This window comes from Lacerta agilis, chromosome 16, assembly GCF_009819535.1.
Source record: "Lacerta agilis isolate rLacAgi1 chromosome 16, rLacAgi1.pri, whole genome shotgun sequence".
Lineage (NCBI taxonomy): Eukaryota > Metazoa > Chordata > Lepidosauria > Squamata > Lacertidae > Lacerta > Lacerta agilis.
Genome location: NC_046327.1, coordinates 16,727,113 through 16,998,729, shown reverse-complemented (window position 1 = coordinate 16,998,729; position 271,617 = coordinate 16,727,113). Strand labels below are relative to the sequence as shown.

Sequence of the window (271,617 nt, the reverse complement as noted above, 5' to 3'; positions counted from 1 at the left end):
CTAGTCGGAATCCTGAACAGAACCCTCCACGCCACAACATTTTGCTTCAGGATCCCACTTACACTAGTCTAAAGTGTATCATTTTAATAAAAATTTAAAATTCCAAGATGCTGTTGTTCATCCCATTAGCTTTGCATTCATGAGCTGGAGAATAGCAGCAGGTGGAACAGAAACGCATAGAAGACTGTGTGCAGATTCTTCTGATCTTGCATAGCTCAGTCAGTAGAGCAGTGTTTTTCAACCACTGTTCCGCGGCACACTAGTGTGCCGCGAGATGTTGCCTGGTGTTCCGTGGGAAAAATTGAAAAAATTCGAAAGATTTTTTTTTTTTTAATGTCAAATTTCCACGGCGAGCGGGTTCCGTCGGGGCGCCATTTAGCCTCTCTGGGGCATCGCCCTCCTCCGGCCAGCAGCGCGTCCGTCCGTCCAGAGGGCCGAATGGCTTCTCTCTGCCTCACCGGCCAGCGCGCCCGCCCGCCGGGAGACTCTTTCTTCTTCACCCCCCTCCCCGCTTCGGGCTGCGCAGGGACACAGTGTGCAAAGACACACAAAAGGGAGGAGGGGGCTGCAGCTGCGGCCAGGGTCCGGCAGGACAGGCGAGGGGGAGGAGGCGGGGGCGCGAGGGGCTCCCTGGCCCTACTTTCGGTGCCTCTTCATTGGCCTTTGGCTGGACCCGGGCGGCGGGAGGAGCCAGCCCTCCGTCCCCTCTCCCGCGCAAGCACCTGAGGTCAGCCTCGCCAAGCGCCCGCCTGAGAGGAGGAGGAGGAGGAGGGGGCGCGGGGGGAGGAGGCTGCCGGCGGGTTCTCCCGGTGGATCCCCTCGCTGCCTCTACACCGGCGCGGCTGTGGGGAGGACGGGGGCCCGGTGGGAACAGGCAGCGCTCCTTGATGCGCGCCCTCCTGAACGGGCTTCTCGCCCCGAGGATTCTGTGCAGCGCTGCCCGGCCCGACAGGGCTGCATAGAAGAGCTTCCAGCGCCAGGAGCAGCTGCGCGGAGGGGCTTCCCGCCAGCCATGGCGAAGCGCCTCGCAGCCCGTGCAATAAGGGAACAAGATCCCCCAAGAGCCAGCGGCCTGTTGCAACCTGAGCGCAGGGAGAAGGCCTGTCTCTCCCAGGGCTACGGACCCCCCGGCCCCCAACATCTCGCTCGCTGCGCTGCTCCTGCCCGAAGTAGACCGTCAAATGCGGGGGGGGGGGTTGCTGAGGGACCCCAAGGAGAGCTTCGTGGGGGCTGCCGGGGTCCCAGAGTAGAAGAAAGGCGGCAGATAAAGGGCAAAACATGCCCCTCCAAGCACTATTAACCCGTTGTTGCCTTCCCATTTGTCGTCTATTAAAATGATGGCTTGGGGCAGGGCAATATGTATTTGAAGAGCCTGCCAAACTCAGCTTTCTTTTCTACTTATCTATTTATGGCTGTCCTCCTAGCTCTGATTTTGGTGAATTGCTGCTATAACTGGAGACCTTGTTGAAGCTATGCAAGGTATGACACGCAGCACTTAGGGCTGATAAAGATCTCTCAGCATCAGTGCTGTCTGTGGCCAGCATAAAACTCATTGGCATTCTTTCGTAGCAAATATTCGACTCTTTCATTTCCTCTTGTTTAATTCCATAAGAAAACTGGGCTGCTGGATCAGACCAAAGGTCTGCCCCCCTCCTGCATCCTGTTCTCACAGTAGCCCAATGGAAATAAGCTTGAAAGCAGGGCATGTGCTCCCAACATGCTGCCTCCTATGTGAGGTAGATTTGTGTTTATTTGATTCCTATTCAAGAGAATTACTTTATATATAGTCAATATAGGCACAGAGTTAAATTTTTTAACATTTTCTAATGGTGGTGTGCCTCGTGATTTTTTCCATGAAACAAGTGTGCCTTTGCCCCAAAAAGGTTGAAAAACACTGCAGTAGAGCATGAGACTCTTAATCCCAGGGTTGTGGGTTCAAGCCCCACATTAGGTGAAAGATTCCTACATTGCAGGGGTTTGGACTCCTGGCCCCTTTCAACTCTACAATTCTATATGATCTTTGTGTAGAACAGGGGTAGCCAATGTGATGCTCTCCATATGATAGTGGACTACAATTTACATCAACACTGACAACTGGTTAAAAATGGAAAAGTTGGGGAAGGGGTCCAGTATGTCTTTGAGAGAGTTAGGTCACCGGTTACTGCAAGCCACACTGATTTTTTTTTAAATAATAATAATAATAATAATCAATTACTTCCCCCCTGCTTCTTTGTTAATTCCAAAAACACCTGTGAGAATCTACAGAAAGCATTTCATTATTCTTTTCCCCACAGTGTGAACACTTGTCATCTTGCCCAGAAACGTCCCGAGATAAACTTAGCACTTGAAGAAACATAAATGGAACAGTTGAGGAGCGACTCCCTCTCATTCAGGCCAGCCACAAATTTAGGCTTCAATCCTGTGTGCAGTTGCGCTATTTAAATCCCATCGAAGTCTGTGTACAAAATTGCAACCTCAGGATTTCAGTTTCAGAGTGGGAAGCCTGTGAATATTAACTGCTCTTTCTCTGGACTGTTACTGTTCTGTGTTATGGTTTGCTTTCCTGTTACCATGGAGGTTGTTAAGAGCAGCGACACTCCAGGTCCACAAGTAGATCCAAGGCCGGATTTCCTCTGAATTCTCTGAATTTCAAGGCATTCTTACTGTTGCCATGTTGGCATCACGGTTAGCTGCAGCTTATCCCCTCTCCATCTAGGTGATTTCTGCACCAATTAATGTATTAAAAATGTCTCCTATGTGGTGTCCAGAAAACAGAAGCAACAATAAGCAACTTGAGAAAATATTACAAAAAGACAATTACATATAAAAATGCCACATTAATACGAAGCAGCAGCATACAGTCAGCAGGTGGGCAGCAGTTAAAACTGTCGACTTTCTTGTGCCTACCAGATCTGGATCCTTGGCTATCGTGTTCCTGGAATTAAACGCTCACGGTAGGTGAAATAGCAAATGTAGATTGAAACAGAGGCAACAGCAGGTGGGCCCGAGAGCAGGGGAACAGAATAGGGTTATCACTGCCAAACATTTATCTCAGTCCCTTCACTAAAGTCAGACTGTGCCAGCGTTTCAGAATTTGCAGTGCTTTCCTGTGGCCACCTGGGCACGATTTGTGCCATCGAGTGAATGGCTGGTGGGTGGCATATTGGATTTAACCAGGTGCTGTTCACAATCTTCCAACCCTCTCTTCATTGACCCAAGGACTAGAAACTTGCTAAACACAATGAATTCTATATCCTGCACTCAGTACAAATTTGTGCACAAGCACCCCATGGTCACTATATTGTAGATCAAGGTGGTCAGACCACACCTGGAATACTGTGTCCAGTTCTGGGTGCCACAATTCAAGAAGGATGGTGACAAGCTGGAATGTGTGCAGAGGAGGGCAAATAAAATGATCAAGGGTCTGGAAACTAAGCCTTATTAAGAACAATTGAGGGAGCTGGGTATGTTTAGCCTGGAAAAGAGGAGACTGAGAGGAGATAGGATAGCCATCTTCAAATATCTCAAGGGCTGTTGTAGTGGACTAGAGAAACTGTATATGAAATCCTTGGTTCTGAGTCATGGTGCATGTTGGGAGAATGGTCAACCTGTAGCAGTCTGGGAATGTATAGAGGCCCTCTTTAAGTGGAATGTTGCTATGTGAGCTTAATTGCCTCTGGCTAAGTATGGGAGGGAGGTTACCTGATTTATATGCTAATGTGAGATATGGTTTAGCTGTGTGTTGAAAGTCAGAAGGCTATCTTACCCTAGTTTGCTGATAGACCCCAAATGTGTCAGAATGAATGTGGGAAATAAAAGGGAGTTTTCTTCTGCAATTTGCTTTGAAGTGTAATCAACTGGCAGCTGCCCTGTTCTTTGACAACGGGAAGATGAATGGTTATCACCTTGCCATTGGTCAATCCACAATTAGACCTTTGATTTGATTGGCTCATTTACGGAACTCCACGTAGGTATTTGGGGATAAGTATCCAAAGTTTGTTATGGGACCCAGGTGGCACTGTGGGTTAAACCACAGAGACTAGGGCTGGCTGATCAGAAGGTCAGCGGTTCAAATCCCTGCCACAGGGTGATCTCCCGTTGCTCGGTCCCAGCTCCTGCCCACCTAGCAGTTCGAAAGCACGTCAAAGTGCAAGTAGATAAATAGGGACCACTCCAGCGGGAAGGTAAACGGCGTTTCCGTGCGCTGCTCTGGTTCACAGAAGTGGCTTTGTCATGCTGGCCACATGACCCGGAAGCTGTCTGCAGACAAATGCCGGCTCCCTCGGCCTATAGAGCAAGATGAGCACCGCAACCCCAGAGTCGGACACGACTGGACCTGATGGTCAGGGGTCCCTTCACCTTTATCCAAAGTTTGTAATGTTAATTTGCTTTTAGCCAAAGCTTTGAAGCCATTGTCCGGGATATGTCTGTTAGCCATGGACTCTCCTCAATCCTTGCCTTAGGGAGAGGGATTGGACTGTTACTTTATTTCCTAAGTTTTGTTATGTGAGTATAAGAAGTCAGTTAGTCATACTATACAATGTTTTTGTTTTATTGCTTGTAACCCTTTCTTGAGAACTGTGTAACTGTTAACTAGTTATTGTTCTTTCTTTTAATAAACTTTTGAAAGGGCACTTTTTGTCTGTGTTTTGTGGTTCCGACTGCAAAGCTAATACCAGTGCCTACCTGTTCGACCCTACCTGTGTGATTCTTTTCTGGACCTGTAGCCTGGTAACGGCAGGGGGTTCTCCCTTTTTACCCCTGACCCAGGGCTAGTGGTGGGACTAAAAAGGGTGGTGGCAGCTTTACTGGTCTTTTGATTCTTTTGGCGTATAATCCCTGACCCCCTTGCGGGGTGATTGAACCCCTTACCCCCCCCTCCTACAGCTGTCACATGGAAGATGGAGCAAGCTTGTTTTCTCCTGCTCTGGAGGGTAGGACTCGATCCAATGGCTTCAAGTTACAAGAAAAGAGCTTTCAATTAAACATCAGGAAGAAGTTTCTGGCAGAAAGAGCTGTTTAACAGTGGAACGGTCTCCCTCAGGATATGGTGGATTTTCCTTCATTGGAAGATTTTAAGCTGAGGTTGGGTGGCTTTCTGTCATGGATGCTTCAGCTGAGATTCCTGCATTGCATTGGACTAGATGACCCTCGGGGTACCCTCTCTCTCTCTCTGAATCTGTGACTTTCCAGATGTTTCTGGGCTGCAACTCCCATGATCCCACAACATGGGTCACGTGGCTAGGGCTGATGTGGGCTGGAGTTGAACAACATCTTGGGGGAGCAGCAGGTTTGCCCTCCTGGCTGTAAATCCTAAACAGCCCTCATATGACAGTAAGCATGAGGCAAGAGCAATTTCGAAAACCCTTTACCTAAATTGAGCACACTACAGCTTCACATGCATTTTTATCAACTGCTGCAGTCACCAGATTTTCGTTTACTTCCCTTTATGAATGCACACACTTCCTTTGTTCCACAGTAATGTCTTTAAAATGGTGCAAAAACATAATTACTAGAAGTGAAAGTGGGATGGGTATGCAAATATCACAAACAGAAATGCTTTCAAACTTGCTGCTGACTTCTAGGGTGAGAATGTTTTTCTTCACGTCAATGCTTTTATTGCAAACCATTGCCCTTTTAAGAAGATGTGGAAGTCCGATCTTTTATAGGCAAGAAGTGCACTGGAAAATGTAGCTCTTCACTGTGTTTCTGTTTTATTTTTCCCTGATACTGACTTCATCCACTTATGCACTGCAGTCCTCTCATTCTAACACACAGGCTATTGTGTACAACAAAGAGAGAAGCAGTTCATAGAAAACGGGACTTCAATCTCTTTTTGCTCCTCTCAGGAAAAAAAAAGAGGACTAGGTAGAAGTGACTAGGGCCACTTGCAAGGCACAGTTCTGCATAGAAATCACATGCAAACAAGTTAATTGTCCTGAACTGGCTCCAGCTCCTAGAGATGAGGTCTGAACAGCAATATATTTCTTGCCATGAAACCATTGTTTGAAACATGAGCTGGACTTTTTGTAACTACAAATGGAGCGGGGTGAACTTTTGGCATTTAACATATAGAATGTGCATCAACACATTCACTTCTTAGGCATAATACATAGTTATAACAAACTAGTAAAAATGCATGGATTCTTGAAGATGTAATGCATCACACACCTGTTGGATCCTGTCTGTGGCTCCTAGGAGGGTACCTCCTAAGTTCAGCACTGTATTTATTTACAGGAGTGAGTAGCAACCAATTCACGTATACAGGAAGTGGTGAAGGAATGCACAGGAATCGGAGCTGAGCCTGTATCTTGTCCCTCCTGACTCCAGGCCTCAGAAGTGTATCTCAACATCCAGGCAGGTTCATGTGGGACAGCTAGCTTCCCCAAACCAGAGGCCTCCAGATGTTTTGGACTACAACTCTGATAATCCCTGAGCATTGGCTATGCTAGCTGGGACAGATGGGAATTGTAGCTCAAGCGTTAGAGGGCACAACAAACCTGGTGGAGGAAGAGTTTGGATTTGATATCCCGCTTTATCACTACCCGAAGGAGTCTCAAAGCGGCTCACATTCTCCTTTCCCTTCCTCCCCCACAACAAACACTCTGTGAGGTGAGTGGGGCTGAGAGACTTCATAGAAGTGTGACTTGCCCAAGGTCACCCAGCAGCTGCATGTGGAGGAGCGGAGACGCGAACCCGGTTCCCCAGATTACGAGTCTACCACTCTTAACCACTACACCACACTGGCTGCCAGGATGGGAAAAGTTGAGGAGCAGAAGGCAATCCTCAAAATATGCTGCCTAGGGCTCTGGAGGTTAGAAAGATCCTGTCTAATTATGCCTGGGGGAGAAAGTGTTTTATTGATTGCGAGATAATTGGCAACGTATGTTCTTCTTGATCTTATCTTCCTTGTGATGGTTTTATGCTGGTTTTACACTTGTCTCTGTGCTGGTACAGTTTTGTGTGTTGATTATTCCCCACCACCACCACCAAAAAAAGGAGTGCCATTGAACATGTGATCCCTGCCCCCTCCATCTACCTAAAGTAACAGAGTCCAGGAAAAGCTTGATCACTTGTTTCACCCAACTGTATAAAGAGGCTCTTCAAACATCTTGGTGACCCATGTTATGCATTTGCCTTCAGCTCTCTGAATTCACAGCTGGGACCTAGTTGATGCTGCAGATTTTTTCCTTAGATGCACGACCAGAACCATCCACAATGACCAAGCCTATCACAGCCACAACATTTTGGCTTACCCCGAATGAGTTCCGACCCATAAGACCTCAGAGGTCTCTGTCCACATCTCAGCTCTTTTGGCATGCAGAACTCAGATGTCAAAGGCAGGATTCCCCCCCCCCTTCCTTGATTACTTAAACCCTCCCCGCTCTGCTTAAGGCTCCCTTAGGGAGAAATATAACCAACCCACTGGAACATACTACAGACCTGAAACAGCTCTTACAATGTTCATTAGTTCAAGTGCCTATAAATCCTTTCCTGTCTCCTACGAGCTGACTCTATATGCCTCATTACTGGATGGAGGTACTGGGACTGCCTGCCAGAAACCAACAGCTAATTAGAAGAAGGATGCAAAAAAATTATTTGCGCATTAAAGGCACTACTTTTAGCTTTGGCAGTTCTGCCTTGTTCATTCAGGGCAACCTTCAATGTGTGCATTTCGAAGTCATTACTTCATCCTGCCCCACCTTGCTTTGACTACAAAAGCCACTCTTTCTGGTGCATTTCCACCCCACCCCACCCCTTTGCCTTAGAGATTCACTTCATTTTCTGTGCAAAACGAACATACCCTCCAACATTTCTCTGATGAAAATAGGAACGTCCCATTCCATAATGGTAATTTTACAATTTATACCCCACACATCTTCTTGGGTTGTCCCAGCACTCTGGGCAGCTTCCAACATATACAGGTGAAACTCGAAAAATTAGAGTATCGTGGAAAGGTTTCTTTCTTTCAGTAATTCAACTTAAAAGGTGAAACTAATATATGAGATAGACTAATGACATGCAAAGCGAGATATGTCAAGCCTTTATTTGTAATAATTGTGATGATTATGGCTTACAGCTGATGAGAACCCCAAATTAACAATTTCAGCTTTCGGGTTTTCATCAGCTGTACGCCATAATCATCACAATTATAACAAGCAAAGGCTTGACATATCTCGCTTTGCATGTCATGAGTCTATCTCATATATTAAACTAACTCCAGTAGCTAATGAAAACAATTGCTTACATAAATGGACTTTTCCACGATATTCTAATTTTTCAAGTTTCACCTGTATAGAAACATAATAAAACATTAAACATTTTTTTAAAAAACAAAACAAAACTTCCCTATACAGGATTGCCTTCAGACAGATCAGAGACTAGATAACTCAATACCCTCCAACATTTCTCCAATGAAAATAGGGACATCCTAAGGAAAAGAGGGGCATTCTAGGATAAAAAAAAAAGGATGGCTTCTCTAAATCAGGGACGTCCCTGGAAAATAGGGACATCTGGAGGGTCTCAACTAAGCAATACTCTTATTTCACCACTTAAAAAAAAAACCATGCACAATACAGTCAAAACTGCCAGTTGTGCAAAAGTTGTCCTCATCTAAAAACACACACACATGAAAAGGTGCATGATGTGGTCATGTAGACGAAAACTCAAGAGATTCTCCTGGTGCCTTGGACTATACCAGGAGACAACGCAACCATATCTTCTCCCACCTCTCCTTCTTGCTGTATGTGGCATACCTGGAGTCCTGCTTCCTGCAGCAGGTGAGGGCAGGGAGAGATGAAAGGACCAAGGAGAAAAACTCAGCAGCAGAATTAAAAGTCTAAGAGGAATTTTTTTTTCCAAAGTTGTGATTTGGCAAGTCTAGGTGGTGTTTGTGAGATCCCACAAGTAGTAACATAGACATCACAAATAGTACCCCCAGAACAACAATGCGAGGTAGGTTAGAGGCTCACTGCAGCATCCCACTGTGTGTATTGCTTGGACCATGTCAGGGAACCTGAAAAGGAGAAGGAAGTATCTGTGTAGGAATGGGTTTAGCGCAGCAGGGATGAGGAACCTGTGGCTCTGCAGATGTTGCCAGGCTTCAGCCAGCACAGCCAATTGTTCAGGGGCAATGGGAGTTGTAGTCCAACAACATCTGGAAGGCCACATTATTGGCCTAGGACTTGCTTTAGAAGCTGGCAGCCTATAATAATATTATATTATTTATAATAATAGATAAAAATAAACTTAGGGACAATTTCAAATCATATGCAGCTAAGATCTTAAAGGGCAGATCTACACTACAAATTGGGTCGGTTTTAGATGTGCAATATTAACAGGCAATTTCATTTTATTAAGTATGTGTTCAACAACTCATTTTACTTATGTTTTTGTTAACTTGCTTTTAGAGTTCTATATTCTACATAAACTGCTTAGGGGTTATGGGTGATTAAGCAGAATTTAAATCCTGCTAAGGAATTAAAAGGAGGGGAAACGGCAGTGGCATTTCCAAATGACCCTGATAAACCACAGCAGTGTAGATTTAGGATACACTTCAAAATGAATTGTGTGGATGAGATCAACCACGTTTTGAAACACTGTGTACCACACAGGTATGGTCATCTTAGAGCTTGGATGTCTATAGTTTCCTTCCTGAGGGTATACCTCATGGCAAATATGGGTTTGATGCTGTGTAATGTGTAAAATGTGGGACATGGGTGGCACTGTGGTCTAAACCAGAGCCTAGGGGTTGCCGATCAGAAGGTTGGTGGTTCGAATCCCCACAATGGGGTGAGCGCCCATTGCTCAGTCCTTGCTCCTGCCAACCTAGCAGTTCGAAAGCACGTCAAAGTGCAAGTAGATAAATAGGTACCGCTCTGGCAGGAAGGTAAACGGCGTTTCCGTGTGCTGCTCTGGTTCGCCAGAAGCGGCTTAGTCATGCTGGCCACATGACCCAGAAGCTGTACGCCGGCTCCCTCGGCCAGTAAAGCGAGATGAGCGCCGCAACCCCAGAGTTGTCCGTGACTGGACCTAACGGTCAGGGGTCCCTAATGTGTAAAATGTGTCAGGAATTTTTTAATATTTGCAGTGGCTTTCCATCTTCAAGTTATATTTTTCATCTCTACACCATCACAGGACTTCTGTTCCTTTTTTGCGGAGCGGAGTGTGTCTCCCCTGCAACATGTACCATTTAAAGCAGTGTTTTTCAACCACTGTTCCGTGGCACACTAGTGTGCCGCGAGATGTTGCCTGGTGTGCCGTGGGAAAAATTGAAAAATTCAAGAGAATTACTTTATATATAGTTAATATAGGCACAGAGTTAATTTTTTTAACATTTTCTAATGGTGGTGTGCCTCGTGATTTTTTTCATGAAACAAGTGTGCCTTTGCCCAAAAAAGGTTGAAAAACACTGATTTAAAGGGGGGTGGGGAGCATTGGACTAAGGCACAAAATATTTTTTAAAAGATAATTCTAGGGATGAATCTGGGAAGTTTCTCTGTGTTGCAAGATTTTATCAGTCGCTACCATAAACAAGGGAGGGGGGAAAGTAGCAAAAGAAAGAAAGAGATAAAACTTCTGGACCAGTGCACACAATGAAGCTACAATTTCCTGTAAAAGGAATCGGCTTGTTGCTAGCTGCAGGCACCACTCACACCCTGAAGATTTGACCGATAGTAACCTTAAGCACACAAAGAAATAGACTCAGCAAGAATTGAAAACATGCTATTTTGCTGCCAACATTCAGCAAGATCAAGGAAGGAGGCTCTATGCAAAATATAACCTTTTCGGAGAATGGAGCAGGGGGAAATGGGATTTGAACCAAAGAGAATAAACATATAGAAACATTTTGTGTGTGTGTGTGTGCATGCGCACCCCCCAAATTATTCATTTTATCCCAACTGCTACATACTGATGTGTGGAATTATCCTTTCAGTTTTGTTTTGTTTTGTTTTTAAAAAATGCTTTTGAATTTGTTATCTCCATTTGTTTTCCTTTAACAGGGACGCAACTTTGTTACAAGGCAAAAACCGAAGCATGGTGTGGATTAGGGGAGAGTTCTTTTTTCGTTATCGCAGATGTTACTGAAGTTCAGTTTCAGAACTGTGAGTCTGTATCGGATTCAGAAATAGAATCACAGAATTGCAGAGTTGGAAGGGACCACGAGGGCCACCAGATCCAAACCCTTTGCAATCCAGGAATATTTTGCCCAACGTGGGGCTTGAACCCATGGCCTTGAGATTAGGAGTCTCTTGCTCATAACTGCAGCTTTAAACATACTTAAGTTAGGGAATAAGATGGAAACTTGTGCACACCCACAGAACAGAGCAGGGCTTACTTCTGAGTAGAAATTTATAGATTTCACTGTAAATAAAAATATTTAGGAACACAGGAAACTGCCTTATACAGAGTTAGACCATTGGCCCATCTAGCTCACTAATGTCTACTCCAGGGGTCAGCAAACTTTTTCAGCAGGGGGCCGGTCCACTGTCCCTCAGACCTTGACGGGGGCTGGACTATATTTTGAAAAAAATAATAATGAACGAATTCCTATGCCCCACAAATAACTCAGAGATGCATTTTAAGTAAAAGGACACATTCTACTCATGTAAAAACATGCTGATTGCCAGACAATTCGCAGGCCGGATTGAGAAGGTGATTGGGCCGGATCTGGCCCCCGGGCCTTAGTTTGGGGACCCCTGGTCTACACTGACTCTCCAAGATTTCAGGCAGGGGACATTCCCATCCCTTACCAGGATTTGAACGCAGGCCCTTCAGCATACAATGCAGTCTCTGACCAGCCTCACAGTCGCTTAGCTTAACTAGGGGATCTGCAGCCCACAAGCAGGGAACCTTTGGTCTCCAGAAGTTGCTGAACTACAACTCCCACCAGTCCCAGCAAGCACATCCAATGGCTAGGGATGATGGGAGTTGTAGTTTGGCAACTTCTGGAGGGCCAAAGGTTCTCTAACCCTGCCGTATCCACTCCCCTGGGGAGCCCAATGTGGCGGTTCGCTCAACCTGCACAGGTCCCCCAGACGTTTAACGGTCCGTTGATACCTGCACTCACCACTTTATTAATTAACCGCTGCCACCAACCAGTCTGTCTGGTATTTACTTCACTCAGTTCAGTCAAGGAGAATATTGGAACAAAACTGTTTTATTTGAAGTTTAGTACATAAGCATGTGGTTTCTGAATAAACAGTACTTTCTTGGTTGTGTTCTTGTTAACAACAGTGCCCAACTATTTCTCCCACCCCTGTTCCGACTCCTTCCCTTGCCACCCTTCTTCCCACCGCTCAATATCCACAACAAGCCCCAAAAGACTCAAGACTAAAGAACCAAAGAACCCCCTTCCTTCCCCGGGAGGGGTTTATATAGCCCACATAACTCCGCCCCCTAAAGGTTCTTACTGGTTATTCCTTTTAACTCCTTCCATGCCATTCCTAAGTATGGGTGATCGCCACACCCAAGACCTCTGCCCACTGAGCAAAGCACCCTACCCCTGAGTTGCAAATTAAATGTGAATCAGGGATGTGTCTGGCCCCCATACTGATGGCAGCAAAGCAATTTCAGATGCCTTCTCTAAATCAAGTAAGTAAATAAAAATACTTAAGTAAAAGTCAGAAACGGTAGATTTTGACAAGATTTTTCTGGCCACTTGGGGTCCAAAGGAAATAATTCAAAACAACTGCTGTGGAGACAGTTCCATTCCCAGTCTGCCAGACAGAGGATGAGGACATCCGCCTCTTAACATAAATCCTGGCTAGGCCCATGTTCCTTCCAACCTTTTAATACACATATCATAAGAACTGCAGAGCTGGGCAGGATCCCAGGGGTCATCTAGTCCAACCCCCTGCAACACCAAGTTTCTTTTGCTCAGCGTGGGGGCTCGAACCCACCACCCTGGGATTAACAGGCTAATTCTATCCCCGACTGAGCCATCCTCGTCTGCTCATAGATACAGGTGAAACTCGAAAAATTAGAATATCGTGGAAAGGTTCATTTCTTTCAGTAATTCAACTTAAAAGGAGAAACTAATATATGAGATAGACTCACGACATGCAAAGCGAGATATGTCAAGCCTTTATTTGTTATATTTGTGATGATTATGGCGTACAGCTGATGAGAACCCCAAATTAACAATCTCAACTTTGGGGTTTTCATCAGCTGTACGCCATAATCATCACAATTATAACAAGCAAAGGCTTGACATATCTCGCTTTGCATGTCATGAGTCTATCTCGTATATTAAACTCCAGTAGCTAATAAAAACAATTGCTTACATAAATTTTTCGAGTTTCACCTGTATACCATCTTTATAGATCTGGAATTCAAACCACCGCTGCTGCTGTTATGTTTTGGACCTGTTCTTCTGTTCCTCTGCAATTTCACTATGTTTGCATTTCTGTTTCCCATTGCAGAAGGGAGGAGACCCGGGCGACTGAGCCTCCATCCCCATTTCCCAGCAAAGCGCCCCCTCCTTCTCCTCCTCTTCCAGCTCCCCCAGTGGCGCTGAGCGCCGAGAAGCGGCTTCTGCAGAGCACAGGACGTGCCGGCCCTCGTGGCGCGCGCGCCGCCCGCCCTCGCTCCCTGGCGCCGCGCGCATGCTCAGTGCGGCCGCCGGAGCTTGAACTCCAGTTACCCCTGCGCCGAGGCGAGCCGAGGGAGGCAGAAGTAGGTGAAAGGCAACCCGGTGTCATTGCTCCGCATGGCAGCCGCGGCATTTTACGCATGCGCCCTTCGCGGCGTGCCCGGGCGCGCACTCCCCTCCCCAGCAAAACGACCCTTTCCTTTCCTGAGGGTTCCCGTGCTCAGGCTCAGGGAGTTGATGACGAGTCCTCGCTCTGCTATGGAGTTGCGAGGAATCCAAGGCCGTTGCGCTGATTTATTGCTGCTTGGTTTTAAGATTGCGCCCCCCCCCCGCTCATCTCTTATTTGCAGGCAGGCAGGTTCCCCAGCGTGAAGCTGCCTTTCCGCAACTGATTTCCCCCCACCCCACCCCCACCCCCTCGGCTTTACTGGCAGAAATAATCCGAATACAGGCTATGGTGCAGGCGAAATGCATAACAGATGCAAATTTAACTCATCGGAATAAGAACAGGTTTAGCGTAACGAATGGGAATATTTCACTCGGCTGTTGTTCAGTCGTGTCCGACTCCCGCAGTTTGGCCAAACTCATGCTAGTCGCTACTCGCTTCGAGAACACTGTCCAACCATCTCATCCTTTGTCGTCCCCTTCTCCTTGTGCCCTCCATCTTTCCCAACATCAGGGTCTTCTCTTCTCACGAGGGGGCCACTCGGCTAACCTGAGTTAAAAAGCAGACTCCCCTGCTGGCTTTTGCTCCGCCCCTTGCGATTCCCAAAGTCAGTTCCCTCTTGGGTCCCTTTTATAGTAATGTTATTTCACTGGTGTTACAAGAATTATAAGGTCTCAGTTATAGAGTAAAGGTTCACAAATGCACAAGGTAAATGCACAAGCACCAGTATATAAAGCACATGTCTGAAATAGTGCAGGAAAGCAATCCTGAAGTCATCTTCTTGACTCTTAATAACCCCAACTGTTTCCTCTGCCTCACTTTCGCTGGATCCTGCCTCCATCCAATCGTGGACTTGGGGGACTCAGAGAGTCCCTTGGGGAGTTGGGCAACAAAAGCAAGCCCCATTTTTTCCTACAATTGTTTACATATATGGAACATTTATGCAGCAAGCATGCACACAGAGACAACACTACTGTACATGTAGTTTAAAGCAGCATTGGTAAAAACTGGAGCCATGGAGCTTCCCAGTGTTTTTTTATGCTTCCAGATGACCTATTTGTTTAGGCTTCATCCTGGTTTGCTTGTGTAATAGTAGGGAGGTTTGGGCATCAATCCTATCCAGTACGAATAGCCCTGGGGAACCCAGCCCAGTCCTTTCTGCTGCCACTACCCACTAATGTGTCACATAGGGCCAGGGGTGTGTTACATGGGTGGCCTCCTCAGGAGTAAGGGAACAGACTGTTCCATTCCAAGTCTCCAGCATGGTAGCTTCAGCCCACTTCCCCTCAGCTCTGCCAACGCTTTTAATAACCAGTAGCATAGACTTGGGCTCCATGATCATTGCAGATGGTGACAGCAGTCACGAAATTAGAAGACGCCTGCTTCGTGGGAGAAAAGCAATGACAAACCTAGACAGCATCTTAAAAAGCAGAGACATCACCTTGCCGACAAAGGTCTGTATAGTTGAAGCTATGGTTTCCCAAGTAGTAATGTATGGAAGTGAGAGCTGGACCATAAAGAAGGCTGGTCGCCGAAGAATTGATGCTTTTGAATTATGGTGCTGGAGGAGACTCTTGAGAGTCCCATGGACTGCAAGATCAAACCTATCCATTCTAAAGGAAATCAGCCCTGAGTGCTCACTGGAAGGACAGATCCTGAAGCTGAGGCTCCAGTACTTTGGCCACCTCATGAGAAGAGAAGACTCCCTAGAAAAGACCCTGATGTTGGGAAAGATGGAGGGCACAAGGAGAAGGGGACGACAGAGGACGAGATGGTTGGACAGTGTTCTCGAAGCTACTAACATGAGTCTGACCAAACTGCGGGAGGCAGTGGAAGACAGGAGTGCCTGGGGTGTTCTGGTCCATGGGGTCACAAAGAGTCGGACACGACTAAATGACTAAACAACAAGCATAGACTCGGCAGCCTACGGGTGCAATCAGAAATGGGCGGGGTATAAATAATATATTATTATTATATTATTATTAGTTTTCCTGATTACAGTGGTACCTTGGTTCTCAAACTTAATCTGTTCCAGAAGTCCGTTCCAAAACCAAAGCGTTCCAAAACCAAGGCGCGCTTTCCCATAAAAAGTAATGCAAAATGGATTAATCCGTTCCAGACTTTTAAAAACAACACTTACTTCCGGGTTTGCGGTGTTCGGGTTCCAAGTTGTTTGAGTACCAAGGCGTTTGAGAACCAAGGTACCACTGTATAGTGTTAGCGCTTCTGCTCTGTTTTCTAGTGTTCCTTTCACATGTTGTTTTCTAGGACTGTGGTTTTGACCAATACGCCAACTTGTGTTGCACTAATTTTCATTCACACCAGTGGGTGTGTTGTGACACTGCAACGAATGTCGTTGGACGACGCCACTCTTCCCCCCACCCCTCCTGCACATGTGTGCTTCTATTCCCCCATGATTCAAAATGGCAGGAAGGAACTTTATGCTGAAATGAAACCCCACATTTCATCACTTTACTCCTGCAATTTTCTGGGTTAATAGGGTTGAATTAAAAATGAACCTAATAGTTTCAAAATAAGGACGCGGGTGGCGCTGTGGTCTAAGCCACAGAGCCTAGTACAGGAGTAGGCAACCTAAGGCCCGTGGGCCGGATGCGGCCCAATCGCCTTCTCAGTCCGGCCTGTGGACGGTCCAGGAATCAGCGTGTTTTTACATGAGTAGAATGTGTCCTTTTTATTTAAAATGCATTTCTGGGTTATTTCTGGGGCTTGCCTGGTGTTTTTACATGAGTAGTATATGTGCTTTTCTTTAAAATGCATCTCTGGGTTATTTGTTGGGCATAGGAATTTGTTCATCCCCCCCCCCCAAAAAAATAGTCCGGCCCACCACATGGTCTGAAGGACAGTGGACCGACCCACAGCTGGAAAAGGTTGCTGACCCCTGGCCTAGGGCTTGCTGAACAGAAGGTTGGCGGTTTGAATCCCTGCGACGGGGTGAGCTCCCCTTGCTCGGTCCCAGCTCCTGCCCACCTAGCAGTTCGAAAGCACGTCAAAGTGCAAGTAGATAAATAGGTACCGCTCTGGCGGGAAGGTAAATGGCGTTTCTGTGGGCTGCTCTGGTTCACCAGAAGCGGCTTAGTCATGCTGGCCACATGACCCAGAAGCTGTACGCCGGCTCCCTCGGCTAGTAAAGCGAGATGAGCGCTGCAACCCCAGAGTCATTCGCGACTGGACCTAACGGTCAGGGGTCCCTTTACCTTTTAATAATTTCAAAATGGGCACTAATATTCCCAAGAGCACAACAATCGCCTGACACACGTACACACACAAAATCATACAATTATGATGTTAGATTGGCACCATTCCTACTGTCTTTGCTCACGTGTCTTTAAAAGCAGACCGGCACAGAAAAAAATCAAGCAGGTAAAGCTTTTCCTGGAATTATGACAAGTCATGGAAAGATTCCAAAGGCACAATCAGGGAACAATGTATTTAACAGGTCATTTCTATAAAGTACCGGTACCACTTTAAAGTCATTAAAGATATAACTGTCAATGAGTTCATTTCTTTCTCAGATGACCCCTTCAAGGAGAGATGGGTAGAGGGGTCAAGGGTCCATGAAGTCATTTGTAATATCTTGGATAATTCAGACTTTAATAAAATGCATAAAGATCCTTTTATGTTAATACTTGGAAGGGAGAAAATTGTGTTCATATAATGACCGGGCAGTTCTTCATGAAATGGGAGATAATAGGCCCAAGTTTTGTCTGTGGGGTAGATAGCAGGGTGTGTGTGTGTGTATGTGTATGTGTGTGTGTATGATTTTAACTGGGAAACAGGAGGAGAGGAGTGTTATATCCATTTCCCTCTTCACTCCTCCCTCCTTGATGTTAGAAATAAATTGGCAGTGCAAGCCTACATGACTCTACCCAGAAGTAAGCCTCACAGAGCTCACTGCTGCTGTGTTTAGGATTGTAGTTTTAAAGAGACAGAGTTTCATTCACAATCAAGGGTGGCCCAGGGGAGCTCTTGAATAAGCAATGGCTGCTGGTTCTTCGCTTTCAAACTGTGCCTTATCCCCAGTGCCGGATTTACATATAAGCTCAGGGCCCCACTCTCTTGGGGTCCCCAAAAAAATTTAAAGGGAAAAAACAACCTGGATGTACACTTCCAAAATATACGATATTAATATAAAAAGGTAAAGGGATCCCTGACCATCAGGTCCAGTCGTGTCCGACTCTGGGGTTGCGGTGCTCATCTCGCTCTATAGGCCGAGGGAGCCGGCATTTGTCTGCAGACAGTTTCCAGGTCATGTGGCCAGCATGACAAAGCCGCTTCTGGCGAACCAGGGCAGCACACGGAAACGCCATTTACCTTCCCGCTGGAGCGGTCCCTATTTATCTACTTGCACTTTGACGTGCTTTCGAACTGCTAGGTGGGCAGGAGCTGGGACTGAGCAACAGGAGCTCACCCCGTGGCAGGGATTCGAACCGCCGACCTTCTGATCAGCAAGCCCTAGCCTCTGTGGTTTAACCCAGTGTTTTTCAACCTTTTTTGGGCAAGGGCACACTTGTTTTATGAAAAAAATCACGAGGCACACCACCATTAGAAAATGTTAAAAAAATTAACTCTGTGCCTATATTGACTATATATAAAGTAATTCTCTTGAATAGGAATCAAATAAACACAATTTTTCCCACGGCACACCAGGCAACATCTCACGGCACACTAGTGTGCCTCGGAACAGTTGTTGAAAAACACTGGTTTAACCCACAGCGTCACCTGGGTCCCTTAAGATATTGATATACTTCTTCTTAATTGTATTTCTGTTCAACAATTACTTTGATAAAATACATATTTTGTTATGTGCAAATGGCTTTAGATACCTATTAGGTCCTTAAATTACCATATAGCATGTATTCAACACAAAATAACAGCGACAATTTGTTGTTGACAAAGGACAGCTGGACATATAAAGGGCCCTATTACCTTCAGTAGCTTAGCTTAGGGCCTCGGCAAACCTAAATCTGGCCCTCCTTGATCAGAGGACGCAATTAGTCAAAGTATGCCATGATAATTGCATCTTAGCCATTGTGGAATTCCACAAAGTAGATAGCACCTCGCCCACTAGATACTAAATGTGGGAGGGCATTAGCTGGGGTTGTCTATTCCCAAGAGGCTACCTATTCATTATAATTTGCTTCAGAGGTTTTGATTTCGGATTTCTCACCAGTTCTGAGAGTTTGACAGGTAGTATCAAATGTTTGAACTCTCCTCCTGTACCTTGTTGCTAGGAGCAGGTAAAAGCAATTTGATTTCAGAGGGCATTTGGGGCTCTCTGAACTGCTGTTTTGAGGCGCATTTTTTTTTCTATTGCAGGTCCATACTTGTTATTATTCTATTGCTGCTTCTGTTTCATTAAAGCAGCAGCAGCAACAACAACAATGTGTTTAATATTATAATCATTATTTGGTTGTGAGCTGTTTTGTCATCAGATGGGCAGGGAGTGGTGTAACTTTTTAAAGAAATCAACACCCACACCCTTTTCTTTAAATTGGCTTGAAAATGCAGGGTACGTAAGGATCTCAGAATACAAGCAAGTTCTTCTTACTTCTATTTGCTTACAAAGTTCCTTTAGCATTCTTACATTGTTTTCCTTTAATCTTTTCCTCAGTTGTTTACAATTTTAGGCGCAATAGGATTTGGAGAGGGGGAAGTTTAAGTAAAGGCTGAATTTGGCTTATTTTTGCTTAATAGCATCTGGCCCCAATAAGGCAAAAATTAGTCATGAGTAACTTTTATTAATTAACTTATATGCAGAATTCATCGTGCGAAAGGCTGGACTAGATGAATCCCAAGCCGGAATTAAGATTGCCAGAAGAATTATCAACAACCTCAGATATACTGATGACACAACTTTGATGGCAGAAAGTGAGGAGGAATTAAAGAACCTTTTAATGAGGGTGAAAGAGGAGAGCGCAAAATATGGTCTGAAGCTCAACATCAAAAAAAGAAATGGAGGCAGTGAGAGATTTTACTTTCTTGGGCTCCATGATCACTGCAGATGGTGACAGCAGTCACGAAATTAAAAGACGCCTGCTTCTTGGGAGGAAAGCAATGACAAACCTAGACAGCATCTTAAAAAGCAGAGACATCACCTTGCCGACAAAGGTCTGTATAGTTGAAGCTATGGTTTCCCAAGTAGTAATGTATGGAAGTGAGAGCTGGACCATAAAGAAGACTGATCGCCGAAGAATTGATGCTTTTGAATTATGGTGCTGGAGTAGACTCTTGAGAGTCCCATGGACTGCAAAAAGATCAAACTTATCCATCCTTAAAGAAATCAGCCCTGAATGATCACTGGAAGGACAGATCCTGAAGCTGAGGCTCCAGTACTTTGGCCACCTCATGAGAAGAGAAGACTCCTTGTAAAAGACCCTGATGTTGGGAAAGATGGAGGGCAGAAGGAGAAGGGGACGACAGAGGATGAGATGGTTGGACAGTGTTCTCGAAGCGACTGGCATGAGTTTGGCCAAACTGCGGGAGGCAGTGGAGGATAGGGGTGCCTGGCGTGCTCTGGTCCATGGGGTCACGAAGAGTCGGACACAACTGAACGACTGAACAACAACAACTTTTATTAAGAGCAGTATCACTTAAGTTAGTCAGAACTAGAGTTGCTGACTTTTGAACATAAAAAGTGCTGGTTCAGACAAAAAGCTCATCGAGTCCAGCACCCTCTTTCTCAGACTGGCCAACTGGATGCTTAAGGGGGACACCAAAAGTGGGACCTGCTGACAATTGCCTGTTCCTCAGCTGCTGGTATTCAGATGCATGCTGCTGGAGGTAGGATCTGTACACGGAGGAGGATGCCTTATGAAGGCCTTATCCACAAATCTTTCTCTCCACTTCTCTGGGTCAGCTTCCTTGGCCTCAGCAGAACAAGCTTGTTCTCTGAGAGCCAGGAGCTGCTTGCATCAAATGCACACCCGCAACTTTGTTCCAGTTGGCAGATAGTCTTGAACACTCTGCAGAATGCACTGGGATACCTCCTCCCCAACTCCACACATTCCTCCGGCCTATCTCCATAACTTTTCTTTTTTTATTGGGTTCGTTTGCTTGGAAAGACTCATTTTACAGTAGCTGAATAATCGGAAATCCCAACAAATAACAAACTCAGAGGTTTTATGCAAAGCCAGTTGCTGATAAAATCTGAAGCGTGGTGGGTAGGCTAGGACTGAGCACGCTTTGGGAAGAACTGGCAAATCACAGAACACAAGGGTTCGTGAAAAGCTTCCTTACCTCTATTCACCTCTGTGTTGTATTGATTTTGCACATACATTGAGAAAGTATAGTGTGGCATAATCGTGATGCTGAGTCTTTTAATACCTTCTCTGCTGCTGCTATTTTGATTACATAAGCCAGGCATGTCCAACAGGTAGATCGTGATCTATCAGTAGATCACTGGACGTCTGTGGTAGATCACCAGTAGATCAGTGGCTCCCCCCAAAGAAGCTAAAAAACTTTGGCTCCTCTAAAAAATATCTCAATGTCTTTGCCCTGCACCCCTAAAATGACCTGAACCACCAAAAACAGGGCTTTCCTCCCTAAAAAAAGCTCAACGTCGCTTTCCTCTTCCCTAAAGAAGCTCAACAACTTTTACGTGAACCCCCCAAAACAGGGCTTTCCTTCCTAAAAAAAAGCTCAACAACTTTGACCTGAACCGGGTAGATCACTGCCAGTTTTTTAACTCTGTGAGTAGATCACAGTCTCTTGGAAGTTGGCCACCCCTGACATAAGCTATGGCATTTGAAAAATTGGATTGGAATTAGAATATAGGATGAAGAGGAGCATCCATATAATTGTAGTTACAGGTAGGTAGCCGTGTTGGTCTGCCATAGTCAAAACAAAATAAAAAATAAAAAAATTTCCTTCCAGTAGTACGGTACCTTAGAGACCAACTAAGTTTGTTCTTGGTATGAGCTTTCGTGTGCATGCACACTTCTTCAGATACACTGAAACAGAAGTCACCAGACCCTTATATATAGTGAGATAGCTTTGTCCTGTATAATGAGATAAGAATCCAATGTCTTTGTTCAGACCAGGTCTCTCCATGGTTTTGTTTGGCAAAGACATTGGATTATACATGACAAAGCTATCTTTAGCCATCTCACCCCTTGCTTTTTCCAGTAAGACCAATTGCAGCCGTTAACGGTCATCAACAGGTTTTCCACACCTATCAGCCAATCACCCATTCCCACCACCCTTCTGAGTAATACCCCTCCCCACTCTCTCACTATATATAAAGGTCTGGTGACTTCCGTTTCAGTGTATCTGAAGAAGTGTGCATGCACACAAAAGCTCATACCACGTATAATTCTAAACTGCATTGTGGTTTTTCTTATAACCAGGTGGCATATAAATTTTATGAAATAAAACAATATATGCCAGGAGCACGAGTTTTTACTGCACTTCTAAGGAAAACCCTGCCGTGTGTGTGTGTGTGTGTGTGTTATTTTGCTAATCTCCATTTTCACTTTCCCCTAAAGCACTCCTAACCTTATCACATTCTCGCCAGACAACAGCAAACTACACTTTGATAAACAAAATCAACTTTGCAGCTGTAACAAGGAACACCAATTCTAGGAGCAAGACAGCTGTGAACATCTAACTGGCCATACAATTTCTGGAAACAAATAAATGTTTACCCAATATATGTCATATGCAGCACTAATCCCCTCTGAAAGCTGTGCTGGGGAGGACATAGGTTCAAATTCTCGCTTTGTCTAGCGCTTCTATCAAATCTTAGCAACCTTCACTCTTAGTTCCTGAGCTGAACCTGAATGGTGAACAGAACCACACTCAACTTTAGATCTTTAGTACTGCCATGAGTTCTGTAGTGAATATTCACTCTTTCTGTAAGATTGCTGAGGCTAAGAAACAATGCGCTACAGGGGTGCCACCCTAAATAAAATTCCTATGGCAGGAGACATGGGCAGCAGCAGGAATTTTATGTAGGCGGGATGGGAGGCATAATAAAACACTGAAAGGAGGTGAGGGCCTAATTTCTTGCAGAAAGATGAATAGTGCCTGTATGTTTCATCTCGTATCTTGGGTTAACTGCTAGAAACGGGGCAGGATTCAATTAACCTTCAGAACATGTTTAGGGGCTTCATGGTGGGAAGAGAAGGGGAAACTGTTAGCCCCAGATTTAAAGAAGCCGTCCCGGTTTATGATTTGATCTCGGAATGTCCTGCTTTTCCTTTTGTTGTTGTTGTTTAGTCGTTTAGTCGTGTCTGACTCTTCGTGACCCCATGGACCAGAGCACGCCAGGCACGCCTATCTTTAACTGCCTCCCGCAGTTTGGCCAAACTCATGCCAGTCGCTTCGAGAACACTGTCCAACCATCTCGTCCTCTGTCGTCGCCTTCTCCTTGTGCCATCCATCTTTCCCAACATCAGGGTCTTTTCCAGGGAGTCTTCTCCTCTCATGAGGTGGCCAAAGTATTGGAGCCTCAGCTTCAGGATCTGTCCTTCTAGTGAGCACTCAGGGCTGATTTCTTTAAGAATGGATAGGTTTTATCTTCTTGCAGTCCATGGGACTCTCTCTCAAGAGTCTCCTCCAGCACCATAATTCAAAAGCATCAATTCTTCAGTGATCAGCCTTCTTTATGGTCCAGCTCTCACTTCCATCAGAGAAATGTTGGAGGATATGGAGTTATGCGACCCCCAAGCCAAGGAGATAATTAACTATACAACCTTTGGAAGAGATCTGAAGGCAGCCCTGTATAGGGAAGTGTTTAATGTTTTGTTATGTTTTTATATATGTTGGAAGATGCCCAGAGTGGCTGGGGCAACCCAGTCAGATGGGCAGGGGTATAAATAAAAAAAAAAATTATTATTATGGAATAGGATGTCCCTATTTTCATCAGAGAAAAGTTGGAGGGTATGTGTACACACACACACACACACACACACACACACACTCCCCCCATCTTAAATGTAGCAATAATTCACTGTATGACTCACCTCCATCTTATGAGTGTCTGTCTGTCGCATAGACACACAAGCACAGACAGATTCAGAATGGGGACGCGGAGAATTGCAACATAATGTGGTGACTCACGTTGTGAGCGCTTGCAAATGTTGCATGACATGGAAGTAGGAAAGAAGAACCACCACCACCGCGGAATATCCTTAGCATACAGTTTTCTCCAGCTTCCTATCTATTTTCTGTTGCTAACCTCCCATTATATGCCAACAATCAGCATTGTAACAGATCCAGCAAGGTTTGGGAATTGGATAGGTGGGCCATAATATTTATTTAGTAGGGTGTTTTTCTACCACACCCTGCCTCCCACCCACCCAGAGCACAGGACTTCTTCATATCGTAAATCGTTAACGTGCCCATCTAAAACAAGCCATGTAAATAAACGAAACAAACCATGAAACCCATTACATTACACTAAAAATGCAGTAGAGCAGCAGCAATCCGTACCTCGAGGGAGGGAGGGAAGGAAGGGGACTGCACCCCCAAAGTAAAATAAATTGGGTTTTGAGGCAGGTCTGGAAAATGGTAAAACTGGCCCTTCCAGTCATGACTGGTGAACCATGGTGATCGGAGGCACACATCCAAAAAAGCATGCAAAGGGGGGAAAAAACTAGGCAAACCAAGACGATGTCACAAGCCTTGTTTTTCTCCAGGCACTCACCTTTGGCGTCCTAAGCAAATCAACCTACCGTGATAGGACCAGGAGGTTCTAATCCAGTCCCTGCGCATGAATTTTGTCAGTCAGTAGCTCTGATGAGCAATCCACATAGCCCTTGTGGATGTGGCGACTGTTCCATCACTGCACCGGTTGGCTCCTTGCCGGTCATGAACTGCCCACAGACAACCATCACCCCAGCCAGGATTGTGCTCCTTTTTCTTCTTTTTCCATGCTACTGCTTCTCTATTGTTTTAACGATGAGGTGCAGCGTGGCGTGAAAGTCACATGACGTACGTTAAAGATGTTAAGCCAGAGACATTCCTATTCGGGTGAAATACCGAAGAAAGTACTGTCCGTATTTTTTCGGGTCTAACACGCCCCCGTGTATAAGATGCTGACTATTTTTGGGTACTCCAAATTAGGAAAATGGGGGGAGATGGCCCAAAGTTGTTGAGGTTTCTTTTTTGGGGGGGATTGCCCAGAATTGTTGAGTTGCTTGCATCGCAGAAACCAACAAGCATCTGTCCGCTCGCCATCAGCAGCCGGCAATCGCACACCCAATTGCCGCAGCGCAGCCAAACCACAGCAGCCCTTGCCGCCGCAGCAACCAATCACCCACCCAATTACAGTAAAAAACAACAACAACACCTCGTCTTATACACGGGAAAATACGGTACTTGGTCTCCTCCTATATGCAACAGCAGTGGCCGGAATTATTTATGCTCAAAGGTGGAAGGACAAAAATAGTCCTACGAAAGAAGAATGGCAGAGCAAGTTAGTAGAATATGCGGAATTAGCAATGTTGACTGTAAAGAGAAGGAATCGGGATGAGACTGATATAAGGGAGGATTAGGAATACTTTGGTGAATAGTTAAAGAAATGTAATAAGCAGATAAATTTCCAAGTAGGGCGACAAATATGAGCAGCCATTAAAAACTAGAAGGGGGTGGTAACTAAGGAGACGCAGCTCAACAAGAACCCATGGAGGGATGTGTGGGGAAGTAACTGAGAGCCAGTGTGGTGTAGTGGTTAAGAGCGGTGGACTCGTAATCTGGGGAACCGGGTTCGCGTCTCCGCTCCTCCACATGCAGCTGCTGGGTGACCTTGGGCTAGTCACACTTCTCTGAAGTCTCCCAGCCCCACTCACCTCACAGAGTGTTTGTTGTGGGGGAGGAAGGGAAAGGAGAATGTTAGCCGCTTTGAGACTCCTTCGGGTAGTGAAAAGCGGGATATCAAATCCAAACTCCTCCTCCTCTTCTTCTTCTTCTTCTTCTTCTTCTTCTTCTTCTTCTTCTTCTTCTTCAAAGCATATATGATAACTGAATAATGGATGTATAAAATTATGGAAAACATATACCGTACTTTTCCGTGTATAACACACCCCCATGTAAAACATGTCCCCCTATTTTGGGGAACTCAAAATTAAGAAAATGGGAGGGGGGGAGATTCCCCAAAGTTGTTGAGCTTTTTTGGGGGGAAGATTTCTCACAGTTGTTGAGCGCTTTTGGGGGGCAGAATTGTTGAGCTTCTTTTTGGGGGGAAATGCCAAAAATGCTCACCTGCCAGACCGACAATGCCCCTTGCGCACGTCGCCAAAGAAACCTATCCTCTGTCCCGTTGCCAAAACAAGCAGCAAATCGGCCGCCCGATTGCCGCAGCGACAGCCAATCAACAACAGCCCTTGCAGCAGCCGCCAGTAACAATCTCCAACTCACAGCAGCAACCAATCCCACGGCCCCACAATGCACTACCCCTGTATAAGACGGCCCCTAATTTTGAACATGATTTTGTAATAAAAATAAATAGTCGTATGCACGGAAAAGTACAGTAAATAAATATATATTTTAAAAGTCACATAGCATATGTGCAACAAGTCCTCTACAAAGCCATGTCAGTTTTCCCAGATGCGAATAGGAATGAACTTGGAGGAAAGTACAAGTATGATGCATGTATCACATGGTTTGGTTCTCAAAGGAAGTAGCTTCATCAGACTCTTGGTGTCTACTTCTCTGGAATTTCCAAGAAAATAAGGTTGCAGAAAATGAAATCTGCAGTCTGAAATCTTTGCATCATGTGCACGAGACCTAAAGCATCCATGGTAAATTTGGCTAGTCAACTTAAGCAGAACCGGCCCCTACTATTGGGCAGACTGAGGCAACTGATTTTTGATGTCATGAAAGGGCAGTAAGTCGCTAGTTTTTAAATTTATTATCGCTGTAATTTTTGCCCCCGGTTGGTGGGGAGGCGGGAGGGATGTTTGTGATATGATAGCAGGGAGTGCTATTCGGAAATGCCATTTATCTTCCCGCTGGAGCGGTACCAATTTATCTACTTGCACTTTGCCGTGCTTTTGAACTGCTAGGTGGGCAGGAGCTGGGACCGAGCAATGGGAGCTCACCCCGTCGCAGGGATTCAAACCGCCGACCTTCTGATCAGCAAGCCCTAGGCTCTGTGGTTTAACCCACAGCGCCACCCGCGTCCCATATACAGTGGTACCCCTGGTTAAGAACTTACCGGTAATGCATTCTGGAGGTCCGTTCGTAACCTGAAACTGTTCTTAACCTGAGGTACCACTTTAGCTAATGGGGCCTCCCGCTGCCGCTGCGCCACCGCCACGCGATTTCTGTTCTCATCCTGAAGCAAAGTTCTTAATCCGAGGTACTATTTCTGGGTTAGAGGAGTCTGCAACCTGAAGCGTCCGTAACCTGAAGCGTCTGTAATCCGAGGTACCACTGTATATCTGTGCACGACGAACTTCAGGAGCCTGAGGAAACAGACATACTTGCCTTGCTTGGGCCACACTATTGTGTTGTGTTCAGGTGAGAAGAAAACAGAAGTTAAAAAAAAAAAGGTAAAGGACCCCTGGACGGTTACATCCAGTCAAAGGCGACTATGGGGTTGCGGCGCTCATCTTGCTTTCAGGCTGAGGGAGCCAGCGTTTGTCTGCAGACAGCTTTCTGGGTCATGTGGCCAGCATGACTAAACCGCTTCTGGCACAATGGGACACCGTGACAGAATCCAGAGCGCATGGAAATGCCATTCACCTTCCTGCCGCAGCGGTACCTATTTATCTACTTGCACTGGCGTGCTTTTGAACTGCTAGGTTGGCAGGAGCTGGGACAGAGCAACGGGAGCTCACTCAGTGGTTTAGACCATAGCGCCACTCTATGAAAAGTTGCGAGAAGCGCGGCGGTCTGCCCAATCCTCAAATGCATTCATGAGTGGCACTGAATTCCCATCAAATGCCTGTATAGGAAAAGCCCCCTAATGCCAGTTGTTTGGAAAAGCACGTTAGCTAGATCACCCACTAACTATTTTTTCTTGAGCTTTCCAAGTCTACGCAAACATTTGGCTCTTGTAGATACCAGAATATTAGCTACCAATCTACATGCTAATTAACTCGAACAGGCAGGATCGTTTCACATTTGCCATGCAGCTGAGACTATGATAATAACAATGTAGAACAAGGTAGGCACATAGTAATTGTCCACACCTGAGTGCACTGTGTGGTTGCAGCTATCTGCATTCCCATTTAATTTGTGTAGTTCGCCTGACATCACCCTCAACAGTGATCTCAATGCTTCCCCCCCCCCCCCCGTAAATTCGGGTTTACCTGACACAGGGATAATCCAGTAAGTGGAAGGAAATCAAGTTCTAAAGCGCTGATCTCCCAGGGTCACAGGTGTTGTTTTGGTACTTTGGAATGGGTAGATCAATTGTCACTTTCTGTTCTTTCACTTTCCTTGGTCGCCGCTTCCTCACTGCTTTCGTTTCTTTTCTGGCTGCGCCCATAATTATTTCTGGTGCACTCACAAATAGAGAACCCCCCCCCAACCCCACCCATCTTGATCCTTCAGATTTGCACAAAACCAGAAAACTGCACAAGCGAACCACATTTTTTTTTAAAAAAAATTCCACACCAGAAATATTAGGCAGCAATCTGAAAACTCTGGGCTGAAAATGCAATGCTTTAGTATACAGTATTTTATTGGTATGTTAAGAACGGCAAACATAATGAAAAGAAGGGACACAAAATGTAAGGTACAGCACAGTTCCAAAGGAATAATAAGGTATTGACTCAAAGAGGGATTCCCTTTATAAATATATGTAAAAGATGTCCCCCCCCCATTTGTAAATTTCTTCGTTATTGAAAATAAAAGTTATGTGAAGCCTTAGATCATGGGTCAGCAAACCTTTTCAGCAGGAGGCCAGTCCACTGTCCCTCAGACCTTGTGGGGGGCCAGACTATATTTTTTTGGGGGGGTGAACGAATTCCTATGCCCCACAAATAACCCAGAGGTGCATTTTAAGTAAAAGCACACGTTCTACTCATGTAAATATGCGCTGATTCCCGGACCGTCTGCGGGCCGGATTGAGAAGGCAAATGGGCCGGATCCGGCCCCTGGGCCTTAGTTTGCCTACCCACGTCTTAGATGAACCAGGCATTTGCATATACTGGTGAGACTGAGCAACTTTGAGCCTCAATGTTCATATAAGAAATCACAGAATCACAGAATTGTAGAGTTGGAAGAGCCCACGAGGGTCATCAAGTCCAACACCCTGCAGTACATGCTTTATGGGCAGAACCATCATTTGCTCTCTGCCCTTTAGATACCTTCAGCTTTCCAAGGAGGGCAATTTGCCAAACCCTAGATACCAGCAATCCAAATCAGGGCCGGATTTAGGTTTGATGAGGCCCTAAGCTACTGAAGGTAATGGGGGCCTTTATATGTCCAGCATTCCTTTGTCAACAACAAATTGTCGCTGTTTTTTGTGTGTTGAATATATGCTATATGGTAATTTATGGACCTAATAGGTATCTAAAGCCATTTGCACATAACAAAATATGTATTTTATCAAAGTAATTGTTGAACTGAAATACAATTAAGAAGAAGTATATTAATAGTGAAATACGATTTAAGAAGAAGTATATTTTTGGGGGCCGGGGTCAAGAGAGTGGAGCCCTAAGCTATAGCTTGTTTAGCTTATACGTAAATCCGGCACTGATCCAAATTATGGACACTGAAGGTCTTGGCAATGGAGCCCCAGGCTGCTATTAAGAGAGGAGAAGTAAGTTAATTATATCAACTTCCAGACAACTGTCCGGATTTTGCCACCACTTAAATTTCTCCCCCATCTGCTGCCTGAGGTGGCAGCTTTGCTCTACCTCACGAGTGGGGCAGACTGTGGAGCAGGCTGCCTTTCTGCTGTGGAACGCCTCTCTCAGGTCATTAAATATAATTAGTTTTTATTATGTTAGTCAGTTTTTGTGGAGCCTTTCCCTTTATGTAGGTCACAGTCTAATTACTTAGTGTTGAAATTGTTCAGGGTTATGAGAAGTCATTCACCTTATACACTGAATGAGACAATGCGGGAGGAGGAGGAGGAGGAGGAGGAGGAGGAGGAAGAGAATAATGAAGGAATGTATTTTTGGCCTCTGGGGCTCATGTGATTTTGACTAGCAGCGAAAAATTTGCTGTGCCTAAGGGTTTGCCTATCTTTCATCTTCATGTGTTCAAGAGATCAGCATTAAACAGCTCCAACTCTGATAACTGGATAGCCAAAGTGGTTTAGCACAAACAAAGGGCACCTTCCCCCTTTGACTTATGATGACATCATCAATAAAAGCTGGAATCATTAAATATTTGCAGGAAGGAAACAGGAAGGTAACATGTCAGGGAGAGAACTCAAGTGATGCAAATGCTTGGATCTAGTGCCGTCCCGATACATTCTGCTGTCTGAGGCAGAGGAGCAAATAGCTCTGGTTCGCCAGAAGCGGCTTTGTCATGCTGGCCACATGACCCGGAAGCTGTACACCGGCTCCCTCAGCCAGTAACGCAAGATGAGCTCCACAACCCCAGAGTCGGACACGACTGGACCTAATGGTCAGGGGTCCCTTTACCTTTACCACTGTATATATTATCTCATACACCAGCTCTGTTCAGAACTCCTGTGCAGAGCATTTCCACTAAAAATAACATAAGTTGGGTTGAACGACTTGAAGAACAACTGTAGCTGCGGCAAGACGGTGGCAATGAAGAGAATAATCCAGATGAACGATGTTAAGAGTGAGGGGTTTCCTTCACCACATCTTCCTCTCTGCTACATGCACATCTCTCTGTGTGTGCATTTGTGCAAGAGGTCGTGTGCAAACCATTCACAGTGTGTGTGTTTTATAGATGGATAGCTAGCTATTGATTTTTGTGCAAAACTGCTGTGTAAAATGTCTGTATTTAAAAATAAATATTGGTCCCTCCGGATATAAACAGGAATTGGTTGCCTCACCAAGATTAACTTCTCCTGCCCTTAAACCTACGAAAAGAAGCCCCCTTTCCCTCACTCTGTGAACTTTTCAAAATATGGGTGATTTCTTTTTAAAAAGAGGGACGGGGAGTCCCCAGAAAGAAGATGAGAAAGACCACAAAACAGCACTTGGTCCTTGGTGTACCCAGAAAGTGAAACTGTCTGAGAACTGGGGAAACATAGTTTTGGAGCTCTACTGCTGTTGTAAAGGGAGAAGAGCTGGCAGCTGAAGCAAATCCAACTTAAAGGGGAAAAGTTCAAAGAGAATTGTTTTCCAGAAAATGTTGGGTAATAGGGAAAGGACAGCAGCTGGAAATTTATGGGGGGTGGGTAGGGGGAAAGGTCAGCAAAATGAAGGGCAATAAAAGAGGATTGCTGATTGCGTGTCGAGGTCCCCAAACTACCCCTCAAGTAAAACACACTTCACACCAGATATAAGTTTAAGGTTTTTGGCATTAATTTGGCCACAACTTTATTGAATACAAAATAAGTGAGTGGTTGCTTAGGCATTGGTTAAGACTATCTGTCCCACTGGGGACAGAACTGACATCCACCCGCCTGTGGAGTCAGTATAGGGGAAAACACTTTGGGGAGAGAATGTGCACCCGTTCTCCCCAAATGCTCCCAGGGGCTCTTGCGTGGGCCCTGTCCCCCGACCGGGGGAAACGGACAAGCATGGTGAGCCCCTGGATTCCTTTAACGGAATTCCCCGCGCAGCAGCAGCTTTGAAGGGGCAACCACAGCCAACCTGCCCCTTCGCAGCATAGGAGGGGCAACCACAGCCAACTCTGCCCCTCCTAAACCAATTTATAACCAATGCCTAACCGCCAACCTTACAAGTTGTGACTAATTGCTACGCAGTAGGCGAAAACCAAATGGCACCAGCCAATCAGCCAAGTGGAAAAAATTCCTACCAGGCCCCTGCTACAACGCAGACGACCCCATGACAGGCATAGCAAGGTCAATGCAGAGGCCTAATAACAGGGCAGGAGGGCGGGCGATCCGATGCACGAAGCCAGGAGGGCTCCGACGCTGAGTGCGGGGTCATTTATAGGCTCTGGACTGTCCATCAACAAGTTGCAACATAGGAATCTCCCCAACGACAGCCAGAGCCCAATCACAGTAGTGGCCATCCATACAAACCCGCCCAGCAGCAGAGGGGTGACTTGCTAGCCCCCACCGCAACACGTGCTCTCCATGAAGGAGAACACGCTTTGCGGGAATGAAAGTGGGATGCAGTCCCTGCAAGCTGACCTCTCGGACCCTGCTGGCCGGGCAAATGGAGGAAAGCTCCGAGAACTGCATTGCTTTATTATGCTGAAGGCAGAATGCTCACTGCATTTCACCAGTTTTGCACATTTACTAACTCTGCGAACAAATCTATAGCATGGTTAAATATACCCTGATGATCTAAAGAGAATAACAGAATATTCCACCCCATCTCAGAAGCTCTCTAATTACCAGTGGCAGATTCAGAACTTCACAGAATTATTCTGACATCATGAGGGACTTGAGAGCCAAAATAGGTGGATCTGCAGCTAAAGGAGGCACCATATTTTATGTTTCAAGCGACTTTGTTCCAAACAGAGGGAGTCAAATCAAAAGCTAAACCAAGGCCTCTCTCCACCCTGCTTCCAAACAAAGCTTAGGTTTAGAGCACAACATGAGCTGTTTTTCAGGGGGTGGTTACTGAGCTAATCTTAGCACCCCGGTTATAATCACTCTTCAGCATTGAAACTTCCAAGTTTTCACAGAAACCTCAGTAACCACAACCGTCACACACATATACCTGGGATTAAGAGTCACAAGGCTTCCAGATCAAAGGGCATCCCTTCCCGTTATGCTTGAGCCTTGGAAATTTTTCAAAATGAGTTACTGTGTTTATTGTTTGACTTTATATTGTGCCATTAGTGTCCCATAAGCAAAAAGCCCAAAAGGTTAGTTCCCTGCCCTAAGAGATTTAACATATAAGATTCTGATATTTTGTGCATAGTGGGAGAGAAAGAACAGAAGAAGGGGAAGGTGGAAAAACACCAGAGAGGAGACGAGGCAAAGAAGCAAAGCAACAACGATGGAAGGAGTAAAGTGAGGAAGGTTATGGAAGATTCACATTGCCTGAGAAAACTGTTGTAACGTGGGGATCGTGATTCAGCAAGTGATTTCAGCTCTGACATAGCAGGCAGGAGACAGCTTCTTCAGGTAACACTTTTATTCAGACAAACAAGACTGGGGAACTGAGGGGAGGGAGATACATTTATAGGGACAGTAGAGGATACATTTTGGAGGGAACAATCTCAAGCAATCACAAAGCTGCCTTTTGGTGGGAACCAATAAGACTGAGGATCCAAATGCAGCAACTTAAATGAACCAATAGTAGCTGTTCCTTCTGGAACAGGAAGGCAGTTACTTTTCCCTAATGTGAATACCTTTTACAGGTGGGTAGCCGTGTTGGTCTGCCATAGTCAAAACAAAATCGAAAATTCTTTCTAGTAGCACCTTAGAGACCAACTGAGTTTGTTCCTGGTATGAGCTTTCGTGTGCATGCACACTTCTTCAGATACACTGAAACAGAAGTCACCAGATCCTTAAATATAGTGGGGGAGTGGGGAGGGGTATTACTCAGAAGGGTGGTGGGAATGGGTGATAGGCTGATAAGTGTGGAAAACCTGTTGACGACTCTAAACGGCTGCAATTAGTCTTGCAGGGAAAGGCAAGGGGTGAGATGGCTAAAGATGGCTATGTTATGTATAATGAGATAAGAATCCAATGTCTTTGTTCAAACCAGGTTTCTCCATGGTTTTAAGTTTGGTGATTAGTTGCAATTCAGCCACTTCTCTTTCCAGTCTATTTCTGAAATTTCTTTGTATTAAGACAGCTACTTTGAGATCTTTTATAGAATGTCCTGGGAGATTGAAGTGTTCTCCTACTGGTTTCTCTGTCTTGTGATTCCTGATATCAGATTTATGTCCATTTATCCTTTGGCGTAGGGTTTGGCCTGTTTGTCCAATATAGAGAGCTGAAGGGCACTGTTGGCATTTGATTGCATACACAATGTTGGAAGATGAGCAATTAAATAGTCCTGAGATGGTGTGTTTGATGTTGTTGGGACCAGTAATGGTGTTATCCGGGTTTATGTGGCAGCAAAGTTGGCATCTGGGTTTATTGCAGGCTCTGGTACCAGTGTCCATGTTGAGTCCTGTTTTTGTATTATTGTGGGTGAGGAGCTGTTTGAGATTGGGTGGCTGTTTGTATGCGATGAAGGGTCTTCCTCCCAGAGCTTGAGAAAGAGAATTGTCATTGTCTAGGAGAGGTTGTAGATCTCTGATGATGCGTTGTACTGTTTTAACTTGGGAGCTGTATGTGATGACTAGTGGTGTTCTGTTATTTTCTTTTTTGGGTCTGTCTTGCAGCAAGTTCTCTCTGGGTATCAGTCTGGCTCTGTCGATCTGTTGTTTAACTTCATCAGGTGGATATTTTAGTTCTAAAAAGGTTTGCTGTAGATCTCTTAGGTGAGAGTCTCTGTCTGTAGAGTTGGAACAGATGCGGCTGTAACGTAGGGCCTGGCTATATACAATGGATTGTTTGGTATGTTTGGGATGGTAGCTAGAAGCATGTAGATATGTTTGTCGGTCAGTTGGTTTACGGTATAAGGTGGTGTCTATGTGTCCATCCTGTATTTTTATAGTAGTGTCCAAAAAGTGTATTTCTTGCATAGATTGGTTCATAGTTAGGTTGATGGTGGGGTGAAAGTCATTGAATGTCTTGTGGAAGGTGTCCAGGGTCTGTTGACCATGTGTCCAGATAATAAAAATATCATCAATGTAACGCAGGTACAAGAGAGGTTTGAGTGGGTAGGAGTTTAGGAAACGTTGTTCTAAATCTGCCATGAAGATGTTGGCATACTGTGGGGCCATGCGGGTGCCCATTGCTGTGCCGTTGATCTGAAGGAACAGGTCCTCACCAAATTTGAAGTTGTTGTGGGTAAGGACAAAATGACAGAGTTTCGTAGCAAAGTCTGCTGTGGTTTTATCTGAAATGGTGTTCCTTATAGCTTGTAAACCATCGTTGTGTGGGATGTTGGTATACAGAGATTCCACATCCATAGTGACTAGAATAGTATTGTTAGGAAGGTTATTCAAAGATTGTATTTTTCTCAGAAAATCTGTGGTGTCACGTACGTAGCTGGGAGCACTGATGGCATATGGTTTCAGAACAGAGTCCATATAACCGGAAACCCCCACTGTAATGGTGCCAATACCTGAGATGATGGGGCGTCCTGGATTTCCTGGTTTGTGTATTTTGGGTAGAAGATAGAAAGTTCCTGGTCGAGGTTCTGCTGGTGTGTTCATGAGGATCTGTTCTTGGATGTGTGGGGGTAGCTCCTTAACAATCTTGTTCAGTTCTTTTTTGTATTCTTCCGTGGGGTCTGAGTCCAATTTTATGTAAAAGGTGGTATTGGAAAGTTGTCTGTGAGCCTCCTGGATGTAATCAGTTTTGTTCATGATGACGACAGCTCCACCCTTGTCCGCCTCTTTAATTATAATGTCTGGGTTGTTCCTGAGATTATCTATGGCTCTCCTTTCAGCATGGTTTAGATTTTGTTGTAAGCGATGGTGTTTTCCTCACCCACAATAATACAAAAACAGGACTCAACATGGACACTGGTACCAGAGCCTGCAATAAACCCAGATGCCAACTTTGCTGCCACATAAACCCGGATAACACCATTACTGGTCCCAACAACATCAAACACACCATCTCAGGACTATTTAATTGCTCATCTTCCAACATTGTGTATGCAATCAAATGCCAACAGTGCCCTTCAGCTCTCTATATTGGACAAACAGGCCAAACCCTACGCCAAAGGATAAATGGACATAAATCTGATATCAGGAATCACAAGACAGAGAAACCAGTAGGAGAACACTTCAATCTCCCAGGACATTCTATAAAAGATCTCAAAGTAGCTGTCTTAATACAAAGAAATTTCAGAAATAGACTGGAAAGAGAAGTGGCTGAATTGCAACTAATCACCAAACTTAAAACCATGGAGAAACCTGGTTTGAACAAAGACATTGGATTCTTATCTCATTATACATAACATAGCCATCTTTAGCCATCTCACCCCTTGCCTTTCCCTGCAAGACTAATTGCAGCCGTTTAGAGTCGTCAACAGGTTTTCCACACTTATCAGCCTATCACCCATTCCCACCACCCTTCTGAGTAATACCCCTCCCCACTCCCCCACTATATTTAAGGATCTGGTGACTTCTGTTTCAGTGTATCTGAAGAAGTGTGCATGCACACGAAAGCTCATACCAGGAACAAACTCAGTTGGTCTCTAAGGTGCTACTAGAAAGAATTTTCGATTTTGTTTTGTGAATACCTTTGTCTAAGGTAAAGGACCCCATGGCGGTTAAGTCCAGTCAAAGGCAACTGTGGGGTTGTGACGCTCATCTCACTTTCAGGCCGAGGGTGCCGGCGTTTGTCCATAGATAGCTTTCCAGTGCTGGAGGAGACTCTTGAGAGTCCCATGGACTGCAAGAAGATCAAACCTATCCATTCTCAAGGAAATCGGCCCTGAGTGCTCACTAGAAGGACAGATCCTGAAGTTGAGGCTCCAGTACTTTGGCCACCTCATGAGAAGAGAAGACTCCCTGGAAAAGACCCTGATGTTGGGAAAGATGGAGGGCACAAGGAGAAGGGGACGACAGAGGATGAGATGGTTGGACAGTGTTCTCGAAGCTACTAACATGAGTTTGGCCAAACTGCGAGAGGCAGTGAAGGATAGGCGTGCCTGGCGTGCTCTGGTCCATGGGGTCACGAAGAGTCGGACACGACTGAACGACTGAACAACAACAACAAAATGTGAATACAGACAATAATAATACAGAGTCAATACACAACAAAAACGGGGAGATGAAGGGGCTGTTGCCATCACAGGCATTGTGCGTAAATGGCATGGCCTAAGGGTGCCGAGTTTCAGACTCGAGACCATGTATCTGTCTTTTACTTCCCTGAAGCTACAGGAGGCAAAGCAACCACAACCTTTGTCTAAGGTAAACGTAAAGGACCCCATGGCAGTTAAGTCCAGTCAAAGGCGACTATGGGGTTGTGACGCTCATCTCGCTTTCAGGCCGAGGGTGCCGGCGTTTGTCCATAGACAGCTTTCCAGGTCATGGGGCCAGCATGACTAAACCACTTCTGGTGCAACGGAACACCGTAATGGAAACCAGAGCGTACGCCAATGCAGTTTGCCTTTCTGGCGCAGCGGTACCTATTTATCTACTTGCACTGGCTTGCCTTCGAACTGCTAGGTTGGCAGGAGCTGGGACAGAGCAACGGGAGCTCACTCTGTCACGGGAGTTCAAACCTCTGACCTTCTGATTGGCAAGCCCAAGAGGCTCAGTGGTTCCTTGTCTATGAGCCTGTTCGAGACACTCGCTCTCCTATTCTGCCTGCAGCATAATACTTCTAGTTATGAAGGGAGCCATCCTGAAAACAGGGAAGCATTGCAAACCTTCATATTGTTGCACGGCACCCCACTCTCCAAGTGCTGTGAGATTTCAGTGGCTCCAGGTGCTTACCTGAAACTTGCTTTTATAGTTGTTGGAAGTCGCCCAGAGTGGCTCGGGCAACCCAGTCAGATGGGTTGGCTCTGATTTTTAACAAGTTGAGGGATAGTTTCCACCCATTTGTTATCTCCCACAGAGCCCCTTCCTTTGTTCTCCTTACACCTCACCAAGAGGCTAGCCTGGCTATTCCAGGAATTAGAAGACTCGATTAGATTTTAACACTTGCCGGATGCAGGAATCAGAGGGCAAACATCTTTAGACTCAACCTGCCCCAGACTCATAATCCTTTGAATGTCAACAGCTTGTAAAATGCCCAAACTTCCTACTCCTCTCAGTGTTGAAGGAAGCTGCTCAGGCGCCTGAGGCAGTGCACCCAGGGGCTGTGCAAGCTGCCCATAGGGGCGGTACACACCGCGGGGCCTCTGGAGTCTGCCTGCCTTCTCCCACTCAGCTGTCCTACAGCTGGGGGGGAGGTAGTGGGTGGACCGTTTGGGCAGCATGGAGCCTGCGTGCACCCAAGCCACTGCGCCTCTCCCAGGAGAGACGCGTGGCACGGGTGTGCTGTAGGCCCCGTGGTGAGGGCTGCATGGCATTTTGTCACCCCTCTCAGTGGTGACACCTGGGGCGTACCACCCCCACCCCCACGCTTCCTCTGCCCCTGACTTCTCTCCCTCTTTTGGAGTGGTTAGCTTGGTGGAGTATACCATATCATGACCTGGAAATGTCATAGTCTCTTTAGGCTTCTTGCAAGGTTCTGAGTCCATTCCAGAAATAGCGTGCAAGGAAATATGCAGGGCAATAGGGAGAGCCAGTGTGGTGTAGTGGTTAAGAGCGGTAGACTCGTAATCTGGGGAACCGGGTTCGCGTCTCCGCTCCTCCACATGCAGCTGCTGGGTGACCTTGGGCTAGTCACACTTCTCTGAAGTCTCTCAGCCCCACTCACCTCACAGAGTGTTTGTTGTGGGGGAGGAAGGGAAAGGAGAATGTTAGCTGCTTTGAGACTCCTTCGGGTAGTGAAAAGCAGGATATCAAATCCAAACTCTTCTTCTTCTTCTTCTTCTTCTTCTTCTTCTTCTTCTTCTTCTTCTTCTTCTTCTTCTTCTTCTTCTTCACCCCAGGTCATGCGGGATGAGATGTCCTCTCTGCACGGTCTTTTTAGATGCATTAGAGTGCCAATTCCAAATCCTTGGAAATCAACAGAAAATAGGCGCCTCCTGTGGCCTTTCAGAGTGTTGAATGAAGAGGATGGAGGACAGGAAACACAAGGCAAAATAACTCAGCCAGCCTGTTTCCTGTCCGTAAGAATTCTCAGGGGAAAGTGAGTGCTTTTGTTCTGCCAAACCCATGCCACTTGCTGTTCATTCGCAGCAACCAAAAACCCTCCCCCACCCACCTCGAAATAAAAAATCCTTCAAGCATAAACCTCCCCCCCCCCCCGTGATCAGGGCAGGGGGCACTGCAGCTCTCTGGATATCATTGGACTCCAACTCCTACCAGCCCCAACCAGGGATGTGCAGTCTCACACACCCTCCAACATTTCTCCGATGAAAATAGGGATGCCCTATTCAATTAAAATATTAATAGTATTATTAATAACCCATCCATCTGACTGGGTTGCCCCAGTCACTCTGGGAAGCTGCCAACATATATAAAAACATAATAAAACATTAAATATTAGAATATTAGAAAACTTCCCTATACAGTGCAAGGTCTTCAGATGTCTTCTTCTTCTTTTTTTAATTAAAGATTTTCTTGGTTTACAAAAGTGTGTGCAATGTCTCTTATATTTTTCAATGTAACATTTTTACAGATCAATTTTGGTTGTTGAGATTCAGATGTCTTCTAAAGGTTGTATAGTTACTTATCTCCTTGGCTCAGGGGTTGCATAACTCCATACCCTCCAACATTTCTCTGATGAAAATAGGGACGTCCAAAGAAAAAGTGGGATATTCCGGGATCAAATCAGAAACTGGGACGGCTTCTCTAAATCAGAGATGTCCCTGGAAAATAGGGACACTGGGAGTTACTGGTCCCATTGTGACTGACTAGAGGGTCACAAGTTTCCCATCCCTGCCTTCAATGCATCCCTCTAATTGGTCTTATTACCTAGAATCCTAGAACTGTAGAGCTGGAAGGGACCCCAGGGGTCATTTAGTCTTTACCCCCTGCAATGCAGGAATCTCAACTAAATCATCCGTAACTGATGGCCATCAAAGCCCTCAAACTTACCGTAATACCCCAAATAGAATTGTGTAATTAATAGAATCACAGAACCATTGTTTGTTTTGTTTCTCACTGCCTCTCTCGTCTTGTGCCTTTAACGGAAATCTAATAACCCAGAATTTAAATGAATAAGCAGGCCTGTCAGGTATACGGGGGGGAGGGGGACGGGACGGGACGCAACAACGTTCTCTTGTGCCTCTGATAAACAGAAGTCAGCAAATGGTTCTTTTTATAGCATGGATATAAACATTATCACTTTATGGCAGACAAAACGCACAGTCAATTAGAAAGTTGGCCACCTCACCCATTATCTAGAAAGGCTGTCACCCACCTTGAACCATTGCCAAAAATTCATCTTTGATGCAAATGCCACTGCCACCTGGAGGTCAGACTGAGAAATGCAGAAGCAAGGCTTTCTCTCAAACGATGAATTTTTTTTCTTCAGAGAAGCTATTTCTTTTTTAATTTGTGTTTATCTGACGAGTTTTTTTTTTTAAGGAAATATTTTGTCAACAATAGAGCCATCTGTCTCGATAGTCCCGCTGATACTTACTGCCCCCTCCTCCATGCCGCATTTCAAAATTGCGTTTCATGTTTGCTGTTTTTGAACTACACCTTAATGGTTTATGATGCTTACTTGTTTGGGATCAGCTTCTATGCCATTCTGAGGTTTTGTTTTTATTCTAAGCCGCCTTGAGGGGCTGACCTCAGCGCAAAGCTGGAGGCAAACATTTAAGACCGACAAAGCAAACAAGCGAGCAAAATCTCATCAATCCTCATTCGTATGTAGCCTCTTCCGCTTTAGTTTGCTGTGGTTTGGACAGAAACGTCCATGGAGTTTTGCGGAATACAAGAGGGTCGGTCGTTGCCTGAAAAAGCTTACAATCCAAAATTTGACACAGGAGGAATAATAGAGGAGGGGGCAGGAAGTAGCAGCAGGACTATGCAAGGAAGAAAAGTTTGTCTTTTCCCACCACATGCTATTTCTTTGGTTTTGTTACAGGCCCAGTGGACATGGGAACTAGAGGAACATTAAAGGTAAAGTTACAGGTAGGTGGCCGTGTTGGTCTGCCGTAGTCAAAACAAAATAATAATAATAATAATAATAATAATAATAATAATAAATTCCTTCCAGTAGCACCTTAGAGACCAACAAAGTTTGTTATTGGTATGAGCTTTCGTGTGCATGCACACTTCTTCAGATATCTGAACTAACAAACTTAGTTGGTCTCTAAGGTGCTACTAGAAGGAATTTTATTATTTTTCATTTTGTTTCGATTAAAGGTAAAGGTAAAGGACCCCTGGACGGTTAAGTCCAGTCAAAGGCAACTCTGGGGTTGCGGCACTCATCTCACTTTCAGGCCGAGGGAGCCAGCGTTTGTCCACAGACAGCTTTCTGGGTCATGTGGCCAGCATGACTAAACCGCTTCTGGCGCAACAGGACACCGTGACGGAAACCAGAGTGCACAGAAACGCCGTTTACCTTCCCACAGTACCTATTTATCTACTTGCACTGGCATGCTTTCGAACTAGCGCTGTGGTCTAAACCACCAAACCTCTTGGACTTGCCGCTCAGAAAGTTGGCGGTTCGAATCCGCGAGATGGTGTGAGCTCCTGTTGCTCTGCCCCAGCTCCTGCCAACCTACGTAGGGGAACGTGGCAAGGGCTTGACAGAAAAGGTGGGTTTTGCATGCCCTCCAACATTCCTCAGATGAAAATAGGGGCATTTCTCACTAGGGTGAAAGGGGATGCATAAAATCTAGAGCAGTGGTAGGGAACTGTTTACTTTGGCCTCAACTGCTGCTAATGCTGGCCCTGCCTGGGGCTTGTTCCAGGCATGCTGACTGTGGCATGTGGCCCCCAACCAATTGTCTCCAAGGGAATGCGGCCCTTGACAGAAAAAGTAGGTCCTCTACTCCTAATCTAGGGAAGTAAGTGTGGGAAGAAGGTAAGTGTGGAGAGAAACGCCATTTCAGATTCTGCAAGGTCAAAAAGCCTGCATCCATATACTTTCAGGGTTAAAATGCAAAAGAAAAAAGAAAAGAAAAAGGTGGATTTGTTTCCTTTTTTATATTGCACAATTATAAAAACCACTGTTACTGACTCTGGACAAGAACTCATCCCTTTCCCACCCACCTGCAAATGCACAGTGATTTGTGATTGTAGAGGCCCATGTAACTAGGTACTTAACAAACACAGGGTATGGGGCCAAGGAGACTGTGAGAAATAGAGATGCTCCTGGGTGATAATCTCTCTCGGCCTGAATATGCACAGATTCACCCTCCCGAAATGGGTGTCTACAGGCAAGGACAGGTTAACACTGCAGTCCAGTGCATACCTCCCCAAAGGAATAAGCCTCGCTGAATGCAGTGCCACCTGGTTGTGAGCAAACATGCACAGGGTCACTGCATCAGAGTGCAATGATCCTCGGGTTATTTCAGACGAGCGTAACAGCACCGGTTGCCTCTCCAGGGGTCACACACTCTGAGGCGGCTCCACGAGACTGCAAAGAAAACCAAGGGGAAACGAGGAACTTTTGGAGTTTTCATAATATCTTTAAGAGTCAAGCCACTTTCCAGATCAAAATTTGAAGTTTAACCCGAAACAAGGTGAGCCGTGAGTTCTACTGTATGAAGGATAGGCCTCTGTATGAAGGACTGTCGGGTCCAAGCCTCATTTACAGATAAACAGCTCAGGACCGCACTACCTCAAGGACCCGCCTCTCTCCATTTGAACCAACTCAGACCCTGGCATCATCTTCTGAGGCCCTTCTTCGTGTGCCTCCTCCACGAGAGGTCCAGAGGGTGAAAATAAGAACAGGCCTTCTCCGCAGTGGCTCGTTTGTGGAATGCTCTCCCCAGAGAGGCTCACCTGTTGCCTTCATTATACATCTTTGGGTGCCTCTTCAACCAGGCCTTTGACTGATTAATATTCCACGACCTTTTAAATGTGTTGGTTCCTTTGTTTTAGCTATTTATTTTGCGCTTTGATTCTGTGTTTTGTGGGAATATGCTTTTCAGGTGTGCTTGCACCTGTGTTTATTTGTGTTTGATTGTGTTTGATTTTACTATATCCTTCCACCTGGAAGGAAAAGTGATAGCAGGATCCGGCAGGCTATTTGCCGCTGGGATCCTTCTGCAGAGTTTGTTGGCTCCAAACTTTTGAACTTGGTAATGGTCAGTTAATCTGCTTCCCGCCCAAATTAGGGCAGCAACAGTGTTGTGATTGGTTTGTGTATCGATTATGACGTTGGTTGTTCACTCAATAAAAGCTGCCGCTCCCTGTTTGTGGTGTGGAGAACGCGCAGAAAAGCCCAGAGAGAACGTTGCGTGACAAGCCTAGGCAAAGTGAAAGCAAAACCATCCATCCACGCAGGGCAGCTAAAGCCGTTACCCTCCAGACTGCAGTCTTCGTAGTTTTATTTCCATTTTGCTTTTAAAACCTTTTATTTGGCCGTTCAGTTTTTGGCCACCTTTAACTTTATTTTCCTCTTCGGAGTTTCTTGGACCAGACAGACGCTTGCAACCATCTTCAACGAGGCAACCTTCATCGAACTCACAGAACTCAAAACCTTCAGATTGCAGCCAGCGGTTCTTCTTTATTCACGGCACGGTGTGAGCAGGCTCCGGAATTACCGGCCGTCCCGTCCGCAGGCTGCCTTCCCTTGCAACTGGCATCCCGTGTGAGGTCAATCTCGTCCTGCACACGGGAGGCGCCAGCAAAAGAATCCCCACAACTGGTGCTCCGGTGGGAGGCTACACACGTGAGGCGCTGGTTATTCCTACAGTGTTTTTATCTTGTGAACTGCCATGAGATCTTCAGAGGAAGGGTGGTACATGAATTTAATAATAATGCAAGTTTGCATTCACATTTGCCCGTTCAAGCAGCGGCAGCAGTTTATTCCAGTGGTATTGTTCCTCCTGCCTGTTTAGGTTGGCACAAGCGCGTTCTGAGATTAAGATCCACAGGCTGAAAAAAAGAAGCCCTCCAGGCTTAGGTCGAGGTTGGCTCCATTCACAAAAATGTCCTCCAAGAAAGGTGGAGGCACAAACAAACCCACACAGCAGGATTTTAATTAGGATCTTGGCAGCGTCGCACCAGGAAGCCTAGTGGATGATGGAGAATAGAGGAAGCCTGTGTGATGCAGAAGAGCTGGCTTGCCTGTGGCAACCATTCACTTAATACAGGGGTAGGCAACCTAAGGCCCGTGGCAGTGGGCCAGATGCGGCCCAATTGCCTTCCAAATCCAGCCCGCGGACGGTTTGGGAATCAGCATGTTTTTACAGGAGTAGAATGTGTCCTTTTATTTAAAATGCATCTCTGGGTTATTTGTGGGGCATAGGAATTTGTCCCCCCCCCAAAAAAAAATATAGTCCGGCCCCCTGCAAGGTCTGAGGGACAGTGGACTGGCCCCCTGCTGAAAAAGTTTGCTGACCCCTGCACCAGATGGTGCTGAACTACATTTCCCATCAGCCCCAGCAACAATGGCTGGTGGCAATTGTAGTTCATTGGGGGGGGGGGGTTCTAAGGTTCCCCACTGGTTTTATGCTGTTTTGGGTTTGTTTTAATCCCCATTGACTGCTTTAACGCTGCTCAGTAGTACTGTGGTGTTTGAAAATTCTTGTTTTTGTTGTTTTTGTTGTAATTTTATGTATTGTCTTTCTATGGCTTTCGTTAAGCTACCCTGGGACCCCGTTGGATAGCAGGGCGATGTGGGAACGATTCATTTTTCCTCACCTGTGCTCTACAACAAAAGCTTTTCGGGTATAAAACTGAAGTGTGTCTTACATTTTAATTCAGATTTTAAAACAAATGGCGCCTCTGTCTCACTTGTTGCCAGAAGTGTCTGGGAAACTGTGGGAATAGAACAGCGTGTCATTTCCCTCTAAGCTCCACTAGAGGTCGCACAACATACAATCGGTGTGAACAAGACACAACAGAGAAAAAGGGACCAACACGTCGGCTACCTACCTGTAAGAGAAAAAGAGAGTTTCGTTTTGTTACAGGGTTACAGCCCAGGACAGAAAGCGAGAGCCCCCTTATTTCCTTATTAATTCCATAAAACTGTGCAAAAGCATGACATTCATAGCCGTCAACTTCCCCCCCTTTTAAGGGAAATTCCCTTATTTCGAATAGGATTCCTCGCAAGTAAAGGGAAAAGCACAGAAATTTCTGTCCGATGATCCATAAGGAATTCTATGATTCTATAGGTATGATCTGGTCGGGATTCCTGCGTCACAGGGGGTTGGACTAGATGATTATCCCTGGGGGATCCCTCCCAGCTCTACAATTCTACAATTCAAAATTAGTTTAGGTCACGTGGAAGAAAGTGCCATTGAATGGGACTTTTTTTTTTTTGCTGAGTAGATAGTGACTGAAGCAAAGAATCCAAACTAAAGGTGGTATTCAACTGAGTTTTTGCTCAGACTTAACTGTCCAGGGGTCCTTTAACTTTTACCTTGCTCAGAGTGGACCCTTTGAAATTAATGAACTCTGCATAAAGCTTAGTCAAATACCACCCAATATTTCAGTTACAGGTAGGTAGTTGTGTTGGTCTGCCATAGCCAAAACAAAATAAAAAATAAAAAAAATTCTTTCCAGTAGCACCTTAGAGACCAACTAAGTTTGTTCTTGGTATGAGCTTTCATGTGCATGCACACTTCTTCAGATACACACTTCTTCAGATACCACCCAGAGTCCGTCTATTTCTGCTCCACCTGAGATTTAAGTTAAATTGCTTTGTCATTGTTTGCATATTTACAGGTTCATCGTCTTAGCCAAGTGAACCAACAAACAAATTAAATTAAATTAAATTTTCTTCCACTTGTAAGCAGCAGCCCAAACCATTTGTCACTGCACTTTTATACAAACTCACTCGCCTAGGATTGTGTTGCAGGAGAATCAATCAGTTGGATCTAGGGGTTCAGGAAGCTTGATGAAATTCCTGCAGTTACTGGATCCAGGAACTCCTTACAATATTATAAACAAAGGGGCTGCCACTTGCCTTTTTACAATCTCCGTAACCCCCCCCCCCCTTTTTTCCCTTCTTGCTGGCAACAACCGAGCAGCTCCAAACCAAATAGATGCTAGACAGCTGGACCAACAGGTTGTGTGTGCTCTCTGCACAGAGCTGCATTGCCTCCGCACCATGACTCCCTGACTGAAGGTGGTAATTAGACACTAAAATTATCAGAATTGCTCCACCATTCAGCAAGGCGTTACCAGACGAGGTAGTGTGTCTGTACACACACATATGCGACCCTGTACCGTACACGTTTGTTTATTAAACTAATAATTTGAGGATCTTTACTGGAAATCATTGCACAGCGCAGACATTCTAATGGATGCAATTACCTTAGGAAACAGCAGTATTATCTCTCCCACTTTGGGGAGAATCCAGCAGTGAACAATAAATGCCAATGTTATTTTTGGTTTGCATGGGGGAATTAGCGAAAACCACCACGCCATTTGTTTCGATTAGAGTGTTTATTTGCACAATGTAGATGAGAGTAAAAATGGCCTTTGCAGCTTGAAGGGCCAGTGCAGAAACATAATTGAATAAAAGGGATAGTTGTTACAAATTACGTGCCCCCACATTGCCTGGACCACGCACATAAGCAGTTCCCGATAGTAATATGTGAATATAGGCATTTATGGAATTCTTTGGTGGACGTTTAAACAAAGCAGAAATGAAAGGAGACTAGGATCACCCAGCAAGTGGGAAAGTTCACATGCAAAATTGTCGAGTGTGGGTCTTGAAAGAGCAAACTCTCCAACCTTCCTCAGTGTAGTGTCGTCATTAACTGGAGGCAAGAATCAGGTACAACATCTCTTTATTTCAGGAACAGGGAAGAACTGGGGGGAATGGAGAAAACAGGGGTTTATATATTAACAGGCCTCTAGTAGGGAGAAGATACATTTTGGCGGGAACCAATGGCATGTCTTCCCTCCAGAGGAAACCAATCCAGCAGAGGATCCAAATCCTGCTCCCTGAATCAGCAAATGATTGCTGTTCCCGCTGTAACTTGTACATTCAAATAAGGTCTGTAATACACACAATACACTATATTAAACATCTTGACTGTGTTATTGCTTAATACACAACACTCAGATTACTCACTACCCCCCCAGTTGATCCTCCTTGACACCCCCCCTCCATTTTTTGTTGTCTCCCCACAGAGAATTTCCTATCAGAAAAAGAGCCAGTGCCATCTCTGCCACCACCACAACTCCACCGACGGGAAAACCCCTTATTCCCCATTTTATTTTATTCTTTGGTAGATTTACAAAAAGAAAAACACACACCAAGAAATGAATTTTAGAAAGGGGCAAGATTAGACACAGACGTACAAAACATTTCTTTTTTTTTTAAAAAAAAGCAAGATTTCTTGTGCTCTGCTCCCCCTTTCTTCCCACCCCCCCTATTTGGGGGGACTCAATTTTAAGAAAATAAGGGGAGATGGCCCAAAGTTGTTGAGCCTCTACCCCCACGCAGCTACAGGCAGGAAACACTCCCTATATCGTTTCCTGCGCGCAGCAGCATCAGGGGAAGTTGCGCACCCACCAGCTGGTGCCCCCAGATCGCTCCCCGCCCACTGCCACATCGGAGGAAGCCGTGCTCCCACCAACCGGCAGACGGGCATGCGTGCCGCTTCTCCCCCACACCATGCCACTATCCGTGTATTGGACGACCCCCGTTTTTGAGTCAAAAACCTCGTCCGATACACACAAAAATATGGTAGTTTATTCAATAATCACAGCAAGAGACAAAGGAATGTGGTCTCTCTCTAGAAATGGCATTGCTCCAAGTAAAGCTCCCCCCCCTTTCGTCTCCCATATTCTATGTCACTCCTGTTGTGTATTGATTCAATGATTTTTATATCTGTATTACTACTATCTGTATTCACATTAGGGTAAAGTAACTACCTTTCTGTTCCAGAAGGAACAGCTACTACTGGTTCATTTAAGCTGCTGTATTTGGATCCTCAGTCTTATTGGTTCCCACCAAAAGGCAGCTTTGTGATTGCTTGAGATTGTTCCCTCAAAAACGTATCCTTTCTAGCCAGTCTTCTCTCCCTATAAATGTAGCTTCCCTCTCCTCAGTCTCCAGTCTTGTTTGCCTGAATAAAGAGTGTTATATGAAAAGCTGTCTCCCGCCTGCTATGTCAGAAAGCTGAAATCACTTACTGAAATAATTAACCCCACACTACAAGAACTCCAGCGTCAGCTAATCTGAGCTTTCTGCCTATGAGCTCTCTGTTCTGCTACCTGCAATGCCCTCCTGGTCCTGGGAGAGGGGTGGGGGTGGGGGTGTCAGGAATTCTTTCCAAGGACACGGAGCCTGTCAGCTGTCTCTCCACTGGTGCTTCTTCTTCCTGCTGTTCCTCTCCCAATATTTCCCAGCTTCTGCCCTCTGCAGCCTCTGAAGTATGCCCTTCTGCAAACCACTGTTCTGAATCTATGCTATCCTCCTGTTCTCGGGAAGGTTCATGAGAAGGGGGAAGCGGTCCCCACCATTCCTCCTCATTCCAGCCCCTGACACCCAAAGGGTGGCTTATCAGTGAGAGCTGCCATAAATTTGCAAGGTGAACCTGTTAATGTCTGGGATGGGCATAGGTGACATTAAATAACAAAGGACACATGTCATAAGGCAGCTGTCACGAGTCACAGCCGTTCAGTTTCTCAGTTGTGAACCAACATGGATCATGTTTTAAGACATCACCTCTGCAGGAACTGGGCGTAGCTTTTGGAAACAACTGTAGAATAGGTTTGTTGGAGGGAAAGCACTACTCGCAAGCAAGGGGTTTTCTGCTCTGGAGATGGCAATGGTTTGGGTGATGGCTTAAACATGCATATAGTGTTGTGATTCATATATGGATTGAGTTCCAGGTCACTGCTGAGAAATCGCTATATAGTCATTTTGAGGAAGATATTTGGCAGGAACTACTGCGGCTTTCCCTAAGTTTAGCTTATACCTGGCTTCAGCACCCTCTGATTACACGTGCTATCCCTGTGCTTCCTCTTCAGAGCGATACTCAAATGAAATCCATGGAACATGTGCAGAGTTCTAGCTGAACGAATCCTCTCTATCAAGTAAAAGTAGGCAAAGTTTAATTTTGCCTCGGTGGAATCTTGCAACATCAAGGAGCGACTAGTTCTTTCCTTATTCTGTAACCAAGTCTTTTCTCCCACTGCTGCTTTTCAAAAGCAAAACTACAGTCCAGTTTTCCGCATCATGGCGCAGTTCAATAGCCTCTCACGGCATCTGTTTCTTTACACTGATAAACATCTACTGGATGTTTGAACGCTGGAATTAATTCCATTTACTTTTCATCTGCTGCTAATTCAAACGCTTTGTTGCAAGAGTCACATTCATTTGGCTCACTTTTCACTAACTGTCTCCTCTGGTCTGTCTTAGTGTCAGTCTTTATCTCCTGAAAAGCAGGGGGGCAGGAAAGAGAGGAGGGATTGAGGAGAAGTAGCCTCTATCAGGACCAAACGTATTTTGGAGCTGACCTCCATATATAGTGGTACCTCGTGTTAAGAACTTAATTCGTTCTGGAGGTCCGTTCTTAACCTGAAACTGTTCTTAACCTGAGGTACCACTTTAGCTGATGGGACCTCCTGCTGCCGCGCGATTTCTGTTCTCATCCTGAAGCAAAGTTATTAACCTGAGGTACTAATTCTGTGTTAGCGGAGTCTATACCCTGAAGCATCTGTAACCCGAGGTTGTTGTTGTTGTTCAGTCATTCAGTCGTGTCCGACTCTTCGTGACCCCCTGGACCAGAGCACGCCAGGCACGCCTATCCTTCACTGCCTCTCGCAGTTTGGCCAAACTCATGAACTGTATATTTTTGATCCTATAGGAGTTCTGAGAAGTTGAAACCATTCCTAAGTCGAGCAAGAGATCATTGGCCCTATTTGAAAAAGTCAGAGGAAAAGGAAACAAGGGCTGGATCTAGGCACATTTTTTTTTTTAAAAAAAAAAACCATTTCAGGAAAACGTGTTGTACATAATGGGAAATCACATTGCCGAAAGACTCTGCAGCTCCATCTGGTGTCACAGTGCTATAACGCATTTAAAACGTGTGTTTTCCTAACGTAGCCAAGTCCAAGGAATCTCAAAGCTGCACATATTTGCAGGAAGAGTGAGGCAGCTGCCTCAGGGGCGGGAGCTAAGCAGCGGGGATCAAAACTGAGATATTAGACTGCAGAGTGTTGTGTGCCAGACAGCCTGCTGCATACCCCTGCCCTTGTTGTCCTCAGGCCACAGAAGATGCTGCTGCTACAACCCTCCAAGTGTCCCGATTTTCCAAGGACACTCCTGGAATTATGAAAGCCACCCCAGCTTCTGAATTGATAATAATTTTATATTGCAGAGTATACTAGTTTTTTAAAAGGGTCTCTCAGCAGTTTTATAGCTACTCTGAGAGTTGCCAGCTGACCACGGCGGCGGAGGGGATTGCTCTGCTTCTCTGCTCTTAGTAGCTGATTGATTTTCACAACGAAAAGTTAAGTATTACACCAGTTAATGTTTGCAGATCACACACCACAGCTAAAGGTACAGCTACAGAGGCCAGTTAAAATGCTGGCAACCTTACTTTCACCTCAATCTTTTTTTCTTTTTCTTTTTTAAAGAACAGCATCTGAAGCTTAGAGGCAGCAGTACTTTAAAAAATATGGCTGAGGAGGAATGGAAGTTACTGCACTCATATAAATTGTTGTTGTCAGTGGGTAATGATCCTGAAAAGACTCGTTCACAATGACAACGTGAGTACACATTTGTTACGTGATCCTCTCGGAGAGGAAATTTGGAACCGAAATTTTAACAGGCAAAGCATTTCCTAGCCTGTTGATTAAGTGGTGGTTAACATTTCGCTTGCTAAAACTCCGGTGTGTCAGGCTGCTGTCATTGGCACAGAAGCAGGGCGAGTTTTTTAAAAAGTGGCAACCCTCCTTTGCATGACAAGCAGTTGTGAACGAGTATGAAATCCATGCTGGTTTTAGGTGCTTAAATATTGACATCAAGGCAACGACAACAGTAAAATTAAAAACGGTGGTAGGTAGCTGAAATACTAAATATGAATTTCTGACATACCATAAATGCAGGTGCGAGATGATCCAGGCAAGCCCGCCTAATGGAATTTTCAGCGTATCCGTTAAAATTTATGAGGGCCTTAAATAAGAGACTTTCAATAAGTGTTGTGAAGGCAAAAAGGAGGTTATAAATACTGCAGCTGCAGCCTGCTAGTGATTTACGGCAGAGCAGCGCTACATTTGCCAGAACAATTTGGTGCCGGCTGAGACCTCCTTCACCAAGCCGGATTTCTGTCAGCCCCCACAGTCACGAGAATCAAGGTGCAGGGCACGTCCTCATGTAAAAAGCGTTATAACCTGGAGGAGCTGCTGTCGGCATGCCGCCATCTTGCAGCCGAAAGGCTCCCATGCAACTGAGCAGAGCAGAAGACGGCAGCTGATGGACTAAGCCACTGTCGCTCAAGGGGCTGTCCTGATCCACCACAGGACCAAAGGAGGGCTTGGGAGAGTGGTTTGATGCAGGGGTACCAAAGAAGGATGCCCAAAATGGCAGGCGGATCAGGTCCAGTGGTTCATTAGAAGAACTTACAAAAGCCTGAAAGGGCTCGCTGCCTTGACTCAGGGCAAACACCGAAACAGAAAGCATTTGTCGTGACTGTCCACACTAGGACTACAATTCTATTACTTATACAACCCCTCCCTCCGCAAAACCCCCCAGCATATGTAAGTTTGGCCAAAACCTCCCACCTAGGCCAATGAAGACATAGATGGCAGACATTCAAGTCTTATGGATATCTCTTTGCCCAATAGCCAAGCGTTCCATGACATCAAAGCAAGCCAGTTACAGGTGGGTAGCCGTGTTGGTCTGCCATAGTCAAAACAAAATAGAAAATTCTTTCCAGTAGTACCTTAGAGACCAACTGAGTTTGTTCTTGGTATGAGCTTTCGTGTGCATGCACACTTTTTCAGATACACTGAAACAGAAGTCACCAGATCCTTAAATATAGTGAGGGAGTGGGGAGGGGTATTACTCAGAAGGGTGGTGGCCAAACCCTACGCCAAAGGATAAAAGGACATAAATCTGATATCAGGAATCACAAGACAGAGAAACCAGTAGGAGAACACTTCAATCTCCCAGGACATTCTATAAAAGATCTCAAAGTAGCTGTCTTAATACAAAGAAATTTCAGAAATAGACTGGAAAGAGAAGTGGCTGAATTGCAACTAATCACCAAACTTAAAACCATGGAGAAACCTGGTCTGAACAAAGACATTGGATTCTTATCTCATTATACATAACAAAGCTATCTTTAGCCATCTCACCCCTTGCCTTTCCCTGCAAGACTAATTGCAGCCGTTAATCGTCAACAGGTTTTCCACACCTATTAGCTGATCACCCATTCCCACCACCCTTCTGAGTAATACAGAGTGGGAGACAGAGTGGGAGAGGGCAGCAATGGAACAAGTGAGGATGAGACACAGTATGGCTTTCAGACCAGAGTCTCTATTTCCTCTCATTCTGCAAGACGACGTCAACATGATAGATGCTTTCTTGCTAGCTTCTCTTCGCCATTGATCTCTGCCTGGATGGCTCAGATTCTCGACAGCTCAATTCCCAGGAGTTTGCTTTGTGAGCCTGTGGTTAAGCGTAAGAGGCCATTCCTCCCAAGCTGTAAGGAAACAGGACTTTATTTGCCCGGTCACACAGTCACACCTGTTCAGTGTCAATGTTAGAAATGTGGCAGACCTAAAGGAAGGAGAAATTAACACCAGTCAGGCTTGCAGAGGAAAAAATACCCTGGCCCTTAGGGGTGGCGATGTTCTGGGGCTCTAGGCCCCCTTCCCCAGAGTTTGCAGACCGTCATTTCCTTTTAGGGTTGCCATCTTTTAATAAAAAATAAAAAATGAGGCCCTGCTTCTCATGTGACTTTGTCAGTTGCCCAGCACACAAAAATCCAGCAAGTGAAAAGTGCTCCCCCCCCCCGAGATCCTAGATTACAGCAGCTGCCTTCTCTTTTGCAATAAATACCCTTTAACAGTTCAGAGCAGAAATGACAGTTCTCAGTTCTTATCAGATGCCCACAACCATGATGATGATTAGAAGGTCCCAGGGCGGGTTACAGAAATATTAAAAAAACAACAGCAGCAGCCAGGGGCGGAGGGCGTGTGTCAAACCCGGGGCGCCAAACCCAAAAGCACCGCCCCGGGGGCGGGGGCGTGTGTCATGACGCACTAGCGCTACGGAAGGAAAGCAGCCGCTTGTTTGCTGGCGGCTGGTTCCCCCCCCTTTTAAAAGGGCTTTTTTCAGCGCTGGGCTCAAAAAGCCCTTTAAAAGGGGGGGGAACCAGCCGCTCTGCCGACGGCTGCTTCCCCCCCCCCCCACCGAAAAAAGCCCTTTAAAAAAAGGGTGGCGAGGAAAGCAGCCGCCGGCAGAGTGAGCAAGCGGCTGCTTTCCTTCCCCCCTCCTTTTTTAAAGGGCTTTTTCGGCGCAGAGGCAAGGGGTGGGCCAGCAAGTGTCACCCTCCCGGGTGGTACCCGGGGCAGGCCGCCCCCCCCCCGCCCCGCCCCTGGCAGCAGCAGCAGCATTAAAAGCAGCTTAAAAGAATCACGGGACTCAGCTACATTAGTAAGAAGAAAAAAAGGAGGCGGGGAGCATTTTAAATGTGTTATAACACTGAGACACCAGATGGCGCTGCAGAGCTCTGTCTTTCGGCAACGTGATTTCCCATTATGATGTTGTTTACAATGTGTTTTACTGAAACATTTTTTTTGGATGCGTCTAGATCTAGCCACAGACACAACTAGAGTAATGGTGTGTTTAGATCAGGGGTGGGGAATCTGTGGCCTTTTAGTGATGTTGAATTTCATTTTCTGTCTCCTGCAGATGGCATGGACAATGGGCAAGGATGGTGGTGTGGGAGTAATTGACTTTTCATGGAAAGAAAATATAGAAAACTGAGACATCAGGACCCAGGGAAGTCCTACAAGGCATTATTTTCTGCAGCAGCACATTTTGGCTACAAATCCCACTCATGCTCACCTAGGATTTAGTCCCACTGAGCTCAGCGTGGCCTGATTCTGAGTAGACGTGTACAGGCTTGCAGCAGGGGATTTCCCCCGCACAATATCTCTCTGTGGTGTGGATGTTGTATCTGTTGAATGTCAGGCTGTCACTAGTTAAAAGGTATAGGAAGCCTGCTGAAAAAGGCATGGCAATTATTGTAAGCACACTGTATTGCATGGGGGGGAAAGGGGGGGATTTTTAAAGTACGCAAATAAAATTGACTAGACAATTATTCAGATTAACTTGAAGCACCCTAATTCAAATTAGCACTTACTCAGACAATTATGCTTGAGCTTTATAGCTTTGTAATTAATGCATTTAGGTGAGCCAACTTTTCACTGTGCTTTTAATGGTTTAAAATTAAGGTGCAGATTTTCCTGGCATGGAAACCTACCTCACAGGGTTGTTGTGGGGGTTCAGCGAGGGGGAGAACCCTTGAGCTTTCCTCACAGGCAAGTTTCTCCAAATCCTCAATCATTGTGTGTTAAATATAGTACTGTATATTCTGGCGTATAAGACTACTTTTTAATCCAGGAAAATCTTCTCAAAAGTCGGGGGTCGTCTTATACGCTGGGTGGAGAATCTGCGGTCGAGTATATCTCAAACTCTATATTTTAACTGGAAAAGTTGGGGATCGTCTTATATGCCCAGTCGTCTTATACGCCAGAAAATACGGTAATGTAATTCACTGAAATTGCAAGTGCTTGTATGCATTACCATGTGTTTAAATTTGATTGGTTGGTAACTGAATTCTAGAGACTTCTCTAGTAGTTCTCATGTGATTTGGCTAATGTTGGTCACATGGGAGGCATCTAGTGAAGGAGAGACTCCCTTTTATGTGAAGCAAGCTGACTGTGTTTTGGAATCCACTGTGAACACTGCTAAGTTGAATAGAGTGTTGGAGTGCTTCTTCTGTGCTTGAAATTGAGCAAAGTTGCAGGAGAAGGTGAAAGTGGAAATCTCTCCTAGGAGCTGCAAGGCATGGCCTAACTGAAATACAGAAGGCTGAGTGCTGAGCTCTGGAAAGAGAGCAAAAGGCAGTTGTTTGGAAGTTAGAATAAGGGACTCTAAGCCCATGCTTATAGTCGACAGCTCCCTTCTACCTCTCCTGTAATTTCAGAACTGATTTATGCCTGAGTGTACACACTCGAGGTGAGAATGCCCTGTTTGCTTTTAAAATATATAGGAGAACATTCAAACAAATCATACAACACCCAAACCCTCAGTAGAAAAATATATATAGCAGGGAGCAGCTTACCCTAGGTTGGATCTTTTCTGCTTCCTATGCTAATTTAATGCTTCCACCGAAGGCCTTTTGTTTGCTTTTTAATGGGGTGGCTATTTTTATTTTTAAAGGGGGGGGACACCTGCATCCATCCATCCTACCACCTCTGTCACTTTGTTCTGATGCAGTCATAGGCAAACTCAGCCCTCCAGATGTTTTGGGACTACAACTCCCATCATCCCTAGCTAACAGGACCAGTGGTCAGGGATGATGGGAGTTGTAGTCCCAAAACACCTGGAGGGCCGAGTTTGCCTATGCCTGTTCCGATGCATCTGCAGATCCGGCCTCAAGAGTTCAGGATCACCGCCTTTCCTCCTGGCTCCTAAGCCTTCCCTAACATCCCTGCACCCAGAATGACACAGCTGAAAAATTCCCCAGGAGCACACACTTCCTTGCCAGAAAAAGCACCCACTTCCCTGTTTGTATGCTTGATTGGCAAGCTATTAAAAGCACAGAATCAGGACACCTACAGTAAGTGCTGTTTCCCACTCAGCCTCAAAAGGCGCAGGGGCCTTGTCCTTCGTTGCACCTGCCACCCTCTTTCACTAGAGCGACTGCAAATGATGATCAATCCGTCAATCTAGTCCACCTGGTCTCAAGCAATTTGATGGATTATGATGGTTTTGCTGCTTATTGGTGATATGTATTTGCTGCTGCAGCTTTTGGAATGTACTGTTCCTTTAAAATAAAATAACATTAATAAATAATAATAATAATAATATGCTTTATGCTCTTAAAGTTGCTTCAAGACTACTAATGTGCCAAGCAATTGATACATCATCATCATCATCATCATCACCATCATCACTTCTTTAAAGGCTACAGTCCTGTGCAAATGTATTAGGTAGTATAGTTGGTCTCTGGTATATACTAAAGTTTTGGAGTCTTACAGGGGAAGACAAGTTGTGATGATCATAACAATTCTTAGAAACCAAATTATGTCCACAGGTTGGAGCTGGTGTTGAAGTCTCCTTTTCTCCAAACAAATCTGATCTGGGGTCATTTCTAAAATGTCATTGTGCCAAAGGGTCGGGATCTTGGCACTGCTAAGAAGCGAAAAAGGAACATTTCCAAAAGAATATATTTGTACCTATTTAACTACTGGCTTTTATTAACATGCACGCCAGTTATGTGCTCCTGAGATTCCATCTACAAGAACAATTACAATCAAATGCCTCCATATTGTCCATTTGGTCCCGGAAAATAGCTCAGCCAACCCAATTATATGGCTTTCCCACAGATTTGTTTTCCACAGTCTTAAAATGTCAGATGCTAAACTGGATTTTTAACAAACAAACAAACAGGTTGAAGGATATTTTTGTGCAGCGTGATTTATCTTCAGTGGCCAATATTAAATCGGAACCCATGATTCAATTTCATCAGAGTCTGAAAAACAATTTACTGGTAGCTGGTTTGTCCATGGCTCTGCCGAATCAGAACAGTGGGCAGTCTAAGCCAGAATCCTGCTCTCATGGTGGCCAACCAGATGCTCATGGGAAGTATACTGAGTGCAGCCATTGTGATTAGCAGCCTTCTCCTCCATGAATTGGTCTAATGCTCTCTCTCTCTCCCCCCCTTTTTATTAAATTTTCTGTTTTACATTTTAGAATATTCATTCAAGCAACCTTAAAATATCAATGACTCCCCTTCCTTTCTTTCCATGGTTTATTTTGCATAACATAAATCCCTGCATATTTTATATAAACTAAACCATTCACTATTCCTTTATTACATCCATCAAAACTTATTTACTTTTGCTTTGAGAAGGACATTTGGAAGTTTGTTTGTTTTTGCAAAAAATAAGAAGAAAACAAAAGAGGAAAAGAATTACCTTTTGGGCTCTTGCAATGGAGACTAACCTTTGGGTTTTTGTTTTGGAGAGGGCTGGTGTGGGTTAATAAGGACATGTTTATATTATTTCTCTTGTATACTTGGCTTAGACTTATGGATCTGGATGTTAATGTAATGAGAAGATGTTAAGAAGAAATAGCTAATATTTCGAGACCGGGGGGAGGGAAGGGTGAGAAAAATGAAGAATTAAACGGTTAAAATTAGAATAAAAAGTGCAAATTTGATTCGGGCTAAAGAAAGTTTCAGAATGACGTAGGAGCCGAGGTTTGAGTTTTAAAAGTCAAGGAGTCTAGAGTGATTATAAGAATATATGTAATAAGATAAGGAGAAAATATAATGAAAGTGGGTAAAAATAGATTTGATCTTGATTGGAAAACTGTCAAAAAGGATATACAGTGAAATCAACGGGGGGGGGGGTCTGAGGAAGTCAACATACAATGAAATAGAGGAAAGGAATAATGACTGGCCTATAGGAGGGCCAGACCAAAGCAATGATTATTTGTTTGTTTAAGGGGTTAAATTTGAAATGTTTAATATTTGCTCCTGTGAGAGAGGGGTTGCGAAGATTGCTTCTCTCAGTGGGGGGGGGGGGGAGGATGAAAAATTTAACCAATTATGTAATGTGCTTATTTGTTAAAAATCAATAAATTTTTGATTAAAAAAAACCAAAACTTATTTACTTTGTTGAATTTATCTTAATTCTGCCCACGTTTTCAAATATACACAATTTTCCTCCAAATATTCAATAAACATTTCCCAATCTTCTCTAAACGTATGTTCTTCTTGTTCTCTTATTCTATATGTTAGGTCCGCAAGCTGCGCGTATTCCATCAGTTTAAGTTGCCATTCTTCTTTAGTTGGGACTTCTCTCGTTTTCCATTTTGGGGCCAACGAAACACGGGCTGCAGTGTGGTCTAATGCTCTTTTAAGCCATCAAAGTTGGTGGCCATCGCTGCCTCTTGTGGCAGCATATTCTTCCATATTTAACTATGCATTGTGTGAAGAAGTGCATTCTTTTCTTTCTGTCCTGAATCTTCCAACATTCAGCTCCATTGGATACTTCACCAATTTTAGTGTCATGAGAGGTGGAGGAAAACTGCTCTCTATCCGCTTTCTCCATGCCATGCATAAATTTGCAAACCTCGAGTCTATCATGTTGCCTCTTAACTTGCCTTTTTTCTAAACTAACAGGAGAGGTAAGAAGGGGGCTGGTTTTGTGATGGGCCCCCTTGCCGACTCTGTTTTTAAAGCTTGGGGGGGCATGATTTGCCCAAGAGGGGGAGGAATTGGGGGAACAGGGCTTGTGAATGCCATTAAGGTCCCCCTCAATAATTATAAGCATGGTTTTGGTTCCTGAGTTGCTGATCCAAAAGCCATACCCAATATCAATAGGTTGACGACTTAAGAGAGTGCCAAAAAGAAGAAGAAGAGTAGAGCCACTTCAACAGAAAACAGGATATAAAATTCAGTAAGATTTGCATATTCTAATTTATGTCTAGAGTGGCAGGTGTAAGAAATAATTGCTGTGATCTAAAAAGAAACGCGATTGGAGGAGATCCTGGGGTGCTGTGTGCCTTGTTCTGTCTGCTGTTCAGGTGCTCACTATTAATGGAGCAATCTCTAGGGCTGCTTGCTTTCACTTCTTGGGATTCTTTATCCTTGAACTGGACTTGAATCAGCCAACCCTTCAAATAAAGGATGGCTTCAAATACTGAAGACATCAGGCAGAGGACTGCCCTCTACAAGGCAGGACACATGGCTGCCATACCCTCCAACATTTCTCTGATTAAAATAGGGACATCCTATTTCATAATTGGCCACCTCATGAGAAGAGAAGACTCCCTGGAAAAGACCCTGATGTTGGGAAAGATGGGAGGGCACAAGCAGAAGGCGACGACAGAGGATGAGATGGTTGGACAGTGTTCTCGAAGCGACTGGCATGAGTTTGGCCAAACTGCGGGAGGCAGTGAAGGATAGGGGTGCCTGGCGTGCTCTGGTCCATGGGGTCACGAAGAGCCGGACACGACTGAACAACAACAAATTTCATAATAATAATAACAATAATTTTATTATTTATACTCCTCTCATCTGGCTCAGTTACCCCAGCCACACTAGGTGGCTTCCTATATACAGTGCTACCTTGGTTTCCGAATGTCTCGAAAGTCTAAAGTTTCAGTTTTCGAACGCCGAAAACCCGGAAGTAACTGCTTCAGTTTTCAAACGCTTTTCAGAACTCGAACGTGCCACGCAGCTTCCATATTGAGTTTTTCCATAAATAAATGCTTCCAGAAGTAAATGCTTCAGTTTTCGAACGTTTCGGAAGTCAAATGGGCTTCCGGAACGAATTACGCTCGAAAACCGAGGTACCACTGTATATAAAAACATAATAAAACATTAAACGTTAAAAAAACAACACTTCCCTATACAGTACAAGGCTGCCTTCAGATGTCTTCTAAAGATTGTATAGTTACTTATCTCTTGGCTTGGGGGGGGGAGGGTCACATAACTCCATACCCTCCAACATTTCTCCGATGAAAAAGGGACGTCCTAAAGAAAAGCGGGACATACCAGGATCAAATCAGAAACCAGGATGGCTTTTGTAAATCCGGGACTGCCCCTGGAAAATAGGGACACCTGAAGGGTCTGGGCTACTCTCCCAATTGGTGACTAAAAGGTTACCTTGGACCTCTCCTCTCCCTTACCAGGTTTACAGCTCCTTTCTTCATGTATTATGCAGGCTCTTTGCTGCTAAATATTAAATCTCTCTTTTAAAACCACAGCACACCCTCATCTCATTGGGCTTCGCTGCTCTGCAATCAGGGGGGACTGTTTTCTACTCCAGCAAAGCAAATGTTGACTGTCTCAGTTGCCTGTGCGACTGAAGGGGGCTGGAGGGGGGGTGCGGAATATGCAGAGGCACCCAAAGCGACAATAAAGTCAAACGTGGGCTGTGATGTTGTCACATTTAGATATTTGCTCCATTTTTCCTCTTTTGAATCCTCATAGAGAACTCTGACTCATGAATCTTAAGCAGGACGCTGGACGTGCCTCGCATTATTTTCGCTCGCCTCTGGACTCGCGAATCCATTCAAGTCGGAGAAAATAAATATTGTGATACTTGGCAGCAGATCTCCTTGCGGCTTTGATGCCCTTTGAAATCTTCTAACTTTCATACCAGAAAGAACAATGGCTTGCGCTGCGAAGGCTGCAGAAACATCAGCTCTGGTGCATGCAAGGCCTATCAGTCCATGTTTCGGTGGAGACAGGGGGAGGAAAACAACAACAACATTGATTATATCTTCAAAGGATGAGGCTTCATGTTTTTGTCAGTAAAGATTCATCTCTGGAAAGCGGACTTTCAAAATGGGTCAGCCCCTTTCCTTGCTCAGAACTTCTGACATCATAATAAACGTTGCCAGCTGTTCCAAAAGGTCCATATTGTTGTGCCCTTTAACAAATATTGGCAGATTATAATGTCTGCATCCATGCTGTGAAAAGTTTCAGCTTCTGGTTTTTGAACACCAGGCTGCTTTCAAAGGTGTAGGAACAGACTAGGTCATCATTTCAGACCAGCTGGCATTGCTAGTAGTCATTGCTCTGGAGTTTATTGAGACCAAGCACTTAAAAAAAAGAGCAGAATAACTTTTAATGAAAGAGATCAAGAAGGTCAATCACTGTAGTTGGTTTAGTTACAGGTGGGTAGCCGTGTTGGTCTGCCATAGTCGAAACAAAATAGAAAATTCTTTCCAGTAGCACCTTAGGGACCAACTGAGTTTGTTCTTGGTATGAGCTTTCGTGTGCATGCACACGAAAGCTCATACCAAGAACAAACTCAGTTGGTCTCTAAGGTGCTACTGGAAAGAATTTTCTATTTTGTAGTTGGTTTAGTTTTTGACTAGGATTCCTCTTGCAGCAGCAGCCAACTCATCCCCTTGCTTGAGGCTCCTGTGCTTTTCAATAGCTACGAAGCTCTGCCACATTATCCTTGCAATTTGGTCATCCTGTACTCTGCGTCAAGTCTTGGGAAAGCAGTGGAACGATAATGAACTTCAAGTGCTTTTTTCCAAGACTACTGTCTGAAGAACAGAATGGCCCCAGGCATGCGAAAGGCAGCAGTTCCTGCTTTAAAATTAGCATGCACTGCCTCCCCAAAACCTAAATCAATGCCCCCCCCCCGCCATTCTACTTGAAACAGAAGTATCTGATCACCATGATGGATATTTCGATATATAAATATACAGCTGGCCGGTGCTGTATCAACCCAGGTGTTGGTTTCCCCACCTCTACGCTTAACGATTTCCCACATATTCATAAATGGCCTAATGCGGTGTAGTGGTTAAGAGCGGTAGACTCGTAATCTGGTGAACCGGGTTCGCGTCCCCGCTCCTCCACATGCAGCTGCTGGGTGACCTTGGGCTAGTCACACTTCTTTGAAAGTCTCTCAGCCCCACTCACCTCACAGAGTGCTTGTTGTGGGGGAGGAAGGGAAAGGAGATTGTTAGCTGCTTTGAGACTCCTTCGGGTAGTGATAAAGCAGGATATCAAATCCAAACTCCTCCTCCTCTTCTTCCACTCCTGCTTTGCTATCTCCTCCTTGGTTTCCTCCACAGCTACCTACAGCACCTAGAGGGGAAATGCCTGGATTTGGATAGAGTTATCAAAGCTGCAGTCTAGAGCAGCAGAAGAGTTCTAGCTGAAGGCATTATTGGCTGAGTTTTGATCTGAGCTGTGTCTAATTATCCTTTCTTTTTGGGAGAACAGCTGCTATGTTGTGTACGTATATGGCTACTTTTTCCCCCTTTTCCTTTTTTTTATATGAGACAAAAGTGCCTGGAGCCAAAAGTTGGCACACTTTTTAATACACATGCTGCCGATGAAGGGGGAGGAATAATATTAAGTAGTGAGAGAGTTCACTGAAAGCACAATTATTCTTTCTTTTTACAAACCACAGAAAAAAAAGTTTCAAAGGCCTGTGGCACGCTGCATCCCTGCCCCCCAGTTGTGCACTCAAGATGTGCTTATTGTAGCCTGTGTTCTTTAAAATACCATATAGGTACACTCAGGGTCACAGCCACAGCATACCGTATTTTTCCATGTATAACACGTCCCTGTGTATAAGACGACTCCTATTTTTTGGGAGGAAATGGGGGGGGGGAGATTGCCCAGAGTTGTTGAGCTTTTTCGCTTTTTCGGGAGGGGGGGATTGCCGACAATCGCTCACCCCGCCTGACCCCCCCCTGCCAATCGCACGCATTGACAAAGCCACTCTGCCCGCTCACCGCCAGCAGCTGCCAATCGCCCGCCCAATTGCCGCAGCGGCAGCCAATCGACAGCAGACCTTGCCGCAGGCACCAATCACCAACCCAAACGCTGCTGACAATCTCCTGCTCACGGCAGCCACCAATCGCCCGTCCGACCTCTATCCGTTTATAAGATGACCAACAATTTTTAGCATTTTTTAATAATTTAAAAAAACCTTGTCTTATACACGGAAAAATACGGTACATTTAAAGGACATGGTCCCCCTCCCCCCCCCAAGAATCCTGGGAAGCTTAGCTCACCCCTCACAGAGCTTCAGTTTTCAGCAGCCATAGCAAACTACAGTGTCTACGGTTCTTTGAGGGAGGCCATGTGTTTTGAATGCACAGTGTAGATGTGATCTGTGGTAAAGTGGATGTTTCGCAAGCAAAAAGCCTGAAGTTCAGTTCCTTGTATCTCATGATGGGGCGAGGGGATCCTGTCTGGAATACTGGAGAGCTACTTGAAGTCAGTGTAGATAATAGTGAGCCAGGTGGATGCCTGTTCTCAGATTTATTGATTGCTTTAATTTATTTCTCACATTCATATCCCACCTTTCCCGCAAGGAGCTCACGGTGGTATGCATAATTCTCCTCCTCCCCATTTTATCCTCTGCTTCAGGTTATCCTGACAACGAGTAGTGACTGGTCCCAGAGCTTCATGGCTGTGTGGATGATTTGAATCCTAGTCTCTTAGGTTGGAGTCTCCTGGACTCCATCAGCCCCAGCTAAAATGACCAATGGTAAGGAGATTAGGACTTGGAGCCCAACAACATCTAGATCAGGGTTTCCCAAACTTGGATCTCCAGCTGTTTTTGGACTACAATTCCTATCATTCCTTACCACTGGTCCTGCTAGCCAAGGATGATGGGAGTTGTAGTCCAAAAACCACTGGAGACCCAAGTTTGGGAAACCCCAATCTAGAGGGTTGGCGCCTCCCCTGCTTATATATTAAAGTACATTCCAACCCAACAAAACTTAACGGTTTCTACAACTCTCTTTCTCGCACACCCTTTCTGCATCTCTCCATGACATCTGGGCTGTGCCCTGTTATAATCTTTTTGAGCCACCGGCCCATTTGATATCGATGCACTAGATATCACTGCACACACACAAAAACCCCCAAAAATTCCTTATTTATGTTTAAATGGTCTCCTACGTCAACTCAGCTCCGCAGACCATCAATCCAAAGAAGCTCTTAACCGAATGAAAGGAAAGGCTTCATGCTCCCAGCCACTCTCCGCTTGGAATTCTGCCAAAGGCATGATTGCAGAAACAAATCATTTTAACCTCAGCATTTTTTTGTTTCGAGAAAGATCTCCAAGTGGCACAATAGTCTCCGTCTCCCTATAACAGCAGGCACAGCTGTGGCCTCTCCACCTTAGCGCTTGTTCCCCCATGGGAGTCTTCAAAATGCGCACAAGACAATACAAATACATTCACAGCACCGGTGTGGGAGCCAAAAGAGAGGCAGGCATAAATTTCCATTGGCTGCAGATGATGTCCTTTTCATCTAGTGCTCAGCTAGGATGACTTCACTGGCACTTTAATAAATTGTCAAGACCAGGGGCCTAAGGAGCAAGTGAGATAATCTTCCAGGAACCAGAGCCTCCTGCGTGGGCAATGGTTCTTCAGTGCCCCCTTTCAACTGGAAGTGACAAGCACATAACCTCTTGTTTTTTACACACACATATTTCTCTCTCTCTACTATCTGGGGGTGGAGGCTATGTACACATTAGTGACTTGAAACACAGTGAGGTCATTCCACCACTACCACCTGCTACTACATTTCAACTCGCATTAGTACTTTGCTGTACACAGCAGAGAGAGGACAAGGATGTCGTCACCCACCCCACTTGATTTGCTGTCCCCACCCCACCCACAAGACCTTCAGCTCCAGTTCTCATCTGGGCACCCAGTAGAGCATGAGACTCTTAAATCTCAGAGTCGTGGGTTGGAGCCCCACATCGGGTGAAAGATTCCTGCATTGCAGGGAATTGGACTAGATCAGTGTTGGCCAAACTTGGGTTTCAATCTGGTTTTGGACTACAACTCCCCTCATCCCTAGCTAACAGGACCAGTGGTCAGGGATGATGGGAATTGTAGTCCCAAAACAGCTGGAGACCCAAGTTTGGCCAACACTGGACTAGATGATTCCCAGCTGCTAAAATCTGGGTGGGTTACGTACCCACAAAATGACCGAGGCTGAAAGGTTAAAAGGTAAAGGACCCCTGGACAGTTAAGTCCAGTTGAAGACTATGGGGTGTGGCGCTCATCTTGATTTCAGGCTGAAGGAGTGGCGTTTGTCCACAGACAGCTTTCTGGGTCATGTGGCCAGTATGATTAAACCCCTTCTGGCGCAACAGAACACTGTGACGGAAACCAGAGCACACGGAAACTCCGTTTACCTTCCCGCCACAGCAGTACCTATTTATCTACTTGCACTGGTGTGCTTTCAAACTGCTAGGTTGGCAGAAGCTAGGGCAGAGCAATGGGAGCTCAGCCTGTCGCACAGATTCGAACCGCTGACCTTCCAATCAGCAAGCCCAAGAGGCTTAGCAGTTTAGACCACAGCACCAACCGAGGCTGAGCAGACCATGCAAGCATCAAGCAGGCTGCTGTGTTTACTCACGTCCATTGAATTGATATCTAATCCAGTCTCCAGATAAGCAAGAATTGATAGAGCAGGGCAGCAGGGCGGGGATGTTCACAAAACAATCAGGACTTATGCTCCTTGAGGCGGAGGCAGAGGGATACAGGAAAGCTCTGGGCTTTCAGTAACAATTTATCTTGTGCTTTTAAGGGGCAAAGCAGATGTGACAGGTGATAGACCTGTGTGTCAGAATCATCTCACTGCACATTTCGATAGGCCGGGGGATAAAGGGGCTAAATGGCACCGGCACAATACGGGCTGGATCAAGAGGGTGCCGAACTTCACCCATGCTGCCTCCCCAAAACACACTCACTCTCTCTCTCTCCCCAGATGTTTTCTTCTTGATGGGGCTTCTCCTTCCAGGGTAATGAACCAGGCTGACATGCAGCGAGAAAGTTTCACCTTTCACCTGTGGCCTTTAATTCCTGAAACACACTAACAGTTCTCGGACGGCGTACTCATACATCCCAACACTCTGTTTAGGAATTACTGGCTTTGGGATTTTAGGTGTTCCTGCTGAGCAGCTTATCGGTTATGTGGGCTTCAGCCTGTTGAAGGGCATTCATGTCTACTTCATAGATAGCTCTTTTTATCCACTTTAGCACCTGAGAGTAACAGGAGCCTAGCCAATGGGTGACAATGAAGACCTAGAATCTTATGTCTACAGGGATGAGAGAATATGAGAATTTCAGTTTCTCCCAGTTCCTAATTGTTTTTCAATCTCACGTGCTGTCCCCTACATTTCCAGGTCAGGTGGGCAGCATATAAATAAATAAAAATGTTGATGATGAATACAGTGGTACCTTGGGTTAAGAACTTAATTGGTTCTGGAGGTCCGTTCTTAACATGAAACTGTTCTTAACCTGAAGCACCACTTTAGCTAATGGGGCCTCCCGTTGCCGCCGCGCCGCCAGAGCACGATTTCTGTTCTTATCCTGAAGCAAAGTTCTTAACCTGAAGTGTTATTTCTGGGTTAGCAGAGTATGTAACCTGAAGCATATGTAACCTCAGGGGCGTCGTAGGGTGGGGGCGGTGGGGGCGGGCCGCCCCTCGTGCCGCCCCTAGGCGGGTGTGTGCAGTGCTGCTGCTCCCGGGGTGACGGAGGGAGCGGCGGCGTGTGGGGTGACAAGCGGCGGCCCCTCCCACCACTCCCACGCGCCGCCGCTCCCTCTGTCACCCCGGGAGCAGCAGCGCTGCACAGACGAGGCTCCCGAAGCGGCGGCCCGGCATCCCCGGGGGCGGGGCGTCGCCGCGTGTGCGTGCGTCATGACGCACACGCAGCGATGCCCCACCCCCGGGGATGGCGGGGCCGCCGCTTCGGGAGCCTCGGTGGGCTGCAAAGAGCCCCGAAGCCGCAGCCTGGCACCCCTTTGCGCTACAGCAGCGGCTTCGGGGCTCTTTGCCGCCCGCCGAGGCCCCCAAGCCCCCGCCCGGCATACCCCGGGGGCGGGGCGTCGCCGCGCGTCATGACGCACGCACGCGCCGCGATGCCCCGCCCCCGGGGATGCCTCTTGGCTTCCCGCCTCGGGCAGCCAAGGGGCTAGGAACGCCCCTGTGTAACCTGAAGTGTATGTAACCTGAGGTACCACTGTAATCTCCCCAGGGAGGCTCACCTGGCGCCTTCATTACACACCTTTAGATACCAGGCGAAAACATTCCTCTTCAGCGAGGCCTTGGGCTGATTAACATCCTATGTCATTTTAAATGTGTTTGTGGTGGTGGGTGTTATTGTTTCTGTTTCTATTATGTATTTTGTGTTTTTATCTTGCATTTTTATGCTGTGAACCACCCCGAGATCTTAGGATGAAGGGTGGTATACAAATTTAATAAATAAATGAAAATAAATAAAATGGGAAGGTAGGACTTCAGATGGCTCCCTCTGACCGACCTTCAGCATCCGAGGCAGTCTGCCTCAATTCCAGATGGCAGAATTGGAAGCAGATTATTGTGCTGGTGGACTTCCCATAGGAATCTGGTTGCTCACAGTGAGAACGGAATGCAGGCCATTGGACTGATCCAGCAGAGCTCTTCTTAAGTTCAGGTACCGTATTTTTCACTCCATAGGGCGCACCGGACCATAGGGTGCACCTTGTTTTTAGAGGAGGAAACAAGAATTTTTTTCTGGTTTTCCTCCTCTAAAAGCCCTGTTTTTTGAGGATCAGCTAAAAGTTTTGCAGCTTTTTTGCAAAGGGAAAAGCCCTGTTTTTTTGAGAATCAGCTAAAAGTTTTGCAGCTTTTTTGCAAAGGGAAAAACCCTGGTTTTTTAAGGATCAGCTAAAAGTTTTGCAGTTTTTTTTGCAAAGGGGGAAAAGCAAAGCTCCTTTTGCAAAGGGGGAAAAGCAAAGAGGAAAAGCTCTGTTTTTAAGGGGTTCAACTCACATTTCTGCAGCTTCTAAAGGAAAGGGAGCCTTTTCTACAGTTTCCAGACAGATAATCTAATCAGCCAGTCACATGTAGCTGGGGAAACAAACAACCTCCCTCTGCAGCACATTCAACAAAGGAGGGCGGGGCTGAAAGGGAGCCAGGGACTCTTATCTCTCTCCCGATCTCTTGCTGATCAGCTGCTGAGCGGGGTCCTTTCAACACCCCTTCTCTTTGTAAAATAAAAAGCACGATCCTCTTTTGGCCCCTGGGCAATTCAGCTCCAGGGACCACTATTCGCTCCATAAGACACACAGATATTTCCCCTTACTTTTCAGGAGGGAAAAAGTGTGTCTTATGGAGCAAAAAATACGGTAAATAATACCTGTACTGATCTGACAGCTTTGTGTAGGATGTCGCTCGAGTATAATTACTTACCTTTTTGTTGAGGAATCTCTCATAGGCTTCCAAACAACGTAATTCTGTTTTAACCCCACAAAAGCCACTGCTATCATTTTGGTGAGCAGGCACGCCAACGAGGGGATGGCGGGTGATTCTTTGCGGGGTGAATTCCATCAAGGTGTGCGCACACAGGTTCTCAGCGTCGGAAATGGCCAAATCGCTCGTGGTCTCCTGTGTAGCTAATAAAAGGAAGAGAAATGATTTCACCAAGAAGAGCCATTTATTTCACAGGTCTGTGGGCAAGGGGGCTGGATATTGCTTCCCCTACATGCTTGCCCTCCGCCGAGAACGTTGCTTTTGCCGTGATGAATGCTGCCACCTTCCGCAACGTGAAGAGCACAAAGTGGTACGTCGTGTCCCTTCACAGCTGCTTGTCTCCTCTTCCCTAAGAAAACAAATGACAGCTCCCCTTAGTGTCATCCTTCCCCCCCCCCCACTCCTTTCTTTAAATGACTTTTCTCTTGGAGATTTATTGCGAGAGCTTTGCTAGAGATTTGTAGCAAGCAGTGCTCAGCCTGTAGCCTTACATCCTCAGTGCCACAGCCATAATTCTCCCAGAGTGGAATGATAGAAGATCACAATGGCTAATAATGTATTATGATGATACTGTCTACGCAAGAAAGATTGTGTTCCGTTTTCAGCAGCTCATTTGGGTCGCACAGAACTTTCCCCCCACCTCGCCAAAACAAATGGCGTTTTCCTGGCTGTGCATGCAAGCCAAGTAAATTAAGCAACAGCAAATAAATTAAAATAAGGCAGCTATCCTGCCACTATCTGGCATGAGTTTGACTTTCACAAGGAGCTGCTGTGAGGAAGATGTGTGTGTGTTTATGTATATGTATATAGTTCCTGGTGCCTTAGATTCAATATGTCAGGATGATAGGCAGTGACAAATGTTTAGTGGCCTGCTCCAAATGAGCCACATATAAAGATGTGTCTTTCTCATGCTAGCTAAGGCCTTTGGAGGGGCTAAGTGGAGCCCAAACTGATGAAACGGTAATGCTGTGGAAGTAGAAGGAGACAAGTTACAGAGACAAGCATCTCATCAGGACCTGTTAAGGGGCAGGGAAATTGTTCTGAGAGCCAGAGAAGGTGTGTTGACTTCCCAAGTCCTGCCCCTCATGTGTGACATGGAGAGCACCTTGCATTCAGTTCAGTTGGATTTCCTTCCACATAAGTGTCCCTAAGGGACATAGCTTTGTTTTGAGCCTCACACTCCACATGGAGACATGTGGAGAAGCTTTGGGTAGTTCGTACATTGGCAGGGGTTCAGGCTTAGCATTGAAATGACCAGACAATTGAACACGGAGGTTATTTCTCCCTATATATGAACCAGGACAGACCTTGTGGTCTTCATCAGAGGCCCTTCTCCAGGAGCCCCACCCAAGACAGGTCAGAGGGTGGCCACATGAGAACAGGCCTTTATGGTGGTGTCTCCCATCTGTAGAATACTCTACTGTGGGAAACATGCCTGGTGCCATTCTTGTCGGTCTTTAGGCAATAGGCAAAGGCTTTTTTGTTTACCCAGACCTTTGGCAATAAAGACATCTGAAGGCAGCCAAAAGTGGCTGGGGCACTCATAAAGTTATTACTATTTACTATTTCCTCCTATGGCTGTGCTTGCCTTTTAGATGGGTGGATAGGACTTGTCCTTATTCGTATTTTACTGAACATGCTTTTTACGTAATTGTATTGTTCATAGTTTTAATCCCCCCCCCCCGGTTTTAAATTGGCTTTATTTGTTGTATTTTATCTTTTCAAGCTTCCTGATCCCCTGGCCTACCTGGCAGACAGCATGCCAGGACAAAATTCCTAGTCCAAAAGCCAATCCATACAAGCCAAGTCCAAAGATCAGGAAACGCAGTCCAGGGTCAGTCCAAGTAAGCCAAGATGGGAGTTCAGCAGTCAGGATACAGACCAGAGTCAATCTTGAAGTAGAAACCCATGGAGGTCTGAGGAGAATCCCAGGTGAGGTCCCTCAACATGGGCAGTTGAATAGATACAGTACCTCAGCTCTGCTGCCTTCTTATACTGTGTCTGTTGATTGCAGCTTCTGTGCTTGATGAGGCAGGTGCCCCAGCTGAGGAATCACATGCTTCCTTCCCCACCTGGCCAGCTAGTGAACTAGGCTCTGCTTCCTGGAGTGCCTCACACGCTGGTCTTGGGTGCAACAGGACACCGTGACGGAAACCAGAGCGCCGGGCAACGCTGTTTACCTTCCCACACAGTGGTACCTATTTATCTACTTGCACTGGTGTACGTTTGAACTGCTAGGTTGGCAGGAGCTGGGACAGAGCAACGGGAGCTCACCCCATTGTGGGGATTTGAACCGCCGACCTTCTGATTGGCAAGCCCAAGAGGCTCAGTGGTTTAGACCATAGTGCCACCTGCGTCCCTTGTATCCTTCAGTTGTTATTTGATTGCTCCTTGCGCCTGCCTTCTGCTCGGCCCTTTAGTTTTCACTTGCTCTTTGACTCTGACTAGTGGTTTACCTGTGGCTCCTGGGTACTGGCCAGTGCTTCTGCCTTTTTTTTGGAAAAAATGAAAAATGGTGCCGGTACTCACCATGAAGTTGTTACAGTAAGAATACTCCTAGAAAAAAAGCTATGGTCCTTACTCGCCACGTATTACGGCTCAGCTCTTACACAAAGTCAGAACCAAGCAAACTAAACCTCAGCTTAAAAACCTAAATTTAAACACAAGACTGTAGCCTTATTGCAGACCTTTCCGTTAACCTTGGGTTCTTTGTTGCACCCGGGGGGGTGAGGGAGGAAGGAGTCAAAAAATGACACTGAGGATTTGAAATAGAGAAAGAGTTTTTATTCCTGTCATTTAGAATGGCAGGAAGGCACCCGCGTGATAATTCACAGCGAACTGCGCCGAGCATCAGTTGCATACAGTTTATATAATCTTCAAACCCCTCATTCCCCCTCCCCAGGAATCTGCTTCTTGCATGTCACACCATTAGTACCATCCTTGAAAATTCCTGTTCTTACAATCTTATCTTTAGGCCAAAAGGTCACTTAGCGTTGAGTTCGTTCCTGGTGCCTGCCTGTCTCCTTGAGTGGGCCCCTCTTGATCTATTCCTTTCCTGGCTTAATATGCCAGTAAGGAATGCACTACTAATCAAGGTTCATATCTATCAGAAAAGGTTTCATCTAAACAGGTTACAGAAAAGCTTTTACTTAAAGGGTTTCAGCCTTGAGTTCATTATTGGGTGAAAGTTCCTGTCTCGCACTCTTATCTCAAAGTGGGGGTTAAGCAGCCCCTGGCTGCCCCTGGTACCTCCCGCCTTTCCTTCCAACCGGCAGGACCATCCATCAAAGAATTATCCTGTCTCTGGCTGTCTGGCAACTCTCACATCCCTCGGCCAGGAATTCCTGTGCCATCCAGGGAAGGGGCGCTCCAGTGAAGGGGCGCTTTTCACTGATTAATGATATGCCAGAGAGGTATGCACTAAGAGCAAGTAACACAAAGACAGAGCTTACAGTAAAAGCTAAATATTATGCCAATAACATAGAAATATTAAAAAGGCCATGCAAATAGTATCAAATAAAAGCCAGGCAAATAGTATCAAATAAAAGGGGCTACAGACAAAAGCCAAAGTTTTACAAATTCAGGTAAAGTCTAAATACTATTTATAGAGAGGCTAGGAATGCTACACATCAGTAGAAGCTACATGTCAAATAAAAGAACTTAAAAAGCATTAGAGAGAGAGACAAAGAATCTCAGTTTAAAAGACTTAAAAGGGAGAAAAAGGAAGGTCAGTTAAAATGACTTAAGAGGGACTTACATAGAGAAAGGAAGATCAAATTATCCAGGGGACTTTCAATATATAATCACAGAATAGAATCATAGGGTTGGAAGAGACCACAAGGGCCATCCAGTCCAACCCTCTGCCAAGCAGGAAACACCATCAAAGCATGCCTGACAAATGGCTGTCAAGTCTTTGCTTAAAGACGTCCAAAGAAGGAGTCCAAATGGCTGTCAAGGAGTCTCTCCTTGGTAGCAAATTAAAAGACTGTCTTTCAGAGAAGAATCTACCTGTATTCAGGGAGGAGGGTCTCTTTCTTTTCCAGAAAAGGAAGATTTTCAGCCCAGAAATCCAGTTCAACATTAAAAGCTCTCTCTCTCTCTGTGTTCAGAGACTGTCCTTCAGAGAAAACCAAATGCGCGGCTCTGAGCCACTAAAAAAAACCCTGACTTTCAGTTCAGCGAAAGTTGAAAGCTCTAGCCAAAAAGAATCCTCCACTGCCATGCAGTACCAGGAGAAAGAGATAAGGGGAGGAGAAGGGGAGGAAGCCCCCCTCCCTTAGCTGCCCACTTCTGGATTAACAGTATGTCAGTAAAGAATGCATTAGCAGACGAGCTCTTAGCTAAAAACTTTTTTTCTTCAAGTTATACAGAGAGAGAGAAAGCTAACCATGAAAGCTTGGTTACAAACAGACTTATAAACTTATAAACTAGAGAATTAAAACTCTCCCTCTTCAAGACTTTTTCTTTTCTTTTTTTGGATTTGTATACAGTCCTTCATCCAGAAATCACAGGGCAGTTCACAACATAAATATACAAAATGAGAACACAAAATATAAAATAAAAACAAGAACTGAAGCCAACCAATAATGGGGCATAGACTAGCTTCCATGGCTATCAGAAGTGCACATCTCACCATGGATGGGCATAGCCAAGGGGGGGGGGCAGGGAGGGTCAGCTGCCTCCCCCAATCAATAAAAATACATAGCTGAGGTTCTGCCCCCCCCCCGACAAAAGGCCTGCCCCCCTAACAAAAATCCTGGCCTCTCACTATTTATTTTTAAATGGGAGCTATAGGTTGATTATCTGTTTAATGCCACACCATTTGCATTAGATACTTTAATAAATAAGTTGGTGCCCATCTCCAGACTATCGTTCAAGATATAGCACAAAAAAATATATGAGGAAGCTTTTATTTCTGGACTTTGCTGCCTCCCCTGTTTGCCATATTCTGCTTTCTTGAATAAAAATAGCTGGGAAGTTGTTGAGAGCACATAAGAGGGCGAGATCCTTTCTCCTGCCCACGTACACAATGCTTATCAAACATGAAAGGTACTTTATATCATTCCAGAGCTGGGTCTCTCTGGCTTGTTGCCACATCATCTCTGCACCCGGTAAAATCTAACCAGTTATTTAGTGGCAAGTGAAAACCAATGGGAAAGGATAAAACCACTGATCTTTAGGCGGATCAGATTAGGGCAAGTGAAAGCCAATGGCGACGACCTAATTTTAGCAAAAAATATCACTACTTAATCACTCCATAATAGCGATATTTGTGCTACCAGTGTGTTAGCATCATACAGATGGCAAGACACTTCAGTTGCATACCTTCTGTTGACAGTGTTATGTGCACCTACGTTTTAAGAGGAGAAACACTGTATCTCCTGAAAAGGTGTCAGAGCTAATTCCAAAGAAGTGAAGACACTTGCTATTAACCTCTAAGGATTCTTCTCCAACCATGATTCATTCCTCACATGCAAATCTGTTCTATTTAGGATGACTGCAAAATGATTCTATCATCCTGTCATCTGGCTTCTCTGCGCTTCCGATTGGTCTGTATTTATAGAATGGCTATAATAATACAAGTCTTGTCTTCTCGTTCTGATAAAAGTGCGTTTTGGGTAAGTTTGACTTGAGTTATCCTGCCACTGAGCCAGGTTAACGACTTGTCCTGTATTCAGACTGTGAACTCACAGGCCATGGAATATATCTCCTGAGCTAACCAGCAGCAAGAAGCGGCTATCGGGGTGGGATCCGGTGCTTCAGAGAACCTGCAGGAGTTCTGAGACAAAGAGGGTGCTGCTTCATTCCAGAACCCTTCTGAGGTCTTTATTTCATTAAGTTTATTATTACATTTACACACGTTTCCTTCAAGTTGCTCAGGGTGGTGTATGTGGTTCTCCCCTCTCCATTTGATCTTCACAACAATCCTGCAGGGTAGGCTGGGCTGAAGGACAGTGGCTGGCCCAAAGTCCTCCAATAAGCTGAAAATTTTAAACCTGACCTCCCAGGGTTCCTAGTCTGGCACCCTAACCACTTACACCACATTGGTTCTTGAGTAGTAGTGCCTGCCTCATTAGTATTCCAGTTCCAGCCTTCAGTTGCTTGCTTCTGTTGTTTCTTTATTTCTATTAATACATCTGTACGTATACAAAATGTAAGGATACAGCATACAAATAAAGAGACAAAATAAACCTGTGTTCTTCCTCCACAGTGCTATTCAAGAAGACAAGAGTGTGAGGGTTAAGAACCAGGTAAAAAGAGCGTTGTCAAAGAAGACAGATGACTCAGCTACATTAGCCATGTTACAATGGTATAACTGTGTTATAAACATGCGACACCAGATGGTGCCGTAGAGCACAAAACTTTTGTCTATGCGATTTTACAGCGTTCTTCCCCTTTTGTTATAACAATTTAATATATGACTTATTTATAGTGTGTTTTTTCCTGTGTATAGATTCAGCCAGAGCAGACATAGAGGCAAGATATTGCTCACCAGCCTGCACCAAAAGAAAGTATCTTAAGACTTCCATCAAGTTAAATCATACTTGCATGGATACATGAGACAAAGTGATTGTTCATGTGTGTTGTGGAAGTTCACCAAATAGTGATAAAGGCCTCAGGATCCACCCAACCTTGTAAAGCTTTCAGATGATGAGAGAAGTGCGCCGCACCCTCTGCCACCACAAGGAGGTATGCCAAGACCCTCTGCCACCACAGGGATGCCCAGCAAGGCCCTCCATTGCTGCAGATATATATTGTGATATAACGAGATATTGTGATATTTAGTGATATATCGTGATGATGAAAACCAGATATTACCCAGCCCTAGTAGGGAATAAACTCCACTGACTGTAGTGGAACTTACTGCTTAGTAAACATGTCTAGGATGATGACCTACAGACTGCTTTGCTTGGCGACAGGCTCTGAGAATGAAGGATCCCTGAAAGAGATTTATCGTGAGCTGCATTTTCATAGGCTTCTACCAATTTAGAGTCAATTTCTAAGGTGTCTGTCACAAGAAGACTATTTACTAGAGCTGTCAATCAATTAAAGAATGTTTTAATTAGTTGATCAATTAATCAGCTACAAGGCAATCAACAGATCCATATAAATCTGCATTTTACCAGATGCTAAATATACAGTAAATGCCTTTTTCAGAAGGGTGTTGGACGTTAAGGAGACATTTGTCAGTTTCTGAGTTGTTTATGGCGTGGTGGCTTACAGTAATAAAAAAGAGTGATAATTATTTATTACATTGTGAATGATCTCATACTTCTTTCTGCACTATAAATGTAGTGTCATTTATATAACATATTTACTCTTATGGCTTTCCCTAAAGGATACTGGGAACTGCTGTTTGGTGCAAGTGCTTAGAATTCTCTGTTAATGCTCCCTAGCTTTTCTCACAATACAAGTTTATAGGATTCGTTAGACAGAGCAAGTGATTATTGAGGCTGCTGTTCTGTGTCCACTTACTTGAGAATAAGCCCCAGTGAATTCAACACGACTTCCTTCCGAGTTGACATGTGTAGGGATGTCCTAAGCTTGTTGTGTAGATGTGCCCAAATGGCTTATTCTAATACGGTCTAATCTTCACTATTATGCCTCTCACTTGCAGAGCAATCTTATACATATTTGCTCAGAAGTAAGTCTCACTGTGTTCAATGGGGCTTTTCCCCACCCTTAATCTATTTTGAAGCAATGCCTATCACGTGCTGCCACTGCTCAGTCAAACAGAGCTTTAAGGGGAAGGGTAGTGGCTGGTGGGTATGGAAAGAAAACTTTGGAAGTCTTCTCTGGTTCAGATTTTAAATCTGTGTTTGATAAGGATTCTGGTGCTTTATTTATTTAGTGAGAGTTACATACTGCTTAATCAACGAAAGCATGGCTTTGGGATTCATGTAGAAAGGCAAGGAGAATGCAGGTGAAGATCTGAGAATTGCTTTTCCTCATGTTTGACACACTGTAGGGGGAAATGTTATACAGTACAGAAAAGATTTCTCATTACCTGTTTTCATGCTTTGGAGTCAACATGGGTTGACCCTCTCAAAAGGTTTGCTGTCTTGTAAAATATTGTATGTGTCCATATTATTTCTCATTGTAAATGAAATACACTTTTTCTAAGATTTTTCAGCAGGCGGAGAGTGGTGATCTGGATATTTGCTGAGAAATCCACAAAGCTGCTTCATGTGCACACACATGCACCAAAACAGTGACATGTAAAACCAGCAAGTCTATACACCATACATGTAAAGCACATGACACTCTCCCCACGGAACCCTAGGAAGTATAGTTTGTTAAGGCAGCTGGGAACTGTCACTCTGTGAAGGGTAAATGACAGTTTTCAGGATTCTTGTGAGGGGGAGGGGAAGTAATGTGCTTTAAATGCATGGTGTGCATTCATTTCAAACCTCTCTGATGGTGCAAACTCTCTGCTCTTTGAGTTTGGAATAAACTTAAAGCTTTTTCTTGGCAATAATTGTGACGAGAACACCCCTCTTCCTCCCCACCCCCCACAAAAGGATAGCTGATCTGTTACAGCTTTAATAAGGCGATTGCTCTCCTTTGACTTAAAAGAGCCATGATCCTTGCTTACTGTTTTTATAGCTTTAAACCACGGTCGCTGCCTTTTGAATTAAAAAATGAGCAACTTGACTTCCCTACCTCCCCCCCGGCCCCCAAATCACTGGGTTCTCACGAGCTGCGCCTCTGCGTCCACCCACCCGGGTTTCCCTCTCGCTCCCCTGCTCCTTTCCCAACCCGTCCGCCATAGGAGAGATGCAAAGGTCACCACGCAACCGAAGGGTATAGGGAAATGATATTCCTATGAATAACGACAGGAACAGGAAAAGGAGTGCAAGGCGCTTTCCCCAAGGTCACGCAGGTATTATATCAGAGGAGATTAAAGAAGCAACAACAACAACAGCAATAACAGCCGTTGTTGTCCCAAGCCGGCGCGCTGCTAAATACTTCGCTCCACTCTTCCCACCCCGGGGGGGGGGAGGAAAAAGCAAAAATCAGGAGGTGCGTCAAGCGAAACAGAAGAAGAGAGCAAGCAATGAAGACATGCCGGAAGTGAGCCGGGCACGTTTAGCGAGCGGGACACCCCCGCCGCGCGCGCGCGCCGTCTGCCCGCTCTTCCTAACGTTCCATTGCGGCGCTTATACAGCCCTTCCCCGTTGCCCGCAGTAAGCGCTTTTGTTGTGCCTCTTCGCAATTCGGCTCGGCTCTCCCCCGCATCCCCGGGGCGGAGAGTTCCGAGGCTGTTTCTAGGTCGCGGGGGCTGCTGCCTGGTTGGTTGGTTTGGTTGGCTGGCAAAGGCGGCCGCCTGCTGTTGTGTTGCTGCTGCTTCTCCTCCTCCCTCCTCCCTCCCTCCCTCCCTCCGTCCGCTCGCGCCAAGCCCCGCCCCCAGGAGCGCCGCGCGATGCTGCCGCCGGGATGCGGGAGGAGGAGGAGGGATGTTGAGGAGCTAAGGAGCCGCCTCAGCGAAAGGATCCTCCGGGGCGCCGCTGCGGACAACCGGGCGGCCGGGCGAGCACTCGGGGCGGCGGCGGCGGCAGGCGGCAGGCGGCGGCGGAAGAGCCAGCAGCTCAGCCACCCCGCTTCTCTCCCTCTCCCTCCTCCGCCCTTTCCCCGCCGCCTTGCCGCCGCTCCCCCTGCCGCCGCCGTCGCCCTGGGGCCGGGCGGGCGGCCGGGGAATCGCGGCGCTTGGATGCCGGGAGCCCGCGGCAGAGACCCAGCCCCGAGCCCGCCATGGGCTGCTGCGGGAGCGCCGCCTCTCAGGTGAGTCAGGAGGGGAGGCGAAGGCAGGAAACCCCCCCCCCCGGTCCTCCTTAACAGCACCCCTGTCTCCGGTATCAAGAGCAAATAGAAGCTTCTCTGCCTTTTATTTTATTTTATTCTAGGTTCTTAGTCTTGCCCTGCCCGCGCTTCTCTTCCATCCCCTTCCCATTTGCGTCAATTCTTCACCCCCCCCTTTTTCCCAGTTTACACCTTGGCATGTTTATATTTATCTTGATTTCTTTTTTTTTCTTTTTATACCCTCACCCCCCTCATTTCTCCTCCTTTTCTTCCTGGAGATTCTGGAGTAGGTTGGCATGAACTTATGCAACAGAAATGGAATAGGATTTTGTTTTTGGTTGTTTTTTTTTTAGGGGGGGTGTTGGGAGAAGCCTCCTAACCCCCATCATCTTCTGTCACCCACGCCTGCTCGGGAAGGGCTCTCCGGTTGCAACCTCGGTGTGTCATAATATAGCAGTTGGATTGTCTCTGCCGCTGCTGCCACTGCTGCCACCCTCCAGTCACGACCAATCTGACCCTGGCATTGATTTATAAATAAGATCGGTTTCGAGGGTGCCCGAAGCAAAGGAGGGCGAAACGGACAGCGTGCGTTAAGGAGAAGGGAACAGAATCAAAAGCAGTGTTGCAAATGCATCCCCCCTGCAGCTGGTTGTTTTCAAGTGTTTCTTTACCAACTGGTAGGAGGAATGAGCATAAGCAATTCCTCCCCCGCTCAAATCGCTAAACGGATGCCCGTCTCACCTCTTGTTTTTGCTGCCTTGGTATCTCTGCAGTTCTCCGCTGCCTTTAGTTGAGTCCATATGAACTTTGGTTGACCCATTGCTTGGCGGATCTGCATACGTGGACCCTTTGGATTGTGGTGTGGTGTTTCTTAGGAGCATAGGAAGCTGCCTTATGCACTGAGTCAGACCATTGGTTCATCTGGCAGAGAATTGTCTACACTGACTGGCAGTGGCTTTGCCAGAGTTCCCAGTCCTACTTGAAGATGCAAGGGATTGAATCAGGAGCCTTCTGCATGCAAGGCAGAAGCTCTGCCACTGAGCTGGATCCCTTCCCCTTTGCCCTGTGGGAACCCTGTTGTTGAAATGTCTCTTTCCAAGTCACCTCTTAGGGAAAATTTCATAAGCAGCCTTCCTAAGTGTTAGCCTTCTTGCTAAACTGTACACAGCCTTGTTGCACACTGCCAGATACACTCAGAGATCATTTTCTCCCATCCTATCCCATCCCATCTGCTTACTTTAATATCCATAAGAAGAGCGCTTCTGGATCAGGCCAAAGGCCCATCTAGTCCAGCATCCTGTTCTCACAGGGACCAGTGAGTGCAATCATGTGCTTCTCGCTTGTGATCCCAAGCAGCTGCCATTCGGAGGCAACAGCAGAGTCAGAACATAGCTATTGTGGCTGGTAGCCACTAACAGCCGCATCCTCTGTAAGAGTGTTTCCTTTGCCTCACTCTGCAGCAGTGCCTGTATATTTTGAAATACTCCACATTGCTGTATCCTTGCCATTTTTTATCTTTCTTCACCTACTTCATGCCCCCCACCCCAGTCCCATCCCATCGATATACCACTTGTGCTTGCTTTAACAACCCCCATTGCTTATCCATCCTTCATGAGAAGGTATGCCTGCATCTTGCTGTTTATTTCATCTAGATCCTACCCTTCTTCCAAGTGTTATCCTGTTTTAGCCTTGCAATCTTTTGAGGTAGGCTCCACTGAACTACAGTATAACGAATTGTCCAAAGCCAAGCAGAATTCCCCACATCCAGGTACAGCCCTCCAACCACTATACCATATTCCTTTAACCCAACAGGACTTTTGTTGTCTACCTTTATTGGCACTCTATGAGGGAGGCACTCAAGACCTCTTCACATGGACTAATTATCGCTTACGTTTTAAGACATTTTGATTTTTCTACATGGAACCAGGGTGGTAAAAGGGTGGATTAGTTCCACAGCATGTTCAAAACTGGTGCTAGTAATTGTGAGGATAGCATTGTGAGGGCAGCATTAGAGAGGTGCCAGTAACTTTTCCAGGTGGAATATTCATAAGGATAACAGATGAACTTGTAGATAACGTTCTCCGTTCTTGAAGAATGGGTGTGAAGTCTTCATTGTCTAATGATAGGCAAGGCTAATTTGTTACAGTTCTGTTAAGATTATTTTCTGTCTTTTTGTGCCTGTATGAATAAGAGGCAATTTGTCAGTGTATTGTATTCTATCTCTCCCACTATCCTTACTCATCTATTCCTTCTGTAGAATGCCATCTTTCTCTAGGCCCTCTGGAGAGAGACTTCAGTAGCCAATGACGAAACTGATAGGAATACTGTATAATGGCAGCATCTTTGTGAATAAGTATGGGAACTTAGGTCTGCTGTTGGAATATACATAGCTGTCAAGTCCCCCCCCCCCCTTTTGCAGGAAATTCCCTTATTCCAGCGTCATTTCCCATTGCAAAAATAGGGAAAGTTGACAGCTATGGCCATTTCCCAATGCAAAAAAAGGAAGGTTGACAGCTCTGGAATATATACTACATACATAATGTACCTGTTACAATGCACAGCACCCAACTTGTGATAAAGCAGCATTATGATGACTATCATTTTCTGATCCCTGCACTGATCCATTTGATACATATTTAGTCATGCATTTTTTATGTTCAGAAAAGTTATTGAGGTTTGAACCCAAGTGGTTTGGGTTTTTTCTTTTTTCAGTCCAAGTAACATGCATAGAGGGGCTTCCGGTTTTCTGCCCATTCTCTTTTCCTTATCTTAGCTTTAGCCAATTTTTATTTGCCATGGTTATATTGTTGTCCTGTTAGACAACAGTAAATAACTCCACTCACTACTCCAATTTGCTGCTTTAAAACCTGCAAGTTGTTGACTGCTGAACAAATTGGAACTAGCCTGTTCTCAGCTTGCTATCATCTTAACCATCATTAGTCTTGGAGGCTGGTATCCAAAACCTTCTTATCCCCTTCCCTTAATGGTTCCCTTCCTTCTCATAATGTCAGTGAGCATATTTTTGCCTTCTCTTGTACCATGTAGTATGATTCACTTCTCTGAACCTTCTAAAACTCTCTGCTTGGTTGGCATCCATTATGCAGTGTGTCTGCTCTGTGATTATGAGACCGCGTGCCCCTGTGATTTGGATTGATCAGCAGATGGCCCTGCATTGTGACAGCAGGCACTGGATCACTCAGTGGCTTTTTGGTTCCATTCAGCTCCATAATTCCATATTTTTGAATCAACAGTGTTGAAAAACAAACATGTATTAGTTGAGTAAGTTTGAACAAATTAACTTTCCTGATAGTGGCTTAATATTAGCAACAGTTTGTTCCTTGCTTCTTATTATTACATGTTCTTTACATGGTATACACAGTTTTTCAACATTTTGGGTTTTCTGTCTGGCTTTTCTCCTCAGGTTGAATCCACTGTGTGCCTCATGGCCTGCTTGTATCTGTCTCTTCTATCAAATTGCTAAATTACCCCCTTTTCTAATTTTGACCATTACAATATTCTTGTGCATTTTGCCTCTACTGCTTTGTGGAAGTAGTATTTCCCATTATGCTTGTTTGCTCTGCTCTGCTCATAACCTTGTTATTCAAGTCTTTCTTCTGGTCTCAAAGGCTCTTCCTTTTCTTTATGCTCTTTTCCTTTGCCTTACCATAATAGTAGTTAAAAGCAACAACCTACACTCAAATTTATTTCCTTACTCTGAATTTATTGATCTTTGCTCAACTACCCTTTAAAAACATAAACTATAGTTGAATTTAATCTGCTGTAGGAGAAGGCAAGAAACCTATATTTGCTTACCCATCTAATTTTCCTTATCCTTTCATATAAAGCTTTTTCTGCTGTACTTTGTTCTGCTTTGTTATCCTTGCAGTACAAGTAAAAAAATTTTTTTTTGGCTTTCTTAAGATATAAGAACATACCTGGTTTTTCCAGCTGCCTTAGATCATAAAATGCATGTTTGCTAATGTTTTTCAGGCAGCTTAATTTGGGAACCCTCTTCCATGGATCCAAACCACTGATTTGCTCCACTAGCAAGGGTTTGAATGTGGTGGAAGGAGGCAGGGAGCTATCACGCTCAGAAGTCAGCATAATCTCCCGAAATGGGGCAGTTTGGGTGTGAGGAAGGGGTAGAACCTGGCCGGCCAACAATCTGGTGGGTCCTAGGCCAGGCCAGCTACTTATCTGATCCGGATCTCTCTTCTGTGCCATTCTGGAGCTGGTTCCTCTCCCTCACCTTCCATCCTTGGCTGCATGAGCAGCAGATCTCCACATTGGTGGTGGCTCCAGGGCGCCATTCAGACCCCCATTCCCCAGGCAGGGATTGGGATTGTTCCCTTAATCTTTTCCATTGAAATTCTTGTATGAAATCTCCATTTTGCTCAAGTTTGCTCGCTGTCATCCTGACCTTTTTTCTGGTCTGCAAGGCACTTTCTACAAGGAGTTAGTCATGTCATCCAGCCTTGTAGGATCCTTTTTCTGTAATTTCTTTCCAAACAGGCATCCCTGTTGCAGCAAAGTATTGCGCAACCTTAAAGACCCAATAAATATTTTATGGCATAAGCTTTGTTGGGCAAGAGCCCACTTCATCAGATGCATTAAGTGATGATACACTGAGTTACAGGTATATAAGTGCATGGCGTTGTCACCTTTTGTGGTGGTGGTCATTCTGTGACTCTATGAAAACAGTTGTTGATAACAGACATCCTGTGGCAATTCTGCAGCAGACCCAGATGCCAACTCTACTCCTAGGTCTACTCTGCCAACTTTAGTACAGGACTTAAAAATGTCACCCACAATATCAGGGGTTCATTCCCCTGCTCACCTTCCAAAGAGCTTCCAGCAATGCTTTGCACATTCTACATAGCACAAACAGGCCACAAATGGGTACAGATCTGGGGTGACAGTATTATAAAAACTAGCAGAAGGACATTTCATACTCCCAGGATACTTTGTAAATGACCTTAAAATGGCTACACTTGAAAAAATAGGAACTTCAAAGGGAGGCTGCACTGTGGAAGTGCTGAATTACAGTATGGCAAGAAGTCCAGGGCTGTCAGCTGAGGAACTGAATGGAGACAAAGGATTTTTATAATATATGTTAAGTGTCCAAGATGTATCAATAACTCTTCGTGAATTATCACAGTTAATTATCCTAGCCTGGGAGAAAAGCAGGGTATAAATACATTTTAAAAATAAGTAAAAATAAATAAATAATATAATTATGTGTACTTTTCTGCATTTTGTTTTTCTCTGACCTCTTTTTATAATCTTTCCTGCAAACTATACATATATATTCTGGTAACTTATGATACATTGCAATGTACTACATGAAAAGCTTATGCTTTATTATAAATACATTAAATCTTTGAGGTGCTGCAAGATGCTTTGTTTATTAGTCTTGCGCTTTTTAGCTGCTGCTCTTTTTTTTAAAAAGCACCTTGCTTGATAGGTTCCTTCCAGTGATAGAAACTCAGATATATAAGCTAGGCTCCAAGTGACTCCTTAAACCAGGGTTACAGTCGCCAAAATGGAATGCCTGGTTGAGATTTTTGGGCCAGGCAGCTCGAAAGCCGTATTTTTCAATATGACTTTTTGCTTCCTGACATTCGTTCTGATTGTGCAGATAAAATATAACGGATAGAATTCTGCAGGATGTGTTCCTTATATGTGAAAACAGTCAAGATTCAAGGATCCCCAGGCATGTACCTCCAGATGGTGGAGACGTCAGGCACCATCCTGGCACCCAGGCATCTTCACTTGGTCGCAAGTGGCTGATAGCCAGGTGCAAAATGGGCCTGGCAAATTTCAAATGCTGCTTCCTTCGGAAGTTTTAAATATTATTTTCTTCTCCTTACTGATGATTTTCCAGTCATGCCTAGCGATATGGCTTTTTATTTTATAATGCAATCTTTCCGCCAGTGGTCTCATTGAATGTGAAATTCACTTCTCCAGTAAATATGGTGTTCTACCACTGTACCTACCCTTAGAGCTTCTTCCAAAATGCTTCTGGACTTTCCCTTCGCAACACCACTTCATTGCCTCATCTGTTCTATTTTTCATTTGTTTAGCTTCTGCAGTCTCTGGACAGGATCACAGGGCTTAGGAGTGTGTTTGAAGGAAGAACTCACAGGTCTAGTTGTGGTTGGAATTGTACTTCTGTGCACACATTTGCTGTGAAGGCTTCATACTGTGAATATCAAGGCTGTTCCAAGCAACTCTGCCCTTAGAGAACTACAGTGGTACCTCTGGTTACGTACTTAATTCGTTCTGGAGGTCCGTTCTTAACCTGAAACTGTTCTTAACCTGAAGCACCACTTTAGCTAATGGGACCTACCACTGCCACTGCGCCGCCAGAGCACGATTTCTGTTCTTATCCTGAAGCAAAGTTCTTAACCTGAAGTGTTATTTCTGGGTTAGCGGAGTATGTATCCTGAAGCGTATGTAACCAGAAGCATATGTAACCCGAGGTACCACTGTATAGGGTGGGTGCTTGATTTATTTTGACTGACCAAGGGACTGAGATTTTTTTCATCCAGAGCTCAGTTTAAGATTTTGACTGGGAAAAATGGCGTAGAAATGTGGAACTAGTGGTATACCTATAATTTGTCAGCGTCTAAACAGTATAGCAGGTGTTAATCTAAAATTTGAACAAATTATTTATCTACTATAAAAAGAGAATCTAGGTATATCTACATAGATATTGAATTGGTATTCTGTTCCAGCATGTTAAAAGGCCATTTACACTTGGACTAAACTTCTTAGAGCTTCAATGCCTGAGCTGTGTGGTGGAGTTGGTTGATAAGAACTAATGCATTCCTCTCACCCCACCCCCAAGCTGTGTTCCTGGGAATCCTGGAGTTCTTCAGCTTTCCCGAAAGTTAGCTTGCCTGCCTCTACAGATCTTCCCCTGCAATACATAGCAGCAGGGAATTATTGGGCATGTCTCTGCGTGTTTAGGACAGTGGTGAGGCTCATCAGGCCTGGCTGATGTCCCAAATAAACTGGAAATATGCTTTAGAATGCATGTCTGAATTCTCTGCAACCCACAGGGATTTGTAGCCGGACGAATAGAGATTAAAAGGGTTCTTCCCTGAGGGTATAAAGCTTGAAAATCGTGGATCTGTTGTTTGACTCTTATAACGAAAGTTGGAATATCTCAAACCTTTCTTGATGGGAAATGAAGACAAAATACGAACATGTGCAGGCAGTACAACTTTATGTAGTGTACACGAGTCTTCTGCCCTAGATGGTAACAACTAAAATGTGAATCTTAGGGCTAAATAAGGGTGTAGCAAGCGGGGGAAGGGGGGCCGTGGTCCCTGGTGCACAATTTTGAGGGGGCGCAAACCAGGCACCCCCATGCAGGGATCCATGTTCTCCCCCTCTTGCCGGTGGAGGGTGTCTAGTCCTTCAGTGAAAAAGACAGTATGGAGAGAGCAAAACCTTCTCCCTTCTCCCTGTTCCTCTTATCTGTGCTCCACTGCTTTAAATATCTTTCTCCTAGTTTCGCTCATACTGGAAATGTGGCAGCAGGGTGGGAGGAAAGTGCTTTTTAAGTAACCCAGCACAGCATGGTAGGGCAGGGGGCATGTTTTACTTTCCTCCCCCAGCATGTTCCTTACTTCATATGTGAATAGGCCAGACAACTAGATGGCTGCCCCATCACATCTAGCTTAGCTCCAAAACTCTCTGCCTTCTTTGTAATGAAACAGTTGTGGCAATAGAAGATAATCGAAGAAGATGTTAATGGCTTAAAGTAGTCCGACAGTTTTTCTTAAGACTGTTAGCACCATGCCAATTACGATGGCTTCAGGGCACTATCTCTGTCCACAGTATGGTACCTTCTGCTGATCAACTTCCCTGATGGATATAAATGCCAAAGCAACCAGCCGAACCTCTTTCATGTGGTCTGTTCAGGGTGGAGTGTTGAACTTTGAAATTAATTCTCCAACCATCTATTTAATTCTTGAATTAATGTGTGAGCCTTCATAGGATACATAATACACCTTTTAGGAGAAAATTCTCCGAGGGGAAATAGGTAATTGGGTGTCATGCAAGGGGAAATTACCTGTCTTTGGTTTTATCTGATTAAGATGTCCTGAAGGTGAAACTGACTGTGAGAGCTTTGCAAATCTCCCTTTTAGTAAGTAAAAATATTAGACATGTGCACCCAAGTGCAAAAAACAACGGGAAGATTGCAACTCTTGGGGTTCTTATTGATAAACAGTAATATTAAAATCAGTTATGAGGCGTTGAAGAATGCCATGTAGTTGAGCTATAAAATGCGACTGTAAAATATAAGTTACGGGGTTCTTGGAATGCTTAAGAAAATGGACTTACAGTAAACAAATAATGAAATCTTTCATTATTATGCTGCTGGCAACTGGTTCTGTGAATTAATGCTATTATCATGTGTAAACTGACCCCATAAATGTTGGGGAGTACCTGGAATATGAAGTGGTTCAATTTTCCTAGCAAGTTTTACAAATATTTTGAATGGCTGATGGGGTCCACATCAACCTCATTGGTTGGGGTGGTTAAATAGGCAAGACAGTATACATTTCCCCATTTGTGAAATGACCAAAGTTTCTGCTCCAAGGACTGGCCAAAGCACAAAATTATCTTATTAAATTAGAAAGCTGGGCTGCTAAAACAACGATCAATCAGGATAAATTGAATGTGCATATGTTTAATTCTTCACTTGCAACAATCACAGAGGTATATCTAAAGAAACTGTGAGATGGAAATGTTTGAAGGAACATCATACAGCTCATACCAATAGCACCTTAGAGTCCAACTAAGTTTGTTATTGGTATGAGCTTTCGTGTGCATGCACACTTCTCATTAATAAGTAGGATCGAAAAGTTATTGAGTGAATAACACAATAGGCTAATCAGTTTTAGATTGCATTAATGTAGAAGCAACTGGTCTAAGATTTAGGATACACTATTCCTGATTTATATAGCACTGATTCCAAAACTTCACTGGATCAAATGTAAGCATCTTACTTTGTTCTCAAAACTCTAGAAAGATTCGACACTTTAAACATATTCCAGGAAAAAGACAGAACAATGGCAGAGAAAGCTGAAGGAACTAAGTATGTTTAACTGAGAGTAGACGAGATAATAGCTTGACAGTTCTTAGGTATTGAAAAAAGTGTGTCAGGAGTTTGCACTATCCAATGATGACAGCAAGAATTGTTCTTCAGGACAGCTTTGTCCTGTCTATCTTGAGTTGTAAGCATTTTGGTCAGCATTAAATAAATAGTATAGTATTCTGCAGCACTATACACATATTCCCCCTCAACCTCCCCTTGAATTGCGAAACATTATTTGTCAGATATTATTGTCACTGCTACTTGAATACTAACAAACTGTAACCTGATAGATTAGGGGGTTAAAAAAAGAATAGAGGGAATCAATGGGACTTTAATCCATAGCTCCACAGTCACTCTGAGAGCCGTTTCAGAATAGTTCATCAAGGGAGGAATGCTTTTAGTTTTCAGCTGTGATGTTTGTGTCCTGGGTATATTGGGTGTCAGGGGAGGGGCAGTACCTCTGGTGGGGGACACGGTATGCTCCTTCTGGAGTAGTTTGTCCCCCTTTCGTCCCCACGCTTAACTCAGCCCTCACCTGTGGCTCCTAGCATGCAACAGCCACCACACCCTGGGAATGGCAGGCCAGCTAAACCAGAACAAAATAAAAAATAAAAAAATTCCTTCCAGTAGCACCTTAGAGACCAACTAAGTTTGTTCTTGGTATGAGCTTTCGTGTGCATGCACACTTCTTCACTTCTTTTCACGTGCATGGACACGAAAGCTCATACCAAGAACAAACTTAGTTGGTCTCGTAAGATGCTGCTGGAAGGATTTTTTTATTTTGTTTTGACTATGGCAGACCAGCACAGCTATCTACCTGTAACTGCAGTTAAACCAGGTGAGGGTAGCTGATGGGTGCTAAACCCTTGGTGAATTAGGGACTCCACCTGCATATGAAGACCAGCTGAAGCGGATTGAGCAGACGAGACCAATAGTGGGTCCAATGGTCAAGAAGGCAGTTTCTGCACATGCTGTAGAGGGAAGAGAGGGGCAGATGGGGCTCGTCAACTTGGGAAGGTAGCTCATCTAGGAGAAGGAAAGCGCTAACCCTAAATTTTGCTGCCTTGTGGGATATCTTTGGGAGAAGAAAAGGCTATGGCTAACTCCTACACAAATCCAGAGTGGAGTTCCTAATCAGTTGGATGGTGTCTTGTACGTTTCCTTCCAGCAACTCGTGCAGCCAAGTGGGTGCCAAATGTATTACTCTGCTTTCTTGTGGACCACATTAGCGAGGCCGAGAGGGGGGGTCTTGTCATCTTGGCAGCCCAGGACCTCCATACACACTGCAAAGGCCTGCACCCTGGGGAGGTCACTTGGTGCTGCCAACACATCGGTTTCACTTCACTCCCAGAGGCACACTCCATTGTCTCTCGATACAGGCAGATGCCAACATGTCAACATCATTTAGGCTGCAATCAGCCCTTCAGTTTTTGAAATATTAAGCTATTAATACAGGCTTTCAATTGATTGATTGATTAATTAATTAATTAATTTCTATATCTACTTATCTGTGACTAAGCCCCATTGAACTCAAGTGGAACTTATTTTTTAGTAACCATGTATAAGCTTGCATGGCTAGTCCCTTATTGCAGATTAGATAGCCTCTTAGAGTTGGAAGGGACCCAATGGTCATCTAGTCCAACCCCCTGCAATGCAGGAATCTCAGCTAAAGCATCCATGACAGATGGCCATCCAACCTCTGCTTAAAAACCTCCAGGAAGGAGAATCCACAACTTTTCAAGGGAGACTATTCCACTGTCAAACAGCTCTTACTGTCAGAAAGTTTTTCCATATGTCTAGTCGGAAACTCATTTCCTGCAATTTGAAGCCATTCAAGTTCGAGTCCTACCTTCCAGAGCAGGAGTAAACAAGCTTGTTCTATCCTCCATGTGACAGCCCTTCAGATATTTGAAGGTGGCTATCATATCTCCTTTCACTCCTCTTGAGCCATTTATAGTGGTCATGTTATGACCATAAAGCCGCAGTCACTTGAAACAGAAAATACAAGAACTACATGTATTATTTTAGTCGAAGTTCCATGTAATGTCTAAAACTGTCACCATGACAGACTTCACACTACCAGTCTCAGGTAGCAGAAATAACAAAATGTTCCCTGAATTAAAAGTTCATCAGCCTGCTTCTAAAATTGTCAGGTTTTATTCAGCATTCTCTTCCCATTGACAAATCAGTTCAAAGACTCTGCTAAAATATTACTTTGAAAGGAGCCTGCATTTGATGGCAAGATCATTACTTCTTTTGCAGTAAAGAATGGGATCACGAGGTCTCACAAAAATTATGGTGGTTTGTCTCCTGAAATTTTAGCCTTAAAAATCATAAAAGGGTAAGAAAAGTCTCCAGATTGATAAAGGACTCATTCAATCTGAGGAAGGGGTGGGGTGGGGGACAGATGGACATCATTTGGTCAGGAATTTTTTTTAAACCCTGACCCTGAGGGTGAAATTGCAGATTTTCTCCGTGTACTGTTGAACTGAAATGTCACTAACGTGTGGATGTTATTATTAAGTAACTTATTTAACAATACAGTGGTACCTCTGGTTACATACACTTCAGGTTAAGAACTCCACTAACCCAGAAATAACGCTTCAGGGTAAGAACGGGAGGCCCTGTTACCTGAAGTGGTGCTTCAGGTTAAGAACGGGCCTCCGGAACGAATTAAATTCTTAACCTGAGGTACCACTGTATTCCTACAGCCTTTTCAAGTTGATTTGATGGAGGTTTGCTACAGCCCGGGAATCCTGCTGATCCTTTCCTCCTAACCTCTCCTGTATCCTTGTGCATTTTTCATGACCCAAAGGTTCAAAATATACAGAACCTTGGTATGCTACCGCCATATTTATCGATCTGTAAGAGCAACTTAGTATCTTTTCATTTTTAAAAAATTGATAATGATGATGCAGCGTCCACAGTTCGTAGTTGGCCTCAGTAGCCAAATGAGAAATTGTGTTTTTCAGATCCCTTCTCTTGCTAGCTTTTTTGTGGGGCTGAGGTGCTTCAGGCAGCCAGGAATCCTGCCAGCTTTTTTACATGGGAAAGGGAGGAGTGGAGCTTGCCCACATGACTGTTGTTCAGCTGAGGCATGCTCAAAAGCATTCTGATAGAATTATAGGTCTGAGGGTCCAACCTGCTACAGTGCAGGAATAGGCGGGGATTGAACCTGCAACCTTGGCATGATCAGCACCACGCTCTAACCAACTGAGCTATCGAAGCTGATAAGGAGAAGGGATACTAAGCCTCTTTGTGGAATTGAGTCAATCCTTATGTGAGCAGATGTGTACACTGATTATTCCTCAGTTCTTGAACTGAATGGGGGAAGCTTATCTGCACTTGGGCTTGCCAATCTGAAGGTTGGCGGTTTGAATCCCCACGGCGGAGTAAGCTCCCGTTACTCTGTCCCAGCTCCTGCCAAACTAGCAGTTTGAAAGCATGCCAGTGCAAGCAGATAAATAGGTATCACTGCGGCGGGAAGGGAAACTGTGTTTCTGTGCGCTCTGGTTTCAGTCACGGTGTTCTGTTGCGCCAGAAGCGGTTTAGTCATGCTGACCACACGACCCAGAAAGCTGTCTGTGGACAAACGCCGGCTCCCTTGGCCTGAAAGCTAGATGAGCGCCGCAACCCCATAGTCACCTTTGACTGGACTTACGGCAACCATCCAGGGGTCCTTTACCCTTACCTTTACACTTGGGTCATGCTCAGAGCTCTCTTGGATCCAGTTTCTACTTCCTTGCTTGCAAATAAAGGAGATCATTTTGAATTATCATTAGGGAGACATCTGTGCCTGAATGAATGAAAATTACTTAATACTGGTTTAATTTTTCAGGCTAGAGCTCTTTTACACTGATATAACTGCCCTTCCATCTCTCCCCTGCCCCGCTCTAATTTCTTAAAGTCACAGTGCAGAAGTATGCTGTTACTGTTTCTTCAAGGTTACCCAAACTGCACATTTCCATGCTTTGAGGATGGCTTAAGTGCCGTTTCCTTCCAAATTGATAAAGACAGTCATAATTTGTCATGCCTGCAATTGGATGCACTAACCTGGTGAGAACATGATAATGTGATTGACTCAGCTGAAGGGCTGACAAGCAGGTGGTATATCGAGGCACAGGGTGAGCATGACAGTAACGGATGGAAATAGGCAACTCGATTGTAAACACGCTCCCCCAGTCTCATTATCACCATTAATAATACATCCCTTAAGTGCAAGGTCATACTCTCGAAATTCCACTTAAATGATGCCAAGCATTTCCAAAAGTAGTGTGCAGAGCACGGGAACTCTCAGATGTATAGGTGTAGTGCTCTGTAGTAATAATGTGTGTTGAAGAAAAACAACACAGCTTTTTAGTTGCACTCCTTTTAATGCTTTGAAATATTGGAGGTTGCTTATCATCTCTGCATGGCATGAATTACATGACAACACAAAGCATGCACAACTTTTCAGGTTCGTCACCTAATGATTCCTTGTACCTCTGAAGCACTGCCTCGGGATAGTACTTATCTTGTTAATTTCAGCTAAAACTCATAAAGAATGAACATTTCTTTGATCAGCAGCGGAGTGATCTAAACAGCTGAAAGTTCCCGAGGTATTTCCCCCATCTTCTTCTTCCTTGAGATAACATTTAGAGAAAAACACCCTGGCGTGATTTGCATCGCCCATCAAAGAGCAAGACTGTCCTTGATGGAACATACTGGATATTTTACAGCACGCCCCAGAGTTCAGTGAATTTAGGAAGCAACTGCATGCTTCCTTCTGTGTGTCCCAACAAATAGCCATTTATTAAGTTGCTGAGTTTTCTGTGTTAGAAGGAAGTGTGGAGTCATTGGAGAACCATAAAAAATAAACCCTTAAAAAAAAAAATAGTGGGATGTTGCTGTGAGCCAAGGGAGAAGGCAGCCTTCTTGAAGTTCACAAGTTTGTTTGTTTTTTTAATGACTACTTGAAGAGTCCCATACTGGAGTGAAGCGATAAAGACCAAAGTTCTAAAAGGCACGCAGAAGGCTGTGTTACATGCCACTGTTCAAATTGCAGGCAGCATGCCACGTACGTAATGTGAGTCTTGCATAAACCCATTGTACGTGGCAGTTGCAGTATGAATGCGCAGTTGCCAGTTCCCTTTCCCTCAGAATGAAATTTGGCATGTGAGGGCTCAAACTAGAGAAGAGGGGTGAGGGTGCCCCCAACTATTCCACCTTCCCTTGTAGCGTGGGATGATCGGATGGGATCTTCCAAGTGTGTCTGCCTAAAAGTGCTTGGAAGCCCCTCTTCAATAGGACATTCTGCAATAACAGAATTCCTCATTGCACAGAGACTTTTACATGCTTTCCCCTGAATGTGCTAAGGAGCCCCTTTCAGAGCTCCTCACTCAGAGGGGGAAGTTCAGGGGCGTTTGGGCAGCTGAGACAAACCACAAAATGCTTCCTGCTTCTTCTGGCCAAGGAAGAAGGGGTGGGGAAGAATAAAGATCTGCATCAGGAACAAGGATGGGAGGAGACCAGTGGCTCCTCCTATTTGCCAAGAGGCCATTGTAGAGGCGGCATTGGGGGGACGCTGCTGAAGAGGCCGTCCCGCAAGGAGCACACCACAGCTATTGTGGTGGCGGCAGCAGAAGGCAATGCTTTCCTTGGCAGCTGGATTTGATGCCCCTGTGGATTCCACTGCCTGAGGTGGTCACCTCACCTTGTCTCATGAGTGGGCTGGCCTTGTTCAGGGGTGGAGAAGGCACACCTAGTACTGTATGCACACACCCCTCCTCAGTTTGAGCCTCATGTACTGAGAAGGCTCATCTCCAGGGCATTTTGTGTTACTGTTCTTGGATCTCTGCTTATTATGCCTTCATTTTGTGTCTATCAGTGTTTGAGTCATACAGCCTTTCTACTGTTATCTACCGGTAATCTCCTACCTGATACTTTTTGCATTTCTGCGCTTTAGCTCCAGTATTAGGTTTCTAAAAGGCAGTACAGTGGTACCCCAGGTTACATACACTTTAGGTTACATACGCTTCAGGTTGCAGACTCCGCTAACCCAGAAATAGTACCTTGGGTTAAGAACTTTGCTTCAGGATGAGAACAGAAATCGCGTGGCGTGGCAGCAGCGGGAGGCCCCATTAGCTAAAGTGGTGCTTCAGGTTAAGAACAGTTTCAGGTTAAGAACGGACCTCCAGAACGAATTAAGTTCTTAACCCGAGGTACCACTGTATGAGTGCAGCTTTCTGGTCTAGTTGTTATAACTTTTGTGCTTTTGTATTATACATTCTGAAGCACCGGTCTTTTTTTTCTTTTTTACTGGAACATGTTTCTGAAGATTGCTTGGGACCGTGAGGAAAGGTTCAGTGTATAAAGTGTCTGTCTTTTGTAGTAATGTTTCCCACGGGACAGCAGAACTTTGGGAGCCCTGGGTGTGGAAATCTTAGTTTGCCTTGTCAGAGTCTTCTTTCCAGTGCATTTGGTTTTGTTCCAATCCATTCTGTGTTACTGAAAAGGCTAATTCATTGGGGAATTATTGCAGTCAGTTGCATAGTAATTGGTGGATTCTTGAACAGCTAGAGAGTACTATTAGAATATAAGGGAAATTTTCACTCTTTCAAATGAAGGGGAGGTCGGTCTACAAATGTATTAATATACACACATATTGTTAGCTTCTTGCTCACTTATGCTCATTGTTTGAAGAATCCAAGGTTAATTCCTGAAGAAAATGATACCCCCCTAGAAACTACCCTACCACAATACTTGTGTTATATTTAAACTTTGACAGCCCCCCTTATTTATCATCTAAATGTTAAAGGGACCCCTGACCATTAAGTCCAGTTGCAGATGACTCTGGGGTTGCAGCGCTCATCTCGCTTTACTGGCCGAGGGAGCTGGTGTACAGCTTCCGGGTCATGTGGCCAGCATGACTAAGTCGCTTCTGGTGAACCAGAGCAGCGCACGGAAACGCCGTTTACCTTCCCACTGGAGCGGTACCTATTTATCTACTTGCACTTTGATGTGCTTTCGAACTGCTAGGTTGGCAGGAGCAGGGACTGAGCAACAGGAGCTCACCCCTGACCTTCTGATCGGCAAGCCCTAGGCTCTGTGGTTTAACCCACAGCGCCACCCGTGTCCCTCATCTAAATGGTACTTGGTGTTAAAAGTTGTTTATATTCTGGTTTTCCCCCTCTTCCTATGCGTGTCCCACTAATTCTTCTGATTTCCACACTGACTTCTGTTCTTCATGCATATTTGGGACACAATTCTTGAGTCTTTGCAGGGAGGGGGAAACATTAGCAGCATCTTTGGCTACAGTAATGGTTATCCAAAATCCTATCTCTGTTCCTTACTATGCAGTTTCAGTAATTTTACTGCTAGTCTATTTTTTTCACCTGTCGTATCTACATTTTGGGGCCAATAAGTCTTTTGCTTTTGATGATGATGAGAATGATTCTCACCTTGTATAACTTGAGAACAAGCAACTTTTAAAGTGATGGTTTAAGGACTTTGCCCTGTATGCTCTCCTCCTGACTTGCCCCAGGTGTTTATCAGAGGAAAACAAATAAAAGGAAAACTAAAAATATATTGGCATGCTTTGTGCTATATATTCCAGTGTGCAGAATAACTGTGAGAGCAAGCATCTGTGCTGAGAACCATGTTGCTATTTTCCTTTTCCTTTCCTTTTGCATAAGAACCATTCCTGTTTCGGATACATTTCATGAGAACAAAGACAAGTAATCCTCCTGTAAATCCAGTGGCTAAAATGCAGTTCACACTGCTCTTAAAACTCAGGAGAATGGGGAATACATCAGTCACAAGAGTGTGTCTGGAATAAAGAAATGTGTCTGCCTGTGTAGCTGGTGTATGATCTTGGCATTCAGTAGAGAAAGGTAGAGATTAAGAACCCACTAGGCAGAGTTTCAGTTTCGCACTTCATTCATATTTTATTTTAAATACTTCTATCTCGTATAATTACGGAAGTTCTCAAAGTGGCTTACAACATTTAGCAATGATAAAAATAGAAATTTGTGTCTCTCACGGGGCAGGGATTCCTCACCTGGGCTGCCGGTTATGACTTTTACAGCTGTTGGCAACAGATGCAAGAGTCACAAGGGGAAATGTGTTTTCAAGCCTCCCCTGGCCCAGTTTCCTAATGTTTCATGCGCTGCTCTGCTTCTGAACCTCTGGGCCATATCAAGCAGCAGACAGAAGCGTCATCATAATTGGATGGCGCTTCCACACCCGGACTGCTGCTGCTGTCTCTCGTTGTTCCCCCAGCATGTTTTTGCCACCTTGATAGCAATGTTCAGTGTATCCAATGGGCTATTGCAGTCACCTGTCTTTCCTCCAGACACCACAGGTGCTCACAAGCAATTTCAGTGACCACCTGTATTTCCCTGCTCTTGCATGGCTGTATTAAAAAAAAGTATCAGTGGGAATGAGATGAATGATTCTGCAGCAACTTTCTCCAGCTTGGTGCCCTTCAGAAATTTTGGGCTACAAATCTTACCATCCTTGAACAATTGGCCATGCTGACTGGGACACACACAAAAAAAAGGTTTAAAAGCTTTATTTTTCTAGACCTTTTCATTGTAAAATCATAAATTAACATCGCTTACGGTGCTACTACCAATTTTAAAATGTATATATATCAATTGGCATTTTATCTGGCAACTTCGCTTCTTCATCAGTTGCCATAGACACGGTCTCTATATTGGAATCGTTTACATATTGTTTTTGTTCATCTACTTCCCTAGTTACTGTATTGCCTGAGCCAGACTACAGAAAGCTTTGTCTGTTTTGAAAAACTAGAGGATCGATTGGTGGTGTTTAGCTTCTTTTCTTTTCGTTTCCTTTGTTTAGCCCACTTATGTTTCTGACTGTTTATAGCTAGATATGGCAGCCAAAAGACATGCCTAATAATGGAAACTGATAGAATCCAACTGAATTATAACCTATCTTTACCATATATTGCATCTACGCCTTTGGCCTTCCCCCATTTTGCTGCTGCTACTCCCTTGCTCTTTTCAATTTTTGGTGAATTTTGGCCAGCTAACAGTGGCAAGCAGTTACATGACTAAACAGGACGGTACCATAGCATGGTTCTCTTTCACTGCAGTTAATGCTAAAGTCCTGTATATGCACACACTCTCAGTTCTAGCGATTGGCCTAGGTCCAATACCAACCACCTTCTATTGTCCAGGCCAACAAGCGTCTGTCTAGAATGCTGCTTGCTATGGTCTAATCATCATCATCATCATCATCATCATCATCAAGCATATTATACAATATAACCTCAGTTTTCCCCCTCATGGTAATGCACACCCTCCAGCATTTCTCCAATGAAAATAGAGATGTCCTATTTAACAACAACGACAACATTTTTACTATTTATACCCCACCCATCTGACTGGGTTGCCCCAACCACTCTGGACAGCTTCCAACATATTAAAATAATAATAAAACATTAAACATTTAAAAAAAAATCCTTCCCTTTACAGGGCTGCCTTCAGATAGCTTGGGGTCGCATAATTCCACACCCTCCAACATTTCTCCAATGAAAATGAGAGACCTGGACTGCTTCTGTAAATCTGGGACTGGAAAATAGGGACACTTTGAGGGGTCTGGGTAGTGGGTTTATCCCCCTGGATCTCCAGGCCATACCGAAATGTTCACCACACCCCATGCTTGGGTCCTGAATACTTTTGAAGGGAAACCGTTTCACTGTGGCAACTGGCAGGGCAAACTGTAGTGCTTATTCTGGTCTGTGCCGAGAGGAGAGGCTGAAATCACTTTGGGCAGCAGGCCAGGCTCGTCAGCTGCGGCTTTATGATGCTTCAGTAACGAAGGGGCAAAATGAACTGCTGCAGAGCGGGTAATGATAATACTTGGATTAAAACGATGTGTTGTTCATAAATGAAATATTAAAATTGCTGGAATGGGCATAATTTTAAGCTGGGAAGTATTTTTGTGTTTATTGCACACATGATTTCATTTCAGCCCTTTTGATGTCTCAGGGAGTAAAAGGAATAGTGGTTAAATAGCTTGGATTAGCAGGGTTATCTGCAGCTTTAATCATGCAGGTGCAGGGGTGTGTGTGTGTGTAGCAATAAGGCTTAATGTGACGCAACACTGAAAATCATGGGTGTGGATTTAATTCATCCATGTGACCTTTCAACCACCTGTTAGAACCACACCTACCGGTATTTCCTCCCCCCCCCTTTGAAAGTGAGCTGTTCTCAATGGACCAAGCAATGAAGCGGATTACACAGGGGCAACTGGGAGTGATCGCTTGGACTCCCATACCCCTTTCCAGCTTTTCCATTCACTGGCTTTAAAAAATCCTATTACATGATTGCATTTGCAGGTGGAATGCACAAGAGGATGGAAAGCCTTTGATTTTTTAAATTTTTTTTATTGTTGTTGCTTTCTTCCTTTGGAGGAATTGCCATATGAATTTCCAAACGCTCCTCTTTTTTTTAGTAGGAATGTTGCGAGACTTCTTCGCACATCAGTCAGTTTCCAGAGCGGTAGCTGTGCTCGTTGCAACTGGCCAGGCTGTGAATAAATGGACACAAACCTGACTTTGGAAATGGCAATAGAAACCAGTGGTAGTAGAACATTTTAGCCTGCTGCAATTGTTACTGACCGAACAAAAGGTGCATCAAAGGGAAACCCCATCAAGAAACTGCTGAATTGCAACTCGATTTCAATTATCTTTACTGGGACCCCAATAGAGACAATAGTTTCCTGTTGTGAAGGGTCACTGTGCTTCTTTTGCTTATGTTTAAGCTCAGCTTGAACTGTCACAGTTTTACATTTTCATTTCCATTTAACTTCAGCGATCACATTCCACACACCCGTTAACACTCATTTGGATATATTCCTACCAACCAAGCATTACACTTCATGCATATGATAAGTGGGTGCTAGCCTATGAGAGCTTATGTCCTGGTAAGGTGTCATAAGGTTCTTTCTTTTCAGAAAACTACCAAATGGCTTCAGATGCAGAGAATAGCAGTGAATGTACAGTGGCAATGCTCAACACAAAGAATAGTGCAGAAGACAGGTTCAGAAATGGCTAAAACCTAAATATTAAGCTTCTATAGTACTCGGAAGTACTGGGGAAGAGCGGAGGACAAGTACAAGTAGATCCAGAGCTGATGAAGCGGCTGGGCCAAAGCCGAAAGGACGCTCAGTTGCTGAGATGCCTGGAAGCGAAAGGAAAGTCCAATGCTGTAAAGAAAAGTATTGCATAGGAACCTGGAATGTAAGAACCATGAACCTTGGAAAGCTGGATGTGGTAAAATATGAGATGGCAAGAATAAACATTGACATCCTAGGCATCAGTGAACTAAAATGGACAGGAATGGGCGAATTCAGTTCGGATGACTATCATATCTACTACTGTGGGCAGGAATCCCGTAAAAACAGATCCTGAAGTTGAGGCTCCAGTACTTTGGCCACCTCATGAGAAGAGAAGACTCCCTAGAAAAGACCCTGATGTTGGGAAAGATGGAGGGCACAAGGAGAAGGGGACGACAGAGGATGAGATGGTTGGGCAGTGTTCTCGAAGCTACTAACATGAGTTTGGCCAAACTGCGAGAGGCAGTGAAGGATAGGCGTGCCTGGCGTGCTCTGGTCCATGGGGTCACGAAGAGTCGGACACGACTGAACGACTGAACAACAACAACAGTACTCGGATTATAAAAAGGTGGGGTTTTAGTGAGGACATGTTCATTGTTGTAGCTGCTTAGCTACGCCCATAGGAGCCAATTCATAGGGGTCGAGGTCCCTTCAGTCCTCCCAATAAAATATTTGAGAGGGCTGCCCCCCCCCAGTTGATGGGCATTGCCATTCAGATGGTGTGCATGCACTGAATGTTTTATTCAAGTTGGCACCCCTGGCTACAACCTTCTCCATGATACACCATTCCATCCCTTCTCCTGACTGGCTTTCCATCTCACCCGCACCTAATAGTCAGTTGCGCATGCCCACTGAGCACACTCTGTCCTTGTTAGGCTGTTTTGGGTTTTCCCACTTCCTTAGGGTTTGTTCCCCTAAATATTTTTTGGTACTTCCTGCAAACATGGGTGTTTTCGTTCCGCCCCCTGCCCCCCAAGCCTGCTGATACCTCCCCTCTGTGGCCGAGTAGTGCTGTTTGGACTGCATAAGCTATGGCACTCACTTCTGAACCAAGGAAATAGATGGAAGATGTGGGATGAGATGGTTGGCCAGTCTTAAATGCGATAGTGTTCCAAGAAGCCAGGAGCCTTGTGGACCACGTGCTTGTTCCCTATTGCCCGTACTATTGTGCCATAGTATGTGAAGAGAACTTCAGCATTTTAAGCTGGGCAGCAGACATTGCTAGCCAGAATCCTCCTGAATGTTCAAGGCGGGTGATGAAGAGCCAGCCCTGCTCTACTTCTGCCAGTTTTAGATCTCCTTGATCTCATTCGGTTTTGCCTGTTTGTTGCTTCCCTGTCTTACTACCTTCACCTGCTCTTTCGCTCTTGGTCTGCCAATTTATTACAAATTCTGCACCTGCCTGTTTCCTCTGCTCAGGCCACCTGAAGCCTTTCTGATTGCAGCACCACATCTTGTAACACACAGAAACATGTGGAATGGATCTGATCCCAGAGGCTGCACTTTACAAAGAACAGGTTTGACAAGTCCCTTCCTCTGCAGGGGGGCCTTACAATCTAAATCTAGACACAAGGGAAACAATAGAGGGCAGAATGGAGACGGGTAAACTGGAAAAAACCTACAATTATTTTATTTAAGCAGTTACAGAAGAACATTGGAGCTAGGGGATCACCTTGCAGAAAACAATGATGGAGTCAGGGCTTCTTTTTAGCCAGAACTCACTGGAACTCAGCTCTGACACCTCTCAGGTGTGCACCATTGCCATTATAAGAGAACAGGGGCAGAGCTCATGGTGAGTTCCAGCACCTCTTTTTCTAGAAAAAGAGAACTGGTGGAGCTGGTAATTGGGCAGGAGGGATCACGTGTACAGAATAAGGAGGAAAAAGATGAATCAAATAGCATTTGCTTTTTCAGAGTCATGCTTTTGAAAGAGTACAAACTGCTTTGCAAAATGCTGTGGCTTATTGCCCGGGGTACAGTCAGCAGAGCAGATCTAGCTGAAGTTCACTCGGCATAAATCTACTGTAATAGGCTACTGCTGGAGTTCACATTGAGGCCAGTTTTGTCAGGTGCATTGTATGATGAGTATATATTAAGAATTAGCATGCACTGGTTGGAGTAGGATTTGCATGTTTACTTCTTTCTCACAGACCTGGAGCTAGCAGGACTACCTCTTTCCTTAACACCGAGAGAGAAACTAGTCCTTCTGCTACACATCCCCTGGCGCTGTCAGCCACCACCACCATGACTGGGGAAGGAACTTGCCTTCTCCCTTCCTCGCCCCCATTCTGTCAGCACCTGCTGATCAGAGGATCTTGCACAAGCAGCGTCTGCTGATGTAGAAAAAGCGTTAGGGAAATATGTAGGGTAAGAAATGTCAGTTTTTAATAAAACCTCTTGACAACCTAACTATAATCTGCATGCACACTTTTCATTTGGCTCACGGCTAGCATGTGGTTCTCCAATTAGTAAAGGCTTTTAGTGTGTGTGTGGATGTATGTGCGCACGGCATGCATAGATAAATAGAAGACAGGTGGTCATGAAAACGAAAGCCTCTTAAGGAGCTTGTTAGCTAGCAGGTCTCTGGGCAGGAGGATAAAGTGCTTGTGATTAATTGAAACAGGTCTGGAGTTCGAATTCCAGCTCACCTATTGACTCTTTGCTAGTTGATCTGGATGTGCAAATTTCGAACATGCTTTTCATTTGGGATTCCTTTGAAGTGCTCCCCTTACTCATGTCCCCGAAGCATGTTTTAAGAAACAGTTTAGAACTTTGGTATGAGTATTGCTTACGAGGAAGCAAAGAGGAAACACTACATTTGAGTTGTCAGAAGAATTTAAAATACAGTTCAAACAAGATGGCTGGTTGGTGTGTCCTTTGCGTCTGGAGTGTGGTCGGTAACAAACTCAGTTTCTCCATTTGTAGCACAGTGATAATGATCACTTGCTTTGTGATGGTGGATGAAGTATTGCTACTTGTCTAGAGCCTGATACAGTTGACTATAAATTTAAATGAGCCTTAATGAAGAATTTCTAGCTACCAGAAACAGTAGCTTTGCACTCATTGAGCACCTGCCACAGATTCAGACAAAGTTTGAGTATGATCTTGTCTTCTTATACCTTCTCAGTTTCATTTTGCTGTTGAAGATAGGTACCTTAAAATCATCAAGTGGCCCAATCTAAATAGTGTGGATTGTTTTCAATCTCACCCCTTTAAGCTTTGGCCTCCTTTGTTCCTGCTCACCAAAATTGCAAAGCCGCCCCTGTCCTCATCTTCAGTAATGAAAAAAACGATTCCTTTTGTTAGTTGTATGTCTCTTTTTGTCTCTATTGCTGCTAATCCTGCCTATAGTGTTCAGACTAAGGAGTTTGTGAATAGCTTATTTGTTTATCCCTCTTGTAAAGAAGATTACTGTATGTACAGAGACTGTGGAGGGATGCTGAAATTACTAATGTCTTGATTGACCAGGCTGGTTTCCCATTTTCTGCTCCAGCCAGGGATACAGAAACGATGTCTTTCATCCCTGCCTTCCCCCCATCCCCCTTGCTCTTTTGGTAGGTTTTTGCTGGAGTGCCTTGACTAGATAACTTCCCACCAAATTTAATTCTGCTCTTTTAAAAAGCACAATGATGAAATATTGGAAGTTCTACCTAAGGGTGTATGAGATGGTAGGGCATTTATCTTGCACAAAAATTTTGTGTGAGGAAAGGTCCCAGCAACAGTTGCCCAGGTCACATGTTTCAGGATGCGAGTTTGATGATGGTATAACCTTGACATTAGTTTTCATACATCTTCAGGTAAGGATGTGATGCCAAAGAATTGATGTATATGTGTTTGAAAATTAATGTAGGTCCGTGGCTGTGTTCACATTGAATATTTATACCAGAATAAATACATTAGGGGTTCACTACTAATGCAGTGCTTCTGATTGATCACTGACATGCTCCATGTGTAAAAAGAACATTTGCAGATCAGACAGTTACATTTTGTTGATGATCAGATGCTGTGTGATCAAATGATTCACAAAAGGGATCAAAAACAGATGTTAAAAAAAAAAATTTCAAGCACAACTTCACAATCTGTTTTTTATTCCCATCAGGTGGTACACACGCATGTCTGAATTAGTGTCCGGCTGTTGAACTATTTGCACTGGTGGTTTTATTGCTGCTCCTGACAGTGATAAAAAGCATAGGAATTAATTTCCAGCTGCTCTGGGACGCTGAAGCCTAGCAGTGTTGGAGCCCACCCAACAGACTCGGTGTCTGAGAATATTATTTAAGTTGCATTTTTTATTTTGTGCAGAACACTCTGACTCTGACTAGTCTTGCATAACCTTTCTCTTTTCTCCATCCTCTTTTTCTCCTTGTCCCATCCAAAAATACTAGAGCTCCAAGCGAGAGTGGAAGCCCCTGGAGGATCGGAGCTGCACAGATATCCCATGGCTGTTGCTGTTCATTCTCTTTTGCGTCGGCATGGTAAGTAATACAGCTCTAAAGGGGAATCGGCACAGGGCTTTTTAAAAGGGATTCCTTGTCAAAACCTTTATTTAAGGTGCAGGGTTGTGTGTGTGTGTGTGTGTGTGATGTTAAATGGCTGTGATAAAATACTAATGTGACTGGCTTCAGTGCAACTCTGAGATCAGTGTATTTTGTGCATTAGAAATTACACAACAGTCCCCCTTCTGCCAACACACCTCTTATAGAATGTAGAATGCTGACCTACTTATCTGAACACTGCTTTAAAACGTGCTGGCACCAACAATTATTTAAAAAATAAATAAATTCTCAACCTTTCATTGAACTGCAATTTGCTTTTGTTTTTCAGAACTTTTTGACTGCCTTTCTTTAAGACCTTAAGGCCGTTGCATACATTAAAATACAACATTAAAACCACATACTGTACTGAAATTAAGTACTGTACTACATCCAGCACCGTTGCGATACAATTGCCCTCTTCTGACCATCGTGCCAAAGTTAACACTTGAATACTAAAAGCTTGGGGAAATACACTATGGTATTCACTTGTCAATGCAAGAATTTCTTCCTCTCCCCATGCGTGCCCTGCATGCTCCCCAAATCTGCTCCAGAGCATTGAGGGAACTCCTAGAACAGAATTTGGGGGCATGCATGGGGAGTAGTTGGGGGACATTGTTCCATTGTGCAAGTGGAAATCCTTGTGCTGATACTGTACCTTAGTATTCTGTTGGAATCCACCCAAAAGCTGTACAAGGATGTTGCCAGATGAGTCCTAGAGACTTTTCAGTTGTTCTCGTGTGATCACATAGAGCAGTGTTTCCCAAACCTAGGTCTCCAGCTGTTTTTTTGTTTGTTACTACACTTCCCATCATTCCTGACCATTTGTACTGCTAGCTAGGGATGGTGGGAGTTGTAGTCCAAAAACAGTTGGAGACCCAAGTTTGGGGAAACACTGGCTCAGAGGAGACTCCTTTTCAGCACTCTTAATTTTTCTCTTCCTAATAGAAGGCACACGGAGCAGAGTCTTTCCAGTAGTGAGGGGGTCCCCCTCAAGGGATGTAAAGTGTTTAGAGGTTTAAGAACGATCCCCAGCACTTTGAATTGCACCAAGAAGCTAAATGGTAGCAAATGCTGAGAATCGGCATAACACTATTTCTCTGCCTGTTGTACCTGTCAGTAGGCCAGCAGCTGCATTCTGCACTAGCTGCTGCTTCTGTAGTATCTTCAGGGGCTTAGCCCCATACAGAGTGCAATGGGTCAGCCCCATATCATGTGACAGTAGCCCAGCCTGAAAATCCCTAGGGCATGGGCACCACTAGTGCAATATGTTTATCCAAAAGGAAGGGTCACAGGCAGCCATATTATATATGACATAAAATGTACTGCTGGTCTCCACCATTACCTGAACTTCTGAAAGCAGCCCTGTTTTAAAAACTCATGCAGTTTTAAAAACTACTTTAGGAAGTTTGTGACAACTCAGAGCAAGATGCATCTAGATTTCTTGTGCATCAGATTCTCTCTCTCTCTCTCTCTCTCTCTCTCTCTCTCTCCCCCCCCCCCCGCAGAGTTTTAATTTGACTGCCTTTATGTAACTAGTATATATTCATACTTCGCATGATGCTACAGAGTTTTCGGGGGGCACTTTTCCTTTTTAAAAGATCCTGAAATAAGGATGAAAGCAAGATAGGAGTAATTTTTATTTTATGCATCTCTGTGGGGAACATATCCGAAAGCTGCAGTTGAAAAGAATGGTATTTTTTTTAATACAGTTTGTCATGGAAAGCTTTCGTTCTCATCTCATTTCTTCCTAGGGTCTTATTTGCGGCTTTTCAATAGCTACCGGAGCAGCTGCAAGATTGGTTTCAGGATATGATAGTTACGGAAATATCTGTGGACAGAAGAATATAAAAATAGATGGAATAGACAACAGTGGCTTAGACCTCACAAAAAAGAAGTGAGTAATGGGGTCCAATTACTGCTACAGTTGTTTCATTAACTGATGGAATATAGTTTTCTTTCATTTTGGCTGTGGGTGGCAAGATTAAGGAGAACATTAATGCATTTCTTACTGTAAGTGTGGACGCCATAGTTTTATGTCAAGTGATCACTTTCTCCTGAACACTTCTTGTACCTGGGTACTTGTGCATCCTTAATGTGTTCCTGGCTGTCAGGGGGCTGCCTCCATCAACGGGAGAGGAGTTGCCGGGGCTTTTTCAGTATCGCCAGCCCCCACCTCCGTCGCTGAGTAACTCCTCCTCTTCCAGTGAAGAGGAGAGCAGTTCTTCCAGTGGGGAGGGGGAGATGGGAGTGGAGAGTAGGAGTCAGGGCTCTGACAAGGTAGCAGAGCCCTTGCATCAGGCAGAGGCGGGAAAGGAAGCACCGCTTCCGTCTCCCCACTTACGCAGGGGGGAAAGATGCAGAGGGGGGAGGCGGGGGTTCCACGTCCCGCGCCTGTTATGCTGGGGCAAGAACCGGAAGGGGCCATTCCCGGACTCTGCCGAAGGATAAGCTGGACATCTTTTTTTGTAGCTGCACTGTATATATCTGCACAATAAAGAAGCTTAGTTTAGAAGTTTCTGCGTCAGCCTGGTTACTCATGAGCAGCCGCTGAAAAGCCTTTACACTGGCTTTCATACTTGTGAACCACGTACTCCGAAATTTCAAGTTAGAATCCCTTTGATGCTTCTGTGTGTTTAGATAGTGCTGAGATCTTAGTATCTCTCCAGGGTTTCCTGAACTACTTACAAAATTATGTTTTTGTAATTCTCTTCTGTTGTGGAGAATTCATATGAATATATACGCTACACACTTAAATTAGTGTTATACTATTTGAGCACTTATATTAGTGATATATACCAGTTTAGTCTTCGCAAAAGAATAAAGGGAATTGTTTTCTGTGAAGTAGTGACATGGGGTTGAAATTTTTCTGTGAAGTTCGTAAGTTCATTAGTAACAGTGAATGGATACCAGTTGCAAATGTGATATTAAGTAAGGCAGTTTCAAAGGCTTTGGTTTTACTAAATATATGTAAAATAAACATGCTAAATCAGATGACTCTCTTGGACATCACAAAAAATTCTGATGCAAATTGAACATATCCCCATTTAAAAAGTAATGTAGCAATGTGAACAACAACGCTTTTCTAAAATAAGAGCTGTAAAACACAAAAAAATGACTTTTCATAATAGTAACATATGCAATAACTGAGTTGGTGTTAAGCCAATATAACCAAATTGATCATTTTCTGATGCAAAGTACCTAAAGGAAACTTTTCTATTTCAAGCTTTTCTGGAAGGCCCACATCACTGCTGAAAGTGCAGTGAATTCTCTGTTTCTTACATGACTACAGTTCAGTGAGGATAGATAATGACCATTAATCAGCTTGAGCTTGTGCTGTAGAAAAGCCCTTAGACGTTTTAGTATTATGGGAGCTTTGGAATATATTTTCAGGGTCATGTGATGCAAGGCAGAGTTTATGTAGCTCAGGAACATTTAAAGGGCTCTGGGATATCCGAAGTGTACACAAGTGGACCTTTGAGGAACAATACTTAAGAACGACCTAAGTCCTTTCCATTGCAAATGTGAAGGACATCCTATTGAAAATCAAGCAACAGAGATGCTGCAAAGGAACAGGAAAAGGAATACTGTTGGACACATGGAGATAGCATTAATTGTAGTAAAAGAGAACCATGCTGTGCTACCTTCCTGTTTAGTCCTGTAACTACTTGCCATTGTTAGCTGGCCAAAATTCACCCAAAATGAAAAGAATAAGGGAGCAGCAGCAGCATAATGGGGAAGGCCAAAGGTGTGGATGCAATATATGGTAAAGATAGGTTTTAATTCAGTTGGATTTTATCAGTTTCCATTAATAGGCATGTCTTTTGGCTTTCCTCCTTTCTCTAAAATTCAGAGTCCTTTGAAAAGCAAAATATGTATTCAGTGAACGAGAAAATGAAATTTGATAGAAGCCATGCAGGCACTGACGCAGAAAGCAATGACGCTTGGAAGAAACAAGATTTGTCTCTATGACTTGGTGAAATTTCTGTGTGTGCTACCTTTTGTTGTGGCATAATGTGTGGTAACAGAATTCAACCCCTTTTCGACTTCAATCACGTTTTAGTGCAGACAATATGGTTACGCTGGCTTTTCCTCTGTGTGCAGTGCAGACGTTGAAAGCAAGACACAGGGAGCAAACGGAGCAGAAGTAATAAAAACTACCACTTTTCGAAAAGCTACAAAGAACCTGATTCTTGACTCTGTCTTCAGGCTAACAAAATGAGGTTTTCATGGTCCGAGGCGCTTGAACTTTCCAGTTTGCAGCCTCCCAGAATTCCTCCCCAAGGAAAGCACACAGTGAACCCCAGACAGGGATGATGACAAGAGACTTTAGATCAGGGGTCAGCAAGGCTTACCGGGCATGTTCCGGATCACTCCAGCGGAGATCCTCTGTGGGCCAGGCTGGCGCAGTGCGGCGCCGGAAATTGCTTCTGTGCAGAAGCGATTTTTGGCATCTGGGTATGCGCAGAATCATTTCCGGCGCAGTGTAAGAGAGTGCCCACACCGTACTGCGCCAGTTTAGCACAGCGCATGGGCTGCTCAGTTCAGGGGAGGCTCGTGGGCTGGTCAAACGGCCTTTGTGGGCTGCTTCCAGCCCATGGGCTGCAGGTTGCTGATGCCTGCTTTAGATAGGGTGCACGGCATTTGGCCACTCCAGGTGTCCAAGCAGCTAGCTCCACTGCTGGCCACAGACGGACATGGGGAGAGCAACAGATGCAATTCTTACCTTTGTACTGTAGGCTACCTTCCAACCATGCAAAAGCCAGAGGTTTCTGTGTACCCCACCTAGCAACTGCAGGTAAGCAGGAGACATTATCCCAGTTCATTTACACAAAAGCACCTGAGGGGGACACAGATCAGGGCTTTTGAGGTGGTGTGGCCTGAGAATGGGATGTGAACTGGGGAGAGGGGCATGGCCTGGGGTGAGCACCAGGAGAGATCTGGAGGGTCACTTTCTGCTTGTGGACTAGAGGCTCCCTACTCTGAGCTTGTTTAATTTATATTTGGGGACCCATCTCAAAAGACAAGTACTAGTCACTTCTTTCCAAATTATTTATGCCTTATATCAGTCATCACCTTTCCATGGAACACACAACCTGTTGGCCTATCTATATAAATAAAAATGTAAATGTTCGTTTGTTCAATACCTCAAATCTCAGGAAGTCCTTGACAGATTGATTTGAAATTTTGACACAACATTGCGTTCCAATCCAGGAGTGTCTTTATGTAAAAATATTACATAAATTTCACACCTGTGACAGTAAAAACTTGATTTTTGGCAAAAACAGCGCCATTTGGACGCAAAAGCAGCACATGGTAATTTCATTGGTCGTGTGCATGGGGGCGGAGCCAGCTGGACATCTGGACACAAAAGCGCCATTTGGACGCAAAAGCAGCACACGGTAATTTCACTGGTTGTGTGCATGGGGGCAGATCCAGCAGTTTTGACGGAAGAGCCGTTTATGAGGAAGACCATGGAGCCTCTCCACTGGGAGAGGAGGCAGGCGGGAATTCAACAGGAGAAGCTGTGGGAGGCAGGCGGAAATGGGAATGGCGGAGAGGAGGCAGGCAGGAGTTCAACGGGAGAAGTTGTGGGGAGGCAGGTGAAAACGGGGAAAAGGTGGAGAGGAGGCAGGCGGGAGTTCAACGGGATAAGCTGTGGGGAGGCAGGCGATATCTCCACAGAATTACAAACGTGTGCTTTCTCTTTTCTATCTTCCTTTTCCATTGAACCAAATGAGCCACTGCAATGTGTGGCCGGGTACAGCTAGTGGATAAATAGAAGACAGGTGGTCATGAAAATGAAAGCCTCTTAAGGAGCTTGTTAGCTAGCAGGTCTCTGGGCAGGAGGATAAAGTGCTTGTGATTAATTGAAACGGGTCTGGAGTTCGAATTCCAGCTCACCTGTTGACTTTGCTAGTAGGAAATAAAATGTGCTCCATAAAATAGTACTAGCAATTAATACACTATATATTTCCTTGAGATTGCCACAAAAAGTTCTCCATCTGCTCAACAGCTGATGTAGCAGATGGTTTTATTGCAAGATTTTTATTGTACAGATTTTTTTTCATATTCTTCCTTTTTTGGTCCAAATGTTTATTAAAAATCTGTTTTTTAAAATGTCATCTTTTCCATCCATATAAGGCAGAATGTGAAAAATGCTTATTTCTTAAAGAGATGGAAACATCACGTGTAACTGAAGACAGGCAGCAAAAAGACCACAACTACTTCTTTTTTTGGCGAGTTTCTTGACTTGCTTCCCACTATCCCTGGATGTAAAATAGTTTGATGGGTAGAATTTTTCCATTTCAGAAAATGTATTGATTCAGAATGTCTAGTGAATTTGAAACACAGAAAGCTTATTTTCCTTCTCAAAAATAAACGAAAAAGGTTTCTGCCTGAGACCCTTTCTAATTCCATTTTAAGATCCCGTTGCTCGGTCCCTGCTCCTGCCAACCTAGCAGTTTGAAAGCATGTCAGAGAGCAAGTATATGGGAAGGTAAAAGGCGTTTCCATGCGCTGCTCTGGTTTGCCAGAAGCGGCTTAGTCATGCTGGCCACATGACCTGGAATCTGTACGCCGGCTCCCTCGGCCAGTAAAACAAGATGAGCGCCGCAACCCCAGAGTCGTCCGCGACTGGACCTAATGGTCAGGGGTCCCTTTACAACCCACTCCATCCCTTGGACCAACCTGGTGCCTTCCAGATGTTTTTGAACTACAGCTCACATCATTCAAGGCTGGTTGGGGTTGATGAGGGTCAGTGGCATAGCAAGGTGGGGGTGTTGAGAGCGGTACGCCCCCGTTTCCAGCCTGGAGGCGGGTGACACTCGGCGCCACCCCCACCACCCCATGACTCCCAAGCTGCCTCCTGGCACCACTTCTGTAGCGTGCGTGCATGCGTCATGACGTCACGACGCCCGCGTGCTGCGGAGCGGCACTCTGCCCCCGGGGGTGCCCTTGTGTTTGCCGCTCCAGGTGGCAAAGCGGCTCCGTACGCCACTGATGTGGATTGGACTCCAACAACATCTGAAGAGCATCATTTAAGGCAAGGCTGCTTTGGACAATCTCCTCTTCCAGTATCCTGGGAGATCATAATGTCTGTTCCCTATTGCCTTCCTCATCCCTTCAGATACCCTAGAATATGTGAAACTGATATGCAATTTGTTTCCAAGAGAGCTAGTATAACACAGAGGCAACAAGTGTCACGGATGACCTGTGAGCTAGGAAGATCCCCATTCAAAGCCATCAAGTGGCTTTAGGCAACAGTCCTGGTTTTTCAGCTTCACCCCCCCCCCCCAATCTAACAATATGGCCTCATATGAGCAATTTTTTAAAACTTGATTTTGCCAAGTTTACTTTCAGTTTCAAAGAATTTGGCTTAGTTTTACATGCAAACCAAGAATCTCAATTTAAAAGGAACAACGGTTAACTGCTAAAGAAGCAGGCTTTTAAACCTGCAATTTAAAATTGGCTTGCTTAGCAGCTAACTAGCGTTTGTTTTCAACCAGGATTCCTGGTTTGCAGATAACACTAGGCCAGGATTCTGTGAAAGTAACTCCCCAGAAGACCTTTTCCTGTCCTTGCAGAAGGACAGAAGAGGAGACGCATACAAGCCGCACACTTTACTCATGCTGACTGAGACTTGTCTGCGTGATGCTAAATCAGGGCTTAGCGATGCGTGCAAAGCAGCCGTTATATGACCACGCTTGCCTCTGGAATTGTCCTGAGACTCTAATCGAGCATACTGCTTGGCGTTTCTGCGCCATGCTTGTTTGACAGTATAGAGCTGTCTAGAGGAATTGCAGGAAATCAATGAAATCGGAAAACCTAGGGAGCATGTACCGGTACCTTAAAGCTCAGATTCAAGACGGACTTGGTCACTGCAGTCGTGCTCCGGACTTATAATAGGCAAACTCTTAAATCGTTAATGTGGAAAAGTTTTTGATTCCTGATTTGTATGTGCATAAGGTATCCTTTCCCAGTAGCATGACCCTAATACTAGTGAAGGAGCTAAAGAACTCTTTCCCCAAATCTTGGTTAGCCTTGTCCATATTTAACGAAATGCTTCACAGTAAAATTGTGCTTAAAAAGAAAACCTCTGCAATCAAATTGCACCATGTGTGTAAGTGAAAGGAAATGTGCAGGCTGTTGATTGGTTGGGGAATATGCACTGTGGGACAGATACTGCAATGGCAAAGGAAATAAATGATCAGGTGCAGTGTTATAGCATTGGGGGTTGGTTTAACAAGGCGGTCCAGCTTTTCATACCAAGTGGGCCACTTTGACACGGAACCCATGGGCTACATATTACAGCGGTGCAGGTAACGAGGCTCAAAATTGACACCCCCTCCCCAGCCCTCATGCTACCTTCCCAAAGCTGTCTAAGTGAGGCTCTGGGGCTGGCACCCCCAAACTCGGCCCTCCAGCTCTTTTGGGACTACAACTCCCATCATCCCTGGCCACTGGTACTGTTAGCTAGGGATGATGGGAGTTGTAGTCCCAAAACAGCTAGAGGATCAAGTTTGGGGGTGCCTGCTCTGGGGCTTTCAAAAGGAGTCATGAGGCTATGACAAGGTCCTAGAGCCCTCCTTCCCAGTGCTAACTAGACTTTGGGAAGAAGCTGGGAGGACTCTAGGACCCTCTCGGAGCCTTCACGCCTCCTTCCCAAAGCCCAGTGCCTCACTTACCTGGCTTTGAGAAATCAGCATGAGGGCTGCAGGGTGTGGGTGGGTGTCAGATGCTGCTGAAGGCCACCAAAGAAGTCCTCGAGGGCCACACATTGGACCCCTCTGGTTTAGATAATGCCCATGGATCCCAGCCCAGCGTGTGATAGCAGCAGAGGGAATTCAAGATCATTTGGCTCTGGCCAAATCTGTTAAGCATCTTCTCTGGACGTGTAAAGAAGTTGGTGCAGAACAAATGTGTTTCCATAGAGACAACTGGAGGTGCTTCCGGGAGAACGGTACGTGTGCCTTATCTCACCTCAACTGGCTAGGTGCCACTCATCCTAGGAAGGAGAACAATAGGCCAGGAATGAGTGTAGCTGAACCTGGAAACAAAACCAAAAAAAGTAGACATGGAAGCTTGACTTTCTTTGTGGGCTGAATCCAAAGCTCAGGGTTCAGAGGCCTCCCTGGAAACCAAAGGGAACCAAGATCTGTTGGAGTGTTGATGCTCCGAGTCCTTCCATCCTATGCCCAGGTCGTATATATGTGTGAATAAAACCATATATTCTAATGATAACTAAGGGCTCACCACATTTCCTCTTATACACTTCTGGTGATTAAAAAAAATGTGCACACACAGATTCAGAAAGGAAGTTTTCTGCCTTTGTTCACAAGCTTTTATCAGTGCATATTTATTCTCTCGAGGAAAGCACATGCATTATTTTACAGATCCAAATGAATTCCAGTTGACATTGGGTTCTGGCACTTACTGCTGGTTTCACAAAACTTGTTAAATGACGGAAATCATGCAGTTCTCTAAGATAAATTATTTTAAGCTGTTGTTGGGGCGGGGCGGATCGGGTACCTGAAGTTATCTTTCAGAAAAATGTGCTGAAGTTACCCATTGAATTACAAACCACTCATGTGGAAAATCTATTTAAAATAAGAAGCTGTTTTCCGTAATGCTTATCCATTGGAACACATTGGGATCTCTGTTTTGCTTTCAAGTTACCAATATAATTTTACTACAGTGGTACCTCGCAAGACGAATGCCTCGCAAGACGAAAAACCCGCTAGACGAAAGGGTTTTTCGATTTTTTAGGTGATTCACAAAACGAATTTTTTAATGGCCGTGACTCGCAAAACGAATCGTCTTGCGCGGTACCACTTTAAGAAAAAGCCGGAACCTGCTGCTGCAAGGAGAGCGGCAGCAGTGGCGGGAACCGGAAGCGGCAGCTCGCCTCCTCCCACCGTAGAGGCTCACAAGTTCCAAGGTGGAGCAGCCGAGCCTACCCTCGGCTCCCAAGCCTGCCCTTTGCTCCCCGCAAACCCCAGAACACTCACCGCTCCGGGAGGGAGGAGGTAGGTCCGGCGCCATTTTAGCCTCGGCTTCTCCCTTACTGCGGCCCCTGCTCCCCACACCCAGCTTTCTCCTGCTGCCGCCGCTCACCCTCCTTGCTCCGCTGGCTTCTCCCGCCGTGGATCCTGCTCCCCGCTTGCTCCCCTGGCTTCTCCCGCCGTGGATCGTGTCCCCCGCTTGCTTTTCTGGCTTCCCACTGCGTTCCCTGCTTGCTTTCCTGGCTTCTCCCGCCGTGGATCGTGTCCCCCGCTTGCTTTTCTGCCTTCCCCCGCTATGGATCGTGTCCCCCGCTTGCTTTTCTGCCTTCCCCCGCTATGGATCGTGTCCCCCGCTTGCTTTTCTGCCTTCCCACTGCGTTCCCTGCTTGCTCCGATGGCTTCTCCCGCCGTGGATCCTGCTCCCTGCTTGCTTTCCTGGCTTCTCCCGCCGTGGATCGTGTCCCCCGCTTGCTTTTCTGCCTTCCCACTGCGTTCCCTGCTTGCTCCGATGGCTTCTCCCGCCGTGGATCCTGCTCCCTGCTTGCTTTCCTGGCTTCTCCCGCCGTGGATCGTGTCCCCCGCTTGCTTTTCTGCCTTCCCCCGCTATGGATCGTGTCCCCCGCTTGCTTTTCTGCCTTCCCACTGCGTTCCCTGCTTGCTCCGATGGCTTCTCCCGCCGTGGATCCTGCTCCCTGCTTGCTTTCCTGGCTTCTCCCGCCGTGGATCGTGTCCCCCGCTTGCTTTTCTGCCTTCCCACTGCGTTCCCTGCTTGCTCCGATGGCTTCTCCCGCCGTGGATCCTGCTCCCTGCTTGCTTTCCTGGCTTCTCCCGCCGTGGATCGTGTCCCCCGCTTGCTTTCCTGGCTTCTCCCGCCGTGGATCCTGCTCCCCGCTTGCTTTCCTGGCTTCCCCTGCTGCAGATCGTGCTCCCTGCTTGCTCTCCCCGCTCACCGGTCGCTCTGCCGCTTGCTCTGCCGCTCGCTTTCCCCGCTCGCCGGCAGGAGGCTTGGACTTTTTTCCCATAGGAACGCATTGTTTAAATTTCAATGCATTCCTATGGGAAACCGTGCTTCGCAAGACGAAATTTCCGCAAGACGAAAAGACTTGCGGAACGAATTAATTTCGTCTTGCGAGGCACCACTGTAATTGACTTTTGCTTGGTATTTTAATGGGGGGGGGGCGGCGGTGAGGTAGGATGGCCAGGATCATCCTGAAGACATCAGTGTGGAGTAAACACTCAGTGCTTACATTGTGACTTCAATTACAAAGGATAGATGAAGCTGTGTGTGACGGTACCACTTTAATGTGCTAGAGATCAATCTGTAACTGTGAACAATCGATTGCAGCAAGTTGCTACTTTTCTGTATCACATTTCAAGCTTCCCTGCTACAGTATCTGGTGAATCATTCTCTAAACTTGGCACTTGCCGAGTCCATTCTCAGAAAAATGAAAAGCGTTTAGGAAATAGTTATGGTCAGCTTCAGGTGTTGTGTTGCTGCCAGATTCTGTTGCTGAATATCCTATTGGTACGCCCTGAAATAAACTTTTAAAGTATGATGTTCCTTTAAAATGTAACTAGAAATGCCACACATACCCCACCGCCCCCTGAGAGCTCAAGGAGGAAGGAGAGATAATGGTTTACTTTAGCAGATGAGATGTAAGTTGCCAACAGTGCCTTATTTTCCATATATTATCTCTTTGCCTTTTGGTGATGGTTTATATAGCCAGACATGCATCCATCATTGTAAAGGGACTCCACTTCATCTTATGAAATTTCTAGTGCTGTTACAAAAGGAAAAACTGGGGGGGGGGAGCCACTACTAAATTATGGGTGAACAGTGTACTTCTGAAAGGGAAATGTTACAAGTTTTAAAATTAAGAAAGTTTGTTTAGCGATTTGGGAGTTTCCTTACTGGAAGGATATCTCTCGACAGAAATTCTTCTTTAATTTGTTTTTGATCCATTCTGAATGTTTCGGTGTGTGTGTTTTCTTAAAGGTATGTGTTCTTTTTGGAGCCATGCAATGTAGATCTGGTGAAACGGAAGATCAAGTCCATTGCTCTCTGTGTATCAGCATGCCCACGGAACGAGTTGAAAACCCTGGCTGATGTTCAGAATTTTGCAGAGACTAATGGTAAGGCAAACAACAACAACAACAACAACAACAACAGAGCTGTTTCTATTTCTGCTCAGTATTATAGAGGGCTATAATACTGTCTTAGTACAGTCAAACCTCTACTTACCACTGCCTCTTCTTACAGTCGTTCCAAGTTGCGACTGCGGCAAACCCGGAAGTAACTGGCGGGTTTGCTGCTGCTCGCACATGCGCAGAAGCGGGCAATCGCCACCTGCGCCTCTCCCAGTGACCCGTTTTGACCTCCGGACGGACCTCTGGAATGCATTATGGTTGCAAATAGAGGTTCCACTGTATTTTAACTGTCCTGGTATTTTAACTTTTGTATGTTTTGAAGTACAGTTGTGAATTTTTGTCAGTTTTATTGCTTTATCTTTTTGTAAACCATGCTAAGGTTGGTTGTTGTTTCTTACAATCAAGCAGTGTAGAAATTTTATGGAATAAATAACAATAAAATATTAATCAGAAAGCATGTTTTTTTAAAAAAGTAAACAGTGTGGTGCACTACCTAAGAAGAGGTTTTTCTGCTTCTCTAAGATTGTTCCTACTATAATGTGTGTGCATGATTACAGACTACTGTAATGCACTGTATGTGGGGCTACCCTTATATCTGGTTTAGAAGCTGTAGCTAGTGTGAAATGCAGCAGCTAGGATGCTTTGTGGGACATCCAGAAGTGCACATATTACACTGGTGTTGATAGAACTGCACTAATAATGTGATATTCCCATTTCTCTTCTTATTTTAAAAAGCTTCCCCTTCCCTCTGAGTTTTGTTCTCCTCTGCCAGGCCTCTCAGGTTTTTAAATTAGCATTAGCACGTTAATCCTAAACCAAGGCATTGGATTTTATCAGAAAAGACACACTAATCTCTCTTCACTTTGTGTGACCTTGCAGGGGCAACTGCTTGTGTTTGAAGTAAGCGTACCAGAAAGTAGATGCAAGCGCTGAGGGTTGGGACAAACCACTGGGTACATTGAACGTGTTGATAAAGTAATAAAGAAAAAGGAATTTCACTGAAAGATTTCTTATGGACATTATTGTTAGGGGAGACTTAGTTAAGTTTTCATAATTAAAATACTTTGGAATCTGGTTTGCTTAACTGGAAACATTTTGTCTGCCTTGTAGAAATGAGAAATTTTCTATTTTAGGGTGTGTAATTGAGATTTTAACACACTTTTTGCTTAATACATAGGTACAATAAATAGTGGGCCATTATGCTTTGGTGCAACGTGAAGGAAGCCAGTGCTTGAGTAGTCTCTTCCTCCTCTTCTCTCTCCTCCCCTTGCATAGCCTGTTTTTCCCCCTCCCTTCTGTTTAAGCAGCAAATCATGCTTGCTGTTACATTCAAACCAGGCAAATATGGTTTGCGCAAACCATTGTTTGCCCACAATCCAGGACCACAAACCAGGATTGAAACAAACCATTTTTCCATTTCAGAGAAAATAACAAAACAAGGGTTTGTGAAGAACTACAAAGGAAGTGCAGAAATAACTGCACATGAGGGAAGGAGGCCACATGTGAACCCAAGACTTAAGATTTTTTGGTTTAGCATTATTTCTGAAGTAATTCAGTACCTTGAAGTGTTGGGCATTGGGTTCGCAGCAAAATGAAACAGAGATGAAATATAATTAAATAGCATATGAATATTGAGTTGTAGCTGCAAAACTGGATGCCTTCATCTTCCCCACCTTCAATAAAACCTGTCTCTCCTGCCACCATAGTGGCAGTTTGACTACCCCCAAAGGTGCACCCTTCCTTTGTCTCCCGAGACCAATAGATGCCAAGAACAATAAAACAGCAAGTGCAACAGAGACTATACAAGTGTCTGTGCATATTTATAATTGGTAATTGCAAACTTTTAACATGAATTGTTGTACTTGAGAGAGTTAATAATTAAAAAAATTAGGTGCCAAACTACAGCAAGGCATTCTCAATATCCTGCCTTTATTTTTATTTTTTTAAAGCTGATTGGAGTAAAAATTGATTATTCTGGAAACAGAATTAGGACTTCATCCTAGGGACAATTTAACTTGAAATAAGGCCTTGCCTATGCATTAGGTTCCAGGCAGAAATCTCAGTCAATGCATATATTAACTACCCTCATCCCTTATCACATGGAGAAAGTAATTCAACAGATGGACTGTACTATACTTTTACCTTTTAAGATAGTTTGAAACTTTCTGTGGGAGTTGTGAGAATCAGTCTTAAGTGACACATCTACATATCCCATGCTTCTGGTTTACTGAAAATCCTTTGGAGATGTTAAGATATGCTACCGACGTCTAAATAAGTGAGTCGTATTTGTCTCTAGAAAAAATGATTACAGAGCTTGCTGGTTTAAGAAGAGAGAGGCTTAAATCTATGCTAGATTCAGTACGGCATTATTTAGACCTGAGTACCTAAAGGTGAACAACAGTTGCATTTTAATTAAATTTAACTTGTCAGATTTAATCAAAGCCAATCAAATTTAATATCAGAGCCAAGAAACTGTCACTGAAGGCAATTCTTAGTACCAAATCCTAGGCATGGGGTTATTTTAAGCAAACCCTGCTAATTTCCACCATATTTTCTCATAAGTACTGTGTTTTTCCGTGTATAAGACAACCTCTGTTTTTTTTAACCCAAAACTAAGAAGTTACTCAAAGTTGTTGAGCTTCCTGCAGGACACCAATGCTGCCTGCTAAATGAAGTAGAGGTTTTCACGGCAGCAGTGGGAAGATCAAGGAAATACCGTATTGTTCCATGTATAAGATGACCCCCAATTTTTGACTAACAACATTGAGCAAAAAGCATTGTCTTATACACTGAAAAATACAGTAAGTGTGAATGGGGTTGTTGCCTAGGAGAAGTAGTCAAAGGTGCTATGGGGGGAAACGGCTTCTTGTAACCTTTGGATTTTTGCCAGATGGCATGTAGCCCAAAGCTGTCATTTCAACAGAAATGCAATTTTGAGAAGTTGTAATGGATACATGAGATGTTTTGGTTTGATATTTCACGGTTCAGTAGTATTGTGGGGGGCTCTTCTTCAGTGTCCTTCGTAATGGCCTAGGACTGTCTGTATCTGTCAGTGCTGTCATGTACATTTATAGAGACAATATAAAAAGACTTTGTGGGGGAAAGAAACTTGAAACAATGTGCTTGGCTGCTGAGAGTGGCGGCACCTTTTCTTAATGGATCGTGTGCCTATCACAAAGTGAACGAAAAACACTTTCGAGCACATTTTAGGTCCATTGAAAATGTACAGAGGGATTGTCAAGAAGTGGGAGAAATTGTACTGTTTTTTATACTGAAAAGCTCAACCTGCATATACTTTTTGATGGCTTGAAGACCACAAGCCTTGCAAAGATTTTCCATTAACTTTCCCGTTATTTTTGATACTCTCTTCCTCCCACCCCAGTTCTCTGTGTCTTGGTAGCTTGGGTTTAGGGCAGGGGTCAGCAAACTTATCGTGCCTCAGGCTGGTGTCTCCAGCGCCGATCGCGTGGCGGGCCGGGGGGAGCGCGCGCCCATATGTGTGTGCACACGCTATTTCCGGCACACCTCCGGGTCGGAGGAGCACTGGAAATAGCTTGTGCGCATGTGCACAGGCCTCCTCTGACCCAGATGTGCACCGGAAATAACGCTTGTGCATGCACACAAGCTATTTCCGGTGCTCCGCGCAGCGCTGGTAAGAGCGGGCAGCAGCAGCGGGCGGCAGAGGTCTCCGCAGGCCGGATAAACAAGTCCATCGGGCCTTATCCGGCCTACGGGCCTTTCTTTGGGGACCCCTGGCCTGTGGCATCTGTGTCACCCAGGGGATTGCAGCTGCAGAGATAAGAAGAGTCACTTTTTTGTCTGGAGAGGTCACTTCCTAGATAAGCTATTTTCAACAGAGCCCAGGAAGCATACAATTGTATTGAGGCAGCACTGGGTGTTGAAATTTTGCACCCCCAAACAATTTTGTGCCCGTGGCAACTGCCCCTGTGGCCACCCCCACACTATGCCACTGTCAGAATTGCCTGTAGTATGCAGGGTTTCGGTGTAGTGGTTCCCGCACTGATAAATAGCTACAGAACGGGTTTCCAAAAGGTCAAGGAGTTTGAAATCCACTTCTCTTGAGCAGTTGGAGAATCCAAAGCGTTTGGTGTTGAAAGTTCAGTTGAAATGCGAAAGGTTGAGAAGAACTGCCAGGACAACAAGCTCTGAATATGCAAATAGATTGTGCTATCTCAGTTTCTTCCCCGCAGAGACCTTGCTGCTCAGGGAGGCCTTTTCAGCGGCTTTCTTGCAACCCAGAAATGCAACTGCCTCCAGATAGACACAGTAGGCCTAGGGGCTCTGCAGCTGATAAAACGGAGCACACTTAAAATGTACAGTAATAAAAAATCTGATCTACTGTGAGCTCTGCGGCATGAATGTTTAATGCCCTTCTGCCATTCCTACTTATAACTTGTCACCCCTTGATACAAGTTTAAAGCTATGGGATTCGGTGGCTTGCTTCAGTTCACAGAGGGTGGCATTATTTAGGAGAACCATGCTGGTTTATCTCCACTAGCTATGGGGCTCAAACACAGCTAGCGGAATGGAAAGTTCCATAATCTTTTGATCTGTTGGGTTAGATCCTGATTCTCTTTATTCGCAGAGGTGGGTGGGCAGCTATTGCAGGCGTAAACTACTACACCAGTTCTTTCTTGGGGAGTACTAGGCTCAGGGGACGGGGAGAGAAAGGCTTTATCTTTGAGAAATTGGTATTTTGTAGATCTAGCTTTCCTGCCGCTAAAGCTGTTCATGCTTATAATATCAATGGACGTGGTAGATCATTCCTCCTCAAGTCATGTTTTCCATTTTTGTTTTTTGTTTTTGTTCTTTAAACAGGCTCTACTTTGTGTAGTTATGAACTAAAGCCATCTGAATACACTACAGATCCAAGGGCTGCCAAGCTTTGCCCCAAGCTCCCAGTTCCAGAGAGGTAATGAAATGACTGCTTTGTGTCTCATTCTTGTGTCAAAACATAACTTTTTGTTGTTGTTAATACGAGATAAAATGACTCAGCGACCTTATTGCTGGTTCAGCATGGAGCTGCAGGGTATATTTATAGGTGTTCCCTTTAACACCCTTGTCTAATGAAAAGGACCAGTTTCTTATTTGATACACTTTACAAGTTAAGACAGCATTTAAAAATACAGCCGTACCTTGGGTTACGTCCGCTTTGGGTTACGTACTCCCCTAACCCGGAAGTGTTTTTTGCCCCGCACACGGTCCGCACATGTGCAGAAGCGTTCTGTGCGGTCTGCGCATGTGCAAAGCATGAAATCGCCATTCAGGTTATGTACTTTTTAGGTTACAAACGGCACCCTGGAATTAAGTACGCAACCCGAGGTACCACTATACATTGGAAAATGTATTATATTGATACTGCTGCCACCACTCAGCAGGGGACTTGGAGGGATTTAGTGCTTTTAGGATGCTCTGCTATAAACAGCTTAGGGGTGTGTTTGGTGCATGTGCATGAGAATAGTTCTTTGTCAATCACGACAGAACTGTTGTGTCTTCTCCTGTATTTCACTGAGTGGCACTTGGTTTGTTGGCTGGTTTTTTTTTTACCCCTAGCATCCTGCTCCTGAGTTTCTCAGTCTAGAATGTGGAAAACTAGGGTCATAGCTATGCAGGGATCCCCTTTGTACCCACGGCCTAACATCTAATCTAGAAACAATTAACCTTTGACACTGCTCGTAGTTTATTGAGCTTGACTGATCAGCATATAGCCTCATAACTCAAGGAAACTGAAGAAATGAAAAATTAAAACTGGTTATTCGGTCTGAACATTCAAACAGTTAGTTTCCGACTGATTCTAATCCCCAAATCTCTAAAAGGTTTGGATTGCTTGAATTTACGAGCACTTCTCTTGCATTCAAGCCTTTGCCCCTCATCAGCACAGAAAGTAAACAAAGCTTTTAGGGAATGATATCTGCAAAACTCAATTTTAATTTTTAAATTCAGAAACTTTAATTTCATTTTCTCTTCCCGTATTCTTAAGTGTAAAGTGTCCAGGAAAACACCCAACTTATGGCAGCCCTAACCAGTTCTGTAGTTTGTGTTACGGTTTATTTGATCCAATAATTTGGATTAAAGAAAACCTATTATTAGTAAAAGTGACAACAGCAGGTTGTATTCTATTTTCCCTGAAATAACTGCAAAACAGTGTAATAAGGGGCCAGATATGAAGCTTTTGAAACGTGAAATGGGCACAGGGGGAGAATTTCCCCCCTCAGACTTCTTTCTGTTTTTCAGGCCCATTTTTTTTGGCTAATGTTCTATGGAGCTTCTGCTTTCCCAAAAAACCTTGTATGCCATGGTAAAAATGAAGGTCTGAGTATGTATGTATGTATCCATGTGTTAGAAAGATTTTGTGTGTGTGTGTGTGTGTGTGTGTGTGTGTCTATTAATGTATAATCCCTCCCGCCCATACAGAGCTCAGAACATTATTAAACGAAGGATTATACTTGAGAGAAGTTGCAATTCCATTAAGACATGTAATATCCCTGGATATAATCAACAGCCATTAATAAAAGAACAGAGGGTCACTTTGAATAAATTTATTATTCTGTTCGTTATTAAAAAAGGGGGGCAGCACACCTCACACCTACCTGAGTCAGAACTCCTGAAATAGAAATTAGTCTCATGTGCTGGATTCTCAAGAGTCCCATTTATTCCAAGACATCATGTAGTAACCACTGACCTCATTTTTTATTCATTATAGCAAAGTTAGATTTTGTCTCCTACACATAAAACCAGGTAGTAGATAATCACTGGCTTCAGCGAAAGGGAGTTCAGTGTAGTAATGGCTAGCTGTGATTACGGTAATTTGGGATTGCAGTGGACAAGGCCGTCTCTGAGCAAGAGTAGTCCCGGATCAAGATATTTTGCCGCCTGAGGCAAAGGACAAGATGGCACCTACCCCTATGCCATTTACAGAAGCTGGCCAGATTGGCAGTTGAATCGTATTTTAACAATGGGGCCAGAATACTGTCTTCCGCTGCGCCTGAGGACAGCAGGCTAGCTTATAGGGCATGAAGCAGGCTGTGTAGCATATTCATCTGTGTCCACAAACTGCTTCTCAATATCTGCCGCCTGAGGCAACTGCTTCATTTTGCCTTATGCTGGGTCAGGCCTGCCCTGACAACAAAGGGTTATGGCTAGTACCTAAACAACCATGAAACTGGTTTCAGTGAAGCCAAGGTGGATTTACACTTGCTCTTCCTCAAGTCTCCCAGTGCTGCATAGCAGACTGCTTTCGAAATGGAGGGAAGTTTCAGGAGGAGCAGCTCACCTGTGCTATGCTGGGTGGAAAACAGTTATTTCCACGTAAAATTGTACCAACATGCAAATCACGTACAAAATATTTCACTTCATGGGCCTTGGCTAGTGGCAAATCTTTGGCGTTTGTGTAATTCTCTGATAACAGAAGTTGCTATTCCTGAACCTGCTGTTCACATTGTAAAGATAGAAAAACAAAACCACGTTTAAGAGCATTTGTTCACACTGCCCACTACATGAGCGATGTTTTATAAGTTTTATCTTTAATATGTTGCTTTCCACAAAAATCCCTTTATAGGGAGGAAATTGTGAAAACTTTGCTCTCAGCAGTGAGTATTTTCATTTATTTTGGGTGGAGAAGAATCCTAAAATTTGGTACCTAATGTTTCGACTCATGTGCCTTTCTCTCAGTCAAGTTGTGAATTCTTAAGCAATGAAAATGTTTATTCATGTTTATTTTTATGTTATTCATTTATTATTTTAATCATAAGTTCTGTTATTGCTGTAATTATGTGTACGTTTTAAAATTTAATATATGTATATATTTTTAATTCTATTAATGCTCACTTGTTTTTAATGATCTCACCCCCTATATTTTGGCAATTCTTGTTTTTATCTGTAAGCTATATTGACTCGTGTCAGGGGGCAAGGCAGAGTATAAATATATATAGTAATAATATTTATAGTAATATATAGTACTAATAGATGATTTATTATTATTATTATTATTATTATTCCCTAAGTGCTGCACAAAGATAAAAAGACAAGATAATGCCAGCCCATAATGTTACAATATAGCAGACAGAACACATTTCCATTCCTGGTTTTTTTTTTTTTTTTTTTTTTTTGCTTCCTACTTGTTCTGCTTTACATTTTTAGTCACTGTAAGGTCTCCTCGGTTAGTTGCTCATGAGTAAGCAGGCAACACTCCAAGTTTCCTTTAATAGTTTTATTGTGCAAACTATGCACCGTGCAGAGCTAATAAGTTCATGTCTGTATCAAGCCTCGTCAGAATCTGGGAATGGCGCCATCCGGTTCTGACCCCAAACAAAAGAGTTGCGGTATACAGAAACCCCGCCTCCCATCCTTTCGTTTCACACCTCGACGCCTTTGGGGCGCCAGAAGCTGCGCGTCTCCTTCATCGCCCCTTGAGCTAGGGGAGTGCAGAGTCTCTCCAGCATCCTCAGAGCCTTTTCCCTCCCTACCCTGAAATGCATGCCCCTCCCCGCTGGAAGCCTCGCTGCTTCCTCTGCTGCCAGAGGAGGTGCTGCTGGTCAGGTGGGTCCGGGGCTCTCTGTAGCATCCCGAGAGCCTTTCCACCACCTTGTGCTGCGCCAGGGACAGTTCCTTGACAGTCGCATTGAACATTTTGTTGTAGGGTGTCCTACAAATATTGTAAAATGAAACAAGCACATTTTAATAAAGGAGAAGCGGACAGAGAGGGAAATCTGGACCCCAGTCCTTAAGGTTCCCAAATCATTCTTGCGATAGCCAGCTCAAACAGAAGCACTTCTCACCTCTCTCCCTCTCTCTCTCAAATGTAGCCCAGTGGAATGGCCCCCCGACCAAAGATGACAGTTCAGAGAGGAGAAGAGCCAAATGCAGCTAGTTTCGTAGCCAAGAAAGTAGAACAAGGCCTACTATCTGGTCGCTTCCTCAGGTGCATCCAGGTGAAGCAGTTGCTAATAGACAGGACCTAATGCCACAATATATTTGAGTGTTTTTCTCCAGTGTTGTATGAGAGCTAGGTAAGATTTCTTCCATAGAGACTGGGATCCTCTTGCCTCGAGTGTATATTTTCTATATACAGTCAAACCTCAGAACTCGAACAGCTCCATTGCTGAACGTTTCAGTTCCCGAACGCCAAAAGCCCAGAAGTAAGTGTCCCAGTTTTCAAACATTCCTTGGAACTCAGAACGTCCAACACGGCTTCTGCTTGAGTGCAAGAAGCTCTTGCAACCAATCGGAAGCTGCGCCCAAGAACTCGAACGTTTTGGAAATCGAACCGTCTTCCGGAACAGATTACTTTCGGGTTCCGAGGTTTGACCGTACAGCTAAAGTTTTAGAAAGTATGGTGTCTCGTAAGAAAATATTCAGAATTAAGTGAAATGACTCTTGCGTAATGGTAATACTTATGGTTAGAATTGCCTTTTGCAAAACAAACAGCTTGAGGGATTTTTTATCTTCCCCCTCATCATGCACAGGACAACGTCAGGAACTCCATGCGTCCTGGAACAGCTCCCTTCAGGCTGAGGTCATCACATGTTTGCTGGGGAGGGTGTTGGTGGTGGTGCACATGATGCAGACAAGGGTGAGGTTCTCACTGGCCCCTTCAGGCATTCGGAAATGAACTCCTAAATAGGGCTTCAGTAGAGGAGCATGAAGGTGTGCCGTTGACTCTGTGGCCTCGCTTGCCTTTGCAATCTGAAGTTTTAGCACTCCATCTGCACAAACTACGCTTTAGTCATTGCAGCTCGCTTGAGAGCTTACACTTTAGAACTGCTTGTCAGCTATGTGGAAATGGAGGCTCTAAAAATTCTCTAGATGTGGCAGGTTGCAATTTCCTCTCAATTTGGGGGATAATAATTAGACAATGAGTGTTAAGTATGTTTGCGAGTGATTAAGTAATAAATCGTGAAAGGGATTTGTTGAAGGCAGCATATTCTACTCTGCCTGCACGAAGCGAAGGTTGAGCATTTTTTGAAACCATCGAGGACCCAAAAGGCATTGCATATTCAGCTTGCCGTAACTTGCTTGAACCTGGCAAGTAAGACAGCAGGAACTGATTCAGAGACAGAAGAGCCTAGAGGTTAAATAAAGCTCCCTTTGCATATGAAAGAGTGATTCTGTTCATTGACTCCAATTAGAAACATGAGTGTCTTGCAAATAGAAATGCAAAAGCTGCTCTGTTTGCAAAGGGAAATAAAAATAGATTTGACAGGCTGGTATAAATTTTGGTGGCAGCAATGCTGCTGTCTGTGTAGGAAGAATGGGGGTTGATGGCAACATTAACATGCCAGGAAGTTGTGCTTTTATCCGTAGGCCCTAATTCCATGCAACATACTGTATTGATGACTAATGTGCGGAGTTTTCCTAACATTCTTTACGGTAGAGATTTGGATATTACGTATTGCAAAAGCAATAAGTTGATACTTTGGGACCACTGCTGAAGCACGACTTCAGCAGTGCTTTTGCAGCACATGGAGTAATATTATAAACTGGGACCAAAATTTGTATTTAGCTGTGGTATGTCAAAATAGGAGACTTCACCATTGAAATAAAATATTTAGGGAAGGTCTGCTATGTTTGGCATTCCAACACAGTTCTTTCTTAATGCTATTTTGCTACAATCGCTGGACACCTTTTTGTTCTAACATTAGTGGAAATCTTAAAAAAACCAGGATCTAAATCAGGGGCCAGCCAAACTTTTTCAGCAGGGGGCCGGTCCACTGTCCCTCAGACCTTGTGGGGAGCCAGACTATATTTTGAAGGGGGGAAAATGAACGAATTCCTATACCCCACAAATAACCCAGAAATGCATTTTAAATGCATTTTTAAATTTTACTCATGTAAAAACACCAGGTAGGCCCCACAAATAACCCAGAGATGCACTTTAAATAAAAGGACACATTCTACTCATGTAAAAACACGCTGATTCCCAGACTGTCGGCAGGCCAGAATTAGAAGGTGATTGGGTCGGATCTGGCCCCTGGGCCTTAGTTTGCCTACCCATGATCTAAATCAATCAGTGACCAGCAAGTCTCATGTGACCGACACAGGCCTCCCATGCAGCCGGCCCAAGTGTCCTGTAAAGAGTGTTGCCAGTTGCCCAAGCTCAGCTGAGTACAATTGCAAGGGGGGGGGGGGGAAGAGCACAGGACATTAACATATAAACCACGAGAAGGTGCACGTGTACATCATGCTCCTCTCAGCCTGCCAGACAACTGTTTGACAGGCTGGGAGGAACACGTTCTGTTCTGTGCTGGGGTGGAGGAAATCTGCCATTCTCTGCCCCGGGAGGCTATTGCCATTGGGACCCCTCCTTTCCATGGCATTTCCTCTCCTGCTTGGCAATAGTGGAGTTGAAACGGACATTAACCGGACTCCTTGGGAAAGCATTGATACAGATAAAGCAAAACAAATCGTTGTGTTTGAGACTTTTGTTTGGTAGCTGCAGAATTAGGCCTGGAATTCTAGGTATATTGCAATGGTGTGTGGAGGGTGTTTGTGAAAGAGTGGAGGGCTAAATGATTGTGTGAGATATGTGGAGTGTGTGTGGGCGTGCATGCCCAGACCACACCACTGGCATGCACCGCCTGTGTGCCCATATAGCTCTTAGGGGCTAAAAGGTTGCCTATTTTGATCTAAGGTGCTTTACATAGAGATCTACATGTGCACCGAGAACTGCCAGGACTCCCTCCCCGACCCCCACAGCCCTATCTCTATTTTTCCCTTCCCCAACCTGCCACTGAATATCGACAGAGCAGTATTCAGTATTGTATGCAGTGATGTAGGTGGGGGGATACATTAGCTGCTGCCCGCAGGGGAATTGTCATGGTCCCTGGTATGTATGCATGTAAAACGCCCTGAACTGCCTTTATGTCATGCTGCAGTCTCTAGAGTCTAAGGTGAGCAGCCTTACTTCTGGGAGTTACAGAAAATTGTCTGCCCGAGGCTCACCGCAATCTGAATATTTTCTGGAAATGTCTCAAAGCTTCTACGTTACACATAATTATATCTAGACACATTGGACTAGCGGAGTATTTTTTTAAAAAATTGTATTGGGGGCTGATGGGTTTTGCTCTGTGTTCTGAGTTGGAGGGACGGGAAACATCAGAACGTGCACTCCACCCTCCTCTCGGGATACCTTGGTTTTTTAAAACAGCATCACGACCCATTACAGTCATCTCCATTTACAGCAGCACCTTTCCGTTAACCTTGCAGCTCTTGGTTAGATGTTTACGAGGGTGGAGTGTACTGCATCAGTTCACCTTCCATTTGTGTGTTGATGTGGCATTTATATTACCTAGGAGTAATTTTATTTTCTGATTTTTTTTTCCTTGTATCACCAGTGCACCTATTCCATTCTTCCATCGCTGTGCTCCTGTGAACATTTCCTGCTATGCCAAGTTTGCAGAGGCCCTGATCACCTTTGTCAGTGACAGTAGTGTCTTGCACAGGCTGATTAGTGGAGTAATGACCTGCAGAGAGATTATATTGGGACTTTGCTTGTTATCACTAGGTAATTGTTTTTCTCGTTCTTAGCTATTTCTACAGTACTGCAACAGGAGAATGTGAACATCTTCTGTCCCCACAATATGGAAATAAAGCATGTTCAGTATTCACTATTATAGCAGATGATTCCAAATTATATTTCCTACCCAGCAGCTGAATTAAATGTGGTTGTTTTTTTAAACATGTATGTGCATTTGACTCTCCTTATATGTAACTAATGTGGGGATTTTGACTCAGCTCTGTGTCACTGTTACTGAACCCTCTGCTTTCCTTTAAAACAACCTCCCAAGTGTACAGTATTCATAAGCCTTGGGCTTAAGCTTTGGGTTCAGATTGCTAAGTGAATGTTGATACTTAACCCTTAATATCTTCAGGGACTTGGGTTAAAAGTAGGGCTGATATTTATTTATTTAAAATTTAGTTGACCAGTCTCCCAGTTCAGTGTGAGATCGCCTGAGAACCACATGTAAGGTGCTCCCTCAGAGATCTTGCAAAGCAAAACAAGAAGTCAATGAAAAGATCATCTAAGTAAATGTGAACATTATCGTGGCTTTAGTATAGCTGCCCTTTTTGATCATGGTTGCATGAATTGTGGAGCTTGCACTTTAATAAACAAAGGCTATCTATCATTCTTGGAAGAAAAGGCCCATATTTCACAATTCTCTTATTCTCTGTTTCTGAAACATACCGGAACCTAACTAACCCTTAAAAAAGAATTAAATGTACCTTATGTTCTAGTCCCGTGAATTAAAATTTTACCTGATTCTTTCAAATGAGAGCAGAGCTGATACCCCCCCCCCTCAAAAATAACCACCTCAGTGACTGTTGGGAGGACACTTCGAAAAGTCCAAATGCAACAAGTGGAGAGCACAGACCCAGATGCACACCAGAATGTGTCCTGGGATGTTCATCCAAATGTAGACGTTCTCCGCCTGCTCTCAATGAGACGCAGCATACTTGAATGTGCATTCTGAAGCACATTCTGGCATGGGTACAGCTGGGTTGGCTTTAGAATGAGGGCAGCACAGTTTTGCTTTCCTTGGCATCACCCTGTAGTCAAATCTGATTGTCTCTAGGATGTTATCATGTTACATGATCCTCAATTGGCTGAGATTATGTAGCAAAGGAGAAAGAATTTTTTTTTTAATTAAAAAAAATGGCACAGAAACAGCAATAGAGGGGAAATGACTGCAATAAAGGACGGGTTTGGGCAGAGTGCTTCCCCCCCCACCCGTCCTATAAAAGTTCACTTTAACTCTAAATGTTCAAGGGTGAACATTCAGTGCAGTTTTAATTAAAATTGGCTTTCGGTGATTGATCAACTACCTACTTGAATAATCAATTAAATAGATTAAAGATTGCAGCTGTAGTTAAACCTCTTCTTAATCTTGCGCAGAGTTGAAAAAACAAACATTATTTGCATTATTATGTGACATTGGAGTTTTGGTATGAATTAACCCAGACAGAAGCCAGCAACAAGAATCCCCAGTGTTAATCCTTTGCCAAAACATACTGCATGATATCCAATGGTGCCCATTTGTCTGCAGATCAGACTTTTGCTTGTGCAATGGGGCTTCTCATTCCACCTGCAGCCCTCTCTTCAGCCCCCTCAAATCTGCTTCAGAAAGTTGAGAGACCCTCTGAAGCAGATCGGAGCGCATGGAGGACTTGCCAGAGGGATAAAAGAAGAAGAAATCCTGTCACACAAGCAGAATTTCACCTACAGCTCCTAATTATTAATACCTAAGGTAAAGTTTCTGTTCAAACGTATTCTAATCTGATGACTGAATATAATAGAAAAAGCCGATGGAAGACTCCATTGATTAAACCAAAGTAGCCTAGCTGTTATATATCCCCACCGGGGGGGGGGGATGATTACATCAATTATTAATTATTGATTATTGATTATATCAAGACCTGTTACAATAGGATTAATAGACAATTAAAGTAACAGTGAAGCAAAAGCATGTTAAACTTTTAGTGGAATAGTGGAAATGTAGACCTCTGAAACTTGGTAACTAAGTTAAATTGATTTTGCATGATTGTTGCCAAGTTATGGTCAGTGTAGCTGATTTTCACTTAAAAGCCTTCACATTTCATGCAGCAGTGAATATTCAAAATGTCAGTGAATGCTGGCATGCATGTGTGAATGTTGACAATCCCGGCTGAAAACAGATAAGCATTTCCTCATTTTATCAGTATTCACTGGCGTATGTTCTGAGTCAGATTTAAGTGATTGTCAGCATTCACCTGTTCTGTGTTTTTGGATACTTGCTAATTTTGGGCTTTCGCTACAGTATACCTTTACATTTGCAAACACATAAACAAACTTTGCTTGTTTGATGTGAATGACCAACCAGGTTCATTTCAGGAACAGTGGCCACCTCCCAAATTATACCTGCAGCCTGGAAACCATTGAAGCTCTTCATGCTTTTCCAAGGCAGTGTAGTTTATAGGAGAAACTCGCCCATGGTGGCATTATGATACTAAGTGCCAAGAGACAAGACCTTCATGTTCCTAATCAACAAAGAGCTAGACAAGTAGAAGATTGACAGTGAAAAGATCTTATTTAATGACCTCTCCTGAAAAACGCAGCTCAAGCATAAAGTAGCATGTGGTTCTTATCACAATCTTGACATCTTAATTCATACTTGTCATAATAATTGTGCTTTTTGAGCATGTGTGTGTCTGCATGCAACTTTTTGGGTTGTGCTCAACATGAGTTGTGCAGTATTTTTGCAACTCATGATAATAAAGTTGCAGTTCTATCATGTCAACATTTGTTCTGTCATTGTATGTGTCTGCATCTCTCTTGTTAAATACATATATCCCATGATGTGTAAATGTTCACATAGGGTTGGTTTGTTTAACTGGCAAATCAGACACTGAGTAGGATAGATAGTTTATCTTGTACAAACAGTTAAAAAGTGAATTCAATTGTATTTGTATTAATAAAGTCTCCTTTTTGTTTTTGCTGTTTCCACTTTAAATAATTACCCTTCTTATTTTATTTTGTTTTCTGCAGTACTTTCCATGATTATGATGGTGATAATAAGATACATTTCAAGAGTACTTGTTTGGATTTTAACAATTCTTGTTGTTCTGGGATCACTTGGTAAGTTGCTGAAGCTGATCTATTATTATTATTATTATTATTATTATTATTATTATTATTATTATTATTATTATTATGCCCATCTGACTGGGTTGCCCTAGCCACTCTGGGCGGCTTCCAACAAATTAAAACACAGTAAGACATCAAACATTAAAAACTTCCCTATACAGGGTTGCCTTCAGATGTTTTCTGAAAGACGGATAGTTATTTATTTCCTTGGCATCTGATGGAAGGGCGTTCCACAGGGTGGGCGCCACTACCAAGAAGGCCCTCTCTCTGGTTCCCTGTAACCTCACTTCTTGCAGCGAAGGAACCAGCTGAGCCTCAAGCAACAGCAAATGATCCAGGAGTACTGCCAAGCTACATACCCACTCCTTCAGAGAGAGTGTAAGCCCATCAAGAGCAGGCATCCAGTCTAGGAAACCACCCACTAACAGTTCCTCAGTCTTCTCTGGATTGAGCTTCAGTTTGTTGGCTCTCATCCAGTCCATTACCAAGGCACATCTATTGCCTCTCCTGCAGACGTAATGAAGAAGTAGAGCTGTTTGTCATCATCATATTGCTGACAACGTCCTCCAAAACTCTGGATGGCCCCACTCAGCGGTTTCATGTAGATGTTAAATAGCACAGGGCATCTAATTAAGCTCCGAGGAGCTCCACATTGAAGGCTCCACGGGGTTGAAAAGCACTCCCCAAGCAACACCCTCTGGTTGTTGAGCTCCCAAGTAGGACTGGAAGCACCGCAAAGCGATGACACCTTCTCCCAACACAGACAGCTTCTCCAGGTGGATACTATGGTTGATGGCATTGAAAGCCACTAAGAGCTCGAGGAGAATTAACTAGCACATATTTCCCCTGTCTCTCTCCCAACAAATGCAGGGCGACCAAAGCAGTCCCTGTGCCAAAACTGGGCCTAAACCCCAATTGAAATGGATCTAGAAGACTCCATGTGTTTCTGTGTGTGGTTTTTTTAACTAGTGTGGTCCTATGCTGGACACCCTCTATCCAAATGGTCCCTTAGGTATAAGTAACTATCTGCCAGAATCCAGATCACATGCAAACGTTGTCATGGGCCTCGTCCAGCCCCTGCCCTTCCCATGTTGCGCAGGAAATCACTGCATGGAGCTTCTACTTGTGTACATTTGAATACGAGTAGAACCCTTTGGAGTGATCAGAAACCCAAATAAAGCAGGGTCCCTGATCACCTGGAAGACTTTACTTGTGTTCAAGTGAAGCCTGTGCAACACTGGGGAGGTCAGGGACGGAGCCAAGGGTGGGGGATGCACACAATGGCATTGTTTAGGTGGGGCTTGTCTATGTCCCCTGCCTCTGTCCACACATTAGAAACAACAACAGACAGTCACAGTATCTGTACCTTAGATAAAATACAAAACCGTGTATATCTCTGGATAGAAACGTGTTTAAATATTGAACTAAACTGACAATATCATCATACAAAAAGCATACATAGATATTTCCTCAGAGGCAAAGCCTATATATACTATCAAACATCAAAGTGCTAATTCAAAGTGCAATATATAATGTAAAAGATGGCTATGCAAAGTCTATAAGACATATGGGTCTATCTTCCCAATGTTGGAGAAGGTTATACAAAGTCATTCAGACTGTTGTTATCTAAGATAAAGTCCAGAACTTGACGAAACTGCTGGTGAAACAGGAAGATTTGAAGCTGGCCACCCGTCGGGGAGGACATACCCACACGTCTGAATGACTTTGTATAACCTTCTCCAACATTGGGAAGATAGACCCATATGTCTTATAGACTTTGCATAACCATCTTTTACATTATATATTGCACTTTGTATTTTATCTGTCCACACATTGGCATTTGTCTGCTCAGGCAGATGTTGAAGCATGACTCGAGAATGGTGCACATACGTCCTCCTGGGTCGTTCTGTGAGCATTGCAAAGGTGGGAGTTCATTTTCCTGCCTTTAAACAGAGACACTGGAAGAGATCAGTAGGGAAGAGATGCTTCCCTTTGTCCTTCTTGCTTCCTTTAAAACCATTCACCTTCTACTTCAGAAACAATTGATTTGCAGCCATTGTTGCCCTATTAAAGCTATGCCCATGGGAGCAATATCCATTTGGTTTAAGGATTTATGGGACTGAATGAGGATGCGGCCAATTATTAGAAAGAAAAATAAAGGGACAAAGCATTGGCAATATTTACATTCCAAAATTACCCCCCATTGATGATTTCAGGGAATAAGACTTCGCTGAATAGAAAAGTGCAAAAGAAGCAGGCAAGGGAAATATAGTGATACAAGATAAAAAGCAATAAAATTACAAGAGTGTTATTGGCTGTCTTTGCCTTAATTGTATTGAAACACTGCATCAATATTGGCATGAGACATTTGTGAAAAGCCACTCACAAACAGCGGTTTTCTTCAAGCCAGCAGTTGGAGGAGGAAGCAGATAACCCTTCCCGCCTCAGGATCCTTGGGCAAGTTGATTTGGAGATTGGAGAAGAGGGCATTTATTTATAGAATTCCAAGTTTCAGTTTCCAGCAAACAGAATGTGCTCAAAGCAGGATACAAAGGACCAGGGAAAACAATAGTTAAAAGAGTGTTAAGCAGTTAAGATGGTTGTCTCCTGTCAAGTTATCATTTCAGCAAAAACAGCATCCAACAAAGGGAACTGAGAAGTTCAGCCGGGGTCAAAAATGTATTTGGGGGAAGGGCAAATGGATGCTCCATTGATCCCAGCTTAAAAAAAAAAGCCCTCTTAGTTCTCACCAGTGATGAAGGTGGAATGCAAAGCAAGGCCTCAAGAAATAGAGAGACATCTATGAGCAGGCTTCCGGGAGAGGTGCCAGTTGCAATTCTGGTTCATGCCAATCATCATATCCTATCCTATTGGGTGTCTTACTTAATAATTCCTGTGTGTAGCCTTTTCTTGCCTGGAACTCCTCAGCTTCTAATTACGGAACAGCATCATAGCTCTGTTAAGATGTCTTGTAAAAAGCAAGCCCTCTTTGATCAGTTGTCTTTTGCGATATCAGAATGCCACACTGTCCTGACATTTATGTTGCAGCAGATCATATAAGTCTGAATCTAGCCTGGTAAAGGATGAAACTGGCCAAGCTAATTGTGCTCCTTATACATTATTACACGTATGTTGTGAAACTGAAATGCACAATATCTTCTCCTTTGTGAGCACAGGTGGTACAGGAATATTGTGGTGGTTGTATGCCAAGCAGCGGAAGTCTCCTAGCGATACTCTTACAGTTGATCAGCTTCAAATAGCCAAAGACAATCGTCAGGCCCTTCTGATCTATGCCATTGCAGCTACGGTCTTCACGGTACGTATTTAATAGCTGTGGAGTCAGGGCTCCTTGACGCATGCTGCATATCTGTGTAGGCCAGAGCAGGAAGCAAAGTATTCAGCTTCACGGCTGCAAATGACAGCTTTCTCATTCATGCAGTAAGCATTTGCAATTCATATGTGCGATGCTGTACACAGGTACAAGCCTTTCCCCCTAGTCCCTGTAGGAAAACGTGAAGCAGCCCTCATACGTTGTGGAGCATCAGGTAGGCTTTCTGTGCGGGAAGAAGGCAGGCAGGCAGGCAGGTTTGTAGGCTGCCTCCCCCAGGGCCTGGAACCTGCCGCATCAATTAGGACATTGGGTTGTATCCAACATCAGTCACTGAGATTCTGGAATTAATGGAAATTAATGGACACGACCAACAAAGATGCATTCATTTCAGTGGGTCTTTTCTGAGTAAAAATTAGTTGATGCAACCCGTAGTGCATATGTCCCTCTCGTGTCACCCATGTGCCCCTTTCTCCCAATTCACGTTATGAGCTCTATACTTGGTAGGGAAAGTGCACAAAGCCAAGGTTTGCTCCTGCATTTTGCCAAATGTGAAACTAAGCACTGAGCAGGGGCGAAGGAAGGGGGTGCAGCGGGTGTGGGGCGCCCCGGTGTCACCACTGAGGGGGGTGACAAAATGCCGGGTGGCACTCACTGCGGGGCCTGCAGCACGCCTGAACCACATGTCTCTGCTGGGAGAGATACGGTGGCTTGGGCGCACGCAGGCTCCACGCTGCCCCAAACGGTCTGCCCGCCACCTCCACCTCAGCTGTAGGGCGGCTGAGTGGGAGGAGGCAGGCAGACTCTGGAGGCCCCAAAGGCTTGACTCACCCTGCCCCTATGGGTGCGCCACCCCAGGTGCCCGAGTGGCTTCCTCCACCGCTGGCACTGAGATCTTTTGTGAACCAGCCCATAGAAATCCATTGACAGCAGTGCACTTATACCAACATTATGGTTGTTGTTTGCTCTCTCTCTCTCTCTCTCTGTGTGTGTGTGTGTGTGTGTGTGAGAGAGAGAGAGAGAGAGAGAGAGAGAGAGAGAGAGAGAGAGAGAGAGAGATGTCAGTGGTACCGACTGGATGTTAAAGGCAGGACTGGGATACACAAGGATTGTGTATCTAAAATTCTGTACTGTTGGAACTTCTGTCATTATAAAATAATAAAAGCTTAAATTTACATATGGAGCTAGTGGTAGTGTTCATCCGCATAGTGACGTAAGGCTTTCTCTTAAACCAGAAATGTGAGGAAGTGGAAGTACAGTGAAATATCCTTGGTTAGATGCACACTTCAGTAAGTTACCACCTTTTGAAACACTGGTGGGCAACAAAAGGGCTGCATCAATTGGTGGGTGGGCTCAGGTTTCTCTGGCCAGTTATGTGCTGTGATGCCCATAATTGCACCCATTATTGTCAGTAGGTGGCTCACGAAGTCAGGATGACTTCATGCATTTTGTAAGGAAGGCTAAGGCTAGGAACATTACATATAAAAATTAAGTCTCGGAGGTGTGGCTGAGACTTTTGAGTCTTGTCCCAGTAAGTAAAATTCATCTAAAATACGTCTCCTTCCTTTTGCAGGTTATCTTACTGTTGATAATGTTAGTTATGCGCAAGCGAGTATCTCTCACCATTGCCTTGTTCCACGTGGCTGGCAAGGTCTTCATTCACCTGCCACTACTCGTCTTCCAGCCATTTTGGACATTTTTTGCCCTCATGCTCTTCTGGATCTACTGGATCGCGGTCTTGCTCTTCCTAGGTACCACAGGTATGCAAATCCCGCACAATTTCATAATTCCTTTGTCCTCCTCTTTGGTAACCTCAGAAAGTGTTAGTGTCGCTCTTCTCTATTGACTGAATCAGATGAAATTCAGCCAAGTAAGTGAAGCTGCATTAAAATAAATGAAAACAAAACAAGGCATGAGTACTGTTAAATGCAGCATGGCTGATCTTTATGTATGAGCACATTGAGCCGTGGCTTCGCAGCAGGTGGGCATGGATGTTAAAGGCAGACACTGAACTTTCCCGCTTTGTGTCTGCAGGAAAAGCATTTGAAAACTCCAGCCAATCCTGAATATGACAGCCCATTTATTTCCTGTGATCTGCGATAGTGAATGCCTTTTACCAATATTTAAAATCCTTCACCCTTTGCTAATTTGTTTCTGAGCCCAATTAAGAATGCTGATTTTAGCTTTTAAGGCCCTGAGCAATCCACTACTAGAATAGCTGGAGGATCGTCTCTTCTTATACGTACCTGCCTAATCAGTGGTGAGGAGCTGGTTCTGGCTGGCAGGCCCGATTTCTATTTCCCTCACCTCACCCCCAGACCAGGTCTGATAGGTGGGCGGCGTGTTTTTGCACACACAGTTTGAAGTACTTGAAATCAGAATAACAAGCACCGTGCAACTGGGGGTTGCAAGATCCAACCACCAGCTGACCATGAGTGCTTGCACGTTGCTGTGCATGGCGCTTTGCGGAACTGACAATTAGCTGATTGCCGGAGCCTGCAGTGCCCATGCCTTTGCCCGGGCCTCTGATCAGCTGATTGGTGGTTCCTGCAAAGCCCCTTTAGCTGATCCACGTCTTTGCCCACTCCAAACCTGACATCATGTATTGTGTAAGGTTTAAGACATGTGCACGATATATCAGGTGTTGGTGGGGGAGCTTGGTAGGCCTAATTAGACCCACAGGCAGGAGGGACCCCAGCCCAGCGTAGATTAAGTTCAGATCCTTCTGCATTCCCCACTCTTTATGAGTTAGCAGATGGTTACACGGCAGAGGGACATTTCTGCTTTGTGGCACCATCATTCTGAAATGGCCTCCCGAAAGAAGCCCTTTTGGACCCATTATTGCTGGCCTTCTGCCTTGGTAGCTCAGTCAGTAGAGCATGAGACTCTTAATCTCAAGGTCGTGGGTTCAAGATTCCTGCATTGCACGGGGTTGAACTAGATGACCCTTCCAAGTCTACAGTTCTATGATTCTATGTTGTAAAGGCATGGCTCTTCTATAGAGTATAGGTTAATATCTTGGCTGCTTTAAGTGTCATTTAGCAAATCTTAATAAGTTACTTGATTTGTCATAATGTGTTGTTGTTGTTTTTAATTGAGATACGTTTGCCACCTTTGGAGTTGTTGTTTTTTTAAGACAGTGTTTTTTGTTTTTGTTTTTGTTTTTAAAATACCTGTAGAATATACCTCTGCCTCATAAAGCGAGGAGTTGCTCCGTGAGCATAATTCTTTTGTGCTGATATTAAACATGTTGTGCTGCTGTGGAATGGCTATTTTGAATGCCTTTCTCCCTTCCTCTTTATTTCTGCTTCCAGGTAGCCCTGTCAAAAACGACCAGGGCTTTGTAGAGTTCCACGTTGCAGGCCCACTGAGGTACATGTGGTGGTATCACGTCGTGGGGTTAGTTTGGATCAGTGAATTCATCCTTGCCTGTCAACAGATGACTGTAGCAGGAGCCGTTGTGACATATTATTTTACAAGGTGAGGGATTCCGTGGCGGTTTAATCACGAGAGGCTGGTTCTCTAAAACCTCAGAAGTAAACAGGGCATGGGCAGATGGTGTAATGAGAAGATGAAACTCAAAAGCAAAGCCTCCAGTAATGTGCTTGGCTGGTTTTGATCTGTTATAAATGCATTCACTCCAATACAGTCCACTCGCTTATTCACCTAGGACACAGTTTCTGTGTAAACAGCACCTTGGTCAATATTGGATCTGATACGTCTGCAGTGGCTGTTTTGCATGACTGGGGTGTGACTACATCAGAGGCGATCAAAGTTCAATACTGCTGGGTGTGGTGCTTTGTTTGCTGAGGCCTGTAGGCTAAATATGAAAAAATGCTAAGTACAAAAAATATATATATTGTATGTTAGATGAGCAACAGAGAGCACTGACACACACACACACACTCCTGCAGTTGCGCTGTTCTGATCTCTATGACCTATGCAGTGGGTCAGAACAAGTCTCAACTGAGAGAGGGTGCATTTTGTTAAGAATCACCATTCTTCAGATTATTTCATTTAAGTTAGGCAGAAGACTGTCCTCTTCAAGGTTTAAGGGAGTAGTTTCCTGTCTAACGTGAATGAAATTCAGTATAGGAAGTGGGTTTTTTTTAAATTAAATGTGATATTATTTATATTATAAATATAACTCTAAATCAAAAGTTCTCTTACATTTATTAAGGAATGTTTAGGGAAGTTTTTTTTTTTTTAAAACAGAATTTATTAACATTTTCATAATATAACACAAACCCAACCCCACACCTACAAATACAAAAACAACTACAAATACACATAAAGTCAGGATTCTTCTTCTTAATTGTAACCTTACAAAAAAAAAATTCTAGTTCTGAATCTTGACGCTTGACTTCCCCCGCCTTTTCACCTTCGGTTTTAATTCAATATACTATTTCCTTAACAACTTTTCTCTGTAAAAAATTTAACTTTACTTAAAAAAAAGAAAAAAGAAAACATACTTATCTCAATCTTTGCATTATACCTTAAATCGTAACCCTATATTCTTATAGCTAAACTTATTTCTTCTGTCCTTTATCATGCTGCTTTTAACTTAAAATTCAATATCTCCTTACTTATTTAAAATAAACTTATCATTAACAGACTTCACACTCCGACTTCGGATACCATGGCAGACCATTTAGATTATACATTTAATCCTTCAACCCACTCCTCCTCTGTCCATTGTCTTTTCCTGTCTTTCTCCAGCACCAAATCTCCCATTGTCTTCCTCCAAGTGTCCACAGATCCAGGCTGCATCCACAGCAAACCCCGCATCGAGCCTCAAGGCGTTTCTCATCTGCATTCTGGGCTTCTCCGTTCTTTTTGCTTCTTCTTCTTGTAAAAATTCTAATTCCATGTCCCTTGCCCCCGAGCTGCCACCTCGGGGTCTGGATATTGTAAATTTTCCCATTTCCAGTTGTTCTAACCGGATTTGCCCAGCCATCTCAGACCATCTTTCAAACGCCCCTCCCAGCTCTTTGCCAAGGCATGATTCCATTGTATAGAACTTTTGAAAAGCCTCCTCTGTGGAAAGTAGATCTTTTTTGTGAATAATTCCACTCAAGACTTGTAGTTTCCGATCAAGCAGTTCCATCTGCAAAATAGTGAGCTTTTCCTCATCCTTTAAATATGAGTTCGATGCCAATGTGAGCGCGAAGTCCAGCATTTTAAGAGAGAGGGTGAGTGTCAGATTTCAGTTCCTGTCTCTTCCTTCCTTTGTTTCAAATTTTTCCTACGACACACCAAGTCGCCGCCATTTCTCCGAAGCAGGAGTATAAAGACCAAAACTTCAAGCGGAGATATTTTTCCCCCAATTAACCCCCGAAGGGAGATCTCAACAGACTCAGTTTTCAAATTCCAAATACTTTCTATTGATTGTTGTGGCAGCAGTCACTTAAAGAGTTAATTTCTTTCACCAGCCGAAGGGAGGGAGGCGGGCTGCCTTTCTTCTTTCCCCCAGGGCATTCCAGGAAAACAAAGAGTCAATCAATTACTCACAGCTTCTGGGTTCTTATCAGCTCCTTAATGACAGGTAGAACTTAGACGCTCATCACAGGCTTAGCCGCCGCAATTTCATCCGGGTTGGGGCATGTCCCCTGTAGCCCGGCTCCGTCGTCCCTTCACCCCCACTCCCCCTTTACAGGGGGTGCGGGGGAAGGGTTCGGAGCCACAACGGGCACAGCCGGGGAGCCCAGGGAGCGGGACGCTCTTCCCGCTCCCCAACCGGAGCCCCGCTATGCGGCTGCAGGGCTCCTAACCCCCGGAATGAACTGGGTGCTTCGCAGCCGAAGCATCCCACGACCACCCATAATGGCGTCCGCAGCCGGAATGTTTAGGGAAGTTTTTAATCCGTGATATTTTAAATGTATTTTAATATTTGATGGTGGCCGCCCAGAGTGGCTGGGGAGACCCAGCCAGATGGGCGGGGTACAAATAAAAAATTATTATTATTATTATTATTATTATTATTATTATTATTATTATTATTAAAGCACCCAAAGATGGTGATGATTTAAAATCACTTTGCTCGTAGAAGTCAAGGGAATGAACTGAACTATACCAATGCAACATTTCCATTTACAGCAGCTTAAAATGCTGAAAGCACACTAAAACCAATAAACCATTGCTTGCAGATTGAAAGTGTTCCCCTAAATGAGGGTATTGACTCTCCTTCCAGTCTCTTCATGAATTTAGACATCTTCAGGTGTCACCAGAGAGGGCTTTTTCTTTTTTCACTTATGAGAACAGTATGTGTCCACTGTGGCATCTTCCACCGTCTCTGGCTGTCTCTCTCTCTGACAGTCTCTCTCATGTTACGCTCCTCATGCAAGTGGGCCACTCTCAAGTGAATAAAATGGATGAACGTTACATCCTGGGCTCCTGAGGCAACAGGTCCCTCGTGGTGACTTGGCATGGTTTAATTTCAGTCATATACCTTAAGCCCAGGGGTCAGCAAACTTTTTCAGCAGGGGGCCCGTCCACTGTCCCTCAGACCGGACTATATTTTGGGGGGGGGGGGAATGAACGAATTCCTATGCCCCACAAATAACCCAGAGATGCATTTTAAATGAAAGGACACATTCTACTCATGTAAAAACACGCTGATTCTTGGACCGTCCGTGGGCTGGATTTAGAAGGCAATTGGGCCGGATCTGGCCCCCAGGCCTTAGTTTGCCTACCCATGCCTTAAGCTTCTCTCTCTCTCTTGAAATTGGCCATTGTTCGTTCACAGGCCTGTCTGAAAATAACCCAAGTTTTGCATGTTCTTTGCTATTTCTGTCATGGACTTTTTGTGTGTGTTCATCAAGAATACATGCGTAATTCTTAAAGCTATGTTTTTAAGAAATGAATTGCCGTCCTGTCTGAAAGGAGAAGAATGGGCAAAGAGGCAGAGCAGAGGATAAAGACGGCATGAGATGTTTTAAGCACAGGTGAAAACTAGTGTCCGGTTTGTAGGATTCTTACCCAAGCGTACTAGTGGTTTAATTCGAAGTGGATAGGTTTGTCTTTCATCTAAACCAGTGTTTCCCAAACTTGGGTCTCCAGCTATTTTTGGACTACAACTCCCAGCATCCCTAGCTAGCAGGACCAGTGGTCAGGGGTGATGGGCGTTGTGGCCCAACAACAATTGGAGACCCAAGTTTGGGGAAAACTGATCTAAACTGTTGGTTTATTTTAGCCCCATAATATGTGTAGCCTGGCACCCTGATTGTTTTGGTCTAGATAGGTAAGCACACCTATCGGTTCTTTGAATCAATTTCACTCCTGCAATAAGATCATGATAAACCTGGATCTCCTTTAACGGCCTTCATTATAGTAGGAAACAGATGCAACAATCTCAGCTTAATAAATGATGATTTAGGAAACTGATAACAGCTCCTTTTTGCCCTCCCCTCTTCCATATGGGGGCTCCAGTGCTTCTGTTGTGGGTAATCTAAATCACAGTTTCCTGTTATATCTGAATGGGGAAACTGTGGTTTTTTATCTCAGTTTACTAACCAGGCTCTAAAACCCTGATTTCAGATCCTGGTTAGCTTGGTTTGTGTCTTTTGATACTTTTACGAAATTGGTGCCGTCATTTTGTCTGCCGTAGTATATGGAGAAGATTGGATCAGTTCTGTGTGAAATCAAAATCTTCTCAAAGCCAGCAAGGGGCTGCTATGATGTGATATGTAAAAAATTAATTTGAACAAGAAAACACATTGTATCAGTTAACACTGTAATAGGCAAGACACGTTACTAGATAGTTCTGCCTTCTTAATCAAGAATGCCTTTAGTCTCTTTGTTTCTTGGGCTTTATGGATAGAGGTCTTAATAATTGCTGAGACTCACTACAGAACTACCATTGTAGGGTCCTTCACATCACAAGTTGGCCTCTGAGTAACGCTGTTGCCACCTTTTTTTATCTGCTGATGCTGTCTGTTGTCACTCTTTTTGTATTTTTTTTTCTCTACAGAGAAAAACGGAATCTGCCATTCACACCTATTCTGGCGTCTGTCAATCGCTTGATCTGTTACCACCTAGGAACTGTGGCTAAAGGGTCTTTCATTATTACCTTAGTGAAGATTCCACGAATGATACTCATGTATATTCATACCCAAGTCAAAGGAAAAGTAAGGGGAACACTTTGCTATATAAGTGTGGGCCATTGGTGGAACTGACAGATGAAAAGTGTAAATAAAGCATAAGGACAGTCTGGCTGGGTCCCCAAAACCTATCTAGTTCAGCATTTTGCTCCTCAAAGTGACAAGCCAGATATACCCCTGGATTAAAAAGGAGAGTTGCCTTCTCTCCCTTATGAGTAAAACAAGCCTTCTGAAGCATAAGTGGCAAAAAACACCTATTTGGGGTAGTGCAGAAAAGGGGCAAAAACAGAGTCTGGTTTTTTTATTAATATTTAACTAAATTCGCATTTAGAAAATATTTTAAATATATATATGCACATATATGCACATATATCTTTAGAATGTCATTTGGACAATACAGTAGTCAAGATCATTGTTTCCCAAACTTGGGTCTCTGGCTGTTTTTGGACTAAAACTCCCATCTTCCCTATCTAGCAGGAGTAGTGATCAGGGATGATGGGCATTGCAGTCCAAAAATAGCCGGAGACCCGAGTTTGGGAAACACTGGTCCAGATGTTGGCGGAAACTCTTGTGCTACCTTTTTAGACTTCTGTAATGATTTAAAGCTCAGCCTGTTCAAAAAGGGGTTGTCAAAAATAAAGGCTGTGTCACAGTGTGACGTGGCTGGCCATTTTGAATACAAAGGAGGGATCTCAATGTTCTTGTCAACACGGCAGAATTTTCAGGTTGTGGATCTAAAGAAATGAAGCCTGACTTTTGAGAGCTTTTGGTGCTTTCTTCATGACTGAAGTTTACCTTATAACAACTTTATACAGGAAGTCTAGATAATGAGGAGGGTGGGCCCCAAAGCCTTCTCCCGTATGATCTGAGGGTTGATTCAGGCATGACTACCAACCACTTTTTCCACCACACAGTTCTTCCTCTGGAGTGATGGTGTTTCAGCACGAACCAGACTAGACACAGAGAGGGCCATTTCCACAACTGCAGGAATAACTTTTGTCACCACAACTGTGGAAATAGCGGTTAACTGTCTCCGTGTACAGCCTGGGTTACACTTAGGTTTCTTTGCCTGATTCCATCTTCCACATGATTTCTCTCCCTCACGGCGGGGAAAAGAAGAGCTTTTTTTGCATGTTTGACTTGGTCTTATGTGACCACCAATTACAGGAGCCATTTTATTAAAGCTGGGCTCTGAACCCTTTGTACAGAGGAAGCATAAATTGAGACTTGTATATGAAACTACTTACTATTTAGATACTAACCCATGCCCTAGCACTTAATGCAATTTAATGTTTTCGCTGATTATTATTTCCTTTTTGTTGTTGCTGTTCTCCCCATCTTAGGAAAATGCCTGCGCTAGATGTATGTTGAAAGCCTGCATTTGCTGCCTTTGGTGTTTAGAAAAGTGCCTGACTTACCTAAATCAGGTAAGAATTTATATTTCCCTGGCATTCCTTTTCAAAGGCTGGAAAGCTTAACTTCAACCTTCTTGCAACCGGCTCTAAACTGAAAGATGCTTAATGTTTGGATGCAGTTACGGACTTCAGGAATAGAGCCTTTGCCGAAATTAAAGTGTGTTGTAGTCTCTCAGAGGTTCCTTGGCTGTAAAGAAGAACAAGTCTACTGTTTTGGGGGAAGAAACCATCATGACGCTGTTGCATATGAGCTAAAGCACATTTTGTGCAACGGTTAAATATGGGTCTATCACAGTGTGTACGCCATGCAATAAGAGTGAAAATCTTAAAACACCAGGCATTTTAGAAAGTGAGCATTTGTAGATGGCCCTCATCTGCAGGACATCCACAATGAATTGCAGTGGACAAACTATATCATACACAAGTTTCCTTTGATGGAAACATGGAGGTGGATGGGTGTTTAATGGACAGTTTAATGGTGAACCTGGCATGTTGCGTCCTGTTCTATGTGCAGGAAGGGCCAGATATAACCCCCCTCCCCAATTTATCTAGATTATCATTTTGGTCTGTTCATCAGATCTTACACAAACCTTCACTGTTGTGTGTGTGTGTGTGTGTGTGTGTGTGTGTATAAATTTTGTACCCCGCCCATCTGGCTGGGTTTCTCCAGCCACTCTAGGTGGCTTCCAACAGAATATTAAATGCTATAATATATTAAACATTAAAAGCTTCCCTAAACAGGGCTGCCTTCAGATGTCTTCTAAAAGTCTGGTATTATTTATTTATTTTTTGACATCTGATGGGAGGGCATTTCACAGGGTGGGCACCACCACCGAGAAGGCCCTCTGCCTGGTTCCCTGTAACTTTGCTTCTCGTAGCGAGGGAACCGCCAGAAGGCCCTCGGTACTGGACCTCAGTGTCCGGGCAGTACGATGGGGGTGGAGATGCTGCTTCAGGTATACTGGACCAAGGCCATTTAGGGCTTTAAAGGTCAGCACCCACACTTTGAATTGTGCTTGGAAACGTACTGGGAGCCAATGTAGGTCTTTCAAGACCGGTGTTATGTGGTCTCAGCGGCCGCTCCCAGTCACCAGTCTAGCTGCCGCATTCTGGATTAGTTGTAGTTTCCGGGTCACCTTCAAAGGTAGCCCCACATAGAGCGCATTGCAGTAATCCAAGCGAGAGATAACTAGAGCATGCACCACTCTGGCGAGACAGTCTGCGGGCAGGTAGGGTCTCAGCCTGTGTACCAGATGGAGCTGATAAACAGCTGCCCTGGACACAGAATTAACCTGCGCCTCCATGGACATCTGTGAGTCCAAAATGACTCCCAGGCTGCGCACCTGGTCCTTCAGGGGCACAGTTACCCCATTCAGGACCAGGGAGTCCCCCACACCCGCCCGCCTCCTGTCCCCCCAAAACAGTACTTCTGCCTTGTCAGGATTCAACCTCAATCTTTGCTACGACATTGCCTAAGTGAAGAGTTGTATCCGTCAAAAACTCACGTTAATGTCTATGAAGGTCTTAGATGTCGGGGAGTTTGAGTGGAAGAGAACCTAACCAGTGGCATTCTGCCTCTCTTTTCCCAGAATGCATATACAGCCACAGCTATCAACAGCACTAACTTCTGCACCTCAGCAAAGGATGCCTTTGTGATACTAGTGGAGAACGCTCTGCGAGTGGCTGCCATAAACACAGTGGGAGACTTCATGCTCTTTCTAGGAAAGGTAGGGCTGTGCGAAAAATGGAAGTTCTCCTCAAACAGTCTCTTTTTCTTGCACACTGCACAGAGGGTAACACTGGTAATTGCTTGTAAGCAGAGTTCTAATTTCCCTCTTGCCTTTTTGCCTATTCAAGGTGGTTAACAACAAACAACAGTGAAACAAATAATCACTAATCAAACAATAAAAATCAAGAAAGAGAAACAGCATGCAGTTGCTCAGTCAAGTCCAAAGTGGGGGGAAGAAATTCTGATAATTCTGACCGGGGTGTGGGGTGTGGGGTGGATACTTCACCTGAGACTACATCCTTTTGCAGAATCATGGCATTCACCCAACCCAGCTAGTGTTCTTATGCTTTCTTGGAAGATAAACCAAAGGATGAGCCAGTCTGATCATTTCAATGGATGTAGCTAGGAGGAACTGGCCAGGATGAATGACTATAGGAATGCAGACATATCCATGTTGAAGAGTAAAAAGGAGCTTTTATTTTTCTAAATATTTGAAAGCTTATGATTTGGCCCTTGACTCCAGTACGTCTCTTTCTGAAGTCCCAGATGGTTCAGTTTTGATCTTAACTTTTGCTACTAGGTAACCCATGAACAAACCATATTTTTTCCCCCATTTCAAAGCACGTTTTCTTTGACTGCAGTGCTCTTTGCACCAGTCTTCAAATACAAATATGTCTACTGCCACCTCATGGCATTAGGGTCCTACTTATGAATTCCTTCCCTTCTGCTCTTTGTGCATTAATTCATACTGCAGCCAACCGAACTTCCAAGCGGAGACTTTGTAATCCCCCAAATAAACAAATCAATAAGTCGCGGTAGGAGTGAGCGCATAATTAGATATAATGGCCTTAGGGGGACTGGAGTGCACAGTGAGGTTTGCTTAGAATGGATTTGACATGTACCATGAAGGTCTCCCTTGAGGCAGGGAGAACACGTTTTTCAGATGGCTGAAAATAAAAGAACGATGGGAAATGCCGACATTAGCTCTGCAGAACACTCTCCGTTAATGTCAGTGAACCACCGCTGCCTAAACCAGACAAGCTCTGCTTTCCAACTTAAGCAAAGGTACTGATTGAAGTAAGATGCAATGATCCATTTGTGCACATAGTTATCATTAAAAAAGCAAGATTCGTACCTGGAAATGCACCGAAAATCGATTTTTATGATACTAACATGTATTTCTTGGGAAAATGTATCTGAAAGAAACTTTGAAATGGTTTCCATTACTTTTCAAAAAGCGTGTACTAAAGATTCTTAGGGAGAAGGAGCACTTTCCTTTTACAAGTGAGAAAAGAGATTGGAGGAATCTAATGATTCGGAGAGCAGCGTAGTCGTCATCTTGAGATATTTGCCACACATGCGTACCCCCCCTTTTTTTTTACCCAAATGATCACAGTATGCTTTCTTGCTGCTGTTCTCTAGAATAGGTCTGGCTTAAGAAACAACTTCAGCTACCCCAAAGTGTGTGTATTTGTGAAATGTTTTGAAATTAAATAATGAATCTCCACGTTTGTTTCATATACATTTTATGACATGCGTGTGCAGTATCTCACCACCCATTCTAGAAAGGCAAAGGACCACAATTGCCTATGCAGGGGGCTTTCTGTATCTCCCTCTGTTCTCCAGATCTGGTTTAAGTGGAGGCTTGGCAGCACCGAGAAGCTTGTGATATTCCTCGCCAACTGTGTTTGCTCTCTGTCTGCTCTTCAGGTTCTAATAGTGTGCTGCACAGGCCTGGCAGGGATCATGCTGCTGAACTACCAACGAGACTACACAGTGTGGGTGCTGCCGCTCATCATTGTCTGCCTGTTTGCATTCTTGGTCGCTCACTGCTTCCTATCCATTTATGAAATGGTCGTGGATGTCCTCTTCTTATGTTTTGCCATTGACACCAAGTATAATGATGGCAGCCCTGGGAAGGAGTTCTACATGGATAAAGTTCTTATGGTAAGTTCTGTAGAATGTTGTGTGCTTCTAAATACAAGGAATCGTGCAGTGAAAAGAGCTTAAGAGTAGTGCTAGGAGGAACTCTGTTCCGGTTTGCTTGATCAATTGGCTTGGGTTTTTTTTTTTTGTGAGCCACTGTATTTTCTTAGCATGTAAATCTAGCATGTGGGAAGGTGCTTGAAAGTTCGGTTCTTGTTTTCTGTTATGGCAATCCAGCAAGGTAGGTGAAATCCTAATGGCAACAGTCCAGTAAGATAAAGATATACAGTATATACAGGGGAGAGAGCCATGTACTCAACCAGTTGCTTCTTTGAGGGTTCTGTGCTGTAGCTGCTTGCTCTGCTGAAGAAGCAAGCACTAGGGAATCTTGCTGGACCCTTGACCATATTTTGCAGGGAAACAATATACCATGGTTTTCTGCTTTAGATATTGTGGTAAACTGTTGTTTGACACAAACCAGAACACAACTAATGGAAAACTAGTGCTCAGAGTGTCAAGTTAGGAGCAGGGACAAAGTGGTTTATATCATCACTCGGCTATGAAGTTCCCTGGGGAGCCTCAGGCCAGTCACATCACAGGATTGTTGTGAGAATGACATGGAGATGGACAACCTTGCACGTGACCCTGAGTTCATTGGAGGAAGAGTGGATAGTAATGCAATAAACAAACAACAACAATCATTAAAAAGCAGAGAGCATGAGGAGAGGCGGAGGGAGGGTGCACAACAAGTACCAGATTTATTCCTGCAGCACCAAAGTGTGGTTTGACATTACTTGCGAACCAAGTCAGCATCTTGTAATATTTACAAGAGCATGGGCAATAATGTCCCAGGGCAACCAGAGGAGGAGGATACCCAACAAGCATATCAGGAGTGCACCTCTTGCCCAAGCAACCCAGCTGGCACTGTGAAGAGGTCACAGAAACAATAGGACAGTGGGTGGTAGTTCTGTGGTCTGGCTGACAGGGACTAGTTTTCCCAATCTGGAAACCCAGGTCTCATAACACAGGGGAAGAGAACCGAGTAGCTGTCATACCTCCTGGCAGCTCTTTAAAAGCATGGAAGACAAATTGAGGGAGGAAAATTCTCTCCACCATCTTCTCCAGTGTTCCAAAGACTGTCTGTGACAGTAGTCTTCAACCATTTCAGATCCAACCCAAACATGCATTTGGGGGAACCATTTCTTAAATATTTTATCATCTGCTTACATGGGTAAAGGTAAAAGAGCCCTGGATGGTTAAGTCCAGTCAAAGGCGACTATGGGGTGTGGCACTCCTCTCGCTTTCAGGCCGAGGGAGCCAGCATTTGTCCACAGACAGCTTTCCGGGTCATGTGGCCAGCATGACTAAACCGCTTCTGGTGCAACAGGACACTGTGACGGAAGGCAGAGTGCACGGAAACACCGTTTACCTATTTATCTACTTACACTGGAGTGCTTTCGAACTGCTAGGTTGGCAGTAGTGCTGCTGTTGTGACCCATCTTAGATGAGGCTCAGTATTGGGCCCCAACCGAAGAACGATTTTCTATGATCATGAGTCATGATGGAGGACCTTTTCCTTGCCGTCTTTCAGGAATTTGTGGAGAACAGCAGAAGAGCAATGAAGGAAGCTGGCAGGGGAGGTGGAGCCGAAGGCAGGGAGCTCAAACCAATGGTAGGTCCTCTGGAAGAAGTGGCTGCTCTCTTCCAAGAGTTTCACGTGTACTTCCTATCCCTTTCTGTTTTCACTGACTATGCTTCTTCAGGAGAAGTCTTTGTCGTTTGTGTCACTCAGGATGTTCTGCTTTTTTTGTTTGTGAGCTTGCCTATCACCTGGATGGCAGAGTTTTTGTCACAGCTGAGACCATCTCCCATAAAAGTAAGCTGAAAGGAACTGTATCTTCATGCTTCTACTGTGTTTCTGTAACCCCAGAGCGCAACCGAATTCTCTCAGTAGTGATGTTACTGGTACTCAAAATTACCTTTGGGCTGTATACGTAGAGGGGGGAAAAACAGTCAATATGAAACATATATAACTATGTGCCCATGTATCCTTTTTTGTGGTAGGGTTTCAAAACTTAGTCCATGGTTTTAACTTGACATTTTCTATCCTTTTGTTGGAAAATATGATATTACACTGAGTTGCTCCACTCCACTTTGCTGCCTCTGGGTACCTGATATATCTGGTTGATAAGTTTTGAGGTGATTCTGGAGTGATTCTAGTTTGTTCAATTCCCTGTTTATTTCCAGCCACATAAGCCAATTCACTTCAGCCTGATTTTGACACTTAAAACACTCATTTGTTAAGTTTCCATGCATTACTCCATCACCAAGGAAGTTGATACAGTTACTCCTTTCAACCTGCTAAAGTAACATTTCTCCTAATTCTTCTCTCTTTGTCATTGTTCTTTCTGCTTTTCAACATTGTGCCCGGTGGAGAAATGTGGATTTGGGCTCCCTCACTTCAAACACGTCCTCATTCCATTTTAACATGCAGTAACTTTTTGATAAGTCATGAAATTCTTGGAGATAAGAGAAAGCCAGGAAACAGTATGAAGAAATTATATATTTCATGTACTCCATATTGATAGGGATACTGAAGCAACATGTCCTGTCCCTCCACCGCAATATATTTGTGGCTGGTTCATACTATATGTTGGGGCAGTTTTTTGCAGCCAGATACTGTACATTGACTTGGCAAGAGTAACATATACAAAATGAGCTCATACCTCTCAGAATTAGATGTTGTGACCCTTATAATCTCCCTTGGAAAACTGAGAACTCTTAACCCAGGTTTCTCCAACCTAAAGTCCCCATATGTTGCTGAACTACCGTATTTTCCGGCATATAAGACGACAGGGCATATAAGACGACCCCCAACTTTTCCAGTTAAAATATAGAGTTTGAGATATACTCGACCACAGATTCTCCACCTGGCGTATAAGACGACCCCCAACTTTTGAGAAGATTTTCCTGGATTAAAAAGTAGTCTTATACGCCAGAATATACAGTACAACCTCCATCATGTCCACCAGCATGGCTGATGGCCAGGGATAATGGGATTTGTAGTCCATTCATACCTGGGGACCCAACATTGAGAAAAGCTGTATTAACTGATTCCTTTTCACTGGTACTCGGTTGGCAGTGCTCTTCTCTTTTTCAAATGCACAGGTTGGCATGATTTGACATGGGGCAGGGGCCTGGGGATTTCATTAAGGGTCCCCCCCTCCCCATAATTTGATCACTCCTTTTCACTCAAAACAGGTCTAATGTTTGGCTGCGAGTTAACAAAAAATGAGTTGATACAAATGCATACAAATGTAAACTAGCTCGTAAGATTAGTTGACACAATCAATGTAAATGACAGCTATCACAAACAGTTTCTAAGTCTGACATGAGAGTTAAGTGAGGAGAAGATCCTTTACTTTGCTTTTCAATGGTCTTAACCATGCATTGGACTTCAGCGGTTCTAAAAAGGAAAGACTAGTTGCTGGCTAACTAAGCATACAACATAATTAATGTAATAATGGCTAAAAGTGTGCCCATGTGCTGTTGCCCATGTGACTAATTTGTCTGAGGATATGAACTAGCCAGAAGACAATATGGTAGGGTGACCATGAAATAGCACTTAAAACAGAAGGCCACACCAATGCATGTTTATGAAGTTGTGAGAGCCTCTCAGAACACTAGAACTCAATAAAACGGATCGGCAGTACGTCCACACCAAACACAAGGAGATACAGTGGTACCCCATTCCGGATCATGCTACGTAACACCGGCGTGCTTAACACGAATGCCCCACCCCAAAGAAAAAACCTGGAAGTAGTGCGATTTGAGCGCTTCTGCACATGCGCAAAGTGTGCAGAAGCGTTCTGCACATCCGGGGGTCGCGCACGCATTGCACACGCTCCGGAAACGCTTCTGGGTTGCGGGCATTCTTAACTCGAACGTGCGCAACCCGGGGTGTGCGCAGCCCGGGGTATGACTGTATTGCTTCATAGACAAAACAAAATCGAAAATTCTTTCTAGTAGCACCTTAGAGACCAACTGAGTTAGTTGCTGGTATGAGCTTTCGTGTGCTCATACCAGCAACTAACTCAGTTGGTCTCTAAGGTGCTACTAGAAAGAATTTTCGATTTTGTTTTGACTATGGCAGACCAACACGGCTACCCACCTGTAACTTGCTTCATAGAGCACAATTAACACATTGACGTAGCTGCTTTATTAAACATGAGCATAGATGCCTCCTGGAAGTCATTAGATAAATTCATGAACGTTCGGTTTCTCGGAGGCTACTAGCAATGAATGATAACTCAGAATGAGACCTAAGTGTGCAGAGGCTGTAGACTTCTAATAACTGCATGCCAGATGTTTGGGGGCAGGCAATAGGGGGTGCTCTGCTTTTGAGCTTTCTGGGAGCTTCTGCATGATCAAGGCTGGAAACAGAATATTTGACTAGATAGATATTTGATCTGATTCAGCAAGGAAGTTCTAATATTCCTTTCGCATGTTTGCTCAGGGACCTGCCAATCCTCTTGGTAGCCCTGATTGCTACAGTTTGAAGCTGAAGCTAAAAATTAACAAATTTTTTTTTTTTTGGAACATAATGCTAAACAACAAATAACTCTGCACAACCCTCAGGCTTGCATGCTCCTCCTTTCTCTCTCTCTTCTCTTGGCATAGCTGTGTGAAGATCAGAAGCACTTACTTCCTGATACATCCAAACCCAAACCGCTTAGAGTTAGTTCAAACAAGCCAAGATCAAAATGTGTTTTATGATCTTGACTTGTTCACCAAAAAAAGAAAAAGAAAAAAAATAAATGAGTGGAGAGGCCTCTAGGTCTAATCAGCAGGTCCACAGACTCTTTTGATCAGGCCCAGTCTTGCTCCCTCCACTGCTCTCGCCAGTTTCCTCTTCTCCACCCATCTCTTCCTCTGCTTTCCCCCATCCTAGCCGCAACCCTGCTGTTTCTGCTGCTGTGAAAAGAGGGAGAGGGAAGCAGCATGCAGATAAACTCGGAGGCCCAACCATGACCCATGGTGATCAGGGCAATGTAGCATCCGTCCAAAAAAAGCTGTAGCTACCACATCTAGAACTGTGCTGTCAGAAGCTGGGCTATTAACAGACGTAATACTTATTATAGCTGTTGGTACATGCATACAGTGGTTCTCATGCAAATGGCAAAAAGCATAAGCCACACTGAAGCAGATTCTCTGTCATCAGAATTAGACCCAGTGCTTTATTTCTGGGGGTACGCAGCGGGCACACTTACCCCTAAACATTTTGCGTTGCCCCAACTGACGGACCGACATGCCAGCTGTCTCCGCAGTAGCAGCGCGGACTGGAGCTCCGTCATTCTCCCTGCCGGTGCCTGGGGAGGGGAGTTTGGGGCAGCTGCGGTGAAGGCTCTGGCACTGCTCCTCCTCCTCTTGCCAGGCTAGAGCCAGCCGGCGAGCGCTCGCCCCTCCTTGCTCAAGCTCACCCCACTGCTGCTGGGTCCTCTCAGCGCCACCGCCTTGAGTCCCTCGTCTGGGGGTTGGGGGGGAGGAGAGGGGGAGCAGCCAAAATAAGAGTACCCCTAAACATTATTATTTTTTAGGAAAAACACCCTGATTAGATCTACATATATTTTGTAGCTATTTTATTTATTTAACTTAACCATTTATAAGGTGAGGGGCACGGGTGGCACTGTGGTCTAAACCAGTGAGCCTAGGGCTTGCCAGTCAGAAGGTTGGCGGTTCGAATCCCCGTGGCGGGGTGAGCTCCTGTTGTTCAGTCCCAGCTCCTGCCCACCTAGCAGTTCGAAAGCACATCAAAGTGCAAGTACTGCTCCGGTGGGAAGGTAAACGGCGTTTCCGTGTGCTGCTCTGGTTCACCAGAAGCGGCTTAGTCATGCTAGTCACATGACCCAGAAGCCATCTGCAGACAAACGCCAGCTCCCTCGGCCTATAGAGCGAGATGAGCGCCGCAACCCCAGAGTTGTCCGCAACTGGACCTAACGGTCAGGGGTACCTTTACTTATTTATAAGGCACCTTTTCACAACCAGACCAGTGGATTTTCCATTGCACTTGGCTAGTTGTTGTTTTTTACTTCCACATTTTATTTATATTTGTCGTTGACACGTGAAGGCAGATTCCCCGTTGATCTTACTTAGGCAGCTGAATAAAGTTATACAGTGGTACCTCAGGTTAAGAACTTAATTCGTTCCAGAGGTCCGTTCTTAACCTGAAATGGTTCTTGACCTGAGGCGTGCTTTTGCTAATGGGGCCTCCTGCTGCCGCTGCACTGCTGGTGCACGGTTTTCGTTCTTATCCTGGGGCAACCACTTCCTGGTTAGCAGAGTGGTAGCAGGAGCAACCACTTCCTGGTTAGCAGAGTTTGTAACCCGAAGCCTCTATAACCCGAGGTACCACAGTAAATACAATCAGGAAAGACTGAATGTAGCTGAACATTTACCAAGTTATGACTTACCACAGAATGCATGTTGATGACTGTGGCGGTTCGCTCAACAGGTCCCCCACACGTTTAATGGTCCGTTGATACCTGTGCTCACCACTTTGTTAATTAACCGCTGCCACCAACCTGTCTGTCTGGTATTTACTTCACTCAGTTCAGTCAAGGAGAATATTGGAACAAAACTATTTTATTTGAAGTTTAGTACATAAGCATGTGGTTTCTGAATAAACAGTTCTTTCTTGGTTGTGTTCTTGTTAATAACAGTGCCCAACACTTTCTCCTGCCCTTGTTCCTACTCCTTCCCTTGCCACCCTCCTTCCAGCCTCTCCATACCCACAACAAGCCCCCAGACAAAGACCAAGACCAATACCCTCACAAAAGACAAGCCCCAAAAGCCCCCCACTTCCTTCCCCCGGGAGGGATTTATATAGCTCACATAACTCCGCCCCCTAAAGGTTCTTACTGGTTATTCCTTTTAACTCCTTCTATGCCATTCCTAAGTTTGGGTGATCGCCACAAGTATTTTTATTTATTTTTTTACATACAAACAGAATATAACTTTAATTTTAAAACCAGCCATTCAGCTTTATACAAACAGCCCTCTTCTAAAGTATATCCAAAACTGAACTCAAACAAAAAAGCAAAAAGCAGAAAGCTGAGGAAGCAGGGAAGTGTTCGAATTGTTTCCGTCACATGACCGTGTGGTTCCATGTCATGTCGTGGACAGGGTGTGAGCTTTGGATCAGGATCACAACCAGCTCTGTCAAGAAGCTTAGCTGGGTGCCTTTGGGGACCACTTGCACTCTCTCAGCCTAACTTGCCGCATGGGGTTGTGAGGATAAAATGGGATCAACAACATATAAGCCAACCTCAGCTCACCAAACGAAGAGCCACATACAAATCTGAAATAGGCTTTAGTAAATTCTCAGCTGATAGACAAGCAAAATGCTTTCCAGAGCCTTCTGAGATTGCGAGAGCCTGTTGCATTTGAAACATGAAGTAGTTTGTTTTGTTTGGGTCCACTTTGTTCATTTAGTAGAGAAACTGATCTAATTATTCAACCAAAGGAGGCACCTAAACATCTTTCCAAAATGCTAGGGTGATGAGCTTTTTAAATTTTATAATTCTAAAGGTGTTTTGTTTATTTTGTAGGCTGTGTTGACTGAATTTTGATTCCTGAAGAGCTTTTCGGTGTCCCCAATTCGTGGCTCACCAAGTTTGTTAAAATGAGTTGTTGTTTTTAATTTTGAGCAGGATTCAGAGAACTGGTTCTGCGCACTCAAGGGCTCTGCAGTCTTCTGCTTCCTGAAAAGCAGCTCCACCATGCTTTGTGACAAACCGTTTTTGAAATTCTGAGGTGGTGTTGTTTTTAAACACCACCAGATGTGAAAAGTAGCGGTTTGGATCCTGGCCTTTGCTGTGGCTTCGAAAAAGAAGCATATATGAACAATATCATTTCTAAAAAGTGTGTGTGTGTTCCTTTAATGGAATTTTATTTTGAAACAGAGTTTAAAAAAAAAACAACCAAACTCAACTCTACGCATGCATAACACAGCAAGGTTACTAAAGGAATTAAGAAACTCACTGAATACAATACTTACTATATTGTGCTTTGGGAGAACTAGCTCACTAACAATATTATTGTTAATTTAATTGGTTTACCATCCTTCATCTGAAGATCACAGCGTGTTTCACAACATAAAAAATACAAAGAACACAAAATGCATAACGAAAACAAACCAATAAACCCCCCTCCCACAAACACCATGGAGTGTTTATATATAAGTTATATATGACATGTATATCAGCATAAGATGGGCATTTGTACTTTATTGAAATTTGATTAGAAGTTTGAAGAAAACGAACAGAAACCATGGTACCATAATATCTCTTTAAAAACCAAGATTCCTCGTTGATTAAGTTTGTACATATGTCTCCCAAATTTTATTCAGCCACTGGCATTTAGATGATAGTTTGGATACTTTAGATTGCATGCTATATGAAACTTTGTTGCTGTATGTATCTGATTGCTTAAGAAGGTATATGCAGGAATCCATAGTCATTAGGTTCAAAATGATGAGGAAGCATAGCTTTGGGAGTTATCTGCAGTAGACTGATCTGGAGAGAATTCTGGTAGTAATCAGCAACCATTTCCCCCAAACTCCTGCATTGTTGGACATTCTCACCCTAGATGAAAGTATGAGCCAGTCTGACTGTATCCCTTAGAATAAAACCATAGTTTCAATGCAGGTGCCTGGTCAGCAGGAAGGGGCAGCAGAGTTTACTTGACTTTCCATCACCAGTGTCACTGCAGTTTGCTGGGAGGGAGAGGGAAGCAGTGAGGTTCAGCATGGTGCAAATGCACTGGCAGAGCCAATCCAGTGCCCCCTGCTGGTGTTTGCACTGCGCCCCTGCCTTGCCCCTCTTCCTCCCGCGAAGTCATAGCAACACCAAAAGCAGAAAGCCAGGTATGTGCCATCACCTCTCGCCACTGCTGGAATATTCTGCCTGCTGAGAATTTTTTCAAATTTTTTTTTAGCAATCGACTGAGAATTTTGTGCAGTATTATGCTTCCTTTACGTTAGTGCCAATTGCTAAAGTTTCAAAAGAGCTCCGCACAGGCATTTCCCTATCTTTTTATTTTTAAAGCAGGCTTTTCAGAATTAATGTTGCACTTTTTAATATCAGAATACTAGGGGAAATCAGACAAGCATTATTAAATTAAATGCCTGATAATTACACAGCACACTATAGATTAACGGTAAAGGGGCCCCTGACCATTAGGTCCAGTCGCAGACGACTCTGGGGTTGCTGCGCTCATCTTGCTTTACTGGCCGAGGGAGCCTGCATACAGCTTCTGGGTCATGTGGCCAGCATGACTAAGCTGCTTCTGGCGAACCAGAGCAGCGCATGCAAACACCGTTTACCTTCCTGCCAAAGCGATACCTATTTATCTACTTGCACTTTGACGTGCTTTCGAACTGCTAGGTTGGCAGGAGCAGGGACCGAGCAACGGGAGCTAACCCCGTCACGGGGAGTCGAACTGCCGACCTTCTGATCGGCAAGCCCTAGGTTCTGTGGTTTAATCCACAGCGCCACCCGCGTCCCTCTATGCTATAGATTACCAACACAATTAATTAATGAAGCATCATAGAATTTCCTAACAACCGCCATATATCGAGCCTTCTGTATGCACATCTTATTGAGGATATTCTTGCAAAAACCAACATTTCTCTCTCCCCCCCCCAAATTCTTTAGTAAATTTATGCACTACATTAAATTTGCCTGCTTGAATTTCAGATGCAGATAACTTTTCAAAATTACTGTGCTGGTTATGACGGTGCTTTTCTGCCTGTAAACATCAGTGTCTTTTAACCATTTCCTAACTTCATTTATGACTTATTTATATTTTCCAGGCCTCTGGAGCAAGTTCATCTTGAAGCTGGTCAGCCATTATGGAAACCATCAACATTCCAAAACAATATCTATCTTATCTTATCTTATCTATCTCTCTATATATATCTATATAAATATATATATATATTATTTAAAAAGCAGCCAAAATCAGAGAAAAGGAACAGGGATTTAATACTTTTTTAATGATTATTTTTGTGAAACATGTACTCTTTTCATACGGGTGGCTTTTACAAGCAACTTTTATCATTGTTCCATTTCAAATTCTAAACCATTGTGGTTTGTGGCAGTGCTATGATTGTAATCCGATTGAGATATTTCACAAGTTGGAGAAGGATTCCATAATATTTTAAAAGAATCGTGTAAGATTGTCGATTTGGAATAACGTAAGTGGGTCAAGTAATTTTCCCTCGTGGTTATTTTAATGAGCATAAATCTTTAAAACTCAATGGATAATGACTGTTCTGGAGGGGGAAATCCTTCATAGATTTTTTTTATTAAAAAAAAAACGAACTGGGATGAATAATACATTAATCATGTTGGATTTTGCTTGCTTTTTCGCAATGGGATGCTAATAGGATCCAGTAAGTTCAACTTAATCCAGTTTTTTTTTCCTCATTAACACATTAGACAATTTATATCTAACACATTTTTTAAAAAAAACCTAACCAACTCCTCAGGTATTTAGATATTGAGACAGCCCCTGAATCTGTGAAGGACAAACTAAAGGCATATGAGGGAGGATGAGTTTTATATTATGCAATTTTTGTCCTGTTTCACCTTATCATTTCCCCTTGAGTTCAGTATCGTCCTTTTCACATCATTGTTCCTTTGAACTACGCAAACTCTTTAAATAAGCAGTTGGACTGCAGGCTTCAAAAGCTCGGCTTCAAATATATACATTACTGTACATCCATGACTACATGGAGAGAGACCATACACAACTATACACAAAAAGAAAAATTAAGTACTGTAAGTCATTTAAGTTTCTCTTTACGGTTGAAACCATTTCTTGGTCTTGGTTTTCATTGTACGTTTGGTTATTAGTGGAGTACAGTGGGGAAGAAATCTCTTGCGGGTGGTGTGGGGAATAATGTCACTGCCTTAGTATCTAAAGCAGTTCTTGAGGCGGCCTCTGTGCATTCATGCTTATGGTACCTTGAGTGCCACATGAATACTTCAGAAACTTCCAGACAGCAATATTTTTGTCCTTTTCTACCTTTCCCACACTCCGAGGAGGAAGCTTTGTAATGAAAGGATCGAGCTGCTATCTCGGTTATTGGAGTGGTGAGACAGATGTTGTGGTGGCAGAGGCCGTATGCTTGAGCACGCCAAATGCCTACTGTATATAGGGAGTGGGGTATTTGAAGCATGGCATTGGCTTGCGGAAAGATGGAGATGGTGATGCTCCCCACCTCCAAAAACTGCTTCAGCCCATAGTCCCCCCCCCCGCCCCGTTCAAAATCTTGGTCCTCACCCAGAGAAAAGGAGATGAGAGACAAAAAATGCTAAGAGAGAAGGGTTCAGTGGCCTTTGTTCTCCACCCATATTGCACTTTAAATCGCCTCCGATCTTTCCAGTTCCTAGGAAGTTGGTATAGTCCCTATACTTGGACGTAGTTCTGCTGTTCGTGTCTGGCTGTCCCTTGCTATAGTGAAAACACATGGGAATATCTCTTGGGATTCTTCATTGAAAGAGTTAAGGACGTTCAGTTTACAGTACAGCCATTTTATGCCTGTATATCAGCAGCGGGAAACTGCTAGGCCACCTGAATTTGACCTGCAAGGCCATTTTGGTCAAACTGCATCTACCTGTCACTCACTTGACGGCTTAAGTGTTAAGATCCCTTAGAGTGCTATCGGTTCTCCTATATGGGGTCTCGGCACTCGGCACCATAGCACTAACATTAACTGGAAATCTTGGCTGCTGCCTTTTGCTGTCAAAGAGTGGGCAGCGGCTTATCTCTGATCTTAGCGCTGTGGTGCCGCACCACTAAGACGGGAAATGAGAGAACTGCTGCCTGCTCTCTGAAACTAAAAGGCAACATTTCCGCCCATCCCTGAGAGCCTAACTTTCAAAGGCTTGATCCAGTGCCTGGAAATTCCTTCAAAGGTTAAAATCTTATGCTACACCAGCTCTTAAAGTAACTGGGATTTCTGAGAGAGAGAGAGAGAGAGAGCCCTATCTAGGTAGACAGGCTTCCCATTAGTTTAACAGTGCAAGGTTCTCGTAGGAAAGAATTGAGAGTGCTCTCTGCATTCCTTATATGGCTTTCGCATACAGCAGGTCAGGTAGCAAGACTGCTTTTGAACTATACCATTTTAAATAGCAAGGGGTACAAGTGGACGCTCGGGTTGCAAACACGATCCGTGCAGGAGGCATGTTCGCAACCCGCAGCGTCTGTAACCCACAGCGCTGCGTCATGTGCACGTGCGGGTTGCGATTTGGCGCTTCTGCACATGCACAAAGCGTGATTCAGCACTTCTGCACATGAGCGTGCGCCGAAACCAACCCGTTCTGGTACTTCTGGGTTTGGCGTGAGTTCGGCACGGAGCGCAACCCGAAAACGCGTAACCCGCAGCGAACGCAACCCAAGGTATGACTGTATTTGTGTTTGTGTGTGTAGGTCACATGTTTGAACAAACCCAGTCACCATATGTAGAAGACTAGCATGTCAGGCTGGGCTAGAACCCTTCTCCCTGACATCTCGCCCTGTAGTCTGAAGTCGAACAGGAACAATTGTAGGCACCTCACCTGCTGTTTGTGTAGGCCAGAGAGTGGGACCTTTACAGATAGACATTGCTTTCCAGAAGCTTCCAAAGTTTGACAGGGCTCAATCCCCATTAAGGCAAATGCACAGAGGCCTCCTGAAGAACTTCATTACGAGTTAAGTAGCTTTCATTTATCCAGTAATAAGAACTTGACCATTTTTATATGTGTTAAATTCCTTTCTTCATTCCTGAGACTTTAAACTACATAATGAATGCTAATATTCCATTGTTTGGCTTATTGTAATAGTAAATGCTTACAGTGTAATTGCAGAGAATAATTTCATGATCTGTTTATGCGATATATTCCGTTTTGTTACAATTTTTTTAAAAGAACTATTTTTGTTAATGTAAAGTTAAATATTTCAGAGCAGAATTTTTAAACTTTATTGCACTAAATGCAAATGTGGAGAGAGAGAGAAGTTATGCCTCAATGGATGGATCACTCCTTAAGAGAATCTTTTTCTTTCTTTCTTTTTTGGAAAAAGAGAGCTATTGTTCTAGATAAGCTTAGCTAAACGGGTGCAGACACCCAGTAGAGTTGAATGGCCACCAATTTTTTTATTATTATAAACGGCTGTTTTGATTCTGTGCTTCCTTTCAAAGGATCAGACCTTTTAAAATTGCTGCTGAAGGAAACATAGCATTCTGTAATTAATCGGTGGTCTTTGCTGTGTAACTAAACGCTTCAGTTTCATTTTTATAAATCATCTGACATCTTAAAAACTTTTCAGACTACTTGCAATAAATTTCAGGACAAGTTTTAAAAAATGGGGGTGGGGGCAATAATCTTTTCTCGGTCGGTCACAGAAACCAATCATGGAAGTACATTTTAAGACTAGAAAACGAGATTAGCCTCTGTTCCTGCTAACACTATAACCCAACGTGCTTAACTTTTCCAACATAATTATTGCCATGAAATCATCATTAGGTGTTTTGACATGAATCAACATTGAGTGCATGTGTGTTAGCAGGAACCCAGGCGTTAGTCTAGGCTTAAACTAGAGCACTGCTTTAAGTCTCTTTTAATGTATATATTACATGTTACTGTAAGGATATTTAGGAGGAGAATTAAGAGGAGCCTTAATTTGTAGGAGGAAAGTGCCATTGGCTCCACCGTGGCACTGAGTTTTGTACACCGTTTGCTTCAGTCACTGGGAGTATGGCAACAACAGTGGGAAGAAAACCTGGGCTCAGTAAGTTGAAAACCACAGAAGCTGGATCCCAAAGCAAGGAAAATGGGTCACTTATATGCAGCTCCTCCGAGGTTAACTGCCGTTAACCTGTTACAGAAAGGATCACTCGAGACGGGAGGCTTGGATTTGGCTCACCTTGGACATCATCCGAACACCTGCGTTGCCAGGTTCCACCAGCTTGTGTTCCCTGCTTGTCGGAAGCCCTGGGAAAAGACAGATGCTTTTCCGGAGTTTGAACTTGCAACTAGAATTGTAATCAGAAACAAAAATTTTGTATTTTTGTATACCTTGATTGTGCAGCATTTTTATATACAGGTCCTGTTTTACAAATAAATTTGGTTTCTTAACATGGTGTTTAAAACTTTTTGTGGCTATTACTTCCCTCGGGCAGCTGCAATCTTCAAAAGACACTACTGTGCAAATTGCTGCTGGTGTTTGTGAACCCATGCCCCCAAGTGTTCGTCCATGTGCAGATGCTCTGGTCATGCTACCTGAATCCCAGACACTTCTCAGATACACATCTGAGTGTAGACAAATCAGTATACTTGGCCAAGTATTAATGTATTAGAACAGTAACCAATCAAATATTAGTAATTTCAAGAGGGGCTATATAAGACTTCAGCCCATTGCAGGAACATCAGAGGGCACAACGGCTATGTGTTTGGTGTTAAGAAAGTTGTTTTAAAGAAGAAATGTGTGTCCTTAAGTCTCAGCCCCTTCCAATTAATCTCTTAAAGTTTAAGATTCATAATCTAATGATTAAAACAATTAAATATTGCAGTCCTTCTGTGTTTTCTCAGTAGGGTAGGAGAGCTGGGACAAAATTCACATCTGGCCCTTTGCTTTCAGATAGTACATGAGCAGATGACACAATTTGCCCAGGACACAATTTTTCATGGCTATGGTGGCTCATTTACTAGAAGTAATGTATTTACTTCTGGATTCAGGTAGGTAGCCGTGTTGGTCTGACACAGTCGAGATTATATATATATATATATATATATATATATATATATATATATATATATATATATAATTGTCCAGTAGAACCGTAGAGACCAACTAAGTTTGTTCTTGGTATAAGCTTTTGTGTACATGCATGAAAAGCTTAGTGTGTATCTGAAGAAGTGTGCAAGCACACGAAAGCTTATACCAAGAACAAACTTAGTTGGTCTCTAAGGTGCTACTGGACAATTTCTTTATTTTTTTATGTATTTACTTCTGGTAAGTATATACTGGATTCTGACCAAACTAAACCACCTAGAGAAAAAGTCTTGAGCAGAGTAGCTCCCCTGGTGCAAACCTGGTCTATATAATAGGTTAGGTAAAGGGACCCCTGACCATTAGGTCCAGTCGTGTCCGACTCTGGGGTTGCGGCGCTCATCTCGCGTACAGCTTCCGGGTCATGTGGCCAGCATGACCAAGCCGCTTCTGGTGAACCAGAGCAGCACACAGAAACGCCGTTTACCTTTCCACTGGAGCGGTACCTATTTATCTACTTGCACTTTTGACGTGTTTTCAAACTGCTAGGTGGGCAGGAGCTGGGACCAAGCAAAGCTCCCGTCGCAGGAATTTGAACTGCCGACCTTCTGATCAGCAAGCCCTAGGCTCTGTGGTTTAACCCACAGCGCCACCTGCATCCCACATATAGTAGGTTAACCACATGCTAAAACTTTTCCAGGCTGAACTACGGTACTTCAGACTGCAGATAAGGGGTGGCATTTTCAGGCTTCCGCATGAAAAATATGGAAAGATAACACACACCTAGTTTTCCGCGAATGGGCTTGTTTGGTTTCAGTGCAGAAGATAACTGACTCACGTAAGTGACCACCTTTGGCCTGAAGTGGTACAGTCCAGGAACAGTTCCACCATCTGATGAGCTGCTTGCCTTGATTGCATCAAAGGATCTGGCTCTAAAGTTTGCAAGTGGGCGGAGAGGGAGAGCTTGATGAGGTAGTATTCTTAGCTGCCTTCAATCAGCTCTGTGAAGCAACTTGGATTGATTTTGCCTTTCATCTTTTAACTATCAGAAAGCCTATCTTCCCTCCCAAGGTCTTCGTGAGTTTGCTAGAGGGCAAATAGCAGGTGCGCTTCAAAAGCCAGCTCCCTGGAAGAAGCCCTAAGAGGAAGTTGCTCCCCGCAACCCAAGGGGTTGGGATGGGCTTTTGGCCCCGTCCAGAGTTTTCCAGGCATAAATTTTTCAAAGCAGCCCCAGAGCGCTGTCTCCCTCACTTTGCTGTGCTCTCTTTTGAGCAGCTAACTGAACTGGTTCAGCAATGAACTATCAGCTATTCACTGATTTGCGGGGCAAAGAGTTTGGCTCTGTTGCAACCCAATCAGAGGACGACTTTCCCATCTCCCATCCATGTAGTGCTGTCTACTCTGCAGGGCATTTCTGTCAACCTTCCTGGTATATGTTTGCTCCTCCCCGATGGTCTAATTAACTGGAGCAAGCCGAGCGGAGCCATCTCCTGCCTTCTTTGTTTACCGCAAGCCACAAGCAAGGATTTCTCACCTAAAGGGTTTTAATTTATCGGAGAGTGTTTCCTGCAGTCCAAACCATTGCAAAAATCCGCTGAATTATGGATGGTTTTCATCACACCAGTCAAGCAACTCAGGCCTCCTCCCTGTGTTGGGAAACCACATGCTGTGGAACTAACTACTCCTAAATGAGTTTATTTCAACTGTCAAATGTCATTTTTAGGGTGGTGGTTTGAGGAAAAGAGAATTCCAGAATACTGTACAATACAATTACCGTTTTGGAGGGGGGGGTGAGACCAGAGGGTGTTTTCATAAGCAATTTTTAAAAATATGAGATAGAAAGTGGAAGTGGGCCATGTTTAAACTGAACTAGCAAAATGTCCAGTGGTGGGTGATGAAGTACAGGATGCAGGGAGGGAGGGAGGGTAGCCTGCAGTTCTTGGCAGTGCTAGTTTTCTAGAAAAAGAAGTGCTGGAATTCACCATGGACATGTCCCTCGTTCTCTTAGAATGGGAATGGTGTCCACTGCCTGAGAAGTACCAGAACTGAGTTCCAGAGAGTTCAGGCTGGGGAAAAAAAACGTCCCTGGTTCTTGGCCAAATGATTGGCCATCCCCAAAGGAAAAAGAGGGAAGGGATGGTGAGAAAAAGAGGGATGAAGAGGAAGATGACACATACAGTGGTACCTTGGTTCTCGAACTAAATCCATTCTGGGAGTCTGTCACCATCATGGATCATGTTTGCTGCAGTATAGCCTTCAACTGTGAAGGATAGGCGTGCCTGGCGTGCTCTGGTCCATGGGGTCACGAAGAGTCGGACACGACTGAACAACAACAAGCCTTCAACTTTATGGTTCCTTCATTTTTATTGCTGCTGTTGCTATCATGTGACAGAGCTCAGGAATTGGCCTTTATATACAGATGAATGTACATTTTTACCAATGGAACTTTTACATCGGCCAAGGGCAAAAGTTTAAAATAAGGTTAGCATTATTGTTATTACTATCAAAATTGGGTGTATGGGGTGTCAGAGGAGGGATAGTACCTCTGGTGGGGGACACATTGTGCTCTTTCTTGGGTAGTTTGTCTACCTTTGGTCCCCACCCTGCACTCAGCTTTCATCTGTGGCTCCTAGAAGCTGCCAGCATGCAACAGTGACCGCACCCCAGGAATGGCTTTGACAGGTTAGCTAAACCAAGAGAGGATAGCCAATGGGTCTCAAACCCTTGGTGAGTTAGGGACATCCCCTGTGTGTGAAAACAGGCTCCAGAGGATTGGATAGACAAGACCAATAGTAGTTCCAAGGGGGGTAGTTTCTGCATGTAGAGGGACAGATGGGGCTCATCAACGTAGGAAGGTAGCCCATCTAGGAGAAGAAAAACTCTGATACTAAACCTCCACTACCTTGTGGCCATACTCATCCATGAGAAAGGCTTCAGGAAAGAATAGCTAAGGAAAAATCCATACCCACTGCCTTGCCTCCTGCCATGGGCCAGGAGTCGGCTTCACCTGCTCAGAAGTGACTCCACCTGCTCATGATCAGCCTTCTTGCTCCTCATGAGAACCAGCTGGCTCCAGCTTTCTTAAGCAGGGTTTCCAGCCTCAGTTAGTTGCTGGAAACAACATCCATCATTCCTGGCCAGACCTTGCTGCTTCTTGTGACCTTGGACCCTTGGCTTTCTTGGCCCCGATCATCTGACCACGTGAACTGAGATACTCCTGACCTTAGGACTGGACTGGACCTTGTATACGGACTATGCCTCCAGGCAAGTACCCCCCCCCCCCGAGACTAGACTGGTTGACTGGCTTCTCCCTCCACTGAGCTCTGCCGTGGCTGACAGCCTAGGACTACGACATCTCCACTACGGGAGAATAAAAGGCTAAACCAGGCATGGCCAAACTTGGCCCTCAATATGTTTTGGGACTACAATTCCCATCATCCCTGGCCACTGGTCCGGTTAGCTAGGGATGATGGGAGTTGTAGTCCCAAAACATCTGGAGGGCCAAGTTTGGCCATGCCTGAACTAAACCCTACATAAATCTAAGACAATTAGCTGGTGCCTTGGATGGTACACCTCCTTCCAGCAACTCCTTGCAGCCAAGCTAGTGCCAAACGTATTGCTCTGCTTTCCTTTGGACCACATCAGTGAGGCCGAGCATCATTGTCAGCTGGGCAGCCCAGGACTTCCATACACACCGCCCAGGCCTGCGTCACTTCGGTGCTGCTAATGCAGACATTTGACTTCACTCCCAGAGGCACACTCCATTGTCTCTGGAGACAGATGGACACCAACAACAACATTACTATTAACATAATAAAATGGGTGGCAAGGCATCTGCCAAGGCAATGGTCTTGTGGCCCCTTAACCACTAACGGGCATCACTTTTTGTGAGCTAGAGGCCCCTCCATCAGATGTTAGGTAGCGGATTCCAGCTTCTGCACAACCTCGTAAGTTATCCGTGGCCCAAACAATGCCATTTATCTTTGCTTCAAGTCTCAGTGCCCTCTAATTTGTACAATGGTGCCCTGAGGAGATTTCTATTTAGGTTCGGAAGTCATTCACAGTTTGTCAAGGCTGAAACCACTTGGCTCTGTCAACTTCAGCCCTGCCAGCTTTCTAGAAACACAGCAGCATATCTGGTACTATTAATTACAAAGGCAATGTCTTGGAAGGCAGGGCCAGCTAGATCCATGAGAGGCTGCAGTCCTTAGGTCTTGTTGACATGTTACACTTGCTTCTGCTACCTGGTTCAATGGCTGGCAGTGAAACTGGAAGCGTTCCACTTAACTGTTTTTTGTTTTTAAAGAACTGTTATAAGAATTTAAGGTCTCAAATATTAAAATGTCCATAAATGTACCAGGCACACACACACATGCATAAATATATAAACCACGTGTCTGAAACAGTATAGGAAAACAGTCCTAAAGCCATTTTGACTGTTTCAGTGACCTCAAATATTTCTCTGCAGTTTGGGTGGAAATGGGAAAAACCTCCCCATTGTCTCTGTGCTCACAAATCCTGCCTTAAGAGCACATTTACGGTAGGTATGAATAGGGTGACCTGGAATTAGGAACTAAAGTATTGTTGTTGTTCAGTCGTTCAGTCGTGTCCGACTCTTCTTGTGAAAAGTATTAACCATCACAAAAGAATGGCCAGACTGCCCAGGTACTCCAGTCATTGACCATTAACAGGTTTCCTGCCAGACAGGATTCTGCTTTAAACCACCCCTTCTGTGATGTATGTATGATGTATTGGGGGGTGGTCTTGGGCTACAGGGTGGCAATTTCAAAAGTGTATATAAGGGCTTGCACACTATTGTTCCTCCTCCCTCCTGCGTGTGGTGAGTGGGGACTCTGTTGCAGCAGTTAATAATGATCAGGCTTACTAGCTACTTTGCTTCTCAATATACTCTGGTTGGCCTTTGCTTTTTCCTACTGATAGGGAACCCACTTAAGGACTCTATACGGGCTCTTGGACACCCCATAAGGGAAAAGGAGCAGATTTTGTTTACATCAGAACAGATCTCTAGGCTTGAGCTGCAGCCCTTCCCCAATGTTGCAGTTTGAGCATTAGTGCTTTGCCTGGAAAATGTTCCCAAGAACTGGGAGCAAAATGTGGCCATTTTTGACCAACACTGTCTGAAAGAAGGATAGCATTGAGCCAGTGTGGTGTAGTGGTTAAGAGCGGTAGACTTGCAATCTGGTGAATTGGGTTCGCGTCTCCACTCCTCCACATGCAGCTGCTGGGTGACCTTGGGCTAGTCACACTTCTCTGAAGTCTCTCAGCCCCACTCACCTCACAGAGTGTTTGTTGTGGGGGAGGAAGGGAAAGGAGAATGTTAGCCGCTTTGAGACTCCTTCGGGTAGTGATAAAGCGGGATATCAAATCCAAACTCTTCTCTTCTTCTTCTTCCTATGGCCCCAGTTTTACATGCACACCGCACAGGAGAAGATTCCCTTGCACTTCAAGGCATTCCATACCATAGGCATCAGTCAGATTTTTTCAAGTTTATTATCGGTCAGACGGATGAGCTGAGACAGGATCTGGTGAGAGCAAGGCAGATCTTTATTATTCTGTTGCAACAAGTTTTCCTGTCCTTTGGTAGGAGGTGGACCCTGAACAAAGGTATGCAAGAACTTTAAAGGCTTCAGAAATTGCCCTGCCCCTTAGTCAAGGACCACCCAAAAAGCATCAGACACTTGTCACAGAAAGAGGCGGACTGCAACAGAAATTTGACAGTGTGGCTTGTCTCCTGTCCGTCAAGATATCCGATAAGGTTTGTTGATTGCCCTATCGTGGCCAATCTGGGCCATCCTTTTGAAATGGGAAATACTTTAGTTCCTGAATCCCCGTTCATAAATTTACACCTATTAATACACAGAAAGATGCACTATTGACATGTCTGCTCTGTTTAACAGATACTTGCCAGACTCAGTTTTGCAAAGGGATAAATCCCTTAATCCCAAGGAGTTTATAGCACTTTATTTATTTACAGGATTTACAGGCAAAAGAACTATTTTGGAAAGGCATTCTTTCCCAGATACTTCCTTCTACTGCAGAGAAATATTTGGGGTCATTTAAAAGAGTCAAATGGCTTCCGGATTGCTCGCCTGCCTGCACTATTTCAGAATATGGCTTATGTACCTTATGTATGTGTGCCCACACTGTGTATTTATGAACATTTATTATTTTTGACACCCTAGAATTCGTGTAGCAGTGCCTCCGTAGTAACTTAATATGCTTTAGGCAGGAAGCCAAGAGCCCACAGGGGAACCGCAAAGGTGTCGCTCTGCAGAGGCTGCTGTTCTTACTAAGTCTCCAGGCAAGCTAATGTCTGCTTTTCTTGTTTAATCTGCTACCTTGAAAGCATTGCCTAAATATTTCATATGGAAAAGAAAGTATTACATAATGAGCAGCTATTTTAATTGCTAATTACCTAATTGATAGTTACTTTATGGCTTAATCTAAGGAAGAAAAGAAAGCTACCCTCCACTCCTTTCCCGCTCCACTTCTCGGTCTTTAAAATGAGGGGAGAGGCTGCAAGATTCCTCAAAAGAGGAGAAAAGCAAAGTGGCAAGTCAGTAGAACAGGAGTGCGGCCAAATGTGGCCTGTCTGGCCCCTGGGCCTCTTTCCAGGCCGCCCCCTCAAACCCTCCAAGTGTCCCGATTTTCCAGGGACAGTCCCGGATTTACAGAAGCCATCCCAGTTTCTGATTTGATCCCAGAATGTCCCACTTTTCCCTAGTACATCCCTATTTTCATTGGAGAAATGTTGGAGGGTATGGAGAAATGTTGGATTCGCCCACCTAGCCATCTGAACAAAATAGAAAATTCTTTCTAGTAGCACCTTAGAGACCAACTGAGTTTGTTCTTGGTATGAGCTTTCGTGTGCATGCATACTTCTTCAGATACCAAGCCATCTGAGGGCAACCCTGTATAGGGAAGTTTTTTAAAATGTTTTTAATGTTTAATGTTTTATTGTGTTTTAATATATGTTGGAGGCCACCCAGGGTGGCTGGGGCAACCCAGTCAGATGAGCAGGGTATTATTATTATTATTATTATTATTATTATTGGAATAGGACATCCCTATTTTCATCAGGCTACTAACATGAGTTTGGCCAAACTGCGGGAGGCAGTGAAGGATAGGCGTGCCTGGCGTGCTCTGGTCCATGGGGTCACGAAGAGTCGGACACGACTGAACCACTGAACAACAACAACAAAATTTTCATCAGATAAATTTTGAAGGGTATGTAATCATGGGGACTCTCAACAGTGTGGTGGCAATTACCAAAAGTTGTCATAGGACTAAGTAAGCATTGTAAATCAGTTGTAAACTCGATGTGATATAGATGTGATACAGATATTATGTATAAAAATATTCTGCCTGCTGGGTGCGAGGGGGTCAGTTGTGTACAACTATTTGAATGCGTGCTCCCAATATTCAGCAGCCTCAGGGCAAATGTGACAAGGCCAATGCATTGTGGTGTTTTCAAATCGGCACAGCTGAATCTCATATCATTTCCTTGGTCCAGTAATCACAGTGTCTGGCGATGCTAAAAAGCTCGGAGAATTACAAAGATTCCAGTTAAATGGCTCGATTAGCCAATCACTGCATTGCAAGTGGGCATGAAATAAATAGCTTTTAGCCTGAGATGGCAATTACTGACACAAAATTGAAGCATGGAAGGGAAAGGGAAAGCAAAGTGACTCGGCTGCTCTGAAAACTTCACAATAGGGCAATGCCTTTAATTGGCTGGCCAAAACACCACAGAATTATGTTCAAGATTCCAAGGTCTCCAAAACTCTTCGGCAGGCTTGTTGGAGAACAGGTGAGAGGGGGTTAATTGTGGTTGTTCCAATACAACCAAGCTCTGTAACCAGTTTAATTGTGTTAATTTCCTCCACCTGCTAAGTAAAGCTACCCAATTTGGTTTCATTTGGGGTGATTTTTTGTGTGTGTTTTTGGTAACACATCCAGTCAACCTACAATTAAGCTCTATCTTTGATAACACAAAAGCTAGTTTCTCTGTTCTCTTTTTATCCACCTCCAAAGGAGCCTGTGTTTTTCACCTTCAGAATAGGAGAGGCCTTGATAAGTGCAGGGTTTTGTATTTGCCTAGCTAGGGAAACAGACTACTGCATGCTTCTGTTTCTCAAGAAGATATATCAGTGCAGCATGATGCCTAAATAGTACCTAATACAACATAATTTATACTAAATGGTACCCAATGCAGCATAATTTGAATGTCTGCTGTTTCCCAGTCTATCCATCTTAAGATACTTACAGGAAGCAGACAGGGATATAGCATTACCATCAGTCAAAACCACACACATACCTGGCCCATTTATTTGCTATTTAGTCTGTTGAAGAATGCTGGAGAAATTAAAAGCTTGCATACAGCCTTCCTTGCTTGCTAGGGTCATAGCTGTCAAGTTTCGGATTTGAAAATAAGGGATCAGCACCCTCACCTGTCCTGGGGACAGTCTACAGTTCTCAGGGACAGTCCACGCCGCGGTAATCCCCTCAGGCTACAAATTAATTTACACCAGGAAAGAGCTCCCAGGAAAGAGAAATCAGGGCAGAGAAAAGAAAGCACTTATTCACGCAGCACACGGTTAACCTCTGGAACTCCCTGCCACAGGGAGCAGCGATGGCCACCAACTTGGATGGCTTTAGAAAAGGATTAGGCAAATTCATGCAGGAGGAGAGGACCACTGATGGCTTCTGGCCAGGTTGGCTCTGCTCTGCCTCCAGTTAGGGGCAGCAATGCTTAATCTGAGCACCTGTTGCCAATAAACATTTGTCTATTTTATCTTCTTTATATATTGGTCTGTCTGTTATTAGGTATTTATATTCCACCTTTTTCTCCAAGGAGCTCCCTGGTCCTAGTCCTCATTTAATCCCCACAACAGTCCTGTGAGGTAGGCAGGCAGGCAGGCAGGGCTGAGAAAGGCAGGGACCCAAGGAGTCCCCGGACTCCAACTCTCCTTCCCGGAAATAAGGGAAATTTAAGGGATATCAACAATAAGGGATAGCTGCGGAAAACGGCTTGGAATAAGGGAGTTTCCCGCAAAAAAGGGAGACTTGACAGCTATGGCTAGGGCTGATGGAAGTTGTAGTTCAGAAAAATACGGGGGGCGTGCACGCAAAGGTTCTAAAATTACTTAAGTGTACCAATGCACCACCTTCATTTACAGAGTTCTGAAGCAAAGGTTCCCCATCCCTCCTTTCCACTCTTGACTTAATGGTCTTACAAGGGCCTCTCCACTTCTTTACAAGATGTTGTTGGTCAGCCCTGATGCATTGAGTGAAGATGTGACCCAAACACATCTTCTCAAAAAGCCTCACTCCGACGGCGCCACTGGCTGTGTACTTGTGCGAAACAATTTGTGGGTTACCCAGGGCCAAATTGCAAAGTAGTGTTTTCCCCCACCTCTCCCCAATAATCATGGGAACTGTAGTTTACCCCTCAAAGGGCACAATTCCCAGGATTCCTTTGGAAAAGTCATGTGTTTTAAATATGCAGGCTTAGATACATGCTTTGTATGCAGACCCAGTCCCAGAACAACTTCCTATCTCTCTGCTTCTAGTTGTGGACAATATAGAAGAAGAAGAAGAAGAAGAAGAAGAAGAAGAAGAAGAAGAAGAAGAAGAAGAAGAAGAAGAAGAGTTTGGATTTGATATCCCGCTTTATCACTACCCGAAGGAGTCTAAAAGCGGCTAACATTCTCCTTTCCCTTCCTCTCCCACAACAAACACCCTGTGAGGTGAGTGGGGCTGAGAGACTTCAAAGAAGTGTGACTAGCCCAAGGTCACCCAGCAGCTGCATGTGGAGGAGCGGAGACGCGAACCCGGTTCTCCAGATTGCGAGTCTACCACTCTTAACCACTACACCACACTGGCAGTACCAAATCTATTTATTTTAAAGTATGTAAATGCTGCCTTTCCAAATAACAATTCATCCAATTCCAGCTCTGCTGCTTCGAGTCTTCTAACAGCCTGTAAGTCTGGGCTCTTTCCCAGCCCCAAATATGAAAAGGGGCACAATTTGCATTGGGACCACTGTGTGTGAGGTGAAAGGGTAATAATTAATTAATTAATTAATTAATTAATTAATTAATAATACATTGTTTATACCCCACCCATCTGCCTGGGTTTCCCCAGCCACTCTGGGTGACTCACAGCATATATCAGAACATACTAAAACATCAAACATTAAAAACTTCCCGATACAGGGCTGCCTTCAGATGTCTTCTAGAAGTCAGATAGTTGTTTATTTCCTTGACCTCTGAAGGGAAGGTGTTCCACGGGGAGGGTGCCACTACAGAAAAGGCCCTTCTCACTCATGATTTCTCACCACATTACCACAGCTTGTAGATGGAAGGAGAGAGATAAAGAACTAGTCCTTGTTTTTCACCTTAAAGGTAAAGGTACCCCTGACGGTTAGGTTCAGTCGTGAACGACTCTGGGGTTGTGGCGCTCATCTCGTTTAACTGGCCGAGGGAGCCGGCGTTTGTCCGCAGACAGCTTACAGGCAAAACCAGAGCAGGACATGGAAACGCTGTTTACCTTCCTGCCAGAGCGGTACCTGTTTATCTACTTGCACTTTGACGTGCTTTCAAACTGCTAGGTGGGCAGGAGCAGGGACCGAGCACCGGGAGCTCACAGGGATTCGAACCGCCGACCTGATCAGCAACCCCTAGGCTCAGTGGTTTAGACCACAGCGCCACCCGTGTCCCTGTTTTTCACCTTAGCACACCTCATAAGATCATTAGGATGAAATGGAATAACACCCTGCACACCAGCTGGAGCCCTTTGGAGGAAAGGCAGAATTCAGCTGAGAAAAATAATATGAAAGATCAAAGTCTCCTAAAATGGCATTTAACAGCCTAATCCTATGCTTGCCTACTCAGAAATAAGTCCCACTGGGTTGAACAGGGCTTGCTCCTAGTTAAGTTTGCATGGCTTTGTACCTTAAAGACAAGCTAAGGAGCTGCCTAGACAGTTCACCTGTTTGGTCCATGCCAATATGTAATGGGTCTCTCAAGTTATTTCAGGTTAATTAATCTGGAGAGAAAAGCTGCTGGATCTCGCATGCATGTGGCATTAAGTGTCAATTGCCTGAGCAGCTGTGTTCACACTCCAGCTAAGACTGAATGGCAGATCAGTAGGGATAAACCGCAAGTGTGAATGAGGCAATGAGCCCTTGCAAATTAAGTTGTAAAATAGCCAGTTAGCAACACACTGAGAATTGAGCATTGAAGTGTCGGGATTCTAGACATGCTTTGTCAGGTTGCAAACACAAAGCCAAACTTTGCCTGCCCTTGGCTGCCTGACCACAGGCAAAGCGAAATGCATTAGCTGGACATAAAGAGAAAAATCCTATCCATCCTTTTCACCAGGCATAGGCAAACTTGGCCCTCCACATGTTTTGGGACTACAACTCCCATCATCCCTAGCTAACTGGACCAGTGGTCAGGGATGATGGGAGTTGTAGTCCCAAAACATCTGGAGGGCCGAATCAAAGGAGGCCAAGTTCTTTTGGTTCTGTCCAACAACCCCCCTTTTAGCGTTACAGTCCACTACAACCCAAGGACTCTGGGTAACTCTAGGTCAGGCATAGGCAAACTCAGCCCTCCAGATGTTTTGGGACTACAACTCCCATCATCCTTAGCTTAGAGGACCAGTGGTCAGGGATGATGGGAATTGTAGTCTCAAAACATCTGGAGGGCTGAGTTTGCCTATGCCTGCTCTAGGTCTTCATGCAACACTGTCTATGGTCCCTGGACAGGACATTTCCATGAAGAGAAACCTAGAGGAGGTACTTGTCACACAGTTGCGCAGCCGATGGCATTTGCCCCCACAGCTTGTAGTGACAGCCACCAGTTTGGACAGCTGTGAAATTAGGCAAACTCATGGAGGATAAGGCTACTGTTACAAGAAAAAAACTGTTCCTTTTCACTTATGGGGTACCAAAGAGCTGTATAGAGTCCTTATGTAGGTTCTCTATTGGTAGGAGAAAATATTTGTAACAGAGGCCAACCAGAGAATATTGGGAAGCAAAGCAGCTAGTAAGCCTGATCTTTATTAAACTGTTGCAACAGGGTCCTCACGCACACACACCCAACGCAGGAGGGAGGAGGAACCCGGAACAATGGTGTGCAATCCCTTATATAGACTTTTGAAATTGCCACCCTGTAGCTCAAGGCCACACCCCAATACATCACAGAAGGGCCAGTCTACAGCAAAATCCTGTCTGGCAGAAAACCTGTTAATGGGTTTACCTGAACAGCCTGGCCATCCTTTTGTGACCTGAACTCAGGAATTAAGTATTTATCATCACAAAAGGTGGAAAAGACCCTGGTGCTGGGAAAGGTGGAGGGCACAATGAGAAGGGGACAACAGAGGATGAGATGGTTGGACACTGGACAGTGTTCTTGCTACCAACATAAGTCTGACCAAACTGCGGGAGGCAGTGGAAGACAGGAGTGCCTGGCATGCTCTGGTGGCCTTGAGCTACAGGGTGGCAATTTCAAAAGTCTATATAAGGGATTGCACACCATTGTTCTGGATTCCTCCTCCCTTCCAGGGAGTTTTCTCTTCTCATGAGGTGGCCAAAGTATTGGAGCCTCAGCTTCAGGATCTGTCCTTCCAGTGAGCACTCAGGGCTGATTTCCTTAAGAATGGATAGGTTTGATCTTCTTGCAGTCCATGGGACTCTCAAGAGTCTCCTCCAGCACCATAATTCAAAAGCATCAATTCTTCACTAATCAGCCTTCTTTATGGTCCACCTCTCACTTCCATAGCTCACCCTATTCATACCCAAATGGCAGGATTTGTGAGCACACAGACAATGGAGAGGCTTTTCCCATTTCCATCCAAACTGCAGAGGAATATTTGAGGTCACTGAAAGAGTCAAAATGGCTTTAGGACTGTTTTCCTGTACTGTTTCAGCCATGTGGTTTATAGATTTATGTATGTGTTTGCCTGGTACATTTATGAATATTTATTTTATATCTTAACCTTATAATTCTCATTACAGCTTCCAAACGGCATACTGGGAGGAGAGAGGTTGATCCATCTGGCAAGCAGAAATGCTTGCCCTGATGTGACTATCACTTTAGTGCAACATTGGATTGCACCCCCAGAAAATGCCCAGACTGTCATAAACATTGCACGTACAAAACACTGTGTACTGACTGACTCATATTTGCAGTATCAAGGTCCTTGTCTTGGAAGCACTTAGACTTCTTATTTTTATATAAAAAATTATAATATAAATTGCTGAAAACTGCAACTTCCGTACGTCCGTCATGTGTTTATCAAAACCCATAAAAACAAAAATGTTAATTCTGGCACAAGCTTTTATGAACGTCAGTAATCCAGAGTAATGCAGCGGACAGTGTGCTGGGCTTGTATCATCTGGTAGGACATTGGCAGACTCAGCAGTTGTTGTTTTTTGTACACTACAATTCCTACGAGTCATTGACCCAATTCCGGTCTACTCCCGTTTTAGAAAGGGTTAACTGTCAATATTTGTTTCCCACTGACAGTTGCCCAAGTGCCTGATCTGAGCCCTAGCCAGACCATCAAGGACCCTATGGGAGCTGGAAGTATCCAGAGCAGATAAGATCCTGCTCAGTGACTGGCCTGACACAAGATCAGGAGAGAATTCATCATCCTCCTTGCAATAGCTGTGCGGGGACATGACCTGGCCTCTTTCACAGTCCTTGACCAGGTCTGTTAGTTTATCAGAAGACTGCATGGTCTATGGATGCTTAAATCAACATCATCAAGGCTACAACTGCTGCAGTGGCACTGAAGTCAGCGCTTGCCCCCTGCAGGCTGCAGCAGAGATCCTTCTGAACAAAGTAAACTGTCTGCCTCCATTCTGCTTCCTGGCCCTGTTACTCGCGGGAGTAAAAGTGCTGAGACTTTTCCCCTTGTACATCCACCTGAGTCTGAGCATTCTAAATGAGATGAAGTAATAATAATAATAATAATAATAATTTATTATTTGTACCCCCACCCATCTGGCTGGGTCTCCCCAGCCACTCTGGGCGGCTTCCAACAAATATTAAAATACATTAAAATATCACAGATTAAAAACTTCCCTAAACAGAGCTGCCTTCAGGTATTCAAGTATCCTAGTTCACCCAGTGAGATTTTGTTCAAGGAAGCAATCAGATGGTTAACAAGACAGACCATCAGTTTAGGTTTTAGAGAAACCTTTTATATATTCCTAATGCTCAGGCCACCATGAGACATCAACAGAGAGCTAGAAATGAGGAGATCCATTTCACTAGACATATCTGGGGTGCTGCAGTTCTCATCAGTCCTTGCTAGTATGGCCAATAGTGAGGGATGGTGGAAAATGTAGCCTGACAACATCTGGGACAACATGCCACGTTGGCCACCTCTGGTTACTACATTTTTTTAAGTTCACAATTCCTGGAAAACCCAAAATGAGCAAAGAACTACCTACCAAGATTAAAGCTGTAATCTCATAGCACCCTCTGCTGGGTATTTGTCTTATTGTCTGATAATTTTATTTTAAATATTCATAGCCCAACATGATCTGAGGGCAGGGTACAATAAAACGTACGTAAACGGACAAGTGCATAATGCTAAACATTTGAACAGATAAAATTATAAAGTTGCTTAAAACTACCATCTCTGTAAAAATCCCAGCCACACAAAATCCCAGTCGTTTCCAAAAGCCTAGGCAAACAACCATGTTCTAACCTGGCATCCAAACAAACGAAAAATAATTGGCACCTAGCGCATCTTGGATGAAGAATCCACTGGAGAGTCCAGAAAGGACACCATAAACTCTGCAATATCAAATGCTGAATCTATAATACCCTCCCCAAACACACAAGCTGTTGGGGAGGAGGCCCCCAACTTGGATGGCAAATCCATGGAGGGATATGGCTATTGGGGGCAACCAGCCACAGTAGCTATGCTCCGCCTCCTCTGTTGGAGTCAATATACTGTTCCTGTGAATCCCATTCATGTTGGACTTGAAAAACTAAGATGGCGTCGACAGAGGAAGCAACGATCTGAGCTCCGCACTAGTTTTATGGTTTTTAATTGATTTATTGGTGCATAGAAGCCAACTCCTAGAGGCTGAGGGGTCTTTGCCCCCCCAAAGTTGATTAGCACTGTCATTCAAATGGTGTGCATGCACTAAGTCATGTCTTCTGGCGGTTCCCTTATTGCGAGAAGTGAGGTTACAGGGAACCAGGCAGAGGGCCTTCTCGGTAGTGGTGCCCGCCTTGTGGAACACCCTTCCATCAGAGCTCAAGGAAATAAGCAGCTATCCTATTTTTTAAAAGACACCTGAAGGCAGCCCTGTTTGGGGAAGTTTTTAATATTTACTGGCAATGCTGTATTGTTTTTAACACACAATTGGGAGCCGCCCGGAGTGGCTGGGGAAACTCAGCCAGATGGGCGGGGTATTAACAACAACAACAACAATAATAAATAATGTGATCAATTATGAAGGGGGGCTTACCTGCTGTCCCCCAAATATTTTATTCAAGTTGGCACCCCTGGTGGAGTGGGAGGTTAAAAAGGAGTTTAAACCTGAAATAAATTGTGCAATCTGTTTGACATTTAATGGAGCCATCAAATTCCCACCATTGTCTTATAAAACATTTTACTGTCTGAGAAACTCTAAATTCTCCTGACTATCCTATGTTATTTATTTGCCCAGAGTGGCTGGGGCAACCCTGTCAGATGCGCAGGGTACAAACAATAACATTATTATTTGAAGCACTAGCCGACCAAAGTTAAATCCTACACATGTCAGATTTAGGCTACAATGCTGTGCACACTTACCTAGACATAAGTCCGACTAAACTCACTGAGAGTCACTTCTGAGAAGACATATAAAGGATTTTGTTGGTAAGCACAATTTTACCTCACACTCTCATTGTACTCAATGGGACTTTTTTTTTTTTTAAAAGGTAAACATTAGTTGCCGAAAAGGTTACCCCGGTTTTCATTTATCACCTGAGCTCTAGGTTTAGGATAACGACAACATCAGAGGAACGAACATCTCAGTACATCGGCAAAGGCTGGAAGGCATTGTACAAGAGCTACAGCTGCCCAAGTAGAAGTAACTTCCCCTGTGACAAATTTCTTAAGACAGCCTGCATTTCCCCCTAAGGGTTTTCGCTACAGTGCTGCTTGAAATGTTAAGCGGTAGTTCAAGTCTCATAAATTGCCAGGGACCTATAACAGTTGAACCTGCTCCACAATCATGTAATCGCAGCAGTGGCAAAGCGCACAATGAAGACACACCAACTAGCAACCCAAGACATAATGGTAGCTGAGGCAGACCCCAAAATAAGGGGCAGGGCATGCTGATAGATAACATGTTTTGTCCACAGCAACTTGATCTTGAAGTTCTAGGGGGGGAAATACAGTAGATTCTGCGAGCTTCAAGTCTGCCCATCTGTATTAAAAAGGTGATTTTACCCATAACCATTACCTACTATGTGCGGTTGGAGAGATGATGGATGAATGTGTTCTAGATAGGATACAGTAGTCAGGCAGCACAGTCTTATGCAGGTTGACTTGCAAGATCTGAAATCAATAGGGCTTCCTCACAGGTTAGTATGTATAGGACTTACACAGGACTATGGTGAGGCCCAGTGAGTCTGGCCAGTGTCCTAAACTACTTCTTAGAATAATCAGCAAGATTTGGAGGTTTTGTGGCAGGTGTTAAGGGAGTAATATTAATATTTCTATATATTAGTTGGTCTACTAAATGTGGCTAGGATTCCTTGAAGATGCACTGTGGTCTAAACCACTGAGCCTCTTGGGCTTGCTGATCGGAAGGTGAGCAGTTCGAATCCCTGCGATGGGGTGAGCTCTTGTTGCTCTGTCCCAGTTCCTGCCAACCTAGCAGTTCAAAAGCACACCAGCGCAAGTAGATAAATTGTTACCGCTGCGGCGGGAAGGTCAACGGCGCTTCCATGTGCTCTGGCTTCTGTCACGGTGTTCCGTTGCACAGAAGCGGTTTAGTCATGCTGGCCACATGACCCGGAAAGCTGTCTGTGGACAAACCCTGGTTCCTTTGGCCTGAAAGCAGAGATAAGCACTGCACCCCATAGTTGAATTCAACTGGACTTAACCATCCAGGGTCCATAATAATAATAATAATAATAATAATAATAATAATAATAATAATAAATATATTTATATGTGCCACCCATTTAACTGGTTTACCCCAGCCACTCTGGGCGGCTTCTAACAAATTAAAACACATCAAACATTAAAAGACATCAAACATTAAAAAACTTCCCTATACAGTACCTCAATTTAAGAACAGCCCTTTTAACGAACTATTCGGTTTACGAACTCCGCAAAACCGGCAGTAGTGTCCCGGTTTGCGAACTTTACCTTGGTCTAAGAATGGAAGCCGAACGGTGGAAGGGCACTGGCGGTGGGAGGCCTCATTAGGGAAAACACACCTCGGTTTAAGAACGGTTTCGGTTTAAGAACAGACTTCCAGAACGGATTAAGTTTGTATATTGAGGTACCCCTGTGTTGTTAAATATGACAATAGAGTGCTAAAGCTTTTTATTCATTTTTTATTTTTTAGTGCTAAAGCTTTTTCAAGCTTTACAAACTTCTGCTTTAAGTATTATAGCCTTAAAAAAAATTTTTTTATTAAGGTTTATAGAGAAAAATACAAAGTTTAATATCTCCCCCCCCTTTTTTTTACCAAACCAAGACTTTTATCTAGATACAATAAAAACACAAAAGGTCGGGGGGGGGGAGAGAAATAAATAAAAAAAGAGTAGAAAAGGGTGAAAAGAGAAAGATAGAAAAATGAGATTCTGAAAATAAAGAACTTTCAATGCTTTATATGTCTTCTTTAAGTTTTATAGCCTGATGAGAAGCTTTGGGGAACTCTAAACAAGCATCCTGTCTCCTATTTTGCTTAGTTTGGATTGTATCCTGGCTCAACAGCTCTTTATATGCACAGCTCAAATATATATATTTAGCTTCTCCATTTTTCAAGAGGTTGAGGAGCTGGCCTGCAGGGCAAGAATAAGATTAGTGTGGCTTCAGCCTGTTAACAGGACAGCGGATAATCCTTGTTGCATAATAGCTTTAGGAAATCCTGTGTTCTAATTGGTTGAAACATTTTTTTCCAGAGCCTGGTACTGCAGCATCAGCTGTGGACTGTTTATTTACTAAAGGAAGCCACAAATAGCAAGATTGGCCCTACAGGAATATTAGCATTTGGGCATCCATGATGTATGTGAAGATCCTTCATGCTCCACCCCCCCCCCCCCCGGAAGATTAAGAGGCATGGAGAGATGCACTTATGGCTAATTTTAACAAGCTTGTTTTATATTAACAGCACACGTAAGCCACAGTTCCTCTGCTCAGTCTTACTCCACACCCACTAGTGTTTGGGCTTGTATGGAAACCAAAGTCCTACAAATCATTCATATCACAGACGTTTCATCATTGCTAGAATACTAATTTTCCCCCCCTGATATCAACCCTGGCAGCTGTGGCTGTTCATGTGTGGGCACACATACTGTACATACATACATACATACATACATGTGTCCCTTATAGGATTGTTGGGAAGATCACTGAAATAATGCATACCCTCCAACGTTTCTCTGATGAAAATAGGGAGTCTTTAATAATAATAATAATAATAATAATAATAATAATAATAATAATAATAATAAATACTCCACACATTTAGGCACTAGGCAAAAACATTCCTCTTTAACCAGGTCTTGGGCTGATTGACATCCAATGCCCTTGTGGGGTTGTTGTTTTTTTGGGGGGGTTATTAGGTTGTTTTTGTTTTATTTTGATTATGTATTTTGTGTATATTGTGATCTCATATTTTGACCTGCCCTGAGACCTGCAGGAATAGGATAGTATACAAATTTAATTAATTAATTAATTAATAATCTGACTGGGTTGCCCCAGCCACTCTGAACAGCTTCCAACATATATAAAAACATAACATGACATTAAACATTAAAAAAAACTTCCCAGTACAGGAATGCCTTCAGATGTCTTCTAAAGGTTGCATAGTTACTTATCTCCTAATGTGCCTGAAGGACTTTGTCCATACAGGAAAAGGGCAATGCATAAAATTAGCATTCATTTAGCGTGTTCTAAGCAAGTTACACAGTCTCTCAATATTGTAATCTTAAATACTGACCTACCTTTATAGAGGAGTTGTTGTTGTTGTTGTTAAAATCTGCATACCGCCCTATACCTGCAGGTCTCAGGGCGGTTCACAACATAAAATTGCAATATAATAACACAAAATACATTTAAAAAAACACAAAAAAACACAAGAGCAACTCAACAATCCCTCCCCAACACATTTTAAACTAGCGTTGGGTGTCATTGGTTGTTTTAATATTTCTGTTGCAGAGAAAAGGCTGACAGGAAGAATTAGTTGTAGTGCCGTGGACAGGGCCAGCCCAATACATTTTGGCACCTGAGGCGAACCACAAAATGGTGTGTCCACTGTAAACGGAACCACCCCTGGCCAGGGAAGAAGGGGTGAGTGAAGATCTACACCAGGAACAAGGGTGGGACTGGGAGACTGCTGAGGAGGCAGCAGATCCAACCTGCAAGGAGCTCGCCACAGCCGTCACTGCCACTGTGGAAGCGAGCAATGCATTCCTTGGAGGCCAGATCTGCTGCCCCTGTTCATTCTGCCACCTGAGGCAGCTACCTCACCTTGCCTCGTGGGTGGGCTAGCCCTGGCTGCGAACCTTTATTAGCAAGCAATCCCCACTGAAATAAGCACAGAGCCCAATGAATAGTCCAAACAGCAGAGGGCAGTGTGCATGTGCTGGCACATTTGTTCATTATACTTCTTCTTTTTCAGATTGGGAGTTGAGGCTGCAATCCTAAACACGCTGAGATCAACAGGAATTAATTTTATATTTAGACCTGCATGTAGAAATTCATACAGAACGCCAATTTTATTTTTGTATTTGCTCCCAGTGTTATAAATATATGCCACTGTAACTGTCTGCATGCTTCTACTGGTACATATTTCTGGCACAGAAAGCAGAAAAAACCTTCTGCTTAGAGACACATGTTGGGAAGCTTCTGCTTAACTGTTCAAGTCATAGAGTTTAATGGAGGTGTCGAGCGGTATGAGGTGTTTAAAGGGTGCTGGGAGCGGAAAACTTTGGAAGAGAGTGGTTTAGGCCTTAGGCCATGCAGCATAATTCCGCTAATATTTCTTCATAAGTAAATCCACTGGGATGTGCCACAGTGCCAACTATTGTCCACACCTGAAATATGTTATTGAAACAGCCAATATGGGGTTCGTGTGCTCTAAAAGTGTTTTTTGGCTACATTAAGGAAACCTCATGTCCAAAGAAGTCAACCACACTTTGAAGGCATAAATGGCCTTCCATTTTCTTCCATGTTGTGGGCATTGCAGCTCAACGATCCCCTCCACCCTCAACAACCGAGGTCAAATTTAGCCTTATCCAAAAGTGTTCTCTATAAATATAGTCCAGGCTCAGAACTGGCAGCCCAGGCAGCTAGGCCCCGCCAATAGATTCAGAGGCACTGAGGTCCTCGTGGCCGTATCAGATGGACAGATGTTTTAGCAGAAGATATTGCCATTCTGCAGAACTTGGGAAGGTATTTTTTTTTATCTCCTGCAGTTTCGAAAAAGAAATAATCATTTGGGCCATCAGCTGATGCTTATTTTGCCTTAAATAAACAGGCATGAACATTAATGGCGCCATGAAGTGCTCACCACGCCAGTTCGCATGCTGCATATGTTGTCCCCATATGCTGAGGACAGACCTTCTTTCCTGATCCTTGGTAAATCCTCCTCCTTTGTTTCTGCCTTTTAGGGATACCTCATTAAAACCTTATTAGTGTGAGTTGCTCAAGTTGTCATTCATCAGGGCTCAGCTGCCTCTCAGTATATCCTAGAAGTTAAATTTCTAAGTGGAGGGACTGGATTATCCTCTCTCCAGAGCACACCCATGTTAAGCGGATGTGCACAAACACAAAGGCATCATGCAATGGTGTGCAGACTGCCGTTTCATACAGTGCAACTGACAGGGATGTATTTTGAAAGCACGCTGTAGGACAATTACGGTTTTGGTTTTTTTTTTTTTAATATTCTTAAACTCCTCTTCATTTACGTAGCTACCAGGACAGTATGCAGGAGGTACAGGCGAAACACAGCATACAGAAAACACGATAAAAAACAAGCAGAGCTCCTTGTTGTCATAAGAGCAACTTAAAACTGGGCAAATAAAATCTGAGGAGGAGATATCCTTCACACAGAAATATCCGTTAGAACAGAAATCACAAGAAATGTTGCTTTCAGGAAAAGTAACCTGAACTGTTTTTAAAGTCACACTTTCTACTCTGCTGTTTTCATTTAATAAGCTTTGAGAGCCCTGAAAATAAAGATGTTGTTTCTGGTGGTTGGCAACGGATTCAAAAATTCTCTCTCTACATTGCTAGGCTGATTATGGTCTGTAATAGTAGGTAAGTTGACTTTTACAGCTGTGAAACTGCATTTGGTGTCTCATGTCCTCCATCTTTTCTCGTGGAAGTGGTAACACTGATATTCTTGTCCAAGTAGCAGATGGCACTGCCCTTTATTTCTCCTTCTCTTTGCTTGCCACCACCCCTAGAGCATGGGGCACCGGATTTCAATTGACTCACACTGGTCTCCTTTGGAGTAGGGAAACAGCTGGTGAAATTCCAAGTCCCCTGCTTGGAAACTTGAGCCTGTCTCACTTCCTGCTCTCCCAGGCACTTGTAACAACCAGTCCTGTATCCCAGTGGGTCTGAGCAACATGGGTAAACAGCAGGCCTCGAAGTGTGTCCAGAAACTAGAACCGCCTAGACATTCAATTCCAGACCCCCCCAAGTGTCCCTGTTTTCCAGGGACAGTCCTGGATTTACAGAAGTCATCCCTTAGGATGTCCCTATTTTCATCGGAGAAATGTTGGTGGGTATAGAGTTATGCAACCCCAAGCCAAGGAGATAAGTAACCATACAACCTTCAGAAGACATCTGACGGCAGCCCTGTATAGGGAAGTTTTAAAATGTTTAATGTTTTGTTATGTTTTTATAGATGTTGGAAGCCTGGCTGGGGTAGGGTTGCCATATTTCAAAAAGAAAAAACCAGGACATCCTGAAAGTTGTTGAAATCCTGGTCATATTCGGGATAATCAGGACGTATGGTAGCCCTAGGCTGGGGCAACCCAATCAGATGGGTGCGGTTGGGGTATAATAATTATAAAAATAAAAATATGGAATAGGACATCCCTATTTTTCATTGGAGAAATGTCAGGACAGGGAAATATGGAGGAACAGCACTAGGCAAATCAAAATTGAAATAAAACTAAATACCAGCATCTTGGCCTATGCAAGATGACACAGCAAAACTAACTCTCAACAGTCACCTCTGGCATTGGCAGCTTCTGGCAGCGGTTGTAGATGGAGGGGGTCCAGAGAAAAGGATGTTGGCCCATAACTTGTTTTAGGAGCCTTTGACCCAGGTGGGTTCCGATAGACAAGTGTCTCTGTCCAGCCAATAGAATGAATGCTACACAGCCAGGAAAATGGCCAGGGGCAAGAAGACGAAGGAAGCCAGGTGGCAATGGCAAGGAGGAGGTGGGCTGTCGAGGTGCCAGACAGCAGCTTTTCCTCAACATATGCATTGGGAATTAGAGGCGACTCTTGCACCTGTAGGGAATGGAGGACAAGGCACTGGGAAATCCTTAAGTGACAGGCTCGGTGAGGGAGCACAACTGTGCCACAATCCATATTTTCTGTTTCATCAGCTCTGTCGTCACCACAGTCTCTAGTTTCCAAGAGCAGTGAAGTAGACTTCTCTGCTTCTCTAATTTTGCTGAATAGTAGGACTCACATTCAGTATTATCCTGGATTTCTGTGTCTCTGATAGCAAATGGGTTGTCCAGATATTCAAATGGGTGACAGCTGTTGTTGTTGTTTTTTTAAAAAATCTGCTTTTCCATTAAAAGATATCTGAATCAAATATGCAAAAATACACTGGCATTTTTGTGCCACTGATGTGTAGATGCTGTGATGTGTAGATGCTGTGAAAGTTTTGTGTGAACAAAGAACAGCAATTCCACAAAACATCTAGAAGCATCTTGTCATTCTCAACTGCAGCTGTGGAAGAAAATGAAGAGTAGCCCATGTGGATTTTGCATAGTTTCTCCTCCATTTTCACTTTTATATGATGCCTTATTGGCAGCATTCCCTTCAATAATAATCTTCAGTTAGGCTTCTTGACACCCCCCCCCCCAATTTTCAGTCTGAAAAGCTAGCTGCCATTTTTTTTTCTTTTTTTTCTTTTTTTGCAGAAGCCTGTTCTTTGGCAATGTTTTTTTTCAGATGCACTTTCTTCCTTGTAGAAGACTAGGCTGCCACTATTAAATGCTCTTCAGCTGTGTTTCAAACTTCCTCTTTCCATCGGTCTTTTCAGACTGTCCTTGACTAGGGCCTCTAGGAGGAATCTTAGTTCTGTTGAATCTATTGTTTATCTTGATACCCACAACTTAGAAATGCCAATGATTAAGGAGCATAGAAAATGCCTTGAACAAGCTTGCCGTTACAAGCTTCCGTCACAGCATCCTCCCACCCCTCCCTGTCCCCCTTAAATGGCCAGAACACCAAGGTGTGCTTTATTCCACACGCCCAAGAGGGCGTTGTGCTTGTATTTCTGCAACATCAGCCCACTGCGTCTTATCACAACAGGTTTAAAGGGGAAAGCAGCCCCCAAGAGTGCCTTGCTGGCTGGACGACGAGTGTTCACAACGTGCAAGGATTTAATGATGATGATAACAAAATATGACACTGGTGGAATGCTCTCCCCAAGGTGGCTCGCCTGGTACCTTCATGGCTGGTGAAAGTGTTTCTCTTCAACCAGACATTTGGCTGATTAGCATTCTATGACCTTTGAAATATGCCTGTGGGAGGCGGTTGGTTATTGGTTTGCTTTGGCTTTATTATGTATTATGCATTTTTCATTTTGTATTTTTATGTTGCAAACCACCCTGTGACCTACAGATGAGCAGTGGAATACAAACCTAATAGTAGTAGCAGTAGTAGTAGTAGTAATATGCAATCTTTCAAGAACAAGCCTTTTCTGCAGTGGCTCCGTTTGTGGAATGCTCTCTCCAGGAAGGTTCGCCTCTTCATTATACACTTTTAGGGGCCAGGCAAAAACGTTCCTCTTCAACCAGGCCTTTGGCTGATTTAATATTCCTCTGCCTTTAAAGTGTGTGTGTGGGGGGGGGGGGGGTGCTATTGTTTTACTGTTTTCATTTTAACTATTTGTGCTTTTACCTTGTATTTCTATCTCGTGAACCACCCTGAGATGTGACGAAGAGCTGTATATAAATATAAAATAATAATAACAATAATAATAGTAATTAAAACAATGGGGCTGGGGACTTTTCTGTATTCACCCCAAACTCTAAAACAGCCGTTCCCAATTAGCTCAGTACTGTAGAACCCCCCTGTTGTGTATGGGAACACCCCCCCCCCCAAGTCAAGCCATGGACCCTCTACTTTTGAAAATGTTGGTATCTCTATGGTAGGATCTGTTATGTGAATGATGCCAGACACAGTAGTTGGGCTCTGGGCCGGATTTAGGTTTGATGAGTCCCCAAGCTACTGAAGGTAATGGGGGCCATTATATGTCCAGCTGTCCTTTCTTTGTCAACAGCAAATTGTTGTTGTTTTTTGTGTTGAATATATGCTATGTGGTAATTTATGGACCTAATAGGTAAAGCCATTTGCCACTGTATGTAGGTTTTATTTTATTTGTTTTTTATCTTATATTTTGGAAATGTACGTCCAGATTTTTTTTCCATTTAAATTTTTGGGGGCCCTCAAGAGAGTAGGGCCCTAAGGTATAGCTTGTTTAGCTTATACGTAAATCCGGCACTGTGTGGGCTACACCCATTGGGAACCACTGCTCTAAATATTTACTCGTTGGCTTTGGAACAGTCCCGTTCTGCAAGGGGGCAGCGGCAGCAGCAGCAAGAGCCGCCTTCTCTTTCCATGCACAGAACGCTTCTCTCATAACCAGACAGGTAGGGCAGGTGCCGGACCTTTGCCGTCTGCCTATCAGGTATAGAGAAGGGAGACCAAAGCAGCAGAAAAAAAAAGCACAGCACACACCCGCGCATGCGCACTCCACAGCGCGCCCCACCCTCCCTCCTTCCCTTCCCGGCGTCACTCGCCACTGCGCATGCGAGGGCGAGGGCAAGGCGTCGCCGTCGCCGTCGTTCTGGGCGTGGCGCGCTCTGACGCCCGCCCTCCTCGGGCTGCTCGGGTCGCGCGGCTGCCGCTATTAGTAGCCTGCGCGCCTCTCCCGCCGTGAAGCATTCACCGTCAGGGCGCAGGGAGGCGGGTCGGCCTTCGTCCTCTCGCTGCTTCCCCCCACACACCCCACCCCCTGGGAGTAGCGCCTGCTCGTCCGCACCATGGAGGCGCAAAAGGTGAGCGGCTTTGAAGGGCTGGTCATGGTGGGCGTCGTCGTCGTCTTGTGCAGGAGCTCTTCCCACCGCTCTGGTTTGTGAGGGGAAGAGATACCTTTTCCCCCTCACGAGGAGGGGAAAGGCAGGGGGCCCTATTTTATCCTCCTTGACCTGAAATGCGTCTGAGAGACTCCTGCCCAACCCCACGGAGGAGTCTCTCAGACGCGTGGTGTGGTGGAGACCATTCTCCCCCTCCCCGCCCCCCCCGTTTTTGTCTTTACGTAGAACCCCTAACTCGCGCAAAATGCTCGTGGGGACACGGCAGCCGCGGGGGGGCTTGCAAAAGAATGAAATTGCAATGGTTGTTAATGTCTGCGGGACCCGCGAGCATATACGCGCGCTCACGCCCCAGCAATACAAGCCGCAAGCATTCTTGTTGTTGCACCTTGCAGGCTAAGCGAGCCCCGTGGATGGTGTCCGAGGCGGGCGAATTGTGCATGCAGGGAAAGGGGAGGGTGTGAATGAGTGGCGTGTCGTTGCCGGGTTGCCTCTGTCTTATTAGCCCTCTTTTTTCCCCCCTACCCGCTTTCTTCTGCGGCTTTCCCACGCCTTTCGGGGGACCCTATTTTATCCTCCTTGACCTGAAATGCGGAGACCACCTCTTTTAAAAGCTGACTGTTTGTTTTGAACCTTGCAAATTTCTCTGCACAGCAGTACCTTCTCTCTCTCTCCCGCACTTCTTTGTCTTTTTTTTTTTTTTGGCTTAACAAAGAGTTCCGGTGATTACAACAGCTTGCTCAGCGTTTTTGTGGCTTTTCAGTTGATCCCAATAAAGGCATGATGTCAACTGTTTTTTGTGTTTTTGCTACCGTTATGTTCAGTGTGCTAGTTAATAAGGATGGATAGGATTCCGGTGCTAGACCCAATCCTAAATCCATTGACTACATAGTAGGCCGTGCTGAATTTACTCTTGAGTAAACACACTTGCACTATCAAGTCTGTGTGCACTTGAACACAGTAAGGTTTCTGTGTTAGGCTGCCAATCTCCTCCTGCCTGTCAATTCTATTTTTCCCTCTTAAAAAATTGAAAAGAGTGATGCAAAGTTTTTCTTCCATTAAACAGGGAGAAAATAATTACACATTATAACTTGCAAAAAGTATTCAAATAAAGTTGGATTAGGATTCCCAAAATATGCATCTGTGTCAGTACATATGAATCATAAAACATTTATCAACAGTGTCATTTTTTTTACTTACTCCACATTGAGTTTACTGACATGCATGGACGATTTAAATGGAACTGCTTATTAGCTAACATGACTTAATTATTTTAGTGGAATATCATTTTATTCTTGGTATCTTCCCCAGTTTCATGGAGCAGCACATAAGTACTTTTGTAATACTTCCATGTGATTTAAGTAATCCTCTGAGGTTCAGTTTTTTAATACAACCTTTTGGGTAGTTGGTGACAATGTGAAGGTTCTGGAGGAGGAAATGAGGGACTAATCAGTCACTATTTGTCAGTTTAATTTGTTTTTTTTTTAAAGCAGCATACAAATATTTCACATATGGCTGCAATCCTGTACTCACTACCTGGAAGTAAACTCAGTAGAACAGAATTCTAAGTTGGCATGCATAGGATTGAACCGTAATTTGACCTATTATTTTATATACTGGGTAAGAAAATGAGCCACAAGATAGGAAGTACTGGTTCCAGTTTCACTTCTCACATGAATTAATTTTTGACCTTAAAGCAGAAGAAGCCAATGTGTTGTCCTCTAGATGTTGTTGAACTACAACTACCATCATTCCTGATCATCAGATGTGTTGACTGAGACTGATTAGTTGTATTCCAAAATATTTGCAGGGGCCGGCATTGACAACCCCTGCCTTAAAGTACTTGTTAAACACTTTTTAATATTAAATAGGACTTTCTCTAATTTCCCAAGCATTCCACTCATATGTTCTGTCCTACAGTAAGGGCCATTCACCTTGCATTTCATTTAAACCATTGGCAAAAAATGCAGGCTGTAGCTGTACTGAGGCTGTGTAACCAAAACATTCATATTTGGATGTGTGACTTGAAATCTCTGGGTTAACAAGTAAAGTACTGTAAACTTAAACCTATAATGTTGGGTTTGCACTGAAAATTGGCTGTAACCTCATTACAGATAAATCTTCTCAAACATTACAGCATATAATGAGGATAACATTCTTATTTGGGGTAAGTGAATCCCAAGTAGGACATGTGTACTCTAAACAGCTGGCTGTCTCTTCATTGAATAGAATTTTAGTTTACTTTTTAGGGTAAAAGGAAATCATAGCACACTTTAAAATACAAAGCAGACCTTAGAAACAGTAAAAATTCAATACATGAACAGTAAAAATTCAATACATGAAACATTAAAACAACAAATAGTTATATCAGAATAGCAGCAGATACAGCTTCAGGTAAAAGCATACAGAGTGAACTAACATTAACCAAAGGCAGACCAGAATGAATATCATTAGAATCCCCCTAAAGGTCAGCAAAGGGGGGCTATAGAGACTTCAGGTGAAAGGGTTACTAGTGTTTTGTGCAGATTAAGTAGTGTTTTAAAGCACATAACTAAATACGTATTGTCTTGCAATTGATCTATCTCAGCCACTCTGGGAGTCTTTTAACTGAAGAGGAGGGTAAGAATTTTCAAATGTTAAAGTGAATTTTGATTGGCTGGAAAAATGGGTGGTTGACATCCTCTCTGTTTCCACATTGGTTTGCTTTGTAGTATGAACAACAATTCTAAATTTTATTTGCATTCTATATGTACTACAGGGATTTGCTTTTAGTAAGAACTTAATATATGCTGCTTGAAGTTCGTTGGAAAGCGTAAGTGGATGTAGACTGGATTGGCCTGAGGATGACTCCTGAAACATCTAGTTGTCTAATTTTGTTTAGTTCTGAACCATTCAGTTCTGAGATGCTTTTCTCTGCCTCTTCAAGAAGGAAAGGGGGAAGTCAGGGAAAGAGCAGTTAGATATGTCAACAACCTTTCTGCTTATGTTGCCTTCAACCATCTGACATTTGGTCCAGTCGCGGACGACTCTGGGGTTGTGGTGCTCATCTCGCTTTATTGGCCGAGGGAGCCGGCATACAACTTCCAGGTCATGTGGCCAGCATGACTAAGCCACTTCTGGCGAACCACAGCAGTGCACGGAAATGGCATTTACCTTCCCTCCGGAGCCGTACCTATTTATCTATTTGCACTTTGACGTGCTTTCGAACTGCTAGGTTGGCAGGAGCAGGGACCGAGCAACGGGAGCTAACCCCGTCACGGGGAGTCGAATTGCTGACCTTCTGATCGGCAAGCCCTAGACTCTGTGGTTTAACCCACAGCGCCACCCGCGTCATAGGCTGGGGAATATATGTGGATCACTTCATAACCTACCCTATGAATATTTAGACAGTTCACCTGAAACCTCTAATACTGGGTTCTTCCTAATACTTGCTCAACTAAACAGCACTGGCTTAATTTTTTTCTCTTGATTGATCATGACTATGCATCCAGTAGAGTAATTGTGGGGTTGGCTATTCTACCTTGTACACAGGAGGAAACACCACACCTCAGTGGCATCATCCTTTTAAAGTCATAGAAAAGGTTAAAATTCCTGTGCTGCTTGGCGCTGTATAAGATGCTGTTTCTTGCCTACCGATGGTGTAACACACTTAACCACGCATCGTAGTAGATCTTGTAGTGATTATGTACGTAAATAAAACTTGCTTCCTAGCTGTTGCTGTGTTTGGCCAACAAAGAGGCAATATGTACAGAGAGTGCAGAATTGATGGTTATTGTATTAGATCAGGGGTCCCCAAACTAAGGCCCGGGGGCTGGATGTGGCCCAATCGCCTTCTAAATGCGGTCTGGGAATCGGCGTGTTTTACATGAGTAGACTGTGTCCTTTTATTTAAAATGCAACGCTGGGTTATTTGTGGGGCATAGGAATTCATTCATGGTTCCCCCCCCAAAAAAAATATAGTCTGGCCCCCCACAAGGTCTGAGGGACAGTGGACCAGCCCCCTACTGAAAAAGTTTGCTGACCCCTGTCTTAGATCAAGAGGTGGAAGAGAGCTGATACTTTGGGATAAGGAAAAATACTCAATTGCTAATCCATTTATACTTGATACATCATCAAACTGTAATTTAAAAAGAAATGATCTACTATTTGTATGATGGTCTTGAAAACACACAGTACATTAAATATCTATGCTGATTCCCTTTGACCCAGAAGCTTTATGAGAAAAATAACTATATATAGCTGTGTGGGGTAGATTTTGTGAGAGTTGAGTTGCACAGTAAAGGAGACCAATGCACATATAATCCTACAAAATCTTTTTAAATCTGGTGTTTACCGGTATATGTGAGTATACTGACCTGATAAAGTAGGACAGTGTGCTAGGCAACAGAAGAAACTCCTATTAATAATTCAGTATAAAGCAAATTGAGCAAGGTTAAATGTGTGCATCTAGAGGAAGAAATATGCTACCATCAGATCACCGGAAGAGGATGTAATTTGGGAATTGCCAGGTAGTTTACCCATCAAGTGAGTTGCTGTCTGATACTGGCTGTATGACTTTCTATGCTGTAAAAGTATTAGTTGTTTCTGTATTCCAATTAATGTGGAAATTGGCCACAACTCTAGTTTTTTGTTCTGAAGTGATCATGAATGTATGGATTAATTTTAAGCCTTGGTTAATATTTAGTATGAATAATTAGAATTAGAACCTAGACTGTTCCTATGTACAGAGGTTGATGTCTGGTTTTTCAAATGAATTTCTTGGTTCTCTTACTAGCATAATGCATGAGTAGTAGTAGATACATCCAGAGGTAATCACTTTCTTCTCAAACTGTCAAGAGGGAACTGGACATTCTTAATTTGAGGCTTCTTGTATTTAGAATTCATAACTTCAGTGCTAATCTAGCTAGTAAAATATTGCTGGATCTATTTAAGAGAATAAGAACTATATGCCTATAATGGTGTACATTTCGTTATAAAAATTTGTATTACTACATGTATGAAAATGACAAATTACCATGCATGCTGCTTAAGTAGCACTTAAGTGTAGGATTCTCTTCTGTTTTACACAGTAAACCAGCATTGAAATTTAAAAGTTGTTTTTCATTGGCTACTTTCATTTGATGAAGTTCATCTTCTAATTTAAGTTTCATTCTCAAACCTTGTTTAGGGTGAGACTGTTGGTAAGTGAAAATAACACAACATGGTATGTTTGTATTTTAGGAGTTGACTGTGCAATGAACTGTTTTGGCACCTTTCAAATAGAAATCTTTGCCCTCAAATTAGCTATTGCTTCTCTGTATATGGATATAAAACTGTTTCTATGTTGTAAGACTAAATGGGTTCTAATAAATCCAAATAAGAACAGATGAGCATTTGCTGACTTGCACAAACTGACAGTTATGCTCATAGGATCTAAGGCTTAACCTAAGAGGTGTATAGACCTGTAATATCACTTAGATCACTTACACCTGAAGGCGGCCCTGTTCAGGGAAGTTTTTAATCTGTGACATTTTAATATATCCTAATATGTGTTGGAAGCCGCCCAGAGTAATAATAATAATAATAATAAATATTATTATTATTATTATTATTATTATTATTATTATTATTATTATTATTATTATATCATCTGGGGAAATTCTGCTAGTGGTTTGCACCCTATAGGATATAATATGCCAGTGACCCAAGAATGGCCATCTTCCACAGTTGCCACTGTATTGTGGAATTCCCTTGTCTCCAACATACATGCAGCAACAACTGCCAGTTGCTTCAGAAGTCTTGTAAAAGCACACCGGGTTGCTCCTGGCTTTCCCTGACGTTTAATATTGGTCCCTGTCTTTCTTTGTCTGAATTCACTGACTTCTTGCTTTTGTGTTTATATGCCTTTATATTACTAGTTATGTGCCACATTTGTTCTAATAATACATTTTTGTGTTCTACGCTGCTTAGAGATTTTTTAAAATATTAAGCAGTTTATAAATGCTTTTAAATAAAAAAAGGTCTTGACGGAATCGTTTGCAAAAAACAAACAAGTCAGTAACTCTGAATAGTATTGGTTCCAATTACACCTGACTATGGTAGCTGTTAAGCCACTTGCTATTAAACATGCAAGTCTGTCTGACCTCACCAGTGTTGCTGCATTGAAGTAAACTGTTTTTGCCATTATTATTGTTGTTGTAAGCATTACAAACAGTAAATAAATGTAACCAAATGAAATTATTTCAGTTACAAGTTTGTACAGTGCAAAAGCACAGTACAGAAGCAAGAAGGGTATATACACCAACGTAATATGACCTTGCATATATTAATTAAATTTACTCTTCTAATTCTAGGAAGCTCTGCAGAGGATTATCTCCACATTGGCTCACAAAAATGATGAAATCCAAAACTTCATTGAAACTCTAAATCACACTTTAAAAGGTGTACAGGTAAGTTGTACAGCTCATTACGTTCAAAGCTGAAAGGGCTTCTCTAAACAGTGTCATTTTCTTTAATACTGCAGTTGGAAACCATATAGGCCAAGGGCCAAACCTAGATAATGGCTTTGCAAGTTATGTGAGTTTGTTCATGGGTACATATCCTTTTTCTTTGAAGCCAGTGAGCTGCACTGTCAGCATGCCTCATTTTCTATGGTGGTTGTTGCGTTGCTCTTAAATTGGGGTGAAGTGGCTTCAAATCTTTTCCCAGCCTTGCTCAGTTGGTAGAGCACAAGAATGTTAGTCTCAGGGCCATGGGTTCAATTCCCATATTGGGCAAAAAGGTTCCTGCATTGCAGGGGTTGGACTTGATCACCATTGAGTGTCCCTTCCAACTCTACAGTTCTATGGTTACCGGTATATCTGAGGATAACCTTATGCACACTTACCAAAGCCCCTTGAAGCAGGGCAAGGCATACAAATGTGCTAAATACATAAATGAGGCAATTGTATTATTGGATCACCAATATTTTCCTTTTATATCAAGCAGTTTAGAAAATTTTAAATTAAATTTAAATGCCTCTTATTAAAATCTGTTTGTGTGTGTGTGTGTGTGTATGAAAAGTTGTCAAAATAAATTAATTCAATAATACTGCTAAGTCAAGTGGGTTCCCAGCTCTTGTTGGACTACAACTCCCATCATCCCTGACCACTGGTCCTGCTAGCTAGGGATGATGGTTGTTGTAGTTCAACAACGGCCAGGGACCTAAATGTGATAGTGATTTCTTTGGGCCAGGATGACTAAAGAAAAAGCACAAGCCTATGCATATTACTATATCTATTGATATTGATCTGCAGTATTATTTTTATTATTATATTAAGGAAATGGAAGTATGCTACTGTGATAAGTACGAGGTTCTATGATGCTTATTACATTTTATAGTTTGTGCTGAAGAAATAGTCAAAATCTGACAGCACAACTCATAACTGAAATTTTGTTTACAGGCTAATTCTTCCAATGTAATTGCCGAGTTGGATGAGGAGTTTGATGGCTTATATGCAATACTCGACGAGATGAAGGAGAGCATGTCAACTAGTATCAAGCAAGAACAAGCTCATAAAACCCAAGAACTTCAGGTAATTAGGTTTCTGATGAATTTGTAGTAGAACTCTCAAGCTCTGTCAGGATAGGGAAATGTGTGCTAATTAAATTAGTAGACTGTCACTTAATTAGCTTCCCACTGCAGCACAAGTTTGCTTTCTAAAACACTTTAAATTCTGTAAGCTTGTGCAAACATTTCACTCGCTTTGCACTTGTCCCAACCTTCTCTGTAGTACTTCTGTAAAAGTAGGTTGTGTTTTGAATGTTGACATGCAAATGACCACACAACCCCTCTCAGTTCTTTGGAATTCCTGGAGCACTCTTAAGTGAGTGAGGATAACTTCACGTGCCTTGGTGCATGCCTCTTCCTATTAGACTCCTGGAGTTTTTATTTCTACCAACAAGCGCAGAGAGCAAACTTAAAAATTGACTTTCAGGTTTGGCTCTGTGTGCCTTGCATGAAAGACTTGTCAGCTACATGTGGGCAGCAGGAATGTGTAACTCTTGTTTCTTTAGTTGCTGGGCTACAATACAGGACTCTGAATTTGTTCAAGCTTTGTGGCAGACTTAAAAAATGAAGAAAAATGCTAACTAATAGGCATAGTGTGCAGAATGCTTTCTGCTTGAATGTACAAGATTTATACACATATTTTTAACATAATCAAATTATTTTGGCTGATGCCGCATTATCCTTGAAAGGAAATACAGCAGTGACCAAAGCAGCCAACAACACTAAGTTGCCAGTATTACATTGTATAAAGCTTTTCTCTGTACCAAACGTGTTTAAAACCCCTTTGTCAGCACATTAATTAAATGAAATAAAAGCCAGTAGGCTTGGATAGCTTGCACAGTTCAGTTTTCATATATGAAAAGCAATTACTCTTTCCAGACTTCTGATTACAACTTATGCTTTAAGAGTTTGATATGAGACTTGATTGCATCCAGTTCTGTTCTTTGAGTTGGGTTTTACACATCTAACCTATCCAGGAGATGGAAGTATGGAATTAGTAAATGTGAGATTAATTTGGGCTGTTTTTCCTCCTCATGTCTGCAGCTTCACTGTGTGTGTAAAACAGTATTAGAGACATGGCATCTGACCTGTCTTTGTAATCCTGGCAATCTGTGAAGCCTCATACCAAAGACAGGAATGTGCTAGTACTAGCTAAGAATCATCGAATAGTAGAATTGGAAGGGACCACAAGGGTCATCTAGTCCAGCCCATTGCAATGCAGGAATAATTTGCCCAACATGGGGCTAAAACCCACAACCCTGAGATTAAGAGTCTAATGCTCTTCCAACTGAATTACCCCAGCTGTTCCTGGTAGAGTACATTTTTTCAAGGTTTGCAAGTAGCCACAGTTGTTGTGTTTCCCTGGCTGTGTTAGTCACCATAGCTGATTCTTTCACCCTGTTCCTTGAAAGAATTCTATCTTCCTTCTGACAGCTTAAAGCTTATCACACAGTAAAATGTGCTAAATGTAATCAAAGTTAGTTCAACTTGATCATGGAATTTTGGTATAATTCAGTATCTCAGTGTACCAGATGCTGTCAAATAACTGCACCTCTTAAATCACTGGTGCACATGTGGCTTTTGACAATACAGATACAGCAGCTGATCTTTCTCTCCAGTGATGAATATATTTGAAATATTAAACACAACAGCATCTAGTTAGATCAGGGCAGTCCCAAACCACATGAGCTGCAATAAAACTTTGAGACATAATTCATAGGCCACACTGAATTAAATTTCCACATTGTAAATTAAAATATTTGCAATATATTTAATGTTATTTAACATAAAAAGGTAAAGGTACCCCTGACCGTTAGGTCAAGTTGCGGACAACTCTGGGGTTGCGCGCTCATCTTGCTCTGTAGGCTGAGGGAGCTGGCGTTTGTCCGCAGGCAGCTTCCGGGTCATGTGGCCAGCATGACTAAGCTGCATACCAGAGCAGCGCATGGAAACACCGTTTACTTTCCCGGCGGAACTGTACCTATTTATCTACTTGCACTTTGACGTGCTTTCGAACTGCTAGGTTGGCAGGAGCAGGGACCGAGCAACGGGAGCTCACCCCATTGCGGGGATTCGAACCGCCGACCTTCTGATCAGCAAGCCCTAGGCTCTGTGGTTTAATAATTTAATATACACAGTTAATATGTTTAAATCTATTAATGGTGTATTTAAATATAACCCATTAAATTCTTAAACAAGTTTAATGCACAAAGGGATTTATGCACTTTCGGTAACAATGCATGACCCCCCCCCCCCCAATTTCAATATGGTTTATCTTGAATGTTGCCGAGGGCAGCAAAAAAGTCCTCATGGGCCATGAGTTGGACCGCCCTCAGTTAGATAGTAAAATGTCTGGTAATCTCACCATGCAATACAGTAAGCAAAGAAAAAGAACTCTGCTTCGTGAGCTGCCAAGACTTTCAGATAGTTGGAAACCTTGTTCATTAATACTGTTCTGTTGTATTGAGCAAAATGACATGGAACCTTAATATTGTATGACTATACTGTCACCTAATAGCCAATAACACCCCCTGAACCTTATAGTCACATATCCAGCACAACGTAAGGGAGTAAAGACATTGGGATTTAAAACTGTGCAAACTCAAGAACAGGCATTCTAGAACACACTTCTTCAAAATTAAGAGCTGGTTCTCCAGCCTACGCTTGGTACACTTCCTGGAGTAGATCTCACCTTTTATTGAGCCTCACTCTTAATAGGCTAAGATAAATAGCTGTGTTACCTTGAACATGGTGTGCCAAAGTACATAGTACTCAGCCAGGAGTGTCTCTTTATGTTCATACTTTTATGGGTGGGGGTAATAAACCTGTGTGGGTGTACAACTGATTGCAGAGGCCTGAGGGGACTGAGTTCCACAGAAAGAACTCTTTATTTTCCTCTGCCAGAAAGGAGGTCCCCCCCCCAATACTACATATTCGGTTTTTTATTGTGTTTCATGCTAATATTTTATATTTACACTCTTCGCTAAATATGCCAAGGATTGAACCTGAGACCTTCTTTAGCATGTGTTCCACAAAGACCTCATCCATTTGCCAGTAATGGGCATCTGGATTTTTTTTGGGGGGGGTGGAGAGAAGATAGCCCTGCGTTCTCTTAATAACTCCTGCTTACTGAACAGCTTTCTGTTATTTTCCTAGAATCAACTTAGCCAATGTAGTAACGCCCTGGAGAATTCTGAAGAACTATTGGAATTTGCTACTCGTTCACTGGACATAAAGGAACCTGACGAATTTTCAAAGGTATAAAAGTGTGCCTGACATGAAGAAAAGGAGAGATGCTATTTAATTGCATGCTGTTTGCCTGCAACGACTTAAAGATTGTGTAGTAAACATTGTGGAGGACTTACTGTGGAGCTGATTAGATTCTCTGGAGTGATCAACGTTACCTTCTGAGCGTTTCAAGTACAAGTATTCAGACTACCCCAGGATAATAGTACTATTCTGATTACTGGTTTTGTAATCAATAGATAGTAGTTTTCATAAATGAAATGAGAACTATAGGTTGTGTTTGAGGAGAGGGAGGAGAAGTTATATTGTGGAGGAGAAGTTATATTGTACAGCCAAAAGTACTTTGCTTGTGGAACTGTTTAGTTGGATACTGCCCATAGGCTAACACCCATAGAAGCTGAATTGGTCTGTGCAATTATAGTGCAAAGAGTTTTAAGAGTGCCCAGTTGCTAAAAACATTTAGAGGAAAATGAAGATTACATAATGGTTGCATAATTTTATTAGGTACCTGCAGAGAATTATGTCTGTTTATTCAGATTCTTGATAGAAAATTTACACACATCAAGCATGTTGTGCTCAATATTAGTAGGGGTCATCAGTATTGTCTATGCTATAGGGTTGGATCCAGAGAAACACTGGTAGAAGGGAGCGACTATTCTGCCGCATCCCTTCCCAACAGCCCCCTGCCTCCCCTCCCAGGGTCAGGGAACCTTCATGAATGGAATGGGCATGGGGGAGGAGGAATTCCCCAAATTAGGCAGAGGCACCTTCTGTGACTGTGTTCTTCACTCTTGGAAGGTGCCTCTGCCTGATATTTGTGATGGTTCTCAAAACAGCAGAATCTTCTGACCTTAGGGAGAGGGCCCCTTCTGGCATTTCTGTAGATCCAGCTAATGAAATGGTTGACTAACTGCTAAATGGGAATATAGTAGGCAAAATAATCTACTTTTAGAAACACAAACTTGGCAATGCATTAAGTTGCCTCTCTGTGTTAAATAGATTGATTACGTTGGCTTTGCCAATCAGTGCATCATGCCTCCAGCTTATGTGTATTAGCAATGCTACATTGACTCCAAACCATGTTCCTTGTAGATTGGTTGGAAAGAAAGCTGAATGATCCAATCAAGGGCAGGCAATGCTTAAACTGATACTGTATATGAAAGAATTCCAAACGACCCATCAAAATCTGAATTTGTTTTGGTCTTTGTGTAGAAGGGATGCATTTGAACTGTGTCTTTATACTTTTAACAAGCTCATCTGAAGTTGTTTGCGTTATTTCCCTGGAAATTAAACCCAAGGCAAAAACAAAATTATAAAACTTGCTCCTCGGGTTCTGTTTGTTCACCATTAATGCCCATCCTAGTATTCGACTGGAGTTAACTGATGCTACACTGTTTCATCACAGTTCCTTTCCATTTGTTACACAGTGTTTCCCCTGGACTTCATCCAGGTTCCTTGTCCTCAGTTCTTGGATTGTTTCCACCTCGCTATGCCTGACAACAAATCCTAATTATTGGGGTTTTTTGCCCTGTCTTTTTGTGCCTGCCAAACAGCCATAGATACAAAATAGGTTGGATTTGTAAACTTTTTAAATACATGTCTGCATGTTTGAAAAGTTGCTTTTCAGCCTTTTCTGTACTAGCAAGTTATTTGTAGACTATGACCAAGTTATACTTGCTTGTTGTAACAAGGTTAATTTGGCTCTCAAACAATTCTCATGGTAGCCATTTCATAACTGAGATTTTCTGAAGCAATTCTGAAAATGACCTGGGTTGAATTGAGGGATAGGGTAGCTCAGGAAGAAAAGGATTGCTGTTGCTTTTGTAGTCAGAGTAAAGACTGATCATGAAAGTGGACTTTATATACCTTTTCAATGGTCTTGTATAATTGCTACTCTTCACTTTTACCTTATGACTATCAGTAAACGGTGAATAAATTTGCCATGAAAGATACTGCACTACGTATAATTGCTGAGGTAGCTGACACACATTGCTTGTTGCAGAAGACTACTTTCCCTTCCAGCTAAATTCATTATAGTCATCTCTGGTTCGATCTAACATGTTTTAATTATTTATGCAATAAGCAACCTAAGCAACCATTCTGGGTGGTTGCAGGGAGACTTGCATAGAATATCTGCTTCTGGTTTTGTAACTTGCATTTTAAGGAGAGAAGAGGAAAACATTATGGAAGCATTTTCATTCATGGTGCAGATAGCATAGAGTTTGAGATGCAGGAAGCAACAGCCTTCCTAATTTGAAGTTAGTGATCTTGGGCAAGTTGTTGTTGTTGTTCACAGTATCTCAGATGACAGGTGAGGATGTTTTATTTTCTGTTTAGTTCTGACTGGTCATCTTATCACCTAAGACACTGTTTGTGGTGATAACATATAAAATCTTAATACATAGTCTTTTCCAGTGAAGATAAAAATGTTTGCAAAGTACCCCCAGCACCATGAAAGGGACCACAGATGAAATTTTAAAATGCTTTAATTTTTTTGGTCAACAGGGATGGTGAAGTCCTAATTACTACTGTATTTGTGATAGTTGTCATAGCAAACAACTTTTAAATGCATATGAAGCTGATGTTTTAGTTTCTTAATTTGGATTCTATGTTGTGTCACTTATTTGTTATACTATTTTGAAACATTAATTATCTGTGGACCAGACAAGAAACCCTATCTAGCCAGGCCTGAGCATGTTCACTAGAGTATAATAATTTGGGGTGCATTTCATTATTTCTTGCCACTGATAACAGCATTCTGTTGCTAGGGCCAGGTGAATGATAAAACTCCCTGATTTCAAAAACTGCTTTGATCAGGGTGGTTTGTGAAAAGATACTGTGCTCAATATTCATGGAGGGGTATGGTGGAAATGGTTCAACTCTGGCACAAATCTAACACTTACTCACTACCTACTTGCTGAGATGCCCAACAAAACAGTCAAATGTCACTTGGCCTGATCATGTTAAAAATAGAGCACAAAGATTTGATGACAGTGTCATATGGAATTAGTTTAGTGTGGCTTGTTGAAATTCCTTTTTTTTTTTTGCTTGTTGCTGAATTTCTAATAACTTTGAATTAACAATGGCTTGTGAGGCAGGTCTTCAATGGTAAAATTCTGAGCTGGTTTTGAAGCCGAGCTGGACATCTGTGAGATTGATAACTCTTAACTCTTTCTTGCATGTTACTGCAGATGAAACTTGCATGAAACTATTAATTTACCTTCTCTCTCTTCTTCCTGATGCACCTCAAGGCTGCCAGACAGATCAAGGATAGGTACAGTACCAACTTACTTGTTTCTGTTCCTAGTCTTCCATAATTGTAGTTGAAGATTTTGGCTAAGTTATTCTTAACTGTTTCCACTTAAGATTCATGCAACTAAAAGATAAAATTGAGTTTTGCATGCTGATAAGACAACACAGCTGTGTTTTGGCTTTTCACTTCCTTCTCCCTATGTGGTGTGTGAACTTCCATTCAGTGACAAAAGAACACAGGCACGTTTTTAAACAAATGTGTTTGGAAGGGGAAAAAATCCTTCTTAATGCTGATCCCTTAAAATAGGTGCCATTTCAAATTTAATTTGGAAGTGGCACAGGAGGCTGAAATGTTATATGGTATGTAGGCCTCACTTATGGGATATCAGAACTTGTTAAGGCAACATAAATTGAGCTGGATTTTAGTTATCTAAAACAGCATGGTTACTAGAAAAATCAGGAAATGGTACACTTGTCCCTTATCTATTTCCAAAACAGTTGAAGCACTTTCACAAATGTATAGTTGGAATTTGGTGCAGCCCCCAAACATCCAAAGTGCAGAAACACAAAACTTTTCAATTTTAACTTGTAATGCTCACCTTCATTATTCTAACACCTCAGGCCAAGAATAGAGAAAGATAGGCTATATATAAGACATAATATTTCCATGTCATACACCTGAATTATGCTCAAATTTGGGCAGGGAATGAGAAGACTTCCAATGGCACTCAAGAACATTTCTCAGCTTTTGCTTAATAGACACTTCACTTACTATAGTGTTATATGAATGCAGCACCAAGACTCGCTGCTCTTTCATATGCTCACTTTATGTTTAAGCTTTATCATGTATGGACTTCTTTTTCTGAAATGAGTCTTGACTATTGAGGGCCAACCCCAGGCATTGGTTATCAGGAGCATGCTGCCAAAAAAAACAAAACACCAGCTGATGATATTCAATCTTACGTTAACGGGTTAGAGGCATTGTGTGCAACTTGACCATCACATTGAGCTCCTTCATGCCTCTTTAGAGTGGGGTCCTGGAAACCTTCCAAGTTGCTGCTCATAGCATCAGCAGGCGCCCAGAAGTTAAAAGCCTTGTGAAGCTTCCACAGAGTGGTTTTGTATGATGTGCTCTATCCTTAAGATGTTGCAGGAGCAGAAGTGGATAGTTACAAAGACATACCCTCAGCATGGTAGCTTGGATGGCTGAGAGGTCTACGGAAAATCCCCCAGCCTGAACCCCCGCAAAAGATTTGTTCTGACTCTCAACTTGTCAGCAGTAGTCAATCTAAATAAAGGTTTTGGTGTAGTTTGGTGAAGTGCCAAGTTCCAGTATCTGCTTCACTTTTTATCTAGACACTTTAAAATATTGAAACCTCTGTCTTCCCTATCTGTTGTTTTTGGCTCCTGCTTGAATGATTTTACCTGATTTCTACCCTTTAGAGTCACAATGGCTCCAGCGTTCCGCCTGTCCTTGAAACCCAAAGTGAGTGACAACATGACGCACCTGATGGTGGACTTCTCTCAAGAAAGGCATATGCTCCAGGCTCTAAAGTTTTTGCCAGGTAAAAATAAGTCTGCACAGCTTTGAGCTCTTTGGAATACTGCTGCCATGTAATAATCTTCCCTTTTGCTGTAAAGATGCCTATGGGTGAGTGTGAAATGCTCTCCTCCCACTTCCCACAGTGTATCGTTTTGTATATATTTAAAGTGAGCGTGGGACAAATGAGAACACTCCCCCCACTTCACATTCAGACAGGACATATCAGAGAAGGGAGGGTGGCAGAGAGGTTGGTAGGTGTGTAGATGACAAACAAGAAATACATTTGTAAGTTTGCAGAGTTCAACAAGGGGTGGCTAGTTGGTGGAGCATATCTGACCCCCATGACCCCCCCCCCAATTTCTTACTTTTGAAAAAGTAAGTGTCTTAAAAATACTGACCACTCCTGTGATTCCCTTGCTTTGATTCCAAAAGGTTAACTATTTCTTAATTGCTTCCATAGTTCTTGTGTTTATTGTGCACCTGAAGATCCTCCCTAAGTTTGTCCCATTTAAAACTTCAAAAACAACAACAACAATTTTTTAAAAAACAATTGTTCTGTGGGTCTCCTGCATGACCCCCCCCTGCTGACACCCCCAAATTTTTTATTTTTAAGGTTCTTCAAATTTATTTTTTACTAAGTTAACATGAATAATGAACGAGAGAAGCAATTTGAAATAGCTGATATGGGAAACCTTTTTGAAGGCAGCCTTGAGAACTTCATTTCTCAACATGACTACTTTGACATGCAGGCCCTGGGTACTTGTCCATAGATTAGGGCAACCCTCTGCCAGAAAAGGGCTAGCCACTCTGGGTCTAAACTCATAGCTCACAGATATAATACTGGAGCTTACTTAAGCTACCCATCAGACTATTATTATTAATCATTATTATATTATATTATATTATATTATATTATATTATATTATATTATATTATTATTTATTTATTGAATTTTTATACTGCCCTATACCCGGAGGTCTCAGGGCAGTTCACAGAACAAAATATAAAACACACACACACACACACACACACACACACATATATATATATCAAAATAACAACCCAATAACACCCCCCCCAAAAAAACCCCCACATTTTAAAATCAAACCAACCAAAGGCTGGTTAAAAAAAGAATGTTTTTGTCTGCCGCCTAAAGGTGTATAGGGGCATAATGGGATCACCAGCTGAAGCTGATGGAAGGCACTCCGGGCCACTGAGACTCTAGATGCTGCAAATGTATTTTTGCAGAGGTTTTGCAAGGATGCAAGTTCCCCTATTTTGCACAACCACTTTGCAAATAGTATTTTTGTGCCTGAGTTTGCTCATGCAAGGATAATCTAAGACTTTGAATTGAAATATCAAATTAAAACTGTCAGGATTTCAAATCTGATTTTATCTTGTGGATGATGAATTATTTGGGATCTTTATAAAGACTTTGAGCAGTTCTGAGTGTTTGCATTGGACACTAATTCTAACTGATGGCTAAAACAGTTCAGCTTTAAATGATGAAACCCAAAGTGAGTCTTCTGACAATCCCAACTTTTGACATTTCATACTGACTGTCTTGCTGACACCTCAGTCCAGAATGTCAAAATACTTATTGATTTGTGTTTTTGACAGCTTCTCATTGTTCCTGCTCCTCTTTCTCCCCCTCCCTAGCAAAAAACCAAAAAACAATACCAGAAACAGACCTTTATCCACCCCGTGTTTGAATTTGAATGTAGCATACTTCTTTTTCAGCATTCCCAATTAAGAGAAAATAGTAATCTCTGGGATTAAATATTTAGCTAGTCTAAAAGTCCTGGGGCTTTTACCCCTGAAGAAGGGGGCAATCTTACTTTGCTGTGCTGCGATAGTTGTAGGGAACATTGTGCTCTTGCGCTCTCTCCCTCTTCCCTCCCCATGTACCTCTCCTCTTCCTCTCTTTCTGTGTGTGTGAGAGAATGAGGGGAGGATGTTGCATTCCTCACACATGGTGGCACTCAAACCCCAAACCTTTAAAACTATTTTGGGGGATGTTACTTGGCACTGCATATTTGTTCCAGTAGCTGTTTGATCCCTTAAGCACAAGCCTTACTAGCTTGCGTTTTAAAAAAAGGTCTACCTGAAACAGAAGTAAATAACAAAGGCAGGCAAAAACACTTTAAGACTCATCACAGAATGAATGCACATAGTTTAGAACTGCAATCCTGTGTACACGCCATCGCAGTGGACTTAATTCTAAATATTAATGCATAGGATCGGGCAGTACATAAAAGTGATCAGGTCAAACCTTAGCCATAAGATTTTGTTTTCAATCTTAGCTGAGTTAAGTCTGTCTTTTGTGCTTAAGTCTGTGCTCACCCATCTGGATCTTGCCAAGAGTACAAGATCAGTATGTGGGTGGCAGTTGGGTTTACCAGTGATCTGTTTTATTTCCTTAACAGTGCCCAGAGCTCCAGAGATAGTTCTAGCAGATTGTATTGTGGCTGACAACTCTGTAACGATTTCATGGCAAATGACAGAAGAAGACAACAAAATTGATCACTATATACTAGAATACAGGAAAACCAACTTTGATGGGCTTCCTCGAATAAAAGACGAGAGGTGCTGGGAATCTGTGGACTACGTTAAAGGCACTGAATATACATTATCGGGTAATTTTATTTTTCTGTTCCCTCCAAGTTGACTTCATACTTTTTCACGGAAATCTTTTAATGTCAGCTCCACCATTGAATGTGAAACCTGCATTTGCAAATGTTTTGCACTCCCAGCATGATAAATGGAGATCTGATCTCATTCAGTTTCCTCGACTTTGGCTATTATTCATATAGTACTAAAATTTGTCTGTAGTTTGGGAGAAGCAGCACTTTAAAACTATGCATATGCCTTTCCTCCTTATAGTACTATATATATATTTTTCATTTTAATGGTAGTGGATGTCTGAAGACCTTCTCTTTTTCAGGTCTAAGGTTTGACTCAAAATACATGAACTTCCGTGTCAGAGCTTGCAACAAGGCCGTGGCTGGGGATTATTCTGACCCAGTGACTTTAGAGACGAAAGGTAAAACTGGATAGCTAACAACTAGCACCATATAGTGGCTTGAACATAGGAAATGCATGCTCAGATCCCATCTTGGCTATAAAATGTACAGTGTTGTTTTAAGACAGCTGTGTACCTTAATGTACCTGCAGTCGTTAGGCCTAAAAGCCGATTTAAGTGAATTGGAGGAAAGGATTGAAGCAGAGGACTATAGTATTTTCACGGTTTAAAGCAGGGGTCAGCAGACTTTTTCAGCAGGGGGCGGGTCCACTGTCCCTCAGACCTTGTGGGGGGGGGCTGGACTATTATTTGGGGGAGGGGATGAACGAATTCCTATGCCCCCCAAATAACCCAGAGATGCATTTTAAATAAAAGGACACATTCTACTCATGTAAAAACATGCTGATTCCCGGACTGTCCGCAGGCCGGATTTAGAAGGCGATTGGGCCGGATCCAGCCCCCGGGCCTTAGTTTGCCTACCCATGGTCTAAAGGGCTGCTGTTTAAAACTGTTGACATGGCGCCAGAAGAAACACTAATCTGAGGGCACATAAGCCTTCTAAACAAATTCTAGCATAGGGAGATGACACTGATTAGAGATGGAAGTGCTCGATAGTGCCACTCCCACTTCATAAACGGTGCAGATTTTTCATCCTAAAGCCCTTCAGTAACGGTGCTGTGATACAGAGTAGACAAAAACTTACTAATTTTAAGCCATCAGTTTAAATGCAACCGTTTAATCACTTGGATAGCAATTGTGAGGCACATGGTAGATATGTTTGTGGCCCTGCAGCAATAATTTTTTTTAGCTTTCTTGGTGTAACACTTGAGCCAAAACAGTAGTGAGATTTTGTTAGCTTTCCTGGCCTGCAAATTAGTCAGTTTTTGGGGAGGCATCAATAGCTTCCTTGCCATCTTATGAAGGCTCAGTGCTGCAGACTGGAATATGTTGCCAAAGCAGATTCACACTGTTAGCTCACTTACTTGAGGACAGGTAAAACATGGCTTTTTCCTGATGTGCCTGCTGCTTTCCCAGACTTTTATCCTGTTGTGCCCTCATATTGGTGCATTTGATATAACAGTGAAGAGTCTGGTACCCTTTCTTCCTGTCCCATGATAGAGATTGGGATCATTTTCTGTCATAAGTGTTCTGCTGATTCTAAAAATGCCTTTCACCCTGTGAGTGGCACAAACACATATATCACCAGTTCCACCTGAGTGGCATAATATGGCTGCATAAATATTATCAGAAGTGTTGCAAGCAGCCTCCCAGCATATTGAATCATGCTCAGGATATTTCTTCAGAAAAGTAAAAAAAAACCTGCAGATAGTTTGCCCACGGATCATATATTGTTCATTTATTTTAATATTTATATTTTTTTTAAAATAGCAGGACGATTCATTGAAATGCAGAAGCACTGCCAGTGTAGTCCAGTAGATGAGAAGTGTTCTTAATGATGTCATTGAGTGGCTTGCAAAGCACTACTAGTATAAGGGTCAGTTCTCCCAACCAGCTTTGGGATTTATTTTCAATTTATGACAACTTGTACAAGCCTGGGTTGAATGTGAGTGTGCTAAAGATGTTGTCAGCAGAGGGCTAATGCACAGATCAGTCAGATCAGTTTACTTATGCCTTATGAAATTACCAGTTGTGTCTCTGTACTTGCACATTGGTGAAAGAAGATGTCTAGAAAGCTTTTAGTAGTAAATTGCCACTAAGTTATAAAAAAAAGCATTCTGGATTTTTAAGTCAAGAGGACATCTTTGAAGCACTGGATTATAATCCTAGCAAGGCAAAAACAGAGTACAAGGCAACAATCTCCATAACAATCTCCATATTTAAAAAGAACTTGGCTTGTCGGCAAATGAGCTTGCAGATATATATTTGTAATGGGTCGTATCACCAAATGTTGCACTTCTAAAATTAGAACTATTGCCATACATTTTAGGGAGTTGCATTGCTCAGCTTCATATCTACTATCTTTGGGCATTAGGAAAACTTCCCATGTCTGCTGTATAACAACTGAAACTATTCAAGCCTTTTCAACCAATGCCACTCTTAGAGCTGTACCTTATTCTCATTTTAGTGATAGGTGAGCATTTCTAGTTGACCTTCAAAACTATGTGTTTACAGTGCTCTTAGTGAGCATTCGCCTGGTAGAATCATCAGGTTCAGCATTGCTTAAACATACCGTTGACCTTTCACAGAGGAATTTCAATTCTTGTATTCTGTGAAATACTAAAGAACCGTGTCTAATGCATTCTAATTGAATAGAGTCTGTTTAGTGTGACACATATTGTTCAGCTTCCAAAAATGAAGGCAAACACAGCAACATAGTCTCAATTATTCTGCTTAGTTGGCAGTAACAAAGATTGAATTTACCCCACAACAAATTCCAGCGAGGAGCAGTGACTCAGTCTGACTGCTTTGTTGTATTAAAAACTCTCGGTCTCTGGAAGAGTTACTACCTACCTCATTGTCATTGTCTGAGTGTCATTAAAAGGTAGAAAGCTTCTTGAATATATCTCTTGGGTAAAATGTAGCTATTTCTGTGATATTCTCTCCAGATATTAAGTTCTGCCCATTACACATTTGGCTTCACCCGTGAAAGATTTGATGCTAGTACATTTTTTATAACCTGTATGTATTTTCTAATGCTCTGCCGAGCAAACTAACATGCTTGCTTACAGTGGCATCTTTAGTTAGCTTTGAAAATAACTTGTTGTATTCCGCCTTTAGTCATAAGAACTCTTAGAAACCTATTGCTTGAAGAATGCTGTGGGACGTCAAGCCAGCAGGCCTCCTTTTTAGCCAAGCCATGCCCATTTGCCCGGTACCTGGTGTCAATATATGATATCAGATGTAGAGCTAAGCTGAAAGGGTTTTTGCAGGGGCTGCTGATCAGCATTTCTTTGTGGGCTGTGTCTCTATCTACTCAGTTGGATTTCAAGCCGTGCGAACAGAAGCAGGTCACCTGACATTGCGATGTCAGGTGATTGATAGATGCACCCTTGGACAGTGGGAGAGATAACGATCTGGTCCCCTGGCTGGACCCAGGTCCCCCATCCCTGCTGTACAGCTCTGCCGGCAAACTGACACCCTTGATAGTTAACACAAAGAATTGCCCTACATACTTACGGTATTTTCCCCCTCCCCAGATTAAAACTGAGAACTATAACAGGCTCTACCTTTCAGAACAAGTTGCATACCCTGGCACTGTAAATTAAGGGCCAAACTGCACAGGACATTAGTTAGCATGTTCAAAAAGCATGCTCAGACTGGTTGCTCATACTTCAGAGGCAAAGCAGCCAAGGGCCCCTAATCTAGAACATGTTCCAGTGCTAATTTACTGCAGAAAAAGGCCCTTTCCAGACTGTTTGCACCCAAGGTGCTGTTTGTAGTGGATATCGGGTTGTTTTTTTTGGGGGGGGGGTTGTTTCAGTGCAGAGTGGGAGGGAGAAATATTAATCCATGCAGGCCCCCAATCCAGATCAAAAGCAAGCGGCAGTTAGCTCTGTTGGTTAGAGCATGGTGCTGTAAATGCCAAGGTTATGGGTTCAATTCCCATATGGGCCACGTGCATTGCAGGCGGGTTGGACTAGATGACCCTTGGGAGTCCCTTCCAACTCTACAATTCTGTGGTTCTATGATTCAGTATTCTGGATTAGGGCACTATGGCTGCTTTTTCTCTAAAATAAAAGCAGGCAGGTGGAGTGAACATTTTAAAAATAATAATTAGAAGCAGAGCATCAGAAGTAGACTTGTCTTAGGTAGGGACCCTGAGCAGCCTATCTAAATATGTTAACTTCTTCACTCTTTGCATTCAGAAAAGGTATGACCAACCTTTTGATCTGCATCTTTTCTCTGGGCAGCTCTTATATTTAACCTGGATGGTTCATCGTCTCATCTTAACTTGAAAGTTGAAGATTCCTATGTGGAGTGGGATTCTACAGGAGGCAAAAGCCAAGAAAACAAAATTAAAGGAAAAGAGAACAAAGGCAGGTAAGGGAAACTGAGCTCCTCCTCCGATCAAATCAAGTAACTTGTAGATGTTATATTTAAAGGCTGTTGCAGCAAAGAGAAATTTGGTCTGTCAGGTAGGAAGTCTTCCTATGCAAAAGAGATTACTCATATTGCTATAAACTTAATGAATCCATTCACACTAAACTTAATGTATTTGGCAATACAGCATACTTGCTGGTAAAGTATTGAGGCAGCTGTTGAAGCAAAGAACCTTTAAACCTGTGTTGGAAATGGGAAATTCCTTGTTCTGGAAAAAGTGACAGTGCTGCAAAGTAGCTCTGTCCCCCCCCCCCCCAACATGGGTACATTACTAAAAAACAATTCTTCCTGCTGAAAAATAATACTAGCAGTCATATTCTTCTTAGGGTTAAGAATTTAGCCCTTATGTGATTCAGTCGTATGACCTATGCACAAACCACACACTCTCTAGAAGCATCTTTTTTCTGTGTAAATTAGAGAAATGAAATATATCAAATGATTTTTTTTAAAAAAATCATTTGATATATTTCTGGCAAGTTGGAAAGTCTGGCCTGCAAAAACAAAATCTGTTTGGGAGCTTTTCTAAGATGCTTGTGTTGGTCTAAAGAATAATTTGTTTTGCAACCAGCACATTTGGGAATTGCAGATATGTTGTCCAAACAGATTATATTATTTAACTTCTATACCACTTAATATATTAAAAACATCTCTTAAGTGCTGCACAAAAAAGGAGCAGCAACAGCCAATTAAACAGTATTACAAAATCGCAGTTACATATGAAAAGGTTACATTAGTACAAAGTTACTAACATATATGAATCAATATCAATTCATTTTCCTTCTTGGCACATCCTCATTCTCAGCCTGTGTCCCATTCACCTGTGCTCTCCACACCCAGGTTAGTTGAGTTTCCCAGAAGGTCCTGAGGAGATGGGGAAAGGCTCCCTCTCCACTCACGGCTCTTTCTTCACCCTCTGTCCTCTCCTCCTCCATGTTGCATTTAAATGTTGGGGGTTTGTTGGCATTCCATAATCTTCCACAATTGCCACATACCAAAATACAGTGGTACCTTGCTTTCTCGAACTTAATCAATTCCGGGAGTCTGTTCGACTCCCGAAACCATTCGAAAACCAAGGCACGGCTTCCAATTGGCTGCAGGAGCTTCCTGCACTCAAGCGGAAGCAGCCTCAGATGTTCGGCTTCCGAAAAACGTTCGCAAACCGGTGTTCTGGAGCTGATTGTTCGACAACGTAAGCTGTTTGAGACCCAAAGTAACACTGTATTGCCGGTTCATAGGTGACAAGGATATGCTTTCCTACACTATAGGAGTAGCATTGTCTGGGAGCAGGCAGATGAATTCCTGTCAACTGAGCTATTGCCGACTCAAAATACCTAGACCACTTTTTTTTTACTTCCTAGGAAGTTTTTTTTCCGTAAGAGGGAGGAGGAGGCTCCAGGCCTGGGCAACTTTATATGGCCGTAGTCTCAGTAATAGGAACCTATTTCATGTCACCCCCAGCCCATCTGTGAAAAGGGAGCTGGTAACACATTAAGTTCAATAGGCAAAAAGGTTATAAAACTCAAATAGGGTTTAACAGATTCCAAACCTATTTTATGCAGACTTGTTAAACCATTTCAGTTAGCTTTCAATTTGTAAGCAAGTGGGTGTTTTCTATTTGTAAGTCTGTGAACAGCATACAGTTATTAATAAGTTATCAGAACAGTTTTGTAGTGGTTTTAAGTACTATTTTAAAAAAAAGAAGTCTGTGTGTAGCCACGAAGTAGCTTTTTAATTACCTATTTTTGTCTGACAGTTGCCAGATTACCCTTCTGAAGAACAATACAAGGTGACAGTGTGCCTCTTCATAGCCATAGGGTTCAGCTTTTTACTCTCCAATATTTTCCTTTCAATTCTTGCTCTCTAGAGTTAGCATGAAACAATCCAGCAGCCTTTACCAGTAGACAAGCTACTGTTTGTTGTTTAGATCCTTCTCCCCCCGCCAATTTGTCATCTTTTGTATTTACCGTTCAAACTGCCTTTCTGTAAAATCACCAAGCCAGTATATAAGTTTGGACAATTTACAAAAATGAGAACCGCTAACACTAAAAATACGCAGCGTAAAATGCACCAGTTGCCAACAAGCTAATGCCTCTGGTATTTTATGGTACACACTGGGCTGTGTCCACAGTTGTAACGGGACCATAGGCCTAGTCTGTTACTTTGTAGTCTGCAATAAATGGGGATATTTGATTCTGCCAGCACTAAACAGACATAACTGCATCCTTTAAATACAGAAATCCTTCACGGTCTTTAAAGGCAAGTTCTGCCTTTTTCTCACCCTGCCCTTCAGTCTTGCGTTCTCTGCATTAAGTAATTTTATTTCAAGAAGGGGCATTGAGTTTTTGCACTACATGGTCCCATCCTTTGTAAGCAGTAGCCAATCAAGTGAGGTGGATCATTTTTGTAGCATTACTGGACAAGGGGAAAGGCTATTTGCTCTCCGTGTATCACCTGCAGTACAGATTTCAGCCCTTGTGTATTCTTCCCTCTGGAAATGCAGGTACTTGAGTTAGGCATACAGAATTGGAAGTTAGACTGGCTTTTCCGGGCCAAACGAATATCTTGGCATTTTGCAGTTACGATGCATGTTTTTCTCTGAGAATGAACGTTGTCCAAAGAACTTGCCATTCTTTGATGTTACATGAACAAATAAAACACCATAGAAATTGCATTAGTTAGTTCCACAGTGGCTTATCAAAACAAAACTGGCATGCATGTTGGCATTGCAACAGTACAATTAAACGCAGAGAATTCGGCTTGTATTGAATCATAGCCTCAAATGTACCAAATATAAAATATTATAAATGCAGTTGTGTACCTGTAAAGGCTGCTAATATTAAGGACATCTTCTGGGTGAAGGGAACTTGGAGCACTTACCTGAAAAATAGCATGTCAGCATTTTGGTAGATCTGGTGGAAGCGGGAAGTTATTCTGTGTATCAATTGCAGCATCTTTTGAACGAACATGCTATTTTTCTACATAACCTGGCAGCAAACCTAACGTGTTGCTTTTATGATAGAAAGCAGAAAGTAGTAGGCTTCCTAGTAAACAATGTACTGTACTTGGAGTAGGGTCAAACACTGTGGTGTGTCCCCTTCCTCCCCCCCCCCGAATATATGCTTTTAATTTCTTGGCTTTGCTGTCTTTTCATGCTTTCACTTATTTCTTTTTTTCTTTTGGTAAGTAACTTTCCTTTAATATGTTTCGTTTGTTCAAAGGCCTTCTCGGTGTTGCGTTTAAATGTCTTAAAGAATTCACAGTAGAACTTCATTCTGAAAAGAATTCACAGTAGAACTTCATTTTGAAAACAGTAATGATATATCTGCTTGAAACACTTCTTGGAATATGCACCTGAAAACTACTTTTAAGTTGAGGCATACTGACTACACTCAGTGCAGTGCCAAAAGCTGTAAGATGCCACCAGAGGTGTGGGGAAGATGGCTAATGTATTGGGACTGGGTTTCATCTTATTTTAAAATAACTCATTTCTAATCGGATCAATGGGACACTTCCCCCCCCTCCCCCAAGAATTACACTTCAAGTTCACTCATTCCTACCCTGCACACATCCCTCCTAGTCTTCAATAATAGTAACTTTTCTATTGTCTTGGCATGTTTTTCTACTGGTAGACTCTTCTGTGCATGGCTATTTGTATGGATATAGAGACTTTCAGCATGGCTACCTGAACAGACCCCTCTAACAGCATGTGAGCCATCTGTGACCATAAATGCTTCTGTGAAACAGTCTAAAACCGGATTTTAAAAAATACTAACTTGGTGCTTTTGCTTGTATGCTGTTGTAGTCATTGTGTGCATACTGCAGTGCAGAACAAACTCATTTCTTGTCATCTTACAGAAGTGGAACTCCTTCCCCAAAGCGATCATCTGTTAGCGCACGTTCACCTTTGATAAGGGGCAGCAGAGATAGATTTACTGGGGAATCGTACACAGTGTTGGGTAAGGTTTTTAAAAAATAATTCTAAATTAGTTTTTATTAAATATTTTTTGTGATACCAAAAAAAAAAAACCAAGGAAAAGTACATATAACACCTCCACTTTCAATTCGTAAAATCTTTTTCAGTTTGCTTACATTTGGTGTGAGACACTATTTCCATAGACTTTAGGAGAAAAGAGGAAGAGGGTTGGGGAGGATAATAGTATTTTCATTCTATTGTATAGTGCAGAGTTTTTGTGGCAGCATCTCGTGGGTAGGTCCTTTATTTATATAATTGTTTGAGGTTTTTTTAATTGTCATGTTGAGAGATGGGAGGGTCCAAAGCTTGCTTGCTTGCGTTTGGTAGGTTGCAGAATGATTTGTTTGTATTGGGGGGGGCAAGATTGTTGTGTCCAGATTAGCCATATTGATTTGTATGCTGTTGTAGGGGGTAGGTCATTGTCGTGCTGTATATGTGGTAAAGGGGAGCCACACCGGGGTGAAGGCATCCTCTTTTGCTTGTCCCTGTGCTGTTTTTACGTTTGTTGGTTAATTTTTCTGGTAGGGCAGTTTCCCATACTTTTTGGTACCAGTGGTCTATGTTCACTCCTGATAGGTCCTTCCAGGGTCTGGTTATGATATTTCTAGCTGCTGAGAGTAAGTGACTTAGGAGTTCCTTGTCATGTGCATCTGCATTGTGGGAAAGGTTTTTTTTTGGGGGGGGGGTAAGCTTTCTTAAGTTTTTATCAATATGATCTGCACTGGAGTGGGAAACCTTTGGCCCCCCTCCACATGTTGAACTACAGCTCTTGCCAGCTCTTATCAAGCATGGCTGGGGATGATGGGAGTTGTAGTTTAGCAACATCTGAAGAGCCAAAGGTTCCCCATGCCCAATTTACACAACGCTAAAAAGATTGGGGGTTTTCACTGGCTAATGAAATCTATGCTTAATCAATTATGGGTCTTACACTTGAACAATTTGTGTTTACAGTACTGTGTACAGTACAAACAAAATAGGAAACAATAGGAAAATTCTTTCCAGTAGCACCTTAGAGACCAACTGAGTTTGTTCTTGGTATGAGCTTTCGTGTGCATGCACACTTCTTCAGATACCTGAAGTATACCTGAAGAAGGTATCTGAAGAAGTGTGCATGCACACGAAAGCTCATACCAAGAACAAACTCTGTTGGTCTCTAAGGTGCTACTGGAAAGAATTTTCCTATTGTTTCCTATTTTGTTTCGACTATGGCAGACCAACACGGCTACCCATCTGTAAATGTGTACAGTACAGTACAGTTTACTCGGAAGTGTTCATTGTTGCTTCTCTGTTTCGTTACAGGAGATACTACTATTGAGAATGGGCAACACTACTGGGAAGTGAAAGCCCAGAAGGATTGCAAATCCTACAGTGTGGGAGTAGCATATAAAAATTTGGGGAAATTTGACCAGCTAGGGAAGACCAATACAAGCTGGTGCGTGCATGTGAACAACTGGCTCCAGACTACATTTGCAGCCAAACACAACAACAAAGCAAAATCTCTAGATGTCGTGGTTCCAGACAGGATAGGAGTCTATTGTGACTTTGATGGAGGTAATTGGGTGTCCTCAGAACTATACATGAGAGAGCTGAAATAGTATTATTCATTTACCTTCTGAGAACGTGTATTAAGGAAAAGACAAATACAGTGGTGCCTCGCAAGACGAAATTAATTCATTCCGCGAGTCGTTTCGTATTGTGAAAATTTCGTCGTGCGAAGCGCGGTTTCCCATAGGAATGCATTGTGCGAAAAAAATCGCAAAACGTTTTTGTCTTGCGAAGCACGACCATAGAAGAATTTGTCTTGCGAGTCACCTAAAAAACCCGCAAAACCCTTTCGTCTAGTGAGTTTTTCATTGTGCGAGGCATTCGTCTTGCGAGGTATCCCTGTATTACACATAAGCTGAACTCTTTTAGAAGTATTAACATGCTTTTCTCTCTTCAGGTCAGCTCTCTTTCTATAACGCAAGCTCAAAGCAGTTGTTGTACACCTTCAAAACAAAATTCACCCAGCCGCTACTACCAGGTTTCATGGTCAGTACCTACCTAATTTAACTCATTTCATCATTTCTGCTTCAAGAGCTATTTTTCTACAGTTACTTTTAGGAATAATTTCATAATGTGGAAAAGACTCTCATCGAATGCCACAGATGCTTTCGGGTTATTGATGCGTTACTGTCTGACCTCCAAACATGTTTATATGCTTATTAAACTTGGTTGCTCCGGGAAAAACTGGCAGCCACTTTGATGACTAGCTCCAGGGCTCTGTATATGCCTGAAGAAGAGAAACCTCTAATAGGGAAATGCAGGAGTGGCTAACCTGTGACCCTTCAAATGTTGCTGGAGTGTAATTCCCATTATCCCTGACCTTTGCCTGTGCTGTCGGGGGCTGATGGGAGTTGGAGTCCAGCAGTATTTAGAGGAGGACAAGATGTTCAGCTCCCTGAAAATCTCTAGCTTACACTTTTTTAAAAAGCAGTGTATTATAACTCTAGCCCACGTAGCTGCAAATCAGTGTGCATAACTTGTGCAAAATTGCCTGGGAGCAGAATTTTTGTTTGTTTGTTCTGAATATACATCACAGATGTTCTCCTGTTTAGATGATGTTCTCCTCTTTTAATCTGTTTTAGTATTCTAACATTTGTATGTTTTAAAGTAGGGTTGTGAATTTTTCTCCCTTAAAACAAACTTGAATGGGAGCTGGATTGTAATACAGAACACTGTCGAAACTAGACTCCCCACCCCACCTTGTGTTAGAAACTTACGAAAATGCTAAACTGTCAGCCTCCTCTCTATATAGATAGCAAGAATTTCCTCATCTGAGTTTTATTTTTATATTTACAGTAGATTTTAAAAGTAGAAAAGGTGACACTGTTTAAGCAGTTCAGAGCCACTGTTTCAAAATGTAACTATGGCTAAACTGGTTTTCAAAAAGTGACAACACTAACTGTTAATCATTGTCATTCTCACTGTTCCTCCTGTCAGCTCTTTGGTGAAACAGGGCCAGTTATAGAGAAGATAGGGGTTTCAACATACTCGGGGGACAGACAGAAAAATGCTGTGATGTACAGTGATTGCCATGATTTTAATTGACTCTGAGCAAGAAAAGAGCGCTGATGACCCCATATCTTTTATATATCGATTTTCTAGGTTTGGTGTGGTGGTCTCACCTTGACAACAGGACTGCAGGTGCCAAGTGCCGTGAAAACGCTGCAGAAGAGCGAAAATGGATTAAGCGGTTCAGCTAGCAGCCTAACCAATGTTGCCCAATGATATTTTCACTTCATGTTAACTGCTTTTTCCTTGCAGGTGTTACTCAAAGAGCTTTTGAGCAATGCTTTAATGTGTTCCTGCTACTTCTGAGGTCTAAGCACCACTAGTGGGGCTGAACCAAAACGTTAGCAGGAGTGTACTGTGAATCTGCAGTGTAATAGGAAAATAGACTGATCTTTTTTAAAAAAGAGAATTGGGTATTTGAGGTTGTAGCTATCTACTACTGTTAGACTAAGTTTGACTACTTGTCTTACGGATTATTGACAGATAACTTCAATATAACACGCAACAAAGGCAAGTATGATCTTGGTCTAAAAGGCCTTCCTTGCTTTTATTCTCTGTAGGTTTCTAACACTCACTCCTTGACCCCGGAAAAGGAGATGAGCTGGAGGAGGGTAATACACAGAAGCTTTAAAAATGAGAGCCATCTAAAAAAGCCAGTCTAACTTTCCATAACTCAGTGTAATGAAAAGGTGGTGGGTGTGTGGTACAAATACTTAGGTTTTGATCACTGTCCTTTGATTCAAGGTAGTTTTTACACAGTTGGGCATCATGAATAACCTTGCTGAGAACTACACAGTAATCTCAAGTAGTGCATTTTAAACTGGTGTTTGGACAGTGTCCATTAACCATGCAAAATGGTTTGAGGAATGGAAGAGATTGTAGTATTTCTGACCAGTCAGCTTAAGGAGCTATTCGTAGTGCTTCCATTTTCCTCTGTTAAATCACCTGAGCTCAGTAATGAGGCAGTTTAAGTCCCATTTTTTTGTATTGTCAGCCAGTTTCAGTGTGTACTTCACATGGTACACTTTTTTGAGGTTAAGTGTATGCTTGGAATTATGTCATGTTGTGCCAGCCATTCTTATCTGTAAGCTAATGGCTTGTTGCCGCATCTTTAGTTTCCAGGTTGTGCCCTGAAAACTGCTCCAGAGGCTCAAAATAATATACTGTACCTAGTCAACTGCTAGATGCATCAGACACCTTAGTTTTGTAACATGGTAAATGTCCAGAATGATGTTCAAACCTCTAAAGCACTTTTCCTGTAGATTTTGAAAGTGGATTGTACATTCCAGTTTTAAAGGCTCCATAAGTTCTGAGTTTCCTCCATGATGTCAGAAGCATATATTAAGAATGTAGATGGCATGTTCAGATTTTATGGTAATTTCCAACCTTTGAACATTTTCAGCTTGGTTCCCTATTAATTTCTCCATCATAGGACCTGCTACTAGGGTTTTGGGGTTTGTTTGTTTTTTACATTCTGTGATCTACTGTCTCTTGAGCAATTTCACAGAATAGTATGAAGCAACCTTCTCAGAAATGGATACCTGCAGTTGTCTTTTGAAGTGTTAATAATTGAGTTTGAATGTTCACCTTTTACAACAGAACAAACCATGTACATTGCTTCCTCAGAATCCCTGAATGGCCACGTTAATCGAGTGTGTTTACTCAATTGTCCCTCTTGCAAAAGTGTAGCAAATCACAGTAAAATGCCTCATGTCCTAAGAACTCCTTAAATACCATGTTCTACCCAGTCTTACCACGTTTTCTAACAATCAAGGAACCCAGTATTTATCCCATTGTAATGATGTGTTTGTTCCGTAAGACCCTTCCTGTAGTTCTGCTACGTATACCTTTGTATTTGCAGCACTTGAGTCCACATTTTTATTCTTTGCATATTTGATTTGTGAAATAAAGATGTTTTGATAACTGGCTTGTTATGCCCAATGCAGATAACATGCCAACTACTTCTTGGAAGAAAATATAATCTGGTAAAAACCTTTATGATGCTTGACCACTATAAATGGGCTTCTGACTAGTCAGAATCAAGCTGCTATACTCTCAGAATTACATATTTTGGAGTAAGGCCTTTGTTCAATGTACCGTTAATAGAGGCACTTAACTGTCTTAAAATGGCTTGCATCTGCTAACTGTCAAGTGTGATCCAGACTCTGAATTGACTGAATACTTCACAATTGCAAGTTCTACTGAATTATGCAGGCATCTCTGTGAATTTTCCACAACTCGGTGGATCTGCAATATTTATTCCAGATGCAGTACTAGTGTTTAGAGGTTTGACATGTATTGGGAAACATAAATTTGGAGTGGTGAGTTATCCCTTATCAGAGGAACATTACTGCTAGTGGAACAATCTGAGGCATAGGTGCTTCTGTTGGCTGCCCAGCTGGGTTGTCCCATATCAGTTTAAGGAATTAGGGTATGGTGACACGAGGAAATGCCTTAAGCACTTTAGATAATGTTTATGAAACTTGAACTAACAACATTGATAGGTTTGCATTCTGTGGCAAGCATGCAGAAATTGGTGCAATTGAGCAAAGCAAATTACTCAGTTTGATGGTTTTGAGCAAAACAATTATTTGATTGTGTTTACTCTTCAGGTAGATATGCTAGATTGGTTACAAACAAGGCATAGTGTGTATATAATTTGTCTGCTTACTCATTGTAAAATTTGAAGTATTTTTGTATTTGTAGCTAATGAAAGGTTTTTTTGTATATTTACAGCAAGAAGAAAATGTGTATTGTTAATTTAGTTTACAGAAATTATGGAATTGTCTACTGTGACATAATCATGTAACACAACTTGACTCCCTTTTGTATAATAAAGTAGCAAATGTAAATCACAATTGGGTTTAAATCCAAAACTATGTGAACTTGCTTAGAGGTTTTTGAAGAGCAGCTGAAAGCCCAAGTCACAAAACCGTATTATGAATGGTATTTTAAGGGTGTAAGAGTGGAAGGGTTATACAGTGACTATACAATAGTCTTAATAATTCAGTTTAAGTTTGAGGGCTATGTAATGAAGTCCATAATACATTCTCCTTTTATTAAAGGAAGCAGAAATGCTCCTATAAGGTTGTGTCTGTTCTCTCCCTTGTCTCCTAGGACAGGATTCCTTTCTGTGGTGTAGGAACAGTTTTGAGGCAAACTAATTCGGCAAATGTTGGCATTTTAATTATGAAAGTGAGAACTCGGTGTGGTATATCAACTGACTATGTTGCTATGCGGTTGGCACACTTGGTTGACTTTATATTTCCTGGTCGTTACTTTTGTCCTTGGAATTAAACTGAAGTGTTCTGGAAGCCTACTGACTTGAAAGGGAAACTTAAGCCACGTTTTCCTCCCTTAGTACTGTACAAATGAGCGGCTTCTCTCTGCAAGTGGGCTGCTCGTTTTCACCAAACACTTCTGCATGTGCCTTTTCAAAATGGCTCTTATCATTACTCTCCTAGTGTAAGGTATTGAGATAAGAAAGCATATTGATATTCTGCTGTCACACTGAACTTCCTAAATGGGGAAATTGTGCACTGACCTCAGGTACCCAGTGCTTTGCTCTTCATCCTTGTCAAGTACCCTCGGACAACAACCCTACCTACCACAACACTGTACAACTGGGGTGCCTTAGAGCCCATGGAGTGTTTTAATTTGCTGTGTCTTTAAGTCAAATACATCTTGCAGGGGTTTTGTATTAATAAACTTTTGAAAACTCGTATACATCTTTTGTCGTGCTTTTTCTGAGGGTAATATGCTATAGGGAAGTTGCTTTCTTTGGGTATGGAAGATCTTTGCCTTTGTTGGGGAAACGGGGGCCTCTGAAGGTTCTTGCCTTGAGGGGAGGGGAGAAGCAGCAGTAACAGCTGCCTGAAAAACGATATAAATGCTATAACTCTTAGGCGGTTTTTAGCAGACGTATAAAGCAAACTTGGGTAATAGGGAGGCTAGTAATATTTAGTCTAATTATTCCTGCATCTGTTTATTCTTTCACTAGAGGGGGAAACTATCTGAAAATAGTGACATTTGCTGTCTTTAATGCATGCGAGTTATTGATCTGGCACTTAATATATATATGGTGCTGTTGGTAGGAACTAGTTTAAATATATTGTCAAATCATATATTTGTGTGGTGGTAGTGCTGGATCAGGCTTCCAGTAGCTCTCAGATGACAAAAAAACGATTTACCGGTAGTTCCAAGCAGTTCCCCCCCCCCCAAAAAAAACCCCTATTATGGCACAGCTTGTCACTAATTAAATGTAGATTACTCTTCCATTTTTTTTAGCCTAGGATGAAGCTGTCCTGCTCGACCTGAGTTGAGAACAGCTGCTAGGATTGCATGGTGTGGGTTTTGTTTTTGCAAGTAAGTTGTTAGAAATAGCATTTCCAGTCCTTGCACTGCAACCTCACCTGATAAATTTAAACTCCGTCTATTGAAATAAAGTAGGCGCCTTTGCTGTGCTTTCAGTGCCTGTGGAAAAAAATTGTCTAGATGAGCCTACCTTTAGAAAGTTTTAAGTAATTTTAATATGTTTCTGTATTTTATCCCTTGCATTGTCGTTCCACCCCCCCCCCCCAATGTTCTTCTTTCATTTTTTAGTGTCGATTCCTAGATTGCAGGGGGTTGGACTAGATCACTAGAACCTCTGGGTCCCTTCCAACTCTTACCATTCTAGGGTCTGAACGAATGAATGAACTGAGGTGTGAGAGTTTCCCATTTTCAAACTGGTGCCTTCCACCGTGTTTAAAGACCTGCAGGACTCGGCACAGCACGTACAAAAATAAACACACATACCTTCTGCGTGCAAGATTGCAGGGTGGGTGTCCCCTCTTTGCTAATATAGTTTAATAATAAAAATAATTTTATTTTTAGTGTATCCAGTTGTCTTAACACTTATGAAAAGTAACCAAATGGTCAGCCTGATGTCGGCCTCCATCTGCGACGAGAGGCAACGCCTCCGGGGGTGAAGTCAAACCGAAGGGACCTCCTCCCTTACGCTCCCAGCAGCCTCAGACACGTTGGGAACTGCGGCTTGTTGGGAACAGCTGGGGACGCGGCGTCTCCCACGCATGCGCGCGCTGGGCGTCCTCCTTCGCATAGGCCAGCTTTAATTTCCCCCCCCAAGGGGGTCGGAGCCTCAAATGAAGCGACGCAATACTTCCGGCTCCCCAGCGATCAGTGCGGAGCACAATCCTCCCCCCTTTTCCTTCCTTCCCTGCAAACAGAGGCCCTTCAAACGGGAACCGGAAATGAGGTTTCAAGGGAAAAGGCAACCTGCGCGCGCCTTCGTCCCTTACAAACGGACTCTTCCCTCCCTCCCGTCTTAACTCTATGTTCTCCTCGCGCCGCACTGAGGCTGCCGGCGCCGTAAAGGGCGGCTTCGCTTTACGGCAGAAGCCCGTCGCTTGGCTCCTACCTGCCTGGCGCCCGTCAGGTAAGAAGGAGTTCCTATGAAGCGTGTTTTTTTGGGGTTTTTTTTAGTGGGGCGGGTTTCTCGCTTGGCTCGACTTATGCTCCTCTTTTAACGCTTCCCCAGGGACAAGGTTGGGGGACGGGCGACGACAAGATTAAATAAAGCAGCTGCTGAATAAAGTTAAACGGGGAGGTTTCTGCCCCGCGGGTAAATGTTGAGAGGCGGCAGAGGAGAGAAGTTGCAAGGTTGGGAGGGAGGGATCCACGAGGGTCATCTAGCCCAACCCCGCCCCGGCAGCGTTCGAAATCCGCTAGGCGCATTTCGCCGCCTTGGAGGTGCGTGCCTGGGGGTCCCTGGATCTTGCCAGTTTCCACACGCTAACAACATATCCTTGTTGAATTCTATCCACGATATTTTTGTCTGCACACTTGGAAACCAAAAAAGGCGTATTGAAAATATACGGTTTTTTGAGTCGTCCGGCTCTAAAATGGCAACTAGGCATTCTGCTTTAGCTGCTGTAACCCTGGTTTAAGGAGCTGTTTGGCTGCTTAGCTTATAATTATTATTAATACAACTTTATTATTTATACCCTGCCCAACTGGCTGGGTTTCCGCAGCCACTCTAGGCAGCTTCCAACAGAATATTGAAAACACGATAAAACATCAGACATTAAAAACTTCCCTAAACAGGGCTGCCTTCAGGTGTCTTCTAAAAAGTCGGATAGTTGTTTATTTCCTTGACATCTGATGGGAGGGCGTTCCTCAGGGCGGGCGCCACTACCGAAAAGGCCCTCTGCCTGGTTCCTTGCAACCTCACTTCTCGCACTGAGGGAACCACCAGAAGGCCCTTGGAGCTGGACCTCAGTGTCCGGGCTGAACAATGGGGGTGGAGAGTTTCTAACACTGCCCCCCTGCAATGCAGGAATCCTTGGCTTGAACCTACAACCCTGAGATGAAGAGCCTCATGCATCAGCAAGTGAGCTATGTTAGGTAACTGTGGGTGTGTACAGTTAGGTTTTGTTTTGGAATGTGGGAAGGTAAACGCATTCACAGGAAAGTGTATGTGTGAAGCTGGGAACTGTAGCTCTGTGAGGAGAAAGCTACAATTCCCAGCACCTTTAAGCTGAGAACTGTAGCTCTGTGAGGAGAAAGCTACAGTTCCCAGCACCTTTAAGTTCCTAGGGTTCTTTGGAGGCAGTGGGAGAGATGTGCGTTGAATGTGCTTTAAACACCTGGTGTGGGAGCCCATGACAAGCTCCGAAAGAAACTTGTTTTACGATTGCTTTGTACCTTTGATAGTGTGTTGCAGGTAGGAATTAACTCAATGTGACCCTACAACCAGCAAAACCCCATTGATTTTTAGCAGAGACAGTAAGAATTTAAAGGGAGGGAGTGATTAAAGTAGACATGGCACTGGGATTTGGTGGAGAGGTTTATCCCCCTCTGCTCTAACCATCACCCTGAGAGGATGCAAATTCTCTGTCCCTGTCATCAGATTGATCACTGACTGAGTCAGGAGGGGAATATAACTCCCTGATTAGTACAGTTCCCTGGAGGGATGCTGTCTTCAAGCACCCGAAAAAGGTTAGCTCCTTCTTTTTCAAACATTTTTGGGAGACGGAGGAAAAAAAATCTGAGAACCTAGCTGTGTTATGCTACTAACCAACAGAGATTCACACAAGCACTTTGATCTTTCTCATTGTTAAGATGACTTAAAAGCAATTCGAACAAGCATCCATGTGCTTTGCACAAAACAATGATTCTCGTTTATATAAAACTGTTACAAACACTTCATTGAATTCAGATTCTCCCCCCCCCCCTTTTCCCCAGCTCTATTTTCCACTGGAGAGACGTAGGTAGGCTACTTGAAAAGATGAGAAGAACGAAGCTCCTGCTTTCAACTGATAGTCAAGAGAGCCCTGAAGACTAATGCAGAGAATTAACAAGAACGTGGTTTTGGGCCTTCTTACTTTGACAAGCTCAGTCTTTCTGCTGTTCCAGCTGTACTATTATAAATACTATTTATCACCAAAGGTAAGAACTATGGCAGCTCACTTAAAAAACACACACCACACAGCTACATTCAGCAGAACGAATCCAAACAATGTTGATAGTGATTTGTTAAAATAAGATGGGAGACGCGAGATTGAGACTTTAGTCCTAAGTATTCTTGCTTGGTAGTAAATTCCAAAGAAATCAATATGGCTTAAAACATGGTTAAACCCAGATTTCATATGATCCAGGTTACGCTCTGGCCATTTTCTGGTCAAGTGGAGTGGAGCTTTCTAGCTTGATTGCAGTCTTTGTAGTTTGATTCCAGTGTAATATGTCAGAAGGTTAGTCAACAGAGCCAGGTGTGTACTCTTCGAGCTGAAAATAGATTAGTTCAAGTATTTTTTTAAAATGCAGTATTATTGAAAAATATCACCAAAGCTTCAATTTTCACTTGTCTTGGTGGTAGCACTAGGACTTGACTTGCAAACCCTCTTCTCTGTTGTTTGGTTTTGTTAGAATGGAGCTGTTTACCCCAAGATTAAAGGGAGCAAAGCAGGACAAGACGGTAGTCGGTGGGTAAGTACTTTTGCTCTGAAAGTATTTATTATTATTATTTAATTATTATTATTTATTGATTTTATATACTGCCCAACACCCGGAGGTCTCAGGGCGGTTCACAAAAAAGGTCACAATATATGAAATAAAAATAAAAACAATAATCCAATAACACCCCCCTAAAAGAGCCACATTTTAAAGGGTGTAGGATGTTGCTTAGGTCAGCCAAAGGCCTGGTTAAAAAGGAACGTTTTTGCCTGGCACCTAAAGGTGTATAATGAAGGCGCCAGGCAAAATTCCCTGGGGAGAGCATTCCGCAGACGGGGAGCCACTGCAGAGAAGGCCCTATTCTCGTGTTGCCACCCTCTGGATCTCTGAAGGAGGAGGCACATGAAGGAGGGCCTCAGAAGATGATTTCAGGGTCCGGGTAGTTTCATATGGAAAGAGGCGGTCCTTGAGGTATTGCAGTCCTGAACCGTTTAAGGGTTTGTAGGTCAAAACCAGCACTTTGAATTGGGCCCGGAAACTAATAGGTAGCCAGTGCAGTTGGACCAGGATTGATGTAATATGCCCAAACCGTCTTGCTCCGGTGAGTAGCGTGGCCACTGAATTTTGCACTAGCTGAAGTTTCCAAACCGTTTTCAGAGGCAGCCCTATGTATAACGGATAAGACGTATAAGATCCCTTTTGTTGTTTTGATAGCATAATACCAGTTATTGTTAGTTTATTGACATAGGGGTCTTCAATAGCTTTAAAAATATGTTTTCCCCCCTTTCCTGTCTCTTTACACAGCACGTAGTTAAGAAATTCATTAGTTTGATGTCCAGCCACAACATACCCGTGCATCTAATTGATCCATTGCTTCTGGGACTAATTGACACAGACTTGAAGCAGCTCAGGACCTCCCCTGATAGCAGCCACTCAGAATGCAGGTACTTCTGTGCTCCGCGGGACTTTACCACCTTTGCTGTACTGGACAAAGCCTGGAAACTTGAGGTAAATTTTCTCTTCTATATTTACCTACTTATGCTAACCTTTGCAACTGTTAGATAGAGTAAGCACAGAGATAAAATATCAATACATTTATGGTGCATTTTTCAGGAATCTTTGAGAAAGGGGGAGTCATACAGTGAGTGACTTGACCACAAGGCAAATGTTGCTTAGAAAGTACCTCACAACAGCAACAGATCTCTTGGAGTGTGTCTTTCTGTGGTTCGTATTTGAAGGTTGTGTTTTTTTGTTTTGGCCTTCATATCTTAACAGATAGTATTGTTACTCAGGAGGAAAACTGCAGAAAAGCACAAGAGGTTTTAATACACTTCTTAAACTTAAAGAAGTGTATGAAAATAAATGGTAAGTGGTATTCAGAGAACTGTGTGAAGCCAAGTAAGTTGGTTAAGTGTATTTATTAGAACTAAAAAGGAGATTGTAAGAATAATTGCATTCCCATAGAGAGGGGTTTCTGTTTCATTTTGAAAGAGAAGAGCAAGTGCTTTGCAAAGCAGGACTCTCTCTCTCTCTCTCTCTCTCTCTGTGTGTGTGTGTGCGTGCCTGTGTTTAATGTACTGAGCCAAAATACTTGTCAATTTCAGGTGGGCCTGTTTCGAGCTGCTGAGAGAGTGGGTTTCCAGTGGCTAAAGCTTCAGAGCAAAGACCCACGTCTAGAAGGGATGGACGACCTCTCTGGGATGGAGATTTCCTTACACTACATTTTCAGACTGGCAGCGCATGCCATCCATCTGGTGGTCTTTTATGAGAGGAGCGGGAACTACCTCTGGCACGGACAGCTGCGGCTGAAGCGACATATGGACCGGAAGTTTGTACCTTTTCGGAAGTTGCCGTTTGGCCGCTACCCGGGAGCCTACGACAAGTAAGAAATGGCAGGGCAGTGTTTTCTGTTTCTATTTGATGCACGAGTTTTTCATGCAAAGCACACAGCTGTCCGGCTTGCCTTGTATTTTTGCTGGACGACGAATGAAATCAGATGTGCAGGGTTTCTGAAGTCAGATGAGATTACAGCATTGGAAGAAAAGTTTTACATTAATGATCCGACACTATTCTTCTCCCACCCTGATGCATGATACTAGAACAGGGAATCGTGCAGTGATGATGTTTGGCTATAAAATCAGGACAGACCAAATAAATACATCTTAAACTTGGGAAATCCTTTACCACCAGGATGTGGTTGCCACTGAGCTCTGTGGCTTCAAAATGAAGTGGATTCATTCATCCATACAGTTTCAGTCATACAAATTCATATGAATTCATTAATGCGGATGAATGAAGGATGGAGTGTACTAATGGCTATTTGGCTTTGATAGCTTAACTTCCAGGTGCAGAAGGAAGTCTTCCTCTTGAGCAGGCATCCCCAAACTCGGCCCTCCAACTGTTTTGGGACTACAGCTCCCATCATCCCTAGCTAACAGGCTCAGTGGTCAGGGATGATGGGAATTGTAGTCCCAAAACAGCTGGAGGGCTGAGTTTGGGGATGCCTGCTCTTGAAGATGGGTGCTGGGGCCAAACAGAAGAAATAGCTTGGAAATAAACAGCTTGTTGCTCATAATGTTGCAACACATCCTTGAATGCAAGTTGCTGAAAATTAAGTATGATTCCCCAAGGGGAAAAGGCACTCGGATAAATCTTTCATTAGGCAAGTAATGTACCTCTGCCCTTGTATCCGATGGGTTGTGTAAGGTCCACTGGATGGTTGCTTGCGAGTAACCAGGCAAAACTCCAAACCATCTTTTAACAGGTTTATTGTGCATGCTATTTACAGTGCAGAGCTACAAGTTCATGTCTGTATCAGTCACTCGCAGAATCTGGGAGTGGCCCCTTCCGGCTGTGACCCCAACATAAGAGTTTCGGTATCCCGAATCTCCGCCTCCCCTCCTTGCCTTTCATGCCTCTGTGCACTTGGGGTGCCAGAAATGGCGTGTCTCCCTCCTCACCCGCTGAGCGAGGGGAGTGCAGGGTCTCTCCAACATCCCCAGAGCCTCTGCTCTCAAGACCCAAAACTGCCTGCCCCTCCCTGCTGGAGACCTTGCTGCTTCCTCCGCTGGAAGAGGACGTGCTGCTGGTCAGGTGGGGCTGGGGCTCTCTGTAGCATCCCGAGAGCCCTTCCACCACCATGCGCTGAGCCGGGGACAGTTCCCTGACAGGTTGTTTCTAGTATGGCAGAGTCCCTGATCCATTTGGCTAAAGGGATTCAGCTGGATGAGAGCATGGTGCTTTTTCCATTTTACTTTTTCCATTCCACCTCCCCATCGTAGGCATTTGCTTCTTGTTGGTGCAGATGGGCTGAACAGATTCAGAACACCTTGTTTGGTCCAAATGGAATGAGTTATTTTGGAGTAGTTGGGTGAAAATAGATAATTTGCAGCCTTTGCATATGAAGCGACTGCAGCTGTTCCTGCTTTTCGTTTCATTTCACCTTCCAGACATGAAAGTTGCTTTTGTTTTCTGGCCAGGTTAATGTAACTCTTTCCTCCTTTGTAACAGGCTAGAACTAATAAGTGTTTTCATTGATGGGTTGACAGTCCAGATTCCAAAAGAGCCATCTCAGTTCCTAGAGGAAAAGTCCCACTCCAGGTTTATTGAATGTAGGTACAGAGAAGCTCGATCTTTCTTCCAGGTTAGTGGTTATCAAGTAGCATTTCACCCAAAATGTGAAATATTTTCCAGCGTTGCTTGCCTGGTTTCCCCCACCACCCCAGGGTTAAAATGGTTGTTGTTGTCAGAGTTAACATGCTTAAATGGGAATGCTAGTACATCTAAATCAGGGTTTCCCAAACTTGGGTTGCCAGCTGTTTTTGGACTACAGTTCCCATCATCCCTGATCATTGGTCCTGCTAGATAGGGATGATGTGAGTTGTAGTCCAAAAAAACAGATGGAGGACCCAAGTTTGGGAAACAATGATCTAGACTGTGTGGATGGATGCCTTTGTTCCCAGACTGTAGAATCATATGAAAATACCTTACTGCAGACTTGCACACCCTATGACCCACCAAGCCCAGTGCTGCCTACGAACCACATGCAGTGGCCTACTAAACGGCTTGCCTCTGATTGTGAAAATAAGAGGAGAGAGTTGTAGTCAAGCAAACAGTGAGCTGTTTTCGGTGCATGGCTGGATTGTGATTTGTGCAATCCTGATTTAACGCCTCCTGCCTTGCTGATTTATATATGCTATACGGATCCAATAGAGATAAGATGCAAGTGGCACTGGCACTGTGGTCTAAACCACTGAGCCTCTTGGGCTTGCTGATCAGAAGGTCGGCGGTTCGAATCCCCACGATTGCTCCCGTTGCTCTGTCCCAGCTCTTGCCAACCTAGCAGTTCGAAAGCATACCAGTGCAAGTAGATAAATAGGTGCCGCTGTGGCGCAAAGGTAAACGGCACTTCTGTGCACTCTGCTTTCCATCATGGTGCTCCGCTATGCCAGAAGTGGTTTAGTCATGCTGGCCACATGACCCAGAAAGCTGTATGTGGACAAAAGCCTGCTCCCTTGGCCTGAAAGCGGAGATGAGCGCCATACCCCATAGTCGCCTTTGACTGGACTTAACCGTCCAGGGGTCCTTTACTCTTTTTTTTTACCTACAGAGATAAGCAATGGTGATGAAGCTGACTTCTGATCTCTTAAGTGGCTTGTGTTTAAATAATTATTTACTCATATGTATTACAAGGTCCAATGAACTACAGTTGGAAACATTGTTTGCTGTAAAGTGTGGAAGAGTGCTGTTCATTAATCACAAGTCAAAGCTCCCCTTAGCACATAGAAGTATCTGCATGGTTCTTTGCTTCTTGACCCCAGAGTCCTGTTTCAGATTTAAATGTTAATGGAAATACCTTGAAACCTATGAACCCTTTTACCCATCCAGCCCACTAGTAGCTTAATATTATAGTCCCAAAGCCAGCCACAGTACAATACTGATAAATAAGATTTGCTACAATGAAAATCCAGTGCATGGAAACAAAGGTGAATCTATCTTATATAGGAAAGCAGGGAAATAATAGTATCTTCTGTGCCACAGCAGTAGATACTGGCATGGGGGGGGGGGAATCTGTATTTAAAATGGTTATTTACCTGGGTTTGAACATATCTTGAAGTTCATTAAAGATTATTTATTTCATAAAATGTGTACGTATACAACTTGATTGTAAAAGACTTCAAAGCGATATACAAAAAGATAAAACAAGGAAAATCAAGGAAAAATTGTAGCCCTACTTTAAAACATAACAAAAGTTAAAATACTAAAACAAGTACTTTGGTGGGATCTGTAAACACTTGACTGTATGAAAATAAAACAAGAGTCATTTACAATGCCATTTACAATTTCCCTTTATTATTTTTTAGCTGTACCCTGATGATGTATCTCTGGATGCCGTGGAATTCAGAAAGAAAGCCAAGGCCTTGCTGCATCTTGCTTCTCTGACATTAAACAGTTTAGGAGTGAGATTCTGGCTGAGCAGTGGAACTTGCCTGGGTAAGGAGCTTGTGGTCACGTTTGGAACCGGAAGCATTCGCTTGGGCTCCAGCGTTGGTCGCTCAGATTGAGAACTGAATGCATCCAATTGCTCAGGGGTGTCTTAACAGGTGCTGCAAAATCCATAAACATGCAGAGGCACCTTTTCATATTCTAAAACTGAAATATGAACCAAAACAACTTGAAACATGTATGGTTAAATGGCTCAAGCCTCAAACACCCCAGTACTCGCCGAAACTTTGGAATGTCCCTGGAAAGAAGGTCATCAGACTTCTTTATGTAATGATGGGAGAGAACTAGGCACTGCCACCCTTAACTTGCTCCACTCCCTAACCCCACGTCGCCACCATATCCTTACAGCCTTTGCCAACCCATCCTCTGCAGGTCCCCAGCAAACTAGGAGAAATCTTCATAGGCTGGTACATTTTGTGGGCTTGGGTCTGTACTGTGCCAGCTTTCTGCCATGAAGCTCACAGAACTGTTGTGTTTTCAGGTTGGTACAGGCAGTGCAATATTATTCCTTACAGCAAAGATGTGGACTTGGGGATTTTCATTCAAGACTACCAGCCTGATATCATTCCAGCATTTCAGAAGGCAGGATTGCCGCTAAAGCACAAGTTTGGCAAGGTTGGTGGATAACACACCTGACTTGGGCACTTTGCCTTGTTTGTAACCCTCCTTTCCAGGGTCTGCAATGCCAGGCTCTAACGGGAAGAAAGTATTGTGTGTTAGAAGAGCTACCGTGGAGTAGTGGATGCTAGACTGGGGAGATTTGGGTTCAGATCTCTTCACAGTCATGAAGATTGCTGAGTGACCCAGGGTCCCAGTCACTATCACTCTTAGTCAGACTACCTCGCAGGATTGTTGTAAGGATAAAATGGGTGGGAGGACAGAACCATGTATCAACAACATGGTTTATTTGTGTGCCACCTTTCCATGCTCAAACCAGCTTATAGGGCCGGACAATTTCTGGTTTTCAACATCGTGATATGTCAGCAACTAAACATTGTGATATACCGATATAACATGATGTATGAAATAAGGATGGAGCTGTGTAGAGGCATTGGCTGGCTTCACGTCCCCCCCCCCCCCCCGTTGTGATTTTTGCATAGAGCACACACACACACACACACACACACACACACCACACACACACACTGATTCACAATATATTGCCGGGTCAAAAATTATGGAACCAATGCCACAATATGGATTTCAAACTGGTTTGGGGCGATATATTGATATATCACAGCTTACCACACCAAAAGATTTACTTAGTTGCAAAAGCAGCCATAAACCATACATGAAAACAAGCATGCAATGAAAGTAAGCAGTCCTTACATAATCCAGCAATAAAGATGCAAAACATTCATACCAGTAACAGCAAAAAATGAAGCATCTCCGAAATTAAAACTTGACCTTAACACAGACCCCCTAAATGACACCCCACCTCACCCCACGGACTTCTAGGCATTCTGAGCATCAGGATGTATGCTGCCTCGAGCTTCTTGGGGGAAAGGCTGGATATATAAAAAGTCTTCACATACAGTTTACCTGGTAGCCATGAATAAATGTTTATTTGTATATGGATAAGGTGGTTTCAAACAGGCCATTAAATCCTGGTATGACTAAAGAGCCAAACTGTTAGGAACTGTCTTGGTTATAGGTTATGATTTATTTTTTTTAATGCATGCTTAAACTATCTCCTTTTATTTTGAAGAAGCACCAGCTCTCAGTCTGGAGCGAGGTCCAAATTGGCCTCTTGTTTCCTGCCAGAGCATACCCTTTTTCTGCCGCTTTCTGCTAGTTCCCCAACCCCTAGGGTGCCATATACTGCAAGTGGTACTTGAGTAGGCAAGTTGCCTGGGAAGGTTTTCAACAGGGAACTTGGTGCAGGATCCCCAATCCAGATTGGGAGCGTGGTGCAGGGTGGGTTCTCCACAGCAGACGCTGCTTTATTTTGAGCATGCTTTTGTAACAGAAAAAAAAACGCTCAAACATGGATAATGTATTGTGTCATTTGTGCCTAAAAATCATTGCACAAAGACCTGGTATGTCTCCCTCTTGTATGTATGCAGTGTTTGACTTTGCAGCCTCTTTTAATATTACCTGTGTCATATAAGGTGCTTTTTTCCCCTTTCTGCCTTACAGGTTGAAGACAGCTTGGAGCTCTCCTTTCAAGGAGAGGATGAAGTAAAGCTCGATATTTTTTTCTTCTATGAAGAGGATGACCATGTGTGGAATGGCGGAACTCAGGCCAAATCGGGCAAGAAATTCAAGTATGAGTCAGACTTGGTGTCTGTGGGGAAGGAAATAGAGCTTGACAAACTGCAGCATGAGATATTCTTAGCAGTTAGCGTAGTGTAGCTTTATTCTACCACCAATATAAAAATGATAAACCACGAGGGAATTGTAGACCACTTTTTCAAACCACCAGTGGCTTTCAAATCACTTTTTGGAGAAAACGGTGTGTGGTTCTAGGTGACCTGTTCAGCATTCATCTCAATTTGTTTGCAGGGAGAATGGACAGTGATGGTTATTTAATAAGCATTTCATTCTGATTGGTATGCAGTGAGGTTGGACAAGCGTTTCCCCACGTTTTCCAGTGCAAAAATTCAAGCATTTTGGGGAAAAAATTCAAGCATTTTGGGGAAGCAGGTTGTTGTGCAGGACCCTCCTGGTCAACTATAATTGTGCAACCCAAATTTGCCAGTACAGTCGTACATTGGAAGTTGAACAGAATCCGTTCCAGAAGTCCATTCGACTTCAAAAACATTCGAAAACCAAAGCACAGCTTCTGGTTGGCTGCAGGAAGCAGAACTAAGTTGTTCGAAAACCAAGGTACAGCTGTATAAGTCATGCAAAGGTGTTTAGTATGTAGTTGTAGAAGCCATTTTAGCTCAAATTCTGCAATCTGGATGCAGATGCTTCTACTCAATCCCAGAATTCTTACAACATTATCTGTATGTAGGTTCTACGAAGTTGCACTACATTTCACTGATTGGATTACAAAGCCCCTTTCCTTCATCATGTTGACCTTGCTGTTCTTTTTCTGTGGCACAGGTATCTGTTTCCCAAATTTACACTATGTTGGACTGAGTTCGTAGAACTCAAGGTACGTGTGCCGTGTGAAACTCTCCATTACATCGAAGCCAACTACGGTAAAGAGTGGAAGATACCCGTGAAGACGTGGGACTGGAAAAACTCTCCACCCAACGTCCAGTCCAATGGGATCTGGCCTATCAACGAATGGGAAGAAGTCATTCAACTCTACTGACCAATCTAAAACACTGACATGTATTTATGTTGCCCACAAGGCGTCGTCGATTGTGGAATGCTTCAGCCATTTCCAAAGGAGATGCTGTAAAAGATGTATTCAGTGTTCAGTTGGTCAACGCACAAACAAATTGATGCCCTGTCTTTTCTACAGATGAGGGTGGGGTGGGGAATAAGCTACATGAAAGTTGTATTTAAGGAAAAAGTAATACTGGGCGGCCATTTTGAACATTTGTTGCAGCAAACGTCCCTAAGTCAAGAAAAGAGCTGCCTATTCTGCCCAAGCTAAGGGTCACCAAATACAGCCCACCATTCATGTCTACACCACAGCTCGCTGAATCTCTGGGTGTTGCTCTCTGCCCAGAACTGGAAAAACGCAGGTGGGTGGTACCAGTTGCAATGCAAGCCATGGACTATTTAGCAGTGGCTTTTGGTGCTTAGTCGAAATGGAAGTTTTTGTGGGAATGTTCAGGGAGGCAGGAGAGGATATATTGTTTATTAATATCCTTCCTAACTTGTGCTAGCAAGTTCAGTAACTTAACAGAGTTTTACATTCCCCTTTGAAATGCACAGCGGTTAGCTTGTTGCAAGCTTGTTTAAGCTTCTCAATATTAGATTCCTGGTAAGACCCCTTTATATCCCTCCTAAAAGAATAGACATGACACAATCTTGTGTCATGTATATAAAAGAAGCTTACTCACACATTCAGTTCACAGATGGATCCCTGAAGGCAGATTTTGTTACAAAGTATATACATGTGGATCTACCCCAGATGGGGGGTTAATCCCAGTGACTGCAGACTGGCAGTCACTGCAGCTCACACGATGAAAGGAAGTTGGAAAAGAGAGGGAGGAGGGCTGCGTGCCTTGTGGTTTTGTTACCTGCCCAGGTAAGGTCACGCCCACCTCTAGTGATATGCAAGAGGAAGTATGTCCCAGGCCAGGAGGAAACGGGAAGTTCCAACTGGCTGGACCAAACATACCCTTGCCAGTCCACTCTAGGAAAACAAGGAATGTTGTATTTGACTGCTATCTATGTATCACATCCCACAGATGGGTTGTTAGTTAAAGCCTGTGTTTAAATCTATAGGGACCGGTATCACTTTAGGAGCTGAAAGTAGGAGGAAATGAGTCACCTAGTCAAATGGCCATCTGACTCAAATGGTCCCCTTTCACTGAAATTGCTCAAAACCTCCTTCCAACCTCTCGAGTCCAGGTTTTTCTTGAAGACCACTTTTGAGGGAGCATCGCTGGCAGGTGAGAGTCCTTCGCAGCTTATTCGTTGGCAACACAGTATGGCCACTCAGAATACAGATGCTGGCCATCCTTGGTCTATTGCATTAAGGATTTAAGAAGAGCTTGTGGACTTCCTTGAGGTTCCCGCTTGGTCATTACAGGAAATAGGATGCAGAGGTAGGTGACTCACGGAGGCATAAGACCAATTCCTCTTATTCTCATAGAGCATTGAAAAGGGGACCACATCCCAACGTGGCTCCTTTTTACAGATATTCCCAGTGGGATTTCACTCACGGGAAAATAGCAACCCATACTACTTTTAATCAGGGGTTTTCCCCCCAGCTGGAACTCACCGGAATTCTCAGGTGGGCACCATTGCCATTCTAAGAGAATGAGGGAGGCGTTCATGGTGAGTTTGGACACCTGTTTTTCTAGAAAAATAGCACTGCTTTTAATAGTGTGTTATTGACCTTTAACCACAGTTCAAGACTTTCCTGCCATGTCCCCATTGTTAGGAGATGGGGTGGGGGAATTGTAAAAAAAACAAAAATCAAAAATAATTTGTCACATCCCTTATTATGGGCAGCAGTTCAAAGAGATTTGAAACTGACGATCAGGACAAAGTGAAATACTGAATCTCTGAAGAAGTTCTCGTATATTTTATTTGTACGTGGCTCACTGTGGCCTGAAGTCTGTTTTACATTGTTTGGAGCTCTGTTATACAAAGCACAATAATGTAGACATTTCTACTTGTGGGCAGAGAATGTGAATTTTTTAAAAACTATTGTTTATCTTGTGTAGATAAGAAAAAAGAGAGTAGTAATGCATGTCCCCTCACTAAAACAAATAGTATTTAAGTGATCCATGTACAATATTGTGTTTTAACTTATTGACGAAGTTGTTTGCTGTTTTGTACAATGTATGATGGTGCTCTTGTCGGTGGCTCCTGTCAAGGAAAAATAGGTTGTTCCTATTGAAATCAACGTGACAAGTTAGTATCAACTAACTTTTCTGGATTCGGGACAAAGATTTTAATGTACTTGATATACTTGTCATGCAGAGGTACGCTTTTAACCTAGATTTCAGGATGTTACTCACTACAAAATAATCTGAAGGAGGCTTTAAAAATTAATACATACGTTCTGAACTTTTTAAATAAACTTATGAAAAGAGACTTAGGAAAATGTCACATTTATTCAGAATATGGAAGATCAAAATCTATGCCTTTGGCAAATATGTTTATAATGTGCAGTTAGTGCTCAACAATGAAGTTCTTGTTTTAAGGTTACATTTGTCATATAAACAAAAACAGCAACAACACGAGCATAATAGACAACAGCATACTTAAACTTTTATATATCCCGGTATAGCCTGTATATTTCCTCCTTATCTTCTTAATATCTGAAAATATAATGCTAAGTAAGATCAGGCTTCCTTTATCAGCTTGCCTTTTCAGCTTTTAGTGCCAATACAACTGCAATTCTGCATTTCTGTTTTGAAAAAATTAGTGTGTTTCAAAACAAGGTATAGATTTTTGTTCCCAAGAACCAGTCAAGGCACAGTACAGAAATCTTGCTTTTCTCACCTCCGTTTGATTGTCAGGTAAAATGAGCTTAGTTAATTTACTTAGCTGAGGGTTTTTGAGCCCAAAATGGAATGAATGAATTAGGCTAGTCGTTTGTAGAGTAAATCCATGTGAGGGAATTAATTTCTGGATGAACTTTAATAGTAGAAGAACTTATTATTGCCAGTCAATTTTGATTAATTTAATCTAACCTTGGAAATTGCCGAATGAACTGTATTTAACTGACTGGTTTAAATCAAGAGTCAAAAATGGATGTATGTCGATGATTGAATGAGGACTGCCTTGTTGTTAATTTAATGACTGAATTTTGATGAGTATTTAGAAGTATGGATTGAGACACTTAAAGAGAGAGAAGGCATGCATGTGTTTTTCCGCTAATGCCAAAAGCCTCTGAGCTGAGATGGGAGAATTGGAGAATTGGAGTGTTTGGTCTTAGAGAATGGCATTGATACAGAATCATAGAACTGTAGAGTTGGAAGGGTCCCCAAGGATCATCTAGTCCAGGGGTCACCAACCTAAGGCCGGCCCACAAGCTGGCCCTGAACCTAAACACCCGCTCGTGCACTGTGCTAAACCGGCACAGCACGGGGACTCGCTTCTGCAGCGCTGAAAATTGTGGGTGCACAGAAACCGAAAATCGCAGGCGCTTGCATGCACACACGGTCCAGCCCACAGAGGGATCTCCGCGGGACCGATCCAGCCCAGGCAAGATAAACCTTGCCGACCCCTGATCTAGTCCAATCCCCTGCCATGAAGAAACCTCAGCTAAAGCATCCATGACAGAGGGCCATCCAATCTCAGCTTAAAAACCTCCAAGGAACGAGAGTCCACAACCTCCAAAGGGAGACCGTTCCACTCTTGAACAGCTCTTACTGTCAGAAAGTTCTGGTTTGCGCCCTACCCTCCAGAGCAGGAGAAAACAAGCTTGTTTCCTCTTCCATGTGACAGCCCTTGAGATATTTGAAGTCTCCTCTTTTCCAGGCCAAACATACCCAGCTACCTTCAAGCTCTCCTCGTAAAGCTTGGTTTCCAGACCCTCAATCATCTTGGTTGCCCTTCTCTGCACACGTTCCGGCTTGTCAGCATCCTTCCTAAATCGTGGTTCCCAGAATTGGACACTGTATTCCAGGTGGGGTCTCACCAAGGCAGAATAGAGTGGTACTATTACTTCCCTTGATCTGGACACTTGTGATCTGGACATAGAGACCGGGTGTCTTTAGCACTTGCATTTTGACTTCGGCCTCTGCATGAATTTCAACTGTGACGGCAGGGACACCTTTTGAACCAAAGTAAGACACTGCAGTTTAGTTAGGTGCTGAGCCTTTTGTAAGGCTGCAATGCTCAAGTATGCACAGTGTCTTTGCAAGGAAGGAGGACTCAGAAAAGAACATAACTTGGCCACACCCCTGCGACCCTAGTAACCCGGCTGAGAAATTCTGAGAGTACCTGTGCATATGAACTCTGTTCCATGCATTTGCCCTATGACATCATCTCCGTATCATCACTATGCAACCAGTTTTAACTACTACCTCAATAAGCCTCCTTGCTTTTATAGTCGTACCTTGGAAGTCGAACGGAAACTGTTCTGGAAGTCCGTTCGACTTCCAAAACATTCGGAAACCAAAGCACGGCTTCCAGTTGGCTGCGGGAAGCTCCTGCAACCTATCGGAAGCTCCGTCGGACGTTTGGCTTCCAAAAATAGTTCGCAAACCAGAACAGCGTCACTTCCGGGTTTGTGGCGTTCAGGAGCCAAAACGTTCGAGAACTAAGCTGTTCGAAAACCCAAGGTACAACTGTATTTCAAAGTGAAGCCATTTTTTAAATCATACCGTACTGAAGTGGAGCTTGGTGTCTCGCAGATTCGAAATAATAGCCTGCCAACATTGTTGCTTTTACATATTTGAAGGCCTTCTCTGTTTTGGTTGGCAGTCAAATGATGCTGACAGGTGAGGATTCACCAGTGGTATCGTGGCTCACTCCCTGCAGCCAAGTGTGTTCAGCTTTGGTAGTATATTTGTGAGGATATTTCAGCAATTATGCTGAAATTCAGGGAGGATTTAAAACCAGAAAATACTCAAATGCAGTGTTTTGGCAGCTATGCAATCTGGAACCTTAGGAATACTACTACTACTACTACTAATAATAATAATAATAATAATAATTTTATTATTTATACCCCGCCCATCTGGCTGGGTTTCCCCAGCCACTTTGGGCGGCTTCCAACAAAAGATTAAAAATACATTAAAACATCCGTCATTAAAAACGTCCCGATACAGAACTGCCTTCAGATGTCTTCTAAATGTCAGATAGTTATTTATTTCTTTGACATCTGATGGGAGGTTGTTCCCACTACTGAGAAGACCCTCTGCCTGGTTCCCTGTAACCTCACTTCTTGCAGTGAGGGAACCGCCAGAAGGCCCTCGGCACTGGACCTCAGTGTCCAGGTAGAACAATGGGGGTGGAGACGCTCCTTCAGGTCTACTGGACCGAGGCCGTTTAGGGCTTTAAAGGTCAACACCAACACTTTTAATTGTGCTTGGAAACGTACTGGGAGCCAATGTAGGTCTTTCAAGACCGGTGTTATGTGGTCTCGGCGGACGCTCCCAGTCACCAGTCCAGCTGCTGGATTCTGGCTTAGTTGTAATTTCCGGGTCCCCTTCAACTGAGGAACTGAGAAAATGATCTCAGCACTGGAGAAAAATGTAAGAGCACCTCAAAATCTGGGCAGTTTGGTATGCGCCGTTTCTTCTGTTGCGCCACACCTGTACTGGGAGAAACTAGCACAGGTAAGGGAATACATCCTTGCATCATTTGAAAACGTTTCATTCTGAATGCTAAATATTTGAGAGCAATGCCATACAAATACGTAAAGAAACCCGATATCCTAGCTTCGGTTTTCATCAGTATTCTCAGTATCTACTATAGATGTACACATGTTTTGCTTACATCTGATATCCACAGACAAGGCTTTCTTGCTAGGAATTTCAAAACAGTGCTCTGGGGAGAGAGAGGTTATGCAAAACACATAGTGTGCAGTGACACTTTCATTTGTCAAGAGACACCAGATGCTTTAGACAGGCTGCCTATAAATGCAAAACTGAGTCCAGGATATAAATATATGGCACTGCCGGGGTTTTCCAGTGTCCCGCTAAAAATACTTCTGCCCTCGGTAAAGACCAAGCAAATGGACTGAAAGGAGGGAGGATTCAGCAGCAGTTAATTTGGGGCATGGCTACACGTACTAATTGGGACGCGGGTGGCGCGGTGGGTTAAACCACAGAGCCTAGGGCTTGCTGATGAAGGTTGGTGGTTCGAATCCCTGCGATAGGGTGAGCTCCCGTTGTTCGGTCCCAGCTCCTGCCAACCTAGCAGTTGGAAAGCATGTCAAAGTGCAAATGGATAAATAGGTACCGCTCTGGCGGGAAGGTAAACTGCGTTTCCATGCGCTGCTCTGGTTTGCCAGAAGCGGCTTAGTCATGCTGGCCACATGACCCAGAAGCTGTATGCCGGCTCCCTCGGTCAGTAAAGCGAGATGATTGCCGCAACCCCAGAGTCGTCCGCGACTGGACCTAATGGTCAGGGGTCCCTTTACCTTTACCTTTACATGTACTAATGGCACCCGTGCACCAAAATCCCTCCCCTTCTGCCCTTAGAAGTTACAAATGCTTCCCCCGCCCCATGTTGTGATGCCCTAAATGGCCTCCACGCAGTGTCGGAATACGCTGCGCGGATCCGCTAAAAGATCCGTGGTCAATATTTCACAATTTACATATCTTATCTAAATATTCAATATATTTTCCCCATTCTTTTCTGAATGTTTCCTCCCCTTGTTGCCTGACTCTCATTGTCATCCTAGCTATTTCCATATATTCCGTGGTTTTCTGTTGCCATTGCTGGACAGTTGGTGTACAGAGACAATGGAAAATGTATTTGTAATTTTTTGTTAATAAGGGGAACTATTACAATGTGAGAGGAGCTATAGACTCTAAAAGCGAACTTGGAAAAGAAGAAAATAGGAAGTATTGTATTAATGTAATGAACGGAATGGGAATTTACGTGCGAAATTTAGAAGTAAGATATAAGGAAGACATAATATGAAAGAAGGGAAGTCTACGGTGGAAGCAGTGAATGTTTAGAACGACATGAACTTTATAAGTTATACTTTACATTATTATTATTGTTTACAATGTCTTTGTATGTATAAGTTCTATGTTTTGCTTTGTATTAAAACTAATAAAAATTACATATTAAAAAAAAAAAAAAAAAAAAAAAGATCCGTGGTCATTCATTTATTTTAATGGGTTTTGAGAACTACTTTTGGTATCTTTACGCGTGAAAGCAAAAGTGAAAGTAAGAATGAATAGTTGGTTTACCAATAAGATTAATCCGCCTTTAATTTGTAGTTCCGGTCATGTTCAAAGTTATCAATGAGCGTTAAACCTGCTTCCCGCCTTTTTGGAAGGCAGCAACAGTAATTTCATTGGTTGAGGCATTGATCGTGATGTCATGTTTGTTCCCTAATAAAAGGCTGAGGCTCCCCCGCTTAGACACGTTTTTCTAGGTTCTTTTGGTTTAGTCAGACGACGTTTTTCTTTAGTTCTCTCAGTTGAAGTTCAGTTTTAGTTTAAGGGCATTGGGAGCGGGCTGGACGGGTTGGATGGGTTTTTCCTTTAGTTAGAGTTAGCTCGCGGAAGATCTATTCGGTTTAGTTTTAGTTAGGTTTTTAGGTTTAGCCTAGGGCTAGGTTTGCGGAAGATATTTCGGTTTAGTATTATTTAGTTAGCCCCGCGGAAGATTGGGCGCGCAGGGACTGTGAGCTTAGGAGAACTTAGCTTAGGGCAAGAAGACGAGCCTATGCGGGTTTTGCCAAAGCCACTAAAGATATAACCGGTGTCTGTCTTTCTTTGGGGGAAAAGGGTAAAAGGGCTTAAAGAAAATTTTTAATTTCCTTGATTTGATCTATCTAATTCAGATTCAGGGTATCCGCTTAATCTCGAGGCATTATTTTAGTTAGAAGGCAATTAAGAACTCATGCACCTTCGGAGTCATTTTCCGTCTTACTCAGCTCCCTTCAGATTGTGAGACTTGGCCGGCGCCCGTGCTCATAAGCACGCGGAACGCTGGCCGCTTTTCCCCGCTACTGGTACCTTGTGCATGGGCAGCCTAAGTTTGTGCACGAGGAGCTCCAGCACCCGTACCCCGACAACCCAGTATACCTGATGGAGTGTCTCCACCCCCATTGTTCAGCCCGGACATTGAGGTCCAGCTCCAAGGGCCTTCTGGCGGTACCCTCACTGTGAGAAGTGAAGTTATAGGGAACCAGGCAGAGGGCCTTCTCGGTAGTGGCGCCCGCCCTGTGGAACGCCCTCCCATCAGATGTCCAGGAAATAAACAACTACCTGATGTTTACAAGACTTCTGAAGGCAGTTCTGTATTGGGAAGTTTTTAATGACTGATGTTTTAATGTATTTTTAATCTTTTGTTGGAAGCCACCCAGAATGGCTGGGGAAACCCAGCCAGATGGGCGGGGTATAAATAAATTGTTGTTGTTGTTGTTGTCGTCGTCACATATATTTCTCTGCTTGCACCAACTATTGACGTAAAGCAGGAGCCCATGAATGTGGTTACATCATCAGCTGCTGCAGATGTAGGCTCAATTTAATTGTGAAAGGGTGCTCTTTTTAGAAGGGATCCCTCCATAAACCAGTTTTTATTCAGTTCCTTAGAAACAGAACAGGACTAAGACTCTCTTATTGTGGGTTTTTTATTATTATCTCGTATTCTTATGTTGTGAAATCTACAGATGAAGGACGGTATTCAAATTTAATAAAATAAAAATTTCATAATTCATACCGCGCCCATCTGGCTGGGTTTCCCCAGCCACTCTGGGCAGCACAGCACATATAAAAACATAGTAAAATATTAAACATTAAAAACTTCCTGATACAGGGCTTTCCTTCAGATGTCTTCTAAAAGTTGTGTAGTTCTTTACCTCCTTGACATCTGACGGGAGGGCATTCCACAGGGTGGGTGCCACTGCCGAGAAGGCCCTTCTGCCTGGTTCCCTGTAACCTCACTCGTTGCAGTGAGGGAGAATTATACAGAATTTCAAAGGATTTGAGTAGCAGAAGATTTTGTGGCTCTGCTATACAGTATACCAATGTACATTCATAGGCCCTCCAAGTTTCCTTACTTCCCAGGGACAGCCCCAAATTTACAGAAGTTGCCCGGGTTTCTGATTTGATCCTGGAATGTCCCGCTTTTCCTTAGGATGTCCCTATTTTCATCAGGGAAATGTTGGAGGGTATGGAGCAGGCAGTTCTGTCGGGTGTACTCTGCACCCTTCAATGGCACCCCAAATCCACAGCCTGAGGTAGTTGCCCTACGTCTGCTTAGAAAACTTTGCTTTTCTGTGTAAGACATTGGCTGGAAAGCTACGGAGACATCCTCTTCAGGTAGTGGTGATGCCCAAAGATGTCATTTTAGGAGAGGCAAATGGGACCCCAGCCCAACATTGCCTCCAGTGCCTTTCTTTTCAGTGAACCCACATAGCTGATCTCATGAACACCTATATATTTGGTAGTTAAAGGTAAAGGGACCACTGACCGTTAGGTCCAGTTGTGGACGACTCTGGGGTTGCGGCGCTCATCTCGCATTACTGGCCAAGGGAGCTGGCGTACAGCTTCCGGGTCATGTGGCCAGCATGACTAAGCCGCTTCTGGCAAACCAGAGCAGTGCACGGAAACGCCGTTTACCTTCCCGCCGGAGCAGTACCTATTTATCTACCTGCACTGCGTACTTTTGAACTGCTAAGTTGGCAGGAGCGGGGACCAAGCAACGGGCGCTCACCCCGTCATGGGGATTCGAACTGCCGACCTTCTGATTGGCTCTGTGGTTTAGACCATAGCACCATCAGACATTGAACATGGTCTAATCTCAGGATGAGTCCTTTGCTGAATAGGCAGCTCTTACTTGGTCTGCTTCTACCTATCAAATATTTATTCACCTTTTCATAACATAGCAAATGTTGGTAGTACAGCTGTAACCCACAGCTCCACCTGCGATAGTTATGAGCTATCAAACACAACCGATACTTTCCGAAGGCGCTTTTTATTCCCATTACATTTTAAGAGGATATCCCTCGCCCAGAAATCTCTCCACCCTTACAACGAAACTTTGAAATGGCAGTCCTAATATAAAGCCCCTATTAACTTATTTCCATTCCTAGGCTTGTTTCAAAATTGAATTGCCCCCCCCATCCCGCTCCCTTTCTAAATTAGCTAATTAATGCTGCTTTTGGCCTTTTCAGGCAGTATAGAAAGTCGAGGCCCTTAAGTGCAGCTATAGTAGCATCAAACTGCTTGTTTGACTTTTGTAGCCTCTCATCTTGAACTGACATTATACCCCAATTATACACACACTCTCTCTGTTAGCAGCCTCATCTGCACTTCTGTAGCAGCTTCTTTTGGATGAAAAGTCTCCATGTTTACATTTTGGACTCCTCTAACCGGCCTGGGTTGTCCGCTTTGTCGTGTTTTTGCCCAGCTGCCTGGAAAGAGGATGCTCTGAGCAAACATTGGAGAGCCGCTTTTAATAGATGTCGCCGAAGACAAAAGCCCAGCCCGACCATTTGGACAGGTCCAAGGTTTGACTCAGTGGGATCATCAGGCATATGGTGCCAGGTCTCCTGGGGAATTTATTTGCCTTTCAGCTTCTGTTCCCCAAATCGTCTGTCTTCTCTATAGGAAATCGGCAAAAAAAAGCCTGAAAAGGAACAAAAACGTTTCAAGGTGGACACAGCTCATATTGTTGACTCTGGTCTTGTTTCGTACATTTGCAAGGCAGAGATATAGTGCCCTCTTGGTTGGTTGGTTTATGCAGCTGAGCTCGAAAGGTTGTCAAAGAGCCAGGTTGTTTAGCACAGCGGTTCCCAATTGGTGGTCCGAAAACAAAAACGAAACCAAAACTACCATAGAGGTATCAAAAGTTTCAAAAGGCCTATCACAGATAAATGGAATGAAATAAAATTGTAGTTGTGAGCTACCTTGAGTCAGGAACACAGCAGAGAGTAAATCCTAAGGAACTCAGTGAGACTTGATTCTGAGTCAAAATGCTTCAGATTGCGGTGTAAGGCTCCCCAGTCTCGACCCAGTTACGTGGGAGTCAGCTCCATGGAATACAATGGGACTTACTTCCGAGTAGACAGCGTAAGGCTCTATTTACAAGAAAGGACTCCGCACTCGCTGGGTTTCCTAAGAAATGGCAGGCTGCAGAAGTTTCGCGATGAAATAATTTAAAGAGGATTGGTGACATTTCCTTCATTTGGTGCGGGGATTTTATTTCCAGGATAAACAGGACTCTGTTCTTGCACCTACAAAAACATCACTTTTAATTATTCCCTGAGACATGGAGGAAAAAAGGAAAAGTGGGACATTCTGGGCTCAGATCAGAAACCAAGACGCCTTCTGTAGTTCCAGGACTGTCCCTGGGAAATCGGGACACTTGGAAGGTCTGTCAGGTTGTAAGAATCATAGAATATAATTTTTTAGTTGGAAGGGACCCTGAGGATCATCTAGTCCAACCCCTTGCAATGCAGGAATATGCAGCTGTCCCATACAGGGATCGAACCTGCAACCTCGGCATGATTAGCACCATGCTCTAACCAACAGCACTGGCTGAAGACAACTGAATTGGTGGGGCAGTGGCACATTCACCCTAACGGAGCAATCTCCACTGACTTTGCGGGGAGCTGATGGTCCATGTTGCCTTGCTACCTCTGATAACATTGGCAAAATCTACTCAAAATGAGAACCGTCAGCACAGTGGAGCAGTGTCCAACTTCGCAATCCTGTGGAGATAAGGAGAGCCTACGGGTTCAGACCAGTAGCCCAGCTAGCTCAGCATCTGTTACCAGTTGCACATGCGCAACCAGCAAGCATTAACCTGAGCACAACGGCACCCTCCCTTCCTGCGGCTTCTAGCAACTGGTACTCAGAAGCATACTGCCTCTGCCAGGGGAGGTAGGACGTAGCTATCGGCTTGTATATTGATAAGGAAACAGATATTGTAAAATGCCGCAAATCTCTAGCACTCTCTCTTGCCACAAGGAGAAAGAACTGCCCCTGCAGCTAGTTACACCATTAAGTTAAAACTGAATAGTGAAAAGCTACGTTCAGCCTGGACTAGCTCTGTGGTTAAGAAGCATTGAGGATGGACAAGAATATGGCCTCTTTTAATTCTTTTAAAAAATGGTTAAATGAGAATGGTGGCTTCAAACAATGGTACAAATGGCGGTGGCTGTAGGAGCCCTAAGCATGTGCTCATTTCCTCTCCTCCTTTCCCCATCTCTGGTCTCCCCCCTCCCCCCAACCAATGCATGTATATCATCCCTGTGTTGTTCGGCTACAAGCGGATGATTTGTGTTTATAGCAAAATTGGTGGCGGTGACCATGTGTGTGAATGGGTAATGAGTTCCAGCGATAAGGCCTTTGACTGTATATTTTACTCCACCAAGGTTCTTAACAAATAATCTTTCCGCAATGCAAGCCGTCCTTATCAGCCTAACGCAGATTGTCTGAAACCCTTATCTCTCTGGGCCAGTTAGCTGGAGTGATCCCCATTTCACAATGAATAGAGAATGAAGAGCCAGACGCAAACCCTCTTCCACCCCTCCTTTTCTTCCACTCTTTCTCTTCCTCCCTCCATTCTCTCCCCTCCCTCTCCAAATCCCCTAGCGATTGCTGTCGTTTACTGGCAATGGTCTGAATGGGGATTCTGGTTTCTCAAGTCATATAACAGGAGGCCTGCCTTACTCTTTCTGAACAAAATATAAAATTCTTTCCAGTAGCACCTTAGAGACCAACTGAGTTTGTTCTTGGTATGAGCTTTTGTGTGCATCCACACTTCTTCAGATACCTGCACACGAAAGCTCATACCAAGAACAAACTCAGTTGGTCTCTAAGGTGCTACTGGAAAGAATTTTCTATTTTGTTTCGACTATGGCAGACCAACACGGCTACCCACCTCTTTCTGAACAGTCGCTTCCCATTTTCAGGGAAAACTGATGGGAAAGGATGAGACAGAGAAACAAGGGGAGCCAGCCATATGAATGAATGCCCTCCAAAATTTCTCCAATAAAAATAGGGACGTCCTGTTCAGTAATAGTACAGTGGCACCTTGGTACTCGAACGACTAGGCAAACCAGTAAGTGAATGTTCCGGTTTGCGAACTTTTTTTGGAAGCCGAACATCTGACGCGGCTTCCAATTGGCTGCAGGAAGCTCCTGCAGCCAATCAGAAGCCATGCCTTGGTTTTCGAAAGGTTTTGGGAGTCAAATGGACTCCCAGAATGGATTAAGTTCAAGAACCAAGATACCACTGTAATTAATTTTGTTTGTTTGTTTGTTTGTTTGTTTTGTACCCACCCATTTGACTGTGTTATCCTAACCACTCTAGACGGCTTCCAACATATAAAAAATATTTTAATAAAACATTAAAGATAAAAAACCTTCCCTATATAGGGCTGCCTTCAGATGTCTTCTAAAGGTATAGTTGTATAGTTACATATCTCCTTGGCATAACTCCATACCCTCCGACATTTCTCAGATGAAAATAGGAGCGTCCTAAGGGAAAGCGGGACATTCCAGGATCGAATTAGAAACCGGGATGGCTTCTGTAAATTCGGGACTGTCCCTGGAAAATAGGGACACTTGGAGGGCCTATGAATGCACACCGGTATACTGTATAGCAGAGCCACAAAATCTTCGATGGGAATGCCATACCAATTTCACAGCCAGAAATGCTCAAAATTCATTTTGAGGCTGGAAAGGGCAGTTTTTGAGAAAAGCTACTTCCCAACCTATTCACACACCTTTCCTATTTTGCCCCAGTGTTATCTCTGGTCAGACAGAAGGCCTCTCCATGCTGATGATCTCAGATAATTGATGCAAAAACACTGCATTAATAGTGCGTTTATACTGGACCATTCACACATCGCTCTGCAGGAGGGGCCCTCTGGTTTTTCAGTGAGGTGACCATCTCAGGTAAGCTGATTTGGGGTGCAAGGAAAAGGAAGTTATCTGTTTCACTGTTTGTCTATTTTTTATTGTGTTTTGGACACCCAGTGAGAGGCACTTGTGAAATTGTCTACCTCAAGTAACAAAATTCATTGATCGGTTTGGGTACTATGTGCTGTAATTTTGTGGGGGGGGTTGTGTGTGTGTGTGTGTGTGTGTCCTTCAGAAAGCAAAAATGTCTTGGGGCACCTGTGTGCATAAACCTCCAAAACTGTTTATCAGAGGCAAAAGTGGAATAAATACAGAATCTCTTAAAATCACATTTAGTTTTCATACAAACAAAGCAAAACCTTGTCATCTGTTTATGGATTTAACAGTATCATAGCTGACATTTTATAAGTCAGGTGGTTTTTATTTTAAGAGTTGCAAGCTTAGGTTTATTCATCAATTAGGATGCCAGTGTGGGTTATGGATTGCAGTTAAAGGCACACTTGTTTATTTTCCACAGCTATTTTGTTCTAGTCAGCAAGAGAGAATGGAAAAGCAAATATTTAAAATTCCTTCTAATACCATTTTGTTCATTTAACTGTAAATTCTCTCACATTTCCTCCCAAATGCACTAGTGCTGATGTTTAGTAGCCCTCACTTGTACATTTACTTATTTAACATAGTATTTAACATAGTAATCCATTTAAAGGTATATGATCTACAGTGCTAATGTCATTGTTGAACTATCTCATAATTTGTATGCTTGCTTGCAGGAAGTTCTTGCAATTCCCATTTTCCAGTTTCCCATTGAAATTCCTGTACTTTAGAGCAGACGGCCTCCTTATCACCCTGTCACTATGGCTGGTTCACATGTGAAGAAGGCTCTAAGTGACTGTAGCAGCGACTGGTTTGGACAGCTGCTCTACGTGTACATGGAGAGCCCTTGGTCGTGCTGCCACTTATCTATTTGCTTAACCTCTGGCAGCACCTGCTCAGGAGTTGCTTGCAGCTTCTTGTAGCAGTAGCAAGCAGAGAAGAACAAGAACGTCACAGCAAAAAGGAAGCTGCAGAAATGTCCTTATTCCTATCTCCTGCTTCAGGGAGCCAGATGCTCTTGGAAGGTGAATGAACAAGCAAGTGAGATGCTCCTGAGTTGAGGGATGGAAGAGGGCTTTATTTAGGCTGCTGTATTAGCTATACCTTAGGATAGCTGCTACAGCCACCTGGAGGCTTCTCCCTATGAAGGCTGGTTTGTGGAATTTTGTGTGAATAGGCCATATGTTCATGTTAATTGCATTAATGTTGCTGCATTGATTATGCAAATATTACTTGCAAGCGTTAAGAGCCATTAAATATGACAAGCGAAGCTGATAATTGTAAAGTAGGGGGGATACTACGGCATTGCTACTGAAATATGAAGAACTGGTGTGTGCATTGCAGGGAAATTAATCCTCATAACAGGATTTAGGAATGTGAAAAGTACAGTTTTACAACCTATCTAATTCAAACAGTCTGAGAACAGTTAAATGTCTGATTATTCAACACATGTAGGTATTTGCTACATCCCTATTCCACTTTTTCTCCAAGGCTTCACGATAACCCTGCCTTGCTGGGCTGAGGAATTGTGACTTGCCCTGAGACAACTTTGCTTCATAGTCATTCATCAATTTCTCAGATCCAGACTCAAACCGCAACCGTAGCAGAGGAGTGAACCAAGATTTACAGGTGACAGATTCATGCTAGCTGACCTTTACACGTAAATCCTTCAGGAATGGAATAATGACGGTTTTCAGCATTACATACAGGAGCAGCCCACAAACGCTGCTGTTTGGCCAATGCCCTTTGAAAAGGCCCACCACTTGGCTGGCAACTGCCTCTGCTTCTTGGCACGGCAACCTCTGCCGCTGGAGCTTTGTGTGACTGTGTCTGTGCGGGTGTGAGGAAGCAACGGCTGTTGTTTGCAGCTTTTCACGGGCTGAGAATTTATGGTGCGAAGAGTACCTGCTGTTCAAGGGAATCTTTTATTTATCTGCTGTGGGTTTTGTGCCTCTTGTGTAGGCTTCGGCTCAATCGGAGGTGGGAGGCCGAGGATAAAAAGACATCTGAGAACTTCTCAGAAAACGCATAATACACCGCCCAACTGCATTTATTTAATAGCAGTGGGAGTCTTTCCTCCCCCCCCCCTTTTATGTGGCAGTTGCTGGCATTTAGCATGGAAAAGGATGTGGGAAGAAGCTTAATACAAGAGCATGTCATCCATTATAGACCTACCTGGTTGGTAGGGCCCTAGCTTTATGGATATTTTATTATATTTTAAAATCAAATCTTGCCAGAAAGCTTTCTCAGCGGAGCGGTGACTTCGGAATGCCCTCTGTCCTGATCCAGTTGCTGTTAGCCTCTCAACGAGCAGTGAAAAATCTGCTCTTTTCTTTTGAGCGCATTAAATTTCGGCCAACGTGTGCTTGATGCCGGATAGAGCCACAGTCACTTATACACTGGTAACATCTCGCTTAGGTTAGTGCCCTGCCCTGGACATACGGCTGCCTGTGAGGGCTGTTTAAAGTAAAGGTAAAGGACGCCTGACAGTTAAGTCCAGTCATGAACGACTCTGGGGTTGCGGCGCTCATCTCGCTTTATTGGCTGAAGGAGCTGGTGTTTGTCCGCAGACAGCTTCCGGGTCATGTGGTCAACATGACTAAGCCGCTTCTGGCAAAGCAGAGCAGCACACAGAAACGCCGTTTACCTTCCCGCCGGAGTAGTACCTATTTATCTACTTGCACTTTGACGTGCTTTCAAACTGCTAGGTTGGCAGGAGCTGGGAAAGAGCAACAGGAGCTCACCCCGTTGCAGGGATTCAAACCGCCGAGCTTCCGATCGGCAAGCCCTAGGCTCAGTGGTTTAGACCACAGCGCCACCCGCGTCTGTTTAGTTAGTGCAAAATACAGCAACTGGGTCTGGCTGTAGGTAACATCTCACTGGTTGTTAGACAGTGGCACTGATCTCCATTTGCATTTCTGAGTGCAAGTTAAAAATGCTGGTTTCGACCTTTAAATGGCACGGGACAACTGTAACTGAAACATATCTTTTCCTGCGTGAACCAGTTAGCATAGAACAACATATCCTCCAAGCATCCTGATTTTCCAGGGACAGACCCAGAATTACGAAAGCCATCCTGGCTTTTGGTTTGATCCGGGGATGTTCCTATTTCCCCTGCCAGCGCTACCAGCACAGCTCGGGGAGGAGAAGGAGCTGGCGTTTGTCCCAAGTGATGACAATGATGGTGCCGGCCGCTGCGAAGGAGCATCTCCTTGCTTCTCCACGGCTGCTGTGGCCGGCCTCTTCCCTTCAGCAGCTTGTAGCAGCTGCTGGAGAGCAGGGAAGGGGGAGGAGAGGCTGCCGCCGCTAAGCCCCAGCCCCACAGCATGAGGGGCACGTCGAGGGCAGGGCCGCCCCAGGCAGGAAGAAAGGGCAGACCAGAGTGCAATGAATTGTGATTATTATTATTTTAAATTCTTTGTGCGTCCGTGTCTTATCTTGCCCCTTTCTAAAATGGTGTGTGTTTTCTTTTTTTCTTTTTTTCTTGCAAATCTACCAAATACAGTGGTACCTCGGTTTTCGAACGTAATCTGTTCCGGAAGACTGTTTGACTTCTGAAACCTTCAAAAACTGAGGTGCAAAGGGCGGCCTGCAAATTCAATAGAGAAAATGGGGGGTGGGGGCTCAGCAGAAGCCGTTCGACTTCTGAGGTGTGTTTGAAAACGGAAGCATTTACTTCTGGGCTTTCGGCGTTCGAAAACCGAAGCGTTCGACTTCCAAGATGTTCGAAAACCGAGGTACCACTGCAATAAAATAAAATAAAATCAGGGTCATGGGGTTTTCTCAGTGCATGTTCTGTGTCCCATTGGTGCAACAATGGTGGCACTTGCCCATCTTCTTCTGATAGGAAATGCTGCGCAGGGTGGGGAAGGACAAAAAATGGGCAGTCAAGGGGGGGTCGGGGAGTGAGAAATGTCCTTGTTCTTATTTGAGGAAGGTTAGAGGGTTTGTGGCAAGGATATTAGCTGGGATCAAAAGAGTTACTTCAGGCAGGTGGCAGCCGTTGATCTGTACTACAGTAAGAAAGATTCTTTATATTCAAGTGTAGGGGTGCCAGATTAAACCCTGTGGAGGCCCCTAGGCAGTTGAAATCTTGAGGGGGGAGCCCTCGCAAGAGCGACAGCAAACAATATTTACACTTCTACTCGTGAATATTCTACTAGGATCAGGAGTTGACGGGAACTCGCGACAGACCAACTGACAGAAAGCTTCGTATCTGGAGGTTTCTTGTGCGCATGCTCTAGTGGAATAGCGTTGAACTAAGAAAGCTTGATGGTAATTTTCTTGCGAGATCCGATCAATATTATTTAGACCTCTTGTTGTGGGGCCCCAAAAGGCGTGGGGCTCGTAGGCCGGTGTCAACTCTGCCTGTTTGGCAATCAGGCACTGAAGTGTTTGTATAGGCACACATGCGCGTAAGCACACGCACATGCACATGGACACATGCTGCGGTTCCCCATGTCTTTTCTTAATCTGTGATAGACACATTCTGAGATTCCTCCTAGTAAGAGGAGGAAAAACAAGGACTCTTTACCTCAGGATTTGCAAACTGCACCTGTTGTAGCCCCTCCAGTCATTTACCGCAGCACCAAAGGACATTTCCATGCACAAAGGAAAAAGTATAGCTGCGTGCAAAACAACAAGAAAAAAATTAATCAAAGGGACAACTGTCCTCTGGCACATGCAAAACATCTTTTGATCAATTGCCTTGTAGATTCACCCGCGGATGTTGCAGGTGTGCTTTAAGCAGCAGTTTTGGATTATTTTGACCCTCTCAAGTCTTGCGGACTCATTTTCCAGGCACAGAAACGTATCATTTTGGCCACTGGTCTGAGGTGTGCACATTTATCATTCTATTTTTGATTAGAATCGGAGTTGTTTAGGATTGCCAGATCATAATCTGGAGATTTCCCCTTATAGCTCCTTAGTACTGAAATCGGGAGATGAAGAAACTGCATCTTCTTCACCTTTTGCTGCCTAGTCACCATCTGCTCTTGCAAGCAGGTATATGAACAGGCATAGGATTGGGCAGAGGTGGGGGGAGATTGCTATAGCAGTCTGATCACCCTGTTTCAAGAAATACAGGGATAATCTCCAGGTTTTGACGCGATGATCCTAATGTCATTGACTCTACCAAATCGAGATTATGATATTTTGGGTGGGGGGGGGGGCAGAAGTCCCTTGGACCTACAGCATGCAGGGCTCATGTGGTCTTGGTTTGTTTGTTAGTTTAAACAAAATAGAAAATTCTTTCCAGTAGCACCTTAGAGACCAACTGAGTTTGTTCTTGGTATGAGCTTTCGTGTGCATGCACACTTCTTCAGATACACTGAAACAGAAGTCACCAGATCCTTAAATATAGTGAGGGAGTGGGGAGGGGTATTACTCAGAAGGGTGGTGGGAATGGGTGATCAGCTGATAGGTGTGGAAAACCTGTTGATGACTCTTAACGGCTGCAATTAGTCTAGCAGGGAAAGGCAAGGGGTGAGATGGCTAAAGATAGCTTTGTTATGTATAATGAGATAAGAATCCAATGTCTTTGTTCAGACCAGGTTTCTCCATGGTTTTAAGTTTGGTGATTAGTTGAAATTCAGCCACTTATCTTTCCAGTCTATTTCTGAAATTTCTTTGTATTAAGACAGCTACTTTGAGATCTTTTATAGAATGTCCTGGGAGATTGAAGTGTTCTCCTACTTGTTTCTCTGTCTTGTGATTCCTGATATCAGATTTATGTCCATTTATCCTTTGGCGTTTGTCTTTGAACACTGTCCGTCTTCCCCCCAAATAAATAAACAACGGGATAATAAGCAGGAACAGATATGGCTATTGATAGATATATAGATACAGATCTGTCGTCTGTGATGTTCTGTAAAACAAAGCTGAATAGTATCTCCTTGAGCCAGATCTAAATCTTTATACCAGGCATAGGCAAACTCGGCCCTCCAGATCTTTTGAGACTACAGTTCCCATCATCCCTGACCACTGGTCCTGTTAGCTAGGGATGATGGGAGTTGTAGTCCCAAAACAGCTGGAGGGCCGAGTTTGCCTATGCCTGCTTTATACTGCAGTGATCTCTTTCAGGAACTACTTTTGCCAGAGTAACTCTTTGAGAAATGTTGGGTGTAATGGGCTCCAGGTGGCCTGTTTGCCAGTTCCAGTGCTATAACTCGGGACCAAGTTACCAAATATCCCAGATGTGTGCTTAGTTTGTATTAGAAACTGGGCTTTTAGTGTTGCAGCTCCAGCTCTATGGAATGAGTTGCCAGATAGGTGTATAGCGAATTAATGTTTAGGAGCATACTGTATCCATTTCTTATTCAGGAAGGTGTAGCCATTTGTGAAATATTAGATCAGGGGTCAGCAAACTTTTTCAGCAGGGGGCTGGTCCACTGTCCTTCACACCTTATGGGGGGCCGGACTATATTTTGAAAAAAAAATATGAACGAATTCCTATGCCCCACAAATAACCCAGAGATGCATTTTAAATAAAAGGACACATTCTACTCATGTAAAAAGACGCTGATTCCCGGACCATCCAAGGGCTGCATTTAGAAGGCAATTGGGCCACATCCGGCACCCGGGGCCTTAGTTTGGGGACCCCTGTATTAGATGCAGAGCTATAGAGATGGGTTTTGGTGCGCGTGTTTTTAGACTTTTGTACCTTTTGTGTTTTATCTTGTACGCTCCATTGATATCTTGTGCCAAGCACTTTTTAAAATCTGTTTTTTTTTTTAAAAAAAAGTAATTAATACCAATATTATTGCACCTCTTTTGTCTCCTGTCTCACAACTCGGGCACAAAGCGTGGGGCTGTGTTTTACCCCAAAGGCTTCTAGTTTCTGATCCTTACAGAGTGGCTACTATCTCTCTTAGAGACCTGGTGATTGATTATATCTATATCTATATATCCATATCTATATCATCTAAATCTATATAGTGAGAGGATGCATTTGTGGGTGTTGGCAGAGCTGAATCTTCGTGCTACTTGGGAGTTTTTCTTTATCACGGCTAAATTTCTCATTTTAGAAAGGGGGGGGAGAAAGGGCGAGGGGGCTTGAAGGAAGAATTTGCATAATCTGATTAACTGGGGATTATCCAATGGCTGCTAAACAGCCTCCATGTGCTTGAGCTAAAAACCTTTACTATTCATAGCTCTCACCATGCTGGAGAGAGAGACCTGCACCTGCAGGGCTGCCAAGCCCTTCAAGAATGGCAGGTGGGGGCTGTGCTGGCGAGGCAGAGTCAAGCAGAGGGAGGAAGGTGGCCATCAAAGTTGGACTCAGGGGCGTTCCTAGCCCCTTGGCCACCCGGGGCGGGAAGCGAAGAGGCACCCCAGGGGGCGGGGCATCGTGACGCGTGCGTGCGTCATGACGTCATGACGCACGTTCACAGCGCGATGCCAGGCCCCCGGGGAAAAAAAGGAACATAGCAGGCGCTTGAGAGCGCCCGCTTTGCTCCCCCCCTTCCCTTTTGGCTTCTTTCAGTGCCGAAAGGGGAGGAAAAAAGGAAGCAAAGCGGCGCTTTAAGCGCCGGCTTTGCTTCCCCCCCCCCATTCAGTGCCGAAAGGGGAGGAAAAAAAGGAAGCAAAGCGGCGCTTTAAGCGCCGGCTTTGCTTCCCCCCCCCCTTACAGTACCGAAAGGGGAGGAAAAAAGGAAGCAAAGCGGCGCTTTAAGCGCCGGCTTTGCTTCCCCCCCCCCCCTTTCAGTGCCGAAAGGGGAGGAAAAAAGGAAGCAAAGCGGCGCTTTAAGCGCCGGCTTTGCTTCCCCCCCCCCCCATTCAGTGCCGAAAGGGGAGGAAAAAAGGAAGCAAAGCGGCGCTTTAAGCGCCGGCTTTGCTTCCCCCCCCCCTTACAGTGCCGAAAGGGGAGGAAAAAAGGAAGCAAAGCGGCGCTTTAAGCGCCGGCTTTGCTCCCCCCCCCTTTCAGTGCCGAAAGGGGAGGAAAAAAGGAAGCAAAGCGGCGCGTTTAAGCGCCGGCTTTGCTCCCCCCCCCCTTTCAGTGCCGAAAGGGGAGGAAAAAAGGAAGCAAAGCGGCGCTTTAAGCGCCGGCTTTGCTCCCCCCCCCCCTTTCAGTGCCGAAAGGGGAGGAAAAAAGGAAGCAAAGCGGCGCTTTAAGCGCCGGCTTTGCTCCCCCCCCCTTTCAGTGCCGAAAGGGGAGGAAAAAAGGAAGCAAAGCGGCGCGTTTAAGCGCCGGCTTTGCTCCCCCCCCCCTTTCAGTGCCGAAAGGGGAGGAAAAAAGGAAGCAAAGCGGCGCTTTAAGCGCCGGCTTTGCTCCCCCCCCCCTTTCAGTGCCGAAAGGGGAGGAAAAAAGGAAGCAAAGCGGCGCTTTAAGCGCCGGCTTTGCTCCCCCCCCCTTTCAGTGCCGAAAGGGGAGGAAAAAAGGAAGCAAAGCGGCGCTTTAAGCGCCGGCTTTGCTCCCCCCCCCTTTCAGTGCCGAAAGGGGAGGAAAAAAGGAAGCAAAGCAGCGCTTTAAGCGCCGGCTTTGCTTCCCTGCCCGCTTTCTCTTTCGGCCGCCGTTTGTTCTGTCGCCCCGGGAGCAGCAGCACCGCACACACTGTGCGCTGCTTCTCCCACGGCAACGGAGCGAGCGGCGGTGCGTGGGGGTGACAAGCGGCGGCCCCTCCTGCCACTCCCCACGCACCACCGGTCACCCCAGGAGCAGCAGCGCTGCACAGACGGGGTGCTCGGCTGAGCGAGCACCCCGTCCGTGCAGCGCTGCTGCTCCCGGGGTGACGGAGGGAGCGGCAGCGCGTGGGAGGGGCCGCCGCTTCTCACCCCCACCCGCGGCTTATCACCCTGTCACTGGGGCGTACCGCCCCTACCGCCCCTCCCCAACGACGCCCCTGGTTGGACTGCTTTGTGTGTGTGTGTGTGTGTGTATATATGTAACCTTTAATTGATCTCATTGGATTATCCTTGAGGATGCCACAATAAAAGCGTGGGCCACTTTAAATGGCAGAAGATGGCAAGATGTGGTGGTACCCTAGAGCAGGGTTTCCCAACCTTGGGTCTCCAGCTGTTTTTGGACTACAGGTCCCATGATCCCTGACCACTGGTCCTGCTAGCTAGGGATGATGGGAGTTGTAGTCAAAAAACAGCTGGAGGACTCAAGTTTGGGGAAACCCTGCTGTAGAGACTTGAGCCTGGTTCAGATACTCGACTCAGGAAGAGTCTGGCCTGCTCCTCCCTTTCAACACTTACCTTATGCAGTATGTGGTACAGGGGGTTCATGTAGAGGCTACTACAACTACACCCGAAAGCATGACTCTCGGGTTCTTTCTTGCTTTTGGTTTGGAGAGCACAAGTGTCTGAAATAGGCAGTTGCTTGCATGCCTGGAGATGACTGGCAGTGACAGAAAAGAGGACCAGGACCAGGAGACTCCAGATCAAGACCATTGTACACTTTGCAGGGCCAAGTGTCTCAGCAGATACCCAATGGGAAGGACAATAGACAGACTCTCCAAGTGTCCCTATTTTCCAGGGAAAGTCCTGGATTCATTCTGGTTTCTGATTTGATCCTGGAATGTCCTGCTTTCCCCTAGGACATCACTATATTCACTGGAGAAATGCCGGAGTGTATGGAGTTATGGACTCCCCCAAGCCAAGGAGATAAGTAACTATGCAACCTTTAGAAGACATCTGAAGGCAGCCGTGTACAGGGAAGTTTAAAAAAATGTTTTCTTGTATTTTTACATGTGTTGGAAGCCTCTGAGTGGCTGGGGCAATCCAGTCAGGTGGAGAGGGTACAAAATTGTTGTTGTTGTTGTTGTTGTTGTTGTTGTTATTGAATAGGACATTCCTATTTTCATCGGAGAAATGTTGGAGGGTATGCAAACCTAATGATACTTACTCCCAAGTCAGTACGGCTTGGTTGCTATCCTCTAGTCTGGGAAATTAGTCAAACCTCAGTTCTTGAACTGCTCTGCTTTCTAACATTTTGCCTCCCGAACGGCGAAGTAAATGCTCCAGTTTTTGAACTTTTTTCGGAACCCAGACATCCGACGTGGCTTCCACTTGATTGCAAGAAGCTCTTGCAACCAATCGGAAGTTGCGCCTCGGTTGTTGAACGTTTCGGAAGTAATGGTCTTCCGGAACGGATTACATTTGACATCCGAGGTTTGTCTGTATAGGCGATGCAGCCATTCACTGGGTGAGCAGGACAAAATGAGGAAGACGTCCTGGTTCCTGTTGAAACCGCACAGAGTTGCCAGACAGCGAAAAATCGCCTTCTGCGTTTAATGAATAAAATAATTGAAGCAAGCTAATGTGAGGTACGTTGTGATGCAGATGGCGTTGTTTTGATAGGGATGAATTCAGTCCACCAATGTGTTGGATTATCTATGATCTGTCGTCTGTGAAAAGTGTATTGCTATCCACTGGGGTTTTCATTTGACAGTGTATTGGGGCAGGGAGTGTAAGGCAAACAGCAAGCTCCGCGTTTGCCTTATAGGTAGTCTACCTACCTATTATGAACGGAGCTTCCAAACCATGGAGAATCCAGAGCAATTACAAAAAGAAAAGGATCCTAATTCGGTCCTTACTAGTATTCATGTGCTGCGGTGGTGAACGACGAGAGGAGAATTCCAATCCTGCAAATTAATGTTGAAGCCCATGAGTTGATGCCTGGCTTGAGGCTCAGCCTGAACAAGCTCTCCTTGCTAACGAATCACTCCAAGCTCAGCCCCAGAGCTTGTGAATCAGCGCAAGTGCCCTTTCCTCATTTGGTAAGCAGTGCCCATCACCACGCATCTGAGCTGGATGGGCAGCGATGGTGCCAGTAGCAATTATTATTTTTCTTGTATAAAGCAGTGGTGTGGCTGGGCTTCATTCCCATCATCCCCAGACAGAATGGCCACTGGCCATGGATGATGGGAGGTGTCTGACAATTGTGAAGGGTCAACACGGCATCGGTCGTTTTTGAAACAAGCTTCTCATTGGCTAATGGAGTTCGTCCCCCTCACACTCATAAATTGGACTCAACTCAAAAGAAGGGTTAGGCAAAAGGAAATCTGTGAGCCACCAAGAGCAGTGGTAGCTGATGCATGGGTGGGATGGAAGGCAGAGTGACCACCTGTCAGGGATTGGACTCAAGAGGGCGAGATGGAGGAGGAATGGTGGAGATCCCCCCGCTTCTCCTGACGCTGCAGGAGAAGAGGGACGCAGCATTGATTTAGACCAGGGCTTTGAGGGGGCTAAGGAAGGTCATAGCTCAGACATAGACGAACCGAAAAGCTGGGAAGTACTAGACGAAGGGGGGGGGGGGAGACAGAGGCAGAGCAGTTGAGAGTATCTCAGATCCCCCTTCTCCCAGAACTGGGAGGAGTGCAGGAACAGAGAGGGCTCAGAGACAATTGGCTAAGAGCGGCCATTGTATTGGGAGATGCTGTTGCTAAGAAGAAGGGAGGAGGGACTTAGTTGGAGCAACACCATTTTCAGGGCTTGCTGTGTTCTTTTGTCTCTCGCTGTTATGAATGAATGAATTCATTTAAAAGGACTCTACCGTGTCTGCTCTACTCTTGCTGCAACCAGGTGAGGAACAGCCTTCTGGAAGCCTTGACACCACCCCTAGGTGGAGCCAATGACAGTTCCAGCTGATTGTGGTTTTTCACCATGTTCCTCGCTGTTGACACCCAGTGCCACATGGTTGTAAGTATGAAGATGAACAGGCGATTGAGCTAGCTGATTGCAGGCTGCGGTTGGTGGAGGAGGGTCCCATTCACTCTAATGGATCAGTCTCCACTGGCAAATAGATCTGTGTTCTGCCCATAAAGAACTATTTCACAATCAGTTGATTCCACTGACCCCAGTTCATACTCATTAGAGAGTTGGGGGGGGGGGACATACAATTTAGGGGGAATATGAAGCTGACTCTAAATAGCCCTCTTCCAATCCACACTCTGGGTTTCAGAGCTCATAAGATTTATTTCTCAAGGCCACGTGTATTCCTCAATACTGCTAGAAACAATGAAACAGACAACGATTGCATGCACCTTACCAAAGCAGCAAATTCCTTTTGCTTCAGTGACAACTGCACCACCAGCAGCAAAACATGGAGCACATAGCTAAGCATGTTAGGAGATGAAAAAAAAGCAGCATACGCTTTTAAAAGCAAAATGCTGTTTGTGGAAGCTGCCCTGGGGGGAACAATATTTCAAGGGTGGAATTCATGAATAATTAAAAATATTGATAAAACTTAAATCTTGAGTATAACAAATCTAACTGAGAATCTTGCTCCTCTGTCCTGAAACTTCATTCCTCTTCCCCTCTGCAAGCATGCCCCTGGAAATGAAGCATTTATCAGCCAGTACCTAATGCATCCACAATGGGACAACTATAGAGCTCGTCTGGAGAATAAGAAGCATCATTTGCTTTAGTGCTTCAGACTGAAGGCCCATCTAGCCATACACTCTGTTTCCATCATCCAGTCTTCCCAAAGGCTTAGCAGAAAGTGCTACTCAGTTGGTCTCTAAGGTGCTACTGGAAAGAATTTTCTATTTTGTTTCGACTATGGCAGACCAACATGGCTACCCACCTGTAACAGAAAGTGTCAGCTACTCTCTGTTCGCCCCCAGTATCTGATAATTGGTGTATTTGCTTCTGAATAAGGAGGCTCTGTTCAACTACCATGTAGTAATAGACCTGGCCTCAGTGGCTTCCTCCAACCTTTTTTTTTTTTTTAAAAAAAAGTCAGGTAATCTAGTGATAACACAGCTTTTACATTCACATTCAGAAAGGATTTCCAAAGTGATTTACAATGAACAATGTGCTGGATCCAACATTTTCAATTTGTGAACCGAAGGAGCGTCTGTTCAACAGAGTTGCACTATGTGGAAGGGGTGACATGTTAGATCCAACCCATTAACCATACGTTTAAAAATAGTTTAAAAGTCTTTTTCAGTAAAATAGCAATGAAATGTTAGGGTGATGCATTCCTTTAATTTAAGAAGAGAGCAGGGAAAATATGCTTGGGTGGGTGAAAATTGCTCTTACTCCATCATTACGGATTATGGTGGGGCTGAGGTTATCCTTCCTTCCTTCCTTCCTTCCTTCCTTCCTTCTTTCCTTCCAATTTAGTAAATTAGTAATTAATTTAATTGATTGATTAAATTAATTAATAAACCACCCTTCCCTCAAAGATCACAGGACAGTTCACAAAAGACAAAAATACAAAATGAGAACACAAACTACATAATGAAACAAAAACAGAAGCAAGCCAAAAGCTCCCTCCCCTGGACATCCACTTCTGGCATGGACAATAGAGCATGCCATTGTAGCACAGAAACAGGAGCTGGGTGTTCTCATTCAAAGAGCTGAAGCCAATGAGAAATGAGAAGCCAAACTGCTGAAAAATTATTACTAAGGATTTTGTGTGTGCGCTTCTGTTGCTTTTCAAAGTCGGTATGTGACAAATTAATAAAGAAAGAGAGGTAAACAAGTCACACTGTTGCTACCGATACATAAGCAAAAGTTGCCTGCAAACATGACACGACGGCTGGCAGCGTTAACCCTGCCGCCATGTGGGAATCCCTTGCAGACAACTGCAGTGCCTGGAGACAGACGGGCAGGTCTTGTATCCCTTGTTGACCAGAGGGAGGAATGATATCTGGGGGAAGTGCAGGAAGAAGAAACACGGTGATTCACATGCATCAGCGCAGAGGTGCCAGCTTCTCAAGACGATTGAGAGGGCCCGATGTGACATCCTGACGTCACATGCACAACGTCCTGATGTCACACGAGTGACGTCATGAGGAGCCAGGGGGGCAGGGGTATAGCGAGCTGCTGGGCTGCCGGGGGCGGCAAGCGAAGCGGCACCCCTGGGGGCGGGGCGTCGCTCTGCGTCATGATGGAGCGATGCTTCCGCCCAGGCTAGCTGGCCCGCCCCTCTCCATTCCCCGCTGGCTCCGCTCAGGGAACGCAGCGGGTTTTTTCTGCCGCTACGCTCCCTGAGCGGAACCGTCCTGGGGCATGGAGAGGGGTTGGGCCAGTGAGGGGGGTGACACCCCTCCTCACTGGCCCGCCCCTCTCCATTTCCCGCCACCTCAGGGAGCGGAGCGGCAAAAAAGCCGCTGAAAGGGGGAAAGCCCCCTCTTTCAGCGGCTTTTTCCGAGTGTCAAACCCCCCAGGGCGCTACCCCCCCCGCCCCCTTGCTACGCCCCTGCCAGGGGGCAGAGCCAAGTACCCTCTGAACACTGAGGGGGCCCGGCCCCTTAAAAAAAAAACATTTGGGGGCTCCAAAGTGCCTTAGCCCTCAGGAGCCGGCACCTATGCATCAGCACAACCTGATGCCTTCATCTGCCCCAGCTGCAACAAAACATGTCTCTCCCGTATCAGTCTCTACAGCCACAGCGGGCGCTGTAAGTCTCCATCAGTTTGACTTCATCCTCGAAGCTTCACTCTTTCATTGTCTCCCAAGACAGATGGATGCCAACCAGTTTTGAAACTTCAAACCTCTAAGCCAATAGTATTGAGGCTTGTGCTGAACTGAACTGAAATACAGTGTAAGTTCCCCTGAGCAGTTCTTGGAAGAGAGGCAAGATTTGAACTATGGACTTCCTGGTTTGCCTACCTTTCTCTCAGCCACCACAGTACACTAGCCCTCATGGAAAACTACAAAATTCCATTATAGGAAGAAGAATGCAATCCTTTGCACTTCTAATCAGTGCTAAGTGTGTTTCGTGATTTCTGCCAAAATGTTTCCAAGTACAGTCGTACCTTGGAGGTTGAACAGAATCCGTTCCGGAAGTCCTTTCGACTTCCAAAATGTTTGGAAACCAAAGCGCGGCTTCTGATTGGCTGCAGGAAGCTCTTGCAGCCAGTCGGAAGCCATGGAAGCCCCGTTGGATGTTCGGCTTCCAAAAATAATTCGCAAACCAGAACAGTCATTGGCAGTGTTCGTGAGCCAAAACGTTTGAGAACTAAGCTGTTCGAAAACCAAGGTACGACTGTAGTACCATATCATCTCAGTGGATCCTCTGTTTATTTTTTGTGGTTTTAACTGATCTCAGCGGATTCAGTAGAAGTCCAAACCTTTGCTTGTGGGATGTCAGGAGGCAGTATAGATTTGCTCGTCCACAATTTTACAGATGTCCATCTCTCCTCCTCCTCCTTGTACAGAGCAAACCTTCTCTCCCATATTAGATATTCCTGGCTGGAATATCTCAGCGCTGCAGGCTGTGGGTAAATAATGATCTGGAGGAGGTTACACGCTGGAGGTGCTTTTGGCAACTTTCCAATGTAAATTAGATGGAAATGAGGCTTCTGCGGAGGCCAAAGGCCCTTTTCAAATGGGCTAGTGGGGGATTAGTTAACATAACACTTGTGCTAAATGAAGCAGTTGACACAGCTTTCAGAGGGGAGAGCTGCTGCTCTAATTTACCATGAGAAAAGAGACCAGCCTCAATTTAGTCCTGCAGGAGAAGGAACTTGCAATCACAAGAATGTGTGGCCAGTATTTCCAAACCACTGAAATTTGAAGTGTTGACATTCTGGGCAGTGTTAAAATAAACCAAGATGATTTAAACCCTTTCGTGGGTGACTTTATTTCAATGATCTAGGTGGATGGGTTTTCAATTCTGCCTTCACTATTTTTTATTTCACGGCAGAGGCGCCAATTCAAGATGCTCAGACCAAAGAATGAGAAATATAAAGCACTGCTTTTATTCTCGAACCTGCCGTTCTATATCACCTTTCCTGATGAGTGTGACATAGGATTGCAGCTCCCTTTTGGACTCGGTGGCAGGACACATGCAAAACAATTGCAGAGTGAATTTGTTTTGAGTTTCTTTAGCTCTTTCCAGAGGTAACTTCCTTTTGCAACTCCTTTCAAAGAAGTGTAGATTTTCTTATTTTCCACTACTTTCTCCCCCCCCCCACCCTTCCCTCTCTGAAAAAAAGAAAACCTTTTCTCCTTTGAAGAGCTTGCAAAAGAACAATCCCTTTTAAAAAGAACAGAAGAAGCTTAAATGCTTTAGGTCAGTTTTGGAGAAGAAATGTCCATTATTATTTTCTCTGGCTATTTGTTGCCCACGAAGACAACTCTCCTCCTTCTAATTAAAGGCAGCCTTAGGGATGTCTCATTCCCTAAAGATAATTTTACTGTTTATACCCCTCACCTCTTACTGGGTTGCCCCAGCCACTCCGGGCAGCTTCCAATATATATATATAAAATGTAACAAAACATTAAACGTTTAAAAAAATTTCCCTATACAGGATTGCCTTAAGACAGCTCGGGGGTCAGATAACTCCATAGCCTCCAACATTTCTCCAATGAAAACAGGACATCCTAAGGAAAGGTGGGACATTCCAAGATCAAATCAGAAACTGAGATGGCTTCTCTAAATCAGGGACGTCCCTGGAAAATAGGGACATGTGGAGTGTCTGTGCTTACCTTTCTTTCAAAGTTGGTAGGATTCAGCTACATGCTTCAAAATGCATGTCTTAATGTGTGTCTGGTATGCACATCATCATAAGGTTTGGGCTTCCAGGCAGTACAATACAGTTTGCATTTCTGGGACATGCTAACTAGGCCAGGTTCAACTTCTCCTGCACTTTTCCTGAGTTTGCAAGCCTAATACCTTCTGGGCACTTACAGTGGTGAAAAGGGAGTCAGGGTCAGATGAAATGAAGCTTAAGGACTAGTTGTTTTGTACCATAGGACAGGCCTGCCACAACTTGTCATTCATCAAGTTGAATGTGGCTTGCCACCTATGTCTTGCAGCTTGTCAGGGGCTCAGTAAGCCGTGCTTCTGCTGCCTGCTCAGGACTGAAAATCAAAGGTTGATCAATTGATGTCAGGTGGACCATAGACCAATCCAGTTGTGCAACTTGGCTACAAAAAAGGGCATTAAAAGCAAGATAGCCAAAGAAGGAGAAGTAGGAGTAGGAGTAATAATAATAGGTGCCAAGCTGCTTAGTATCAGATATGGTACCCCAGTGGCATAGCGTGGTGGTGGGCCACAGGGGCGGTTGCCCTGGGTGCAAAATTTCAACACCCAGTGCTGCCTCAGTACAGCTGGGCGCTTCCGTTGCTGGGGGCCATTGAAAACGGCTTCTTCATGCGAACCAGGAAGTGACCTCTCCATCCATCCCTCCCACCCCCCTTCATGCAGCCCTGGGCACTGGCAACCCACGCTATGCCACTGGGGTAGCCTGCTTTTCAGCTGACCTCTGCCGTTGTGCCTTGAACAGCAGCTTCATTTGCAGCTGCTTGGCGTGGAGAGGTAGCAGCAGCCACTTCATCAGGCTGGAGGAGGAGGAGGAGGAGGAGGAGGAGATTGGGCTGCATGCAGGGCCTCCCCATCAGCTCAGCAGAGAGACCAGCAACCTCCGGCTCCTCTCTTCTCCTTGATCTCCTTCCGTTCCAGCTGGAGTTACAATAACTCCGTAACTCAGATCCAGGGCCTGACTTTGCTTTATCCCCTCCCTCCCCATCCTCTATCCTTCTGCTCCAAGTCTTATGGGTTATAAGCGTGAAAAGCAGAGACTGTTTTCTTGTTGATATTTGTAAGCCGTGTTGGGCTCCCTTTCCCCTCTCTGCTGAAGAGAGGCATACAAACGTGTTAAATCACAGCTATTTATCTCCATGCTGGTTTCTGCACAATGAGCAGCAGCTCAAGGCACAAGAGGAGGGAGCCAGGGGGTTGCAAGCAGCAGAAGCACCTGGAACTGCAGTGGTGGCTGGTGCCCTTTGAGACTGGTAGACACTAAGACTGGGAGACCAACAGCAGGTTAGAGCTAGGGGCTAATGACAGGCAGAGTCAACTAATTCTAGTTTTGCTCTCCTCCCTCCAAGTGTCCTGGTTTCCCAGGGACAGTCCTGGAATTATGAAAGCCACCCCGGCTTCTGATTTGGTCCTGGAATGTCCCCTAACCCTCCCTGCCAGTGTTGCTGCTGTCGAGCTTGGGAAGGAAGTTGAGCCGGCCCTTGTCCCAAGTAGCTATGATGGCAAGGGAGCATCATTTTCAAGGCCTCTCCATGGCGACTGCTCTCGTCCTCCTTCCTTGGGCAGCTTGTAGCAACTCCTGGAGAGCAGGCGAAACAGACAAGAGGCTGCTGACCCTGAGGCTCAGCCCCATGTGACATGCCACCTCTGGGGAGCAGGCAGGGGGCAGGACCATCCTGGACAAGAAGAAAGGGGGAGTTTCTTTATTTTTAAAAAATATTTTGTGCATCCGTGTCTAATCTTGTGCCAATTTCTAAAATTTATTTAGGGTTGTGTGTTTTCTTTTTGTAAATCTACCAAAGAATAAAATAGAATAAAATTGAAGTTAAGGGGTTTTCTCACGATGGCAGAAGGCATGTGTGCCGTGTCCCATTGGTGAAGTGGTGTAGGGATGCGGATGGCGCTGTGGTGTACACCGCTGACCCTCTTGGGCTTGCCGATCGGAAGGTTGGCAGTTCAAATCACCACGACGGAGTGAGCTCCCGTTGCTCTGTCCCAGCTCCTGCCAACCTAGCTGTTTGAAAGCACGTCAGTGCAAGTAGATAAATAGGTACCGCTGTGGTGGGAAGGTAAACGGTGGTTTTGTGCGCTCTGGTTTCCGTCACGGTGTTCCGTTGTGCCAGAAGCGGCTTAGTCATGCTGGCCACATGACCTGGAAAAGCTGTCTGTGGACAAACACCGGCTCCCTCGGCCTGAAAGCGAGATGAGCGCCACAACCCCATAGTTGCCTTTGACTGGACGTAATCGTCCAGGCATCCTTTACCTTTTTTTTTTTTTTACCTTTTGGTGAAGCGGTGGAGGCACTTGCCCTTATTCTGATAGGAATTGCTCTGGGGGAAAGACAAAAAATGGGGGGTTGAGGAGGGGCAGTTGGGGAGGGTGAGAAATCTCCATACAGTATTTTCACCTGAGGCGTGTTGGAGGGTATGCTTCTATACAGCCAGCGACTTCCCTTCATCTGGATTTAAGTAAGAAGAGGTGGGGGCTGCCAGAGAGCAGAGAGGTTGGTGAGTGAGGCATGCTCCATTTGCCCTCATGGGCTGGCTGGCCTCCACTGTCGGTCCGCCAACTGTGGTAAGAAATTCACCACTTTGTTCATTAGCCAGGTGAGGAACAGCCACCTGTTGAATAAACCACAGAACCTAGCAAATTATTTCCAAGTCCAGCATCCAGATTTAGGGACCCGGTGTTAATTTTATAGCTATTGCAACAGGGCAGAGCTCACTCAACTCAGCGTGCCAGTTGAGAAGGTCTGCCCCAAGGCACTTCAGAACACACCTTATCCAAGTTATCCAAGTTAGCAGTCTACCTATTGGACTTATTTACAAAACTATTAGCACACTTCTATAAGCATCGAACACCACAGCATAGTAATACAATACAGAGGATGGCTGAGAGGAGGGAATCTCGTTCTTCTCTCTCATGCTGTGCTGCAACCAACATCCAAAACCTGTAGACTAAAGGCCAGTCACCAAGGGTGGGGGTGGCTGTCGTCTGAGTTGTTGTGTGACGGTTGTTACTGACTGAACATTTTGACCATACTATAAGCCGGAGGTCAGAGAATCAGTGCATCTTGTTCAGTTACGGTCTAGGTGGCAGAAGCTATTGAGGGTTTGTGACCAGAGGCAATACTTAGAATCATAGAATCATGGAGTTGGAAGAGACCACAAGGGCCATCCAGTCCAACCCCCTGCCAAGCAGGAAACACCATCAACTTAGACCCCCCCCACAAACCCATTTAAATGTGGGTACCAGGGTTTGAAACTGGAGTTACCCCACACAAGGTCTGAGCTTGAACAGAGCTACAGCCCTTCCCCTGTTTGTAGCTGCATACCTATGTACGTGTGTCCCTGGGCTGCAGTTATGTGAAATATTTGGTGCACACATCACTGAATGATACACGGAAAAACATTGTGATTACAAACAGCCTCTGCGGGTCTCCAGAGTATCGTGCGTCGCCTTTGTTTTGCTTTCTTCGACAACCATTCCTGTTGCCTTTTTTAAAAAATTACATCCCACGAGGCATTTTCCACGCCAGCGTTTTCCCACAAGTGTTGTATTCCGGTGATTAGTTTCTAAAAAGAGCATGGCCAGGTTTTTGAGCATGACTCGAAGCTGCCCTTACTGATCTCCAAGCTTCTCCCCGCTCAAAAGGCTAGGTGTACAATGATGTTTGGCAGTTGCTGGACACTCTGCACATGCCCAGAGGCATTTCCTTTCCCATTCTAGCACTCCAGGCACTTGGAAATCAATTCCAGGGCTGAGCCCCCCCCCACCTGATTCTTAAGCCCAGACTTAAACGAAGCTCAGCTGCTATAAAACCCTGCTAAGTTCATTAGGCTATGGCCGGGGTAGGCATGATGGTGCCCCCCCCCAACTTCCATAATCCCTGACCATTGACCATGCTGGCTGGGGGTTGATGGGAGTCCAACAAAACATAGAAAGGATCACATTGCCAACCACTGGCCACTTACGGCATTTTGGAAAAACAGTCAGTCTGGTCTTAGCATTTGAATCCAAACATCTTAAACATCTTGGCATTTCAGAACAAAGCTCCAAAGCTGTCTTGTCCACCTATTCTAGCGTGGGCTAGAATTCTAGGAAGAGCAAGAAGCTGCAGCATGAAAAAGGATCTCCCAGGAGATACGGAATAAGCTCCCCGGATCGCTAGCACTAGTGGTGACACGCGCCAGACAAAGGATCTGCCATTCTATAAAGGAGGCAGCAGGCAGGCAGGGACCGGCAATTGGCTGGATTGTCAGGAGAGAGAGAGCAGCTCTTGTGTCTCAGAGCTGGGAGACCAAAGTACTGGGAGCAGCCAGAGCGAACTTGGGCTGCAGGCGAACACTTCTGCAAGATCAGCTTGCACCAGCTTTGGAAAAGGTAAGTTACTTTGCTTATTATGTGTGTGTGGTTTTTCTTAAGTTTTTTTTTTTTTTTATAAGCATTTGAGTCTTTTATGCAACTTTCCCAAATGTGCACACACTCCCACTTCTCCCAATACCAAACGGCTTTGTGGGCATTGCTGGGTGGTTTTCCTGGAATGCCTTTTTAGACATCCGTGCTGAATTTTGTGCGGGGGAAGAAGGAGTAAAAATATTGGCAGCCTCGTTTTGACACTCGTAAGTTGGCGGTGGCACATGGCTCCTCCGGCTACGTCTGGAAAGGGCTGCTCCTTCACAGGTGACTAAATTCAGACCTGGAATGTGACGGTTGTACCCTCTGCTCTTTCCCACATTGCTGCTGACATTGTGGCATAAGCATTGCGGTTAACAGACCGGCGGTGGAGCTGTTCTGATTTTGTTGGTCTGAATAACATTCCACAGCTGAGTCTGCATGGAATTCAGCGGAGAGGGGGTTATTATTGGGTTGTTCTCGTTTTTATTTGTATGTTGCATTTTGTGTTTTTTTATATTGTGATTTTATGTTGTGAGAACCGCCCTGAGACCTGCTGGTATAGGGCAGTATACAAATTTAATGCATAATAACAACAATGACAATTGTGGAAAAAAACAGGGAATATCAACAACCGAGAGAAATTCTGGAAGCTTTCAAGAGTTTAGCATTTAAAACAATGTGGTGTGTTAAAATCACTATCCCCCTAGATGAAAATGCCACTAAATTGGACACTTTGAGACTTCCTTTACATTCTACATGCCATTACATGCGATGTGTACAACATGATAGGGCCACTTTCTTAAACCACAGCAGCCCTAACAGTTTCTGTCGTATTTATTTTTGAAATATTCAGGCAACAGATTCTTGTGCTTTAGCGTGCAAAGGAGCTAGCTCGTTATGTGTCTTGTGGAATATTTTTTATAGTGTTTAATTAATACAGATTCACTCAGTGGCCCAAAAGGTAGATCTGTAGCTTTGCATTCCTCGCCTTAAGCATATACAGTACTACGTGAAACTATCCTACCGAAATCAGACCGTGAGTATGTTTCCATTTAAAGGACTTTCGATGGCATTTCCGCATGAAGTGTTTGGGAGCAGGCTGCAGGTCTTTCTTGTTGAATTTCCTCCCCTTTGAGTGTAGATGACAGCGACAGCTATGCATTCCTTGCCTAGGTTGCAAGTTCTTTGCATCTGCATACATATGAACTATTTAGCTATCCTTGCCGATTTCCCCCCCTAAACACCGTTTAAAGATAATAGCAGCAACAACAGAGTCCCTTGACTTTCATCCCACTTAAAACAAATACGGGGTCCAGTGGAAAACACCAGCTCAAAATGTAATTATCTCTGGTCATATTGCAAGACCCAGTGTTTTTTTTGTGATGCTACATACCAATACAGAGTACCTCTTATTTTCCCTGCCCATGGCAGCTTTTATATGCTGGCACCCACAGCACATTTATCAAGGCACTTAATTTTTTTATTTTTACCCCCCCAAAAAGCACGGGCAGTACCTTATTATATACAGATTTCAGTTCCATAATATATGTGTATGTTTGTATGATGTGGGGGCAAGATCCAGACAAGGAGAAACACCTTTGGATACTGTTGACAGCAGCAGGAGAGATTTAAGGACATTCCAATGAAAGCAAAGTGCCTTTAAAAACTAACCAGTAACCTGAAACTGACACGGGGACAAACTGAAGAAGACACCTTCACCCCGGTATGGTTCCCCTTCATCACATACACAGCCCAACAAGACAATGACAAAAATCTACCGACAGCATACAAATCAATATGGCTAACCTGACCCAAAATACCCACCAACCCCATTCACACAGGAAACCGAAGATCACCACAGCCAACCACAAACGAACAACCACATCCCAAGCCAACTCCGACCTCTCTCACCGCCAAACGAGCACAAGCAAACAACAGAGAACCTACATAAACAATGCTGACACCAAACCCTACTCATACCAAGTAAAAAAGAAACACAGTCACCCCACTCCACCTACCTCCCCGTCCCACCCACTTCTTCTCCCCTTCCCCCCTTTCTTTTCTAATGTCTCACCAACACTGACTTATAAAAATGTTATATGGAAAAATTCGAGAGAGACATTGTACTACCTTTGAAAATCTTTAATAATTTTTTTTTTAAAAAAGGTATACTTAGTTATGGCTAGAATTTACCAACACCTTTTGGCTGAAAAATCTCAAAACTGCCCCCCTCTCATCAGAAAGGCCAAACTGGATATGGGCAGAGTGAAAACTCTTTATACTCGAGCCTGTGTGTGCACACACATAGAAAACCAGCTTATAAATATTAAATATAATTAACACTATAGCCTACAGCAAGCATCCCATGCGATTTAGATATGATTTTCCTTTGATTACTTTTTTGGGTGCGGTTATTTAATTCTGGATTTGGGTGGCTCCCGAATTTTAGGTGGTTATGTGTGCTTTTTCCTTGCAGGGCAAATAGAAGCTCGATAGGAAGGGCAGTTTGTATGCAGTGGAGGGGGAAGCATTGGACACTCCCCCCCGTCTCTGCCCTGTTGTGGACCTATATCTGGATGCGCCCCCCCCTCGTGCCACAGCTGTTTGTAAAAGTTCAGAGACCAAAGAGCTATTTGCACATCCTCATTGTCTCATTTCATTATTTCACCCTAAACTGGATATGATGGTGGGAAATCATTATTACCGTACTTTTTCTTAAGGCCAAATGCAGCCACGGGGGATCCCCCAATGCAGTCTGAGACAGGTGTGCTTAGTCCTTCCTGGCACAATTTTATTTGCACCCTGAACTTAATAGCAGCTTCTGGGGGGCCCCTTTCAGATTAGCAAAAACATGAGATGGGAAAGGGTTCTGTGGTTCTGATCTAAAATGCCTCCCCCCATCCCAAAGTAGCTGCAATTTTTAGCTTTAAAAACTACTTTCTGTCTGTCTGTCTGTCTGTCTTTCCTTATATTTTCTGGCTATTTCTCTCTTAGATTTTACACACACACACACACACACACACACACACACACACAGAGAGAGAGAGAGAGACAGACAGACAGACAGACAGACAGACAGACACAGACCCACTCTCTCACACACACTATATTTAAAAATTGAATTAAATCAGGGGACAACCTTTATTTTGGGGGAGGGGAGAGACTCTTGGCAATGTCTTTTCCTTCCACCCCTCTCAGTAAATGCGCTTTTAATTGGGAGTACTAATCTTGGGTTGTTTATTTGGCCCCACTTCTAATTGCTGTGTTTGGGGTAATTCTTACATAAAAGCAGACTTCATTAGCGAACCGATGTATTACTTAGAATGCAGTCCCATTAATTTCCGTGGCGCTTAATTGCTGCATAATCACCCTGATTCAAAATTCCACAAGGGTTCTCACACACAACCGAGTGAAGTGAATGAGGTACCCTCTGCTCATAAGGGAACTCCATGTGAATAAATGCAGTATTTGCATGGTTATCGAAGTCTCTGAGCTGGGACCAATGCGTCTAGGAATTGTATGCACCAATACTAAAAAAATTGCATTTAAGTATTTTCGTTTCCCTCTACTCAAATTAAAATGAACAAAACTAGCCCCATGTGTATTTGAAAACTGCTTTTGATAGTTGACTTTAAAAAAAGGAA

At 44.0% G+C, this 271,617-nt stretch overlaps 4 protein-coding genes across 7 annotated transcripts in view; all 4 read left to right on the top strand.

Moving 5' to 3' along the window:
• The first annotated feature begins 77,116 nt into the window (after positions 1 to 77,116).
• Positions 77,117 to 156,796, top strand: SLC44A1 (solute carrier family 44 member 1). Of its 2 annotated transcripts, XM_033173914.1 has the most exons (16): positions 77,117 to 77,353; positions 101,996 to 102,085; positions 103,897 to 104,039; positions 114,143 to 114,279; positions 119,134 to 119,227; positions 126,648 to 126,817; positions 129,836 to 129,925; positions 133,111 to 133,250; positions 134,836 to 135,022; positions 136,577 to 136,742; positions 141,232 to 141,388; positions 142,705 to 142,788; positions 144,366 to 144,503; positions 146,216 to 146,452; positions 148,023 to 148,103; positions 156,303 to 156,796. In XM_033173914.1, the coding sequence occupies exons 1-16, from the start codon at positions 77,324 to 77,326 to the stop codon at positions 156,324 to 156,326; spliced, it is 1,968 nt and encodes a 655-aa protein (XP_033029805.1). In that variant the 5' UTR covers positions 77,117 to 77,323; the 3' UTR covers positions 156,327 to 156,796. The 2 variants fall into 2 exon arrangements, with proteins under 2 accessions (XP_033029805.1, XP_033029804.1); XM_033173913.1 differs by lacking the exon at positions 156,303 to 156,796 and having other exon boundaries at positions 148,023 to 148,412.
• Positions 156,797 to 186,614: 29,818 nt separating this feature from the next.
• Positions 186,615 to 219,354, top strand: FSD1L (fibronectin type III and SPRY domain containing 1 like). Of its 3 annotated transcripts, XM_033174044.1 has the most exons (14): positions 186,615 to 186,780; positions 193,149 to 193,244; positions 194,238 to 194,369; positions 197,501 to 197,602; positions 200,842 to 200,864; positions 202,286 to 202,407; positions 204,812 to 205,021; positions 205,330 to 205,428; positions 209,280 to 209,409; positions 211,223 to 211,255; positions 213,325 to 213,425; positions 214,742 to 214,993; positions 215,385 to 215,473; positions 216,590 to 219,354. In XM_033174044.1, exons 1-14 carry the CDS (start codon positions 186,766 to 186,768, stop codon positions 216,710 to 216,712), a joined length of 1,527 nt encoding a protein of 508 aa, XP_033029935.1. In that variant the 5' UTR covers positions 186,615 to 186,765; the 3' UTR covers positions 216,713 to 219,354. The 3 variants fall into 3 exon arrangements, with proteins under 3 accessions (XP_033029935.1, XP_033029937.1, XP_033029936.1); XM_033174046.1 differs by lacking the exon at positions 211,223 to 211,255 and having other exon boundaries at positions 213,328 to 213,425; XM_033174045.1 differs by lacking the exon at positions 211,223 to 211,255.
• A 2,509-nt stretch (positions 219,355 to 221,863) lies between these two features.
• FKTN (fukutin) lies at positions 221,864 to 233,911 on the top strand. Its single transcript, XM_033173487.1, has 10 exons — positions 221,864 to 221,933; positions 223,742 to 223,945; positions 224,423 to 224,482; positions 225,254 to 225,457; positions 226,054 to 226,331; positions 227,960 to 228,092; positions 229,813 to 229,942; positions 230,436 to 230,569; positions 232,094 to 232,221; positions 233,006 to 233,911. The coding sequence occupies exons 2-10, from the start codon at positions 223,841 to 223,843 to the stop codon at positions 233,217 to 233,219; spliced, it is 1,386 nt and encodes a 461-aa protein (XP_033029378.1). The 5' UTR covers positions 221,864 to 221,933; positions 223,742 to 223,840; the 3' UTR covers positions 233,220 to 233,911.
• Positions 233,912 to 267,898: 33,987 nt separating this feature from the next.
• The window catches only part of TAL2 (TAL bHLH transcription factor 2), a 10,181-nt gene continuing 6,462 nt past the window's right edge, over positions 267,899 to 271,617 (top strand). The window contains exon 1 of the mRNA XM_033173259.1: positions 267,899 to 267,958. The gene's annotated coding sequence lies outside the window, so the exon portion shown is untranslated. The remainder of the gene's footprint in view (positions 267,959 to 271,617) is intronic.

What these genes read in the sequence shown, in the direction of transcription:
- SLC44A1 (XM_033173913.1), top strand. Translation starts at nt 77,324, where the DNA reads ATGGGCTGCTGCGGGAGCGCCGCCTCTCAG. An exon ending in TTGCAGCTACGGTCTTCACG is followed by an intron (nt 133,251 to 134,835) that starts GTACGTATTTAA and finishes TTCCTTTTGCAG; the next exon opens with GTTATCTTACTGTTGATAAT. An exon ending in ATACCCAAGTCAAAGGAAAA is followed by an intron (nt 141,389 to 142,704) that starts GTAAGGGGAACA and finishes TCCCCATCTTAG; the next exon opens with GAAAATGCCTGCGCTAGATG.
- FSD1L (XM_033174044.1), top strand. An exon ending in CTTCTGAAGAACAATACAAG is followed by an intron (nt 211,256 to 213,324) that starts GTGACAGTGTGC and finishes GTCATCTTACAG; the next exon opens with AAGTGGAACTCCTTCCCCAA. An exon ending in GGAATCGTACACAGTGTTGG is followed by an intron (nt 213,426 to 214,741) that starts GTAAGGTTTTTA and finishes GTTTCGTTACAG; the next exon opens with GAGATACTACTATTGAGAAT.
- FKTN (XM_033173487.1), top strand. Translation starts at nt 223,841, where the DNA reads ATGCAGAGAATTAACAAGAACGTGGTTTTGGGCCTTCTTACTTTGACA. An exon ending in ACAAAGCCTGGAAACTTGAG is followed by an intron (nt 225,458 to 226,053) that starts GTAAATTTTCTC and finishes TGTCAATTTCAG; the next exon opens with GTGGGCCTGTTTCGAGCTGC. An exon ending in TACCCGGGAGCCTACGACAA is followed by an intron (nt 226,332 to 227,959) that starts GTAAGAAATGGC and finishes CCTTTGTAACAG; the next exon opens with GCTAGAACTAATAAGTGTTT.